The sequence below is a fragment of the Syngnathus acus genome, chromosome 21 (assembly GCF_901709675.1).
Source record: "Syngnathus acus chromosome 21, fSynAcu1.2, whole genome shotgun sequence".
NCBI lineage: Eukaryota > Metazoa > Chordata > Actinopteri > Syngnathiformes > Syngnathidae > Syngnathus > Syngnathus acus.
Genome location: NC_051105.1, coordinates 9,288,769 through 9,577,126, shown reverse-complemented (window position 1 = coordinate 9,577,126; position 288,358 = coordinate 9,288,769). Strand labels below are relative to the sequence as shown.

General features: G+C 40.0%; 15 protein-coding genes across 32 annotated transcripts in view; 7 read left to right on the top strand and 8 right to left on the bottom strand.

The window, feature by feature from the left end:
- Positions 1–5,300, top strand: part of map2 (microtubule-associated protein 2) — a 30,881-nt gene extending 25,581 nt beyond the window's left edge. For 5 of the 6 annotated variants that reach the window (XM_037240371.1, XM_037240369.1, XM_037240370.1 and 2 more), the window contains 5 exons: positions 107–414; positions 3,090–3,182; positions 3,693–3,774; positions 4,139–4,251; positions 4,437–5,300. In XM_037240371.1, coding sequence (XP_037096266.1) covers positions 107–414; positions 3,090–3,182; positions 3,693–3,774; positions 4,139–4,251; positions 4,437–4,658 — 818 coding nt within the window. In that variant the 3' untranslated portion in view covers positions 4,659–5,300. The remainder of the gene's footprint in view (positions 1–106; positions 415–3,089; positions 3,183–3,692; positions 3,775–4,138; positions 4,252–4,436) is intronic. The other variant, XM_037240368.1, reaches the window with a different exon arrangement.
- Positions 5,301–5,992: 692 nt separating this feature from the next.
- On the bottom strand, positions 5,993–9,822 carry myl1 (myosin, light chain 1, alkali; skeletal, fast). The gene is made up of 6 exons (XM_037240533.1): positions 9,576–9,822; positions 8,687–8,714; positions 7,537–7,680; positions 7,151–7,324; positions 6,988–7,065; positions 5,993–6,521 (listed from the first exon to the last, which is right to left on the bottom strand). Exons 1-6 carry the CDS (start codon positions 9,705–9,707, stop codon positions 6,493–6,495), a joined length of 585 nt encoding a protein of 194 aa, XP_037096428.1. The 5' UTR covers positions 9,708–9,822; the 3' UTR covers positions 5,993–6,492.
- A 4,526-nt stretch (positions 9,823–14,348) lies between these two features.
- cps1 (carbamoyl-phosphate synthase 1, mitochondrial) lies at positions 14,349–16,363 on the top strand (the record flags this gene model as incomplete). The annotated part of the gene is made up of 3 exons (XM_037239265.1): positions 14,349–14,565; positions 15,116–15,231; positions 15,360–16,363. Coding segments are annotated over 3 exons (414 nt in total), but the record flags the coding sequence as incomplete, so codon positions are not given.
- Positions 16,364–49,134: 32,771 nt separating this feature from the next.
- Positions 49,135–151,204, bottom strand: LOC119115035 (receptor tyrosine-protein kinase erbB-4-like). 2 transcript variants are annotated; one of them, XM_037239174.1, is made up of 28 exons: positions 150,846–151,204; positions 103,194–103,345; positions 90,509–90,695; positions 84,083–84,214; positions 83,188–83,253; positions 81,117–81,235; positions 80,646–80,787; positions 80,306–80,419; positions 79,989–80,115; positions 79,811–79,884; positions 76,635–76,725; positions 75,682–75,881; positions 74,391–74,523; positions 73,089–73,182; positions 70,886–71,040; positions 69,937–69,981; positions 68,309–68,441; positions 67,065–67,187; positions 66,014–66,112; positions 64,734–64,919; positions 56,830–56,985; positions 55,718–55,793; positions 55,427–55,573; positions 54,890–54,987; positions 54,101–54,271; positions 53,018–53,261; positions 52,742–52,870; positions 49,135–52,132 (listed from the first exon to the last, which is right to left on the bottom strand). In XM_037239174.1, the coding sequence occupies exons 1-28, from the start codon at positions 150,922–150,924 to the stop codon at positions 51,462–51,464; spliced, it is 4,143 nt and encodes a 1,380-aa protein (XP_037095069.1). In that variant the 5' UTR covers positions 150,925–151,204; the 3' UTR covers positions 49,135–51,461. The 2 variants fall into 2 exon arrangements, with proteins under 2 accessions (XP_037095069.1, XP_037095070.1); XM_037239175.1 differs by having other exon boundaries at positions 52,805–52,870.
- A 7,030-nt stretch (positions 151,205–158,234) lies between these two features.
- Positions 158,235–171,568, bottom strand: ikzf2 (IKAROS family zinc finger 2). Of its 5 annotated transcripts, XM_037239440.1 has the most exons (9): positions 171,357–171,567; positions 170,060–170,144; positions 169,435–169,484; positions 167,075–167,164; positions 165,614–165,805; positions 164,652–164,819; positions 163,056–163,193; positions 162,500–162,613; positions 158,235–161,868 (listed from the first exon to the last, which is right to left on the bottom strand). In XM_037239440.1, exons 3-9 carry the CDS (start codon positions 169,460–169,462, stop codon positions 161,060–161,062), a joined length of 1,539 nt encoding a protein of 512 aa, XP_037095335.1. In that variant the 5' UTR covers positions 169,463–169,484; positions 170,060–170,144; positions 171,357–171,567; the 3' UTR covers positions 158,235–161,059. The 5 variants fall into 5 exon arrangements, with proteins under 5 accessions (XP_037095335.1, XP_037095338.1, XP_037095336.1 ...); XM_037239443.1 differs by lacking the exon at positions 170,060–170,144 and having other exon boundaries at positions 167,144–167,164; positions 171,357–171,568; XM_037239441.1 differs by lacking the exon at positions 170,060–170,144.
- Positions 171,569–190,938: 19,370 nt separating this feature from the next.
- vwc2l (von Willebrand factor C domain containing 2 like) lies at positions 190,939–203,079 on the top strand. The gene is made up of 4 exons (XM_037239882.1): positions 190,939–191,316; positions 191,809–192,324; positions 196,849–196,978; positions 199,978–203,079. Exons 2-4 carry the CDS (start codon positions 191,935–191,937, stop codon positions 200,124–200,126), a joined length of 669 nt encoding a protein of 222 aa, XP_037095777.1. The 5' UTR covers positions 190,939–191,316; positions 191,809–191,934; the 3' UTR covers positions 200,127–203,079.
- Positions 203,080–203,886: 807 nt separating this feature from the next.
- Positions 203,887–212,386, bottom strand: bard1 (BRCA1 associated RING domain 1). 2 transcript variants are annotated; one of them, XR_005096139.1, is made up of 12 exons: positions 212,088–212,265; positions 211,890–211,946; positions 211,341–211,489; positions 210,054–211,033; positions 209,436–209,516; positions 209,047–209,219; positions 207,932–208,058; positions 207,717–207,849; positions 206,708–206,800; positions 204,723–204,820; positions 204,151–204,557; positions 203,887–204,088 (listed from the first exon to the last, which is right to left on the bottom strand). XR_005096139.1 is itself a non-coding variant. In XM_037239881.1 (12 exons), exons 2-12 carry the CDS (start codon positions 212,177–212,179, stop codon positions 204,213–204,215), a joined length of 2,328 nt encoding a protein of 775 aa, XP_037095776.1. In that variant the 5' UTR covers positions 212,180–212,181; positions 212,262–212,386; the 3' UTR covers positions 203,887–204,212. The 2 variants fall into 2 exon arrangements, 1 of the variants encoding a protein (XP_037095776.1); XM_037239881.1 differs by having other exon boundaries at positions 203,887–204,557; positions 212,088–212,181; positions 212,262–212,386.
- Positions 212,387–212,705: 319 nt separating this feature from the next.
- abca12 (ATP-binding cassette, sub-family A (ABC1), member 12) lies at positions 212,706–250,318 on the bottom strand. Of its 3 annotated transcripts, XM_037239878.1 has the most exons (73): positions 250,067–250,317; positions 249,313–249,390; positions 249,142–249,235; positions 247,258–247,402; positions 246,879–246,991; positions 246,628–246,698; positions 245,994–246,164; positions 245,733–245,926; positions 245,544–245,662; positions 245,288–245,388; positions 244,812–244,958; positions 244,398–244,549; positions 244,146–244,279; positions 243,407–243,537; positions 243,117–243,281; positions 242,832–243,040; positions 242,605–242,741; positions 242,377–242,491; positions 239,653–242,280; positions 239,317–239,429; positions 238,837–239,182; positions 238,190–238,302; positions 237,984–238,039; positions 237,631–237,755; positions 237,430–237,560; positions 237,098–237,240; positions 236,282–236,449; positions 235,893–236,110; positions 234,445–235,353; positions 234,236–234,342; positions 233,562–233,668; positions 233,136–233,335; positions 232,938–233,014; positions 232,557–232,687; positions 232,211–232,381; positions 231,128–231,292; positions 230,859–231,048; positions 230,636–230,775; positions 230,407–230,526; positions 230,216–230,306; positions 229,937–230,116; positions 229,494–229,782; positions 228,746–228,860; positions 228,316–228,645; positions 228,054–228,123; positions 227,812–227,946; positions 227,491–227,649; positions 227,090–227,273; positions 226,568–226,786; positions 225,783–225,979; positions 225,534–225,691; positions 224,972–225,205; positions 224,728–224,875; positions 224,239–224,488; positions 223,491–223,580; positions 222,430–222,517; positions 222,183–222,310; positions 221,959–222,046; positions 221,722–221,830; positions 220,975–221,029; positions 219,715–219,892; positions 219,483–219,598; positions 218,177–218,339; positions 217,792–218,051; positions 217,517–217,718; positions 217,210–217,319; positions 216,491–216,641; positions 215,151–215,285; positions 214,610–214,713; positions 214,375–214,467; positions 214,153–214,258; positions 213,841–213,978; positions 212,706–213,426 (listed from the first exon to the last, which is right to left on the bottom strand). In XM_037239878.1, exons 2-73 carry the CDS (start codon positions 249,376–249,378, stop codon positions 213,343–213,345), a joined length of 13,779 nt encoding a protein of 4,592 aa, XP_037095773.1. In that variant the 5' UTR covers positions 249,379–249,390; positions 250,067–250,317; the 3' UTR covers positions 212,706–213,342. The 3 variants fall into 3 exon arrangements, with proteins under 3 accessions (XP_037095773.1, XP_037095775.1, XP_037095774.1); XM_037239880.1 differs by lacking the exons at positions 238,837–239,182; positions 239,317–239,429 and having other exon boundaries at positions 250,067–250,318; XM_037239879.1 differs by lacking the exons at positions 238,190–238,302; positions 238,837–239,182.
- A 969-nt stretch (positions 250,319–251,287) lies between these two features.
- Positions 251,288–255,034, bottom strand: pofut2 (protein O-fucosyltransferase 2). Its single transcript, XM_037239814.1, has 9 exons — positions 254,839–255,034; positions 253,899–254,152; positions 253,682–253,826; positions 253,469–253,579; positions 253,104–253,170; positions 252,863–252,988; positions 252,572–252,752; positions 252,320–252,443; positions 251,288–252,040 (listed from the first exon to the last, which is right to left on the bottom strand). The coding sequence occupies exons 1-9, from the start codon at positions 255,012–255,014 to the stop codon at positions 251,887–251,889; spliced, it is 1,338 nt and encodes a 445-aa protein (XP_037095709.1). The 5' UTR covers positions 255,015–255,034; the 3' UTR covers positions 251,288–251,886.
- A 367-nt stretch (positions 255,035–255,401) lies between these two features.
- LOC119115374 (tubulin alpha chain-like) lies at positions 255,402–259,616 on the bottom strand. Its single transcript, XM_037239810.1, has 4 exons — positions 259,442–259,616; positions 256,819–257,041; positions 256,575–256,723; positions 255,402–256,462 (listed from the first exon to the last, which is right to left on the bottom strand). The coding sequence occupies exons 1-4, from the start codon at positions 259,442–259,444 to the stop codon at positions 255,488–255,490; spliced, it is 1,350 nt and encodes a 449-aa protein (XP_037095705.1). The 5' UTR covers positions 259,445–259,616; the 3' UTR covers positions 255,402–255,487.
- Positions 259,617–262,882: 3,266 nt separating this feature from the next.
- Positions 262,883–265,223, top strand: LOC119115377 (tubulin alpha chain-like). The gene is made up of 4 exons (XM_037239813.1): positions 262,883–263,072; positions 263,136–263,358; positions 263,430–263,578; positions 263,878–265,223. Exons 1-4 carry the CDS (start codon positions 263,070–263,072, stop codon positions 264,850–264,852), a joined length of 1,350 nt encoding a protein of 449 aa, XP_037095708.1. The 5' UTR covers positions 262,883–263,069; the 3' UTR covers positions 264,853–265,223.
- A 584-nt stretch (positions 265,224–265,807) lies between these two features.
- LOC119115373 (tubulin alpha chain) lies at positions 265,808–268,334 on the top strand. The gene is made up of 4 exons (XM_037239809.1): positions 265,808–265,825; positions 266,685–266,907; positions 266,996–267,144; positions 267,246–268,334. Exons 1-4 carry the CDS (start codon positions 265,823–265,825, stop codon positions 268,221–268,223), a joined length of 1,353 nt encoding a protein of 450 aa, XP_037095704.1. The 5' UTR covers positions 265,808–265,822; the 3' UTR covers positions 268,224–268,334.
- Positions 268,335–268,471: 137 nt separating this feature from the next.
- LOC119115375 (tubulin alpha chain-like) lies at positions 268,472–270,962 on the top strand. 2 transcript variants are annotated; one of them, XM_037239812.1, is made up of 5 exons: positions 268,472–268,891; positions 269,313–269,532; positions 269,614–269,762; positions 269,902–270,454; positions 270,578–270,962. In XM_037239812.1, exons 1-5 carry the CDS (start codon positions 268,889–268,891, stop codon positions 270,877–270,879), a joined length of 1,227 nt encoding a protein of 408 aa, XP_037095707.1. In that variant the 5' UTR covers positions 268,472–268,888; the 3' UTR covers positions 270,880–270,962. The 2 variants fall into 2 exon arrangements, with proteins under 2 accessions (XP_037095707.1, XP_037095706.1); XM_037239811.1 differs by having other exon boundaries at positions 269,902–270,962.
- A 952-nt stretch (positions 270,963–271,914) lies between these two features.
- dnajb2 (DnaJ heat shock protein family (Hsp40) member B2) lies at positions 271,915–276,212 on the top strand. 2 transcript variants are annotated; one of them, XR_005096115.1, is made up of 11 exons: positions 271,915–272,167; positions 272,895–272,991; positions 273,138–273,247; positions 273,341–273,394; positions 273,542–273,655; positions 273,939–274,010; positions 274,090–274,213; positions 274,387–274,457; positions 274,534–274,824; positions 275,766–275,844; positions 275,924–276,212. XR_005096115.1 is itself a non-coding variant. In XM_037239641.1 (11 exons), the coding sequence occupies exons 2-10, from the start codon at positions 272,927–272,929 to the stop codon at positions 275,792–275,794; spliced, it is 930 nt and encodes a 309-aa protein (XP_037095536.1). In that variant the 5' UTR covers positions 271,915–272,167; positions 272,895–272,926; the 3' UTR covers positions 275,795–275,839; positions 275,924–276,212. The 2 variants fall into 2 exon arrangements, 1 of the variants encoding a protein (XP_037095536.1); XM_037239641.1 differs by having other exon boundaries at positions 275,766–275,839.
- A 129-nt stretch (positions 276,213–276,341) lies between these two features.
- Positions 276,342–286,661, bottom strand: ptprna (protein tyrosine phosphatase receptor type Na). 3 transcript variants are annotated; one of them, XM_037239640.1, is made up of 25 exons: positions 286,339–286,661; positions 284,838–284,888; positions 282,925–283,035; positions 282,752–282,857; positions 282,478–282,604; positions 282,193–282,388; positions 281,980–282,126; positions 281,783–281,911; positions 281,630–281,664; positions 281,223–281,485; positions 281,043–281,129; positions 280,874–280,953; positions 280,666–280,730; positions 279,939–280,148; positions 279,481–279,693; positions 279,262–279,409; positions 279,078–279,151; positions 278,875–278,952; positions 278,674–278,793; positions 278,402–278,568; positions 277,681–277,734; positions 277,470–277,534; positions 277,099–277,172; positions 276,923–277,011; positions 276,342–276,878 (listed from the first exon to the last, which is right to left on the bottom strand). In XM_037239640.1, the coding sequence occupies exons 1-24, from the start codon at positions 286,412–286,414 to the stop codon at positions 276,940–276,942; spliced, it is 2,748 nt and encodes a 915-aa protein (XP_037095535.1). In that variant the 5' UTR covers positions 286,415–286,661; the 3' UTR covers positions 276,342–276,878; positions 276,923–276,939. The 3 variants fall into 3 exon arrangements, with proteins under 3 accessions (XP_037095535.1, XP_037095534.1, XP_037095533.1); XM_037239639.1 differs by having other exon boundaries at positions 276,919–277,011; positions 279,481–279,741; positions 286,339–286,660; XM_037239638.1 differs by having other exon boundaries at positions 279,481–279,741; positions 286,339–286,660.
- Positions 286,662–288,358: the final 1,697 nt, after the last annotated feature.

Below are 288,358 nucleotides of genomic sequence, written 5' to 3'. Positions count from 1 at the left end.
GTAAATTCAATTTCATTTCATGGCTTTCATAACCCAGAAAAATTCTATGGTGGTACCACACCCTTTACTGCACATTTGGGGTTTATCCTTGTTTTTTTCCCCACAGTCTCGGAGCCGCTACGCTCCCGTTCAGCCCGTAGTGGCCACTCAACGCCGCGTACCCCCGGCTCCAGCGCCATGACCCCTGGGACCCCTCCCAGCTGCTCATCATCCTCAAGGACGCCGGGAACTCCACGCTCCCTTAGTTTGATGTCCCATGAGAGGAAGGTGGCTGTGGCGCGCACCCCGCCCAAATCCCCCGCCACCACTCCCAAGCAGCTGAGCGTCCTTAACCAACCGCTACCCGACTTCAAGAAAGTTCGCTCCAAGGTCGGCTCCGTAGATAATATCAAGTACCAGCCCAAAGGCGGACAGGTAAGCCCCAATTTTAGCTAACTACTGTGTGTTTCTTTCGGGTCGTAGGATGTATTTTAGTTCACTCATCTTTGACATGGTCACCTTTCATCAATAGTGAACGTCAGCATTTTCATTCCCCATTCACAAGCACAATTTTGACATTTTTTATTATCCCAGTGGTTGTTTGAAGAACGGCGGGCTCAATGAACACTTTTTCCGCAGTCATTAACAAAATCTTCCTTACTGACCTGATTAAGAGCAATGGCTTGTGTTGATGATTTTTCTTCATTATGTGCTACTTTTTGCGCAGCCAGCCTCGAATAATGTCAGCTCAGCTTTAAGTGTAAGTCAAATGCCGAATGCAAATCTGTCATTTCGACACAATTATAAATAGAGGATACTGTTGTACAAAGCTTGTTTCACCTCTAGATGGCAGTAGTCTCAATAGCGTGGCTTGTGTGTGTGGTTAGGCAGTCCCTTGCGTAATTTTTCATCATCCCAACCTTGACCTTGTAGTTCCTAAAGAGAGCGCCCTGCAGTCCCCAGAGTCCCTCACCTGGCCACTGACCTGCAACCTAATTTGTCACCATAGAAGCACAAGGAGCAAATAATGGCAGTCGAAGCCAAACACAAGGCTTCGTCTTGGATCTGGAACTCGGTGCTACGCGTCATCTCCTTGACGTTATGTCTGTCAGCGGCTCACAGTATGACCTGGACCCAAGGCCTGCTGGTACACCGCAGCATCGTACATTAGAAATGAATAGCACGCAAACCCTATTGGATCGCTCAATGTTATTTCAGATCAATGAATGTAGAGCTAACCAATTTTAAGTGATAAAATTTGCATTTTGTTTAGGCTAATTTAATGAGGGCTGAATGCAAAGTCCTCGGTATTAAAGTGATTGTAGTCTGCGGTGGTGTAGAACTGCAGAGAGATGTTTCTGATATCATTATTTATATTTAGTAATTTAATTATAATTTAAATTTAATAATTTATCTATAATTTTTCCAAAGTTTTTCCTGACTAAAAGAACTGTTTAAAATAGATTTTATTTTATTTTTAAATAATTTATTTATGTTATGTGATTTGGACAAAAAATTTCCAATCCACTGCAAATTCTAACCACAATTATAACCACTTTTAAATGACGCCACTTTGTATTAATTTCTTTATACTGCCTGGAATTTTCCATTCAACCCTCATTCTGGATCTCATTACATCGCGGTGTGACAATTAATGACTTTTTCAGCGCCTAAACATTGTAATTATACTTGCTAAAACCCGATACTATCCATAAAACCAGGTCACTGCCTAAACATGAAATGCACAGTGATAGACCACAGTAATTAAAGGAAGCTCTTGGAGACAACAACAAGGCAGCTTTTAATTAGCGGTTATATTTTTCTTGGCAGTCTCAAAATGCGTAGTTAAAAATATACACATCAACTCAAAAGGCTGCTCATGTCCTGAGGTGATATAAAAGAATGAGGCGTCAGTATGATGTAGGAGGAAAACGCAAACAGCAATAAATGAGCAAAATCATGAAGTGGCATAAAAATGTTCCGTCTGGATTGTTTGAGTCTGAACAAGCCTCGGACATTCAAATTTCGTTCTCGGAACAATGGTAGTGGCCGACTAGATAGAAGCATTTTCATCCCCATGTCATCCTTTTTGTTTTTCTTTAGAATCATATTCTAAACAAGAAGCTGGACTTCAGGTACATACAATCAAAATGCAGCTCCAAGGATAATCTGAAGCAACCTCCCAGTGGAGGCAATGTATGTAGTCCTTAATGTTTAAACACCTTCACCCTCACCTTGTCGTCCTTCCCCGGAGCCGACGAGTTTCCTCTTGTAGGTTCCAGCTGAATATTTTCCTCCGTGTAAAATTCCCGACTAGCTTAAAGGTGACATGTGTGACCCTAATGTTTTATCACTATTGTCATCATTTGTATGCTGTCGTGGATAACGTCATCAATGTTGAAGTCTGTGTGTGACCTCCAACTGGAAGACACTGAATCTTGTGACCTTGGTTTTGGGGTGTTAGACATATTAGTTTATTTTGTGAGATATTCGGCTGGTTCAATTCTACCCTGTCCATGCCAAATGACTAAATTGCAATATGTATTCTAATTTGTACTGTGTTATTTTCTGTCAGTGTGGCTGCACTGCTTTTCCCCGCGCTGGCTGAAATGTATTTGTTGCTGCACCAACACTTCTGTCTGCATTTCATTCCTGCTTTTTTCCTTTTGCAGCTTCAAAAGTCTTTAGACAATGCTGAGATATTAGCATCCTTGCTAGTTAAATGAATAGTTTCAGCTTTTGTCCGGGTGTGTCTGCTTGCGTCATTTTACATGTGCAAGCTAAGACTTTAACTTTAATTAACACAGATCGTTTTTCAATATAGGAAGAAAAAACTGTGCTTAAAACATATTAATTTAAAATTAATTTTATTATTATTATTATTATTTGTACTGGGAAAATTACAGTTTGGACACCTCCGTACTAAATCCAGAGCTTCCAACATGATTCATCGTGACACCATGATTTCTCGAGTGGGCGCAAACCTATTTATGAGTGCATAATTGACTGACTGACTCCTGTGCATATATTTATGAGGCTTTTGAAGAATGCAGATTTCAGAAAGCTTGCTGAAGCCCATTCCCAGCTCATTACGCACCTCCATCCTGCAGGTCCACATCCCCAGCGTTAAGACGGACTATAGCCATGTTCAGTCTAGGTGTGGGTCCTTGGACAGGAGGGGCTACTCAGCAGGAGGTGGCAATGTGAGTCTTGTGCAGCAAAAAGTCATCGTCTGAGTGTTTGTGCCACTTTTGTGTCCTTGTGTTGTTTGGCTGTGCCAACCCGGGTGATGCTGGCTTGTCCGCAAATCAAAGCTTGATTTTCATCTTTGCTGTATTGCTTCAAAACTGTCATTTTGCCAAGCTTTCCTTCAGTTGCTCATGGCAGCAGTGGGTTACCATGGTAACAGCTGCCAAAGCTTTTGGGTATTCGAAGCAAAATTAAGTATGGAGTGGGTTAAGAACACTTGGGACACGTGTCATGTCTTGGTATTGTCTTTTTTGCCTCCTTCTTTTGCATAATAATACATTTAAAAAAGTAAAAAAATAAATAAAATTAAACGATATAAAATAATAATAAAAAAAACATCATTTAAAAAATAATTGCCGATAGATCCAACACAGAATGTTTATTTTTTATTTTTATTTTTTTTAAATTTCCACATCAGCAAGCCCTCTAATCTGACAACCTGTTTCAATTGCTCTCCTTTGCAGATACAGATACAGAACAAGAAGATTGACCTGAGTCACGTGACCTCAAAGTGTGGCTCATTAGACAACATTCACCATCGCCCCGGTAACACACATTCGACAAACACGACATAAAAATTCCAAGAATCATTTGGCTTTGTCTGAGTCTGTAAACTTAATATTTGTGTCATGGTGGAAATCTCATAACTGAAAATAATGAGTCTGGTTCCTCACCTGATGTTTCATTCATGGACCTTTTACTCATTAGTTTTTGCAGTCACTCAGAGGAAACGGCGGTGATTATTTGCAGGATATTACGCGGACCAATTTTCCCAGATAGCCTAAAATGAAGCTAAAATCATTTTTTTTTCTCTTTCTACGTGGATAGCTTCGGGTGCTGCAGCTCCATCTGCTGGTGTTATCCATTGTTCTGAATGTGCCCATTTGTAAAACGTGTTATTGCTGCTCAGGTGGCGGTAACGTTCGTATTGAGAGTGTAAAGTTGGACTTTAAAGACAAAGCCCAAGCCAAGGTGGGATCCTTGGATAATGCTCACCATACTCCAGGAGGAGGTCGTGTCACAGTAAGTAAATATATATATTAAAAAAAATGCATTTGACCCTGGGTCAGCCTGAAAAATATTTTATCAGCTTGTGTGGATTCATTTGATGACCTTTAAGAAAGATTGAAGGGAAAAAAATATATATATATATGATATTTAATATATAAAATATATAATATCAAAACCAGTCTTTTGTTTCTTGCTAGATTGAGAGCCACAAGTTGACATTCCGTGACCACGCCAAGGCCCGAGTGGACCACGGGGCCGACATCATCGTCCGGTCGCCGGGCCGGTCCCGTTCCATGTCGCCCCAGCGCCACCGGGACAGCCACCTTTCATCATCCGGCAGCCTCAACATGTTGGATTCGCCGCAGTTAGCCACCTTAGCCGAGGACGTCACCGCCGCTCTGGCCAAGCAGGGTTTGTGAACATGCATCGCGGATGCTCTTACCCTGAACCTGTCAGCTCTTCACCTACCACTCACCCACTCGCCGCCGCCTTGGGGCCCACTCAGGGTGATCACAACTTTGCTTCACATCTCAAAGACCCACCAGGAGGGACTCCTAAACTTTTGCTTCTCTTTATCTGTCTGTTTTCCCCCCTCTCCTTTTGAATGATGTTGCATAGAATAGTTCACCTGTAGTGCTAAATGGGATTACCTGTACATACAAATGGGGGATCGGGAAGCGCCTCATATCGGCCTTATTGATCTCGGGTCTACATTTTAAAAAAAGCGATTAGCTTTTATTTACTTGTGGCCATATTCTGTACGTGGAAGTAATGTGGCCCGCACATCACGCTGCACGTGTTGTTCTTGCTAACGTGCATGGACGGCAGACTACTTAATAAGCCCAGTACCCTTACTGCTCGTTATTCTTTTCCTCCTAATACATCTATATATATGTCCAAACAAATATCAATATATATATATAGAAACGAGTATAAGAATACAGGTTCTTACCCATCTACATGTCCTTTAAAGCATTTCCAAGGAAGACCATCAATAAAATTTCCTGTGTGATTGCAAAAGTTCAGTCATGTATGACAAACATGAATTGATTCTCCCGCCCAAAAACAACAACAAAGAGGCTATTTTGTAATTTGAAAAGGCATTTTAGTAAGTCTTTTTCTCAATCATTGGCTAAGAAATGAATAAGATCACGTTTTGTAGTTCTTAGTTCTTTACGGTGTTTTTCTTGGTGTCGGGCAGCGCTGTTGTGTTGCTGAGCAACGCAAAGACTTAGGCAAATACAGATTTTGAAGCGTCTCCGCTTTAAAGGAGTGCGGATGAAAGTCGGATTGTGACATGGCGTTTATGGATTCCGTTTGTGTGTGCATTTGGTGCAGATCTCGAGATGTTTTACAACCAACGTATTTGGCTGTTTTGTTGCAGTATGTGCAAATCTTTTGAAAAAGTTTTAAAGATGAATCATCAAAAAAGCAAAAGTCGATTCATCCATTGAGAAAAAAGTTGTTGGAGTGATCTTGTTTGTTTTTTGGAGGAAGTGTGTTTTATCCTGACCTGTTTGTTTGCTTCTGTGTTTTTTCAGCATTGCCCATCTCTGTAATCCCCCTCTCGCCCCCACCCCGCAGCAAATGTAATGTATTTAAACGGTCAAGTAGATGTATGCGATTTATTTTTTTTCCCGCTGCCGCTGATATGACTCCGATTAAGGTAATTCATTAAAATAAATGAGATAAGAAAAAAAATGTACTTGAGATCGTACTCCTTCTTTTGAGTGTGGGAGATGCAGCGATAAAATGGGGAACTTGTGAAAAGTTTATTGTGAAATGGCAGAGGAGAGTACAATAAGTTAAGACTCAGGGTCGGGGGAAGATGAGGGGGGAATCGACCTCGGTAGCCAGTCCTGTGCCGAAACAGTCACTCAAGACTGCTGGCCAATGAGTTACAAAGAGGGGAGGGGGGTCTTCAATTTCCCACCACCCCCTCCTGGACTGAGAAAACTAGGGACATCCCCAATCAGGCGGAGGAATTTTGGGAGATGAAAATTTAGGAGCACGTCTGGAACCGAAGAGGCCTAAAAAGCACCAGTTGGAGACGAGAGGGGAAAAAATGTGTGGAACAAAACAATAGAAGGATTTAGAAATGGCATCTCATAGTCCTTTGTTTGCCCTGCTTCATCAGGTGGTGCAGAAAGCAGCGAGTCAATGTCTCGACACCATGGGGTCTGCACATACTCGATGCTCACCACTACCGTGGTGGAGTTGGGTGGGGAGGGGAGGGGTCGGGTGGGGACGTCCTTACACTGACATGATGTGCTTGACAAAGGCTGCATGTGAAGACCAGGGCAGGACATAGGGAGGACACAAGAGAAGAATTCAAATAAGTCAGTGTTCAATGCAGGCTTGGATTTGAAGACATTATTTTACTAAGCAATGGCCACAATATTATGTAAGATTTTGGGGGGTTAATATTAAGATGCAGTATTCTCAACAGACCTGGGGGAAAAACTTTTTGCCAAATTATTTAATTAGAGATGCAAACGTTTTCATAATATTGACATTAATATTATTATAAAAAATGGATCTTGATGATATATAAATATTGATATTAATAATATAATATAAAACATTCTTTATTTATTTATTAATATTAATAATAACAATAATAATATGAAGATTCACGGATGAAATATAACTGACTTGTATTGGCAGTAATTCGTTTGCCCACCAGTAGAGGAGCCTGTGTACCACATTTTGAGAATAACTGCTCTGCATCGCCATCATGTGTCTCACCCTCGTAGTTGATGCAGCCGTTCTCGTCCTCCTGACCCGCCATGAGGGCGTCGATCTCAGTCTCATTCATCTTCTCTCCTGAAAGGAGATTAAAAGGCAACAAACATCAACAAGGCCCAATAAAGTTTTGTTTGCAGCCACGGGGGGGCAGCGTCTGGCTTACCCAGTGTTGACAGAACGATACGCAGCTCAGCACCCATCACCGTGCCGTTACCCTCCTTGTCGAACACGCGCAGACCCTCAACGTAGTCCTCGAAGCCGGCCTTGTTCGGGCTGTTGATGATGGTCTGAAGCATGGGCAGGAAACCTTCAAACGTAACTCTCTTGTTGGCCAAGTCTGTGTACAAAAACGGCAAGTCATATAAGTTAATTCCATTTTTTTTTACTGATATTACCTACATACGCTCATCAAATGGTAGTTTTAATGGGAATGATTGCACACAAAGCATTTTATTTTACAAGTCGGATCTGAATATAACCAAAAGTCAGTTTTTGGTTCAGATTGATGTTTTGTTTTCTTGCGGAATAGCAAGCAAATAAGAATCTTACCCTCAGCGGAGGGGTTTCCCAGCAGTTTGTTCACATCCTTGTTGGTGGGGTTCTGTCCCAGAGCGCGCATGATGTCTGCGATCTGGCCGTAGGCAATCTTGTTGTCACCCACCCTGTCGAACAGACCGAAGGCCTCCTTGTAGTCTGGGGGGGGGGGGGGGGGGTCAACCAACATGCGTTAGTCCTGTACATTTCAATGAATTGCAATGGATTGATTAACCTTTGCACGCAAACATTAATATGAGTTTGTGTGTCGCCTTACGAGGAATGCTGATTTAATATGGATGCAACTTTCCAATTTTGAACACAATAGAGCAGGGGTGCCCAATACGTCGATCGCGATCGACCGGTCGATCGCCAAGCCACTATTGGTCGATCGCGTGATATCAAAATGTTTTTTTTTTTTTTTTTTTCCGCACTTGACGCGTGTACAAACAACGGCGCTAACAACACAACACAAACACGCTAGCTTGCGAGTTCCCTCCAAATGTCAGAACCCTGTTTTTTGTCTTAAACTTAAGAAAGGGTATACAAATGAGTAGGGCAGCTGGCCATAGTAAGAAGTATCACTTTCATAGGGAATGGGAGTCGGACTTTTTTTTCACGATGACATATACTGTATATATATATATATATATATATATATATATATATATATAAACTTATTATTTTTTTTAGTGGGTAGATCTTTGTGACTTGGTCATTTCAAAAGTAGCTTGCGAGCTGAAAAAGTTTGGGCACCCCTGCAATAGAGAGTAGCTGTGACTGCATGATGGCAGGTGAAGGCAGTGCCTCAAGGGACTGCCTTCACCTGCCCAAGGGACTCTATAGGTTGTGATATTATTGGATGAATGGATACAGTCCTGTAGAGCTCAGTCACCCTTCAAACTATTTCTATTTCAGATGTCTCACTCGCTCTAAGCAAGGCTATGGGCTCTTATAAAAGACCACCTTGGAATTGATAGCTGAGAATATGAGCCCCCTCTCCTCCTTTAAAGGCAAGGCCTGCGTGTGATACGTGTGTGCTGACTCCAGTGTGATGTCCAGCCATCAAACAGTCCACTGAAGAATTTACTAAATTTGCATGTTTGTTTATTTAATTCTTTTTTTAACAGTTTCTTCAGTGTGGAAATGGAAAAACGGTTCGTACCTTCCATTTGGTCTGCGTTGAATTCAATCTGGAGGTGAGTAAAAAGTAACAACGTGAGTTGGCATTTGCTACCAAAATAGACATCTCAAGAAGATTTACATCAAAAACCCAAGACCGCCCTAACAAGGACTTTCTCTTAATCTGGACTAATAAATCATGGCTGAACTGGGATTAAATTTGCCTCTTGGACAAATTTTGCGTCACATGGTGGTACCCGATATGCGGGGGTCCATCTTTAGCAACATTAAGATGCCCTCATTTGGTGTCTTCCCGCAGTGCCATCACACCACTTGAGGGACAGGGGGCGGGGTCAAGGACGTCGGCCATGAGCTAGCCGTGGTTCTGAGAAATCTAATGCAATGTTCCGCAAGCATCCATTACAAACTTGCATCAGTTTACAGGAAACACTATAAACCCGTCCATCCGTTCATCTAGTCATTTTCCAAAGCGACACCCCCCATTTTTGTACCGCTCATCCTGTTCAGATTGCTGCGCGCAAAAGGATTGATTGCCAGTCAAACCCAGGCCACAAATAGACACACACAACTATTTACACACACTGTCACACTTACATTCAATAAATGTGGCTCTGTGCCAACTGGGCCACGTCGATGTAAGCCGCTACACAACTCCTTTGTAAACACTACATTGAATTTTGGAGTAAGGTGGAAAATGTTTTGATTCCTAGAAAAAAACATGTATGTATGTATGTATGTATGTATGTATGTATGTATGTATGTATGCATGCTTGTATGTATATATGTATATGTATATGCATGTACGAGAGCGAATAATATATCTACTCTAGCGATTTATGTTTAAATGTCCATTATAACTTGTTCCTTTCCCATAGGAAAATAAAAATATAAAAATGCTATTTAGTCTGTACCTTGACGGCGGACAGGTCCACAGCAGGGGTTTTGGCAGCAGGTGCAGGCGCAGCTGCAGCTGCAGGTAAAGGTGCCGCTACTGCGGGTTCAGCCTTCTTGACGGGAGCCTTTGGGTCCTTCTTGGGTGCCATTTTAGTCAAAGTTATACGACCGTGCTCCTTCAAAGACAAACACTCCCGGGTAAGGGTGACAGCACAAGGTGTGCAAAACAAAGTGGAGGAGTCTCAAAGCACATACAAAGCCCTTTGGGTGTATATATATGAGTCTATTTTCCTCCTGGACCCCCGCAAGGCCAAACTTGTGTGTGGATTGGATGGTGCTTCGGAGGGGTGTGTGTATGTGTGTGGCCTCTCTCTAAACATGGCATATTGGGCTGAGGGCTAAAACTCTGTCATTTACAATACGTCATGAAGCTTAAAAAATATATATATAATATCATAGGTGTTAATACATAGATGCACTTAAAATGATTAAAAAAAAAGTACAAACAAGATGATTGATGGACACTGGTAAAAATATGTTTGCTTCAAATCGCATTGACCTAAATTAGTCTTGTTTTTTTAGTTATTGCAACCTACTGTGAGTTACTAAAATTTGCAAATAAATAATTTTAATTCAATTAAAAAATGTGCAGCTAATCCAATTGGTCGTTATCAAAATCGGTACCGAAACACAATGCATACTGTATATAATTATGTAAAATAATTATGCAGGAGTGTGGTAAAACTAGCAAAGTTGATGACAAAATACTGATGCTTGAGTCTATCTGCTCCAAAATGAACCAAATGTATATTTCTGGTCATTGAGAATGTGTGTAAGGGCACACCTGCGTTCAATTCCTGGCCGCCTCCTCTAGGGAGGAAGTGACGTACAATCCACGAGGGTGCTTTCAGCTGCCAATGCCAGTTACCCCGACAAGGCTAACAGTGTAAATTCTGCCTTCCTTAATTCTTCTCTATATCTGTCTCCTTGCCAACGGTGCAAACCTGTCCCCCCTTGACTCCCCCCCCCCCCCCCCCCCCACACACACACACACGCTTGCTTTTTCTGACCCCATCTCAACTGGGGCAAGCCAGAGAAAGCCTCAGTCCCTCAGCTGTCAACTAGGCTCACCCGTTGGCACCAAGCTGCACCTTCTCAGATTCAACATCCCTTCACCCCCTCCCCCAATAGAAACCATGGGCCCCCCCAGTCCTTGCACCTGTGCTTCAGCCCATTCTAAGCTCCACTATGGAATCCCAATGGAATCACTAGTCCACTTAAGTGGGCTTATTCAACATGGGCCTATCAAAAACATGACTTGAATTTTCCATTTAATGTACTATATTATTATTCTCACTTCCAATTTCCTGAGTGGAATAATCTCCTGCTATAACCAAGTTTCTAAATTTGTTTTGGTTTAATGTTACCGAGTCATTCTGAAGAACCATTAGCCAAGAGTGTGTGATTTTCACCTCCGACTAAACATGTAACGCTTTACTTATTTGTAAACAGGGTGCAGCTCCTTGGGGGAGGCCATATGAGACGTCAGATAGTCGAGTGTGGGGGTTCTGTAAATGTTGTGACACATACCATCTTAACATTTATTTCAAGGATTCAAGCCACTGGTATATCTCTATCAAAAAAATGAAAAACGTTGAATTATTATTCTTAACAACATGACCATGTTTGTCTGATATTATCGCTATAAAATTATCACATTCTAATCTGTTCATTGACACATTCATAGCTATTATATGCAGTCAGCTGCCAAACTTGATGCCGAAAAAAATTATATCCGTCCATCTTCCCTTTTTCTGACCACTTGCCATTATGAGGGTCACACGTAACTGCTTTTTTTTTTTTTATCCTGGATGACAGACAAAAATTCACTATCACATACACATATATTTATAATTTCTTTGTAAACTAAGTGGAATCCAAGTTTACAACCTCACTCTTTTATCCTGAATGGACAACAAGACATTTGACAGACTATGTAGTCAGTGATCCCTTAATCCCCCCAATATCTCTCAGTCGCATCCTGATGTGAACTCTGTCCGTAGTAACACTAAAACTCAGCAAGCATGAAATCATGGGCTGGGTCTATACTGTGAAGGGCAAACAGAAAAGGACAGAGATTAGGAGACACGCTTCTTTGCCAACCGTGACGTCCTGGTGCTTAATGAAATGTGAAGAACTTGAGCCGCTGGAAAATCCGAGCATGAGTGCGATGTGGCGTAAGACTTCAAAGATGGCAGATGCTTTGCCGTCTGAAGGGAGGTTAGGTGTTGACAAGTTGCAGTACAGGAAGGAAATCACACTGCCTTTGCAACTAAATATGCTTCAAAAAGTGGATAGAAAAAGTCTACACACCCGTGTTTGAATGCTAAACTTTGGTAGTCCCAAAAAATGAGACAAGGTTAAATAATTTCAAAATGTTTTTTCACCATTACTGCATTATAAGTTGAGCAGTAAAAAGAAACAACAGAAATAATGTGTTTGCATTAGTGTGCACACCCTCTTAGCCCACACATCAATTCAGTTATTCAGGTAAAAGTTCACATTAATTATTGGCAAAATTGTGAAATTATTTATCTTTGTCTCATTTTTTCTAAATCACACAAACCTGGCAAGGGTGTGTAGACTTTTTTTTTTTAATCGACTATATGTCGACATGTATGCAGACTGGAATAAAAAAAAAAGTTTTGGATCAAAGTTATTCCCCCACTTCATCACTCATAGTTGCTTTTCCAAACACTGCGTGCTTCCTTTACCACCCTCCAACCATTCCACACAGGAACGAGGCTGTAACTGAGCCTGGGGGACAGATGGGCCCTATTTATAGGCCTTAGCGAGAGGTGTGAAGTTTCTTGGGATTTCTAAGAGCGGGGGGCATGACTCCTTAAGGGGCCTGATGCACACGCTGTTGCCACATGCTCTCTTTAGTCACCTCACTCTCTCAATATCCCTCTACAGGCCAGACAGGAATTAGCCAGGGGTCGGGCTAAACAAAGCTTCTCATTGGCCTTTTTATTGGGGACAGCATGATAGAGGAAGGGAAGGTCGTTCTCATGATATGATGCCGTGTCTAAAAGAGGGCTGGTGACGTTTTTTGTGACATCTCATTCTAGAAACGAGTGCCGATTAAGATCTCAGAACGTTACAACTGGGGGTGCCAAGAAAAGTGATGAAGATTTTAAGGGCCGCGATGATATTTTTAATTAGCCGGGCTGAAGTCCTAACTATTTTTTTTTTTTTGCAGGGCTCCAAATCCTTCGCAGTGCTCCTGTATGTGCAACTGTAACTACTTTTGAGTATTTGATCATAAATCAGAAGTGACACTCAGAATTAAAAAAAAATCTGATTTTGTATTGAAAAGATCCTTGAAACAAAATGTTTTTTTCTCTCATTTTTTGTCCACGACTGGGCCTGCAAATCCATCAGAGAGAGGCGAGGGACCCTGTTGGTCTATTTTGGGCCTCTCTTAAGCTCGATCCCCCATCTGAAAGTCACTCTTGAAACAGCGGACAATGCAGCCAATCAGTGAAGGAATTCAGAACATATAATCACAGTTTGCGCCATCCTATATTACGCTGGCTTCTCATCTTCCCCTCTACTGAATTGTTGAGCAATTTCATGTGACATATTCATTTGCAGAAATTGCAGCGCTTACTTTTGAGTGCAAATATAGAGTTTCAAATAGATAATTATGATAAAAGCATAAAAATGATAACATGATGATTCTATTAAAGGTAATGTTGCCGGGTTTTTGGTAACTTGAGGGACCACTTCACATGTGGTTATTATACCTTCAAAACTGCTCAGAGTAAACAATAAATATTACCACTGGATGTCAGCAAAGGACCAGTGACCAAAACAACCTGAGGCTAAACTGGAAAAAATGAGTGAATTAATATAATGTCAAAACTGGGGATAATTAGAGATTCCAGAGACCAAAACTCAAATATTCCCAAATATGTCCCCTTTAAGGACATTGTCTTTTCTCCTCAGTTCGCCATTCTTGGAAAGCTCGAATTTGATGGGCATCCAATCACAACCCCAAAAATCTAATAGCTCCTCACAGATCTTAAAACTGAATGCGATGACAGTCCAGGCCTTCATTACTGCACAGAATCATGGCTACCGCATAGATAGCTTTTCATCAATGTCAACGCCGGCACAAATGAGGTTAGTTTCACTCATTGTAAATGACTTTCAGGAAAACATGCCGTATGATTTTTTTCCATTCCACGAATAAGCATAGCTCTCGTCTCGGCTCATGAAATATGTAGTGAAAGTGGCGATATCTCCATGGGGTGGTGAGTATAATACTATTGACTTGATTTTGTGCACTCATATCAAACCACCAGGCACAACTCTAAACCGGTTTTCACAGCTCACTTCCACCCAGAGGCTCATTGCAGCCCCACTGAGGTATTTAAAGATTTACCGTGTTCCCAATACACATTGCCACGTTTGACGCTTCTCACATTTGTTATACAACATCTAATAATGAGGCCCGCAATCTTAATTTTGATGCGACAACAATGTTGTGAAACGTGGCAGTATAAGACCCGGTGCAAGCACAACGAAGCCATGTCTGACATCTAGTGGTGAATGGTGATATTACAACTTCAACTATGCTATACGCAGACTGTTTAATTCATATTCAACAAACATAACATTATTCAAAACACTGTTTTGACTAGTTGGGCCATACAAAACAAATTGCAAAAAAAAAAGTGGATTTGATTTCCCCTTTAAGGATTAAACCCCTCTGGTCGTAAACAAATGTATTATTGACCACATTGATTATTTTGCTCTTGCATGATGTCCAATGTGTCACAGATACCCCTTTGGCATTTCTGGCTGCCAAGTTAGCGCTTGGGATCCCCTTACCTGAGGTGAAGAATTATATATCCAAAAAGACCACAGCCTGCTCTGAGCCCGGTTTAGACAACATCGTCACCAAGATCCCCCCCTGCTGGGACCTGGACCACTTTCAAGGCATGTCAAGTGAACCGGGCAGTGCGATGAAGAGTGTTGAAGAGGTGATGGATATCAGTCACTCATTCACTTGCTGTATTTGGCTTTATGACACATCATAAACTTTCAGTTGTGATTTATAAATACTATACGGATATCAATCAAATGGATTCAGGTGGCGGCAATGTTGGCATGCAGAACACCCTGAGGATGTGCCATCCATCAGTGGATGGATTTGTGCCACGACTGCCTCTGGAAAAAAAGCTTGGACAAACACCTCACAATTTGCAACATGAGCTTTGATTTAGCCTCAATAATTCAACCATGGCGTCAAATTGGATAAAACATGATTAAGTCACATTAAGATGCACATCATGATTTTTTTTTTTTCAATTCTCCAGTCCACCATGTATTATTTGGAGCATTACTTGAACAAGCAATGAATTTTAAGATTCTATTGAAGGAAATGTGTTGGATTTCTGCCCTTGCAAGAAGGAGAATGAATGATGAAGTTGATTATGATGAATTATAAATGTTTCGCTGCTTCTGTTTCATGTTTCTCCCCTTAAAGCCCTTCGTAGCGGTATGAGTGTAGATCTGATCCATCAGTTGACAGCCATTGACATTGACATGTGCTTCCTGCACCAACTCCAAAAGATGGAGCAGCACCTTGCGAATTACAAAAAGGTAACCCAAATTACCTGTAAAGTGTTTTGAGGCTTGAAAATTGACCAAATATTTAGAATCATACTACACGTTTGGGTTTTCTATTTTTGTTAGGGTTATAATAGATCTTCTTTTGTTCTGCCTTCCAGCATCAACATGAAGAATTCTTCTCAGAGTCCACTGTGAACTTATTCCAACATGGATTTCCTTCTCTCACTCTTACTGTTTAATAATGGATGTCTGGTTGTCGTACGGGCAGCCTTTCATGTGTCAGCTTCTTGTAGTCTGCATCGCCTTTGGGGTAGAAGCGATTGAGATGGACACATTATAGTGGGCTGCTGGCAGATGGACGCCCAACAGAGGCCCCCTTGGTCCACAGTATCATTATCATTAAAGAGAAATATTTTTACAATATAGGCAAGTTATAGGACGATGCCTGCCTGAAGCATATGTGTGATTCATATAAATTCAAATTTACTTTCATGGAACGTCATCATGCCAAGTTTATGTCTTCATCCTCTTATGTAATTTGTTGTGTTGAAGCCAGTTTACAGGGAATAAGGCAAATGATGCTTAAGAGTATTACCGGTACTTATGTTTTCCTTTACTGGTGTCATTTTTTTTTTTTGGCATCCAGTGAATGCTGTGATTGAACTGGAGTGTGATTAAAGATTTGTGTGTTCAGGGAGCTCGCATTAGCATAAATCCCACTCTCACAGCTACATAACCCTGTGGCTTTGTTTTTAAATGTGGGTGTGGGTAGGCGTGTGGATATGTGTGTGTTAGTGGGGGTCTCGCTGGTGTCGGCATTGGAGCTTGAAGATAAACCCTGGTCAGGGGAGCAAGCCCATGAATAATGAAGAGAATTTCCAGGATTCCACCTGGTATTGCCATGGAAACGGCATCATGCTGCATACAGACGAAAAAGGGAGCCGCAAACTGTGAACAAAAGGAGCAGGAAAAAAATTTTTTTCTTGTGACACACACACTTCCTCGGTTGATAAACTAAACCCATGGCACAGCTGAGATGAACCGTTTTTAGCCGTCTCATCTTTTCACTGTGTCATCAGTCTCCAAAATAATTAAAATTGGCCACAGTCTATAAATCTTGGTTGATAGCGGTTTGGCAGTCGGATAAAGTGTATTGACAAAGTGCATTCTGTCTCTGGCTTTTTTCCTGTGCCTTGTTTTTCTGCTTCTCTGTTCTTTTTCTGAACTTATTCATTAGTTTTTTTTTGCCTCTTTTTTCCCCCCCCATCTCCTCTCCAGGGTTGACATATCAGTGGAAAGTCAGATCCCCCAACCACCCGAATGGGGTGAACATTTTGGGGAAGATTAAACGTTCTGATAAGATCGATGACTACTCAAGAATTGAGTATTAAAAAAAGTGGTATTGAACATCCCTATTGGAAATATAATCCTAACATAAATATAACTAATATGATGAATCCATTCAAAAGTCAGATCTGGTTTTTTTGTTGGCAATAATAGTGCAGCTTTTTCCTTCACCCTGTCAATAAAGCATGAATAATTTCTAGTGTTTTAAATCTTTGCTTCTTTTCAACGAAGCATAAAGGACATTAAAAATTATGTCCCGCTTTAAAAATCAGTTTCTTTGCTTACTTTCTTTCCTCTTATGCTACTTTAAAACTATTACGTATATTGCACACAGACATAATGTTCTATTTCTGCAATGATTTCAAAGAACTTGTTATTGTTTGGGGAGAATAATACCATCTGAGCTGCGGGGTGCTTGTTTCTGTCAAGGCTGCCTTGTTGCATGCTTATGAGTGAATGTTGCAAAATGGCAAAGGTGAGTGTGTGTGTGTGCGTGTGTGCTTCACATTAGCTTCAGTGTGGTTGCATGTTTACCTTGCTAATGTTAGACTCCTGTTACAAGCAAACACTCATTTCTGTGTGACATGTCTCATGCGGGGTTTTGTTGTTGAGGTTTGCATAATGTCTCCTCTTCTTTCCATGATTCCATTTAGAGATCCATTTAAAAAAAAACAGCCAATTACTTTAATTGTGACATGTATTGGCTTTGACAGTCGTGACTGCTTAAGCACCATAAGGAAACGATAGTAATGCACAAGGAATGAAATAAAACCTATCTGGGAAATTGCTTCCTTCTGGTCTTCCCATTCTTTATGCAAAGGGAAAGGAAAAGGAGGGAGAGATAAAAGTTTATTTTTGTTTTGCCATCGCCACTAGATGGCGACAAAGTATTGTTTTGTTTTGTGCTTGGATTGGTTTTATGACTCACCACAATTCGAAACTGGCTCTCAGAATTTCTTGCAAGGACACGCTGGCCTTTTTTTGAAGCATATAAAAATCACTTCTTTTATATTTTTTTATATATATATTTATATATATTTTGTATTTGTTCCAGGAAGCAGAAGCGAGAACAGATTTTTAGAAATGTCTTCATGACGTTCTTGCATGGCAGAAATTGGAGACATCAAAACGAAAGTCTGAAGTGTGCAGGCGCTATTTGTAATTCAAATGTTTTATTTTATTTTTCTAATTATTGTGCAACAAATCTGTTGCTTTTATTTTTGTTAATTGCATAATTGATACCATAGCCAATATACTGATTCCCAGTTGCAGGTCCACAGAAGAACACTCAGTTATCATTTGGGTTTGTACGTGCTCCTCACAGCTGTCATCCAAGCTCGTGGCCTTCATCTATCCTACCGCCTCCAGCCCTCTTTCTAATCGCCAGAAATTCGAACAGAGAGCATTCAAACGTCACGAGCAGTATTCCCATACAAACTTGTGAACTTGGTTTGAAGAGCCCGCGGTGCTTTTCATCTCAATTGCTACATCGCTTGTTTGCCATTTTCACTGTTTCCAGACCTTGTTCCCGATGGTGATGCAAGAGAACGATAATGAGTGTCTGAAGCTTTTATGTGCTCTTTTTTTGCTGCTCTTCTTCTCATGTGGCCTTCCGCCTCAATCCTTTTCTTTGTGTCTCTGTTGCTTAACCAGTGGCTCAGCAATGAATGTTGCACTTGGAGAGGACGAGATGAAGTGGTTGTTGAAGAAGGCCGCCCAGGTCTCTCAGGTGAGAGTAGCGTCCAAGAATTGAGTGTGTGTGAGTAAGCGAGAGAGAAACAGTGTGTGTTTTTGTGTGTGTGTGTGTGTCCTTGTGTCTCCATGGGCCTAATGGCCACACATTCTTTGCACATAACACACAGTGCATGTACACTTCATGCTGAGTTCTCCCTCTGCTTTCAATTATCTGCTGCTAGCAGCTGATGTAGCTGTTGGCTAGCCGAGTGTGCCCATTTTTTTTTCACCCCCCCACCCCAAGTGGTTCAGGGGCAGCTGTCGCTTAAAAAAAAAAAAATACAATACTCAGGGCTAGAACAATACACACATTTTTACCTGCAGTGCACCAAAGCAAGCTTGTTAGTTGTTTTGTCAGCTCTTTGTTTTTATAAAAAAGAAAAACTGACTTTTTAGCCTCCAACCTTTTTTTTCCCCCCTCAAGAGTCTTACCAAACATAAATGTAGCCTAAACACAAGGCGTTTCAGTTATCTTTATTTTTCCGACATGGAGAACCCCTTGGATATTTTTTACTTAAACTTGTCATTTATTTTGCAGAGTATTTGCAGTCGGGAGACAAAATGTTGTCACCTGTGTTTACTTGAAAGTATCTCTTGCCCTCATGATAGGGAATGGGGAGTAGCCGTAGGTGTTTTCTTCGACCAGCCTGGAGACTTACTTCTTTGATTGGATTAGAGAGCGTTTATGTTTCGCCAGCTGTTCCAAAGCCTTTTTTTTCAAAGTAATTTCTCTCTCTAATTATGGCTGAGCTGCTGTAACAATGGTTGTCATTTGAAGCTACTCAGGCAGGTATAATCCTCCACTTTCCCAGCCACCAAAAGTTTTCAATTTGTTGTCTGTGTGCTGGTGCAGAATATTAATCAGAGCTCTAAATAAGCAATTCAACAGACTTTAAATACTTCCAGAGTTTACCAATGTAACCTCTGCCCCAATACTAAAGAAGCCAAAAAAAACATTTGAATTGAAAAGCAATAAAAAAAACTGTGCTGTAAGGAATTGTGACACAGAATATTGTGTTATATATTTTCTCTCAATAACTGACCAATGCCAGAGTTTTTTTTTATAAGCCTCGCCTGAATATAATTTCTCTTCTGTGTTCACACCGGTCAAAGCAATTTGTTCTAACAGGGAAAACAAACTAGAGTTTGATTACGGACAAAGGGGTGGTTGTGTCAAAGCACCCTAAAATAAGTATTCATATATTCATGTAAAGAATCCTTTCTCAGATTCTTTAAAGATTTTATACTGTCGGGAATATAAAATATTCATCTTGCCCAGCTCCGGTTTTCTTTTGCAAACGATGTTACTTGCACCTCCGACAAGGTTCACTGTCAGAAACAATATGAAGTGGAAACGATGAACTTTATTTTCCTCTGGCACCCGGAGATACAGTTGTTGAGGAGCTTTGACAATTTCTCCGTCTCTGCGGTGTGGGTGGTTAGCGGGCATATGGAAATAGATAAGCTCCATTTTTGTGTGTTGGGATTTGTGCTTACAAATACGGCATTACAAAATGGCAATTCTACCCATTGTAATCCAGTCACGGGATTGAGGGCCACATTGGATCTGGAATTTAAATAACTGGTTAATTTTATTCAAATCTAGGGATGTTCAATACCATACCAATAACAGTATGTGTAATCGAATCTTGAATAGTCACTGTACCGATACCAAGTGCCGATACCGCTAATATTTATAAAACATAAAATCACCCCTCCCCAAAAATTATTACAGATAATTTAAAAAAAATACCTTTATATTCTGATATAGCAGTTTAATTGCATGAAATTAATGGTGTTTTTATATTTCTATTTTCTAATTTCTAGTTCCTAGTCCCGTCACGATTTCCAATAACCTGATATAAGGCTGGTATCGGTACCGATACCGACACCTGGTGCCGATACCCACCCAGTATCATATTCAAATCTACGACTAATCTTATTTAGTGGACGTATTTACTGGACTAGCCTCAAAATGACAGGCTAAATGACAAATCGTCTTTCATTGGTCTTTTGTGTATTTGTCAAACATTTAAAATGATTGACATCATATGACTCATGGGCCGACGTGAAATGTTCTTTCTGCTTCAGAGTGTCATTTTATCTCATTTGTGTGGCTATGCGGATAGTCCTGTTTCTTTCCGGGACTCTTTGAACAGTGCAATGATAAGCTTTGCCACATTCCCCACATTGTTTCGTCGGACATTAGTATGCTCACATTACATTCAACTGATTAGATAACTCGCCTCAAGGATGAATCCCTCTTGTGGCTGCTGTGTGTGTGTGTGTGTGTGTGTGTGTGTGTGTGTGTGTGTGTGTGTGTGTGTGTGTGTGTGTGCGCGTGTGTGCGTGCGTGTGTGCGTGTGTTCAACCACAAACTTTCGCACACTTTCTGCTGCACTGCCTTTTTTTTCTCTTATTCTTCATTTGATTCGTTTTCTCAATTCTTCATATTCTGAAGATGTAATGATAGCCTTATTTTCACTAACAACGCCGTGTTTACAAATTATAGTATATTACACACACATACGCAATTGTTATCCCTTATGGGACTCAACAGGTTTTCTCTCTAGGTGGCAGCAGTGTGATGGAAATTATTATTTTTTCTTTTGTCAACTCATGTATACTGTATAGAATCTTGAAAGTCAAGAGACTTGCGCTAGCTAAATTTAAAACTTCACAATTGGCTTTTTTTCCCCCCCCCAAGACTCCTTTCATCCTCTTTACGTTTTATCCTGATCACATGACACAAATTAATCCCTTAAACTACTTGGGTCATACGATTCAATACTAATTTCCCTGTTTTAGTTGATTTATTCGAAAATACCTCTTGATTGCTGGAACCACTTTAAACAGCTCTAAAATCAACAGTTAATATACGGTTTTAAATACTAGCCACCAAAAACTGTTTCATGTCACCACATACATGAGTTTGAGTAATTAAGTCCTGCTGTCACTATGGGGTGTCAAACTGTGAGTTTGACTAATCCAACTTTAACAAAGCATTCATTACAAAGACTGTGTAATTGGTACCCTGGAGGGAAGTGGACCACTTCAAGGCAAATGCCTGGGGTCACAAATACACCCCAACATGGCTGACAGATCCAGAACACAGCTGAAATTATCTCTGGGGTATAATTTTGGTTTGAAGGCTATCTGGGTAACAAAACAATGTTTACATGTTCGCAAAAAACAGGAATATTTCTTTGTTTTAATTTAAGGAGTAGAATTAAAAAATATCCTAACAGTTTAAAATATTAGAAACCCCACTCATGATAACAAAACAATTTGTGCTCAAGAAATGCTCACTACTCTCATCATGCGTGGTCTACTCAAGATGACCAACAGTGCACACCACCCACTTAGCAATCTGTCCAAAAACAATCAAGAGTTTTTTTCGACCAATCGAAAAGTCTTGGGTGATCGGTGGCGTGAAGAGCACTGTAGCTGCCCGGTGCGAACACGTACCGATGACGACACTTTGAGAAACGATTCTCGATGGGTGGGAGAGATTGATAAACACACATTTTCCCCAAAACTTGAGAGTTTCCACTGTAGGATATTTTTTTTTGTTTGCTGTCCTGCAGCTCAATAGTACGGAATCCACCTTGGCTTGGCTTTGTGCTAATGTTGTAATGTTGGCCCACCAAAGTACAGAGCAGTGTTCCCCACTATAAAAGGGTGAGGATAATTTAGTTTGACCCTGACATATATTGTCATTCCCGTTTATACACTAAAGTGTGCATCTTAAAAGTAGATCCATCCATCCCTGCAGGGGATAATAAGTAAACCTTCTTTAAATTCCAAATTAGGATATCTGATCAGCATATGATGCTGAGATCTGAGGGCAAACCTCCTTCATTATCTCCGTTATATGCTGCCAAGATCAAAGAAAGACTCAGAAGTCCACTTCATTGCATTTGGGGATGAATATGGAGAGTGAGGAAAGTCTGCTACCATGCTATCATGACACAATATAGAAAGGAGAGCATTATTATTATTATTATCATTATTAGGGTTAGGGTTATTATTATTATATTATTATTTATTTATTATGTATTATTTATTATTATTCTTTATTGTTATTATTTATCATTATTATTATTCATATTCATATTATTATTTTTATTATTTCTGATCAAAATGAACGTGTGAACAGCCGTGCACAACAACTAATGCACCTTGAAGGTTACCTTAGTTGTAGGGCAATGCCTCCACAAAGATATTATGACTATGCTATGGTGTTACCATCTGTTTGAAATGAGGTGTTGCAGGGATTACACTCGCACATATCGACACACACGTCTGGCAGGCATCAGCTGCTGGAGGTGGCATATAGGCCGACACTTTTTAGAGGAACTCGACCTGTGTTCCCTCTGTCTTTCCTATCGTCTTTTGGAATCTATTGGATGATTCCACACTCTGTCAAGCACAGCGGCATGAAAAGGCAGTGTACAATATCTGTGACTGTGAGAGAGGGAGTGTAGTTGGCAGAAAAAAAGTTGCACATACTATGCAAATGACATCCAAATGAAATAACAACAAACAAATCAACAACAAAACTTCAACAAGGTTATATTTCATATTTTCAACTAGTTTGTTGTATAGCGCAATTTGCTCGGCAGGTTAACTTGACTCCAACAGAGAAAATGGACATCAAGGCTAGTGTTTCCATTTCTGCCCTCGACTACATTTTCTAATAGTCTGGGCAAATTTCTCTTTTTGAGAAGGTTGTTTTCCACTATCTTCATCAAGGTCAAGAAGGCAGCTGCTGCCTGTCTGGAAATATTTAGAGCAAAAAATGATGTGTTCTCGCTGACCCAAGAATCATTTCGAAAAGTCTTACCAAGAGCAAAGGTTGTCAGACTAAACTCAAATATGTGTTTGTCTTCTTCCCGGGAGGGCCGTTCGAATATCGTATGTGATGAGGATAAAAGGAATCGAATAGAGTAGATACCTTGACTTTCTCATCATATGTTGAGTTGTGAGTAAGATGTGGGCAACTGAGGGGATGTCGTTGTGTTTGCTGACCCCATAACTTCAAATTCAGGCCCGCAACATGAGACATATTTTTTTTTTTATAACAGTAACCAATATTAATATCCAGCACAAGCATGTCTCACCTTGCAATGGAATAGATTTATTTTCTGCCTCTGCCTGTTGACTGCGCCTCATTTAGCACCTTTAAGTCTATTAACTGCATGATAAGTGGCCTAGTGGTAGAGTGTCCTCCCTGAGACTGGAAGGTTGTGGGTTCAAACCCTGGCCGGGTCATACCAAAGACTATAAAAATGGGACCCATTACCTCCCTGCTTGGCACTCAGCATTAAGGGTTGGAATCGGGGGGTTAGATCACCAACTGATTCCCAAGCGCGGCACCGCTGCTGCTCACTGCTCCCCTCTCCCCCAGGGGATGGATTAAAATCACACGGGGATGGGTTAAATGTAGAGGACAAATTTCACCACACCCAGGTGTGTGTGTGACGATCATTGGGGCTTTAATCTTTTTAATCTTTTAATAAAAAGCCAGTGCATGTGTATTGAATGATTTTGGTGGCTTCGGACAGCCTTAGGTCATGCCTGAAGGTCAAAGTTCAGAAGTCCATGTCTGATTGATTAAAGCGATGCTGTGGGTGAATGATTTGAAATTATGAAGTCCCTAAATCAATGCTCCTCCTCTTTGCTTGAGGTGAAAATGCTGAAGGTTGAAAAAGCTCCACGAGCACTAAAGACCTTGCGACGTGTATTCCCGCTGGATCGGTTTTGCTTTGTGATCTCTCAAAAACTTCCTGTTTCCCTCTCAAAAATGATTTTAAAAGATTTGATGATGCTAAGACAAAAATATTTAAATATATCTTGGAAATATGAGTATGACAAAGAAGAAGTTTCAATATATTCAGTTCAAATATAATTGGCTTGCTGTTTTTATGCAGTTAGAAATGACTGATATTTAAATTTATGGTGGTTGTGAGCATGCACAGCTCAGAAGAATCCCTTTGTGATTAGTCACATGCACATGAAGGGCAATCGCTATACCTTGCTCTAAGGCACTGAGCATCCATTACTGAATGTAATCGCTGAAATAATTAATAAGTTAATTCAGTCAAAAAAAGATCCAATATTGACTGTCCATATGCTAGACAGATTCCATAGGGCCATCACTGTTGTTGTATGATTAGGGATTAGTAGGTATTGAAAAACTTTGCTTAATTAATTTTACCCATTTGTTGATAAAGTAAATTTAAAGTTAATGCATTCTCATTTCTCCCACAAATGACTTTACATTAGTACACCGTTTACGGCAGCTATGGTGCTTAAAGTACTTGAGAGTGGGAGGTTTGTGCTCAACCCATTGTGGTGCGTGTTAAATACCATTGTGACAGCAAGACGTCATTCCATTAGCAGCGATGACTTCTCATTGCAGCCGTCATTGTGCAGCTTAATTGTTTCTCACACCATCAAACAGTTAGAGTTGCCATCTGTGGGAAGAGATTGTGGCAATAATGTGTTACCATGCTGCTAAGATTGAGCTAACCATTGTTTGACAGGTTCTCTTCACCACATGGCTTACAAAATAGCTGTTTTAGGTGTAGTATTGGTTCATCTTATTGTGAAAATATTTTTTGGTTTGACATTATACGTATATTATTATATGTAAATATTTTTTTTGGTGGATAATTTATTTATAGTTTATTTATGTTCTGAACCAAAATTTGAAAATTTATTGTAGAATCATGTACTCTTTTCGAGACACACATTTTAAGTGCAACAAATACATAAATAAATACAGTTTTTTTCCATGTATAATGCGCCCCCATGTATAATACGCACCCTAAAAATGGCATGTCGATGCTGGAAAAAAGCCTGTACCCATGTATAATACGCACCCAAATTTTGACTCCTACTTAATCCGTAACGTAAATTATTTCAGAAAAAAGATCATCTTTGGGAACAACCGGATGTCATTCTGCCGGTCAGTATCACTGCGCATGCGCTAGCAAACTCGATAGCGAAGAAATGTTTCGGATTTGTGTAGGGTACATTGTGACAGCAAACGAGCAGGTGATCGGGCAAGCGTCTGATACGAGAGCATTGTGTTCGTATGGAGCGTGTTTGAAGTGAACAGCAGAGAAGAAAGCGCATCTGTAATGGCGGCCTCCGTATGATATCCGGATAAAAATAAAATAAAAAAAAATTGTATGTATAATGCGCACCCCAGATTTTAAGACAATAAATTAGTTAAATTTTGCGCTTTATACATGGAAAAAAACGGTAAATAAATGAATAAATCAGGGGTGTCAAACTCATTTTCTTCGCGGGCCGCATTGTAGTCATAGCTTCTTTCGGAGGGCCATTATGACTGTCAACCCAGATAAATGTATGAGCACCTCATATTATATACAGTAAAAGCTACAAAACAAACTGACAAATAACTCGTTTTCAAATCAGACGAGTAAAAACTGGTCAAATATTATAAAAAATAAAGAAATGATTAAAAGTGAAGACAAGTTGCAATTCTAGTAATGACACACGAATTTGATGCACAATTTGTCTTCGCGGGCCACATAAAATGATGTGGCGGGCCGTATCTGGCCCCCGGGCCTTGAGTTTGACACCTGTGGAATAAATGAATGAATGAATGAATGAATGAATGAACGAATGAATGAATGAATGAATAAATATCCATTTTGATTCTCACAACCTGTGCTGAAAATTGCAGACATTTATGGTTCAAATGGTTGAACAAAAGCTATTTTATCTGTGCTTCCTCACCAGCCCTAAGCTAAAATAACAACACAGGAAATGTGCTTCAGTTTTTTCGTGAATAGAGGCGATAATTAGAGACATTAATCTAAAGGCCCCTCCTGTGTTTATTATTAGAGGACACATCTCTATCTGATTTGCTTGCCTACCTGTTGTCTTTGAGGCCATTTGATATGAATCTAGGCCAAGTAAATATTTCACCATGGGCCAATGTGTTGTCTGATCTCAATCCCCCTTTCTGTCTTTGAACCACACTGAATATATCCCACCGACCTCTGTTGTCTCCCCCCTCGAAATAATCCTCAACCCCTTTATCACAATGTGCATCTTTGTTTAAATGACTGCTAAAAATAGTTTCTACACAGCAGCAACAGGACAAAATAACACCCTCGATGCTGCCCTCGACTTTAACTTCTGTGACTATAAGAGATAAATAATCAGTGAAGGTATTTTTAAATGAACACTGCCGGGCAAAAGGGAACAATAAGATTTTAATGAGTGGCATTGGTGTATGCGTGCTCATGTGTGGGTGGGGGGGGAAGCACACCAGGTTTGACTGCAGCCCACTGGGCTAATGGCTGCTTGAGTAAAGAGACATAGACAATAATGAGATAAGAGTTTTCACTGATTAGCCCACATTACAACACAGTTAATCCATGCCTTTAATATTCATTGGAGGTGACACGCCTCCCCTACTACTATTTTTTTCCTTTTCGGACGACAGATGTGCCATTTGTGCGAATGCATCGATTTCCCACGGCAGGAGATTAAGGAAGACACACTGGAAGCCAGAGCCAAATAAATGATCAATAAATTGTCTGTGTGAAAAATAAATTTATCATTGATGTGCGGATCTTTGTAAGTAGTATACACTCAGATTTGAGATTGCAAGTCATAAACTTTCAGACAATAATTAAGTCCATTTTGTTTTTAGCTATTTAGATGAGCAAATGAGGTTACATTGACGGCTGTTTGATACGCATTTGTCATTATGAGTTTAGATTCCCATTTGGTGGGTGCAATAACATGCGGGAGATAGACGGATACTAATAGGAAGAAATAACTTGCATCAGTGTGCTGATTGACGCGTCATAATTACAACCCAGCTAAAATGCCCGCACGACTTGGCTATTTAAGACTTGAGGAAAATCCAATGTGACACTGCGCACCAAGTTTGGAACCACTAAAAATTAACAGTCGGTTGCGTGATGCTCGTGCTTTAATGTTGTTTTGTCATGTCAAGGTGAGTCATATTTCAGACTCACATTACTAAAGGTACAAATAAAAGTTAACCAATGGAACAAGGGAAAAGAAAATCTTTGCTCGGAAAGTTTTTCTTCTTTTAATTTAAGAGGTTGACTGAACCAAAATTTAGTGTAACTTAATGGTGAAATATTCCTGATACGTTAAAATAATAATTTCAATAACCGTACAACCTTCAGTGTATTTAGAGGTTCCACTGAAATGAGAATTGAAAATCTGATGACTTCTTTGAAACAGACTTGCACATCCCCAAAGAGGTCACAGATGAGGGTCAGGCACAAAATTCATTTGACCTTTTTTTTTTTTTTTTTTTTATCAACACCCACAAGTGTGAGTGAAGCTTAACCCCAGATTGTCTACTTGAGTTCCGCCCCCACCGCATTGCATAATCTCTAACCCTCACCCTATGCTCCCTCTTTGCTCAAGGTCTTCACTTCAAACGAGGACGCTTAAACTGTCTCCAACTCAAGACCCCATCTTCATTTCCTAGACTAATTATAAAGAATAGAAAGAACCTATTAGATTCAATTTTAGTGTGTCACACTGACATATCGTGTAATGTTGTATCATTTTTGTGTAGTACAAGCATCGTCCTTTCATCTTATACAAAAAAATTCTGTGGCCCTTTGTGTGACAGGAACTATATCAGTGTCAGTGACGTGCGGTGAGGTTCATGACTGGAGACTATATGGTTAGTATATAGTACCCAACCCTAACCCTTAGGGGGGTATATGGTTTTAAGACACACGAGCAACTATGTTGCAAAATTTTCCAGGATAAAATGTTTCAGGTCCCTCCGAGATTCGAACTCGGGTTGCTGGGTTCAGAGTGCAGAGTGTTTCTTATTGAATAAAAAATAAAAAGATTTTGCACACACATGTAAATAAGGCCTCAAATGCATCTGATTGGCAAATATTTGATGGTCTGTGTCTCTTTTGGGCATTACGTGAACTTTATTTATTTGAGTGACGTCACAGGAAAACAACCAATCAGGAGGTGGGGGTGAGGGCAGCTAAGATTTGACCAAGAATTTTCCCTAATGAAGTGGCCTGTTATTAGGTACACCTCATGACGTCACAAAGGAAACAGCCAATCAGGAGGTGGGGGTGAGGGCAGTTAAGATTTGACCAAGTTTTTTTCCCTAATGAAATGGCCTGTTAGTAGGTACACCTCGTGACGTCACAAAGACAACAGCCAATCAGGAGGTGGGGGTGAGGGCAGTTATACACTTTAAGTTTAATACTTTAATTAATTTTGGGAGCTTAAGATCAGGGGATGCTTTGAGAATACTTGTCATCCCAGCGCTGCGTGTCCCGAGCCCGTAATATTATCAGTGACCCATCACACCCCCACCATGGACTGTTCTCCCTGCTGCCCTCTGGGAAGAGGTTTCGCAGCATCCGCTGCAGGTCCACCAGGTTCTGCAATAGTTTTTACCCTGCTGTCGTCAGACTGTTGAACATTCAAACTTCAAACCTCTGCACACTTGTAAATACTGTTTTTGTCTCCTGCACTGTTTACATACTTTATCACTGCTGCACTTTGTACTTTATACTTATCTTATTTCATATTTTTATATAGAATGTCACTTTTTAACCAGCCGCAATATCACTACTTTGTTGAAAGCCGTATGCAACGAAATTTCGTTTTGTGTACACCCAGTGTTGACAAAATGACAATAAAGTTTGTCTAAGTCTAAGTCTAAGTCTAATAATTGTCAATTTTTGTCTATGTGAAGCCCTTTGAGACTGCTTGTGATTTAGGGCTATACAAATAAACTTGACTTGACTTGACTTAATAGGTACACTACACGAGGTAAAAATAAACAAAACATCCATGGTGTACCTCGTGTAGTGTACCTATTAAAGCAGGGGTGTCGAACTCCAGTCCTTGGGGGCCGCATTCCAACATGTTTTCCAAGATTCCCTCGTTAAGTGCACCTGTGGCAAAAGTTTTAGCTTCGCAGAACTTGAAAATGAACAAAATCTTTTCACGCAGGTGTGTTTAACGAGGGTAACTTGGAAAACATATTGGAACGCGGCCCCCGAGGACTGGAGTTCGACACCCGTGCACTACACTATGGAACCTTGGCTTGTATGGCATGGAAGATATATTGTTTCATCGAGCAGCTAACAAGCGAATATGGATAGCTCAATGCCAGAATGATTTTATGGGGGAGCACCAAGCAACTTTGTTGCAAATCTTTCCAGGATCAAAAGTTTGAGTTTCCACTGAGACTTGAACTAACATCACTGGGTTCAGATTCCAGAGCACTAATCACTACGGAACCCTGTCTTGTGTAGCATAAAAGACATATGGTTTGATCGAGCAGCTCACAAGCGAATATAAAGAATAGCTCAATGCCAAAATGGTATGATGGGGTAGCACAAAACACCTATGTTGCAAATTTTTCCAGGATAAATAATTTTCGGTCACACTGAGATTCGAACTCACACTACTGGGTCCAGAGTGCAGGGTAATAACCACTAGACTATGGAACCCTGATAACATGTCAGATGTATGCTGTAGCAGTGATGTGCGGTGAGGTTAATGACGGAAACCCTAACAACAACCCTAACCTCTAACCCTAGCCCTAGACCGAACCCTAACCCCAACCCCTAACACTAGCCCTAAACCCAACCCTAACCCTTAGGGGGGTATATGGTTTTAAGGGGCAGCACACGAACAACTATGCTGTAAATTCTTCCAGAATAAAATGCTACAGGTACCTCCCAGATTCGAACTCAGATTGCTGGGTTCAGAATCCAGAGCACTAACCACTACACTATGGAACCTTGGCTTGTGTGGTATGGAAGACATATGGTTTCATCGAGCAGCTAACAAGCGAATATAGATGCCAAAATGATTTTATGGGGGAGCACCAAGCAACTATGTTGCAAAATTTTCCAGGACAAAAGGTTGGAGTTCCCACTGAGATTTGAACTAACATCATTGTGTTCAGATTCCAGAGCACTAACCACTACACTATGGAACCCTGGCTTGTGTAGCATGGAGGATATAGGGTTTGATCGAGCATCTAACAAGCGAATAAGAATAGATCAATGCCAAAATGGTTTTATCGGGTAGCACCAAGGACCTATGTTGCAAATTTTTCCAGGAAAACTAATCTGATTTCCACTGAGATTTGAACTCACCACAGGGTCCAGAGTCCAGAGCACCACACTATGGAAGCCTGCCTTATATGGCATGGAAGATATTTGGTTTGATCGAGCAGCTAACAAGCTAATACAATAGATCAATGCCAAAATGGTTTTCCAAGCCGTTTTGCTCATCTAAAGAAACACGATGTTGCAGACAGATGACAAAAAAACCACTAGATATTATATACATCATCTTAACTACGGCAATTAGTTAATAGAACCACAGTGTTTGAACACTTAAACTGCAGCATAGAGACAGACAGCAGTTCAGTCTAACTGCATAGCCTGTCAACATAGGCAGCCATATGATTTCACAATCCTCAGAGGAGGCAAGGCAGGAAGTTGCCTCCTCCGAGCGACTCGTCTTCGGTTTTAACTTAACTATAAGAATTCAGCGATTTTGGTTAAAAAAAAAAATACAAAACTACTGAAATTAAAAGGAAAATGACTTCATAATAAAAAAAGGATGAATATGAACACTGACATTGTTTTTCCCCTTTTCATGATGGCAGGGGAGGCCCGGCCTCCCTTGCCTCCCCTGACTGCACGTCCCTGATCAGTGTGTACGTCCATCAGTAGCCATTATGGATCAGGACCGTAGCGCCCACACACTGTCAAACTATCCGCCTCAATGCCCTCAGGCACACGCTTGTTGTTTATCGTTTTGTATATCCCTCTAAAATGTAGTCGGGCATATCTTAAAGGTGGGACCGTGCTCCATATTTATGAAATTGGCTCTGTGTGAAATTGATTTTTACCTAATGGATCCTTTGCATGGGTGCTCCTCCTGATACCGCTGCTTCAGCTTATTGGCACGGGAGTCACACACAGGACGCAACTGGAAGAGATAAATAAACACTAAAATAATGGCTGGCAAATGAAATGGAAATAGCACTCAAACGAGAGGAGAAAAGAGTCACGGGCGCCATTTATATAAATAGTAATGATGTATTTGGTGTTTTTGCGGCATAAAAAAGACAATCTAGCAATGTATCACAAGCTATTACAATACATCAAATAAACTCCATTAATTGCTGCGGCATAATAGATAATACAGAATTAACAATTGTTGCCTAGCTCTGATTTTATTCAAAGGCAAACAAATGTGCTCGAAGGATTCTTTCACACGTTTTAATAAAAATGATGATTGAAAAAATGGTTTTAAGCATCAGTGTAACCTTAAAAAGCCTCAGATGGTAATTCTCTGATATTGCAAACACGGATAAGGTATGTTATCGACTTCAACATTAATGTAGTAACGGCAGAATTTAGAATATGAACCATTTAATCAAAATAGTAATGATCTACCTCTAAAAGCTTATAATCCTAATAAAATACAAACCTGGATTGCAGTTTTAGGCATTACGGAAACTCCCAAGGGAAAATTAGATTGTGGATTTAAAGCAAATTAGTGTTTATATGTGTGTTAAAAACATTTATTGACAAATTAATGCTCCCATTTTCCCTTCATTCTAATTTATATATTTTATTTATAGCGTCAGAAAAATGAGGACAACTGCAGTGGGAATGGAGGAAGAGGAGAGAGGAAGAAAGGAATGTGAGATGGATGGATGGATGGATGGATGGATGGATGGATGGATGGATGGATGGATGGATGGGAGGATAAATCCCATCCCTCTCGCCCTCATCCATCCTTAGTGTGTTGGCAGCAGCGCCTGCATACCAGATAATTCATATTCTCTACCTTCACAGCCCCCCAACACAAACACAAAAAGGGACCACAGCAAGATGGAGAATTAAATGATTGATGATTAATATTCTTCCGCATTCTGTTGAAAAAATAATCATCATTCTAAGCAGCACAATATATTCTCTGCAGGTTTAGTGTTGTACGTTCAGGGACATTTCTTCTTTCCTTTTCGAAATGCTTGCTGACCTCCATAGAACTTTTCAGTGTCATTTTAATGTAAATAAAAAAATTTAAATACAGAGACTGCTGCAGCACACAATGTTAGTCCTGGCCAGGAACTGTCAGATGCTCAGGGCAGTGTGAGTTGCCTCGTTATGATGAAGCAGCCATAAATTTTCTCGCCACACCTTTCACCTCTTTGCACTCAATGAAGCAGACATTCGGGACCTGAGTAAGGTTCTTTCACGGAACATAGTCATTAAGAAACTAGCATCTGACAAGATACCAAAAGTTTCCTCACAACATTTTAATTAGCCTTGTTTGAAGAAACTCTCTCCTCATTTCCTCCTCCCCTTGCTGTCTCTCCATTGGTTCGTTGCAATGCAGCAGACGTCGCAAGCAATCTTAACCACTGGATGAGGACAGATTGTAGGCTTCGGCAGCATAGCGGAACCGATAGGTGATTGGATTGAGAATAATTCCCTCTAATGACGAGGCCAGCTCAAGGCTGTTAGTGGTAATTAGAACACAGTACGTGCGAGGAACCAAACACAGCCTCGTCTCCCAATGCACCACCGGAGGCAAGGAAGCTGTGCACGTACGTGCACGCCAAAACACAAAAGGAGAACCACAGACAAGGACGGGCACACAGTGCAATAGTACAGTTGAGTCATTTTGAAGCTTCAAGTAGATGACACAAGACCCTGGGGGTTTGAATATTTTGGTGCAGGGACAGAAGCACGATATTTCCAAGGACCACGTCCATCTGTGTATTTTCACCCAGAGCAGGGTGGACTAGCACACACACAAAAAAAATTGTCTCTGTCATTTTGACCAGTCTGACTACTGGTTGTATCTTGTAAATGGATTGATGGGCTAAAACGGTTTCTTATGTTAAAATGGAGGAAAATAATAATTAGTGCCCCCGAAAATTGCCCGCCCACTATGCATTTAACCAGTCTGCCAGATGGCCAATCCAGCCATGAAAAGATTTTCATAATTTTTGCCAAATTGAACATTTCAGCATACAGTTCATTTCATCACATTAGCATAACACAGCTATTAAAAATTCCTTCCATGTTTACACAGCACAAATGTTTATTTTTGTTGGCCATTCACGCTTACCTGCTCGTGGCTGTTTATTCTTCCCTGAAAGAGGCCTGAGGCATTGGCAGGAGATGTTATGGCCGGGCGCCGCTGTCTGGTGCTTCTAACTGGCACGTGGGCTCACCATTGGTGTGTCGCAAACCGCCGACCAGGCGCACATGTTACATGTATGTTGCCAGAAAAGACGTTTCCGCACCCCTGCCGCACATGCTGTCGTGTGAACGCAACGGAGCATCCCTATGTCATCTTCGCCTTTCCCCACACGTACAATTATATGTGCACTTTGCTCACCTACAAGGCAGGTGACTTATTTAAACATAAGCACAAACACATGCTGCCACACAAGGCCACTGAGTTAGAAATTAACAGATGCCGCTACACGCATATATACACACACTCAAGGTGGCATGAAAAATGCAAATAAACACACAGTCGCCCCCACACACACAGACGTATTTGTCGATAGTGTTCATAATAGCAGGCAGATTGTGTTTCCGAGTGTTGGGAGCGTAACCAAATGATGCCTGCTTGTGGTTGATTAATCATAAAGCTCAATCGCCGTCCCCTGTGTGGGAGTCAGAGCAGACGATGCAAAATAGTAGCACTTCACGTGCAGTTTTTAATGACGGATCGCCAGATGCTCAATGAAATGCTCACTGGAGCCCGTGGCTGCCGAGCGTGATGGTGAAGGTCCTTGTGTACCCGCGATTCCCTCGTCCGTCGGCGAGGACTTGACCGCTCGCAGCAGTCAAGCAGGTCATTCCAGACTCTGGAGACAAGGGAAAGTTTTAGAACACTAACAAAATGCTATGTTGTAATTCCCTTGCACCTCGAAAGACCTGGGTCACAGGGGTGTCAAACTCATTTGTCACGGGCCAAATCTTAGTCATAGTTTCCTTTGGAGGGCTTTTAAAACTCTTACCCTAGTTTGAAACCCTAGTTTGAAATCCTAACCCTAGTTTGAAACCCTAACACTAGTTTTAAACCCTAGTTTGAAACCCCAACCCAAATTTGAAACCCTAACCTTAGTTTGAAACCCTAGTTTGAAACCCTAACCCTAGTTTGAAACCCTAGTTTGAAACGCTAACCCTAGCTTGAAACCATAACCCCTTCTTTCTAATGTGAAAACATTTTGTAATTTTAATATCCATCCATCCATCCATTTTCTATACCACTTGTTGACATATTAATTCAAGGGACAATTTGTCTTCGCGGGCCACATAAAATGATGTTGTATCTCGGCCTTGAGTTTGATATCAGTGAGTTCTAGGAGATAGTTGTTTGCGCTAATCTACTGTGAATTATTTAGGAATTTCATAATACATCCAGTTTGTTTACGTCATCCCGAGCGTTCGAGTCTCCTAAAGCCACCCGGGGGGGAGCTACTGCAGTTCAATTTACATTTAAACACTGCAGCTTATCGGCAGGGATTTTTTTGTGTATCCTGACCATATAGTAGGATGATTTAGGCGGAAAAATAAGTGATTCCAAGAAAAATGAGCCTTTGTTCCCTGATTCTGCTATGGGTGTCCGCTGCTGCTGATTAAATGAATACCCAATGATGAACAATCCTTGTGATGCGTCAACCTGCTGTGACAGTGATGAGCTACTACCTGCAGTCATGTTTACTAAACAGAATGAATGCTTAATGGGGAGGTGGGGGGGGGCTCATTGCTGCAAGCAGTCCCCGCTCCTGTTTGTTGCATTAAAATCTATATTATTGCATGGAAGTATCATTAATAGTTATTAGTGATGGGCATCATTAATTTTCAGTTTTAGTCTGAAAATGACTTACGATTACCCTGCAGTGCAGTTTGTGCCCTTGTATTTTTTTTAATAATAATAAATGAGTGATTAAGTCATTTGGTTTCCTCCAAACAAGTCTAAGGACCATTTCCTTTTTTTTTGTACTTCAAAAGGAACTCGGCCATTCCTTTTCTCCCCAAACAGGCAGCTTAACTCCAACAAATTCTGCCATCCGTAATGCAATTTACTTGCGCCATTGGTTTTGAACTTCTGCAGCCCGGTAAGACTCTTTACAAAGAGAAAGAATTGAATTGAACATCTACTTCGAAACAATTCCATAACCGGTTCGAGGCATTTGACGTTTGCAAACAATAGCGTGCATTGAAAGCAAAACAAAGGAGGCGAGTCACACTTCAGAGAAAACAATTAATCAGAAAATACCCAATTTGACTGGATAACAAGAGCCAGAATAAAAATTGTCAATCAAGCTCCAGTCTCTGTCTTTTATTCTCCGCAGAGCTGTCAACACTCCCAAGTGACAGCAGACTAAACTCGTGCAGTGTGTGTATGATGTGCCGTGTGTGTATGGTGTGCCGTATAAGTGTGGACTCACCAAGACATTCCATCCTGTTAACTGGGTTGGCCATAAAAAAGAGCTGAGATGGCACTAGATACAGGCTCCAAAAAGTAGCCAGTACAGTTGTCATCAAAACTTTTTTACATCTTAATATATAAGTCACAAAAGCAAGATCTGGAATTTTGTTCATTTCACAATTCGTGGGATTTTTGTCCGGATTGATTTCTAGTCACATACAGTACATTGCTGCTTAAAAGAGAGCAGAGGTCCCAAAGGTAGAGGGCAGCAACATTAACTGTTGTGGTTTTAATAAAAGCATCAGGCATCACTCTGGGAGGAACCTTGATCTGATTTTATGGTGCATTTAGTGCAGGTTGCTTAGTCGGCTGGGCCGCAATAAAGCACTTGTAACCCGGCTCTTAAATTTTAACCTGTCGCCAGCAGCCTTCCACCTAACAGCCCACCAGGGTTTGTCCCTCTCGTATAATTGCTCCCTTTGAACTGATCCACTATTAGGAAACATAACTAGTGTCTTGTTCTCTTGACATTTTTGTGAAGAGTGTTACCAGCATAGCACTTGAAAAGCAATTTAATGGCTTTTGTAGCAGCAGGAATTTTTGCATTAACTGTAAAAAAATTGTTTTCTTTTCCAAATATCTGATTGACGGCTAATAGAGGGAATGATTGACATTGTAAATCATCAAATAATTTTTATGACAGAAAGGTCAGAGTAGCAGTAAAAAATATAAAGACAATTTTATGTTGGATTCTCAAATATTTGCTGCATCCCGTGTCGCCATTTTGGCATAATCTCCAGTACATCTTCACACAGCCATGCAGAAAAGATGTTAACTTAATTGACAATCGAGAAAGCACAAACCACCTCATCCTCTCTCTCTCCAAAGTGCCCTTATTAAAATTTCAAGATATCAAATATGTGTGCGGCTTCAGAGAGGTAAAAACGTCTTTTGGGTCATTTCTGAGTGAAAAAATGGCCGTGATAGGGAGCATAATGAGAATTAAAGACAAGAGTTACAAAATGATCCTGAACGGGGCCTCTCTTTCATTCACACGTCTAATTTTGGCCGCATAGAGGAGTCGATATGAAATAGTAAAAAAAAAAAATAATCCGTCCAGGCTGGTCTTTCACCGTTTACCCCTTCTCCGTGTCTACTTGTACTCTGTTAAACCCATTACTTCATTTCATTTACTGCCTGCTTCAATTGGCAAGAAGCACACTCTTTTTTCAACATATCCAATGTGATGGAAGAGCAAAAGGATATCAGTATTGAAATATGGTCAAGGATACCTCTTGTTGGATGTAATCATCATATATAATCCTGCCTATTATTTTCGTAATCATACATCATGAAGATAGTCACATTTTCCATCTCTACTCCTGTGCATTCAACACAATTTCACAAATGGGTACATTAGTGGATGTAAAGTACTTTTGTGATATCTGGCTGATGCAGATTTGTGAGCTCATTTGTTGGCGTCATTGTGACGCTTGAAGTAGATGACGCATGACTCTAACTAGAGGTAAAAGAATATCTCATTTGCAAAACTCATTTGAGCTCTTGACACTTATAGATCTTTGTTGTACTAATAAAGTATATAATAGATATTAAGATCTTTTTTGTATCTGAAAACAAAGGGTAAAACCAAATTACCTTCATAAAACGTGTCTACATGTACTAATGCAACCGTATTTGGTCTAAACATCAATTTCTACCACCAGTGCAATATTCATTCTCATATACTTGAAAGTAGTCACCTGTGCAAAGCAGCCAGGAAATGATTAGCAAGGACAATTACCCAGAAATGACCTGGCAAACAAATAGAGTAAACAAAAAAGCATCCATTAGCGTAACGTACACCTTGTTTCCAATTGGGGATCTTCGTCCAGGGCTGCTGGCAGATGTAAACAGACGTAATGGAATGTTTTTAATGTAGTCCCACATGTAAACTAGGTTCTTGGGCATGTTAACAGTCCAAATAAAACCCACATGGTTTCTAATTAGCTGGACTCAATGATGAGCTGGACCGGGCGGCTGTTCAAAGAAAAACATCGACAGTTATAATCCAGAACCAATCAGAGATATCAGATGAACAGACGTTTCAATTTGGACCGTCAATTTTCCACTCAGCAGTTGATAATGTGTTCTGAACTTGAAATGGAAAAGAAGCTCCAGAGGTTCTTGGTTATATACTCAGCGTTTAAATCATAGCCTTCCTGAACACCGGCTTACTCCATTCACGTCATTCACGGCTTCATTTGCCACTCAAAGCACGGTGACTTCTGAAGTCAAGACATGTACATGCCATATCTTATTCATGTCAATTGAGTGGTCGGGTGGCTCTTCTTGAGAGTAGGACGCAATCACTTTTACTGGTAAACACAAACTTAATGAGTGCGTCTGACAAAGAAGAGTTGCTGCCGGAGAGGTTGGCATGTATAAAAAATGAACATCAAGGATGTGTAAGACACGGGCAAAAAGCAGACAGACAGAAAATCCAGCCTTGTAGAAAATGTCTCTTACTAAAAAAAGGATGAGACAATGTGCTCGGTTTAGCTCTCTGCAAGAAAATTATGCTCTCAAATTTTAGATAGCACTGGCCGTCTTTGTGTATCCTGACAAGTTGGAAACACATTTTATTTTATTTTATTTCACAGCCCCATACCAAAGATGACTTTGTCACAGCAATACATTTAGATTATTTATACATTCCGATTCTGGTGTCATATCAAGTTGACTAAGGCGCTTTCGAGTTGATTTGTTAGAGAAACAGCTTTCCACTTCTCCCTGGCAAAAAGATTCAAATCCTTCAAGAAGTTGTTTAGGGGATTTTTGGACCAGGCTTTCTCCCACATCCCACCCACAAGCTTGTAGAATATGCACAAAACTCATTTGCATGCACAAGCTGGTGTTCAAGTGGGAAGTAAATCCAAAAAGTCGAAACAAGACAGCAAAAAAAAAAAGTCTCCTTTGGTAGTTTTCTTCTCTGTTCATTAGTGCAAACCTATAATGGATGCAGTATGAACATACGAATATGGCTAATTGGGCAAGGCAGAGAGCAGTGCACAGCACGTGAGGTCGACGCACAGGAACATTCATCCATGCTGAACATTTTTGTACATGCTGATGAACTCGCAATCGCAAAGTATGTAAAACATTTTTTCATGTTGTTTCTTTTAAAAGAATGGATTGTGGTCAGATGTATGCATGACATTAATTGAGAGCATCCATCCATGTAAGAGTCCCGAGAAGCTTGAGACAAAGGCCGATGACATTTTTGACGAGTCAGCAGGTAACTGGCACATGCACTGCCCCCTCCCGACCCCTGAAATGTGTTAGGACCCCCCCAGGTACCAAACCAGACTTTGGTGTATTTTTGGACTTTTCCAGTATTTTCTTTTTATATTCCACCCATCCCTTGTAAGGAACAGGTGATGCATCTTCATGACCATTTTATGAATAATTTTGCGGGTTTTGCAAAACGAGGCAAATTGTCTTGGCTTTCAAAGTTAATTTATGGAGATTTCACTTGATTGCACAAATGTTGCTTTTGGCTAAATGCGCCATACTGCGCTTGTTAATACATGATGTTTCTACTTTTACATGCTAGTTAGTGCTTTCCTAGGTGCTGATTGTGCCTGCATTTAGAGTTGGGACCACACTATGTGTAATCTATTTCTACCAAACATTTGAAGCAATTGCGTAAGTGGGTGTGTGAAAGAGTGGAGAACCTGCCAATTTGTTTTCCTGTGAGATGTACAAAAACTTTCATATGTGATTATTTTCGTTCTAGCAAACGTCGACTATTGGTGATTTTTTTTATATATCTATTTTTATATATTTGTTTTTAGTTATGAACCAATGACGCAGTTTGTCACCTGCCATTTTTTGTTTTGTTTTGTATTTTTTAAAAAGTTCCATAGTGCAAAGTAGGTGGCAGATATTTTAAAATCCTTTATAGCCAATTTTTTCCACACACTCAGCAGACAGTGCTATGTGTCAAATCGTATACGTAGCTTCCCTTCTGCGCTCATTCATAAAACGTTTCATACCGGTGTGCTGATAATGTCACCACTAGATTTATGCAGTACGGGCAGTAGTCTATTCTCCAAATGGAACTGACGCAAGTTTATCTGTTTTATATGCTAATGAATTCAAACGGGCAAAAAGTCAGGTTTGCGGTTCGACTTTTATCATGCCAGACAGTTCTACAAACAGCTCGGAGAAGTGAGAAGACTAAGAGGTCAATCGCATTCAATTGCGGTTGCCCTCACCCTGCATTTAACAGGTCCGACTGACAAACTGAATAACATGTATAGAAATAAACAAATAGAGGGGGGAAGGGAAATCAATGGCATTCATTTCTCTCCCTCATTCACATTCACACAGTGAGGCCCATCGCTCTCGGGCGGGTGATCTTCAACTGATTTCTTGGCGCTCGTACCCATCAGCGTATTTTCACCGTCATGTATCAAAGCTGTCGTGTGTATGAATAAACCCCCAAAACCAAGACGTCACAACCTGGCAGAGCCCCAGCGATATTGAGGAACACATCAGGAGTAAGCGGGGGCCACGGTGCTGGAGGGACTTGCATGGGATCATCGCGGGAGACGACGCTATACATCACCAAGGACATTGGCTGTCAGAGCGTGAATAGGTTTTGTCATGAATGAATAACTACCAGAAATGTACAACGCGGAGAAGAAGAGAGCTTTGCTTGCCTAGGCCTTTTCATCTTCTGTGAGACTAACTTGGGAGAATGTGTGGATGTGCAGAAATAAATGTTTTTTAGTTGGAAAAAATGCGTAAAGACAGATGCACGTTCACTGTGAAATTTGGGAGACAAAAATGGAAATCGGTCTACTGTCTGTCTATGTAAGCATCGGTTTCTGATGTGAACTGTCAGCGAGCTTGGCTTTTAGAATAAAGAGACTGTGTCATTAACACAATCGTAAAATTAAATATGTGTATGAAAAACACGTGTTTCTATTTTATGTATTTATTTTTGTTTATTTTGATAAATAACAGAAGAAGGTGTGGCTTATACGTTCGGGTTTTATGTGGCCGGTGAATGCAAGGATGTGAATCCACTTCACGGGTCTTTTTAAAATACCAAAATTACAGAAGTGAGTTCTTTTTTGAGAGATTATAATCATTTTTGTTACTAATACCGAGTAGATTTACTAGTACACTTTAACAGTACAATTTAAATTTGTTAATAGGTCAAGTATTAAATGACGACAGTATTTTGCTGCAAGTGAACGTGAAAATAAACAGTTTGCCGGATAAAAGTGGTTCAAAAAGATTGAGTCCTCCATCCCATAGGAAGAAACAGTCCATACTGTGAAGAGGTGGGTGAGAATGAGAAGGTGAGGAAGCTGGGCTGAAGTGGGAGTGGACATCAAATCTTGCTTGTATACTTGCGCCACACTCCAAGCATACCACCTGCTGATTTCCCGTCTGCCTTGGCACTGCCTCTCCTGTCAGTTGGCATCCCATCCGGGGAATGAACGCAACAATGGTTTGGAAGGCTAAGCTGCCGGTGGTGTCAAAGATGAGCTCCACCTCTCACTCCTAAGCTTCTGCTCTCCTGAAACCTTTTGACCTTTGAGTCTCACTCATTGATGCGATTCGTTCACGCGTGAACACAGGCGACACGAACAGTCCGAAAATGTTCTGCCCAACCACTCCAAAACTCACTGAGCCATATAAAGAAAGTTATTTTTTTATGTATATATGCACTCAAAAGCCACAGCATAAGGTGATGTAATTTCTACCCTGTCGTGAGCATCACCTCAATGGGAACACCCCTTTTAAGCATCTTCTCTATTCTTGACAAAAAAAAAAGAAAACACAATCCTTAGAACTTTGTGGTATGTTACATGGAAAAATATGAAACAAAGTCACTAAAAACGAATTAAACGACAGACACCATCAATAATATGTTCTCAGAAACTCAGAAAAATACTTCAAGGAACTCTTGAAGATAAAAATTAATTGTCAACCACACAAGCTGGGCACGCAAGATTTCACCACAAAGCTAAGTACGGTTGATGGAGCTATTCTTTCATCTCACTGACAAGCCTGTCATAAGTGAAAACAACCTCCATCTTCAATAGAGGTCAGGAAAACTGTTTCTTTGGAGGCCCTTCTTCAAGGAGCTCTAACTTTCTTTCTAAATCTGTGCTTGAGAACGAACACCAGCTGTCATAGTCCAGAAACGACATGTCAAAGGTGCTAGATATACTACAAAGCCAGAGTATATTAATGAAATTCCATTGGGAATTGAGTTAATAGGGAGATTGTGGACTTGATAGCTACGCCTTTCCATTCATCACCATGTCCTCTGCTAAGTGCAAAGTTACGTCTTGTCCACTGGGGAACGATCGGTTGAGCCGGACTTCTCATCTGCATCCCTGATCATCATCCACCTCTCTTGGGGTGCTATTGTGTTCTCTCCTTCTTCATTAAGATAGACCTTAATGGACTTTTTACACTCCTCAGAGTGCCTGCGTAGAGCGATAGAACCACAAAGATGTGAAAGGGCGCAGGAGCTATTGGATAAATGCGTACTTGCGCTTCTAAGAGGTGGTCAGAAGGGAAGTAACGACTCTCATTCAACTTGTTGACCCATTCGGAGATGGACAAATTAGAAGAACGGAAGTATTATGGGCAAGCGATGGCAATGTCATCTTGCATTCGGTTTTTAATGCTCTGCAGGCAAAATTAAGGTCTCAACCAGCATAATAATAATGACTATTGAATTTACTGAAGTATTGAAAATTGACGGATGAAGGCAAAAAAAGTCATGGTTGCATTTGGTACTGCACCTCAGCATTAACTGGACAAGCAATTACAAATACATCACAGCAAGAAGTCATTGTTCAGCTCATTACTTCAAGTCTGAATGGCTGAAAAGAGAACAAAACATGATGAATAAGCAGAGCATACTGAGCTTTTTTTTTCAGACCAGCTTTGCATTAAACATACAGTGACTCATAAGCCAACCTCTTGTATGACAGATAATGAATTAAATTAGGCAGCTCATTAGCTAGCCAGTACGTGACAGACAAGCAATTTGAAGTGTTTTTTCTGGCTTTAACGCTAACAAGCAACATTGTTGCTAATCTTTCAAAGTGTGCTGGAAAGCAGAAAGAAATCAATTATATTGATAAAGAGCTCTTCCAAAAGAAGTTGGTAAATCACAGTGACCTTTTAAAATAATAATTATGAAATAAATAAATAAAAATAAAATAAGAAATAAAAACCTCAACATGAATTGTAATATAAAGAAGCTGCAGCCGTTAAAAAAATGTACAATGGCATTGAAAAGGTGTATTTTTACGATGACCTGGATTGCATTGTGATCACAAGACCAAAAGATTACCATACTCATGTTGCCTAGGAACTTGTGCTGTGGACTCCTTGAGCCAAACCTTGGAGGAAAGTGGCCATGTGACTAAGTGTGAGCTGTTTGCTTTTATTTTGTGGCAATACTTCCAAAGGATCAAGACTATCTTTTTTTTTTTTTTTTCTAACCACGATTAAAATGTGACATTGTTCTTGTGTTCAGTCTTAATTAATTAATAATTGTTTTTCTTTTCACTTAAGTGGAACAACACTTAAGTTGTACACTTTTTCAACTTTGGGTGTTGCTCCTCTTTAAATCCACTGAGATAAAGCTCGCCACACTGGTGGGCCCACAATTGAGCTGGAAACCAATAAAGAAGAAGCTTCCCTGACTTTTTGCAGCTTTACCTGTGTCAATCTGAAGTACATAATCCGTGACATGGGGCTCTGATCAGGCACTTGTTTATGGTGCTGCATTTCAAGTTTAATCTGCACGGGTGATATCAGACGGAATCTTCTCGGGGTGATGTTGAGTGGCTCGCCGAGTGTCTGATCGTGCCTTTGTATGAATAGTAAGGGATTAGTGAAGAGCGATTCAGTGTGGAGCAAGAGAAGCGGGGAAGGGACAAAGCTGGATGTGAAACCTGCAATATAGGGACTGAACGACATCTATGGTTATTGGTACATCTTGTACTGAGAAGAAGAACTGCTCCAAACAGAAAACAGGTCGGTGGACGACGCAGTCAACATACCTCGACCACGCAAGGCTCCATTTGTGGATTTGAGCTTTGTGTTCAACACCATCATCCCTGAAGTCCTCTCCTTCTTCTGCTCAGCGTGTCTCCTGCCATCTGCCAGTGGAGCTATAGCTTTCTGACAGGCAGGATACAGAAGGTTGATGCATCATCAACACTCATCATCTTCTTCAAACAAGGGTTTGAGTTTCAAAGTAGGGTTAGCAGGTTTGTTTTATGTGTGAGCAACCATGAAATTGACTGATAGACAATTCAGGAAAATGTCAATGAAATTGAGTAATACCAACAGTGCAGGCATGCGACTTCCACGTAGCCATAACATTTAGACAAAAAAAAAAAGACAAAAACTGTGACATGGAAGCCAAGTGACTGCATGGTTTTTCAAATGGAGGCTTTCCCTGAGACCCGACTGGGAAGGAGAGCTGAAACACAACAAAATGAGGGGAAAGACACAATGAAATGCTAATATACACCGAAATTAATTAAGGGATGTCAAGTCTGATTTAATCTGACAGGGAGGTAATTTGTCTGTCTCTGTATGCCTGAGGATGGCGTTGTGTGTGTGAGATGTGTTTGGTGTGTGTGTGTGTGTGTGTATGTGTGTGTGTGTGCATTGGATTTGTAATTGCTTTGCGCCAATGAGGGCAACTTCCCTGAGTGGAATGTGACTGCAAAGTGAGCGGTTTTTTTCTTTTTTTTTTTTTTTAAAAACGTGCTTACTTACAACTTTAAAAATGATGCATCAGCTGAATCAGACCGGTAAAGGACACATAGCGAAGTCACAACCCACAGAGAATACACGCACGAGGAAAACCAGCTGTTCAACCTCCAAACCCAATCCGGGGTTGATTCTTGGCAAATGCAAATTTCTTTCAGACGTTATAAACTTTCTACATCCTTAAATAAGTAGCTTGCCATATTTGTTCAAACAGCCAGTATGTCCTAATAGTAATGCATGAGGAAATAAAAACTGCCTGTGTCTCTCTTTTGATATGTGAGAAATCACTATGCCCGAGGAAAAACTATCAATGAGAAACAGAAGGCATGACTAATGAGGTGTCAATCATTTTCCGAGCTTGTCGAAGCAAAGGTAATTCAACCAACAATATCTAGCCTCTTCCTCCACTGCAAATGTTTTATTCTGCTTCTGCAGTGGTGTTGATGTGGCGTTGGATATTTTCACAGCTTTTCAAAGAGCTTTTTATGTAGCCGCAGACATAAGGTGAAAATATCTGCAACCTGTAAAATTTCAACTTAAATCCAACCATGACCTCGTATGTGTGGGAAGATCATTAATAAATACGATCCACACGGAATCAAGATCTAGAACTGCGTATCTTCTGCTGGCTGCTAGCTAACCCAAATCAAGGTTCTTTTTTTTTTTTTTGGAGTGAACATTTGAGAGTCATAATGCTAACAACGTCTATCAACTGTGAAAAAAAACAAAGCCTTTGAAGACTCTAAAGTCTTTATTAGCACTTTTCTTATTGCTGCGTGTCAAACTGTCGTCTCTGAAAAGGCGTTGGCGGGATAAAAACGGAACTTCTAACTTACTACAAACAGAGTCCAAATAGAACATTATGATGTGCCTTTTTTTTTTTTTCCCTGACTATGTGAAAGGACACAATTATGCTCCTGCTGTAAACCAACAAAGAAGTGTCTTCAAGTCATTATGTTGCACATGAATAGCGCCGCGTAATTGCAATGGAGAGTTGATGTGAACAATGACGCCTCCTCACTTAAGACTGCTGCTTAATTAAAATTCAACATTGCCCACAATTGGTATCATTTATCACAATGCCCGCAGTGGTATTTTCTAGAAGAGGAAGTCACTTCATTCCTTGCCATTAACTCAATAGACATGAGGAAATTATATTTTTTTAATGTCGTGGCTTTGACTAATTGTAATGACAGAGCTCATATCGCTCTTAAATGGAAATTATTACATTTTTGTTATGGTCATTGAATGCGGTCTATATGTTTCGAGGCATTACGTGCTTGTTGGTGTGTGTCACACTAATGTAGTAAATACGTATGTTGCACGCTTACACAAGGAAGATGTTTTAGATAAATGCCGGACTGCCCAGTGAAAACAGAACCAAAAGTTGAGCAATGTTGAATTCAAACCGACTATTCAGAGAAAACTTTGTTTGTTGGATGGTGTTGGATCTAAGAAGTGTCACATTTAATTTAAATTGATTGTGCTGCCTTAATTATCCAGATGTCGGTTGCAGTAAATCGAAATTTGAGAACTGGATTTGAATTATGAGAAAGGAATATGATAGTATTTGGAGTTGAATTTCCAAATATGGTTTCAGGTTCACTTTTCCAAAGCAAAATTCAAAATCACCCATATTTCAATCTATAAACAGAAAGCAGAGATAGTAATTCATCAAATTTTGCAATACATTGTGTACTCCCACAGTGACTGTTGTCTTCACAGACAGACAGCCATGAAAAAAAAATCCAATATAGTGTTTCATAATAAAAAGTCTCAAGGGGGATCGTGGCACTGCTTAGCAGGCTTTGTACCGTCCGTTCAATCACAGGCTGCCAACATGCTGGGATTTCGACGCAGGCTGCACCCGCGCCGCAAGCGGGCTGAGAAAAAGTGATAAAGGCAAAAAAGTAAATTCTATTGGTATACATGCAAACTGTTGAATATGATCATCTGAAATGCTGTTGGACACATACATGGTGCACCCACTGAACATTGGCCAGGTTTGTTGCTGTGACAACGAAGGACACGCTCTTTCCAATAACACTTATTATTGAAATCACAATGAGTTTACAGCACTGAAAAGGCGTTTCGGCAAAGATTGATGAACTGTCAAAGTGCTGTCAAAGGCTTTTTGCGTAGACGCGTCAGTCAATCAATTCGCCCAAAGACGCTTGGAATCATTTGCATTCAACAATGCCGATCATTCTTCACATTTGATGAAAATCTATCCGCTTTGTGTTGATGTGTAAAATTTAGAGAAATGGCAGGAGCTGCTTGTTTTGATCTCACTCTATTACCTTCTTCGGGGAGCTATTTGACAGGGGCTAAAGCTTCTTATTGGATTTGTGATGATAATTCCGTGACTACCCGTCATGCGGCTGATAATGTCTTCATGCTTGAGCCGGAATCAGACCGTAAAAACAAAATATCGCCTTTATGCAGGGTTTAGTCTTACAATACGTCTTTCTTGGTGGCCAATTTGGCAATTCCCGTAAAATTGTATTACAAATCCAAGCTGGCCCCAGTAGACAATCCGAAGGGTCACTTTCAACAATGCCAGCAATAAATGACATCGGCATAGTCCGTCTTTAAATATTGACTGATCTTTATTTATATTGAATTAAAAATATAGTTTTGACAGATTCATGTAACAAAACAGGAAAACAGGGAAACATCTTTAAATGTTGTTTTGACAGAAATTTACCAATGAACCAGTGAAAAGAAACTATTTCTGCCTATAAAGTAGTTCCTGGTCATCGTAATACAGTGTGTGTATTATATATATATATATATATATATATATATATATATATATATATATATATATATATATATATATATATATATGTATATATATATACGTATATATATATATATAGTCCGTGAAAAGTGTACATGAAAATGACTGTGAACTTTAATGAACTGCAAATAGACATATTATCTTACATTAGGCTGGGTTTGCTGCCAAAATAACTTGTGCAAATATTCATATATTTCAAAAAATGTAATAAAAAAAACTGTAGTAAACCTACCTTATCAGGCGAAGACATTTAATTGAACCAAAATGTATACCCCCCAATGAACTCTAACATTTAAACATAATCTCAGTAGTCATTAGCTTACAGTGTATTTTAAAAGCACTTCATACACAGTTTCTATTTACAACACAAGTTGTGCTTCATTCTGATTGGAAAATTGTGCATCCACAAAGCGGTTGAGAAATAACCCTAACCCTCCTGATAGTTGAAACTGTAAATTTATAACTAATTATGCAACTCTGAAATGAAAGATGTGCCCAGTAAACCTTGGTGCCCCAATCTATACCGCACCATTCATTCGGCGTCTTCTCACTTGTGACTAATGTACAAAATACCAAGCAAGATCATATGAAGATGTCAGAAAAATCCTCATGTCAAGAAATGATTTGAAATATTTTTTACACCACATATAGAGTGAATACAGTATACTATAACTGCAATTATTGGTGAAGCACAAACAGGAGTTTTCAAGAGATTATTCTAAAAGACCAAATTTCAACAAAATGACATTTCCCTTTTTGAGTGGATCATTCAATGCCCCTCTGGGTCATGATATTATATTGCTACAGAAATCCGCATTGCACTCACATGTGTACTCACCCCTGAAAACAAACATTGCAAAGTGATATTAAACTACCCAAGGAAATCCAACCTCAAATAATCAGAGCGTGGATTGCAATTGTTGAGAAAAACGTATATTGAATATCTGTTAGTATTGCAAGGGCATCTTAAAACAATACAAAATGTCGATAAATACCATTGAGTGAATTATGGAGAATATGTGAGTATACCACACACATGATAATAATGATAATAAGCAATAGCGGAGGTCACAGTTCACCAATTTGTGCTGAAAGTACAATCCCACAATCACAGGGAGATGACGGACTAACAAAGAGACCCTGCAAGCATTTTAGAAATTTCTCAAATTACGCTTACGTAATATATATATACTGTATATATAAGTAGATTCTAAAGCTATTTACAGAAATTTAGCCTTGCAAAAAAAGAAAAAAAACAATCACACAAATGCAACAATGCAAAGAGAAATATCGACAAAATCTTCAACTCGGAAAAGAAATTTCAGAGCTGTAACCTACTCAAGTTCTGTCAATGTATTTTGAATTTAACAGTAAGCAATGATCGGCAAATGATCTTAAAATATTTGTGATTAGGTTGTAACAAAAATATCCATGAATTTTACAGTCGCACTATAATATAATTACATTGTAAAACTGTGCTTGGTCAAATGTGACTTTTGTGACGGCAGTGTATGAATGCCGACTTTAGAAATCATGTGCGGCTGGCACACACTTTGGATACAGTTTATTTACAGACACAGATTGTTCTTGTAAAAAAAAAAATAAAAAAAAAAAGGACAGATTCAGTATTATGGTGCACTGGCAGCAACGATTCTGAAGTGATTTCGAGTGACCTTCTCATAGAAGAAATATGCACATTTCCAGTTTTTCCATGTAGACCATTTCTATGTCGTTGCATACATGATGAATATAGAATCAACTCAACATCTTATCAATTTTTAAATAAGAATCACAGCCTCTCCAGAACCTAAAAAAAGATCCCATCATGTTAGTGAGTAGATACAGACAAAGAGATGAGATCAATCAATTTGAAGTTAAGTACTATTTACTCTAAGTACTCTTTCAAGTGAAATCACCGAGACGCTGAATTGGGAACCAGTCGAGGTAAACAAATTGTTTGTATACAATCAACTAATAATAATAACAATAATAAAACCTCTGTTTGAAAAAGATCTTCCTTCCAGTTTCTTTTAGGATGCTTATAAGGAATGGAGGCCTCAAGCCTTTACACGTCTGAAAGCTAATTAAATTTGAATTACAAAAAAAAAATGGCTTCTTCAACAGTTGACTTGTTTAATACAAATATAACCACGATGATCATTTTTATTGCCTGCTATATCCTTGGAATTGGAAACAAAAACATTTTATTCCCTCCTCCGGATATCTATACATATTCTTCTTCCTCTCCAATAAATATGACCGTAAATCTGACTTAGTAGATGAGCAGAACTAAAAGGGTGTTTGGCTGTAAAAACACGGATGTAACTAAGCCAAATTTCACATTAAACAACGTCATCATCATCATAAAACCGAGTATATCTTTCTCCTGAAAGGTAAGCAAGAGAAGAATGACATTTGCGTTGCACCATCTCACTGCTTTCACAACACCGATGCATCGTTTCTCGGATGCTAATACGTAAGTCTCATACTGACTGTGAGATTTCAACCTATTGCCTGTCGTTGAGGGTTTCTGAGTGGGCGCAATGGGATACATGTTGGGAAGTACAATTTCTCCCAGGGAACCACAAGGAAAGTGGATAAAGTAGCATTCGAAAAAAGCTAAAAGCCACTTGGTTGCAAGAGAGCCCCAATTGTTTTTTTTAAAAATCCATAAGACTGACCTTTTTTCCCCCCCATTGAGATCCATTATGGAGCCTTATGCTGACTCTCAACAACTGATACTTACATACGCGAGTGCCAATAACACCTGATGCCTAAAATTGACTTATATAACCACATGAACAACTTAGCATACAAATTATGGACTTGCTCTTTCTTTGGAACTAGGAAAATAGAAGAAAACATTTGGGGGTTTGTCTGTGAGAATTCATGTCCATCCAGAAGAATATTTACCTTTAAGGACCGTGATTGGTCCACATTGGTTTAGTCATGCTGCGTACAGAAAGGATCTTTCCCGAAACCATAGCACTTAGCTTGTGAATTTAATATGGAACAACAGAATTAAACCTAGACTGTGATTGATGGAACACTAGCTGGATAAAACTATTTTGACAGATATATAATTTATTATAGGTGCTCTTTTATTTTCTATTACCAATCTTCATGGCTGAATGGCAAGAGAACAATAAGGAAAAGTAGATAAGGTTACTTGAGTCAAACCTGTAATCCTTTCAATGCTTTCCGCCAGACGTTAAACTAAGGATACATAAAATTGCACTGACATTTATTCAGTGTCGACCCTTTCTGCGCACAGCACCTGCGTCATGGTATAAGAACACCGTACATCCGTCTGACAGTTAATGCCGCTTCTCTCCAAGAATACATTTTAGGTGGCAATGGGTTTATCTGAAACGTGAATGCATTTAGTTATGAATTCATGTTTGGCGTGTCGAGGCTGGCGGCATGTGAACAGAACAATACTGCATGTGATAAATATTTGAATTCCATTACTGGCGCAAACAAATGCAAAAGAAGTGTGTGGGTTTGCAACATCTGGGCTTTAGCATGACTGCAGCTTTTTGCTGGGAGGTCACGACAACTCTGCGGCCTTGCATCATTTTCGCAGGCTACTCGCAAGCAATGCCTATGTGCGCTTGCTGCCATCAGCAAGTTCAACCGTGGGAAGTATTCGCAAAAGGCGACTGGGATTATTAGCGTATGATTAGGAAAGTAGTAGTTTAATGAATCAGTCATGGCAATTATCCTCTCTTTGGATTTTTGGATCGTTTCCACCTTCATCAGTAATTTTAGTGATGGATTACTTTTGTCTCTCTGGACATACTACACTAAGTGCTGTTGCGTTAAAAAATAAAACGAAATCAGAACATTAGGGCTGTGTAAAAGAAAAGAACGTTTTGTAATACTGCTAATGTAGCACTGTCGGTACATGCTGAGTCTTTGAGTCGGGACGAAATCACAGAGGCGTTTGCACCGGGTACAAGAAGAACCCACTTGGAGAATGTTTGCTACTGTGAGGGTCGCTCAAGGCTCGTACTCCCGCTTTCGGCGTGCTACAGGTGGGCGACTACACCACAGTGTTCCTCTGTCTGTAGGGCGGGGGCGGTAACACATTGCCGGCTTTCATAGCCGCCTCGGACAAGTATTCCTGGTTTTCGGCAAGGGCGGGGCGGATGCGTCCGTTCTGCCTGTAGAAGAAGCGTGTGCTGCAGTCCTGCAGGTACTCGGGGTTGTGCAGAGAGGTTTTGGGAGGGAGACTGTGCTGCCAGTATTCAGGATTGTCAAAAGAAGCTTTCTTGCTTTTCTTATCCAACATGATGGTGCCGCCGGTAATGCCTGAGTGCACGGCATGTCCCGTATGCCCTGGATGCAGCGTGTGTGACGGATACGCAGGGTGGGGGAGGTGGCCAGGGGCTAGGACGTATCCAGAGGAGGGGACTGCGTGGCTTGATGTCGATTTGTTGACTGTCTGCGATACTGTCTGGGCAGCGGAGGTCCCTGGGATAGCGAAAGATACGGTGGAAGCTAATCCGCTCTTGTCCCCGGGGTTAAGAAAGGTATTCAGGTAAAGTGGCTCGTTGATGTATTCATCGTTCCTGTGGCTGCCGGAGGTCCCGGCGGCAGAAGCGGCCGTGGCCATGTGCAGAGTGTGGCAGCCTCCGCCATCAACTACCGCGTTGGCATCTCCATTTCTGCGACGTGTTATGAAAGGGTTCTCCTCGACAGGGTTGATGTACTCTGCAAACAGGAAGAGGATTTATATATATATATTTTTTTTTATAAACCCGCAGAAGTCAAAATGATGTGAGAGTCCTGATGTTTTTGTAGTTTACAAACAGCCTAGAGGTCCTACTGAAAATTCTAAACCAATAAAAAACAACGACCTTCTCTGTTTCCTTTAATCATGTATAAGATGTACTCACCCTGTATTTCTTTATATAAAAAAAGAAGCTAGCTAATAGCTAATTAAGGTAACCAAAAAGAAACCTCATTCAATATGTAGACACTCACATTTGAGTAACTAGATGATGTGAGGTTGCAAAAAGGTTTGTATTAAAAACGACATGAACATAAATTATTTAGTAGCTTTCTGCTGTCCGGATTGTTTTGTTCTTTCCCTCTAGGAAAAAAACGTAGATAAAGTGTGTGTGGCTAGCTGTCAAAAAATGGAAATGGTTTCATCTTTTTTTCAAACGTGTTTATCCACCTCAACCTGCTGATCCTTTGGTAAAGTCTCCTGAAGCACCACATCATTTAAAACCAATGTAATAAAGCGTTTGATGATGACTCCTCACTGCATATATTTAGTTCCGCAGAAATGTGTCTGCTCATTACTGTCAAAGTAACCTGAATTCTTTTTCTCTCTCATGGTACTCGCAAAGGGATCCTGTTCCTTCTCCCCCTTGGCACCTCGTTCTGCAAGCAGACCAGTTGGGTCGGCACTGTAACGCTGTCCGCCGCAGTCCTCCCGCCCAGCTATTGAATAATAATAAAAAAAAAAAGACATAATGACCGACTTATACCGTCATCTTAATCTAGATGATGGAACCGCAGTGTTAAAATGGAGGTTTGAATTATACTGACCCGTCTCGTCATAAAATAACATTCTCAGCAGGTTTTTACCTTGTCCTGTAGAAAGTGCTGATCCAGCACCAAGGACGCTTGATCTCGGGGAGACCTGCTTCCTTAAAGTGCCGTTACATCGTGGATCGTCCTGTTTAGCACGGACAAATCCACCAGCGGTCTGCCCTCCCGAGGCCAGGTCCGGGGAAATCAGGCAGGCGCCGCTTACAGGCGGAAGAGAGACCACTCTTTGGAGGGTGGCCATTGTATCCTGCCTGCTAAATTTAGAATCCTGGCAGCAAAACTGGTTTTGGAAAGAAATAAGGATAGAGCAAAATGGCAGGAATTTTAGATGAAAATATATGATGAAAAAAAAGCCGGAACATATAAAGAATACGACATCACAAAATACACACACACAAAAAAAAAAGGAAATCAGCATTTTCTTATTAGTGTCATTTCTATTTTGAGCTGGGAAGATCAGCATTCATATCTGTCCTTTTGGAACAATTATTACAATAATCGATTAATCTGTCGATTATTTTGTCAATTAATCGATTAATCAAATGATTATTATTTTTTATTTCCATCCAATGATTAAACAACAGGCCATCATTTCACCAGTGCAGAAAACGCATGTAATAGCAGTATAAAAACAATCCACTCATCCATTATCTGATTCGCTTATCCTCACCCCCTAATTAAAAAGCATAAAAAGTAGCCCAGAGCCAGTAATCCTAACATCTGTATTCCCTTATACAGCAAGGATCTTTGAATTTCATCCCATTGCTTTACAGTCCACATTTCCTTCACTATTCCTACTCAGCTTCAGCCATAATTTATTTTTCATCCTCCACAGACACCCGTAACTTTTCTGTACAACACGAGAACATCTTCATGGACAGAGGCAAATCGACAGTACCCTTTCAAATGAGACATGAGGGAGTCAGCGATGCGAGTGTGCGATACGAAGCGATGAGTGAAACACAAGGAAGATTATTTCCTCCCCTCACATCGCTACTCGTGGTACGCCCGCAGCGATTAGATAGAACTAGCGAGCTCATGCCGTGCTCTAATCTGTCTGTTGCTATGCTGGCGAGATCACTCCCGCTTCAAATTCACATTTTCATCATTTCAAAATACCTTGCTGGGGTCCATGTGTGTTTGCGAAGTATATGTCAGAGGTGGGATATTCAGGGAGTGTGGCACCACATACTCCTCAGCATCCATCAGGTCTTCCAGCTCTTCTTCATCCAGGAGGCTTTGAAAGAACTTGCTATCGTTTGGACTTGGCAACTTCATACGGTCATCGCCCTAAAAACAAAACGATATGTCTGTCAAAATGTCTCAGATAAAGAGCCAGAGCTGAATTAACTTTGTCAAACAGTGATCGCCTCTGATGGAATTTCCTTTTCATTGATCCGAAGGGAACCAAACACAATTAAGTGTGACAGTTGTTAAGTTGACAAAAGGGAGTGAGCGCATGCAATTTGGCATACAGATTAATAATTTCATCCTTAAAAAAAACGACAGCAGTTTGACTACAATCCAAGGTGCTGGAAATATAAATGTGTTAAGGGCAGTTCATGTTTTCAGCAGACGTAAATGGTATTTAAGTCTAAAACAACTTTCCTTAGCAAATAATCATATTAACCTCCTTGACATAGTAAATATTTGAAATCCGTGTAAATGTTTGACTTGCATAATAAAGTCGTTGGCAGATGGACACGGGCAATATCAAGTTTACTTTCGATTATATTCATACATATTCATGCAGGTACGCGCATGGGGATTACTCCAACCTCTCTAAATTGAGTTAACATGGAGAGAATATCATGACTTCATTTGTAGTGATGAAGATTTGAATTCTTTTCATTAAGGTTCAGCGAATCCCTTGGGACCAAAGTGGCACATTCCAAGAGTCTTACATACTTGAATAACGAGGTATCTCTGCGGATCACGGGCCATCCTGGTGAACTCTGCCGCCAGTTCTCTGAACTTGGGTCGGCTGTCTGCATCAATCATCCAGCCTGATGACGTGATGATAATGTCAAGTTTCAATACAACAAAGATGTCGATTGTTTGTGTGATTTATTTAATGGATGAGAAAGAATATGCGGTGAAAAAGGAGATAAGCGTTGTTAGCTGTGAGCTAGGACCTCTTCTAGCTTTTTGAGTGTGTGCCTGCTTGCTTGCCAGGTGGCTGCTGGTTCAAGGTGTCACCAAAAAGCAAGGTGACTGGCAGCCGTCAAGCTGAGGTGACACTGGCATGAAATCAAAGGTTTACGCCAGGGCAGGGTGAACAATCAATGAAGCCAACGAGCTGGTGCTGAGGTTACGGACAGCTCGGGCGACAGAAGTTGCACGCCTTACAAACTTTATCTGGTGCATTTTCCAGATAGAAAATATTATATATATAATATTTAGGAATGAAAGGGCACACCACTGATCAAAATCTGGATGACATACATTTGACTAAGACCATATAAACATCAATGGTGCAGATAGGTGGCTGTGGCAGACGTTCCCCTTTCTCCAGTAGGTCTGGAATATCTCTGGTTGAAATTCCATCATACGGCTTCCCTCCGAAGGTCATCAGCTCCCAAATTGTTACCCCTGAAATCAATTAGGGATAAGAAAAACACATTTCAAAGAAAAAACTGGATTAAGAAACGAACAACAATCAAGGCTACTTGACTAAAGGATACAAGAGATCTTAATATAGACTTGGTTGTCCCAAAACTAATGAATCAATCTTACCATAACTCCAAACATCACTCTGATGAGTAAACTTCCTGTAATGAATACACTCCAGAGCCATCCATTTAATGGGCATCTGTCAAGGAGAACAGTGACACATTACTTCAGTCACACACCAGGGATTGGCACGTTTCAATGAACTTGATTGGCAACCGATGACAATATTTGATTATGTCAGAGTTACTGAAGAAGTGAGAACTCCATGACTGATATGAGGCTTATATATACCGCCGGTCCCAAGCCTACAGACTACTTTAAACTTTTTTTATTGGGTAAAGTTTGCATAGAAAATTACTCATTAATTTTGAACCATTGTTATCACTGTCATGTTATCAGTCTGGTTGAAAACAATTATATATGTCAATGTATAATATACATTGACTGAGATGCCTATAGCTTATGAATATTTATGAAAATAATGCATTAACATAGTACGGATTGTACTTAATAAGATTCTTGGTACTTGTAAGCACAAGCGGCTATACATGCATTTCCCGCTGCCAGTTGGACTCCAAATCGAATGTCATGCTGTTGCTGATTAGCGACGAGGCGCTACATGGCCGCGCTTCTGGCTGCATTAATGATCTCGTTGTTCCTCATTCCGCCTAGCGACTGTGAGCGTCTTCAAATCGCGGCTTGCAATCTAAACAGAGGGCCTGCCGCGAAACAAAAAGTGACATCTCACTTACTCTAAAGCACTTAGACTATATCTTTTCCCTGGTGTGTTTCTTAATTTTGTTCAATTGTACAAACAGAGCTTGCATCATCCATCTTAAATTCTATGAGTGCTCTAATTGAAATAATTAAATTAGTATTCCATGACAATTTCCATAATTGTCTTGTTCCATTTAACAGCCAACACCGGGCGCAAAAATTTGTAATATATATTAATTATTTGGTGTCTCAATTAGCGGCTCACTCATTCATGGCCGAGAGCAAATATTGCTTTCCACATTCTTAGCCTAACCGAGACTGCGCACAGAATATTGATGATATTTTATATTGACCTGCTTCTGATATGCAACATTGTGAAATTAAATCAGCTACATTTCTCATCGTGAACTTTGGCTTTACTTCTGTCGTATGTGTAAATGCAAGCGTTTATGATTTACCTTTCCTCCATCTGCATTATATTCCTTCTCATTAACATCAAGCAAGCGGGCTAATCCAAAATCGGTGATCTTGATGTGGTTGGGGGATTTCACCAGGACGTTGCGGGCTGCCAGATCCCTGTGGACCAACCTACGCTCCTCCAGATACATCATCCCCTGCAAACACGTACATTGTACAGTACATTTACTTTATATTCTTCTCATTCATATGCAACACGCAGTCATGCGGGCATCGATACGTACTGGCAGTGACCTGCACAAATGAACACACGCAAGATTGAATCCAGTTCAACATCGCCATCTGTCTTGCCATCCTCATCGATGTAATGTGATACGACCGTCGAGACCTCATTAGCTTTTTTGTAATTATTGTTGTAATTATCATTACTACCACACTGTTATTTTCTCACAAATTCTCATCAATCAACAACCCGACTGTGGAAAACTGCAATTACGTGAACCTCCATAAGTGTAAAAAAAAAAAAAGGCTTTACAATTAAAACAGAAGCTATGGGAGGAAGAACACCCATTTTACCAAGTACATTTCCTAATCAATCAAGAAACCATCCAGTCTGACATTGTCTATGTTACAAGTTTGAAGTCATTATCTGCTTAATTAAGGCTATATATGATTTTGTTTGGCAAGTCAGGAAGCAAACATTCTCACTCCAACACAGTCATAAAAATGGTATAAAACTTTGTAGATTGTTTTACTTTGAATTCAATAAAACACATCTCATTTCTTATACAAACAAAATAGAGCGGGCCCGGCATAGATACCATACAATAACTTTCAACGATTTGTAAAGACATCTCCCTACTCTCAAAATCCAATTGTATGCCAGTTGGTGAAAAAGCCACCAGATCAGCAATGTCAGGGGACAAATCTTTTGGGGACTACCGAAAATGTCACCACAACGCTATCTGTGTCACCAGCCAATCATCACTCGCGGAAAAGGACCGACTGATCAATAAGACGACATTCTACTCCTGAGCTTTGTTGCTCCCCACAAACTCTTCCTAAGATGATTTTTTTTTTTGTTTATTTATTTTGTCTGCTCGTTTAGAAAATGTAGTTTTACCTCTGACTCTGCTTCAACTGTACAAAATGACGTAGATGATTAAAGTTTTTGACATGGCCCAATTTAATTCATTGATCGTTGGAGCGAGAGAGAGAGCGTGAGAGAGAGTGAGAGAGAGCGAGAGAGAAGATAATCCACAAGCTATCGCCATGCTAGATATTACACCTCAAGATGCACAATGCCTTTAAATCTTTAAATCTTTGGGGATCAAACATGGAAGAGCAGCAGGAAGGAAAAATGTCACGACTTTGAATACAAGGGAATTTCCATCACTTATGTATTTACCAACATGTTATGAAAGGGTGGGTACAAGAATTCTTACTTCCCATTCATTGTCATATACCAGGTCCATAAAAATGTTTGTACCCCACAAGGTTAAAAAAACAATTGAAAAGAAAGAATGAATGAACGAAATAACAAGAGGAAAAAAATAAAGAACAAACTAGAGGAGAAAACGAGTGTACATGTCTGAATACTTTGTGCTCGGCCGCACAGTAGAGAAGTTATTTATGCTTATTGCACAGAGTCAGAAGGAAAAAAAAAAAAAACGGCTCAACAATATTTCCCTCCAATGTGTTTTGGGAAGACAGATGTGGCGGTGAATAAAGTGAAGGGCTCGAGATCAAATCAATAGCAGAAGAGAGTGGCCAGGTAGCGCCCATTCTTCACCACTTGGCACTTCCCATTGCAGTTAATTCTGACAAGAAAATAAATACACAGAGGAAGCTGTCAAGACATTCCAACGCCACGTGGGACACTCCTAACGTGATTCACGAGGAAACACTCCTAATAAGATTCAACACTCACTTTGAGATGTGTGTATGACTTACTGCTTTTTGCGGTCACACTATCTAAACTGTTTTTCATCCTCAGCGGGCAAAGAAACTGATTTGTTGAATAATCCAAATCACGACAACAATAAACGGAAACCTCTTTCACCGCATCGTTATCAGGTTGTTGTTTTTTTGTTGTTGTTTAATCTTTGTATAAAACATGACACGTAATGTTTGGAAATGAAAGTTATTTGACGAATTGGAAGGATGAAAGGAAGTCTGGTTTGATTCACCTTTGGAAAATTCACATCAACAAAAGACGGTGTTTAAAGAGCTTCTGTTAAAACTGATGAAAGTGACAATGTAAAATATACTTTCCGATAAAGTTAACCACATCTTGGTCAAGTTACCCAAAAAAACTGAAGAACTATAGAAAATGGATGCATGAATGTTTTACTGTGGCCCCAGTTCTCTACTGTACAAACAAATCAATTAGTTTACTTGAAACATCTTCATTAAAGGCATTATTTCAGATGCAGCTTTTGGAGTGGATCTAATTTAATTGTGCAGATACAATATAGCTAATTTCATGGCTGGTGATTTTAAATCAAATTAATAAATCACCCTCCCAAGGTTTAATCCTTTAAAAGCAAAGGAGATTTTGTCGAAATAACAGAGTTGACTGAAAATAGTGCATTAACCAAGGTAGATTCTCTTTGAAAAAATTGTCTGTAACTCAATTTGTTCAAAAACTAGGCCATCCGTGAACCGAGTTTATACTGTATTTGAACTTCTTCATTTACTCATTTTCATAAAGGATGACGGTATTTCTCAAACATACCGGATGTTTGGTTACTATTTCTGTGTGATCATATGACGAGTGAACATAATCGGAGATTTGTGGCATCGGCGCATCATTTGGCTGATGTAGCACAGGCGTAATGAACGCTATGGATAAAAAAAGATCCCAGTGGGCATGGGAGAGGGTGAATCATTGTTTAAGGAATGAGGTGTGACAAATCAGACCAACGTGGGAGAGAAACAGAAATGATTACACAGTACTGATGAAAGCAGCTTTTCTTTCAATTTGAACTAGCATGTCAGAATGGATTTAAATGATGACGTTGGGGGAAAGCTTCAATATGAAGCAGTAGACTCGGTAAGCAGGAAGTGCGAAGGGCAGACTTTGTGTTGATGAATTTATTCCCTCTGATGAATGCCAAATGCAACAGATATAATTAGCAAGCCTACAGCACATATATTGGAGTTCCTACCCGTATGTGAGCGTCATCAATTTATATTTAAAACGACAGCATATAAAGACCACAACAAAGGTGGAAACAGCCCGGTAAATATTAATTCAGTCAGTTGACAACACTCAGCTCCCAAGGTATAGCCCAACTCATATTGTTCAATTTCACTTGCAGCCTGTTTAGACAGCAAACAGGTCGTGTCGAAATGTATTGCTCACACAGCCGGTTGCACCGAATTGTGGAAGTGATATAACACAGCCATGAAATAAATCTAGATTAAATAAAATAATTCTGAGAAAATGAAAAAGTCACAAGTCATGCCCATCTCTGTTGTAGTTTCTTCTTAATAAAGACTAAAAAAAGAAGTCTTTCTCTATTAAAAAGCAATTTAAAGAAATATTTAATTTATTTTAGATTTTTAAAAAAATTCTGTATTAAAAAACAATTTAAAGAAATAATATTTAATTTATTTAAATTAAAAAAAAAGAAGTAAATAACTGTCTTAAAATTCTTAAAATAATATTTAATTTAATTTAAAATATTTAAAAACAAAAAAAATGCAAATAACTGTCTTGACTACAAAATTGCCAAATTGAATCAAGCATCATTTTAATCCACGCATCTCTGCAGCGATGTTGCTTGCAACGTAACATCATGGGTGAAAAACCTAAAGGCCTTTTGATGAAGGTTTCTTGAAAGTTCAATGAGGTGAGGAAGATCCCCTTTCTTCCTGGTGGGAATTACCGTCTCATTTCTTAATAGATTGACCCACTGCTGTGAATTTTCCCACGCTGTCAGAACCCATACCTTCACAATTGTAATGTTCTAATCACATTGCGTTCTTGGAGCCTATCACTCTCTGGCACTTCCATGAAGATCAAAGTACACATTTTTAACATGGTAACTTCTTGACCATCTTCCTTGTTTATTTACAAATAATCTTCTATTAAGTTTACCAGAGCAATAGAAATGAACACCCACCCCAGAGGAAGAGAAAGGACAAATTCCAAAGTGCACAGCGGAATTTTTTCAGACCCACAAACTGTGTTCCAGACATTCTTGGCGTCTTGTTACTACGAGTGCGTGGCTGTTGCCAGAAAGCTGGTGTGCCAGGACCCTGCAGGCACATTTGGGATCAGGTGGCACATTCAAACCATGAGCCAACAACATGACCTTGTCCCGCAAAGTCCAGTCCAGCCCGGTAATGGGGGCGGGAGGGACTTTTAGTGTTAGAGGAAGCAAAAGCATCAGACACCAGATGGATATGTTAATACACTTGGCAAACGTTTTACGTACTACTATGATTTTCAAACTATTATTTTTTCAATATTTGTTCTGTATTTGTAGATCTTTCCTATGATAAGCTTCTGTAATCCAGATAGTTCCTTCAACACAGCGATAGGATTTATGCAATTAAACGGCACCAAGAGACCCAAAGATGCCATCTGCTTGACATATTTAGCATTTTTATTTTACTGTTGTATCTGAAAAATAAAAGTTGGCCCATTCCCATAAAAATTAACGGCAAGTTAACTGATGTTGACGGTGCTCCTCGTTAATATTTTCGACATTTCACGTCAACGGTTAACATCAAACGTACAATGAAACACTCATCAGTAAATTATTTGTTTGAAGAAGTTACCAGCTTAATATATGCAAATTTACAATAAACCAGTCTAAGCCTTTACGCTAACTGCAGTCCAACTTTTAGTTTTTTTAATGAGAGGAAATTTTCAAAACAAGAAATATTCTAATGACATATTTTTTAATGTAATAGTTCAGCATGTACTTTTATATGAGCCATTTATATTTTTCCTGATGAAACACCTTCATAAAATGACATTCTTAATCGCATCGGTTGCACATTGTCACAAGCTCAGGTTATGACGAAGGTTGGCGACTGTTTGAGACAGAATCTATTTATACAGCTGTTCTAGCTCAGTGGCCTAGTGGTAGAGTGTTCGCCCTGAGACTGGAAGGTTGTGGGTTCAAACCCCGGCCGGGTCATACCAAAGACTATAAAGATGGGACCCATTGCCTCCTTGCTTGGCACGCAGCATTAAGGGTTGGAATTGGGGGGTTAAATCACCAAATGATTCCCGAGCGCGGCACCGCTGTTGCTCACTGCTCCCCTCTCCCCCAGGGGATGGATCAAAATCACACGGGGATGGGTTAAATGCAGAGGACAAATTTCACCACACCCAGATGTGTGTGTGACGATCATTGGGACTTTAACTTTAACTAATTTCTTCCGGGCATTGGTACTGCTCTCTTTCTGCTGAGCTAATCACCTTCTTGTGTTCAAGAGTAGGCAGCCCATTTTGGTTGTGCTTTCCAGCGAGGCAGCGTGGGGATCGCCTCAGGTTGTTTGCAACAGGGCAGACGAGTTGAAACACACTTTGCTTACAAACATTCACTGCGCCTGGTCGAAACAATATAATCTTTTTCCCCACACAAGAATGGCTTTAAACTGTGAGGTTTATTTTGAAATAGATATCACAATGCAGTTTGTCCAATGCACTATGAATACTAAACGACTACCAGTTGTTATTCTGACTCTCTCAAAAAAACAAAACAAAATTAGATGCACAAGTCAACTGCCACTATTGGAAAAAAAAGTGTGGCATTATGGGAAAAAAAATTCTATTTGTAGCATTTAGCCTAGATTTCACCAATATATTTGAATGACCAATTATCTTTACTTTCAATACGTTTGAATGACTTTGGATAACGTTCCAACGACATTCAAAATGATTACTTCCACAGTGGCGTTACCTCGCCTTCCATAAAATACAACACATTAAATATACGCTTTGCTAAAAATACCAGGCATGGGAGAAGAACTGCCCTGGGCTAACAGAATATACAACACACTGTCTATGCAAATTGGGAATAGTGGCAAAACAAATGCAGGCCATCTTTCCAAGTAAAGCAACCAATCGGAACAGTCTAAGACGCATTTGTTTATACAGCTGCACAAAGCAGACGCTGCAACCTAGACTAACATTTTCATCATTATCTGTGTTGTAAAACCCAATTTATATTTCAGCAAAAGTGCTCATTTGACCACCGCTATGTATTCCAGATCATTTGTCACAGACGATCAAGGACATTTTGTGGCCATTTTGTGGCTACAATAGAGGAAGTCCATGAATGTGAACATCTGAATAGACAGTTGTCACATTGCAGGTGTGTTTGGTAAGCTTGAGAGAAGCTGAGGTCAAGAAGAGAGCATAAAATATTCTACAGCTTCTTCCTCTGAGCCTTGGGATGTGTCGCTGTGTACGTGCCTGGATGGACGAGTGGGAGAGTGTGACACCTTTATAGCCAATTTCTGTCATTGCGAGTTTGAAATGTTTCTTTGGTAAAATAAAATAACAATGTTGAACTGAAGGAAACCAATAGTTTGGTGTCATTTGCTCCAAAACAACCTTGAGCTCTAACAATTCAACAAAGCATCACCTGGGATTTTGAAAAAGAGCCGCAAGCAATGAAAAAGATAACATTAAGCTTTTCAGATATGCTTGAAAATGTCCACAGACACCGGCGTGAAGATTCTGGTTAATGGCAGATTAAAATAAATTGTCATGGAGACAATTCATGTATAACACCTTTTGATAAATATTGTGCACTGTGATATAAAGTAAAACACCTAATGCAATTCTGCTAGAGAAAATGTAAACATTTAGCAAGACACTTTGACTTGCTACTACAAAAAATAAACGATACAAAGAAGAAAAACCACAATGACTTTCAAACGAAAATTCGGAGCAAAAGCTCACAACTTCAATCCTGTTGTAGTAATTTGGATACTTAAAGGCTTACATGCCCATCGGATATGTAAGCTGCTGGTACTCTCATACATTTCCCACAATTCCCTACCTCATCTGTGTGTGTGTGTTAGGAAAAGACAGTGACAGACTGAAGGTCTGAGATACAGTTGCTGTCACCACAGCGAGTTAGTGCTGGACTAATCTGTTTCTTTCTGTAATTTTGTTTTCTCACTGTTGAGGGGAATCTTAAAAGCTGCACATCTAGCAGGACTCAATTAAAAGAATTTATTGTAGTGGAGAGCCGGGTTGTATCTTACAGATGCAATGGGACTTGCAAAGATAGTAAGTCACCAGTGCATGTAACGCTGTGATTTCAATTCTGCTAAATATCGTGAAAACCGGGTGCTAAAAGCTTAAGAAAACAAAAGTCCTTGGATTCATGTGCAAACCAGTTTGCACCAAGCAAACAGAACATGCAAAGGGTGACATTAAAGCACACCGTCCCACGGAAACGTAGCAAGATAAAACAGAATAACATCAAGTGTGCCTACATCACAGCGCTGATAAATCTGCTCATTAGTAGATCTCTTGAGGTGGTGATCATTACGAAGATATGGCGCTGGTGACAGAGGGGGAGCGCAGAGATTTACCTCTGGCAGTGAAGTTCTGTCACTTGGAAGAGACCAGCGTACATAACACAGTGTGAGCCAAACAGAATTGATGCAAACACAGACCATGTCTTATTCGAGAAATTTGGGAATGTGAGTTCTGTTGGCGGTTATGTGAATAAACTTGCAAGTAGCAAAGAGACATGATTCACCAATGAGCTTAAGGTTGGCTTTAAATCACTGCCATGTTTTTTTTTCCAGAGACTCGCAAATGTAATTGAAATCCATCACCGATGATCAAAAGCGATGACGATACAATTGCAAATGTGCCTCATCACCGAAGATGCTGTAACAAATTTCTTCATACACTCCCCAAAACATAAACATAATGGAAAACAAAGGTTTTGACATTTACCTTAGCAATCTGGACACACCAGTTGAGCAACAGCTGTGATCCGATGTTGTCCTTATGCTCGTAGACGTAGTCGAGAAGGCAGCCGTGAGGCATCAGTTGCGTAACCAGCTGGATTGTTGGACTCAGGCAAACGCCCAGCAGACGTACCAAGTGAGGGTGCTCCATGCTGGCCATAATTAGGGCCTCCTGAAAGACACACATTTGTATCAGATGTGTTTTATGAACATTGCATTCAAAAGCGCAGTTGAACTTGAACAGTTGAATAATGGAGCAAAAGAAAATTGTAGTAAAAATTACACGCAGTCAGTTTTTTTGTTGTGTGTCAAAAAAAGTTCAAAGACTCAGCATACCCTGTTTACAAGTTAACCAGCAAAGATCACAAGGCTCCTTATTCTGTTTAAAGCTCAAGATTCTCCTGAAGCAGTCAGGTTCCACCCAAGTCAGAGAGTGTAGAATTTTATCTGATCGTAGAATTGTATTTTACCATAATGGATGGTTGCACAACATGATTCTTGCCTTTTTGTTATGTAATAAATACACAATTGAGTTAGTCCCATTATATTCTATCTAAGGACGTTAACTTCTGGGTTAATTCCTCACTAGCCAGCTCGTAATGTAACACGTGCAACACATTACGTTCATGCGCTTTTGTGCATATCAGGCAGAGCGACATGTTGTACGTGTGACACGTCTTGTAAAGCTCCGGTGAACACCGACAGGAGTGATATCACAAAAGAGGATTAATACGTTGCAAGTATCACAAGGCTTGGATAATAAGATGGCGCAGAGATAGGAGCAGTAGGATAAGAGGAATTTATGATATGTTTAGATGATAAACACAATACCAGCAAAGTATATTTGCTTATACTGTACTGGATACTTTACTGGATCAAGTGGGTGTACTGTATAGCTATACTTCTATGCTCTCATAATATAAAATTTAGTTTCTCCTTTGGTTGCCAAAACAAGCTCTCAAAGCACACTGCATTAATTAGAACAAACACTGAAGGATGGCCAAAGTAAGTGTAAAAAAGAATTGTGCAATTGGGTCACTTTCCGAATGTGTGTGTCAGAAGTGTGTGTGTGTGCGCTAATGAGAATCATTTCATCTGCATTGCATCATCACTAAGAAATAAGCTTGATCTTTTTCGGGTTTTCTTTTTAAAACAAGATGAACTGTGAATATCGGGAAAATGGATTTTAGTGAATGCGCAGTGGATGTGAAAATCTAACGAGTCATGACAATTAGAAATGAGGAAATTGTAATTGTATTTACTCACGTCCATGAACTCCACATTTGCCTTGGGCCCCGTGGCTTCGTTGAGGATTTTAATGGCTACAGGTATCTTAACTGTCTCACCTTCAGGAATCCAAATTCCCTAGAGAGAAATACAAACAAACAAACATGGAGTGAATGAGAGCTAACCCTTCAAATATATATATATTTTTTATATATATGACTTAAGGGTAAACCAGAATATACAACTCTGAGAACAACCATTTCCACTTAGTCAGTTTTAAAAAGTTAACTTATTGTTAACGTTAGTGACAATATTTCAGTCACATCCCCCCCATCCCCACAAGCTTTATTCCTGAACACCCTTTTCCACTTTCATGTTAAATAACGGCTATGTTCTCTCTGTCTCAATTAGTAAATTGATCACTCCTCCACCCTTGTCACCTATTTTATCTCCTTCCTTTCAACCCGTCATACAAAATCCCACCGGGGTAGTAGGTACTCTGATGAAATAGTGCATGCTGAACGATTAAAAGTTATTTTGTCCTTCAAAAAGGGGGGCAAAACTATTTTATCATGTTGAAGGATCCAATTTCAACTGTGATTAAAGTGATTTAGCAGCTGCCAAAATGGTCAAATCATTTAAAAGAGGAGGGAGAATTCAAGTGGCTCTCAACTTTTCAACAAGCTTCAAATGAGTTGCGCTGCCGCCAGAACCCCCCCCCCCCCCCCTTCCTCCCTGCCCCCTATGACAGCAGGCTTAACACCTCCACTAAAGTCGGGCTAATTATGGCGCACTGAGATTTAATTTAATCAAATTGAACTGCGTTTCTGAGTAAAAACCGTCAATATTTCAGCAAGCTCATAACAGTTCATAATCCTAATTGTCCTGTGCTACTCTTTATTTTACCACCCACTCCCACATTAATAAAGGGCTTTTTATTGGCTTAAAGACATTTTTAATTTTACCTCATTATTAAACCGTACCACATCCTGCCAATGGGAATATCACAGTGCTGTTAAATTCTAATCAGGGGCAAAAGAAGCAATGCCCACCTAAGACAAACATGCTACAAGTAGACAATTTGTTCTACCTTGTATACTGTCCCAAAGGCCCCAGAACCGAGGATCTTGACTCTTCTGAGTTCTGTCTCTTTCAAGATTCGTAGCTGAGCTTGGTTAGGTGCCGTCCCACTTGGTGTCAAAGGTTCCACCAGCTGACGAAACAGAACATAACACTCAGAATTATTAATTACACTGCAGTGGCTGGTCAGTACTTTAGAAATGGTTAAAAATGACCATTACATAATTTCCAACCTTTGACTTCACACTGTTGTATCATCACTTCTCTTGTACAACAGAGCAATAAATACAAGTGGGAGGAAATTAGAAAAGGGAAAAAAAGGACCTTTACAGAAATAAAACAATGGGAAGGCAGCAGTGAGGAATCAGGCAGCTGACTTGCTTAGAGAGGCAAAATCACACAAAACGGAAGCAATATAAGGAGGATTAGGGAAAATGGTAGCCGGTATCCGAGATGAGCGGGCGGGGAGGCAAAGATAATCACAAAGTGTAAATCAGCCAGACATGAGTCGGCAGCCCCGTTTGCCTCTGGCTGCTGGTTGTTACAGTTTGATTAAAAACAATAGCAATCTTTCAGTGAAACTGAATAATAAATCAACATCTGGAGGGTACCACACACAGACGCACACAAACAATCCCGGATGAGCAAACAGGCTGCAAGGAGCTGTCCAGCACGGTGGTAGTGCTGCCGCACAGGAGGAGCTGTCCACATTCTCACTCTAACTACTGGTGCTGAAATGCCACACAGGAGGAGCTGTCCACATCCGCACTCTAACTAGTGGTGCTGAACTGTTGCATGCGATTTTGTCAACTGGGTTAAACAGCAAGTAAAAAAGGGTCCAACCAGCAGGCCCAATTTTTTGCTACTCTTTGCGGCTTACATTAGCTCGGCATCATAAAGGTTCCTCCCACATGGCAGCGGATCATAACATGCTTGGCTACTTTTCTCCCTAACTTTCTGCAAGTTCAGCAGTGCTCAACTTCCCGCCTGCTCTACCCACTCCTCCTTCAAGCACCTGCTTCCCTTTGACTATGTCTGCCATTATCCACTGCCCTATCACTCTCCACCTCTTGAGGATCATCCATGGATGAAGCACCTATTTTTTTCTGTAGGTAGACAACCACAATAGGAGGTCGGAATAGAAAATGTAAAGGTAATGTTCGACAGAGCTGCCACTTTTGTGAAGCACTGGACCAACCACAGCAAACTCCGACTTTATTTTTGAGTCTGTTCTCCCATAAGGACCTTACTCACCTCTGTTTCCAGGAAGCGACGAAGGGCTCGCTTCTTCTTAATGTTGGTCCGGCGCACGGACACCGCCACACTCAGCACAAAGATAACCACCATGAAGAGGCTGCCAATCACCCCTGCTGCGATCAAAGGGGTTCTGAGGACAAAAATTTGGCATAGCAAGAGAAGGAGGAAACATGGTATAAATTAGTGGAACGGCTGAAGAAGGAGATTTTGTCATCACCGTTGTGAGCGTAATTACAGGTAGTGACACCACCTACTGTTTGTTTTGCATATGGAGAAAAACAAAAGAGACACGTACTATATAAGTGGGTGGATTGTTTCGATGTGTCCTATCAGTGAGCGCTGACAAGTCCAAGCTGTTCCCATGTGTTATGTAAAGTCATATGTTCTAATGATACATGGTAGACAATGGATGGGTGCAATGCCCTTCACATGACTCAATAATGTTCCTGTAAATCTACATCACGTTATCTCTTTTTTTTCCCGCCACAGACATCAACATCAGAAATATGTAACTAAGTCCATCAAAGAAGGCAGCCTTGATTAAATAAAATGATAAAGAACCACAGATGAGAATAGTCAATTTTACCGCGTGAATACAGAGTGACATCTTAATCAAATGTCCTTTCACTGAAATATTGGCCTATTGTGATAATGAATGTGTGATAAGCCGCTTCAAATCATGCTCAAAAGGCAACGCTGCCATTGGGCGGCAGATTTACAAGACATGTGACACCCAAGCTACTGGATGAGCTCGACGTTGAATGTAGCACAGCAACTGCTATCAGAGATCTGATAAGAGCTGATCCGCTCAACAGGTCAGCTGAGTTACATTCGGCCGCTGCTCCTTCTTTATCCTGTTAGCCGTGTGTCTCAGTGGTGAGCAGAAAAGTCGAGATTTTCATCAGTTCTCTAAAGCTTCCCCAGGATTTGTAGTTATCTACTTCACCATCATTTGCCCTCAGTGAAAGGATGCCTATTCATCAGTGAAGAAGCTGCTAAAAATAGATGGCCAACAGGAAGTGAAAATAGAAATAAGGTGAAATCACCCTCCCACTTGGCAGCTATAACAACTCCCACTCTTCTATAAAGATTATTGTACATGCGTGATTTTTTTTGTCCTTTCATACACACAAAGGTCAGAGGTCACTGATGTTGCGCAGGGCCTACTGGTTCATCATTTTTGTTGTATTTCACTCAAAAGCCATTTAGTAGTACGAGTTTGGGTGAGAGAATAATGTCAGGACTGGTCAGTCACGGCGTGCTGATCCGATATCAATATCAGATACCAGCCCGTACAGCCAAAAAAGCAGTATTGGATGTTATCAATCTATGTCCAAAATATCTGATTGAAATAAATAAATGAAAATAAATTAATACATGTATCGTTCCTGCTGATATCGTGTAGAATCGGTAGCTGATATTGTGCTGAATCGGTAGTGGTATCGGACAGTATGCTAGGCTGCAAGAGCAGTATCGGTCAGAATTGAAAAAATTGTATCTGACACACCTAATTCATGGGCATAACTGTTGGAGATGGATATGATTGTCTCTATGTATTCTCTGCACAGCACTACAAGCATGCTGCGGTTTTGAGTTTGGACGGTAACAAAATACTAATATTGTACCTGTCCATCCAGCCAATACAGTCTTGGGGTCTTGGCCCAGTGCACCTACAAAAACATAATGAAGGGAAGTTAAAAGACGTCTGAAAAGTGTATGAGTGTGTTATGAGCATGGTCAAGGAACAAATTAAAATTAAATCTCAATGCGCCATTATATATTTCAGTGGATGTAAACAATTATAAAGTTTTACAATATACACAGTCACATTTTAACAAATATTTAGCTAATAAAAGAGGTACTAAGGCAAACTTTTTTCCACGTAGCAGATTAGCTTGTGTGAGCGATCGAGATTGAAAATAAATTTAAAAAATGGATAAGGGCTAACAATACAGGACATTGGTTGAAGTCCTGCTTTTTCACTTCATTTTTGTCTGATCCCTCTAATTCCCCCGGCTTGTCTTCTTGAGAGGTAGAGCTGCTTATGAAGCTGTACCTGTGACAAAGTGTCAGCCCGGTGTTTTCCATTTACGACTACATTGTTATGCTCCAGTGAGCCGGGGGGCCGTCACTCAGGAAAGGAGAAATAACACACTCGAATGACACACGCTGCCCGTGGAGTAAAATATGAAATCTAGCCTCACCAACCAGTGTTGAATATTACATGGAGAGATGAGTGGCTATAGTGAGTGATGGAGAGAAACGTGAAGGACTCGGCTGATTTTGTTCATTCGCTCTTCTATCTCATTTTCTCTATCACGCCTCTATTGCTCTGGTCTTGAAAGATGTCACGATATAAATATATGTTAGAAGAATGCAGTATGAGATTGAGAAGAAAGGAGTCATTGTAACAATAGAATCTAAATATACGGTATGTTGCTTAAGTACTGTCGTCACCCTTTGAATTTTTTTTTGTACGCCAAAAAATCCTTCAAATTTAGTCCTTTGATGATACCCGGGTTTCAGCATTTGAAAATACACATGAGCGTCTTCATCAAGTCTTTCATTACTTACCCTTGTGTGCAGTTAGCATGGCAGGGATGACACTCATTGTTGCTTTCTGCATACTTAAAGATGAAACTGTTTGCGCCTTGCACCCCGTCTGGGCACTTTTCCACACAGTTAGGACCATCCTTAAAATGGATGCATTTCTCACAGTTCTCTGGGCCCTGCAGAAATAATCACAAAATATTTTTACGCGGCTGTAGTGAAATTATAAAAGCAATCAATTATGAAATCAATTACAAAAATCAAGTCCAAACATGTCATTTTTACTTGGAATTGTCCATCCATCCATCCATCCATCCATCCATCCATCCATCCATCCATCCATCCATCCATCCATCCATCCATCCATCCATCCATAATTTAGTCTTCAATTAACCAATCTTGTTTGGAATAACAAGTAAAAGTAAAACGGACACCATTAAAAAAACACACAACATAATCAGCAAAACCCAGTATTTCTAACAGATAAATGAGTGGACAAGTGTGTGTGGAGGGCCAAAAGCAAATGAGAAGCATAAAGCAGTGTGAGAGGAGCAAGCTCATAATAACCATTGCTCAAAGCACTCACTATGACCATAACAATCCGCCTCGAAGAGGATTTATGGTACTAATATATCCGAGGAAGGAGTTAAGGAAGGAGAGAAGTGTTCTTTCACACAATCAACAGGCTCGAAGAATATCTAATTGCCAAATGGCACACATGCACCCACACTCATATATGACCACATTGTATTTCGTCCGCAAACCGTCCAATCAGAGGACCTCAGCCTAGCTGCAACCCAATCACTGTCAAGATCGCCTTGTGCTTTTTCTGTGATTAGAAAAGTACTGTACATGTATAATTCCATTTAAGAGCAGTATGAAGGTGAATGAGTTTGAAGCAGAGGGGATTGTCATTCAGAGAAACAACCTTATTGATCTTTCTCGTGACAGTCATCTCATATGGCGTCTACAACACGGCCTGCCGTGCTCACAAATGTGGTCATATCCCCCGGACACACTACACGGGGCATTAGGCCAATCAAATCACTTTGTGTAAACTCTAATGTAATTGCTATGGGCTCTGCAAGCATAACACGATTGGCGTAATCCATTTGGTCGCCGCTGCTGCACACGCGGTTGCTACAAGGGTGCAACAGGTTAATGTGAGACATTCCCATCATACACTGCATGACAGAAGACAAGGGAGGGAGGAAAGGGCTTGTGTGCACAGGTGCAGACATGTCTGTAACACTAACTGCTTTTTTTTTTTTAAACATATGGGCCCAGAATGTCACATGAAATCATTATTTGAATTAAAAATAAAAATGACAGCTCGCTGGATGAAAAGAAAATTAGGACATAGAGGTAGGTGAGTAATTAATTTGATTGATTTATTCATTTTTTTTCTCATCGTGACAATTTATTTAAATAAAATATATAAGTTTATTTTACATAGTGCTTAGAAAATTGTTTTCAGGGCTTATTTGCCATGAGAAAAAAAAATTCAGAAGGGAAAACAAAAAAAAGAACAAAACTTTCAATAGTTTATTGGTATTTGTATTGCGAATGGGCAAAAAAATGATAAACATCAGATCTTTTTTTTTTTTTTTTACATAGTCAGGCCAATCTATTGAAAAACACTGAAACACCAACCCCCCTTTTTTATTGTTTTTTCCACCGAGAGACATAAAGGTTGAGCACTGATTTGTCCCAGGCAGTAATGGCACGTAACAGCAAATTTGAGGGAACTGGAAAAAAAATTATTTATTTATGGAAGCTTCACAATAAAAACTCTGACATTTGCAACCTTAATGATTACAAGAATGACTTGACCAATCTTCTGAAAAGTGTAGTTTGTTAGCTTTGTGCCCTGACCGCTCCACACCTATCAATCAAACAGCAAGATAAGCTTTTAAAGGTCTTCACTTGAGCGTGGGTGCTGTGCAGCACAGCCAGATGGAAACTTTTTTTTTTTCCCCACTCTCTGACAAAGTCAGGCAGATAATACAAAAAAAGCCTGCCTTTGCAATAATCCCCCCCCAAAAAAATGCAGTGTAAAAAGTAAGACTTGTAAAATTGTACGGTATTTTATTGGAAATTAACTATGCATATATTTTTTTTCATTTTAACAAAAGCAATATTCCATCACCCATTTTCTCACCTAATATGAGATGATTGATAATCTCCACATCAACATTCAGGTTGCTGACTCGAGTAGCGTACTTACCGAACCGTGGCAGGTCAAAGAGTTGCCGTCAGCGCGCTCACATTGGGGATCACACTCCACACACATTGACTCGTTGGCAAACTCACGAATCTCCCTGAGTGATAAGTCAGACAATGCAAACAGCAGCTAGTTACGCAATATATAATATTAATATATATTCATAATATTTCCACATTTTTCACCACTGCTGCTTAGTTGTCACTGTATTTTTTTTTTTTTAGCCCTTTTCCACCTCTGATGCATCCGTTCGGTGCACGGAGGGTCTCAGATAAAGAGCAACACACCGATATAGATCAGTGCAATATGCAACAGCATTGGGACACCTGCAAGACGTGAGAAGAAATATTCAGTTGGGCCTCCCCCCTTAGCAGTGGGATTTCAAATAAATGTTGCTAAAAATTGAATTGGTTCAAGAATGAAGATTCAAACATCTTGCCCAGATGTGTCCCAAGACTGCGTTGCCGTAATTTGTAATATAAGCAACGGCACGGTGAGGGATTGCTTATGGTGCTGCGAGGGTGCAGGCGGTGCTGACGATTTTTTGGACAGGTAGGCACGGCGTGGCCCCGTGCGCAAGCAGTGACTGTGACACGCAGTGACACGCCTAGCCCCCCCGCCTTGTCCACACCTCCGGTCCGCCTCTTCCTCTTCCACCACTAGATTGTTCTTTCGAACAGTCAGTTATTATGTTGAATCATTTTGGGGGTTATTGGTCGAACTCACCAGAGGGAAGAGCTGTGTTGGGTGTGAGGTGGAGAACATCAAGCTAAATGTTCAAAGTCAAAAGATCCCCCTAATGACACTCCTCAGGGCTGCTCTTCAAAGTGACTTACCTTCACACTTTAAATTGTTCTTTTGAACCGTCGGAGTTATCAACTATTAATTACTATCCTGAGTGGCTTTACAATATTGCCGGACTTAAAAGCTACTACTGAAACTTTTCTTATGACTGACAGCTTATGCCACAATTCTGTTTCAAAGTATCATCAGTTCTGGTAATTGCCTACAGTCATTTCCATACATTTTATATAGGCAGAATTCTAAATGCAGCTCTTGTATTGAATCTCATGTGATTATTAATAATAAATTTTTTTAAAAAATAAATAAAAATGATAATAATAATAATAATTATTATTATTACAATTATTATAACAATAATAATGTAGCATTTAGCATCGGTTAAGAATCGTTTACATACAAGTAATTAATTGTTCATCGCTAATCTCAAAAACCTTGCAGTTTTGTCAAGAATAAATAAGGAAGGCTAGAAGATATTCCTGTAAATTGTCAGGCACGACTTACCCTTCATACAGGTTGCATTGTTCCACACAACTTTGTCCCCTGCTAAAGTCCCTGCACGAGAGACATTGGTCTGGACCGGGACCCCAACATCCAGAGTCGGAACATAACGGATCGCACACCAGATGCTCCTTGGCTGCTCAAGACACAAAATCAGTTTGTACACATTGTCATGAAAAATGCAAACGTGAAATTGTTTCATAATTGTAGATTGGATACAAAATATTTAAACCACCAATTTTTAATAAGACATATTGGCGGGGAAAATTTTGTGTTTGTGTTTAATATATTCTTCATCCTTTTGAATGTATATCAAAGTCAAAGTCAAAGTCAGCTTTATTGTCAATCCCTTCATATGTCAAGACACACAAAGAAACCGAAACTCCGTATATGTAAAAAGTGTGAGTGAAAATGTGTGGAGCTACGCTGCTCCTTTATAAAACTACAGAGTCAACAATGACAGAGGGCGAGAGAGAAACAGGATGTTCTTTTAGTCAGTTTGTTTGAATAGAAAATCAGGAGAGAACATTCCAACTTCAGGGTCTGGCAGCTTGAAATAGGTCGTTCAACAGTAGAACACAGCATCCCCCAAAAGATGGCATTTTAAATTGGTTACCAGTAAAATATATTGGCATCTGCTTCCAAAAATACACATCTGCCAAAGAGATTAAAGTGGCACCTGCATACTAAAAAAACATTGTTGAATGCTTGGGAAAAGCATGAAAAGCTCCAATTAAAGCACCAATGAGTGCGCCTGGGATGAGATGAACCAAAATGCGTCAGCAACCATCTCAGTATTGCTGTAAATGTTTTACCTTTTGTCTTTGTTGTGTCTCTTTGTCACCTTTATAAACATAAATGACTTTTTTTTTTTGCTAACTTGCACACAAAAAAAAGTGAACTAAATGAGGATGAAAGCTCCATCTTTGTCTGTCAGGTCCGCTTACAATGAAATACTCAAAGAAAAGGTTGCATTTATTTTTTAACACGTACTAGAGGATCAAAACTTTCCTTTGATGCGTCTGGTAAAGCGATGCTGATGGAGCTCGAGCTGACACGGTATTTTCAGGTTAGAGTCAAAACACTCAATCGGGGGCTTTAGTCTCAGAAGGATTTATGATACAAAATCCGGTAATGAACTCTTTCAAACGGTGGCCTTTTGAAAAATATCATTGAGCCTCTCGCAGCGTGACATTCTCTTTAACTATTTAACTTGGGTAGCATGCTTGCTATTTATTGCTATTTGATTTTTTCTTCATGATTATGTTCTCTGTGACCTAAGAGCTGAACTTACAGCACGCCCGTGGGTCTCTGTTGTTGTGGGTCAAAGCTTTCTGGTTGGCCGCACGGAACAGTCGGGTCCAGTTGACTGTGTTGTAGTAGCACAGCTGGCTATTCTCTACAATGTGCACATTGCCCGCGCTGATCTCACGGAGGGACTGAAGTTGAAGTGATATGATGCCGTGCTGCTTTAACACCAGCAGGGAGATTCCGCTGAGAGGGGAAGAGTAGGCGGATGGAAGAAAGGAAACAAAAAAGAAGAGGTTGAAGAAGAATCACATAGGAAGGGAATGGAAATGAATATGACTTTGATGTTTGTCTTTACTCAAGATCACACTTCTTTATTTTTTGTTTGAATTTGATTAAATAATTTCCCTTGACTACATTAATAACAATGTTGAAGGAAAGTGAAGTGCACATTTAGAGCCACGTTTTGGTCAGAATATGAATTTTACTTTTTTAAAAGTGATTTCCTTTCTACGTCTAGATATTTGTGTTATACCAATTTATGAGCATAAACCTTATTGCTAATGTATTCTTTGTGCGTTTGGGTATTCTTGATGGACACGCGTGAGAACATCCATTAAGTTTTCTTTTAAATGTCAGAGAAAATCTTTAGAGCACATTCGAAGAAGAAAAATGAGTGGAAAATGAATGATCTTTCGTGATTCACTTGTCCGACATTTCAGGAACACCAAGAACAGTACAACACATAAGCAGACTTTATCGTTTCATCTTTTCGTAACACGCTGTTACGGCAAAGGCTGTTGTGAAAGTGTGATACAAATCATGTAAAATGTGTTTACAAAGTATTTAAAAATGTTTAAGTGTGTTTATACAACCAATTCAACTGTGTTTAAATTGTTTTTTAAAATGAAAGTTTGTTTTTGCACATAACACAGTTTTCATGGAATTTACCAAACGTTTGCAGAGCGATGTTACAAAAAAATAAATAAAGCTGTATACCTGTAAAGCGATCTTCCCCCTATCGTTACCAAGTTGCTGAAAACACTCAAGTCTGTTATGTTGTCGGGCCAAGACTGGATGCTCAAAAATCCTAAATGGGGACACAAACACAGGTTATAATGAGTCACTGCCAATGCAAAATATGGTGTGTGTTTGTGTGTTGGCATCCCTCGAGAAATAGCAGCATTCCAGGATACGTATAGTAACCACGCTGCTCAAGGCTAGAGTTGGGTGCCAGCTGTGTGTCTGTCTCATCAATTCCCATACATCAACATTTTTTTGCATTTCCTTGAAGCGATCCGCATCTAAGTCGTTGAATCATTTAAAAAGACGAGGGAGCCGAGAGGGTGGATGTGGCTCATTTAAGATTTTCAATAATGGATTGAAAACTATGAAATATTCAGTAGAGACCAGTAGGAGGTACAATTCTCTAGCCAATATCAGAAGACAAACAAAATAAGTGGATGGGGGAGTAAGAAAGTAATATCAGGTGGAATAATGGATGGGAGGTGGAATGAACTGAAATGCAATGAAGAAGAAAAAAAAAAAGCCTTTCTTGAAGATTAAAACAACACTTTGGTTATGTTTCCTTAATGACAAACACTTGCATCATAGCAAAGATGTGGTGGAGATAGCAAGAAAATCATTGTGGATGAGATGGGCAGTGTTCTGCTTTCTCTAATCAATGAGCAATCAGACTCCATTAATTTAAACTGCATGTTTTTTTTTCTCCTCCTGAAGGATGCATAATGTTTACTCAGGAAAGGGGAGGGAGGTTGCTGAGAGGTAAAAAAAAAAAAAAGAGATGAGGCAAATAAGGAGCCTTTTTTTTTTCTGTCAACAAGAGGCCAATAACCTTCAACGGCATTTTTATCAGTTTGTGGACATTCTTTTGTTTATAGTGTTCTCCCTGGAGAGCCGCAGCATCAGAGTGCTGTCGGAGGCATATTAAGAGTGTTTGATGAAAAAATGAGAAAAGACAAAAGTTAGGTAAATGTGAGGAGACACAAAATAAAAGGAGATTACCAACAAGATGGCTACAAGGAAAGAATTTTTATTACAATTATAAGAGACTGCTGCCATTAAGGAAGATGTAATTTTGATTAAAAAACATTTTAGAACATAAGTGTCATATAATAAGATTGCGTAACATTTTCAGAAGTTGTTATAGACTCAGGTGAGGACTGTGCTTCAAAAGAAGAAGACACGTCAAAATATCTGAAACATGCTTCAGTCAAAATGGATGTTAAATGACTGTACACTATTCCTCCTCTTTTTTAACCATGAGGTTGAAAAAGCAAATGCTGGAGGATCTTACTCCCCCCCACCCCCTCACCAGGCAAAGTGAAAAGATCATGTATTTCAACAGATTCTGCTGAGAGCACATTCATGTCCAAAGCAAATTACAACATGTACGTCGCCACTTAGGAAGAAAGGGTCAACGCTCACAAGCAACGCTTCGGTAGGTTCGAGTTGTGGTAATTATAGCACCAGTCCCAATCATGAGAACGCCGGCACAAGACGGGTTGTTTTGATTCGATTGCCTACTCAACAATAAATATGTCGAAGAGACAATAAAAAAAAAAGGGCGGGGGGTGGAGAAGGAAGCAAGACGAGTGTGCCATGTGTCGGATTGGCTCATTTAAAAGCAGAAGGAAAAGCACTTGTGACCTCGAGGTCACCGAGGCAGGTTGGCTGCTTCCGTCAAATGTCTTGTCGTCGTGACAGCTCAGGGAGATGACAAGCTGAGCGGACACAGACTCTCTTACAAAGTCCTGTTTGGTTTCAACACCCACTAAGCAAAACAAAATTGTAATTCATGATAAGAAACACCTTTCTAAAATGGATTCATTTATTATGATTAAATTTGTAGTTTGTCCTCGACTATCAGCAAGTAAATTAATGACAAGATGAAGGAGAGGTATGAGTTGCTGAAGGATTCATGATGCAAGCCACATGTTTTCTTCATGGTGTATGAAGGCAAAACTGGAGACGTGTAACTGAAGGTTGGGCACCTCCTCAAGGGAAAAGCAGATTGAAAGACTCATCAGATATTCAACTTATGCTGCTATGTCTGTCCTCAGTGTGGAGCGTCTCTAGCGGGAGAATGGTAACAAGACTTAGCCAAACACTTAAAGCAAAACACACTCTATATGCACCGGAAAAAAAAAAAAAGGATTTGCACATTTCTGAAGACCAAATGGTGCCTCTGCCAAGGAAGCCATCATTGCTTGTATGTTAGCAGGATTAGCATAAAATCCAAATTGTGGAAGAAAGGGAAAATGGGGCAAGTAAGAATCTGATGATCAAATTACTGCAAGGGTATTTTTGCTTTATCTCAGGCAAATATAGAAACGAGGCACATATCTAAAAAAATGGAGGTTATTCTGTTCAAATTCCAACTTGATGCTTGTAACTTCACTGGAAGCCAGAATATGCGTGAATAAAAACAAAGGAAATCTTCTGTCATTGCCGTTCTTCCAAAGCAAACAGTGAGTACCGTATTTTCCGGACTATAAGGCGCACCTAAAAACCTAAGATTTTCTCAAAAGCCGACAGTGCGCCTTATAGTCCGGTGCGCCTTATATATGGACCAAATTCCTAAATTTAAACTGGCCCGAAGCATTGTGTCATGAAATCAATCATAAGTGGCCTGCTGAAGACTATGAATCATGAATCAAAAAGACTATGGATCATTATTTTGTGATTATAAAGTAATTTGTTGCCTCTGAAGTTGAAATAAAAAAGCTAAAATGGAGAATGATTTGATTTGGATTAAAAATCTGACATGATGCATTAATGGTGCGCCTTATAGTCCGGTGCGCCTTATATAAGGATAAAGTTTTAAAATGGGCCATTCACTGAAGGTGCGCCTTATAGTCCGGTGCGCCTTATAGTCCGGAAAATACGGTATATAAAATGTGTTAATATTCAGTAAAATATTCAGTATTATTAATTTAGCAGTACTATTTATAAAAGTATGTTACCTTTTTTATTTCTATTTATTTAAGTACAGTTAAAATCCACACATATTAAAAATTCAATTTAGCATAAAATAACATGTCCGTCAAAGAGCTTCTAAAATCTGGTATATGAACCATCAAAAAAATGAAATGAAATGATTTTGTGAATTACAAATGTTTACTTATTTAGAGCAGTGCTTGAACAAAACTTACCGGTAATTTCTCTAACAGTGCGGAACACATTCAGTTTTTCTGGATCCAAAGCTTCAATGTCATTATAGACATCCCTGCGAATGATAACGAGACAACAAAAGAATAGGAACAAAGTTGTTATTCTTCAACTTATTTTTTTTTTCATTTTTGATACAATCAATTATGAGTATGTTCTCACCCTTTAATTCCAGTGATGAGAAAAATCAAATTGCCATTTATTTTTGTGCAATTTACAAACTTGTCAATGTTGCTGGAGTCCACTGTCTGAGCCATCTGTAAACTTGCAGTTCCGATGCCATCGCAAGCTGCAAAATACAGTAAGACAGCAAAATGCATTAAGTTAGTCAAGCTGGGAAATGTAATTTTTTTTAAATTAAGCCAAGGATGTGTTATTGCACATTTTTAGGGGGACAAAATGCCACACAAACCTTTTAAAAAGTATCTTGATTTTTACAACCACACCCACCTAAAATAAATACATTTTAAAAAAATCACCTTTTGGGCAGATGTCGGAACAAGGAATGCACATCTTGATGCGGTTCTCCTCCACCTCCATGGTGTTACTAGGACACGCTCGCACACAGGAGCTCTGGTCCACCACAAAGTTATCTGAAAAAAACATTTAACTGTAAATGTCAACTACAGATTGTTATACAGGCAGGGTACTTTTGTGAAGGCAATCAAAATAAAAAAAAGGGTGAAAAGTCACTTTCTTCTGTCTGACTCACAATGGTGGATTTATTTATTTTAAGCTGCACATAAACTGCTGTCTTTTATTTTGAAAAGGTATAAATATAGAAAATAATCCCGTTAGGTGGCCATTGTTCAGACATACGTGGACATTTCTTGACACAGAAGGCTCCGTAAGTATATTTTGCCCGAGGGTTGTGTTCAACCTGGAAGGTGGTGGGGTTGTACAAAAATGGCTGTGGACACTGCGTCACGCACGCCCCGCTGTCGTTGAAGTTAGTGCATGCCTATTGACAAAACAAAATATTGCACAGTTAGTAAGAAAAGACTGAAGATTAGAAAAATACAATAACTACCGTAATTTTCGGACTATAAGTCGCACCGGAGTATAAGTCGCACCAGCCATAAAATGCCCAAAAAAGTGAAAAAAAACATATATATGTATATAAATCGCTCCTGAGTATAAGTCGCCCCCCCACCCAAACTATGAAAAAAAACTGCGACTTATAGTCCGAAAATTACGGTACTATTTACAGTAAATTGTCTTGTGGTAGATTTCAAAATCCAGAGCTGTGTGCATGTATGTGTGTGTTTGTGTGCGTGTGTGTGTACTCACAAAGCAGTCAGTGTCTTTTGGACCAAAGCAGCCACCTGCACACTCACGATGGCAGCAGTCACTCACATAGGGGCCAAAACAGCGGCCATCGCACTGCACAGCACACACCGTCTTAGTTACTGTGGATATAGAAATTACATAAAGGACAATCTGTAAACAGCACTCTGAGGGTTGTTTAACATGTACTCAGTCATTTTTGAATGAATATGTCGAAAGAACTATCATTTCAGGTGTGTGGTTCAAAATAAAATGGCTGACTTTATTTTAGAATGCTTTTCAACCAAATGACCAGGACAAGAGACACCACACGATTTTAGTATTTTCTTTTATAATGAAAAACAATGCATCGCTAAAAGCATGCCCGGAAGCTTCAATTTCAATAAATTGTGGCTAACAGCTTTCGTCACAACCTCCATTTTCAAAAGGTGACAAACAAATGAACTGAACACAAAAGAGCAAGAGAGGTCTGAGAATGTCTGTGCACCTTTGGAATGTTGACTTGATGATGATTTGATCATAATATAAAAGTCTATAAGTGAGTGTGCTTCTAAACTTTTCTCCCCCAATGACTCAATTGTGCAAATTCCCTAAATTGCCCGATTATTCTGTAATCTTGGCTTTATTGAGAGTCATTTTTTGTTCCGGACTTGCTCGGAAAAGGTGTGGGGCTAACAATTAATTAATTGACAAACTGTTTCACACATTGTTAATTGTGTGGTCAACACCGAGCAAAGCCGACCTACAGACTCTGCGACTGTGAAGTGAAATGGGGCGAAAAATGAGGAAGCGACCTGCTGTTGCCAGACAAAGACGAAGACGCAAGCACTTGTGGTGACTTTTGGCATAACGTGGCGCACAAGTCAGTCAGAAAAATAAAAAGTACAAGGAGAACCCCATATAGGCTAAAGGTTAGCCGAAATCTTCCATTTTACTGAGTACTCTTTTTTTTCCAGATATGTTTATAATTACCCTTGAAAATGTCACACAGCTCATTTTCCTTATCATTTGGCGCAGTTAAGCAAAACAGAACGAAAAGGTTGTGAGCGCAAGTAAGGCAATCAAGGATGAATCATCACATGCCTGTGTCTGGTGTGAGATAGAAAGCATGATAATGGGAAACAAGACGGACGGGCCCCCAGTGCTTATCCGCGGCTCATCTGTAACATGTTGCTAGCAGTGATCTCCAAGTTCCTTCCTCATTATCTTAATGGGATCATGACCACGAGACAACTAAATCGAGATCTACCCACGTTGAAAGCCCGAGATTAGGTGATGTGACCAGAGAGATGGACGACAGATGAGAAAATGGATGTCAAGGAAAAAAGCAATCAAACAGGAGTAGCTGGGACATAAAACAAACAAAACAATGTATGGGGGTCAATTGCCACGTCTGTGCTTATTTAATTTAACCTGTGGAGAGAATTGCCAATCAAAAATGTGAAGTGAAAAGACAATAGCTGGCATTGGGATTGTCCATTGTAGAGTGCTAATCATTCCCAAACAAACTTAGATCTTTATATGAGGAGAGTCATGATCAGAGTTGCGTCACACCCCATAATCGTCGGGGTTATCGGAAGTCCTCTTCTTACCAAGCCGTTTAGAAAAATTCTTTTGTGAACAGTTTGGGAAGTCATTTTCTCTTCCTCTGTGACAATACCCAGAAGATGAAATAAAAAAATGGTGTAACAATCAGCATTCTAGTCCACACTCCTTATCGGCTAAGTCCGAGTTCCAAAGTGGTAATCGCACATACCAGATAATAACATGCAGTTTTGTCCCCATAAAGATGCATTCACACGGAAAGTGACTGATAGGATGGGATGTTAATTGAATACAGTGATGAGAAGAGAGGACAGCAGGCACACACTCTATGATAATCTCAACTTTTTGGGGTGCGACTGCACAGACTAGTAATGGTATCTGAATAAGATACTCATTTAAGAATCAGTCAGTGTTATGGCAGCAAAACACAGCCCGGGATGTCTGAATGAGAAATGCAAACAAACCATTCTTTTCAAAAGTGACTTGGAGCAAATCTAATTAATTCATTTATTATGATTAAATAACTCACAGGTTTGACACTGATCTTGTTTAGGTCCCCAGCAACGCCCATTACAGGATCGATGGCACTTCTGACCTGCAAAAAAAATACGGAAACTATCATTCATGCTTCAACTCATGATTAGTTTTCTTGACAAAACACACCAAAAAAACCTCTACACATCTGGCTGAGAAGTAAAATAAAAAATTAAAAAAAAAACGTCATGCTTTTCAAGCTTTAGTTAGCAATTTTGGCTGGTTTTGGAGAGCTTAATTGACTGTCTGGTAATTGAGTGAGAGGGAAGTGAGCCTGTATAAGTGCAAGAGTGCTGTCCTCTGTCCATCAGCCTCTCCAGATGAGAGCTATTAGCGCTGAGATTTACTCTCATACCCAACATGAGTCTCCATTTTCCGCCTTTCCACTGCATACTTTCATTCTCCATCTACCCTCCCTAATGCATCGCCACACCATGGTTCTCTTTCACTTTATGCCCAACATTGTCGTATTCATTTCTCTAGCCTCTTGCTATTTTTTCTCCCCCCTCCTTTGGCTTGACTCCCTCTAGCGTGTTGACAGATCTCAAGAAGAGGTGGATTGCATTAAAAGCGGCGCACAAAAACAAATCTAAATGACAGCGTGCTCTGAGTTGTTGCCTCAGAATCTGTCGGCCTGTGAAATCAAATCGGACCAGATTTCATTTAAAGCTCAAGATTTGATCTCTCTCATCTAATAAATTCTTAGTGACTCACAATAAACATGTCCCGGTACTACCCTCATATTTTGCAGTGATCTTTAAACAGTCCCTGAAGATTGCGTTGCTGAGTTCGCTTCCAAACTATGAAGGGCAAGTAAGACATGTCGTGCAGATGTCAAGCTTAATGGAAATAAAAAAAGTTCAGTTCAATTTGCGTATTTTGATACTCACATGTGGTACTACTGTTTGTGGGCACAACCACGGGATAGACACCTGAGTTCTTGACAATGTCCTGCCAATGAATGGTGTCCGCGTGACACAGGAAGTTGTTTTGGTGAACGTAGACACCTCCACTTAGGATCTCTGTAAAGATCAAAGAGGAAAACAAATCAATTAGTTGCAGCCAACAATGGATCATATGCTCCTTCAATGTCATACTTGAAGTATTAAAAGAACATTTAAATTAAAAATCAAATATGCATAATGTCTCCTGTGCCATTTGAGATGAATAATGGACACAATCACATTACATAACACGCTATGAAAAACATGTAGAACTCAGTCAGGGTTTATTTTTCTTAACCATAGGTGCAATTTGTGGCCAGGGGAAATCAATTGTTCAATTCTACAGCATTAATGATTGTTTTGCGCAAAAAATATTTTGGTTTGTTGATGTACTGTAGCTAAAGTGTTTATTATCAAGCGCTTGTAGTGAAAAATAAAATCTGTACTCATTTGTGAATACGACGAAAAGGAAAATTAATGGACGACAACGCACTGCATGACTACTGGAGGAAAACAATATGAAATTCAGGGAGGCAGAACGAATGGATGCGGGCACTTATATCGGTGGTAAGCGTCTGCTGTGAGTGTTTCTCTTTGTTTTATTATTGCAGCGGGGGGATGAATATGATTAAGAATGCGAGGCAAATAATGAACCAATGATCAGGGGAAAAAAAAAAAGAACATGTTAATGAGTCTGTGAGAATGAATAAATTAAGTCTTGAGAAGATTGTTGAAGATTTGCGTAGGAGAAACATGGGATTGTTTATTCTTGTGTTGGACAACTGCAATAATTAATATCGCGGATTGGAAGTACCTCGTGTGACTACCATTAATTCTGCTCTCAAATTTATTTTTCTTAATAAGGATGCCAATGACTTTCAAAAGGAAACCCGGCAAAAAAAAATACTCAAAAGTACATACTAGACATAAATCATTCACTTTGTGTAATCCAAAAATTTGAATATGCTTTGATACCACTAAGATTGATTCTTAAATCTTTTGATATTTTGTGTTTACAATATCCTGCGAGAATGGAAAGCAGTGATATCGATTAACAGAAGCACACAAGTGATCACAAAATGTGCAAATGCTGCAAAATATCAGATTGGTGTCAAGTTTTAGACGCAAGTAATTGTAATACATACACTGCTATAATACATTGAATCATTTAAACCTTTATATTAGATTAAATGATTTTTTTTTCCAGATCAATTGTCACGGGAGGGTGGATGGTAGGCGGGCAATTTAGGGATTATAGTATTAAACCGAAGCAAGGCTGCACATCCGCTTAAAGATGAGGAGACCACCCCCCACCCTCAAGAAAAAAACAGTAAATTATGACAGTATGGTTGTGAGATATACTATAGGATTGCATCCTTGCTTGCTTTCTTTAATCTTAAATTGGTATAAAACCTTGGTGAGCTGTGTTTTATGGAAAAGCAGAAGGCCTATACACTGATAAGATAAATCTCTGCGAAAGAATGGAAAACAAAAGAAAATACATGGAGACAAAAAGAGAGGAAAGAGAATATTATCAAGGCAGTCAATGATTAAAATATGAGCAGAAAAGACCTTCAGGTGGAACGGCAGAGGACCATTTAGCTTATCAGGGCTGATGTGTGATCAGCCTAATGCTTGAATAAAAATGAGCCTGTCTCCAAAATAAGCTAAATTAAACAGCAGAAGTCAAAGACACAAGGCTGGAGAAAGGAGAAAGCACGTAGGTAAAATAAAGAACACCAAATTTGTTGTTTGCAAAGGCTGTTAGCATGTGCTTGACTAAGGCGACAACAAGTCAGATGGTTGGACCAGAGGGCAGGAATCAATAACAACCAAGTAGAGTCTTATAAAAAGAAAAGGAGGTACTGATCATCTTGATAGAGCAGGTCAAATGATAAATTGAACAGGATTGAAGACAAGGTCTGAAAATGAAGACAACAATTTATTGACCTTAGATACAGCTGAACAGGGAAACGGACAACTGCATTTCTGTGGGTATTGTGGAACATGTTGACCTGAACTATCAAGTTTCTCATGACTGAGATCCCGACTAAACATAGATATGTGACTTGTACCAGCAGCAAATTATCAATATCATGTCCTTTAAAAAAAAAAAAGCACTGGAAAAAAAATCTATAATGTACAATCATAGGTGTCAAACTCAAGGCCGGGGGCCAGATACGGCCCGTCACATGATTTTATCTGGCCCGCGAAGACAAATTGTGCATTGACTTCATGTGTCAATACTAAAATTGGAAATTGTCTTCATTTTTAAAAACGATAGATATTGCTAGCAATTCTTATTACCATGCATCTTTTTATAATATTTGAATTTTTTTTACTAGTGTCTGATTCTGATTCTGAAAATGGCCAAATTCTGAGTTAAGTGTATCTTTTAAGGCAGTGGTTCTTAACCTTTTTGCTTGACTTTGACTTTGACTTTGACTTGTTCGCACCCCATTCAATTCACCAACCAGTTCTCGCACCCCTAACCCTAACCCTAAATAATTATTATAATAATAATTGGTTTACTTTACAGCTATAAGGCTTAATTAGCATTATCCCTAATGCCAATTAACACAATGACTTCTTGATTTCCAGAATTTTTCACTTTTTTCGGTTACCTGACCATTATCCCCGAAAAATTGTAAATTTCCCCCAGGGTATCCTCGCACCCCCTCGGAAGCATTCCGAGGGGGTGCGAGCACCCCAGGTTAAGCACTGTTTTAAGGGACAATGGCATAGATCAGTAAAATTACTAACAATGAACTAAAAAAACAAACAAAACATGGATTTCAAGCAGATAATGGTGTCTGAAAATGAATTATGATCATGCTTGGTGTTGCATGCAGTAACACCCTTTCTATCCCTGTGGAAAGCTGAGATCCACACGAGAGTCCTTCTCATGTTCCATTACCCACCACTGCTCCCATCAATATTTGCTCCACTTACCAAAGTCTTCAGGCTCAGAGGGAATAAAAATATGTACATTATAGCAATTATTAAGCTGCCAGAGGCTAGTCTAGGGTCGGCGGGTGAGAAGTCTAAGTGCATTCATTGCGGCTATTTAACTTGTGTGATGATTATAGTTTGGAAATTAATGGTTAATATTGAAAACGTGAAGGGGTTTCGTGAGCAATCATTCCCTCATTTATGTCTGATATTTTTATGGCGCCCATTAGATTAGAACTAAATTGATCCCGAAGGAAAGTCTGTTAATTAAATTACTCCTAATTTGGATTTACACACATATTTAGTGTTTATAAACCAATTTATGCCAATTTCTACTTAGAAGTGGCAGGAAAAAAAAAAAGAAAACGTTTCAAGGAATGTATCACTTGTATTCTATTTATCAGCAAACCACCTTCTATCTCTAGCCTCACTATCTCCATCACAGAGCGGCATTACTGAGGAATCAATTGATAGCAAGCACAAGTGATGGCCAGTTTTGGACTTCAATTTAACACTCGCCTCTTCAAGATCCACATTAAGGGACTTGCAAATGTGACAATATGAATGTCGTCCTTCAAAAAGAATGTCCCGCTTTCACCCTTCCTGAAGAAGTGAAATATTGAGTGTGACATGGGAGTAATTGCATGGGAAGTAATCAATTAGTCAGACAATTGAAGGAGACCTGAGGTCTTTGTGCTGCCAGGCAAACGGCTCAACTGAATTCTGCTAATGCACACTGAGCTCAACTTGATTCCGTTGGCATAGTTGCTCTTTTTTTTTTCTTCTCTTAGTAGATAGTGAATGGTTGGAGATCAGAAGGTGGTAGCAATTAAATGCCCTTTCCTCAGAGGCACATGGCCACGGGACTCAAATTGTCCTTTTTCACCTTGACCATCCATCCGTTGTCGTGTCCATCATTTAGCTTACGTTCCTCATTGAACCTGTGACTCAGACTTCAATTTACGGGCTGTTTTCAAATATTACTTTAAACTTTGTTTGTGCTTCATGACACAGCTCATCTACTTCTAAAATGATTGGTAATAGTGAAACATATTTGTAGCTTAAGCCAATGCTCTTAAATGAGCCGAACACCAGCAGTTCTTAATTTATAAATTCAGATAATTCGTCAGGCGCACTTTACGTGTCGGAAACAAATAACATTGCTTGTTCTTCACGCAAGGTATCGATATGGAAAATCAGGAGCATGAAGCGAAACAAATGAGGGACTGAGAGCCAAAAGGAGAGTGAGAAGAAATGAAAGTGAGACAGTAAATGAGACAAATAAAGAAAGAGCAGATGGGCCATGAAGAAGTGGATAATGCCTTTGGCGTATACTGCGGGCTTCTGTACATGCGTGCAATGAGAGAAGATCATTCAGCAGATGGGGCCTCAGTTTGGAAGTTTCATTTTGGACAGACGCAGTGCAGGCGTAGGGGCGTTTAGAAAGATGAATCAACAACATTGAGCAAACAAGAAAAGATATTGTAGCTAAAATGAGTACTGAGTGGGGGGGGGGGGGGCAAATTGTGTTCAATCAGAAAACTAATTTGAGGTTGTTTTTTTTAGTCGGGCTCTGAAAGTATTCTTCGACCGGGTTCATGTTTATTTGAAAACACACAATTTCACATTGTTTACATTTAAGGTAAGATTGTTTATTCTTTAAGATCCTAAATATTGAATAAACACCCTCAACTTTGATTTCTAATTCACTTTGTGTTCACAGAGCATCCCCAAACTGTTTTCCTAACATTTTTTGCGCTTAAGTTGGCTAAGCTTGATTGAAAGGTGCATCGGAGGGAGTCCTATCCTTGCTCAGCCAGGGGACTTCCTCTACCCCATCCTTTAGCCCCCCCTCCTCAAGTCCGCAGAGTCTATTCACAGCACTCAGCGAGGAAGCCGGGAAAATCAATAAGTGCACTGCTACAATACACTAGCGACAAATTGATTTCATCCAAGGCAATTTCAAACCAAGCAAAATGCACGTGGATTTCATCACCGGGGGGGTATTTTACACCACCTTCCCCCCGATTAGCACTTATGTGGTTAATATATTTAATCCTCTTATATATGTTATATTGTACATCGATTCTATCGACCTCTTTCACCATCTCCTGGGAGCAACTGGCAGTTGAACAATGAACTAATTTGACAGCAAAGTCAAAGCCTCTGTGATAAATGAGACAGCTGACCCAAAGCCGCCAAAGCACTTGAGGGTAAAAAAAAAAGTTTTGAACTTTGCTGTAAGATGTCAAATATTCGATCGACCCTCATGATTCAAACACGGAGAGTGGCTTTGGCATAACAAGTGAGCTGGTGGCTGAGCGAGAAGAAAGGTTGTCAAGAGAATGACAATTAGACCTCAAGTTTGGAAGTGAGTCACAACATTTTATCTGGATTTTATTTTAGTTAATTCAATGCTAACAATATTTTTGCTGAGACTCATTTTATTTATTATTATTATTATTATTATTATATTTATTTTTCATTTTATTATTAAGACCTGACAGTTAAGCAGTTGAATATTATTTTGTTTAATTTGAGAAAAATATTTTTAAAGTCCCAATCTCTGCTGTTGACTGGTCATTCCACAGTTGCTGATTTAATTAAAATTACTGCTTAAGCTAAAGAAAAGTGTTTTTTATTATACTGTATTGCCAAAAAAAAAAAAAAAAAAAAGATCCGAATAAAAAAAAACCTCAACTGGGAAGATGAACAGTGATAGAGACTCAGCAGACTCAGACTGCGGCTGTTATGCACAACTTCCCTTGCACATGATGGCTGGAGGCCACGGATGGCGCATCAAACAGCGGCCTTTCACAAAGTCCAGCCTGAACTCCCCAACCACTATAGCATCAGCCTGGCACTATAATAAAACGGACCATCTTGGAAAAATAAAGCTGCCAGTGGTGGTATACAAAAAGAAATTCCCAAAGTATAGTGCAAAGAACATGTAAGAAGAAATACAAGTTAGAATATAATACACAAGCTCATACGAAAGTTCCACAAACAACTGCTGCATGCTCTGCTGTTTCCTCGGGCTAAAAGAAAGGCGTGAAATACTCACTAATGATTACTGATCAATTTTCCAGTGGTGGTCACCACCCCCCAAGAAAAAAAAAGAAAAAAAAAGATCTTTCACGACCGTCAACAGTGTAAATAAAATCTTTTGATTCACACTTAGTTTGGCAACTGCTTTATCAACTTTGCCCTGAGGTTCGAGATACTTCCCATTTGTCAAGAGCTTCATTTCTTTCTGGCTTTTGGGCTCAGAATGCCCAAAGGAAATCCATCAACAAAAATGTCCATTGTTCAAAAGGACACCGAGTCACCTACAGGTCTCCAAATCAGCGTTCATAGTCTACTAAATAAATTACAGACACTTTAACATTCTTACACCTGAACCAGCCAAATGTCACTCACCTGTGAGGTTCCTCAGACCCAACTGACGCAATCCAAAGTTTCCATCATGTCTGTAGTTGAGGAAGATGGCAAGCGAGTAGTGATCCTCATACAACTTTGTCCCTCGGATGATACGCAAGTTCTCCAACGGCAAGTAGTCAAACTGATTCAGAGCCACCAGGACATAGCCAGTCACTTCTCGGATCGACTGGAAACACAACGATGGCATCAGTTAGTAAATCTTAAAAATGAAAAGAAATAAAATCGGAAGTAATCAAACAAGGGTCGTCAATGTCTTCTCAGTGAAGACCCTTTCGCTTCTCCTCATTTGCTGGATACATTTATTTCCATTTCTTTTAATCAAAAGAAACAGCTCAATATTTTTCTTTGATTATATTTCTGTATGTTAAAGGCTTGTACATGTGGTATTCCCCTTGGGCTGACTTGGAGTCTTTCCTCGATTGAGCTTTTGCCAACTCGCTGTCTGGGCTGTTTTCTTTCACTGTGTTAAGACCTCTTGCAGGTTAATAGACTCAGAGTGGCGTTCTGCCAGTTGCCTTTGCAATTAGATGTGCTCCTTTGGCCCAATCTGTGTCATCCCTGGACCTGATTCAAATTCCTCTTTTGTTTTTGTTGTTGGTTTTTTTTTTGTATAAATGTTCAATTATTCAACAGGAAGAATCATTTAATTTAAATAGTGTTGCAATTTGCCCGCCCACATTGATTTTAGTCTCAGATGCTTCATCTTAAATTGACTTGTTTCATTCCATTTTTAATTTTTGTCCGACTTTTATGAAAACAGGTAAATAAAGACTGGATCTTTTTGATGCCTCAAGCCATCCATTTGAAAACCAAACAATATTTAAATAATCATATGGCTAGAGAAAATGGTTACGAGTGCAGGATGGAGACAATGAAGTAGTGGCAAAATGGAGACCGGGAGGTGTATGAATCATATCAATGACAGCATGTGCCTCCGAGGTCACTCTCAACATATTCAATCATGCCAGTGAGTTGAATCAGAGCATTTGAAGATTTGCTCCAGGGTTGGAGAACGCACAGCAACACTAGCAGCAGCACAGGGTTCACTGCTCATGTCTCATACGAGGGCCAGCAGGGCAGGCATTACTTCACACTTTAAATGTCATTTAGGACCGAGTCTAATGTCTGCGGTGACTTTGGCAAAAAAGCCACCGAGAAGAACCCGATGTTGAATAAATCAAAGCGACAGGCTGTGCACTCTTTTCTCCCATCCGCCATCACGGTTGCTGTCACTAATAGACAGGCGGTCGGATACATCTTTCCACACTGGTCTGCTGATTATCAACAAGTGTGTGTGTGTCTGTGTGAAATGCTATTGCAGCTGATGCACAAAGCTGATATGAGGAGGCCCCGAACCTAGCGGCATAATCATAGTGGCTGACAGCTGTCAGAGAGCATGGCCATCCGCCAACAATAACTAAGCAGCGGCTGCAGCTCTGGTATCATTGCCGTTAAACGGAACAGACGGTCCCGAGTCTGGTGACTGGATGTGGATTCTGTTGAAACAATGACCGCAAATATGTTTAACTGCAGCGGCAGGGTCTGATAGCTTTATGGGGGACTACTGAAAGGTTTTGCAAGTTGACACAAACTGAGTTGAAGTCTTTCACTTTGTTTGGTGATAAAAAAAAGAGAATTTGTAGGAAAGTAGTACACATTAGAATATTATAGTTATATGCAGGAAGAAGTTGCTTTGTTTATGAGGACTTGGTTATAAAGACCTAAGAGCCAGAAGATAGATTATTAAAGAGATGGATAGTTTCTAGTTTGCTTCTTAAGCACGGAGGAAAAAAATAAATAAAAGAAAATTAAAGAGTGCTCATTAAATTTACCCTCAAGGCATAAAAAGGGGGCAGCGATGCGGCCCAGTACACAGCTTTATGGGAATAAAAACACTGCACTTGGCAAAGGGTACACAACTTGTTTTTCATCTTGCAGATGTTTTCATAAGAATTTAGCAAGAAATCCAACAAAAAGTCGACTAACAAATTACTGACGTCAGATTGTGATATTGATATTTAACTACCATCCTGAAACAAAAAGCAATACACTATATTCAGTAAAGGGATATTCTATCACACCCCTAGAAGCTACTGGAATAAAATAAACGGAAAATTCGAAGGATTACTAATGACCCAGAGGGGATTTTCTAAGCTATAGTTCAGACATCATATTGATAGCTCATTCAGGGATACTGCCCACTTATCCAAATTGGAACATTTTTACTAAAATGTAGTCGTGTAACCGCTGGGGCCTGTTCAACAATTCACATTCACCCTATTGGGAGGGAAGGCTGCTCAACACGGAGAGACAACCTAAAATTCTAAGTTGACAGACTAAGAAAAGCTCCAAGTTCAGTGACACTGCCTGGGGAACTGTTCTATATTCTTTCCATTTAAATCTACTAAAAAAAAAAGCAAAGAGTGTCGCACAGCAGTACTGTCATGAAATTTTGCTACCTCAATATGGGCAGTAAGTAAAGTAAGACGACTATTATTTCAGGCCGTGATTTTTTTTTAACGTTTGTCTATTATCGGACTTAACACAGAGGCCAGCTGTTTAAGTTCAAGTGTAGACTTGCACGGAATGATAAAAAATGTGCTAGTGCTAAATTTGCATGCAGTAAAGTACTTGCTAAATATAACACCACATGCCTTGAATGTCCTGAATTTACATATTAGCCTTGTTGTATGATCTTGGAGAAGCACATGTTTGCACTTAAGCCGATATACAGTAAGTGGCACTATTGCATATTTTAAAACATACTGTAACAGTAAACGGTGAAGTATGCAAGAGCAGAATGTTGACACGGTGTCGAAAGTCAGCCATGCATTCACCTCACACACACGCACACCAAAAGTCCCAGTAACAGTGAACAAAAGAGACAGCGGGAGCCAGATTCGCTAGATTAAAAGGGATTTCTCCCCCTTCCTTCTCCCAAGGCCGGAGCATTTGTGAACGGAAGTGTGGCGGCGGAACAAACCCCTCACTTGAGTCACTGAGACGTGCCCAGTTTGGAAATGGAATCCTCCAATCCCCAACTTGGAAATGGGATGGAGAAGGAGGGAGATTTGCTGGAGTCAGCAATGTGAAGAAGGTGAAAGGATGATGAAATAGAGAGCGCAGGGTGATCAGTCAAATGAATCCGAGTCCACGTGGATTTGAAGATGGAATTAAAAAAGCAAATGTCGGTTTGCATCTTAAAGAGGAATTGCTGAATGAGGTGAACGATGGCTGGAAGTCTAAAGACACAATCAGCATCTCCACAAGGTTCTGTTTAGGGATGCAACTAAAGATTAATCGAAAAAAATCAGTTGTTTTGTCGATTAATTAGATCGTTCACTAAAAACCATCAATCTGGCCATTATCCAAATTGTTTTATCCTCACAAGGTGTTGTACTTATTTTTTTCCTTATTTCTTTGTTAACATTTACATAAAAATATACTTCTGCAAAGGAAAACCGCGATTCCAAGAATTTTGTTGACATAGCAACTGAAACACTAGCAATTTTTAATACAGCTCTTGCAAAGGATGCCTTTATATTATATAAAAGCACTGTACAATTACATCAATCACCATTAGCGGACAGAACTCTCAAGTGCTTAAGGCAGCAATATGCAGTGTTGCAGATTCAGAAGTAAGAAAGACGGAAAGCTGCAAGATCTCACTCCAAGTTTAATGGATCTCGGGTCCGCATTTATTTAGACAATTCCGAGCGTCTGATATTTTTTCTGGAGCTGCAGTTGTCACTTTATGGATTGCGATGCCAGATAGCAAGCACCATTAATTTTAGCCTCAATTTGTCTCGCGTATCCCACCTTGAGGAAAGAGATGAAGACTGATATCGAGATTGAACAGAGTAGAGACACCACTTCCCACGAGGAAGACTTACAGCTCCATCAGAGCACTTGTAATGAGTGGACCCCTGTTGGGAATTCTACAAATAGACTAATTTGTAATTGATTCAGTGTATTAATTACCGTCCCGGTTATGCCTGTGTCATGGTTAATATTGCGGCAATCTGACGAGGCTAGGAGGCCCCTCTGCAGTGGGACCATTCGGGTGAAGCAGCCATTATTCAATTATGCCCCACATATCGGCAACCAGGCAAGTCTTAATCCGTGAGTAATCACTTTCCTGCACTGCCTAACTACAAGCTGATGTGAGGGAGGGGGCAGTGGGGTGGACCATGTAGCCCCTGGTTAGGTCTTTAATCAGGCTTGGGAATCAAATCCCATCGGAGTTTTGATTGTAGTACCTTTAGAGAAGAGAGATGGCAGAATGCAGGTTTTGCATTTTTAAATAATTTACTGATCAGTATTTTGGGGCTATGCATGCAAGCATTCCAATTTGCTGCCAGAATTTTCTTTGAAAAAATGCAAACCTGAGACACACCTCCGCCCCTCAAGATGCAAAAACACAATATACACAACACATTTTCATCTTGGCGAACAGCATCCACTTTTCTGAATGTTTTTTCGTCGCTGCTGATTTTGTGAGATATAGAATGTTGAACTATTGGTCTTATAATGGTTATATTTTGAGGAGATAAGAGCTGTACGGCATATACATTCTTTGCTTCTTTCATAGGAAATTTGTTGACATAAGCAAGGACCTAATATTAAAAAAAAAACAGAATTGACAACATTGCCTTTTTTTGGTCACAGTGTCCTACTAACAAGTAATTGGACCCAACACAACAAAAACGGCAGCAATTTTTCTCAGAACAATGCCACTATTTCCTGCCCCTTTCTTCAGATTTCACCGTGGGACTTGTAAAACGTCCCGAGGCTATGTTAAATAATCTATAGCCCCCTTTATTGAGAACATTTACCTTCTATGTGGACAGGGTAATTTTCCAGATACAGGGAACACACTCATTTACATTTACACCTGTCGGCAGGAGAGTATGAAACAGTTGAATCGTGCTTCAACACAAGACAGATGTTGGTGAAATGCTGCAATTCCAACACTGGATTGAAAAAGGGTTGTTGTTTGTTTTTCAAAGGACTCTTTGATTTGCAGCACAACATCTTGGAAATCAGTCATGGGTAGCTCTGAGAAAAGAATACACCGCCTTGGTTGGAATTCATTTTTAGTCATTGTATCTTCTTGGAAGGATGCCAACAAGATCCCTAAACATGCTTTGCTACAATTCTGTGAGAACATGACAGAAGGAAATGAACTAAAGTCAATGAATTTGAATTCCTGTCACACTCGAAGCGTATTTGACTGTGCCTAAAAAACCCTATCAAATTGTTAGTCTACTCAGACACCTTTGTGCAGGTCTGATAGCCACATTAAACTCTGAGCCCTTCAGTCCTCGCCTGAGAACCTGCGTGAAACTCTTAACTGTTGCATTGGGAGGGCTACCATAGCAACACTTAACAATAGCCTTAACTTCATTATTAGCTTATAAAATTTGATAGGCCTCGCTGCATTATAAATTTAAGAGACAGAGGAAGAAGCAGTGGGTCTGTTAAGATGAAACATTAGTTTAGGAATGTAAGGGGGGGGAAAGAAGCACATTCATAAATTATTGTATAATGTTGACATTATGGATGATACAGATTAATGATTCATAATGTTTGTTAATTCTATGAATATTTCCGCTATTCTCGGATTGATTGTATAGGCTGGTGGACCGAGTGTTGTCTATGGCCTCTTCCTGTAATCACAGAGGAACTCGCTAAAATTGGACAAGAAGGTCTTGCTCTCTCCCCAGGGAACCAAAGATTCTGTTCTCTGACCCAATTGGCTGCCCTCACGCCTCGGAGTCATGTGCCCCATTGTGCCTCATTTGGCTGCCAATGCCATCAGCATTTGTTAAGAAGGAAAACAAACTAAATACAGCCAATCATGTTTCAATAATACATTTTTCGCATTTTTTGTCTGCTGGACGTCAGTGACTCGCCCGGATGTGGTTTCGGTACTTCTAAGAATAAAAGCGGTCATAACGAAAACATGCTTAGCCATTCCTCAGCTAGATTTTGCAATTCCACAACATAAGCTGTGGGTGTTGTCATCTTTTTTATGCTCATTGTTGAGTAGATGGAAAATAGCTGTAAAAAAAAAAAAAAATGAATATTTTAATTGTTCAAATGGACATTTCCTGTACAAGGATTTTAAAGCCAGAAGCGGGAGCAGTAGACTATTCCCTGTGGTATTGTGTCCTTAGGATATGATTTATTTACGTGATTCGGGCTAAATCGTTATATTGGGCATCTTCTCATTTGGTTTGAGTTTTCCCCACACACATAGTCAAGGGTTATGTCACATTTTCAGTCCCCTCATCTGAATAAAATGTGAATTCAATAAAAAAAAAATATATATATATATATATATATACGTATATAGAGTTCTAGGATAACAGCTGCAATTATGGCTGAAAATAAGCTCTTCATCTCCATGTTTTATTCCAGTCTGCCTTCTTAATCATATTCTTTATCTTTTCTTTAACTAAAATGTCACCAACAGACAAAAAGATATCATGAGCATAATTTCGTATAATCAGCTCCAACCGATGTTTTTCATCCAATTGAAGGAGGACTCACCGGCAGGAACGACAACATAAAAGCTTCTCATGTCTTCTGTTCTAATACAAAGCTTTTTGTCTTCTTTTGTGGTTACTTTGGAGATGACACAATTCTTTAGACAGAACGTGCCAACAATGGTTTCTTTTTCCCGCAGAGGTCTCGTACGACTTTTCTTATCTTTGAAACTACCGGGAAATGAGTTTCACAGTCTCCAAGTTAATTTGGCTTTCACGGGTCAGCAATTTTGACCACAGTTGCCTCTGACACAACCCTTAACCTCACTCGCTATTAATTCCCAAAAGCCACGGGTGAGACTGCTTGAAGGCTAATCAACATTTGGCTCTTTGAGTGTGTTATTATGCACAAATTGATGGATGGCACAATTACACCCTGTGTCACTTAGCTAAATGGCTATGTAATGCTAATGAGTTTTTATCCAAACACTGAGTATTTAGTAATAGTAAAGAGAGAGATAGCTCCATGTGGGGTGTAGGAAGAAAAGAAAAATGAATGCATTACGGGGCGCTTGGGGAATTGCCAACACGATAATTTGGTGGAATTTAGCTAAAGTCACAGGTGTGAAATATTTTTATTTAGATTGTATTCGTAAGTCACTTTCACTCATTTTATAGATATACGTATGTGTGGATTTTTTTCACAACTAAAACATTTAAGAATGTATGAAAAACAAATGTGTCAGGTGTATTTGCAGCATGAATCACTTTCACATTCAAGCTTTGTTGGGAAAACATTTGCCTCCTGTCAAGTACCCAAAGTAGCTCCTGGTTAAACGTCCCCTTCAGCCTTCAGCTTCACCTCACTGGTGATTTCTCAATGGTCTCGCCTCCCACACCACACTGTCCTCCTTCGTGTCAAATTAAAGTGATGGAAATGAACTTGAGGGGACGCTAATTGCAGTTGTCAATCCAATGTGGGTCAGGGCTGAAAGACAGAGGCTCTCTAGCACTTCATCAGTCTTCATTAATATTGAACGAGTTTGGTGAGTAGCAGGGGGCCAACGTAATCTGCACTCATCTAAGAGTGCATCAAAAATTAGGAAGATGGGGAGGGCACTACTGGTTCCTGGGGGACAAATATGCCAGTCAAGAAGTATGAAGGAAGATGTCAGAGGATGTGAATCGAGTGCAAGAACAAATGCTCCTTCCTGGAACCTGAATTTTGAATGTACTCGAGGATGACATTTCCCTTATGAAAGCGTCCAGATGGCCAAAACGTGATTGAAATATCTAAACTAATGAATAATTATTTTGGAATTGACATTCTTCAATAAATAAGTAGTAAATAATCTAAAGCATTTTTTATTTTTTTTTTCTTAGACTATTTATATCATTGAGATCATCAAAATACAATTCCTGCCCAATCAATCCAGGTTTTGGAAGACTTTATAGTGGTCTCAAAATCAGTGACCTTTAACCTCGGTAATACATAATCTAAAACAACTTGAAAATAAGAGAAACACAATCTCACCTACCAAGCATGAGACAGAAAAATCCAACAGAGTAGAGTTAAGTTGCTCAACAAGTTATAATAGTTCACTTATTCCTTGCTTTGGACCCCAGGAGGATAACATCTAATTGTAAAATTACATTTTTCACTCTGCAGAGTGCAGTGTCATTATGTACGCGCCGTCGTGTCGTGACGAGGCAACGTCATGCCGTGTCGACAGGGAAATATTCGATTTGGGCCCTGCGCTGATGTGACGACAGGCGGTGCATGCAAAAGGAAATGAGGTGGAAGAGTGATTTCAAAGTGACGAAACCACGTCCACACGCGTGAGAAAGGTAGATACAAGCACGAGGCACCTGTGTTGTATCTTAGCAACATTTCTTTTTTTTTTTACCTCAAGCTACGCTGTGTGCTTCTGTTTACTGGTGCACTGGAGTGCTTCTATTGGCAACACTATTGATAGCTGGATCAAGGGAAGGGCCAAGTTCACGTACGTATTTGCCACTGAGTGCCATATAAAAAGAGTGCAGCATAAGCATTCTCGAGCTTTATCACTGGTTCAACCTGGTGAGGGAAGAAGCACATTTCCAGTATCTAATAGTATTACAATTTGTATTTGTTATATTTGCTGTATGACTCTAAAATAATACAGGTGTTAAATAATATATTGAATCTGCTATAACTTATAATAGATGATACAATACAATATGAATTATAAAACACATACATTTACATATTATCTGTCCTTAGTAAATGCATGGGAACACAGCCCGGTCTAAGCTTTTTTTCTTTTTTTTTTTTTCTTTGCTGAGCGATCCAGCTGAAATTCGGAACTAAAAAGGTGAGTACAGTTGTAATTTCCTTATTCTCATTTAAAGTGTGATAAAATGTCAAGAGCTCACTAAAATTGAAAGGGTCTGCAATAAAGCAGTTCATGATGCTGGATGGTCTCTTTCTCCTTGTTTCTAATAAGATTGCCTCATCATTTGCTTCAGTGCTGTAAATCCAAATCGTCCACTGCAGCTGTTCATTGTTGGCATTATCGCATTATTTCACAGACTTGAAATAATAACCAGGATTATTAAAATTAAACAGGACAAAAGGAAGGAGAAAATAATAGGGGTCACAGTAAATGCTAGACCTGGACTAAATGATAATACAGTAGATTAATATTTAATATTTATGTGAAAATGTCACACTGATAAAAAAAAACGTTTGGTGCAGATATAAAATATACCCATGTGTCAAAATATGAATTTATTTACAACTACACAACAGTAGTGAGACACTGGCTCATGATTGCATTAATACACAGAGAAAAATTACATGTTTACTAATGTTTGCAAGGGATGACGAATAATCTAATCTAACCGCGGCTCCCTCCTGAGACCAGCAAGGGCAAAGAGAAGGAAACATGAATATTTCATATTCCCAAGATCTGCTTTGGAGCACATGCAGAAAGTGACAAGTGGGTGAAGAGACACCCAAGTGTGAGTTTACCACTTTTGGTGTTCTGTTCATCAAACAGTGATAAATAGTGATGAAAAATTCAAATGTCACATTGGAAAATGCCGAACCGTTTCATCTCTAGAACCAAATACAGATGCGCATGTAAAATCATGCGATCATGACACACTGCACTATATCTAATTAACAATATGGGAAATGATTAATTCAAAAAATATCTGCAGCTAAAACTCACTATCGTGGATCTTTAACTGCATCTATTGAAAGCAGGCTGAAAACCTCAGCGCTGCAATGTAGTTATTAATCAAAGCGCGAGCGTTGAATCATCTGTTGTGGGGGTAGTTTGGAAGATGGACTCTGTTTACTGGTAAAGGCTGTTTGGGGCAAGCCATCCATCTTTGGTATATCTTTAAAAAAGGAGCCCAAGCATCAGTTTCAATCACCTTCAAGAGACAACCAGTATGCGTGCCGCTTCGCATTAGCTACTTCTCCTCTACCTCAAGGTAAGGTCTCATCCTCCCTGGGGAGCCATGTTATTACTTTTTGTGGAATAATAATAATAACATTCCTAAAGATACACTGAACCTATGCCCTCCTGATCCCCTGCTGCCTGGCACCCTATCTTCTTAATTAGCATGTTCAATTAACCCAAGTTAATTGCTCACGATGATAAGATGTAGAAACCTTGTGAGTTGGTGCCAGAGGGAGTCATTTTGTAAATGAAAGCTAAGTTGTGTGAAACGTAAGCAGGTGTGAAGAGGACTTATAACATCAGGAAATACGGAACGACATCTGAGTTGGGACACAGTCTTTGTTCATGACTCCCAAAGGAAGTGGTAGAACGATTACTTTGTACAATAAATGGCCATTCAATGTGTGGGATACAATCCAGACGCACCCACTCAATCCACATATGGAGGAATTAGTAATGCATTGATACCATATGCACAGTAGCAGCCTGATGTATAACTTGACATAACGTGTGAGTGGTCGAGCGTGAGCTGCGGCCCACAGCAGCTCTTATCTCGGTTCAAAAGGCATCAACTACCGGACGTTTCCCTTCCTTTTCCCATTTCTTAGTCCTACTCACATCATCGCCATCCATGTAGTGTGTTTATAACCTCATTCTATCTTTCCCCGATGGCTGTGCTCTCTGCTTCTGGAGGTGCACCTTCACATTTATCTCCTTGTTATCAGCGGGAATAAGGCCAAGGATGGTGATCATCATGAAGTGAAACTAGATTCAAATCATACTAGCAGCTTGGAGATCAATTACTGTACCTTTAAATATATGTTTCTGGTTTTTGAAAATCGTATGCTCTCCTCCCCACACCCTTTTTGAATTGTCTACACTATTTGTACTGCGTCCTCTCTGCATCCATTGCAGCCTGATCATCCTGGAAGAGGGATCTTCCCATTTGTGGTCTCTTCTCAAAGTTTCTCATTTCCCCGAGTTGGAGTTTTGAGTTTTTCCTTGCCCTCCTGGGAGTTTAAGATCAGGGGATGTCTGAGAATATTTGTCATTTTTCACACGTCCTGAGTGTTGTTAGTCACCTAAATGTTGAACAGAGGCTGTGATGTACCGAAGTCAAATTCCTTGTTTGGCACGCCCAAACATGGCGAATAAAATTTCTTGAATCTTGAAATAATTTGCCTTCCCCTTTTTTTTTTTTTTTGAAGCTCTCAAAACACCTTTGCTGTATTTGGCAAATATTTGCTAGTTCGTCAGCATTTTTCTTTAAAAAAAAAAAAAATAGAGGTATGGGTGGCTGCACCTGGTTAAATAAATAAATAAATAAATAAATAAATAAATAAATAAATGAATGAATGAATGAATGAATGAATGAATGAACGAACGAACAGTGATGATCAATAAAATTGTGTTTGTTCAGTCACTGTTGCGGGCCAGTAGTGAATGGCTTGAGGGCTTGAAATCCTCGATCTAAATCACTGCTGCTGATTACAACCGTAGGGGTCTAATAGTTGCATTCAACCATCCATCATGCACAAAATTTTCTCAGTTGTGTTTTGCCTCACGGGGTGTATTCAGTCAGTATTGTCCATGATTGCTGTCCTGTTGACCAATCAATGTTTCGTTTCATTGTTAATGTTCAATCACAGCTGAACTGTTACTGCACAAAATGTGACAACACAGCTTACCATGGTTGGCGTCTAACTTCATTGCAAAGCCCAGGTGATTCATAAAGTAAAACTACTGGCCTGTTAATGTAGGAAGCACATAAAGTTTACCACCAAGGGAGTGCTCCAGTCCCCCAGATACACTGGAATCAACTGAAGCGGGACAATGCTAGTGCGGCACAGAGCACTTAACACGCTCTGTAATAATGAAGGTTCAGGGTCAAGAAGTTAACGTGAACAGCTGATTTCACCCAAAGCAGTTTTTTCTTCTTGCAAATATCACCACAATGACATCTGCTGCCTCCTCCACACCTCTCATCGCCACACTATTATCACTCCTGTCCTGAAGGGCTCAGGGCTGACATCACCCGTCGCCACAGTTGCATGTGGGTCCATCAAAACAAAGTGGTGCATTGAAGTGGTGGATGACTCAGCATCAAAGCGTAGTTGTGAGGCAGGGTTGACGTTACTGTGACCAAAACACTGCCACTTAGGTCCTGATTGTTTAAAAAATAACAATAGGAAAAGTGACACATCCTTTCCCAATCAAATGCATAGTTCATAAATGATGTGTGAATCATTTGAGACTGAAATACTATATGTAGGCTGACCTGATACTTGTTTTTATCTTGATAACATTGGGAGAACGTTGATTCTTGGATTTGAACTTTAAGGCTGTTTTAGCAATAACTAATCCACAAATACTAATAATTTAGATTTGTATGACGTTTCATCATTAGTTGAAGCTAATTAGATTGCTTTGGTGTATCTTGTGGGCCTGTGGCATGGTTGTTTGGTCAAAATGTTTCAACTCAAGAGAACCAAGATACCAGTCTCGGTCAGCTTCTTTTAATTGTAGCCATTAATTTATACAAGCAGATACAATTTGAATGATTTAGTCTTGATTTGAAGCAATCAATGAAACAATCACTGTAACCAACCCAGCCAATTAAATGCATATGAAGACAATAATGCCCAAAGTATGACCACTCGAGGCATATTGTCATAAACACACGTCACAATGATGTCATCGTGTATGCTTTCTTGTCCTTACTCTGAGGAAAGTGAGGTCTCGACTCCGGTCAATGCTGGTGATTTCGAGATTGCCCATTACGACTTCACAACTCTCGTAGTACTTCCTCAGGGTGCGATATTGCTGCTCCAGGTCGGACAGCGTACTCAGCTTGTTCTCCGTTCCGGCACATACTAGGGAAACAAAAGAGCGACATAACAGTGTTACTTCATGAAAGTCGCTTTGGAGTTTTCAACAATCACATCCGAACAATACTGCTTCCTTGCTTTTTAATTTTTTCCTCTCTCAGCATTTGGACAAATGATAATCTATAAAGACAAATGAGATTGCTTCAGAGGAGTTTCAAATCTATGCAGAATTCTTCCAATGTGACCTGGATAATACCCGATCGAGGCACGAGTGATTAGCTTGGTTGCACATAGCATAATGTGCTGCTCAGGAATGATATATGGCAGATCTGAGTGTTTTCAATAACAGCTGAAGGAAGGTAGGGGGTAGGAGGCCATAAAGTGAGGATAGGTATAATAAACTGTTATTGCACCCTTGGGGAAGGCTACTGAGATCAGAGAAAAAGGATATCACAGTGTGACGTCTGGTTGATTCAACTTTTTTATGAATTATTTTAGGGTAGTACTTCCTTTAAGTCTGCTTATCTTGGAAACCTGGACTTGGAGTAAACTGAATTTGAAATGGATTAAAAAGACAAAAAGCAGTCGGATTTCTAATGAGATGACTGAGTCTGAGAAGATGTGGTCCTTGACTATCAAATGAACCACGGCAAAACCATCTTGGGTTATGTGAAGCATATTTTCAGAAAGCATGATCTGTTGCAGGTTTATCACAGGGACCTTCTTTGAGATGTCATTTCATTTTGTATGTGAGTATGTGTGGACCTTCTGTAAATAATAGATCTCAGCATGTACTATTTCCCTCCTCTCACTGCATGATTGAATCCATTTGTCTCCATCTTGACATCACTGGAGGTTTGCATAAAACAGCCAGTGGTCTTTTTATCGGTGTGACCTGGCCATCAGTGTGGAGTCTAAAAGCCTTGTGCTAAGGAAATAGAAAAAACAAATGGGTGATGATATTTTTAAAACCTGTCAATCAATGAGAAAAATCTAGCTAGAATCATTCAAAGCTAGACTCAAAAATCGTCTTAAATGGATATGCAATGATCCCCGACTCAAATCATTGGATTGCGTTTCAACATACCAACCTTACCAACAACGCACTGAACTGTTCATTAACATTAAATCAAATTACAAATATCATTTTGGCTTATAAACAAGCTTAATATTTTAACTAAGGTGGATGAATAAGAGGAGTAGGAATGCAATTTCTAAGGTCAGAGTAGTCCTTAGTCCAAATGAGCTTGTGTGACTAAGTGTGAGTTACAAGGCACTAATACTGATGCTAATCATGGCCTACATTACAGTCCATCTGCTGTGCACTTTAAAATTCATCTGAAACAATAACTTGCTGAGAGGCTGTCATAACTATTACACTCTAGCTTCCGGTCACCAACCGGCAATGGTGTCACTGCCTCCATATGGTTCGCCATTAATTCACATTTCTGCTTGATAGGTCATATAACCTCCCCGGGGAAATGTGCTACTGAAGAGAAATCTGCAGAGGCACCCTTTGTTTGACGTACATCATTGTATTGCATATTTTGGTGGAAGAGAAGTCATTGTTGTGAAATTTGTGGTCTGTGCCAAAGATGCAACGCAAGACCATAAATTCCCCAAACAAAACCTGAAATACATTAAAAACCGTCTGCCACAGTACAAGCACTACATTTGCGTGATATTTACTATTTCAACGTGTACTTCTTTTTGGCTCATACTGCAATCCATTTGTTTTTCATTCCTCATATCGCTCTACCTCCAATACAGTATAAATCACAATCATCTCTCTGGTTATAATATCTACAATGGGTGAACCTATAAATTATTACTCTTAAAATGTTTAATAAGAGAGTGTAAGGTACTCCGTGACTTGCTAATATGCGGGCTATCTATCTCCATAACCACTGCCTGATGGGCGGGGCTTTAATCGCATTAAAAAGCACATAGAAGTATGGATATGCGCTTTTGCATGCAGTCAAAGCCTCATTAACATTCATACACACAGTCTAATTCACTGCACGGACTCTCTCTTGTACAATTGGCCATGGAGCAGTTCTGCTGGGTCGGTTGTGGTTAATGCACAATGCCGAAAGGCTCCTCAAGGGTACTTGTCAAGGGTCTGTGTGTGTTACTCATACACACAGCGAACCTTTTTCCAGCCAGTCTGGGGACTGGAAGGACTGACCCACCCGAGCCCCATCTAAACTTGTTTCTCTTGCCTCTGGGCTTAAGTCACTATTTCCCCTTGTTTCTGTTTTCCGTTGCATTGAGAAGGCTTTCTATCAATTAAGCTAGAAGGCAAGATATACTTTATGCCTCCAGACTACACCGCTTTCCATCCCCCACGTGTAGTCCTCGCCATGAATCTTAATCTGGTCCCCAAACTGTTTCCATCAATTATGTTGGCTGCTACTGCTAACTTTTACCCCAGCTCCCATTTTTCCCCATTAAACAAATCCTTTTTCCCCTCTTTGCTGCAACACAATCGCCTCGCTCGCTTACACAAGAACTTATTTCTCAGCAGGCTTCAGGCCCTGCCACAGATCACACTTTGAATGCATGCATGAGGGCTTTCCCTGCTTTTACTGAGTTCAAAGCTTGTGCAAAAGTAGCGGTTTATAGTCCGGAAAATACGGTATGTCTGTCAGTCATTCTGCAGCCTGTCAGATTGTGACATAATTTTCCATACAACAGAATACTTGTTACACTTTGATGCCGTGCATGAAGGTGTTTGCATGATAAGATTTATTCCATTAACCTAACGGAACACTCTGACCAGCAGTCAGGTTAAATGTTGACGTGGAAGACATCAAGATGACAGGAGAACACGGCTGGAGGCATTTGATTGCCCCACCGTTTCATTCTTATCATTTTTTGTCTTATCATTTTATAATGAGTTTTACAAAAACATTTACATTGTCTTTTTAGTACTAGAAATCGGATTTACCCAGACGTAGTCATTTCAATTTCTTCAGAAATTTCTTGTTTAAATTGAAATACAAAAAACATATTTTTAAAGCAAATTCCCCTGTATTTGAATAATGACTGTTTGCATGTGCAAATGAGCCAGACAATGTTACAAAACAATAAAATGCAACATGAATACGTCACAAGAAAGTGCTGGTTTTAAAGTTAATCAAATTAACACCAGAATATTAAAAGATTAAACTCATCACAGGCAAGGCTAAGCAATCCAGCATGGGTGGCAGAGAGGAAATTCAATGTTGCTGGAAATCCATGTTCTTATTAGGAGGAGACAAATACAAATACAGGTTGGAATGCAATATCACACTCGGCAATAAATAACAAATGTCAGAAGCCGGCTGTAGTCAGGCAAAGTAGAGTGCGATTTCTCTCGGTGAATCAGTGTAGGCTGCCGTGATATAGTACGCACACTGCATCATACTGATACTTCTAATATTTATTGTCTGTGTAGCTATATACAGTAAAATGATCAGAATATTAAAAAACATTGTTTTTTATCTTTTGAAGCAAACACTTCTTGTAATGAATGTACTCGTAGCCAGTTTCTTTGTTCTATCGTAAAGTTATAATGCTCATCACATTGTTTATGTTAGTGGTTGAATGGTGCACGGGCGGCTTGGTTCAAAATACATTGCTTTCCTAATTACACCAACTTCTATATTGTATGCTCCTGTGCCGTTTTAATTAGCTAGGAGACGTGCGGCACTGTGTGCGTTTCCAAAGGATGGACAGAATAGCTTAAGTGTGCAAATGATTAATTCTTGCGAGTCTGGATTCTTAACAACATAGTGACTTGCACATACGGACAATCCTCCAGTGGATTTGAATTTGTAGCACGTTTAAATGCCTTTCAAGCAATTTCAATTGTTTGTGCATAAATAGATCTTTGAAGGTCCACAGTATTCGTTGTGTTCTGGTGGGGTGTTGTTTAATTGTTTCTACAACCACACTAGAAGTAGCCGGCCAATAAGAGCTTAGTATTAATTTTCCTGAGCTACAACCAAGGGATAAGAGATATGCTCTCCTGTGGAAATGCTGTTTGGCAGCCACATTGATCAGAGACAACTTAGAAGGCTTACTGAACATTACGTGCAATTATCTTTGATGGTCTACATTTCCTTCTGGCTGTCAACACTCAATGATTCTCCATTTGAAGCTTTTATTTTGTTCTTCCAAAACACAACATCAATATCCCAGTCCAAAGAGTGCAGAGAGAATGAAAATGTCATCAAGTTGAAATGGATTCTCAATGAAGCTGATGGCATAGTACAACGCATTTAAAGTCTTGATTGATTTTGGAATTCTTTGGCTTCATTCATCATATAAAGCTATAGATTGCAAAGATTGTTTTGCCACGGTTGTTGACAGGCTCAAACTGAATGATATGTTTAACTGTTGGAACTGAAAATAATTTGCAGTAGCCAGAAAACCACATAAAAGCTTCTTCAGCATATTAAAACAATAAAACCGATAACACTCACGGGAATGCAATTTGAAAAACACTTGCATAGAATATAAAATGAAGGGAAAAAACTTCATATTTAGAACATACCCAAAATCGTATTGACGATAAATCAAATTCAACATTGTACTCATACGAACTTAAATGTTTGTGTGACCGTTTCCAATTATTGTTTTTTTTTTATGATGACATCAAATTCCAACAATATTTCCAGTACTTACACAGTCAATTTACTATGGGTGTTTTTCTTGGAGAGGACAATGTCCCAAAGTGTGTGGAAAGCGAGAAAAAATGGCCTGGCAGACTGCATAAGACAAACACGCACACGCACTGATGCAAGACAAAGAGCTTGTTGAGCAATAACTGCTCCACAGCACGTACAAGTTATGCTTCCTGACACATAATTTGATTTTAATGAACAATAAGTCACAATGAATAAAGCTCAAAAAGCCTGTTTCCATCAGTGTCCATCTGCGTAGCATAGCTAATAATAAAGTGCTTTGCAAATCGCACCTGGGCATGGCGAGAAGGATGAGGACGGTTAGTCACTTACTAGTACACAGGCTTCCCAGTCCAACGTGTTTATGTAAATAATTCACAAATGGAGTCATGATCTACTTTCATGTTCCAAATTCATTTGAACCATTTCTGATATATTATCAAAATTCTATGGGCACATTTTGGCTTGGTAGGTTGTCACAACGCATTACAATGTTGCAAATTTCCTAAGCCACAAAAACAAATACGCTTTAAGATTAGAAACCCTTTGCTCTTTGGCATAATTATTGGATGTTGTTTAATTAGCAAACGACACAGACTGACATGCAAAATTATGATAAACTCATTACACTAATGCTCGAGGGTAGCAACTGAATCTGAAAAGCACCTCTAGCTTCATGCGGTCCTTATCAATCACACTGTAGCAACCATTTGTTACAAAACTACAAACTTTTGTTTTAACCTTATTACAAGTACAAATAATATTCAATAAAAAAAAGGCGGGAAGCCAACATAAAGCCTCATCTTGAATGCGACTATCAACTTGCCATAGTTTGCAGAGATGGGATCATTGATCGGACAAACAAATAGTAGACTTTTTTTCAGGTTCGTCACATCTTAAGATGGACTGTGCTCTTTACAAGGAGCATGCAGAAGATAAAGGCCACTCAAAGAGAATTGGTGCCGTTTTACGGTGGGTATGGTGTTTAATTATGTGGCCATTCAGTGCAAGCTGTCATGTTGCTCTTCCATTTAGATCGCATCTCCTCAGGGGGAAACACTTGTTCGTCTGTCTGCCGCATACCGTCACGGCATGGCAACCTCAATCACATCAAACAGACGGTCAAAGAGGAGAGAGAGAGAGAAACCGGCGTTTGGAGTAGTGTCGAACTGGAGCTCGAGTATATTTGTTTTTTTCCTCCCCTTCCTTGTCCTTACTCTAATGTGCATGTGAGTGTGTGAACAATGAAAAATTAATTTAAGCAACTGGCTTTGTAGAACTGCAATACATTATGTTTCTATGGTGACAGCAAGGCTTTGATTAATCAAGTTTCTTCACTTAGTGGTGCAGTGTTGTGACGTTCAGGCACACGCAAACAAAACATATTGACCTTTCTTTCCGCATGCCATCAGAACCAATCATCAATGAATTAGGTAAATTAGAGGCTGGCAAGGGCATTGAGATGGATATTCGAAAGGGAGTGTAATGAAGTCAATGGTGCGAGAGTAATGCCCCATCACCGGCACACATTTCCCAACACTTGCCACCCTGCCGCATCACCTCGGGGCATCGCGGCAGAAGATATTAAAAAACTGTGGCACATCCTTTTCAAGGACGATTAGACATTTCCCCCCTTTGGTCTCGTTATTTACAGACTTTCTCACAGTCTACCGAGACAGCTCAGGAGCAACATTTTTCCGAGCTAGCATTCACACGCGTCCTTGTTTTTGTGACCATAAACAGGCTGGCTGTGCTGCTTTCACTTGTTTTGATGCTGCATGAAAGTCTGCAAGTTGGAAGCCCTCTTTGACAACCACATGCTAACTGATGACGATTCCCAAAAGGCCTGAAATGTGAAAAAGCTCATCTTGAACACGATACGCTTTGTGTACTGTGTACACACAGTTGCCGGATGGAAGTAGTTAGCAGTCTGTCATATTTCTGCACTCTCTTTTTTATATTTTGGGATATACGGTATACATCTTTTAAAATCAACTGTATCCTGCTACATTGTCCATAAAAAAGAGGCCTTGAGTTATAACAAAAGGTATTCCTTCTTTCATTTTTCGTCCTAGAAGTATTTTTCCGCTTTCTCTTGCACAGTCCGAACTTTTTTCCTGTTTCGGTTGAACGTTGCATTAAATACAGTGAACCTGTCGCTAACAAATGGAGAGAAGAGAGCAATCTCATGTGGCTTGTTGTGTAGTATTATGGTTCACTTGGAATTTTTATAGTCCCAATGGGAGAAATTACTTCGGGAAAAATACATAGAGGAACAGATTTACAAACTCATTACTGATTAGAAGGAGAGAAGACAAACTACCTGCGTGAAAGCATCTTGAGGAAGTCTTGTTTCAGTGATTCAAATTAGGTGCATCACTTTTTGACTATGTCTTAATCACTATCAAAGGACAATTTGCTATTGATTAATGGGTCTGACTATTTCCTGAGGAAAGGGGAGAAAATGCAGAGCATCGAGGCTGGCCTATTACTATGCCAATGGAGACACGATTGCAATTACAAATGTCAGGATGGATATTTGAAATTCCTGCCCTGCCATTTAATTTAGTTTCTTACAGACCTTAATGTTGCTGACATCGTTACAGGAAACTTTTGTTTCTTTAGACGGCTGAGGAACTGGATGACGGGGTGGGGTGGGGGGCTTGCTTTATATCATCATGACATTTTGATATCTGTATGTGTTGCAACCTCAGGGTAATTTTGTGCAATCTGACATGAGGCGGCAAAAGGTCATTTGTGGGATATATTCAGGTCAACATTTTTTAACCAACTTGCTGGGATCTGAGTGAATGCCCCAATAAATTGTTTTCCGGGAGATGACATCATGACACTGGCTGTCTGTTAAGCCTACTATCACCCAAAGAAAGTCATTTTGTCCTCTGGCGTCTGAACAAAATCCAAACTTTGTTGTTTCATCTTTGCGCATTTGATTCCAATCACTAAAGAGACTCCTTTGAGCTTTTAAACTACCAAAATCAGCCTTGTGGAAACAGAAGACGCCACACCGCATGGAGAAGGACGGAGGATTATGGGGCACCTCCTGTAAAGCCACCTTCTGTCAACATTGGTCCATTTCAACAGATTCACTTCATTGTGGTGGCAAACACACATTTCCACCAAACTCGACATGTTAAAAACCGATTTAGAAAATTCCAAGAAAAAGTAATGTACTAATGAATGAGTAGGACCCTCTCAGACTTCATTGTCTCTATTTAAATCAAGTTCTACACAACGCATGTTTGTGCCTGGTTTTGCGTTATATTTGTCAAGCACCTCTGCCTCACCTGCACTTTTATACACTTGGCAAATGGGATTTGAATCTACCAGTGCTAACCTCCTTACCCCACCATTGACAAGAGGAATGAAAGGCTTAGCATGGGTAAAATGCAAAAGTATGAATGTAAAATGACGGTACTGTTCTTTTATCTCAGGTTTGGAGTAAAGGGCAAGCCAGTCAATGAATCCCTATTTGGCTCTTCCTTTCTAGTGCCTCTAAAGGATTTCTTTTTCATCTCTCTGACTGATGTATTTTTAAGCAGAAGCCACAAGCCAACATAAATATGAGCAACAGTCCGCAACACAAACACTAAAACACTCAATACTTTATTAATCCTGTTGGGTAAATTTAGGCATCTCGCAGCTCACAGTCAATGGACTGAAATAAATCCATATGTATATATTGTAAATATCAATTCACCGTATGGGTGAGCCGCCCGCTGCGACTGTCACCCCAGCAGAGAACAGGCGCAGACAGCACTGTCCACTCTGACACCATGGTCCCCGAACTGTAGGGAGTCCATGGCATAAATGGCCGGTAGTCTCACAAAGTGGAGGAACAGTTGGGGTCTTCATAATAAGGACCCAGCCCACCACCACCCCTGACCCAAAACAGGATAAGCAGTTTTGAAGATCGATGGTTGGTTGGATGGATGGATGTTTTTAGCCACTGATTTGAAGGTCAACTGGGGTAACACAGCAGCGCTTAAGAATTTCAAGCAAAGTCTGGATATCTCACATTGGCCCGAAAAAAAAAAACAATGCTTGTCTTCTGAGTCCATCTCTTATCCATTTACTGTAAGCAGGAGTGATGAGACTGAGGGTGAAAGGTTCTGCCAGTGGCCACTGATCCCATTACAAACCTGTTTTTCCAGTGGGAAGGTCAAGCGTTCTGAAACAAGTGATGCAGGACAAGCAGAACGACACAATGTGTAGGTCTTTGTGTAGTCATGCGTCCATATATATGTATACGTATAAATATATGTATACTTATACATATATGCATACATATACATATATGTATACATGTGTGTATTAATATACATTGCACATATAGCATATACATATATATGCACATAATTAAACTCCATTTATATATAAACTCCTACAGTTTTTGTTTGCCCTTTGTAACAATTATGCTAACCCTAACCCTAACCATGCAACAGTGCAAGTTATTCCACATCAAGGCTCTAGCCTTAGGTTTGTTTGTCTGGCATCCAAAATAGTGACTTGGCTGCCGTGAGGGCGAGGGGGAAAAAAAAGGCAGGTCTTGACATTATTATGAATTAATGCAGAAAACCATTCTGCAGGATGGATAATAGAACTTAAGTTTCCATCCCAACAAATGCCAGAAGAGGTAAGCAGACAGACAGAAGGATTGGCAATTGCTTTTTGAGCCATCTGACTGCAGGTGGTGTATCAGGTTGAGATGAGGTCATACATGGTCTATGGCCCGGAGACGACCCGCTGTTTCTGCCTCATGACGATATGCAAGCATGCTGAAAGTTTTTTTTTCTGCTGCTGAGCTGTGCATTGTGTTTTACCACTATCGGGTTTTTTGTTACTCCCATAAAAGGACACAATCACACAATTCCATTCACCAACAAAATGCCCTTCGTTGCAGACATACTGAAAATGGATGCACATATAACATTGGTTTCATCGTAATTTGCACATTTACTCTCTACTGCCCTCACAAATACTTATTGGAAGAACTACCAGAAAGCCTAATTGAGATGCAGTGACTGACAAAATCCCATCTTGGGTTTGAGCAGTTATGTGTGCATAGCGATTATATTTACAGCTGTTAACAAACTGCTTTAGGGGCAACAGGGAGCAACAAAGAGGCAGCGGACGACGACGTAGTACTGATATAAACTTCATGGAAATGGATGACTGGTCCCCTTCCGAATGTCGAGCTGCATAATGCAACAAAGGAAGGGGATGATGTTTGCGTCAAAGTACTTTCTAATATTCATACGTTACACTCTCCCATTTAATTGCAAGCTGTCAGGATGCATCGGCCATGAGTGGCATCTTGGCGGGAACTGGGCCGTTTCCCCACAGCTGATGAGATTCAATGAAAAATAAAAAGAGCAAAAGAGGGAAGTGTGCTGCAGAGCGCCCGATGAAGTGCAATTTCAAGGCAATGGGAGTCAAAAACACATTACTGCAAGCGTAGCCTGAGTAAACCTGTAAACGCTGCAAATACTTTGTGCGATTCAGACCCATCTGTTCCCTCTAGAGTCTCTGCCATCATTGTCTGTCTATTTTCTCAATGTCTGTACTATCTTCCAGATAATGCAAGTGATGTCCATTGGTGGAATTATATAGAGCAGCTGTCACCATTCATAATCTCAAACACTTCTGGATAATTCATGATATACAGTTCTTAGACATACAAAATCATAGCTAGTATGTCTGCAGTCGGTACATCATATTTTTACAAACACCACAATCGACTTTGAAAAGGTCGGTGGACAAATAATAGTGAAGATCTAATGCCATAAGTCAACTCTTACAATATGCAAGTATGTGATCATTAACAATTGATTTACTCTTGGACAAGCATTACAATAAAAAGAGGGAAATGCAGATTAAAAAATAAACTTAAAATAATTTTCAATTGAATACACTTTAAAGGTAAATATATGGAGTGTATTAATCATTATGTATTAATATATGTATTGTCCTGAGGAGTAAAAGGTTTGTTAAGTAGCAGGAAGCTGTGATTCAGTAGCAGTCAGGTGTGGATTTTATTACATCTGCAATATAAGATGCAATAATAATAAAATGGCTGGGGATTTTATCTTGTTTCAAAAAAAACGAAAAAAAAAACAGCAGTGTGTCTTTTCATCGAGTTTAATTAGGTTCCTTACAGATGGTATCTCCGTCTACTACAAAATTCCCTTAAATGGGCTGAAATGAATTTCTGCAATTTCCTTAACAAATGCTTTCAGTGTAGAGGACGCTCAGAAAAGATTGTCAGGTGAAAATAAGAAAAAAGTAGAAACCAAGCAGTCATACAAGTTATAATACTCGACATGACAACTATGGCCAAATTATGTGGCATGCGACCCACACACAGCATATTTGTTGTGAACATCTGGAGCTGAAGTCAACTAGAAGTCAAAGCACACAGCTGGCAGTGAACCAAAACAGAAGGTGACAAGGTTGGGCACTCACAGCGAGTGCCATCATTGACCTGCTCTGTCCCTTTAAAAACTTGCACTCCCAAATTTAACACAATGACTTTGACAGTGAGTCTCTGGTGGAACAGGTTGAAAAATAAGAACCAAAGACAAACATAATTCATTTTATCAGTATGAAAAGGGAAAATTAGCACGGAAAGGATTGGATGACAATATGTAATGGAATAAATTACACAGAATATAATACAATAGTTTTTACTCACTCTAAGTCAAGATTCTATAAATTGTCATTGAGTAAAGGTAAAAAAAAAAGGCATGTAATTGCGCCGGCAACATGATACGTATTAGCTTATCCGCCTCGCCATTCCCCGCAGTCGTTGCAAAGAAACTACAATATTATAAAAGGCAATACATAAGATAATAGGCTTGTTTTTGAGTGCCACACATAAATGATGAAACAGCAATATTTGCATTGGGAGGATGAAATGTTATGTATATATGAAAGCATATATTTGTATTATACTGAGACCTGACACCATGTACGGTTAGTCAACACCAAGCCATTGGTGGCTGTTTTGTTTTTGCAACTTCAATTTACCCAGGATAAAAAAAATAATAAAAAAAACAAAAGTATTCTTTAGTGGTACTTTTCCACACTATTCATGCAAAGTTGGAAGCATCACACTGTCCAAACTGTTTTGATGGGCCTGAAGAATCATCGGAAACTCAGGAGTCATTGGTGTTAACCAAATTCTACAGACTACAAGTCAAGTCTAATATTTCCTTGTAATGTATATATGCTCTGTCTGACATAACCGCATAACTGCTAGGCATCTCTAGCCAGGATCCTGACAGCAGTGAGAGCTGGCCTACAGATCACACTGGACAGCAGTGGAAGAATTTTATTTGGGGTGTCAAAGTCTGTTTCAGTTACAAACTTATGCGGTTAGATGCTCCAGATGTGATTACTTTAAAATTTCAAGCTCCAGAAAATATGGAAGCCAACGATAATACCAAGTGCAGTTAGAAAACCATTACAAAATGTTTTTAGGACACAAAGCACAAAATAAAAAGACAAGTGCCCCACAGGTGCAGCATGCCTACACAAGATGATGAGCCAGTTTGGGCTTGGCAGAGAAAATATGTTTACATCTCCCACGACACTTGTTTCATGCAGCTATTTTTTTCCCATGTCGAGGGTCAAGCCTCTAAAGGTGTGTTACCATTTAGCGCAATGAAGACGCGTTCTGCTGCCGAATTGATTCCGTGGGTGGAAGACTAGCTATCTCCTCAGCACGTAGCGCATAACTCCATCAGACTTGCCTACATCGTCTCTTGTTCTTGTCCAAAAACCAAAAAGGGTGAACACAAAAAAAATCTTTCGAGGGAGGAATGTAAAACCTTCCTTGAAGGGGAACTCGGCCTCTCCATCTATCTTTTTTCTCTCCCGTGGCTCACAAAGATAGCAGCAGACAGGCGGGTAGAAATCAATTCCATGGAGCCATAAGATGAAAGTAAAGAAGAAAAAGGAGAAGAAAAGGAAGTGCAGCTGTATGAAGATTCCGACCAACGAAAAGCAAAAATAAACATTTTTTGGCAGGTTTTCAACACCAAACATGAAAATGTTGCCAACTTAGAAGGCAAGTATTTTTGTTGTTGTAGCCTAAATAAAAATGTAACTTTTGGTTCTTTCTGTCAAATCGAGATTCATCTCACAATTGTATGTCAGAAAAAGTATTGACTTCACATAATACCGAGATAAATATGTAGATATAAAAAGGAAGAAAAAGGAAGAAAAATAACATTGGCCATAGAAAATTTCTGGAAAATGCCAAGGTAATTCTAATTGTATAAAACTGAAAGTATTTAAGCATTATTAAGCATAAGCCAATTATGCCCAAAATGTATTCCATACTATGTTTACTTTTATCATGTGAATCACAGCAGTAATTCAATTCAGAGTATCTTTCCTGTTTTCTTGGTTTCATCCCCAAATAAAACAAAAAAAAATCTTCTCATCCGAGCAGATTTGAGGTGGCAAGATATCATTAGATTACAAAGCTCATTTCACTGCAAGATTGCCGCTTGACACACTAGCGCCCAGGTTGGTCGGGCATGCAGATGGAGCCGTGGTCTGCCGTCGCTGGCATTTGCAAAAAGGCCACTTCCGCATACTAGACACGACAAGCTCGAGCACCATCTGCATCCCATCATTGTTCTGTGGACTGAACATAACAAATGCTTTCCAAGCCACTGAGGCGACTGGACGTTTTAGAAGCCAGGCGGCAAAAAGTTACACACACACAGGTAAAAACCATTAGTATGACAGCACTAATACGGTTTTCTCCGCTGTCTGCGTCTTTCGCCGCTCAAGGAGGAGACCACTTGCTGGCCCTTTCTGGGAAGAATACACACTCATTCAAGCGAGATAAAACAAAGACATGCTTGAGGGTAATTGAATGTGCGAGCATTGCCAAGGCTGTAGATGGGGTGAAAAAAACATGAAAGTGCGCAGCGCTACAAGGCTAGCGAAGGCGTCAAAGCTTTATTAGCTGTGCGCTTGAAAGCAGGCCTACTTGCGCTCAAAGTACTCAGCCCTCACCCCTTGAGCCGAGAACCTTGCAACTTCGAGTCTCACCGTGCTAAGGGAGCGAGAACTTGTGTCGGCTGTCACAGCACAGAAATGGCAACGGGCCCCGCTGAGGTCCTTCTGAACACATCATGGACACTCAACAATTGAAAACCTAATTCAGACAAGAGTTTGTATTTTCCAAAATAATTTATCAAGTGGAAAAAAGTTCTTTCACGCAAATTCAATGCAGTCTTTCTGCTTATCATATTTGTATGGCCCTGAGCCACCTACGAGGTTGCCAAGTTATCTACTTTGTTTTAAAAAAATAAACATTTTCCAACTTATGTTTTTAACATATTGCAAATAGTATCTCCCACTCCTGCTCTTTTCAGATAAATTCGTGCAAATGTAATCTTGTGCACCATTATAAATGATCCTGGTAACTTTAGCATATCAAATCTTTTTAAGGAACACTGTGGAGATTATTTTCGAAATAAAGATAATGAAAATATTTTTCTTTTTTTTAGTCATAGTCTTTCACTTCGTTCTTGTTCCATTTCTAGCTTTGTTTCATTTACCATGTGTTGTTATTTATACCTATGACCTTTCAGAAAAATCCACCTGTTGTTGAAACTAACTCTCAATAAATAACAATAAATATATTAATATACTAAATTATTATAATTATCAATACTATGACACATTCAGAAACAGTGCAAAAAAAATACATCTAGAAAAGTTTACTCGCATCAACCATTCCAAATGTGTTAACGAGTGTTTACTAGCCTGACTGCCATTGCAACTTCCACTCTGTGAACTTTGTTGTCATATTAATTAACAACCTCTTGGCTCGTTTTGATCCATCATGTTCTTTCTAAACAGCAAGGCAGGCCAACCTTGGAAAAACATGAAATACATGACTGCTAAGTGGAAATCGATGGCATGAAAAGGGACAAGAGGAGGCACGGAGGAGGTCAAGACAGCCTTGGAGTTTGAAGGGAGGGGGTCATTGAGCTTATGTAGTGGGTAAGATGGTGGGAGGGGGGTGCGGGGGCATCTGTCTCATGCTTAATTTGCCATCTGTGAGGAATTCTATTGCCAGGCTGCCTAATCAGGCAATCCATCACATCCCAACAGAAATACTGTCAATTACGCAGTGTCAGAGGGCTGACAGTGGAGTGGCCTTGATGCATTTCCGGGAGGGGGAACAAAGTTGTGCTCACAAGAATCACTGTGTAAGTCTGGGACTTCTGGTTATTTAACTGGCATCGGCGCTCAACGACCAATCAGAGAGAGACTTTACATACATCCCAACATAACCGAGCAATCTACAAAGATGCAGTACGGCGTGTACTGAGGGATATTTCAGCATGCTCATAAAAACTCTAATTGACCAAACCTCTCATACCTTTTGCTGTATAAACCATCAAGAACAACAAACCAATTATTTTTATGAACGTTTGTCTCTCAGTCTTCAAACACCTACGGATAACGCACCACTGGTGTCTAATATGATCGGTATTTCAGTATTAATATTTACATTTAGTATGAGTACATGTTTATGAGTGCATTTAAAAATAATGAGATGCAGATTTACTCTCCCACTTGGAACGGCTGTTAACAACTCCAACTTAATAAACATGTGTTCGTTATAAATTATAAAAAAGAAATGTTACTTTCAGTTCTTCCCATACAAGCGTCCCTACGGAGAATTGGGTGTCAATAATAGTCTGCACGTCACAGTCAGAGAGAAGTATCGGTTTCAAAAAGTATCTACACTGCCAGATGGAGCCCATTACTTTAGCTCAACCGTTGACATGCCCCCATCGGACTAATTATTGAAGAGTTGAACCTTCCGGGAGGATTAAACGTACAAATGTGCTCCTAAACTGAAAATGGTAAATGTCAAGGGAGCAAACGCAGTACTTTTTCTTTTGTGTATCTCACACTGTGTAAAATGTATATCGTACACCCGAGATAATTCCACTCCTTCCAATAGCAGAGATAAGGCAAAAGCATATCGCATACAAATAAGCACACAACATACCATAATGTTGTTTTCATGTCAGTGAGTTGCGTACACACATTAAAGATTACCATCTGCCAGAAAATAACAGAACATAGACAACAGGCATTCAGAATACCTTCCTTGGTGTGATGCTGTGTGCATAAATATGTATGGTAATACAAAATAACATTATTATAAGCACCTATGTGCCTCTGTGTAAGATTTATTAAGTCAATTAAAGACATCTGCAAAGGAACATGCGCCACACGAGACTCTACGCTCCAAAAAAATCTAAGCTCCCTTTTCAGTCAAGGCAAATATATCGACACACATCATTAATGAAAAATCAAATTAAACATTTACCAAATTTTCAAGGAGCCGCAGCGGCTTGTGCATCCTCTGAGCAGAAACAACCACAAAAGTACGATGTCTGGCTATCTTTAATAGATGTACTTCCACTTCATCAGCTTGCAAAATGCACTCTAACCATCTTTGGCACTCAGGTCATAAACAAATTAACAGGCCTGCCAAGTATTTCTCCTCCGCAAAACTGTGTCCTTTGCTATTGAGATACACACAAACAAACACGTATACGCACAAACCTGTGTGCGATTAATGCTGAAATGAACTGTATTATATTACATAGATATATAGATCTATGTTTTGTTTCATTTTATCCTTCCTTTGTATTTCGATACAATTGCTATGTAGATCTGAACTATTATACAGGAAATAAACTTTTTTATCAAAAAGAAGTTGGCAAAAAATGAAGTGTCAGAAAGCGACACTAAGTAAGTCTTTTCAAGCCAAGTAGCGGAGGGAAATAAAAGACCTCAGCGATGCGTGAAGTTTCTATCTCCGATTCTAAATGAATTCGCTCGAATTTGCATAGGTAGCTAGATTAATGGCACTTGTTGGATTGAATAAAAATGGGACTCGTTCTCTGATAGATTCAGGAAGACAGATTAACCTTAAAAAAGCAAAACAAAGAATGATCCATTGAGGAAAAGATCATATGAATCGTAATTTTTTGCACAAGGGCATCTCAATAGCCAACAACGGCTTCCACTTTCATTTGTCGTCATGGATGAGCTACATACAAGACCGCGTGCTTGGGTTGAATTCCTGTTATGTGTTCCAGGGGAAAACAGAATAATAGGTCTAGCCTTCATTTTTTTTCCCAAGGTTGCCTAAATCGTGTTTGCTCCATGTGATAGGAAAAAGAGATAATGATGACAGAGAGATTATAACCGAGGTTTTGAATGTATTTCATAGCGATGGAGCAGAATATCAATGACTTGCGTTTAATTCCACTTTCAACAGATTAAGCACGAAACTTCGCTCTCTGGCTAACCTTACACCGCCTTTTAACCTTCCCTCGCATTCTTGTCATAACACCATGATCAACGCAGACATCTGCTCTCCGGTTTAATTATGTAAATAGCTTTTGAGATATTTTGTTTTGTTCTAAACGCTGCTCGTAGCTGTGTTTAAGAAGGTTAATCAAGTATATTTGTTGGGTCAAATGTAGTCATGAAATGAACACATGCACCTTGCTCAAAGGATCACATGGGACATCGGGTTCTAGTTGGAAAAAAATAATGTATTTGGGCTTAAGAGTAGGATCAGAGCAAAAGAAAAAGAGGAGCTATTGGCGTCCCATCTTTTTCAGCACTCAGGAACATCCTGAGGTGACGGAATTTAAGTGGTAAATCCTTTTAATCTGCTACTTCAAAAAGCATCTCACTTATGACACTGTCTGAAGCAGTTAAACCAAACGTAGACTGGCTTGATCTTGAAATAATAATTCAACGACACGACGGTCACAGATAACATCAATGTGGTGTTCACAAGAACTTGAAAAATGTAACGAGAAATAAATACATTTTGTTATACGAGCGACAGTATAAGGTTCTTTGTGACTATAATGGATATTGTATCTCATGTAAAAAACAGTCTCTTCTCAATGTTAATCTATTTGTTGCCCTTTTTTTTAAATCCAAATTAATCCTAATGTAAACTGAAATAAATTAAATTTATGGTTCCTAGGTCTGTCAAGAGGCAATATATTTACATCCACTATCCTCCTCCAGACAAAGCAGCTTATGGTAATATCATGTCAGACAGTATAACATTGCACCCACAAGCCTTTCTCCTACAGGGAAGTTAGTCAAACAGACATATGAATGTCAGTGTTCTTGTCCAACCTCCCCGTCGCGAGGTTATCATCTCTCGACATCGCAGCAACATGCATCATGTTTGATGACTGCAGGGGACGATTCATGTCTACTCCCATCCCTTGCATTATAACCACTACACCATCAATCAAGACATCCTTGGACATACCAAATATATTGTACATACTGTGCATGCAAAGGCTTATGAACATGTGCCAGGTCACATTAAACAGTAGATATCTCACTGGCACACAAACATGAAAAATGGAAGCCTTGCTTGTAATCATTTACAGAAAAGAAGTCTGTAATTTATTTCCAATTTTGAGGCCTCTTTTTCAGCAAATAATTGACATGACATTTCGTGAGTGTGTGTGTGTCTTCCCATCAAAATACAAGATGGCAGCAAAAAGTAAAAGTCAAGCTACTATCAAAATAAAACGACTGGATAAAAGCAGCAAAATGAATATAATTACAGAAATGGTACTTGGAAAGTCATTTTACAAATGAAGCATCGTGGACAGATGAACAGTGCCTTTTTGATCCTGGCCTGGAAAAATGAAATTATGTTAAGAATCATATTTTATTTTATTATCAATACAATATCAAGAAGATGTAGGACAGATACATGGTGTAACAATGAAATTCTTGACCTTAACTGATTTTGCTCTTCCTGATACAAGGTACAATACAATAAAAGAACACAAAAAATATGCATGTTCCACCCTACCATGTATTGACCCCTTTTTTCATAATGATTCCACAAAAAGGTATCGAACGTCATAGTTGAACACAGATGACCTGACCTGCAGTACTTAATGGCACTAAAACAATCGAACAGAACATGCTCTTAAATGTCACCATATTTAAATGTCACCAAGTGGAGGCATTTGACGGCAGACACTATGGAATCTGAATTTTAAAAAAAAAAAGTAGGGGGGAGCTGGAGATTACATGTGATTTAAAGAACATTCAGTGTCTTATGGAGACATAACGGTTTCTTTACCTTTGTCTCCACTCTGCAATGTGTCACACACTTGGCAGTTTTCCAAGTCACGAAGAAAATAGTTAGCGACATTTAGCACCATTAAAGGTAAAATAGGGCCCACACAAAAAAAAAAAACACACAGCAAACTACAGCACCTTCAACACAAACATTGATTACATTTTAAGTCATGGAAATATTGCCAGTTAACAAACCCTTGGTGAGGTAATCTTGAATCACAAAACTGCCTTTTATTGCTCTTTCTTTTTTTAAATAGCACAGAATGTTTTAATGCCTGCCAGATCCGTTCTCGGGCAAAGATCGTAAAAAAGAATGGGTCAGAGTGTTCAGATGGTCTGCCAGCTAATTAATTTTAAGTCGAAGGGCCGTTATTTTGAAGTGGAAAACACTCGCAACTGAAACTAACAGGACCAAAGTTACAGCTCACTCTAAAGCCATTTAACTCACACTAATCGGTGCAAGAGCAAAAAAAAAAGTAGTAGGGATATGCAAGAGAAACCAAAACTTTATCATTTATTTGTAAAATTAAATTGTGTGACAAAATTAGAATGAGACAAAATTATTATATATTAAGATATTTTCTTGAGAATAAAATGCATTTAATTGCTTAAAAAACAAAAATCAAGGTGTGTGTTCGTATAGCATACACGTGTGCTCTTCTTGAGAAATGTTGCTGCCAAAAATACAATATGAAGATTCAATGAATACTTAACAATTATAATTCGGCGTACATATTTATTCATGCTAAATAAATCCAACATTTCCGAGAAAAAAAATACAGCTCCAAAGTGGCTCAAAAGTTCTGAAATTCAACTGCAGTCATGTCATGCATGATGTAACACAAAACCTCAGCACAAGAGCTCAGCCCAGCAAGCCTCAAAAGGATTTATTCTTCTTTGGCTTTTACTGCACGGGTGTTAGACGAAGAATGTCAAAGGAGGAGAATAAGAATATACATAACAGAGATATTTATTTTTTTGTTAGTTTTATGCTGGTATGACAGTTAAGATTAACAAACTAATGCGTTTGCCGGTAAAGTGAATCTTTTTTTGACGGGCATCAGTTACTTGTGCATTACTTGAAACTGTGCATTAATAATTTATGGAAATATGTCTATATATCACTCACCATGCTTGCACAAGCATTTAGCACGGGAAATACACGGCATGCTTACGTGTGAATCACGCTGCGTGTTTTTTCACCGTTTTCACCCAATTTATAGATAAGTGACTGCTTCGCCTTTGATTTGCTCTTGTGCTCGTGCACATGAAGTCCAGGCAGCGTCACACATTTGGTAAAAATAAAAGCCATGGAACAAGACAGCAGCATTTTAAGCACCGCGAGCTACAACCACAATGTGCTTGTAAGCATATGTTTATTTGTTTGCAGCTACTCGGTGTTGCCACTTTAAGTTAAAGTCAGCTCCTGCTTAATGTCAACATTAAGTCACTCCCTATAAAATTCTCCCTGTGTTGAGCAGATGAAGAGATGAATTTAGTCAACACACGTCCATGTGCACACCACTATATTCTTGTGATGGCCACGAATGAGTTTAAACATCCAAGTTCAAAGTTCAGATGAGGATGAAGAGCAAATTAAGGCAAATTGACTTGCTGTGATTGAGTTTGCTTTATCACATTCTTCATTTCTCCTTTACTTTTTTTTTTTTTTAAAAGAAAATCTATTTTACCTCCAGGATTTTGATTATATTATCTTATACTTAACTGCTTTGGTTGGAGCTGGTCTATTTAACAGAAGAGACAAGTCCATATATGGATGTGCACACACAACCAGACAAACAAGACTGCAAGGTCTGCCAGCCAAGTGCCAGAAAACCATGCCAACGGTAAACAACATAATGAGAGCTCTGTGTGTGTGTGTGTGTGTGTGTGTGTGTGTGTGTGTGTGTGTGTGTGTGTGTGTGTGTGTGTGTGTGTGTGTGTGTGTGTGTGTGTGTGTGTGTCAAAGTCAAAGTCTGCTTTATTGTCAATTTCTTCACATTTCTTCCCACTTCTGCACTTCATAAAGATGTCAATAACACACCTGCACGTGTGCTCACACACAAACACACAACACGGGGAAATACACATTGCTGTTGACAGAGACAAAAACTCATACATGTTGTTGTGTCTCTCAACCTGTCATTGTTGCTCTGTTCTAAGTTGATGGACTATTTTCTTAAAGGTTGGGAATGCATAGTACTAACCCCAGTAATAAGTAAAGGTTAAAAAAAAAAGGTGCTTACTGTCTAGCTAAATAAAGTTCAAGTCAACCATGGAACATATTTGGCAACTTTGTACGTTTCTCAATATAGCCCAAAATGAATGTTTTACTTATCACTGTTGACAGATGGAATGATCATCACATTACCTGTAAGACAAGAAAGATACATACAGTTAGACATATAGACAATAATTCTATTATTTAAAAATCAAACCTGCTTCATGACAGTAAACAAAGCATTCTCCATTTTGACTGAGGCAATGTTTTATTTCAAAGCTAACATGAAGGCAGAGGGTTAATGTTTTTTTTTATGGGGGGGTTCTCACAACTTGCTTACCTTCCACGCAATTTGGCTTTACTTTTTATCTTTTTCTTTTTTTACCCCCAGACAGACCGGTTGCTCATTTAGTTTGGCAGCAGCAGCTAAATCCAATCTCACTGGTACAGAGGTCCCACTGATATTTAACCCATTCACACCCATGAGACAGGAGAATCAATCACCGAGTTTGAAATAAATTTAAAAAAAGTGCTGCTTTAACACTTATTTCTATCGTTGGCAGACAAGGAAAGAAAACCACAGGCAAGAAACCAAAATCAAACTCATTTCCACTACTTTGGGAAAATGGCTGATCACAAGTTTTTGGCAACCTAGCAACAATTACCCTTTCATTCATTATTGTTATCATCAATATTAATAGTTGCTACTTCTATGTTGTTATTGGGTGACGCTGCTGTCCGCCTTACTATAGGCACAATCACATTAGATATGGCTCACCTCAAAGCAGTTCGATAGATTTATAAATTGGATATAGAACATTAAAAAATGCTTTTCATAATCGCTCACTGACAGAAGCTATAATATCACAAGATGTCCTGGTCTCCGTATAGGCTCAATAATAAATTGTCGTTCTCTCACAGCCAGTTAGGTCTCCCCAGGTGCCACTTGAAGCAAGAAAGGCTATGCATATTAACCCTGGTTGAATGAGCAGAGGCTGAGCTCTTTAATGGGCTCAGTCACTCCATTTGCCCTCCCCCGAAGAACATGGCACTGAAATTTACATACAAAGATTCGCTGTGATGGAAAATTGTTGCAGAAATTAGTGTACGGTTATGTCATTACATGCGCACGGATGTCTTCTAATTCATGCCAGAAGGGAGCTGGCACTGTGACATATTTGGATGTTGTTCAGCGGTTGAGTTAATTTATTTGTTTGTAGTATTTCTATATTATTATTATTATTATTATTGTTATTATTATCATCCTCCAAATCTGTGTTATGGGTGATTGAAAATCATATAACACAGGGTAAGTGGCTAAATTTTAAATCATAACCTGCATCTGCTGGAATTGTGTCATTAAGCTTCATAAAATATTTACTGATACACATGAGGGTAAAAAAAAAAAAGCAAAAAACATTAAATATTATTGGGATGGAATGTGCTGAGTTATTCTTGAGCTGGAGGCTTCACAACGTTTTATGCAAATTAGTCATGTAGAAAAGAGAACATGGTGAAAGTAATAACCGCAAGTTTTAAAATGTGCTCAGGGAATAAAGAACATCGCTTCACCTCGCCCAATTGCCAACCCAAAAAGTGGAAGTGAAGCTTTTTTAGCTCCGTCAATTACATGCGGGGACAGGTGGCTGGCCTAAGGGTAGAAAAGTGAGGCAACAATGATAAAGTGGGCTAATATTTCCCCCCCCCACTATCCATGGTCACAGCCTTGCCCCCCACATTTCCTCTTCTCCTTCCTTCTCTCTTTCCTAAAGGAAGACAGCCAATATGTGCCACAGGGACATATCCTTTCCCCAGATAATGGAATTGCCCGGCTGTAATAATAATTTGAATTTCACGCCCTGGTGCCTCAGTTGCGTGGGCTTTCGAAGGAGCACTGGCATAAATTAGCCCCTATGCACTGCGGTGATCGATAACTGCCCTGTCCATCACCTATTGATCGGAGGGCGTCAAGGGAACTCAACTATAACCTGACGCGCGCGCACACATCGACACCTTTTGGACTTGAGGTGCAAAGTTCAAGTAGAAGATGTGTTTAGGTGCAACCATTGGGTAGGTTAAATAGAAAAAGGGACTGGGATGACTTTTAATTATTTGGCTAAGAGGTGGTATTGACTTTTTGACATAATTAGATTTTAAATGTTGACCTGCATGTCTGAAAAATCAATGAAATGCCAAAGACTGCATTTAAAACCAATAATGTATTGTCTGACAGTGCCAGAACTGTCTGTCAAAATATTTCCTGATTCTAACATGGACGGATGTAAAAATTAACACCGTCAGGAACGTACATGAAAAGCACAACAGCGTTATATAGAAATTCACCAAGTTTAATTTACCAGGTATCTCAAATAATAATAATTCTGAACTATAACCTGAAAACAACAGAAAACCAAACCAATAGAGACCCAAACAATGATTGAGACAGAAAGAAGCAGGAGGTAAATTTGATGACCTTTCCAGAGCTACAGTACGAGTGCAGCATGAGGATTGTGACCGATAATGATGAGGATCAAAATGTCACTTGTAGGTCTTTTCCCAAAGTGTCACGTAAGCAGAGCTATGCCGAGGAATCAATGAATGTCCAAAACAATACAAAACACAACAACTGCAAATTGGAGGATGCCTACTAATGATTTATGGGAGTTTTGTCTGCATTTGTGGAACTTTAGAAAGTTTGAGTCATTATGAATTATTATTGCAGAAGGAGTCACATTAGTTTTACTTGGTCATTTATCATTGAACGTGATGGCCCCTTACACACATTTTTTTTAAGCCAAACGATTCTCAATAATTAAAATTAATTCGCTTTTAAAAAAAAAAAATAGCCTGATTTATAAAGTAAAATGTGAAGAAACTATGTTGTCTTAGCAACAAAAAAGTTATGTTGCACTTATGTACCAGAGTGGACGGCCACTCTCCGTAAAAGAAGAGATTTTGAGACCTCATGCTATTTTGCAAGAAACAGCTGAAGGCCACGAACTGTGTTGAGAATTCCCTTTGAAGCATTCACTCCTACCGGGTCACACTCCCACAGAGAGTCGGTCAGAATTGCAAGGTGGTAAAGTGGTACCTTGACTTGTGGGTTCAATTTGTTCCATTTCTAGGTTAATAACTCAATTTATTTGTGTCTCAAATCAATATCCCTCATTGAAATGAATTGATGTGCCATTAATTCGTGAAATCACCCCATTAAAAAAAACACCATAAAATTTATCGTGTTTTAAATTGTGAAAAATCTATTTTAGCATAATAATGAAATCTTTCAAGTGTAGCATTGGACAGGTCTCACTATTTGTATACGCTCTTGATGCGAACTAAATGAAGCCGTCAGAGGCTTAGCTGCAGTGCCAAAAATGAATACTTAGCTGGACACTTTGCCAATACAATCATTTGCCCTTCAAATAGTCACCTCTGTAATTATTTTGGTAATTTGCCATGAAAACATAACATTGCAGCTGGGACAAGCTCTCGTTAACCTCCCATCTGGCTGTCTGATTTAATCAAGGATAGCATCAATTCAGTTTTACTTAAATACTTTGAATCATTTTTTATTTCAAACTCAACTTCAGTTTGTATACACTCCGTTAAAAAACACAGACAACTTCAGTGAATATTGCTTGTTCTGTTAAATTTTTCACTTCATTATCTATATCAACTGTAATGTCCAGAAGATTCCTTCCGCTCATCCATAAAGGAATTCACTGCACATTGCATTGGCACTTTGTAAAAGAATGTCTCCTTGAATCATTGAAGTTGTGAATTTCTGTTTAAGCCAATCCTTCATGAACCGTGTAAAGCTTATTGAGGCTTTACAAATGGATTTTGAGACAGCAGCGATAGTTCAATTCTCGACTGACACCTTACTTTTTCTTTTTTTTTTTGGGTAGTTCATGAACAGGTGAAGAGAGAATCTAAACCGTTCTATGTATTTTTTGGAACACTTGAGGCCTATTTTAGAAATGCTCTGACAAGACAACTCATAAAAAAAAAAATGTATTCCTTGAACTTCAAACAGTTTGGAGCACCTATTGAAAAGGGCACATGGAAAAGATTATTTCCAACATCGCCACACTTCCCCCTCATAAATAACTCGAGTGAATAAATGAGTCTGTTCACTTGACGTTCAACCCGATAATTACATGGTGCATTGCAGAGCTAGGAGCTCCGCAGCGAGGTAGCTCTGTTCCTGGTTTGCCAATAGGATGCTAACCCAGCCATGACATTGGGGCGCTCCTCATCAATCTTAATGAGACCAACATCACCACCGGACTTTCCAATGAGACTCCCTTCTTGTACATCCACAGAGACCTAAGTGACACATTAATATACACATGCATTAGCACAAAAAGGGTAGCCTATAGGAATGTAATAAAATGAATAAAACAATAACTAAAATTGAGTGTCAGACTCAGAGGTAGGTTCTCGCAGATTCATTTTTAACAAATAAACAAAATGTAATAAAATAAATAAAACAGTAACTAAAATTGAGTGTCAGACTCAGAGGTAGGTTCTTGCAGATTCATTTCTAACAAATAAATAAAATAAATAATGAATAATCAAATAAATAAATAAAAAGAAAAATAAATAAAATAAATTGTCTGATTATCTAGTTTGTTTGCAACAATCGCGGATCATAGACATTCGACGGCGAGTTTGGGTAGGCCTTATTACAAATCCTCCTCTCACTTTCTTAACAGGTGCACTCAACTTCACATACTGCAGTCTTACCACTCTGTCACTGCTTGCTGTGTGAACTAAAATTGATCAGAAAATGTGTCAATCGGGGCTTGGCAAGTTTTGTTTGTCTGCAGAATTTCAGATGAGACCTGCAGTGATCATTTTATACAGAGAATATTTACAAATAAAATGTGTGTCATATCTTGCATAGAATAAATTGGCAATTCAGCATATTATTACATCCCAAATAGAAACACATGCAAAGCTTGTGTTTCTGTATGTCATATGCCCTTGAAGCAAATTGCTTCAACGGGCTGACATCATTCAGTACCAAATTTGAACTAATTACATGAGGCAATTAAAGAATGACTAAGCCAGCAGTGATAATTACAACCTGATATGCAAGCGGCAGCCATAATGAATCTTCCATTCTGCTCCGGTTGGCTTAGCCGGCCGGGGCTCTGCAGTCACAAGATGGGCACACTTGTTTGTTAGCACATACATTTGCTATCATGTGCCACTTTGCTTGCACTCGTAAGGCACACTCCACAAATAACTATACACCCCTTAAAGGTAGAGTTTGAAAATACACGGTAGCCAAGCAATGGAAATGAAAGAGAGAGCTAGCCTTGTGCCAGACAGAACATCTGAATTACAGGGGAGGTCAAGATAATCAGTGAGGAAGAAGCTGGTCTACATAAGAGAGGAAGACGTGCACCTATAACGACGAGAAAAAAAAAAATGGGGGAAGGTGAGAAGCAGTCTGGCAGAAAATTGAGACTGCTGGCCATTTTCAACTGGCCCTCATCCCTCTGGGTTTATAGCCCGTGAAGCCTCTTGTCATTGGGACTCGTCAAAGGGCCAAGTTAACGGGCCTTGTCTTTGCCTCGGCAGCACACAACATATTCCTCTTCATCATTAACGCAACGTCGTCATACACATCTGCTGTGCGGTTATTCCAGAAGAAACCAGTTACAAAACCAAACTAACTCCATATTTGGCAAGTCCAATAATGATATTACTAATTGCAAAATATGTACTGTCAACCTGAATGACATGAGAAAAAAAATTGGAAAAATAGTAATTTTGACTTAAATATGTTTTCATGGTGCTAGCGACAGGAGCTTTTGTCAGCATTCTATTACTGGATTACCAAACAAAATGTAACAAATTCAAAATCAAATTTTTGGTGAAGTAATATAAAATGTCTGTCAAACTTTAAATAATTTAAGTTGAAACATTCTTTAAAACTCCGATCCTGTTCCACAAGTGAGCGACCAAGTTTTCCCAAGCCAGTTCTGAGGCGTGGCGACCATAATTGAAAAGAAACAACAACTCATAAGTCAAAGCCACACACAGAGTGACAACGTAGCCTTGAAATGTTTTCAAAGGTACCGGTTTCTAACACCTTTAATCTCCTCTGCTGTTATAAAAGATCCAGGCAGTGTTGTTCTGGCAAAACACTCTGTTTATCTGTTGGTAATCACTGCCTTTACCTCTACGGGGACAAATGGAATCCAATCAGTCCAGCGAGGGACTGACAGGGTCACGGGCCTGACTCGGTGGCCAGCTAACCATTCATCAGTGTGTCAAACAACAAGAGTGGCCTAAACTCATTGTGCCAACCAATTGGTCTTGTGTGCCATTGGCAGTAGACGAGACAGAAAATGATACAAGAAAGAACCAGAAAGCAAAGCACGGGTTTAAGTCTGCAGGGTTTAACGGTGACATAGTTGCAGAGGTTTAGGAGTTTATCTGTGCAATGCAAGTCGTTCTTTAAGCATTGGCAGCATTATGGGCAGTTAGCATCAATAATTAAGTCACTATAGGCAGTCAATGTGCTCGCCGGAGATTTAGGAGGCCATAAACAAATGCCCTATGATGACTGTCCTGCTGACAGGTCGCACATGAATTATCGAGCCGTCTGCATGGGAATGCATTGGAAGCGTGCGTTTGAAGTCATTCCCGTAGCTTATTGAGAGGGAGTTTGAAACTATAGACGGATGAATATGTCATTTCCTGTTGAGGAATTGGCAATGAGTATAGAAATGTTTTTTTTTTTTTTTTTTTGTAAAGAGTGGTGCACATACTGTATAACAGTAGACACATCTGAAGTACATTGGCATGTTTTGACAAGGAAAAACTACACCTCAAACATAGCAGGTGGGAGTGAATTCCCCAGCTGTGCATCCCCCAACACAGATGTTGAGAAGCTCTCAGGCAAGCTGTACTCTTGAGGGAAAATATGGGTTCAAGAAGTGACTTGGAGTTGAAACTGTCAGCACTTCAACAGCTGCCGGTTCTTAATTCTCAGAGGACTGAGGTAATAATAATTCATATTAGCTTGATTACCTTAATGGACTAGAAATGTGATCATAGATACAAGCATCCTCTAACTGTTTATTAGCCTGTATATGAGCTATAGCATTATAAAGTAATATTAATAATAATAAAATAATAAAAACAATATTAAAGTTCAAAATAAAAAGGATAATAATACTTTAATAATAATAAAAACTTTAGAGCGCCTCATTGTCGCAGCATGACCCCATTGAATATATTCCAGTAATTGGAAGCTTTAAATGGAAATATAATTAGGTCAAATATGTATGCATAAGAAAAATGCTCGACAAAGTAGCATCCAATTCTCCAGGTTGTGGGACAAGTTTTTGATTGACAGTTGAGCAGGTTTGCACACTTTTCTCTGTGGTGTGTCAAATCTAGAACACATCTGTGAAAATTACTTTACAGGGACTTAAAAAGTTTATTTTAAATACATTTAGCTTCAACACAGCTTTTTGGGGTCATTTGTTGTTTTCATGATGCCTTTTAAACTTTGCACATATATTTTCCTTTTTATGTAGAGTATATTCATTTTTCAAAATAAGCTTGCTTTTAAAGTAGCATGGGGCATTGGTTACTTGAACAATTCTACCAGTGAGACATTTATAACAACACAGCCTTTTTATTCACTCAGTTTGTCATTCATCTTGGCGCTGGCGGGAATGCACATGGGTGTGGATTCAGCTTTAAACATCCCAGCCTACTCCCTCACAAGAAAACAACACAAAGTACGCATTAGCACATCCCCAAATGAGTGTCAATAATCTAAAATCATTATAAAGAGCGACTGCGGCTGAAAGGTTAGCTATCTAATGGTGTCTGTAGGGAAAGCTGTGGCCTTTCGAGGTGAAACCCTTAAGCTACATCAATAAAGCAACAGTGTTTAGGTCACGAGCCCGGGGAGAACACCAAAGGTTAAGAAATATTGTAAACACAAAAACAAGGGTTCTGCAGTGCTATTTTAAATTAGCATATTTTTCTAACTGGGAATCGCTGCTTAAATCCTGAGAGATGAATAGAAAAGGAAATCAGTTTCCACTTGTCTAACTCTCTTGTTATTGCTATTGTAGATCATGTCAGCTAGCATCTGCTCTGGAAATGCAAGTGAAAATTAAAATGAGCAGCCGAGGCTCTCTGGAGTTTCAGAGGCAGACTAGATCTTCTTTATGGTTCAAAAGTTGTTAAAAATCTTTTGTATGGTGGGTTGGCTGCTTGAAAAAGAAAAGGATCTCAAAGTCAAATTGATAAAGATAATGCAATAGAAGGAAGGTAAAATGGGGTGAAGATTTCAAATATTTTAGGGCACAAATGGGTATTTTCATGGAAACGTAAATTTCATTAGAAAAAAAATAGAAGAAATGAGAAGAACTGAGCTGTCTGGCAGCAGATATACATTCTGTGAAAAGTACAGAGAGTGTGTAAAATATCTCCAAGGTTTCATCAAGAGTGGCTGCAATATGAGGAGCCTCTGCTGTGACTGCACAGTCTCGACATCACAGCTAGAGAGAAATTGCCTCCCAAATCGTGACAAATCACTTTGCCATAGCAACAGGTACAGAACGGAAGCAATCATTTTTTGATAACTGTGGAAGGTTGAAGAGCAAACGTGGAAAAAGATCAGTGAGCGGGACCAATGTATGACTGTGCTGTAAAGTATGACCCTCCCTTTATAGTAGAAGAAGAAGCAAGTTCCCACAATCATAGACGGAAAGAAATACATGACCAGGACATAAAATGCCCCATTATTCAGTTGGTATATAAAAAAAAATTATCTAATTTGGAGCATCAAGTCATTGGAATCCCAGATGGACATTGGAATACGTTACATGTTGGCGCGCCTCAACGATGACATCAGCTGTCGCTTGGCGACAGTACAAAGCAGCTTGTAGGAGTGTAAATAACTGGATACAGACACTTGGATACATGTTAGCATTATCTTCTCCAAACAATTCTGTCCAAAATGGACCTCTGTTTATCCCAAAAGAAAAGAACAAGATTGTGGACAGATGGACACACATTTCGGCTTTCGATCAGACTGATGCTCTCTGGTTATCCGACAGGGATATTTTCTCAAATGATCAAATCTCGTTTTTTTATTCCGTCACTGTGATGATTCCTACCGCCAAGCCATCATGTGCCGCTGTTTTACTAGACTACCTCCCATGCAAGTCTACATCTGCCCTGAGGGCATGCTGCAGGGACCCCCCCTGTCATCTCACGGCATATGTTACTAAGGTGCAATGTACTAAAGACTTACGAGGACACAAGAGATGCTGACAAATGCGGTAACATCCAAGTCAAATTCAATAACCTCCTAGGGCAGAAGAGTTGAAATTATTCAGATGAAAGTAAACACGAGTCAAGATAATAGAACTGCAAATAGAAGCTTTCCGCATACTGCAACAGGTGCAAATCTCAGTGGCTGCTGTGGGGCGCTGCAGCTGTAGCGCTGCGTGTTATCTGTCATGATGTGCTAGACGCCTGCATTTGTCCCATTTCCACCAAGTGGGAAGTCATGCAAAGGCTATGAAATATTTTCACGCTGTTACATTTTCCAGGTAGTCTTTGACCAGTTCATACAAACACACCAGACACGGAAATGGGAATTCACCCTAAGCAGCTTTTTGGAGTTTACAATGAGAACTAGTTGAACCTGCCACTGCTGCCGATTAAAAAAAAAAAAAAAAAAAGTTTTTTGTCATAGAGTTCATTTAACATAACCCAGTGGGTTGATTAATTTTATGTTTGCCAGTATTTCATTAAAGGATGGCGTCAGGAAGAAAAACCCAGAGAGGTGCTCAGATGGTCTCAGCTAATCCTTGAAATCACATCCGTTTGACACGCGCTAGCAAACATTGCAGACACACAGCCAAGTATCCTATCCAAGGGAGACAAAAGAGGGGTTGCAATAGAGTTTAAAGAATCGTCAATCAAAAATCGGCTTCACTTTGAAATAATTCCCATCTGAGTCATCCCAAAGCTTAATTACTTCCACTTCTTCTGTTCAGAAGCATAGATGGGTTGAGCAAAAGCTCATCCCTGCTGACTAGAGGCGAGAGGCAGGGTACTTCCTGAACTGGTCACCAGTCAATCACAGGGCAATAATTTAATTTCAAGCATGCACGCACGCGCACACACACACACATTGTTAAGAAAGCACTGGTTGCTGTGGTAACAGTTCATCCCTCCCGTACCGTCATCCAAAACCCAGGCTGAACTTCAAACCGTGTAAAAGCTTTCCACTTTCCACTGATTGATTCTATCAATGTTTGAGAGGATCGTGATGAAAGACCACATGTAAAAAATAAATAAAAATAAAGTCAGTCGGTACAGTGGATGTTTTTTACGACTGTACATACATGGCTCAAATGTTAAAAACAACTTGGCAACTGTCAACAAATTTGATCATGACCATGTCAGGCATTATGTTTACATCAAATGACTGATTATATATTTACAAAGAAATTAATTGTAAGGTTTACTGACCTTAAATTCCATTGGAATGAAATCACATGCATTCACTGTTTTGGGAATATGTATGATGTTTTTAAAAAAGTTCCATTGTGTTGCACAGCTGTCATGAATGACTGCTGTCCCGAAAACGATTTATTAAAATCCATGTCTACTTTTCTTTTCCAGCTTTTGTCACATGCGCCTTCCACCATACAACTTAAGTATCACATTACCCTCCGTCTGACCCTCCACTGCCACTATAGGCCTCATAAACCTCAATGTGCCCCCCACCCAACCATCGCAACCATTCAAGTGTCCCCATCCAGCAGCACCTCAAGGGGGTACAGTGGTGGCCTCCGCCACTCCAACACAACTGACCAAACTCAATTACATGTCCCATTTATCTCCACTGGGGATGTTTGGCCCCGTGGCTTGAGTGTAAATCTCTGGTCCCAGTCAATAATCTATTCTCCAACTCATCCAAGGGCCCCCTATTGTTATTTGACATCCGTTTGGCAGTTGAACGATGAATAGTGGGGCGGGGATGAGTGGCTGGGAAAATAGAATCGAGAGAAAGTGAAGTGGTAGGAGGTTATGGGAGACTGTGAGGCCAACAGTCATCTATCTAGCAAATGACTTCACGGTTCATTGTAGGTTGTAATGTATCTCGGCATCGCACACAGCGGTGGGCTGCTAAAGGTCAAATCGAGGCCTCGGACAAGTCTAAACATAAACAGACATAAAACGTGAAGATTGCAGACGTTTTCCACTTCTGGAAGACATTTTGAAAAATGTATCAAAAAGGTTACAGGGCACCATAAGTTAAGCCTGGACATCTCTGAGGAACAAACTTTCCAATAACAACTGTTTTTCTACCAGACAGTCTGGCAATGTTTCTGTCATCGGGGGATCCCAAACGTGGACAGTAAACACTAACAAAGTGCAGGATCAGATGTCAAAGCAAAGCTGTCATATTGGCTAGATAATTACGGGAGCAAAAGTGGCATGAGCCGTTGTTGTGTTTTCCCATATATTGTAGCAAAAGCGATCTAATTAAACCACGAAAGGGCATATTCATCCTGTTGTCTGAGAGTCCACCGGTGATGGATGGGATAATGAGTTTCCTGAAGAGCAACAAACCAGGATAATGAGTTTTATCCAGGAGAGGCTCAGGGCGTACTCTCGGGGAGCTACCGCAACCCGAGCTTGGTGACAAACAACTCAAGGCATTCAGTCAAGTATGACTCTAGAAGAAGAAAGTATTTTATTTTGGTGAGAATGAAAAGTGTCAGTCTGTTCAGCATAACAAGTAGCCACGGTCGAGCCAAATACATTTCGGAAGGACTCTTAGCTCGGTGTGATCCAAAACGTTTTTAAGTGAGCAGCCGGTCTTCTAGTCCAAAACACCGCCGGTCGTCATGGCCACGGAATAGATTGTAGCATAGTCGTGATCTCATCCACATCAAACACTTTAGGGATGAATTAGGACATATACTATGAGCGAGGACCTCTCTCATGTTCAACCTCTAACCTGACAAATGTTCTTCTGTCTGAATGGATATCAACTCGTCATTACAGCAGAGGGCATAAAAGAAGTGGCTTGATCACAATGCAGGATCATTAGCAATCACAAATATTGTTTCATGTTTGACACTGTGGGACAATGCCAGAGATGATTGTAGGCGTAGGAATAAATGCCCCCCCCCCAAAAACAAAAATTGGGAGAAAGATGCAGTGGACGAGCTAATGACACGGTCTGTTCTACATGGCGACAAGCAATTCAGTGTGACAGAATAAAGCAAAGCCAGCAACTTTACGGTGGTCATAAAGGAACAATGAAGAGACTTCTTACTGCCGCTTTATGTCAGCTGGCAGCTGCTGCTGCTGGTTCCAGCGAGGGCCAGTTACAGACCGGCACGGGAAACAACAGTCAGAGAAACTCTCTCAACGTGTTTACTGAGATGCACAATGTAACACAGTATGGATTGAAATGAATACAGTTTGAAGATAGACATTTAATTTCCTTTTGTAAGAAAAAAAATAACTTCCAGAGAAATCCTTTAAATGTATTTCAATATTTAAAAAAATATATATATAAAATATAATATTTAAAATATTATTCCTGAAAAGCACTTATTTTTTGCATTTAAAAAAAAAAAAAGTACATACATTCTTAGCCTCTGGAGAGCTTTATGCTCATAAGCTGTTTGATGAATCACCCTGTCCTATTTGAAGAGCTCCAACCGCTTTACTTTGATTATTCATCCGCCATCATCTCTCAAAATACTCTGTGTAAAGACAAAACAGCATGAGGGATTAAAGGTGTCTGCAGGCCCAAAAAAAGAACCAAACCTTTTGAAAATAAAAAAAATCATATATAAATATAAAAATACAGCGTCTGATGTTTAGCTCGGTATTCGCAAGACATCAGAAAGACAAAATGCTGAAGCATCGTCAATCTGCCCTCGGGCCTTCGTGATGTGAGTGAGGCCAGAGACAATCTTGACACGTCAAACCACTTGAAGAAGTCAGACTGAGATATAAAACAATCATCTCACGTCTTTTAAAGAATGATGTAATTGCATGGTTTGTATTTTTTACGTTTTTTAAGTTTCCTATTCTCACCTGAGTGAGTTATTTTAACAAACCAGTCAAGCACAATTGTGGCTTCACCTTTTCATCCTCTTATACCTTAAAAGGCAAAACGTATTCCCGACATCTACCGGGTGTCCTGTTCTCCACCTCTAACTCTGTCTTTCCGCATATATATACTGCCCTCTTTCTCACGACAGCGACGGTAATGGGATCTTTGCAGAAGTCTGATTAAAAGGACACTTCCTCCTTGGAGACCACCCAACAGTTTCCCTTTTTTCTTCCCCTTGCTTCTCCTCAGAGCGTCAGAAACCTTGAGCATGGGAACACAAGAGTCTGATTATGAGACGAGCGCAGTAAAAGCTAATTAAATTAAGCTTCCCTCAATAAAAGAGGAAGTGAACTTAGCACTTTTATCCTAACTCTGCCATCAAAGGAAAAGAACAAAAATACTGCAGCACAAGAGAAAACACACATCCTGGAGATATGAATTGCTTCCTGTTACATTATTTCCACTTAGCAATCTTCAACCTCATGCAAGGGAGAGGAACTTTTTTTTTTTTTAAAGAATCAAAGCAACCAACTTTAAAGGCATTCAACTTTTCGACTCCAGATCCGGGACGAAATCATTTCTGGGTTAAAACTATACAGTCTGTTTGTCACATACTTGACAAGAAACTACAGTTCCCTTAGAAATTGCTAACAATAAATCGCTGCGTTATGGGAAGCTTAAAACATCAAGTACACTTCTCCCATAATATTCCTACTATATTTTAAATGAAATGGCAAATTTATCCAATTAAGCATTTTTTTCCATCCAGAACTAGGCAAAAACTGTTCTTTATGTAAGGATTATTACTAAGAGACTAATTCATCACAAAGAATTGTATAGCATTGATCGTTTTCTTTTTATATCTTTGAAGATATGATGCAAAATAGAACGCAGTACTTGGCTACAAACAAGAAGTGACATGGCTGATTTATTTCAAACAAAACAGATAAAAAAAAGAGAAAAGAAAAAGAAAATCACTGAGTTATGCGACTGGTGACAGTGTTTGCACTTGCATCAGCACGTCACAATAAAGGTTTGCAGACTCAACATGATGAAGTTGGAGACCTAGTTAAAAATCCTTTTATCTTTATGGCCAGAGGGGTCCACTATTTTGGTTGCCAGTTGCCTGAAGGGTGGATAACACAACTTAGTTAAAATAATTCCGCACGTTCAGTTTGATCAAGGAGGATGTGGTCCTCGCACATATTTCATATTCTAAATCTTTCCAGTGAGGCAAAAGTCTTTAGTCAGGGTCCATCATTTTCTCCTTCCACAGGGGCATAGAAGGAAGGTCAAAGGGATTATCATACATTTACATGATCAAATGTATTTTTTTTGCCACATAGGTATGCTTGGAATTCAATAGAATAAGAACGGTGGAGAACCAATCCATGTCAGGAATAATTGTCGATTCGGTTTCCATTTAATAAAGAATTAGTTTTGAAGAAAAAAAAATTATCCTCGAACAAGTTCCCAATGATAGGGTGAGAAGTTCGGTCTTCCGGGAGAGACTCGGAGTAGAGTCGCTACTCCTCCACGTTGAGAGGAGCCAGATGAGGTGGCTCGGGCATCTCATCAGGATGCCTCCTGGACGCCTCCCTGGGGAGGTGTTCCGGGCATGTACCACCGTTAGGAAACCCCGGGGACGACCCAGGACGCGCTGGAGAGACTATGTCTCTCAGCTGGCCTGGGAACGCCTTGGGATCCCCCGGGATGAGCTAGATGAAGTGGCTGGGGAGAGGGAAGTCTGGGAGTCCCTCCTGAAGCTGCTGCCCCCGCGACCCGACCCCGGATAAGTGGAAGAAGATGGATGGATGGATGGAAGTTCCCAATGAATACGAGTGAACCATTTTGGGTCAGTGTACGACTTTGGTCATACTCGCCAATGGAATGTGCTGCTTTGATTTGGTTCAACAGGCCAACAATGGAGATTGATAGAGAAGCTGGGAGAACGGGGAAAAAAATAGAAAAGCACTCCTCTCACCCTCATTATGTAAACGAGGTGCATGACTGTTCAGTGTGTCCCTCGAGAGTTAATTACCAGTGGCTTCTCAGCCTAATTGGCTGAAACTAAAGAATTTGCCATTTCTTATTCCTATGCTCACTCTACCCAGTCCATTATCCCCCTTCTCTTTTTTCCGCCAACCTGTTTTCTTGTTTCCTCCATCCTCAGCATCGTCCCTTCGGCTTAGCATCACGCCAATCCAAAATCTGGCACTGATGCTTAATTTGAGCATCTGCTCCAGAACTGGCAAAGAGCGAACACACTTTTACGTTGCTAATTCCAGTTATTTGGTCAGATTACGCCATCCTGGAGAAAAAGAAACAGACAGTTGCTGACATCGCCCCGTAAAAAAAAGGCTACAAATTTTGCACAGTACGACATTAAGAAAGGTCAAAGCTGGATAGCTTCTTTTTTGTTTATTTGCTTTTCTGCTTTTAGGTTCGAACTTTTGCTCTTTTCATAGACTTTTCTGGCTTGTCAAAATCATTAGCTTGTGTCAAAGATACATGTAGTGGGGGAACGCTAATGTCCGTCTTCAAAGCTTTGATCTGTTGTTCGGTTTCTGCCATTAGCGTGGTGAGACGCAAATAGAGGCCCTTCGCCCACAAGGCTATTAGATGTAAATAACACGGACAACCCAGGTAATCCTAATAGATTTTTTCCTCTGTGTCTGCATCTACTTCAAACAGAGGAAAAATGACTCGAAAACAACCTGGGTCTGATTTGGAGGGTTGAAGAATACTTATTGGTCCGGGCTTTCGTACATGCTGGGCTACAAACTCCAACAGTGAGGAAGATCAAAGTTAATTCTTCTCTTAATTAGGCTGAAAATGGGACCTGAGTAGCCAGGGACTGGTTTGTTTTGTTTCGTGCCAGTAAACCTTGCGTGTATGTTGGTGTGTATGTTTTTTCAGTGGACAAGGGCATTTCCGTGCTTCCGTGTCGCTTTTGACTTGCCTCAATAGCAGAAGGATGGCAAAGAAATGGGAGAAGCACAGCGGTGCGACATAATGAGACTCCTTCTGCTGCTCTCAGTTTCATGGTCATGCATGTCCATGTGTTGTGATGCTAATGAGCCCTCACTACCACAGACACTCCCTTTAATTGTCCTTTTTGATCTAGCGCTAATTCTGCTAATTAGCAGTCCAACTTTCAAAGTTAAACATTTTGTGTCCACCTCTGACTGTGCTTCGTGTATGCTTAGTGTGTGTGTGTGTTTTTGAGGTTCTGTCTGTCTGTCTGTCTGTGACAAACAAATATGTCACAAAGAATACAAGCTGCAATAATTTTAAGCCCATATGTCATTTTACTTCATGACACAGTCCCTTAAAAACAACCTGATAAATCATAAAATATAGAGCGGAACAATTTTAGGAAATGCAATTTTTGATTCATTTCCTCCCCCCAAGCTCCTCCCCGCAAATTTAAAAACATAATCATGATGATAATTATAAATAATATTAAAGAACGTCCAAAAGGCATTAAACTTTATTTTAAAACTAAAACCTAAACACTTTTAGCATAGTCAGTGACTTGCTAATGGGGGTAGATTAAGAAGTGATTCAGATTTAACAGACCTGGAAGGGGCACAACCACAAATAGCACAAATGTTTTCTCAGTTGTTCACACAGTCCCTTTTAAAGGAATAGCCTTTGGATATTTTTTTAAACTCTACTGAATAGTGACTGTGAAAAAAAAATGCAAACAAATATAGCAACCAAAACTAACACAAAGAAAACTACAATGTCTAGTTTTAAGACTTTCCAACTGATACATTTTGGAATCAAATTAAGTGGATAATGATAAAAACAAGTGCCCCGGATTCATGTCATGCATTTTAAGCAGTGAATCATTCTAAAAGGCACTTGTATAATCAATATTAATCCCTGGAAAATAAACCATGGTTTAATTTATTTATTCACCAGGTTAAAGGAAAAAATGCAATACAGTGCATATTCCACTGAGGCTCAAGGTTGAGTCTACTTCTAAATGTGTTCTCAATACTGCAGACCTCAGTAATGTACAGGACGAAGGTTTTTCAAACTTGTCCCGCACAGTTCCATTATTTTGAAATAATATAAATAAATAATAATAATAATAATAATAATTTATAATAATTATAATAATGAAATGTAAAAAAACCAAATACTAATAAATCAATTCCATCACCCATATACTAAACGTAAATGCAATAAGCCTTTGCAAAGTTTCTAAATAATTTGGTTTCTGTGTCTCAACATCATGCAACTAAAGAAAATCAATCTGATTTGTGACATGTACTAGAAAAAACATTTTTATTTTAAACTGACATTTTTACCCAAAATAAAGTATATGTTCCCGGTATTTTCCAACCAAAAGGAAAATAAAGAAAAAGGAGAGGGAGAGTGGTTGACAGCACAGCCGGGGGATCCCATGCCAATCGGAGCATGGCCCTTTAGCCGAGCGTTCATTCTGAGATGCCAGTTTGACGGACGACGCTGCTCTTAGTGACATTTCTCCCAGGTAGGAAAAAGTGTTCAAGAGAAAGAAAGTGGAGGTGGCACATAACAGCATCCACAAGCAATGACTGGCCCATGATTGTATTTATTTGTCATAAACTAAAATAAACACTGAAGCCTGATTCCTGGCAATACTTTTTTTTAATTCAAATTTGGCTGTCTTGTTACCTACACCAAAAAGGTGTTTGAATTACATTGAGCATTCTGCACCAGGACAAAACGGAAATGCAAATCTGACAAGGCGCCTTCACTCACCTTACCTGCAAGTATGGCAGACAAACAAGAAAAGATCAGAAGGGAAAAAAGGACAGAGGGGGGGGGGGGGGGGGGACTTATTGCCAGAGAGCTCATTAGCATCACACCTATTAGCAGCCTGCCAGCTACACTGGCCCCTGTTTGTCAGTCAACCCTGAGAGACATCCATGCTGTCAATGCGGAGAGGCAGTCGACAAACAGACCGACTGCTCATTTTTGTCCAGCCTTGCGTGTTTGTCCACGTCAGAAAAAAACAGACAGTTTAACAGACAGGCGAGAGTATTGCAGCAAGCCCGTGACTGTTTGAAGCTGAATTAAATAGTTATTGATAACAATTAACTATTCAATCCTCCAATTATATAGTAAATATAATGAGGCATTAAAGAATTTGGAAAATAACATAATTCACTTGCGCTACTTTAAATGGGGAAAAAAATGGATGAGTTGTAAATGTCTTGATTGGGTTAAGGAAGAAAGTGGCATTGGCCCACGAGACCACTGAAGCCCTTTAGGCTGATGAGTTTTGGCAGCGCAAGTATAGCTGGACTTACTGTTGAACTTGAGCCCTCCTCATGGCAAGGTCTAATTAAACCTCAACCTCATCCCTGATTTCAAGATAATTAGCTGGATGGGTTAACTGGGACTGGGACTCGTAGCCAAAGGCTGCCAAAAGGGCTGTGTAAAATATGCAAAATAAATATGTTGTGCTTTTCAGTGACAACACAATTTTGAAATAAAGAACTGATTAGTGCTTTGCACTGACAGCACAGACACATTTTCATAATTATCATTCACAAATCTATTTTTACATCACGTCATCTGCTTTCTCCTTATTTTTGATTGCCTTCAAATTATGACAACTAATATTTTGACAATTACAAATGCACAAAGTGCTACGAAGCGCAATGTGTACAAATCCTTTTGTGTTTACAGTAAACTTTTTTTTTTCTTTTCTGTAAGCGTAAAAACCAGGATCCAAGAGGTTTTGTTATTCAATAATCTTCAACATAACTGTGAGGATGTGATGCTTTTTGGAGACACAACAAACCAAATAGCCCGACTGCATTTTAACCGTCTGGCCCTTGGGAATGGTCCTATAATTTCCCATTAAGCTACACTGACAGCATGACGTTTTCCCAAGGTGGGAGGGCTATGATTCGGAGGATGTTTTATTCATCCTATTGACTTGGCAATGTTGCCCTAGAATGAGAGTAAATATCTGAAGTGTGCAAGGTGGCAATGAAGGTACTCGCCAGTGTTGTGTTTACTACGGAGATTGCCAGTAAGGCTCAAAGACAGCCGGTTGACAACTAAATAATATACCCGTCACTACTCAGACAGGGTGATTGCAAAACATTACCTGCCATGAATGTGTGTTTCTATTCGCACATACAGAACAGAGGAGCGATGGCACTTCTTTCAATGTTACTTTTACTTTGTCGTTATTCCTCAAGAGATAATCCTTGGATTTTGCCAGTTATGAGTACAATTGGAACTAAAGTATTAGACTAGCCGGCGCTAATTTGCAGACATTTTTCTCCCGGTGATGTTCATGACAGTACACATTCATCATCTGATTGATACGAGTCCAAGTTTCACCACGAACATATGGAATTCAAATGTCCGCCCAGCGAGTATATTTAGCTTGACGGATATGTGGCTAGATGATGACTTTAATGTGTGCATGAAGAAGAGTTCTCAGGGATTCCAACAATGGCAGCCATATGAAAATAATTTGAAATATGAAAGTAATTTTTCAGTCCACACTAGTACTGTTTACACAGGTGTGCTTTTATTTTGAAGGCTTAACTTTACAGGCTGCAAGATGTGTGGTGTTTTTTTAGGTGTATTTTGCTTCCAAATTGTTACTATTTTCATTCAAAAAATCATATTTCAGACCAATTTGTCTGCTTCTTATTAGTTGAACAGAGAGGATCCATCCCATCTACAATGACCATGAGACAAGTGCCTGCCCTCATCTCCAGGCAGATCACGTGGGAACCACGGCAGGAGCCTCCTCCAGGACGCAACGCTGGAAACAGGGAAACACTGCGGGCCTTGTTCCCCTTCGCATGGCTCTTTGTTACATGGCTTTTTGCTTACCAGCACGATTGGACCCCAGGCCACTTGGCTTGCATTCCATCAAATAATATCATCTCCACGTTGGCATTCAAACATTATTTCCAACATTTCAAAACATGCTTTCATGAGCGTAAAAGTTCCCCAAGGCCTCTAATTTTTCATCTTCCTCTAAGACGTAGTATTTAAAGTCTGTTTTGATAAATCATATTGCGCATGCTAAATGAATCGTTCATATAACGCTTCCAGAATTCACTGAATGAACTCTGCGGCAATATTGCCTCTTTGGCAGATACAATCTTTGCCAGGGTAGTCGATTTGCATCCACATCTGTTTGCATGCGCAATCAAATTCACACCTGTTTGCAAACCTCCAGTAAATCATCGGAACGCTCAACATCAGCCCATAGTCTTCCCTTTTTTTATTCATCTTTTACTTCCCTTGCCTGCTTTACTGAAGCCGATTTTTCCCATTGTCCTTGCTGCCAATGCCCCCGGGGTGAAACAGGCCATGTCAAACTTGAATCCATCAATCACTCAGCAGCAGCTGTGGGGATAGCGAGAGGGAAATGAAGGGATGAGCACGGAGAAGAAGGGAGGTGCAATTCGGGTGAAGTATCGCCACCAGTCTACCGTGGCTTTCCTTACTTTTCTTTCTTTCTACAAACAAACCCCTGCCGTCTCTCTTGTCTAGAGCCTCAAGAAACTTCAACTCCGACAGAGTTTGGACCCGACTGTCAAGTCTCACGAGGTTACTCTCAACTGATTCAAATCAAGAAGAGAGGCGAAGACAAAATGAGGAGACGGGTAGCAGAGTGGGAAAGTAGGAATCGGGAAGAGGAATGGCGGGGAGGGATAGGGGGGGGGGGCGACACGTCATGAGAAGAAAAACGTTAAAAAATGAAGTGTGGAGTAGAAGCAGTGGGTGAGCCAGCCAGCCAGCCAGCCAGCAGGCAGGCAGGTGAGTGTGTAAGTATGTGTGTCTGGTACAAAATGAAGTGTCCCTGTCACAGCCCCATTTCCCCCTCCGGGCCGCTGCTGATTAATTGTCCATACAGCTCCTGTGATAGCGGACACTTTAACCAAGACTCCCAGGACATGGGGGCCCATATTCCATCCCGACCAAAAGACACCTTTCCTCCCTTGTACCGGGTTGCCCTTCCCTGACTGAAATCAAGGGAATTTCTCTTTTTCGTACCCACCCCACCCCACCCCACAACAAATAACCCTACATCAGCAACCCATTCACCTTGCCATCGGGGGATAATGTCTCTCTGTGGGAGGGTGGTTTTGGAACAAAGGCAAGGCAGCTGAAAGCAGCATGATATAAAGTATGCCCCCCCCCCTCCACCTCCTGTGTGTTTACTTATGCACTAGTGACTGGCTGAGATAAAGCACCCCTGTCTCAGGTAAATAGTCTAGCACAAGAGGGTTGAAATGGCACATTTGACTTTGGTACCGGACTGCACCAAGTGGGCAATGCTCATAACTATACTCTTCACCTCCATTAAAAGTCCACACACACACTAATGAACAAAATATTCAGCTCCAGTACTACACTTGCATTTAAACAAAACTGTGGAAAGATTAAAGAGAATGATTTAAGACATTTTTATACCCTCACAGGACCCAGACAAAAGGTAATTAATCACATCATTGTATTGTTTTTATGGATTGGAACACTTTCTTGCTCGGCTCTTGTTTACAAAATCTCTTGGCCATGTTTTTACATAATCCTCTCGTATTTGCACTTGGGGGAAATAATACTCATGTTTGATTGACAAACCCAGAGAGCTGTATCCATTTAAAATTAGATTTTCGATTGTGATTGCAATAAGTAGTTTGTTTCCACAGTCTTAATAATAGTTGTCATTCTCTGCATTGTCCCTTTCACCACACTGCAGGACCATGGGGTGGCCGTATAGGGACTAAGCCCCCCCACCCCCTCCACCCCCAAAAAGCTACCAAGGTCAATTGCCTTTTCTGCTCCTCTCATCCTGTGCTTTATGAACCTTCACATCCAGAAGAGAGCGGCGCTATTTCTACTCTGTCCAAGGTGACTGCACCAGTGACAGCCACACTATTACTGCCAAGCAAGAAAATCACTTCCCTCTTAATAAGTGGTAATTCAAGACTAGTAAATTGAAGATATATTCCTAGCTCATTAAAAGACAGAAATGGCCACCAATATTTATATAAATATATATTTACGATGGTTGTTAGCAATGCTAACACATTTTAGTAATATTGGGGCAATTCTTGAGTTCAAACTAAACAAATGGAAGGATTGAAATAGGATGTTATGGTTTATAGCATGAAAATAGCTGTAAACTATAAACTTGTGATTTAAGTAATTTATTCCGAAATGTGACACAGCCGGGAACACATTTCCGTAAATTACTTTGAATTTTCTTACCAATCTTATTTCTCAACCACATAAAGTGTAAAGAGTGCCTCATATGTATTCAAACACACAAATCACCGAATCAAGACTTTGAAAGAAATGTGTGTTGAGCCTACTTTATCTGATATCACTCAAAGGCCGTCTGTAATTACATTGTAAATGCAGATTAGCTATGAATATTTTAGAAGGGGATTACTAAAAGAGGAAAGAGACAGAGAGAGGAAGAGATTTGAGAGGAATCTGCCTTCTAAAGCACCCACATGCGGGACTGAATGAAAAGCTCACATGAAGGTGGAACTTGTCTTTCATGCCAAGTTGTCAGGCTATTATCATCCTTTCATATGTTGGCTACCGTTATTAACCGAGAATAGAAAAATAACAAAGAAAATGACAATAAAAAAGCCTCGCTGCAACATGGCGTGCTGTCATTTCCGAGAGGAAAAATAACACAGCGGAGCAACTCTTTTCATGGGACGCTCATCTTAAAAACCACTTGACCATTTTATGGTCATTTCAATTGTAGTTCAATTGAGAAGCGGCGAAAAAAAAAAAAAAAAAAAAAAACAGAATTGAGGACCAACAGAAATTAAACCGTCAGACACATAACCTTCAGTCTAAGACATACAAACATTGACAGCCATCAAATATACAAATCCACAGAAGATGCTTCCTGGAGCTTTTGTCACAATATTTTGAAACCGTCAAAAATATGTCTGTCAAAGATTTGAGTAGCTGACAGCATGCCGCCGCCCTCCAGGAAGACGATGAGGTCGTATTGTGCGGGGAAGGATGCAACAATATCATCAGGGATCAAAAGTCGAGCATACTGAGAAACATACATCACACGCTCAAACAGTTTTTAAAGGGTCTGAGTGACACTTGTGGCCCTTCCATTTTAGGGTGATAGCTCAAAGTGTGTGTCTCGATGTGAAGGAGAAGGGAGTGGAAAAACAAACCAAAAAAAAATCCACTTGTCCGTTTGCTGAGCTGCATATTCTTGTTTGCATTCTACAGACGCATCATTTTAAAATGGCCTTACAACGAAGCGGGATGCACCAATCCCGTTATGAAATCCTTCACAGTAGGGGCGTCTAGCAGCTGACAATAATGATGATGCATGGTCCAACTTGTGTTTTGCCTGTATAACTGCGTCTGATAAATGAGCTTATAGATCTTGTAAAGGTCACATAAAATATGATCCAATCACTTCTGCTGCCAGCAGACAGTCTAAATGTTGATGAACCCATCAACAAGTCAAAACTGGGGAAGAAAAATTGCCCTCCTGGGCATCAGCAAAAAAAAAAAAAAAAAAAAAAAAGAAGATGACCGCTATTTTGTTCAAAAGCTAGGGCATTATTAAATATAATCACAATCATGATATAAAAACAGACAACGGAGATTTTGATAACATGCTGTTAGGCTTGACTTCACAGACAGTTTAATTTCAGAGCTCACAATTATTGGCATCTATTCTTGTCATTACCCGATTTATTTATTTATTTATTTTTTTGCTAAAAAGTCGAGGTCCAAACACTGAAAGACTGTTGTACATAGTATGCCAGACCTGAAGTGGAGCTGACGCGCAACAGAAAGTCACCAAGCCTGTGCAGCGTATAAACACTCACAACTAACTTCAGGGATGGCCAAAAGAGCAAGAAAGGAGGCATTTAAGAGGTACAACTTGTTCTTATCAGAAGAAAAGCTCAGATAACTGCCGAAATAAAGAACATGCAAGTTGTTATTGTTGGCGGGAACTGGGACCACCAAGCCATGAGAAATACAAGCAAGGGCAGTGTTTGTTTTCAAATATGATCATTCTGGGACACTGTTAAAAAGAAAAATGGTTTCCCAGAACAGCAGGATAAAACATATAAACAGTATAAAGCTCTTTTTTATGTAGACGAGGTCTAATTTGAATATTCTGAACTCTTGGGCTCAGACTACTCCACAATATACAATTGCAGCCATACAGTGATGTCACATGTCTGCACAAAAAGTGTGGACGAGCACAGTGCAGTGTGAGTGCAGGCTAGCAAGAAACAGAGTAGAGGAGTAATCGCCCAGAAGCACTGTCAAGTGCAAGTGCGCCCTCAGGTTTCATGGTATAGCACAACATCATATACATCCAAGTGAAAAACACATCAGTGCAGCCCTATTAAAAAATTTCACAGTGGTGAAAAAGAACACCATCATTTGATCATTAATGAAAGAATAAAAAAGCATAACAAATCTTCATGTCAACTATCCCTCAGCCTCACTCCATCACAGCAAACGCCACCAGTTCAACAATGAATGCTCCAGCCACAGTCAGCAGAAATATATTTCCAAATCTCATTTTCCACGGAAATCCCAAACACTAAAGAAACAACAGAAAGCTGCAGGATAATTAGCGGATAGAGTTTACCCACATTGCGCCGACTTTACTAATTGAAAGAGCCTACACAAAAACATAGACGGATGTAATTCCTCCACTGTTCCCGCATATGGAATACATGAATATTCATACGATAGAGAGCTTTCTTGAATGAGGCCATATGGCTAGGAATCGGCAGTTATTTGCCATCCCCAGCTTCAGTGTTTTGTAGCACACTAATGAAGAGCGTGGTGCAGTGCAGTGCAGGAACTCTGCGGCCACTCAGCAGCCTGCACACATGCATCCGATTCCCAGCGACAACTTTGGCTGCTTAGGTGACAAACTGTTTTAATTTCTAGCAAAGGACTACACTGCCAAAGGAAATGTTCCATTTATTTTCCAGAGGATAACAACTCAAGAGGAGATAAATCAGCATACATGGGCACATTAGAATGCACTGCACATACTGAACAGCTCAAATAAAATGAGCTTGGATTAAATAAAGCTAAACAAAATAAGAAATTAAACAGGAGCAAGTGTTGGGATGCAGATGTGCTTCTTTACACAAACCAGTCATGCCCCCCCCCCCCACACACACACACACACAAACAAACACACACATTACACTTTCATCACATTACTCTCTCCATGCCAAATATTAACCAATGTATACACTATTTTATTTGCACAATCCATTCTTTCTGCCCTATCTGCTGTTCTGACTTGATGTGGAAGATGTTGTGATGCTATGTCTGTGCAAAAATAAAAAGATCAACTGTTACTGTCTTCATGGATTGACCTTTCACAGGCATGCATCAAAAAATGTACATTGTTGGAAATGAACGCATAATGCCACATTGCGAGTGGAAGCCTTTTTCTGATTGGCTACCACTTTGGTGGTTGTTGACACACACTGTTATCCTATTTGCACCTGTTCAATCCACCCAAACATCCACAATTCGATATGCCTGCCCTATGCCTAATTTCTTTCTCATACGAAAAGACAAATAATCCAACTAATCTATTTATACGGCAAAATCTTATATCTTGTGCCATGCATGCTGTAGAATAAAGCACACGATCGTCAGTGTTCACACTTCACGGGACGTCAAAATTCCACATTGCATTTTCATTTCATTGTTCGCCTCGTGAAAGCAACCGAAAGATTAAATACAGCGTGTTTTTCCAAATGTTTAAGTGTCGTGACAAATACAAAGTGTAGAAGAAGTGCATTTGCTGGTGCGTAAAAGAGCGTCGCTGCAGCGCTCGTCAAAGTGAGGTGCACAGGGTCCTCGGGGGGAGTTGCAATAAAATGGAATAGTGTAATTTCACGGTAACCCGCTTTAATATCAAGCAGTTTGCAGATTGCATATGGACAACAGTTCATCACTGCATGCTCGTCCCTGCAGGATTTACGGTTCGTGCGTATTTGGATGAATGGGTTTAAGATGATCTGTTGAACGTGGATTATCTATCCCGTAATCACATATTTTATATTAAAAGAAAAACAAATACGATGGGAACTTATGAAACGACTAGTAAAGCAGCTTTCAGACATTTCAATCTCAGTCTGACAAAAAGACTAGCACACATTCATAATCATCACGAAATGTAAAAATAACATGTCTGCAAAAAGTCTCCGCGCGGAGCCCCTCATGCGCTCCGCGCGTCACTTGGAACCCACCAAGCAGCGCGCTCAGGTCGGCTTTGCTTACCTGATTGTGACGAGCTCGACCCAAACAAGAGGCACGTCAGGAAAAAGTCGAGGCAATACAGGACAGTCGCTTGTTTCATTGTTGCGCTTATTTCCTTTAAATTCACATGTCCAACAGCGTATCCTTGTTTGAACCACTCAACGGGTTTGCTCGTTTTGAGCCAAAAGCGTCACTTTAGGGACTTGGATGGGCTTTTTTTTTTTCCGCCCCCCTCTCCTTTAAGTTTGTCAGACTGTGCTTCGGGTAAACCTCTCAATGTCCACAAGCTTAAATTGAAACTGGCTGGCTAAACAAGTTTCCAACGCGCGCACAGTGACGCTTGTCTAAACAGTAAAAGGCTGTATTCATGCCATTTCTCCCCCACTTGTACTCTGTATGCAACGCCACACTTGATTTTTTCTTTTTTTCTTTCCAGACACACCTCCGAGCCCTGGAACTCCTCCTACGCACACTGTCATTGGCACAAGTGGCCGACCATCACCTCGCAGACGACCACGCACCTATCCACTGGTTCTGCCATTGGTTGACATAATTTGACACTTATTTTAAATTCTTGCACTGCACCTGTCAAACTGACACGATCAAAATGAATTCTGGGGAAGGGGCGTGGACTCTGGGTGCACTATAATGTTTACCAGGAGGTTATCAAGTGGATCAATAAAAATAACAATAGATGCAGGGATTTTGATCTTTTTGAATGACATATATATTCCTACTCTAAGTAGTATTTTGGCAACAAGTGATCTGAGTGAGTCAAACTCACATGTGGTCAACTACATCATATCCTACAGATCAGATATGACTGCCAGTTTATTAAGCTCCATCTGAGACAAAAAGTGCAGGACTCCCCTCAAAAAGGCGCTTTGAACACCTGTGGCACGTTTTATATTTTCATGACCTGGATTTGCAAACTGTCGGTCTATTATTTTTCTTTTCATAGTGTTGTGAACTGCCACAAGATGGCATCAAAACGCTTGGTATGTTGTAAAAACAGTTAAAAATGGCATCATAGTTCTTACTTGTGTTGAAAAGCATGTGCCGCACATTCAGGGTGGATGAAGGATGAAAGGAGAGGTCATGGACCCATGCTGCAGTTACAAAGTTGGAACTTTGAAGGTGCCTCACCTCCAAACATGCTATTAAAAAATAAATTAAAAACATCACAGCGTTTGTATGCGTGTAATATTCATCTCAATAATATCCTTGAATTGAAAGCAATAGATATATCAGCAAAAACACACACACACCAGGACACTGTCGGTCATACAAGGCTGGACATTTCTGACTTGAAGGTTTTATGAAATGCGGCAAGAAATGCAATTATGCCCTATTAACATTTTTGCACGGTATCTGCTCATTGTTCCGATATGCTGATATATTAGCAAAGGTTACAGTCATTAATTTCATACTTGAGACCCAGCAACGGCGTCTCAAGGATTTCACGGTCATTATAATTTCTATTAAACTTGTTATTTATTATTCCATTGCTCATTGTAGCTGCTGAAAAAGATTCTGACTCACTGGAAGGAAAAAAAAAAATGACATGATGCTAATTTGGGAAGTTGTTTGCTCTTACTTTTCTCAGTCCAAACACAGTCATCGTTAATTCTGAAGTATTGGATTTGTTTCTGCAAGTTCATCAAAGGTGAGACAGAAAAGCAATGATGAATTGCAAGATCCACACTTTCTTTTCCCCGAGCAATCTAATCCAACTGTTCTGATATCATTTTTATACACAGCCAAAGGGGGCCATATTGCAAAATATGCTGTAATGAATCGATCAATTTCTTACCAAGTTTGAAAATGTCCAATATGTTCTCACAACCCCTCCCAAAAAGTCATATTTAAGGTCAAGAGATCTTTACCACTCCTTGGTATCGTTTTGCTATTGAGTATAATCCTTAGACTTTGATTTCTCCTGTAAGCTATTTTGTTTTGATGTGTAAATAACAGAGAAGTCAAAAAACAGCTTTACAAAGTGATACTGTACTTGATGGGTTGTTTCGATTACTTGGAAATCAACGACGCAGGTCTTTTCACCAGGAAACAATGTGACAAAGGGTTATTACCTTCCGGACCATATGCTGCTTACTTTTGCACTTTGAGAGAAAGACGAATGCCACCTTGAGTCACAATATGTCCACACATCTGGACATTAATCATGCACTCTGACTGCAACCTCACATCCACCCACGTATACGCACACACACACACCTAAGTCATTTACTGTTAAGTGTGCTTGGCTTTGAAAATGAATGTCAAGTCTGTCATGTTTCAACGTGTAAGAAAAAAAAAAAAAAAAAATCCCAGCAGCTGACAACATCAATCCATTTTCTTCACTGCCTATAACAATAATAAACCTATTATCTTCAAAAAAATAAATCGGCGTTATTTTGAGGGGCATCATTTTTATATTTATGCACTTCCAAAAGACATGATTAGGCGCAATACCCCTGAAGGAGTCAGGCGGCTTACCTTCCTTTTAGTTTTCCAATACATCAAAGTGTAAACCCGAGCGATAATCGAGTCAACTTCGTAAACATCCTTTCGTTGCTATGAGCAGGTGGTTCCTCTCCTGAGAATTTTCAAGGCTTTTGTTTGGCTCTAAATGAGAAGTGATTTGCTTGAATATGCACACGCACACACAATGTTTTTCCACAAGTTCCTAGATAGTGCAGAAAAAAAGTTAAGCGGCTTTTGTAGTCAAAAAAAGTGCACTGAACTGTGAGGGGCACTTTTTTTGAACCTCCGCTGCAGTCTGACCCCTCACCAGTGGGTGGCAGTCTGTGTCTCACCTCCAGGGTCAACCCATCAACAGACTGACTCCACGGGGGGGCGAGAGAGGCAAACTGCCCCCAACCAGCTTCCCGTGACATTGTCTTCCTGGTGCATATAAACTCGAATAAATATTCCTCGGCTTTTAATATCACTGACGCTGCAAATGTATTTGTAAAAACGAGACCCGGCAATTTGCTATGATGACTGGAAGCTTCCCTCTAAATACAGCTCAAATGACTGCCGTTTATCACTCTTAATAACATCAAAGTATAATTTGGTGAGGTGGTGTTTTCATTTAACATCATGCTTGAAGAGCCACCTTCTGACAGTATCACCCTCGTGCTGTCAATAAAGTAATTTATTCCTGGCGCTATGAGAGGCAATGAGACAAGGTTTCAAGTATTCTTGCAGACAATCCCGGTGTCTTCTGTACAGCTAATCTAATACATAACCTCCTGATTTGTTTAATGGATGAGCCTTTGCTGCAGCAAGAGGCACGCCAATAAAAGCCGGGGCCCTCCAGAGGCTATTGTGCCTCGTAATGATGCCAGACACACAATGTGAGGCTTATGAAGCAATTTTTTTTATTGCCCCTGTACATTGTTTTGCACCGTCGGTGGCGAGCGAGTATAAAGCAATCTTTTTCCCACACATGGAAGAAAAACATTTACCGTGATGAACTATGCACATGTTGCAGGCTTTAGAGCACAGGTGTCAAACCCAAGGCCCGGGGGCCAGATATGTCCCATCGCATTATTTTCTGTGGCCCGCGAAGACAAATTGTGCATTACATTTATGTCATACTAAAATTGCAAATTGTCTTAACTTTTAAAAAATCATCTTTTTAAAATATTTGAAAAATTTCCACTAGTCTGATTTGAAAAGAAAATATTTGTCAGTTTGTTTTGTAGCTTATACTGTATATAATATGAGACGTTCATTTATTTGGGTTGACAGTCATAATGGCCCTTCGAGGGAAACTATGACTACAATGCGGCCCGCGACAAATATGAGTTTGACACCCCTGCTTTAGAGGAAGGTTGGATTCGCAGAGATACATTTCCAGTTATATTTTCTGAATGAGAGTATTGCTGGAAAAAAATAATAATTGCCTTGCTTGCTGAGATTAGGTGAGCAACACAGCCAGGTGAGTCCACATTTTCTGAATAATTCTACATTTCTGGACAAACTCATATGGAGTGGACTGAAACTGCAATGGCGCCGTCTGCAGACTGGCTCAGTGAGCAATGAGCAGCGTTAGCCCATTACACACACATGATTACGTGGCCATTTCCTCAGCGAATGAGTCTCATCAGAAGTCAGTGGAGAAGCCACCAAGTGTGTAATTGTTTCCCATTAGAGGAAACATCCACTGCCAGAGAGTTGCATCTCACTACTGCGTTAGCTGATGAATGCTTACAGAGTGAAGAATCCACTGTGGGCTGGGATGAATTTCTTGAAAACCCTTTTGTCATTCTGAAGGTCAAAATAATTCATCTTGTTAATTTCCCCCCATTATGATGACATATTTATTTATATTATTGTGGGTTGTTTTTGTTACTTTATTAATGGTATTTGTATGTCGTTTCACTGCAGAGTTACCAAAGTTATGTCAAGTTCAGATTCTGCATATTGACATAACATAACATAACATAACATAACATAACATAACATAACATAACATAACATAACATAACATAACATAGCACAACAGTCTTGTAATTCAATTAAAAGAGGAAGTTACTCCAAAACTTCAACTACTAATCATGGAACCATAATTGTGTTTATAAATTATAGAATTTGGAGAATCATGGAAAGTCACACATTTGATTGGTGGGAATATTTCAGGCACCTCCCTTGTGAGACTTTTGCCTATTCGAGGATTTACACAAGAAATGACACCAAAGGACAAAATAAAGCATAGCACTTTGGAGTTATTAGCTGTCCACCAATCACTTAGATTAGGTTTTCACCATCACGTTTTTTGGAATCAAGTCATAAAAACTGCAGTATGCATTTTTTTTCTTTTACAATACTGACATCTGCAGGACTACGACAACAGTACATCCGTATAAAATAATGGAAGAAAAAAATAAACCGTGTTCTTCTGCATGATCTTGTTTTTAATTGATTGTAATAAATAAATAAATAAATAAATATTTGATGGCACTAGATTAAATTATCTCTCAGGTAGTGATGAACAAATAAAGCTTTGTGAAGCACTTGTGATATTTCTTATTTTTACTCCTCTAGATGGTAGTCTTGTCTTCAATATGCAGTGGAAATGTAATAAACCTATGTCATGTTTTTTAAAACGCCATCACCATCCAGAGGAGAAAAAATATATATCACAAGCGCTTACAAACCACTTTTCACACGCATAGATCGGAAAAACAAGTAGAGGGGGGTTTGACAGCCCACATTTGTATAATGTAAAGTGAAAGCAACAACATAAAGGGCTGACATTTACTTGTTTCCTTTGGTTTACAGCATGTACGCCTTACCCTTTTCATCACTCAAAGAAATTCCTCCTGTCAGCCTCATTTAAGTTCCACCACTCAAAACAAGTGTTGGCCTTCTTGAGAGACCAAAGTAAAAATGTTGACAACAAATTAAAACGTCATTAGGCACACCTCCGCTAACGCAACACTGCTTCTGTAGCATGGTTGCCCAAATCATATGTGAAGATTTTCAGAAACCAAAAGAAACATACTGGTCACACTATTTATCTCGGTGTGTGAAAGTTCTTCTCAATCCTCAATTTCACTATTGTTGCTTTTCTTTCCTTTGCGTCATTTTCCGATTCTAATTTCTCAGGATGCATTTGAAAGATGTGCAGCATTGGGCTTTTTTATGGCTGCCGCCCAAATGTCAGTTGGCTTTCTCCCCTGTGCTCATTTGACATAATCACACTTAATGGGTAAGCGCATCAGACTTGCTTTCAGTGTACCTCTCAAATGCTGCTCACTGCACATGTTGTTCAGCGCTCATAACGCAGCCAAGCAGAGGAATTAAAATGGAAGTTCCCCGACAGTCCTCCATCCCCCCCCACATTGAAACCTCACATTTGAGAAGTCTGACCACAAACCTATACATCACCCAGAAGCCTATGCAAATGTGCTCAAAGAAGAACATACAGCTGGGAAATGTTGGTTTGAGATGTTTTCATTCCCTTAAGTGCTTCGATGTGTATCTTGAGTCACGTGGCTGGCTTTGTCGTCTTCTCTCAGATTTGTGAGCATTTAAGGCCACGCTTAGAAATGTGATTGTGCTTTCCTATATGTATTTTCAATGGGGATTCAGTCAAACAAAATATTTTTTTTCTAAAGTCACGTACACATACATTCTCAGTCTATGTACATGACATCAGAAAAAATATATATTAAAAAAATATATAAATACATAATATAATATATTTTTAAAAATATATAAAATATATATATTCAATATAAATATATATATATATATATATTTTTTTTGCAGTTCAAGCTTTTACACCAAAATTCCCCAAACACACATAACACCAAAGTGTTGCGCAATACCACATTTCTAAAGTACAATATATTCCAAACCAATTCCACACCTTTGCATGTGTACGTGTCTTCACTGCATGTGAAGCTTTAAGGGCAGGGCCAGCATCCGCCACAACCTGGCAGGAAAAACAGGAATAGGCCTTGTCAACTCATGCTTACACAACCTTGCTAAGGATTCTCACTTGGCTGGAAAAAAAGACAGCAGGAACTGTTCCTTGCTCTGTAATTTAAAACCATGAAAACAAGTCGCACCACTTGTAAATCAACATGTTCTGTATTCTTTAGTGTTTACTGGTTTAGTTGACTGTGTTCTTGCTACTTATTCCTAAAAAAAAATCACTTGGTTGGTTCAGCTGGTTACTGTGAATGCAGATAGCAAGGGCAACATATTTGGCTAGCTCAAAGAAAAATGATGTTATCTTATGTTTATCACGAAAGGCAAAAATGTCATCTGTCCAGGCATACACAGATTTATTAGAAGTGTCTCGAAGCTTTTCTAGTCATTTTTTTCAATATATTCCAAATGTTGAATTCATTATGGGTTTTTTTTGTCCACTCCAAACTTAAGTTCATGAAAGACAATTAGCAATATTTTTTTAATGAAGTTATTTTTTCAAGCACTCATCACAAGAGCTATGACAGAATACCTTGGCTTCTTTGTTTTCATTTCCAAAAGTGCGCTCTGTGCCATAAGTGCATCAAGTGAGGCCAGATAAAATATTGCCCATGACAAGTAAAGATGAGCTCTTGCTTTACGATAAAACAAGCAAGCCATTAACGCAATGAAGAGGAAAATAAAAGATGCAGAACTTGGGCCTGTTTAGAGTTCACACCTCTCACTTCTGTTACCAAATATATTCTGGAAACTTTGTGATGATTGTGCGGTAAGGGTGTGAAGTACTGTGACATTTACTAAAAGGTTACATACAATTTGATGAATAAATACTTTCAAATGGAATCGTTCATTCATTCAAATTGTGAATCATTAAAGTCATAACATTTTGAGCCGTGTATGTCACAAATGTTTATTTTTTTCTTGTTATCTCATGGTGTGTTCTAATAAACTAGTAGGAAACAGTTTAGTAGTTGAAAGAATTTTTATTGTAACAATGTTTGACTTTCTGCTCTAGAACAGGCAAGCCAGTATTTTATTTATTTTTTTAAATGAGAGAAACCCATTCCTTTCATACATAATATTCACAGCAACATGCCTTCATTTTATTTGTTTTTTGTTCAAATCCTCCATTCAGTATTTCAGAGCCAATATTACAAGAGAAGCTCAATTTATATGTTTTGTTTGATAGATTAACGCAATTTTTTTTGGGACATAAAAATATACAAGCTATGCAAATACCTGAGCTTCTGTTTGATGATTGAGCGCATTTTTTTTTCTAAAATGTAAAATACATAATAGATCACCCCCCAGATATATCAACACACACACATATATATATATATATATATATATATATATATAGTTTTGTTCTTCTAAGCATTCTTTGATTGTGCCGGTTAGATAACAAAGTACATTTCACAGGTTCAAGATGTAAACAAAGTTCTGTGCCATGGTGTGCATACATTAAGTTGTTTGGTTGCTTAGCACCAGAGAATAAGAGAGAGGGAGGGGGGGATAAAAAGAAAATGCTGCTTTTTGATCAAGATATTAAAGGAAAAGTTGAGGCTAATGAAATTGCAGAGCTGCCCTCTGAAGGTTATGGTGTGCTTCCAAATGAAAGAAAAGTTGCTTCGACAAAGAAATTATTCATCAGGTAGGGTAGGAAACTGCCATTAAACCATTTCCACATCAGCCTTAAACACGTACTTTTGGTTTGAACAGGTTTTAGCGTGGGACTTTAATAAAATGTTACTTTGTTGGCAACAAATGCATGACTAAAGTGCAAGGTTAGCTATACATAACACATCTTTATTTCTTTTCACAGGCTGCAATGAAGCCTCTCTGAGGTAAAATTCCTTTTTCCTTCACAGTACGAAGCATTTTCGCTGTGATTTGAAATTGCATTTTGTACTCACGACCGATGGTTCTTGGAGCAAATAGAATTGAGCATAAAGAAAAAGGTTTTGCAAAGGAACTCACGAGGTCAAAAGATTAGCAAAAACCACAAATAGAAGTTCACACCTATAAAAACAAAAATAAATGCCTTAATGTGCATATTAATTATGTTCATAATCTCATTATAATTTAAAATGTCTGAGGCACAATTTAAGGCTTTATGTATAGAAAGTACTCCACACACAGTTGGGAGAGAACATTATGTTTGCAAGAATACTGTGCGATATACAAACAATTATTTACAGTGCTTAAGACCCACCCAACAACTAAAAATGAAGTAAACGTCATATTAAAAGCTCCAACCGATAAACATTGATTCATTTGATGAGATATTTTCTTCCACGAGAGTAACCAGGCTTTCAAACACGTGTGACTAGATTTCCATTCGCCGAGAAGTAAATGAAAAGGACGTGAATGAATTCAAAGTAATCGTTAAGCAATCCATTCTAGTTTGGAGTAGTACAACAATTAAGTGCAATTTCAATGAAGTTAATTGTTCTGCTGCAATACAATGAGATGGAATGTATTATTCTTGTGTGAGTATAAAGTTAAACCCCTACTTGCACATTATTTAATTTTTGTTGTATTTCATGAAAACTTGACAGTGGGCTGTGCAGTAAACCTTCCAACCTTACAGTCGTGTTTGCAGTATTGTTAAGAGCCATCTGAGACATTAATGTGAACTCTCTTGTCGATTACTCAACAGAGCCATTTTGTTCTGTAAGTTTTAAGAGTCTCTGTTTATCTTGACTCATCGGTGCTAGATTATGTGCTTTATCAGTGGCATGTAGCAACCCGCCATAGTGATGTGCGTTCTCATGTTGGTCTGCCTTGACAGTTCCGTTAAAAAAAATAAAAAAAACAGTTCATAAGTATTATTTAGAGTCTTTGATGCAAACACGCACACAGTATGTATATTTTTCTGTTTGAGTAGTATTGGTATAAGTATTGGTCCAAGTTAAGTCTCCAAGTTAGTTAAGCGTCCATGTAAACACGAAAACCGGTGGAATGCCTCATGTCTCATATTTTGCTGTAATTAAAATGCAACCTTCTCAAACACAAAGGAAAATTGACCCTTCAAAATAATGCTAGCATTACAATAAATACTGTACTAAAACAGCTTAATTATGAGAATGACACAATTGTTAATATTTCTACAAATGCAGGACACAACGAGAGACAATATTACCACTGGCAAAAAAAAAAAGTCCAAATGGACACCATTCAGCGTCAGGCAACCAAACTATAATTTGCTGCACAGTTTTTTTTTTTTATGTTACGCACGTCGAAAGGGCGAGAAAAAAGCAATAATTTCAATCTCAAGAAAAAAAGCGGTAATACATAACAATATTAAAGTCATAATATTACTAGAAAATTTTTTTGATTCAAGTTGCTTGTGCATGTTAAACTGATTGTTTCCGTCTGCCAACATATTGCCCGATTACTTTATTTTCATAATTACAACTTCATTCTTACAATGCAAATACTTTATTTAGTCGTAATTTGTTACTTTTCAGTGTACTTCCCAAACTCCTTCATATAGTAAACAAAACAATCAACCACAAACCCAACGCCTGCCACTTTGTGCACTGGTGCAGAAAGTAGCTTTGGTCAAAGTAATTCTTGAGGTCTGTTTTAGGCATCTTTTAAAAAAAAAAAAAAAAATCAAAGCAATAAATCTGATCTCATTTATAGCAGCCCACACTGCTATGAAGCCTTCATATAGTTATTCAGCCGTCCAAAATCACACTGCTGTGCTACATAAGTCTGCAGCAACATTGAAGCTTAAAAAAATGAGAATAAAAATCTTCCCCTTACATGTCTCCATCTTTTCACTGAAACGTATGTTCACCGCGGACGATATGTGAGGAGAACTCATAACGGTCCTTGCTGTGGTGACCACAGATGTTACATTCCAGTGGATCCCTGTATCCATGGCAACCCATGTGGATAGTGTACATGACATGGTCCAGAAAGAGCACTTGGCAATGGTCGCACTGGAAGGCCCGCAACTCACGACCCTCTCGCCCAAACACTCGCACCCCTTCCTGGACTGCAGGCCTCTCTGAAGCTTCTTGCACTACCCCGCTGGAAGTTCCTGAGCCATTTCTGGGGGACGCATCTACCGCGTGATGGCCTGAATAAACCGTAGGACTTGAGCGTGACCTGAGCCTGGACGGGTGATTGCTAGCGGGGTTAGCATGCTGTTCCCGAGGGCTGCTGCGAGCCGACTCGGGTGAGTCTCCTCCGCTGTTGCTCGGCGACTCTTGGTGTCCTGACTGGGTCGGCCGACCGTGACGAGTCAAGGAAACGGGCCCGTTGGAGTTGCTGTGACTGGGGAAAACAGAGGGTAATGTGGCCTGAGGTGGCAGTGAGTCAATATTCCCTGAACGCTCCATTCTCTGGTCAAGAGGCAGAACGTGATGGTAGAGTGGGTTGACCATGGGCATAACCTCCGTCATGGAGAGCTGGTGGCCGGTGTGCTGGAGAATGGGGCGAAGTGTTTCTGATCCTAAGTAGGTCATGGCATTGCCCATTGCTTGCTCCATCATGTGGGCTGACAACAGTTCAGCCTGTTTCTCAAACTTGAGGCCCATCTCATATCCCATTTCAGGGTAGTTGTAGCGCATCATCTTTTCACCTGTTTAAAACAGTAGAGAAAGTTGAAGAACCGGGCTTTCGTTGAGGTATGAGTTTTTGAAGAAAGTGGCTATGGAGGGGGAATGACTTTTGAAGCCACAAAATGGCAGAAGTAAGAACACGCTTCCTTTCGAGCTTTAGTCAAACTTATCATTTAGATCTTGCACTTGATGTTCAAACTGTGAAAGTATGAGGAGTGGAAAGCCCCATCCATTTACCAATATAAACCAAACCTTCCAGAACAGGGATGCGGTGAGCTGTTGTCACTTAAGATTGCAAGTAGCAAAGTTACAGGTGTACCTAACCGCAAAATGAAAACCACTTCCTTGACACTCTGGCCTGAGGCTCCTCTAACTTCCTCAATCTATCTATTTTATATACATGTAGGCATGTGCCAAAATAAAGCACCGTTCCGGTGTTTTTTCCAGTACGGGATATGATTTTGTACTTTAAATATATTGTGCCAAACAACTTTCTTTTTTTTTTTTATAGTTCTTGTTCTTTCATTTCATCATCTCAAATGTGACACATTTATTCATCCATTCGTTCTAATATTTGACCAGGCTTTTCCTGATATATGAGACAGCACATTTAAACCAGTGGATGAGCTAACTGTGTTGATAGATACTTACCCACAAATTTCTGTGGTGTGGTGCTCTTCCTTTTTCCAACATTACTCTGCAATCTTTCAATGACAAGCGGCCGCTCAAATGTCGTCAAAGGCCTTGGCTCTTTAGGAACCTCACCTGTGGGGGGAAATGATCAGGATTAATAATTACCTTCATCAAATTTAACTTTAGGTGCATTACAGAATATGTATTGTTTTTCCAAATTACTTGATTTTAAATCTACAAATATCAAAATAAATGTAATTATATATTATTTGTTATTATTATTATTTTATATAATTTTGCAAACACGATTGCAAGATATGAGCTGTGGTTCAGTAGGTTTTGCGTTGTGTTTTTTTTTTAAAAATTTGAAAAACAAACGCTAAATGGTAGCAGTGGACATCACAGTGCTAGTTTTGTTCTTTCTGCTAGAACAGATGTCATCTCCATTCATTGCAATGGGGGAAAGACTTTTTGAGAGGCTCTTTAGAGAGAGTCTTCTGATGTACTAGCAGATTCATGGAAATAGTTCATTTCTTAATTCATTCGTATTCTACACTGTTAAAATAGAAATTACCTGGATAAGGGCATGTGTTGGCAGATGGGTCCAGACCCAGGCTCTGCAGGTAACTATGGCAGCGTTCTTTGTGCTCCTCAAGGGAACTGCGTTGTTTGTAGCTCCGCCCACAATAGTTACACTTGTGTGGTTTGCCAACTAAAAGTGAAGACACGCACCAGACAACATATTATCCTTTGGTTCATTCACTGTGACGCTGACTAAGAATGTGGGCAGAATATATTCTTCCTGTACTGTACTGTCATTTTCCAGCACAAGAGGAATTGACAGCTGTCCAGGCCTATGTCAATAAATAGTTCAACAACCTAGTGGGTGTTGCTGGCATATTAGATTTTTTTTCCACTCACAGATATTCATCCAAAGTCTGCCTAGCGACACATAAGGAACGTATATAACCAGATAAAATATCCAAGCAATTATGTTGATGTACTTTGCTGTATTGAAAAGATAATTAAGATTCACGTTCAGTTCTAAAATTCTTGTGGTCGTTTAAATTTAAAACACTGGAATAGAACTGGGCATTGGAATCAAGTATCATGTCATTACAAACATGAATGGTTTATCATGTATGGAGTTTTTTTTAATTTTTTTTTATGTACATATAGAAAACCCACGGGCTAAATACAGCAGGTTTCAATATTGTTCAAGTGTGGGCGCAAGAGCGCCCTGCTGTTTTATATTTAGCAACCCGCCACCATTTGACATTGTGCAGATGTTGGATAGACCTTTAGAATTAACCTTTCAAATGTGATTCATATTCATTGGAATAGTTCACATTGCTACTTGAGACTTCAATGTAATCCACATGCATGACATTTTTATCGAACTTCATAGTCCATGTTCAAGAACTGAAAGCACAGAAAACTGCAGGAAATGTTGAAACTATTCCCACTAAGTTAGAAACACAGGTTTGTGTAAAAGTGTGCTTCCATGAGAATGGTTCGAAAGATTGGTAGACTTAAAAGGCGAATGTTTTTTTTTTTTCTTCTCCCAAGTCAACTGTGATTAAAGTAAAAAGACATTTCAAAGTGGACCCATGGTTCCAGGCAAAGTCTATGGCGTACATGGGATTTTACTTGTTTTTATCTGACCTCAAAGTCCTTCTATTTAATGACCACCGTACGAGACATAGCAGCACGAAAACTACAAAAGAAGCAAAGCAAACATAAAAACACACACACATACCCCACGAAAAAGTGAACTGTGTGACTAAGTCCTGAACTCAGAAATGAGTGTCTTCCGACCTTGATTTTAAAAATGCAAATGAGGATACAGCAAATTGTATCTGATGGGAAAGTGGGTTACAGTTGACAGACTCCACCTATGCTGCCTTTTTAACCAACACTTTCCACTTTCAAGTTAGATGAAGAACGGCATGTCCTTGGTTCCTAGCAACAAAGCTTTTACAGCAAGATAAATGCATTTATAACTGACAACACCAAGAGTATATTTGGCCTTGGTCACTTCTGTCGCCACGTGATACTTGTGATGTGATGCATAGATGGTTTTACATCTTTATATAAAAAGTACATACACACACACACTCACACACACATATATATATATAATTTATTATTATTATTATTATAATCTTACCAGCATGAGTACGTAGATGACCCGTGAGAGCGTCACGACGGCGACAGGCGTAGCTGCAGAAGGGGCACTTGAAAGGTTTTTCACCTGTGTGTAATTTAATGTGCCGCAGCAGATTCCCCTTCTGAGTGAATGAGACACCACACTGGTTGCACTGGAATGGCCGGTCACCTTAAGAAGGCATACACGGTAATTCATCTCACCGCACTTACTGTCAACATATCAAGGAAATGATGAGGTGCTCTTAAAATTTTTTCATTTTCTCAAAAGAAAAGCAAAAGTCATATAATGAGTGTGCCTTGTATATGGATGCCGAATGCAAGTTGGAAAAAAAATCCACTTGGTTTGATTCCCTCAGTATTACCCAGCATGACCGTACGCCTTAAACCCCAGTGTGCCTCATATTTGGACATTTCCAAAAATAGAGCTGTCGGGCCTTACCATCCGGTGAGCCTTATGGTCCAAAAAATACGGTATATAAGGGAACCCAAACATTACAAACACCTCTATGTAAGCCAAAGGCAGTTCTACACCTACGTACTGTTGTTGCCGACATGTGTTGTGTGGGAAGGTTAAACAATATAGGTCACTTGAAAATATAATGCATATACTTCTTTTGCTATATTTTGACAATGCCCTCAGCAGCAGGGAGTATGTGTTGCTGTACAGACTCAAGCTACACTGTTCTCATGTAAAAGCATTTGATCAGCAGTCAGTTGGAAAGGAGAAATGTGATCTTTTGCTGTGACAACCACGGCTGTCATGGTGTCACCTGGAACAGGTTGCGGGGGATTCCGAGGATATTTTTCCCTGATAATAATTTCAAGTCTGAGTTGTTGTTTTGGAAAAAAAAAAAAACACAATAAAAGAAAAGGTTCCTCACCCTGTTTTAAAGAAAAACAAATGACTCATCATAAGGACAGGAAGAACAAACAAAAACTGTCTTATTTGTTTAAATACAATACCGTTTAATTGTCGACTGGGTGTATCCACGGCCATATTTTGTCCAGATATCCCATCCTGTGCATTACTCGGGCTGCCAGCCATAGGTTCCCCTGCAGAAGTCGCTTCGTCTCTGTTTTGGGCTTCACACCCTGGACTTCTATTGTCGGCCTCTTCACTTGTGTCTTCTTGTTTGATCTGTTTATCGCTCAGCTCTTCAAGACAAAAACACAAGGGGTAGTTGACACAATTTACCTTAGAAAAACCATGATGTTGAACAGAACTGGTCTAAACTTAGATTTTGTTGCAGTACAATAAAAGATGAAGTAATTAGTCGAGTGGACTGGAGGAGACACTGTAACCTGGCAACTGAATGTGTAGGGAAGCTTTAGGATGGGCTGACACAATGCCAAAAAAGAGAGGAGCGAATGATAAACAGGCTGGTCTGGTTCCTGGCTGTCTCCAGGGAAAAAGGGAGTGTCGGAGGCTCTGTCGTTCAGAGCACCTTCCTAGCAATGGACACTAAACCGATGATAAGGGTAAGACGTTGCGAAATTGTGCGTCTGTGAGTGTGGCGATAATACTTCTATGCCTTGCCGCACTCACGTCTGGTTTGGAGCAAATTGACGATTCAAGAGCAGCTTGCTGGCCTTTAAACTATAGAACACTACATGGACAAAGCTATTGAGACACAAATGTCAATCGGTTAATCAATCCGGGATTAGATTTGAACTTTTAATTCTCCCTGAAACATTGATTGATCATTTTGTATGAATGAATGAATAAATAAATAAATAAATAAATTTAAAAAAAAAAAACGATTTTAATCATGCATTGTTACACTTGCTTTTTATTGTTTCTTTAAGGTGGTAAACGTGCTGCCTCCGGTGTAAAATGTCATCACTGATCTAAAGGGGCTTTGTAGGTTGGAGTGTGAGAGAAAATGCCAGGACAAAACTTACTGGTCCAGCTGATCCGGTTTTTGGGATTTAGACAAGCATAAATAAAGCTGTGACCACATGTGGCTGTTTAACTGAAGAGTCCAATCTGACTAAATCCTTCAGGTGTCCCTTTAGGCGACTGGACCCTTGGACAATTTGACCCTTTAAAGTTCAGTCAAAGCAGTAGAATGATGAAAAAAAACAAATTAGCAGCCGACACTTCCACAAAGCTTCTAAAGCTTGCAATTTATATTTCCACTTTATGAGGAGCATCATGAACAAGCCTCGTCTACAAGGCTGTATCCTGGCAACAAGGAGCGGACCATGCATCTTTACATCGTCTCCTCTCAATATGGCTGAGTTGAAAGTTTCAAGCGGTCAACTGAGGATACAAATACTTTCTACAATAATTCGCATTTGAAGCAAATTATCAACCCTGTCCTTACAAATAGGAGCATTGTGCATGTATAGCACCACGTCTGAGAATGATTGGAAATTATTTGACAAAGTGTTTGTGTAGAAATAGTCAAGCTGTGCACTCACCACTGGGGGAATTACGACCATTCGACTCATTTTGTCCATTAGACATTGAGATTCTTGAGTCCTCCTTACCTGGAGAGCATTGGCCGTTACCTATAAGACAAAATGAAAGTCGGCAATCTTTATTTTGCTGTTAGAGGGGCAGGGAGAGCAGTGCCCGCACAGCTCCAGTAGATGGCAGTGTTTCGATTTAATTTAGAGTTGTAATTGAATTGCAAAATATGAAACAACATATTGAATCTGATGTTGTTTTGGAGGAAACTGTTACGTTTTATTCCCAGTGTGGAGTTTAATACTGAATCTTAACCGGTTGATGCTGTCTGTACAATTTAATATACGTATGATTTTGCGACCGGTCGACATGTTGGACAAAATAAACCTGACGGAAAGAACACCTCGTCAGTAATGTCACTGAAAGGGACAATGAGAGTAACAACTTGGAGTCGAGCAAGGCAGATTGTGAAAGAGAATGCATTGACTTTTATGTCTACAGGTGAGGAAAACAATTAAAGGAGATAGAAATTCTTTCAGTTAAGGGCAACAAAGGTCAGTGGAAATGTATTGAATTTCTACGAAAGCAGCACATACAGTACAGGATTTTCTTCGATCGAATTTAATAAAGCACAGACAGTGTTCTTCTCTTCCTGAATGGCAGCAGTGAAGGTAACACCGCTGAATGCTGAAGGAAACTAACTGAAGCGACCTTACATAACGACGCTATCCTAATGTCCGGCAAACACGGATCGGGTTGCAACCTCCCAGTAGCTCAGGCTATGGATAGCCTTCGTTCACTCAGAGGGAGAGCAAAGAGATCCCTTATCCTCTTACAGACTCCACCATCGAATCGAACAATACAGCGGCTACAGGCAAACGCCACAATTGAGCTCGCTGTCAGATCCCGACGATACCAGAATATGAGTCATCATTCGGCTACTACACTGAAAATCTTTACAAGCAAAAAGTCATCGCAACTCATTGTGACAGCTCAATTTTGTCTGAGCTTAGGTCTGGGCTCGGGTAGCGTGCCTGAAAGGCCTCCCCTGGCAATTCCGTCCTGGAGACACTCAAGAATGCTAATGCGTTAATTAAACGAGTAGTTTGTGCTTGTACCTTGAGGTAGTTCACATTCCTCTCCTTCGCTAAATGTTACATTGAGTCACAATTCTTCCTAACATGGGCAGAACCGAGTTGATTGTTTCAAAACACCCCATTTTGAATCTAACTGTCGCGACTAATGCTCATTGTTAATTGAACAAGACTACAGTCACACTTGCACACAATCAGAATGACGGACAGGACACAATTATTCTCCTGTGTGGTAGGGATGTGGTTTTTCCTGTCGAACGCTCCTTCCACCCCCACCCCCACCCCTCCCGTCTTCCATACACTAAAAAAACCCAAAACATATACATGCAACAGACAGTACTGGTCCTACAACGAACTCTGCTGATTTTTGGTATAGATTGAAAGCACTATCCCACATTGTATACCACAAGTTATATTTTGAAAATTATATTCAGCTGACTGAATGTGAAATTGTTGACATTTATTATATTTCACCTCGAGGCTACATTTTACATGCAGTTAATTCAATCATCAGTTAGAATGTACCGATACTAATTAGTGTGTTTTGACTTCACGTTGCTGTCAGTCTAATTAAACACAATCAAATGATTCCCTCACATGACTTGCATACACGTCAACAATGCCAATGAGCTAGTATTTGTATCTATTTATTGATTATGACCCATAATCTCACCGCCGACATGAATTCAATTAACTACAAATCCACATCAATGTTATGAAAAAACAAGTATTTGTTTTTAGTGACTTGTAGAAAGCTGTTAACCTGCAAAACTTTTTTTCTCCGCCGTTTTTGGGGGGTGGCACCATATTATAATGTCACTGACGGCAACGAGGAAAAAGTGAGGCGGATGACAATTGAACTTATTGTGACATTGGAAATTGTTCGATTATTCCTTATGTGACAGTGAGTAGGTATCATTATTAAAAGGACAACTGATGGAATCCTGCCTCTGCATGTTTTCCTGCATGCCATGAGTGTCATCAAAGTAAATGGAAAGTTGATCCTTTCTTCATACTTAAGTTTTCAGTCATACCATGAAGAGAATTTCTTGTTTTTTGAATGTTAAAACATTGCCTTGTACGGTTAAAGAATTCAGTTTTATGATGGCAACAGCAAAAGTTAATCGTGTCTTCAACATCGGAGGTTTTACATTACTGTCTGGATCTCAAGCGCTTCAAAAGTGAGTGAGGTCTGATAAATAAAACTTTTTATTACGTTCATTTCTATGGAAGTTGCTTCATATTGACTGTCGTGTAGATACAATAGAAGAACTTACTCGCAGAGTAGCCGTTGGGCACCTCCATTTCCAGCACTGCGGTGGTGCGGCTGTGGAGACAATAATATTTAAAAAAGAATGTTTTTTTAAAAAATATCTGTATAAATATATATATATATATATATATTGTAAATACTGTCCATCCGTTTTAGCTACATTCAATTCATACGCATGAAGAACAGACCAATCATTTACAAAGTAACAATACATTTGAAATATTATTTGAATGGCCCGGCATAGCAAGTTTATACAAGTCTATGTATTAATTATTTGCCTTCATTTTTTTCATCAGTGTACAGTTGATTTCACTTATTGTAAAAACAATCACTGCAATTTCATTACACATGAATCAAAATCATTCCATTCCATGAAAACGCCGTCCAATAGCGCACTGGTGAAATCATTTAGATACAATAATTATTCGCGTAAAGCATTTAAACACAATTGCCATCATCTTAGTCAGTGCTCACATACTGTACAGGGATCTCACTGATTTGTCACTTGGGCCTCTTTACACCCAAAAAAAAAAGCTTTTGTATATAATATGTAAAATTACGTGTGAGCAATCATGGAGATGTAAAAACGTAGAATAACTTATAATAAATAGGTGAGTTGATATAATTACCTTCAAGTGCCTCTCCTGAGTAAAATTACTTGGTAATTTCAGTCGAGGACTGAGGGAGGGGGGGTGTTAGGTCGTCTCCACCTCCCTTTAAAGACCAAGAAAGTCCAAATCACTTATTTCCTCTCGTGATATTTAAATAATGCAGAGCAGCTCTGCATTATTCATTAAAGCTATTAGAGAAACCCGGCCAGAAAGGTGACGCCAGCAAGTTTGAGAAGCGCATGGAAAAGTTAAGGAGCGCATCTTCCCTCAATGGTAACCAAGTCGGTGTTTCTTTTTTGCGCGCCTCCTGATGAGTTAAAAATATTAGATCACTCCGGGAGAGTTCGACACGAACCCGACTCAACCTGATGTACAACAGGGACGTCGAAAAGGGAAGACTCGACGGGCTGCTAAGAAGGAAAGAAGCAGAGGGATGGATCAAACTGGATCCACCGGTTCCTAAGGAATTAGCCATAGCGACAGGGAGCACCCAGTCGCTTTTCAAGGGACTGGAAAATTCGTTGGTTAGTTGGTGTTGAAAGAACGCAAGTGTTGGAGATATGTGACTCACTAATGCTGGAAGGACCTGCAGCGCCACATGTGTTTTATTGCAACTGATAATGAATGGATACGTGCCATGGCCACATTAGGTACAAGTTCGGATTCAAAACGTTTTGGATTTATATACAGTTTTGATGGGCACCGTAATTATATTAAATCACATTTTAAAATATCTAGTACTTGAACTGTGTTAGGGTATCTATTGTCAATTTTTATTGGTTTAAAATAATCCGTTGTCTTTTTACTACCACACCACCTGAATTTCCATTTTGAAATAAAGAAAAAATATAATTTTAAAGATGTGCATTGTGTTTGAGCTCTGGGCTGCTTGTCACTTTTGCCAATTTAACTAAAACGCAGCGATTTTTTTTTTATTGCATTTACACCGTATGTATAATTTTAGATGAATGATAAACATACTTTTGTTGTTATTGAAGCTTAGATCTCATTAGATGAATGGTTATGACGATGTTAATGGGTGACGTAGTTTATGAATTAAATGCTTAATTTGCTCACTATTTTGTACAAGCCACGACAGTCATGCAAAACGATAAGAATAAAACATGCGAGGAAAGTTGGGTGTGATTTTTAATGTGTTGCTCATATATTGTTGAAATTCTGCACCGACTGCCATGCAACAGGTGATCACACCGATCAGCTCCGTTCCTCACCAGCATTGCTGCACATAAGATATCCAATTTTGTACTTTTGTCCTTTTTTATTTCGTTTTTTCTTTCTTTTTTTTGTAATTTACCTGAAGCATACGGTAATCTCCCATTGAGGTGCACGGCGATCCAGGGAGAATATCTAGGAGCGGATCAGACTTCATTGCGGTACCATGCTGGAGGCGTTATTAAGCCGGTTCCGAAGCTCCCGCAGCAACAATCTCTTGTTAAGATCCACCACCGCCTTTCGTCTCCATCTCCCGCAGAGAGCAGCTGCAGAGTGACAAGTGCCACTTGTGGTGCAGGGGGTGTTCTGTTAGTACATATAGGTTTTATCTCACACTGAGAAATGGACCACCGGGTACTGCGGAACCGTTCTGCATGGTTGGCACAGTCAATGATTCGTTTACTGCGTACCTTTTATTTGTGACCATTAAGTCAAGTTGTGTTCATACATTGAAAACAGTCATATATTTTTGCCTTAAAAATGTGGACTTTAATTTGTAAATTGTAGGATGGTAGTTATCTCATGTACTTAATAAACATTCCATGAAGTGGTAGAGGCACAAGGATTAAAAAAAACAAAAAAAAACAAAATGCATTTATACAAGTTAAGTTGTTGGTCAAAATTTTAGACATTGGGGAACATCAATGCCCTGAGGAATGTACAGTACAGCAAAAAAATAAAAAAATAAATCAGCTTTACTTGGGCTCTCTCCTGTGGTGAGGAAGGGATATTACAAGTTTGTAATACGTATCACTTCATTTCCTTACACTTCCCCTGCAAGAAAGCATGGATTTCCCCTGAAACTTGTCAGCCTCACCAACCTTTTTTAAATAGATTTATTATTTTATTTTATCACAGCAGTTACTTTTTGTGTTGTGAAATATTTCTGTGCAGCTACAGTTGAGAAAGCATCTTAGAATAATTTGTTTTTCAGGCCAAAATGTGTCATTTGTTCCACAAGTTTAATTAAGACTTCAGTCAATGGTAGAATTCAATGAGACTTAATTTAGAACTAAGAATAAAGCATAAAAGCAAAGATTGTCTTATGTGAGTGTATCTACTTTTATTGATCAGTATAAATGATGGCGGCTATTTCTGGACACCTGGACTCAGTTACGAGTCCCCAAATCCCTACACTAGTGAGCAATAGCACATAAAGTTTGCTCAGAATCGTATTTAGACTGAATTAGTCAGTCTCCCTCAAGAAAGATGCATGCCAGCAGACTATAAATGAGCCTCAACAAAACAGACGCAAATAAATACTTCATGTTATTACAGGGAGAGCAAATATGCAAATCATGGGGGCCAGAACACATACACATATTTGTTATTTTTCAAGTTACAGTATCTGATTACACTTCAGTGTAAAGTATTACAGGATAGTGATTCCAGCGATAATATTAAAAAAAGAATGCCATTAAAATTCCTTTTTACTAATTTCTTGACAGTTAGCTTTTAAAGGTCCAATACCTTGATTGTGATTGGTCAGTTGGGGCGTTCTGTACACAGTCATTGAAAGAGGGTGTCCACATTTATGCAACATATTTTAATTTTAGTATCCACCCCGAATATTTGCATGGTTTAAATATTGTTTTGTAAGGTCAGCTCCTCTACTAATGAGACAAAGTTTAATGGACCTACAACCATAAAATGTTATGCTTTGTCACGTGATCGACAATGTTTATACAGTCTGCAAAGACCCAAATACTGTCCAGTTTTTTTACACCACTAGATGTCACTAATCACATAGAAATGAGTTGGTGTGGTTTGGAAGGAGGCTTCAGGCGATAAATATCGAGGCAAAGTCAGGCATTTTGTTAATTTTATGTTTTCATGCGTTATTATTTGCAGTGCTCAGCCACATTTGTTGGAAAACAGTGCATTTCCTTCCAGATCAGTACTTTTCCATGCACACATTAAAATGTGTCTAAAAAGTGTGGACTCAATGTTGCAAAAAATGAGTGCACACTAGCACAGGTGAGTCTCATGTAATGTTCCTTTTGATGAAAATCTTACTTTGCACATATATTCATTTATGTTTCCAAAAGTGCAGTACCAACATATTAAGAGAATATAAAAAACACTAGTTTTATATATGTATGTATTTTCAAAACAGCTACGAGCTAGATCTACTCTCTTGAGTGTTGAGACCATAGCTTCAACTTCACATTTCAGTGTGGTGAATTATTGATGTTTCTTTTCCAGCCATTCCATACCATGGTATAATGCAGTTGCAATATAGAGCATTCCAAATTCCTTCATTCCCCAAGACTGAACCTCCATCGGGAATTAAGTGTTTTCATGTCGATGTACAGGAGCAATTTTATTTTCAACCCATGCAAACATACTTTATGCCTTAATACACTTTTTTATAACAATCGTATTTGCACCCTTGGGGAAATTGGTAGTTGGAGGAATTTATTTATTTTTCTAAATAACTGGTCACTTGAGTACACGACCACAACCTACATTCACAACAACAAATATTGTTATAATCATCCTATCATAAACAACTGATATCATATCTGCATTACAGAAGTGATCTACAAAACCTTTTTCCAGAGATGCGTTATTAGTGAGGGAAATAACAGGCCTTTAAAAAAAAAAAAAAAAAACTCGGAGATGATTGGGTCTGGATTACATTTTGCCATGCTGATCATGTGAATCGCATAATCATATGTAATACGTGGAATAATTTGAGCACTAACTCCAATTTAAATTAATCCTAGTAATTCTTCATGAATTAATCTAGAGTACGAATGATCTTCTCTGGAGAACACATTGTTAGTAATAAAGCAAATGTTTTTTTTTTTACAAACCCAAAATAATCTTCAGAAAATGCTGAGAAACATGCATTATATGCTCTTTACAGAGAATGGTGGTAAATGTGGAAAATAATTCCCAGAAAAATACCCCAAAGTCTGACTTGGCCCCTTAGAAGTCCACGCATAATTGTTGTTTGGCAAAAACTGTTGCATTTGAGCCACATAGCTGGCCCCAATGCCAATCTTGTTAAGTTGATTATTTTTTGATGGCAAAATATAAATAATGCAAAGCTGTGGAAATCATTCATTAAATAATTGAACCTTGTTCCTCCAAGTCGATGAGCAAGCTTGCCTCATGATCATAACGGAATATTTATCCGATGCGACGTCCACGAGCATCTGGTGTTTGTGTAGCCTCCTGGCGTGCTCCAGTTTCTTCTTCCGCTCATTCTCATATTTGGCTTTTTGTTCCTCTACCAATGCACTCTGTACAATCAGTTCTCTGCTGTTATTTTTATCCATAATATCTTGCATCAGCTTTTTCTTGAATTTGCCTTTTGTCTCCTTATCTGTTTTAACCTCCTGCTCATCCAAATTACATCGGGCGGCACTTTCCCGCTCTTCTTTGGCTCGCTGCCGCTCTAGTGCTTGGCATGTGCTATTTCTCCTTTATTTTGTTGAAGTTGTAGTCATAAAAAGACTTTTCATTCACATTGCAACGACACCTCTCGTCTCTGTCCTTCCAAAATCCATCAAGTTATTGTTTTTTATCCTCTTCGAACACTTGATCTCTTCTGCTCTCCAGTGCCTGCAAATCTTTTTTGAAATCTACCAGTTAATGTCTCCTCGCCAAGTACAGAATATTGGATCAGGGTGTCAACCACAAATCTGACAAAAGTAAAAATCTTCCGAAAATTTTCCAGCCACTTTTGTCTTTCCAGCTTTCTCAGTCGATTGTTTTGTATCAAAGCCAGTATGACAGCGGCAGCTTTTGTTTTAGGGGCAGTCGATGACATCATGGTCATGAAACCGATTACATCGTGCCTTTAATTCAGGGTAGTTGAATGATATCATGGGGTTAAAACAAGTAGCATGACCTCTCTCGGCTTCTTGAGCGGTGGGTGACATCATTGTGTGTGAAAGCATCTGAGGTAACAAAGGAGATTGTTAATTGCTATTAGCACTGAACTTGAACGGACTCCACCAAGGAATGACTTTGTTACTGTGGAAATAAACACTACCAAATCAATAAATATTAATTTGACAGTTTAACAAAAGAAAAGAAATACCTTGACATCTTTTTTCATCACAACTGCAAAGTTAGCAGCTAGCGAACAGGTTTACTAAAATAATTTCAGACTTTTATAACAGAACATTTACCATTGTTGTAAGTGTGAGGATTTTATTTTGTACAACTTGTCAAAGAGCAACAACTTTTAAGAAAGAATCAAATACATTGTCTGCCCTCGTCAAATATGTACAGTGTACTCAGGTGTATTTGAACAGTCACAACAGATAAGTTTAAAAATACTCTAAGATGGACTCGGTGAACCCGATGGAAACCTATTTGAGTTTTTAGGGCTCCAGGGAGCTATCCGGGGATCTGTTTTATTACCACCGAATAAAAACCGTAAAAGTTTCATCTGCTACAACATCGACTCGTAACTGGTGTTTGTGTTTTCCGAATGTCTGGTTTGGTCTTTGCAGAGCTTCTTCATCCGATTGAAGTTGTATATTTGTTTTTGCATCCTTTATTTTTACAGTCTTTGCTAGCATTTCACTTCGCATGTCTTTGTCCAAAATATCATCCCGCATTTGTTTCAACAACCGTCTCTTTGACTTTTCACGCATCTCTTCTTCCCGTTTAAGCTCGTCCATGTAGAACTGAAGATAGTGCTTAAGTTTGTCGTGCTCTTGCTTCTTCTCTTGTCTCTGTGCTTCTTGCCGTTGTTTTCTCATCTGCGTGAGATAGTAATCATTAAACGTTTGGGGACGAAGTCGTTTCCGAGCAGCGGTGCCAGATGCATCATTCCAAAAATCGGATACTTTATTTCTGTTTTCTTCGAAAGCTCGATTTCTTTCATCCTCAACCACAAGCTGATTTCTGTTGCATTCTGTTGGTTTCTGGTTGGCAGTGGGCTGCCTGGCCAGCACATTGCAGAAGAACGAACTGGGATTTGATCGAACAAATGAAACAGGTTTGTTGCCTTTCTCAGTTTCCTTCACTTTTTCTGCTTCCTTTCGATTTTCCAATGATACGTGTTCCTGTGCTTTTTCGGTCCGTCTGCAGTCCTCTGCTTTTGACTCTGAAGCAGTTTGAGTGGATCTATGCATTTTTACCACAACTTGCTTTTACCTCTTTAAAATCAAAATATGCTTGTGAGTGTCAATTTCTACGAATCAGTCATTGTACCTGGTGTTGGGGTGTCACAGCTACTCTGTGATGTCACTTTCTTCTGTGTCAGTGCAGCTGATGATCTCATATTATCTCACCTCATTTTCTTTCGACAATAGCAAGTCACAACTTTGATCCAAATGATCAGAGACCAATCAATACACGTCTGTACCACTTGGAACACATCTGAAAGATCAACTGGAGCGTGTTCCCACACTGGCTTTTGTAAATTGAATGTCAGTTATGATCATTTTGCATTGCAGACACATACAAGCAAATTGTGTCTTGTTGGCAACACAGAATATCAGCAGCGGTTTTATCGGCCTCTTTAAAGACTGACAAGTACAGATGGTGATTATTGTGGTAGAGTACAAAAATATACTTTGGCAAATCTAGTGACTCCCAGAATATGATCCAATTATAATATATTGAAGAGTCTCTACATATAATATCAACTTCACTCTCTTCAACAAAAGTTTTTGTCACTGACAGTATATTTTAAATCCAAGCTACAAACGGTATGTTTTCCCTTTCAAAGTGTCCCCCTGGAGAGTAACGACTTTTCGCTGCCATGTCACAACGCACTCCTTGAAGGAGTCTTCCAGGATTCTCCGCAGCCCCGTTATCATTGTCATCTTAAAAAATCTTGATTATTTCAGCAGGGAGTTTGATTTTTAAGACACCGTGTTGTCATAGTGAAACTGCCTTGAGCAGTCCTGCCACAATTCGGCTCTTCTGGTGTACTGTAGGATCAGTTTATAGACGTGCTGTCCCTGTGGCAAGAGCTCACAGTAGACGATCATAGTAATGGCAGTAAACAGCAAAACATTCATAACAGCTTATAATAAAATTGTGTTAATTTTGACCAAGGTATAAAACCCATGGAAGGAGAGCCATTTTCACTCTTTCAAACTGTTTCTTCATCAAGGGAGAAACAAATTTTTGGGAGAAAATAGATCAAATTTCCCTCAGGTGTTTTCCAACAAATGTTTCATTTCAGACAGATTTTCCCCTTTTTCCCCTCTATTTTTTTTTTTAGTGCCAAATACTCTACAGGGAATTGAAGAACATTTGCTCATTGCATGCGGAAAGCGACTTCCTAAGACAGTCCAGATGGATGCCATTCTGGACCTTCATTGAAATCATCCCAATGGCTCAACCCTTCTGTCCAAATAATAGGCATCTGCATGTCATTTGGCTTTAGCATAAGTTCAATCAAGCCACTTTTTTCAAATGTAGGTTTGGATAGATGATTTCAATTCAATGCTCCGTTAAATCGTAGCCCTTGGAAGATTAACGTTTTCAGTCATAATTAGATTTTTTTAGATCTTTCTAGCTGAGTGTCATCTGAATTTGTTAAACTATTTAGTATACAACAACTCAAATAAAATTTCAGCCAAGCATTATTGACTCCTGATGAGATCTCAGTCAAAGATCAGCCACGCTGTTGCAGTGAGAAGGCACTTTTTTGGCTGTTATGATGTGTCAACAACCCCAACCTGGTTTTATTACTTTGCATACAGCATAAAACAAAAAAGCTTCCAGTATCCCTTAAGGGAAAGGGATATGACACAAGATATTGAAATGCTGCATAAAAATATTCTCTTAGCCCCACGGCCAGCAGGTGGTTCTCACAAAGGATTGCTGAAGTTTGGAAGGAGAACTTGGTAGAAATCCAAATATGAGTACGGAAAAATACCAAATCCAACAACTCCACCACTTTGCACAATGCATGCTAACCAGACGCTTGACTAATAGTTGTAATAGTGCGAATATTTTATTCCAGAAAACACTGCACTAATAATAAAACAGAAGCTTAAAGAAAATGCACTAATTCATGAGGAAAAATGTTTCCATAGGACATATACGCCTACGGGAAAGCATTAAGAGAAAAGACTGACGCAAACAAAACAAGCACACATTTCTTTCCCACTGCCCCACAGGGTTCATTCACCACATCACTGACTTATGAAAAGGGCCGGTTGTTGTTTGACTGTGTTTAAAACTAATGCGAGGAAAAGGGTGGTTATTTATAGAACGCTACTCAGAGAAAGAAAGATAATGGCAAAGTGCCAGACAAACATGAAAATTAATAAGCTGTTAAATTAAATGTGAAACGCTATGAAAACAAAAGTCAAAATTGAGAAAATAATTGTATGCATGAATGTATTGCTAAGGCCATGATGTACATTTAATGCACTAGTTATTTTACACAGTATAATAACTTTTGGCTATATTTGTATTGCAGTGAAATGTGTACATCTGATACAGTATAAGCTAAAATGTTCCCGATTAGGTGTCGACTACAAATAACTTTCAACCAGTCTGCAACTATACTGTGCAGTATTTTACACAATAATTTATGTGAAAGCGCCTTTGGACAAATATAAGTGCTGGCCTCACAATGGCGATGCCATGGCGACCTTCACAAACTGCAACACATTCTTTGCAATTTCTCATTAGAATGTAAGGTCATAGAGCATTTAAATAATGAATTCAAATTGTAAATTCCAGCTCCACAAGCTTCTGAATAGGATATATGGAAAATAAATAGCTGCATGACTGGTTCGGTTAAGGAAGGGAATGATGTACAAAATAACAATAACGAGGGCAAAAATAAGCACATTTTACAAAAACTGGCAGGGAAAAGGGAAGAAACGCTGTTCCAAATCCCAACAAATATCCAACCCACATATGAAAGCACAGAATTTATCAAGCAAAGAACAAACACAGAAGGGGAAAAATCCAGGGAGGCAAAACAAAAGAAAACAAAGGCAATGAAAGGAACAGACAAACAAAATTTGGCAAATAGGTGACTGATTCATCACACAAACTTGTTACAGATGGATAACCAAATAAATAAGGCTTACATCTGATTGACCAGGTGGGGGGTAGGAGTCGAGTATGTGGGTGGAGCAGGTGGAGTCGTGACAACAAGTCAGGACGGATCACATGCTTGTCGGATGAAACCGCAATTTGGTTTGTTTGAATGCGCATTGCGGGACATGAAGTGGGTGCAGCTGAGAAGCAGCTGGCCAGATCACAAGTCCAGAAACATCAAAACGTCCGTCGTAGTTAAAGCCCAACTAAAGACACACAGCAGATTATTTGGGAGAGTTACCGTATTTTCCGGACTATAAGCCGCTACATTTTGCACAAGTTTTGAACCCTGCATTTTATAATCCGGTGCGGTTTATATATGAACAAAACGGGAGTTTCTTCGAATTTTAGCTGGTGCGTCATACTCAGATCCGCCCTATAGTCCAGGAATTACAGTGCATTATTTGTCATTTCCTCCTCGCTGTTTTAGTCTTGCCTGGTTACTACGATAGTAAACGTACACAGGCCGAAAATGTCTTCATTGCTTATTCGACTGTTCTACTGTTTGTAAGAGGATGTTGCAAAAGTACATCCAGAACGACTTGATAACTAAATAACTCAAGAATGACATGAATCGGGGCACATGCCATCATTTATTCATTCATGCTGCTATTCTTGGCCCACACATCACAAGATCATGTCGAAAATATACACAGAGTGAGAAGATAGTGAGTGACAAGCGGGATGATGGCACATGAAATGTGGTGCAAGTAGTGGATTCCCACCGGACTGAAGCTCACGGCAAGGCCGTCAGACTGGAGAAGATTCACTTGACAAAAACGTTGTCTAATTATGTTTTGTAAAGTTTCTGTAAACTTTCAGGTCGGAAATATTTGCTTTTGTCGTGTTATATTAGCTTCCATTAACGATTATAATTCTTGTTCCCTTCCTGCCTTTATAATGTGACACATTTTCACCTTAGACATTTGCACTTTCTGAGCGCTCTTGTTAATTTAATGGCTTTTGCTGTTAAAATTAATGTGTTGACTTGTTGTAAAACTGCTTTCATTTTGATTATCCTCATTACTTCGCGGGATAAAGAAGACTATTAAAGGAATAAAAGGACAACATCTCTGGAAAAGATTTCCACTTTGTTTTTATGGATGTAGTAAGCTTTTAAACAGAAAAAGCTGATCCCTGACAGGACGGGGTTAATTTGGTGAGGTCGATAGACTGTAAAGAATTTGCCAGGCAGGCAACAAACTAGCTGAGAAGTGTTTAGACACATATAGGCACTTCTACCTCAAACATTTCCTGAACTTAGTATGCAAGGAAGCTATAGATTGTGTTTCCTTTCACCTTCGACGCGTACGTAGTCACCGAGTGAACATTGACCTCAGGGGAAGTCTTGTATTGAAAGGATTTATACATAATACAGCATTGATGTTTTCAACTTAAATACAATGTGGCTTATACAGACTCATGCAAGCGTGACATTATTGTCGCTCTGCTCTTGTCCTAGATGGTTGTCGAGCCTTTCACAGCTGAGAAGACAACAATTGCTCCAAGCCGCCTCGGTCACACCATGTGGAACAGATGAGCACTTTAAGTCCATCAGCCTCAAAAGCTAAAGCTTCACACATATTCTGTTTGACTTTCTTTACCCGACCTCTTGATCCCAAATCCAAAATGGGCTGATTAACGGACTGTCTTGCTGGCATCATTATAAAGTGCACAAATGGGCATTGTGTGGGATTTCACTGATCCAGTTTCTTGACCAGTGTTTGTGCTTTGATTTATGATTTAAATATATATATTTTTTTTTTTCACCAGCACAAGCTCTCCCCTGTCCTCATGCCACATGAAAACTGTACCGCACCGTGTCTGCCTAAAGCTGTGATTCATGTCATTGTCGGTGACAACGCTATGATTTCCCAGTGGTGTCTGTAGCAGGGGATGATGCTTTATTCTATCAGCTTCTCAGATTGACCATTTATCTGCCCGCATCCTGAAATGGTTCCACTGGGCCAAGAAACAAATTTGTTGGCTCAGAGGGTTGACACCTGCCTGATATTATAACCAGGTCCGATTGCAATTGAACACTTTCTAAAGTCAAGCCTGTATATATTTCCAAAGGTCAACCAAATTACTGGCAATGATCTCTGGGTCCACTGGACAAGAAATTGATAAGCAGGCAAAACAACTTTGTCTTGTTACTTTTCTTACGGTTCTTTCCAAATTGTACAACAGTCAAATCACAATCAATGCCTCATTGAACCAAAATGTATTGACCTGAAGTTTGCTGTTCCAGGAACAGCAGTTTTGGAAAATCTGTCGAAATTATTTCGATTTGAAAAGTGAAATTGCAACAATTACAAGGCTGGCCAATGGGACTAGGATTTATTAGAGCCAAACCAGATAAGAAAAACACGTTTGAATTGTGTCCTCTCATCATCTTGCTCCTCCAATCTCCTCTAAATGGTGTTATTAACTGCTTGATGGCGCAGCAGCGGAAGCTCTACAGAATGTGGCGATTGTGTCCCTCCTACCAAGAGCATACAAATACCTCTTACTGTATCTTACTTTCCTCCCTCCCCCCACAACAAGCCCTCAGAAATGTAATCTTTATCTGCACCATCCTTCTTCCCTGTCTGATATTACTTCATCCAGTAATAGAAAGGAAGCACACTTTACGACAAGTGCAACAAAATAAATGGCCCTGTGTACAAAAACAGAGAGCTACACAGTCTCGGGAGAACCATTGTCTCTTGCAGGAGGACTGGTTCGAGGTAATATCCGTCCAACTTATTGGTACATGATATGCAACGAACCACAGCCTACTATTTTTCTAATCAAGCTATTTTCTATTCAGTTTTTGAGGCAGCATTACAAGCCATATGATTTTTTTGTCGTACTTTCTCATAAATTATTTTACATGTGTTTTAATTGACAATCTATCATAATTATTGGCATGTTTTGCACAGTATGGGACTTCATTCAAGAGAAGCAGTAGAAGCCAAGTGTACTGAACAAAACCATTTCACCAGGAAACAAAACACAAGTAGAAGCAACAAAAACTGCCAGCAAAATCTAATCCTAACCCAACAACAACCAAAACCAGACTGAAAGGAAACTAGAAAACTAAATACAAGCAAACTGACGTGAAAACAATAAACACTGAAGTGGGAGAAACAGCAATATGTACATATTTTGTTAAGTTAGACAAACTTGTTTTTGCTTATGGGTTGTCCATCGATTCAATGATGCCCATCTCCTTTTATTTGTTCTTCTTCCGCCATTAAACAACCCAAGATCTTGCCAATAAGGAACCAACTGTTACTCCACATCTTTGTTTTCCTTGCTCACCAACGGACATCTCAAACAACACGCAACAACACCTGGGCAGGGCACAAGGTAGCAGGGAGCTGATTGGTTAACACAAACCTGGTTGACAAGCACTGGTAGAGACCAATGAGCTAATGAGCAAGACAAAAAAGGGCACCTGAAACATGATTTGAAACAAAACCAAATGTAGTCTAAACACAAACTGAATCATGACATTTGTATTATTTTCTGACATTGCGTGCTGCAATGAAGTTGAAATTCCCTGTTGGGAATCTCATTTGGGCTCCTCTAGCATGTTTCAATCAAAGTTCTAACACAAATCAGTGTCTACGTTTGCATGGAAAAATAAACATAAACCATCTTCTCGTTCGGAATAAAATCTTGATCGGAATGGGCTTGAGCCAATCTAAATAGTCTGAATGAGGTTTGAACGTGAAGCATTTTTATTTCGATCAGGCATCCGAATAAATGCACGGCCATGTAGCCAATGATGCAGAATTTTGATTTAGACCACTTGCTATACACTCAATTATTTAACTCTGAGGACTATGTTTGAGTTGTAACATGTTCAATGACATCCCAAACGGCCTCGCTCCCGTATACAAAATTCCACAGACCGTACGATGAAAGCAATGCGACATCCGCAATGATGGCCTGTATGTAGATATATTTCTCTCATCATCATAAATTGGTTTTGCCCGGGGCAGGCATTTTAATGACGGGCATATGAACATGTTGCATCCCGGTCTGTAATACCTGACATTAATCTTAGTCAGCATATGATTTAGTGCCGCGATCAAGGGGCCACTTTTAAAACTGCATTAACATTAATGTCTCTTTCCTGCCTTTGAGTATGATTTGTGGTCGCTGGAGGTGTACAGCAAAAATGAAAAATTGGAAAAAAAATCTTTCGAGAATAAAGTCGTAATATTGCGATAACGGGGGTCACAATGAGAAGTACAGTACAAGTTCTACACCGACGTTTGGGCACATTAAATTCTTGCTCATTCAAAGCAAAACCAAAGACAAATAATGTCATTACTATCAATCAATTGATCGTATTCTAACTTAATTCATCTGAATTCTTAAATAGTAAGTAAGCATGCTAATTATTTTGTCTTAACTTACTAAGAAAAAAATGTACCTTCCTCAGCATTTCACAGTTCATCTCATAATCATTCACAACCATCCAAAGGCCAAATGAAAGTCAAATTGAAGGCACAACCATTGCTCTGGATCTGCAGACTTTCACCTTCTCGTAAGTTATTTATCATCTCTCTAGATCGTCTTTTCAATATTTCAAAGACATAAAAGAACTATCCTCAGGAAGTAAGAATCCCTCCGTGGTTGCCTCTGCACAAAAACAAATATATATATATATTTATAGCTGACCTTGTAGTAGCACCATAATGTTCTTGTTGGTGTGTTAAAATAAAAAAGTTGTAAAGATCATCTGGATATGTTTGTCAAAACAAAACCCTAAAGATCTGCTTATGAACAGAACTGCTTTTCCGAATCAATTAATGTGGACATTATATTAATGGCGCTAAAGTAAAAAAAAAAAATTGCGATGTTTATTACCTGGTCCAAGGTCATCCTTTCTGTCCCTTTAATGCCTTGACTGAATGTGCATAACAAAATGTTAGTTGAAGAATAGTTACGACTCTATCTGTAGCTTTATTCCTCAAATCTTTACTGTTACTCCAAGTATCGTAAAGCTTGTGCTTATGTGCATTGACTCCAATATGTCTTCCAATAAGTTCCACGGACAAGCCATTAGACCCGCGGTGCTTCGAAGCCTAATGGCCTTCGGGGTCGGGACAGGTGCTCCACAAATTGCTTCACTTAAATGATTAATGGGGATGGATTAGAAAAAGGGGCGGAGACTTTGACAATAGGTGCTTTTGAATTGAGGCTGAACCCATTTACACACCGGCCAGCCAAGCCATCTTTTTTTTAACCGTTTTTTAATGTATTTTATCTGATAGCGACAAAGTGCTTTTTTGTTGTTTTTTTTTACTCTTCCAGCGGTTTCCAATTTCCAAAGACATAATCTAAAATAATAATTTCGCCCTTGCTCATCAGCCACATGTTCACAGTTTGAATGTCAGGAATTTTAACGCAGATAGATATCAGATCTCAATTTACCTACAATATGGCAGCAATTACCCTGGCCAAGTGTTCTAATGGTCTTTCAGTTTTACTGGCGCAGCAACACGGGGTCGTCGTAATGGTCCCCAAATCATTTTCACCTTCCCCGCTGCTACATTGAGGATTCAAATGACAAAGAAGATAGAGGCAGAGATCTGGACCCCCCGATTAGCCGTTTATCTTAACAATCTTCCATCCAGCCTCCGAGGGCGTAAATCAGAAAGGAAATATATGATTTCCTCATCCTTTTCCCACACCACTGAAATTTTCTGTCAAGTAATCTCACTGGAATATTTTTCCCCCATAATATACAAATGTGTATATTTAGAAATTATCTCAGTTATTCCACATTTATCATATTTCAGATTTTTTTTCTTCTTTAGTCGTATATCTTAAACGTATTTGATACTGAATGAGAACAAAAGGCAAAATCATCTGTGCTCTTGATCAAGAGATCATTAATCTGCCCTCCAATCACCACAATGTCTCCTGCTGTACATTCATTGCTTTCAAAAATCCATTCATGTCGATACTTTCGTGTTTGCTTCATCACTTAAAGATTTGAGCACCCCGCTGTGTCACATATTTAATCTCGCCAGCACGGGCAGAAAGAAAGGGAAGATTTGCCATTAGTGAAGCTTTAACCCTTTGTTGGGCACACATTGAGCTACTAATCAATACTAAAAATAGAAAAATAAATCTTCACGTGTGCTGACTAACTCAACTTAAAATTCGTATGTACTGATAAGTGATCAAATTGTGCCACTGATCCATATATTTTGTGATTTAAATTTCAAATCTGACTTCCCAAAGAATAGTCCTGAAACACAAATAAATCAACACCTCAAGAAATGTCATTAAATATTACGACCACTTTTTCATTTAGTGAGTTCCTCTCGGATTCACACTCTCAATATCTCACTGCCGCTTCATCCCATGAATATTTCAGAGAACTGACAAAAGTGTCTCATTCTCGTGAAAAATCAGACTACCAGAGGGTATGGCTAGATTGATGAGAAATAAGCCTCACCGTCTGAAAGATTGGAGATTCAAGAAAAGCCTTAATGAGCATTTGGAGGATTTCTTTGTAAATAATCTTTGATTTTCCTGCTCATTTGTAATCATGCCCGACAATCCCATTATGCCTAAGAATAGACAAATTATCGATGCATTGTGCTATAAAATGAAAATGTAACATTCTGTGATTTATTGTGTTTTCATCACATTTATATCTAATTCGTGTGCAGTGCAACCAGTCTGAAGAACGAAACCAAGATTGAAACCAAAATTGGCAGCCTCGGGTTTTAAAGACACGTTTCCATGCCTACATCTCCACTGAGGTTGGCAAAACGGGAGTCTTTTTTGTTTTGTTGCTTTCCATGTGTGACCCTTGACTTCAAATGTTACGCTGTTATTTAACTGCACAGCAGGGCATGAAAAGACCCTTTGTTCTACATCTGCCCGGCACTAAACAACAGACAGACTCCCCCGCTGTGAATACAAAGCCAGTCAACATTCCCGTCGGAGTTAATGAGCAAACATAAGGTTGAAGGAAAATGAATGGATTTGACTGCGCATTTTAACATAGAATCGTTTTTTCTTACAAGTTAAAATGAAGTTGAGCTCTCAAATAGTTCTAAAAAAACCAAAACAAAGATCTTAATAATCATCTTAGAGGCAAAAACGTTCTTTAATAATGTCAACTACATGATTTTTCTTTCCATATCACATTGACAGCAGAATCATCCCACAGATTCTTTAGTTAGAAATAAGAGCGATCATATTGGCAGAGTTGTATTATGCATTTCGAACAGCCCCGAGAGTCCATCGTTTCTCAAGTGCGGAGTCGAGTTAAACCAAAAGCTGCTGAACTGAGCTGAACTCTGACCTGTTGTACACCACGGATAGCTGTTTGAGCATGTGGGAGTCAGAATACATTTATCAAAAGTCGGATTGGATGTCTTTTTGAATTACAATTTTGGTTAACAAATGGTTGATTAAATGAGACCTAACTTGAAGTAGACCGTAAAAAAAAGTATGTCTGCAGTGGACTGAACAGGTAAGCAAGCACTGAAAAATAATGATAATAAAATGATATTTATAATTTACATGGCCTGGCAGAAATTATTCTCCATGTCGATGATTATTCGTGAATTTGATTTGTCATTTACTGAGGCTTTCATCGACTTTCTATCTGAGTGAGGCTTCTCTTTTAAATATATCTGCCGTCGTATATCATTGTAGCAACAAAGTCATCCTCGCTTCACTCGATCTGTGCGGCGGATTTATTGTTCAAAGGCACTTCTCGATAATCACGCTTCCTTCATGTGCCCTCACATCTCCAACTGAGTAGCACATTGGGGTGAATTAGACCGCCGATGTCTTGGTGGATCTTAAAATAAAATTCTTGGAAAATGTCAGTGTCAGTGCATTTTAAAATAGACATCAGCTTACGATAAATCAGCCACTTTGACACTTTGTAGAAAAGGTTAAAGAGTTCGAGGAGGGTGAGTGTAGCATTGATTTAAATTTATCACCATTGCACCAAAATAACACGTTCCCTTCAGTGTTATTGCTGCAATGATTGACATCAAGTCTCCAACACAATTTTTTTGTCACTTGATGAATAAATAATCCATGAAAGAAAGATATTGTCCAAAAGAAGGGACAATGCAACGCTGTCGTGTGTCGCTGAACATGTGTTTCCATTTGACCTAAATACAGAAGAACGTGTTCCCATCAATCTCTGGTGGAATTGACATAAATACACACTCTCCATGAAAAGAAATCGAGTTTTTGATTTATTTATTTTTTGATGTGGTTGACCAGGCCTATCAACCATCGCTCACCATAACAAGAGATCAAAACAAAGCAACTTCAAATTCTGTCAAGTATGAGATGGGGGTAGGTTTTGTTTACTGTCAAATGAGCCGGCTCATTATCTGCTCTCCTTCTTCTCTGATAGCCATCATGGAGAGTCATTTCTTCAATAGATGTGCATGAATATTAAAATGATCATTGATGATATTATTCAGAGGGAATATTTTTCTGATCACTGGCTCTCTTCCTTCAAGTACTAACTGATAGGAGATGTAATAAATTATGAGCGCTGGCTATGCATTAGCAGTTAAAGGAGATGTGGCAGTGTCTTATTCCTCATTGGATATATCCATTTTGTAACAGACAGAATCTAAATGTCACAAAAATGTCATACTTTTGTACTCTTGTACTTGGAAAGCATTTTATTAGATGCTAATGCTAAAAGAATAATATTTTGTGCTATGGTACAAATTATTTCTCCATGAATGCAAGTGCACAACTTGCATTCCAAGAGTGAAGCATCACCAAGTGAAATTATTAATTTCCTACAGCTAGTTTTTTATCATTACCTTGGGTGCTCACTCTACATTCAGTCTTTTTTATTGCTTTCTTTCAGGATAGAGGAAAATAAAGTTATTCACCTCTGACTCAACTTTGGTTTGTTTCAAAAATTTATTACAGGGACAATTTTGTTAGAAAAACACGATAGTCTGGAAATATCACCAAAGAGAACATTGTATCAAATATTCATATTTAACTCTGTTTTCTTCACAAATATCTTATTGGACAATCGAGGTAAAGGAGAAGATGAAGAAGAAATGTAAAAAAAAAAATCACTTGCAGGGATGTTGCAAAATGACATACAGTTGTCATCTTAAAATTCATTTTTAAACTTGAAGTTCTGTAATCATCATTATTATTTAAAGTCACTTAAACATGGAACAAACGGTGCCGCATGCAGCAAAACCCACCGGAGAACGAACATACAGTGCATTCAGAAACAATGTTGGTATTGTTTTATTTTCGCATGTGTTAACAAATACAAACTTAAATACCCACAGCGCATAGTGTGATGTTAAACAAAAGAAAGAGCAGCCAAGAGCAAATTAAATAACCGGCAAAACCTTTGTTTACACTGACCTAGAATTGTCACGGATATGCAAGGGAATCCAATCGGCACACAAGGGGGTTGTTTTTGAACATAATGAAATATATCTAAGCGTGGCTGATTGTGATGACTGAACTCATTGCAAGCAGACTGAATAAAGAACTGCACAGAAAAGGTGTTCCACAAATGATTGGCTCAAACATAAAGGTTGGCAAAAGTCAAACAAAAGAAAAGAAGACAAGACACCGTTTTATAATCAGAATCTCTAATCTACTAGTTTCCGTGAAAGAGGCGGAGTCGAGCAAGTGACAGGAGATTAAACACGACTATAAACTGTCACTTAGATATGTCATGTGGAGACGTACGGGACATGTATGTTGCCATTAGCCATAATTTGTCTGAATTAGAAATGTCTGATCTCTAATAATTGTATAATTTCTGCAATTTATACCATTAATAATACAAAATATGCGAGGGATTCAGATTACATTTAAATAGCATTATTACTGAGGGCCTAAACATGAAGAAAAATTCCCCAAACTTTCCACACACACGTGATGAGAAAAATTTGAAATTTTAAAGTTATCATACACAAGTTAAAAAAAATTAATAAGAATGCACATGTTAAAAAAAATTAATAAGAATGCACATATTAAAGAGACAGACAGCAACTCACATTGACTGGAAGGTGAACTATGAATACTTTGAATGACCTGCACCACGGTCAAGTTTTGTAAGCTGAGTCAGAATTGCAAACACCACTCTGAATATATTATCTAATGGGTTGTCTATTTATGTAAATGTGACATATTATTCACAAAATTAAAATAGAAGATTGACAGTATCTCCAAGCAGAATCTCTAAGCACCGGATCAGTCAAGGACGCATTCATTCATGTTGCTACAAATAAATTGATTATAAGACGCCAAGGTATCAATTTATCCTATGGTATAAATTCAAAGGGAATATTTTTCTAAATGAAAAGCCATATTGTATGGAAACACAATCCGCTGACACATAGCTTTCACATTATTAAGAATGTCTCAGTCAGATAAGTTTAGAAAAACCTGAGGCCCTCCTCAGTGTGTCACTTGCCTCAGCTCGTTCGGCTTTTTAAATACCCGATTTAGAAGTTCGCCTGAATAGGCGTTGACTGAATAGAATACCCAAATCCTGCTTGGAGGCTGTGAATGCTTTAGCCCTAATGGCTAAACCATGACAACTGCTTTCTTAAATGTGCTGCTGCAGGAAAAAGGGAAGGGGTAGGGGGTGGTCTTGGAAGATGCCGAGGGGAATGATGAGCTTCCTTTCCATTAGCTGATTGAATTGGAAGTTCTGCAGGCGGGGAATTGTTTGCTTGCAAGCATTCGATACAAGCATTAAAAAAAACGTCCCATCCAGCCATGCCACCGTTTAAGATGCAGGTGGCCTGTTTTAAAAATGCTTTGGCGCATTCCCCCCCAAGCCAGCCTTGCCATGTTTTGGGTGAGCCAGAGTGAAAGCTTAATGGAGCATCGTGTGCTGAAGTAGCTGACCAGCTGTGCTAGATATACCTCGTATTAGGATCCGGCTTTTACGCGTGTGCGATGACAGATTGAGTAAATAATACATTTTTACCTTCCAGCACCATTGCTGGCTTCATTGAGAGAAGAGAAATGGAGAGGAGGTTTAAAGTGTTGCTTTTCTTCAGAACCAGATCAACAACTGTGATATTTCTCTTGGGGAAGCTGGCACATAGTTTAGTCCAGGCAATAAAAATGCAAAATTTAAGTTAGGGTTCCAAACTTTTCATATGTTTGAGCCATTTGCATGGTATGAATATTAAAAGATTTGGGCGCATGGTCTGGGGTAGACATTTATAGTTGAAATTATATGGTAAACAATATTTAAAAAAAATAGGTCAAATAGCACTGCATGATTAACTGTCTTCCCCTCACTAGGTCAATCACATACATGTTTCAAGCCTTTGTGTTAAATGCTCAAGTGAAAGCCACAACCCGCACACACGTGCATGCCTGAAAACAAAACAGATGCTTGGCTGCATGTGCTTATTTGCAAGACAGGAGAGCCTCACTCACATTTTCACAGATGGAGTGATAACCTTGTGAATTCACCAGCTGCTCCTGCAGGAATAAGTATCTGTGATTACTGACAGTGTAGATTTTCTTCCTGGGCTTGATTTTAACCCATACATGAATTAGATGATGCAGATGATGACGCAAACGGGTGGGGGCGCTCTGCACTCAGTACACACTGCTGCTCCATAGCGCAGCAGTCAGTCAGTCAGTAGCTTTCCAGGGTGCTGAAAGTCAGAGCGCGTCCTCCTCTGTGTCGACTCCGAACCTCCACTACCCTTTTTCTTGCAGTGTTTCTTTCACTTGGACCCTCTGTGGGGATTTTTATGGACTCTTCTGTTGGATGGATGTGTATGCACCCGTGTATGCGCAACAAGATTGTGCATTAATATTCATTTGCACCACCGGGGAATACTGAATGAATGTTCAAGGGATTAAAAATCAGCTCTCGTTCACCGTTTGGACTTGATTTGATCTCTGAGGTGAGTTGGCTGAGGGTGAATTTGACGCAGAGCTACTTTAACGAGGACGTCATGTCAACACGAAATCACACAGGTTAAAAGGTTTGTGTTTATTTGTTGTAAGAAAAAAAAAAAAAAAAACAGCATCCAATTGTATTATTTTTCTTGGAAGCTGGTGAAGTTTTCAAAAAGACAAACCGATTACCTACAGGTTTGGATTTGGATGAAGTGAAGAAAAGAGACTGATAATCCAAAACACGGTGAGTTAAATAGTAATACTATTAAATGACATTAACAGAGTGCATATTGTGCACAAATTAAGCATTAGAATCATTTGAAGCTAAGGAGACGAACATGGGGAGTAAAGTAAGAATATTTAAGTATTATACAAATGGTGTTGCGCACGATATTGGTTCAATTATTAAGCGTGCATAAATGATGCCACGTGCCTGTTGAGCGGAATGGGGGATGGAATGAGTACCATAGGATAACCTTCAGTGGATACAAGAATAAAATGCAAGTGGCTTTAAATGCATGCATGGGGGCTGCAGGTGCATGACATTTAAATTTATGGTTGTCCTTGTTCCCCCGCAGCAGGCGGATGTGACAATGATGGTCATGCTACTACAGGGTCGGGCGGATCCAGAATGGACACCGCTGGTTTAGGGATGTCATCCCTGTAAATCCCGTTGAATGTGGATCTTTACGCCACGGTGAAGGATGGCTCCCGCCCTCTCGACCGCCTTTGTCCTCCTGTTGTTGTCCCTCCTCGGCCTCGCCGCCACTATGGTCACTGACCTCGAGGATTACGCCGGAGACGAAGCGGAGCGGGCGGGTGGTGAAAGCCTCGTGTTTGATGACTACCGGGGGAAAGGATGCGTGGACGACAGCGGTTTTGTCTACAAGCTCGGAGAGCGCTTCTACCCGGGCCACTCCAATTGTCCATGCATGTGCACGGAGGACGGGCCCGTGTGCGATCAGCCCGAGTGCCCCAAACTTCATCCTAAGTGCACCAAAGTTGAGCACAACGGCTGCTGCCCCGAATGCAAGGAAGTCAAAAACTTTTGCGAGTACCGAGGCAAAACGTACAAAATTCTGGAAGAGTATAAGGTGAGCTGTGGCTTATTTTTCCAGTCATGTCTTGCATTGGAGGTGGTGGAATTGTGTCAAGTAGAACAAAATGAAATGTGTATTAATTATTGTTTATTTATATAAATGAATAAAATTAAATGAAAAAAAATATTTATTATTATTAACATCATCATCATGATCATTACTATTATCATGATCATTACTATTATCATTATCATTACTATTATCACTATCACTACTATTATCACTATCACTACTATTATCACTATCACAACTATTATCACTATCATTACTATTATCACTATTATCACTATTATTACTATTATTGTTATGATTGTTATTATTATTATTGTTATTATTATTATTATTAAGCCAGGCAATGATCTTGACCACATGCTGTAAGAGGTTTTAGGAATTACGATGTGATGGAAATTATATTTTATTTGTGTAGAGGGGAAAATGTGGGTTTTATTTTGGCATGAAGGAGGTTCAGCCAGCCAGCCAGGGGTGTAAATATGGCTTACTGTTGGAGTCATTTCATTGCCCCTGCAGCATCACACATGCCCTAAACCTAAACCACCGCCAGAAGACAGATGGGAGTAATATTTGTATTTATGGACACTGATTCATAGCGAGCAAAAAGCATTTTCTTTTCCTGTGGCCCGTTAAAGATCGTGACATCACTGTCTGGGCTCAGATATGACTTGTGATCCCGCCTTAAAACTCTGCATAAAAATCTCATAACTATAATTAAAAGATGTTGGAGACAGTTTTGTAACTCTAACAGTTAATCAGAGGTGGTCAATTTGTGCTGTCTTCAAAGATTTTGCTAAAACAGTCAAACCAAATTGTAATGGACAAAATTGTGGGTACCATAAGGAAAATGGTCAATGAGCTAACTTGAAAGTGACGAGACTAAAATTTGTCAAAATGCATATTGGCAAACCAGAATGTCCTTAATTTAGACAGATGAGACAAAACTGGACATTTTTTGGCAGGCCACATTGTTTACAGCTACGAAAATAAAACAAACGTGGTAGCACTTATCAGCATGAAATTTTAATTTGACTCCGTGTTACAACAACACACTTTTGGGAAAGTTTCACAGCATAGCGTCTAACAAGTGTCAAACATGTAAGCAAGATGTAGCTCAAGGACAGACATCAATCCCAAGTCTGCTCGGGATTGACTTCTATTGTGAAAATCTTGCAGCGAGCCCTGCCCTGCAGGTACAGTGTTGGATTACAAAGAGCGCCGTATGTTTCTGTCCAATTTTAAACAATACGATGCCTGACCCTGAAACGAGATTTCTCTCCCACAACACAGGAGAGAATTGAATTATTGTGTTAGTGAAACAAACAAAGCACTTATTTGGTCTAGACTGACATAGACCACATTCGAAAATCTATATTTTGGCCAGAATTATGATTCACCACAGGTGTGTTACATCCGCGGGTGCATGGATACCATTGATCGGAGTATTGACGTTCAATCTTTCTGTTAACATTGCAGTTGCATTGGCAGATATTTTGATATGACCTGGAAGTCAAAAATACTATCATTAAATAAAGATAGAAAACAACAGAAGAGGGGAAATCAAAGTCACTCACGCGATAGCAAGTAACTGACAAAAAATGGAACAAACGATAAATAAATCCTTCAAACTCCAGACTCTCATGATGGAGAAATTTGTAAACCAGTCAAAAAAATAAATACACTAATTAACATCTTGCAGTTCCAGCTCATTGTGCTATCTTCCAATTTTACTGCGTCAAAAAGATTGAAAAGTTTGGTCAGACGTTCTAAAATAAACCGAAAGAACCGATTACACCCGAGGGCTTTCGTTTTCAGGCAACCTCATTACATAAAGGCCAATTGCCTCTTACTGAACTCCCATTTATGAATACAAATAAGAGAAGAAGTTCACGTTCGGTTCGAGAAACCTCTCTAGTGCCATTTCAAAGCTGTTCAGAGCATCAAGACGTCACACACAAACACACATCAGTAATTACTCGTACTGCAGCGTCTCGACGCTGACATAAACGAGATCATACATCTCATAAAAAGTGATAAAAACGATTACTCCGATTGATTTTACCGTCCTGTTTACCGCTGTCGACAAAGGTTCTAATTAAGGAACTTTATGAAGTGCACGCAATTATGACTTTTATACCTGCTTGAAATGACTTGTGACTTAAGTAGACATGTCAAGACGGTCTTGCTTTTGTCTATGACCTTAATTTGAATAGCAGCAAATTGCACATTGGGCCCATTCCAGTCATTCTTATTAACTCAACATAAACTCAATGATTCATCCGAGAGTGCTTTAAATTGTGAAATGAAATGTTAATGAGGAAAGACTTTTCTCCCCACCCAAACTAGTATTTAAGCACAAGTGCCGCCATGTTTCCGCTACTATTTTGTATCGTAATGGGAAATGCAGTCCGGCAGAAAAGCTGTGCCAAATATAGATGCATTGTAAAATGTGTATTGTTGTCACCATTGTTATTCATAGTGTAATTTCCCGGTTTGGCAGCCAATCAACTAAGAATCCAAATGGGTGTAAACTGGATCTTTAAGCCTCATTTAAATAATTGTCCTGCTCCAGTATTGCATTTCTGTTTGCGCTGCATTTTCTTCCCTGTTTAGCAACTTCAATGTGACACATAATTGATAATCTGCTGCTGAGCTAGGACTCTGTAAACAAGATGGGTGTAGAGTAATAATATTAAATTCACATAAGTGAATTTTTGTCAATAGGGCTCTTATCTGGTTTTAGATCTGTTGAGGAGGTTGTAGACAATTGGTAAGATAAACCACGTGCTAAAATCCTTATAAAGCAAAGTTGAGCAGGATTGTACCAAGTTTGGGGAAGCCACTTTGCTGAGCTTGCGCTATTTGTTTGTTTACAGGAACTCATGTTATGATGATATAATACTAGATCGACACACAGTACTTATTAAAATTGTGTTTCAACCAAACCAACAGATTTGAAGTAAACTTTATTGATTACACTACTTCAGGGGTGTCAAACTCCTTTTTTTCACAGGCCACATTGTAGTCATAGTTTCTTTCGGAGGACTATTATGACTGTCAACCCAAATAAATGTATGAGCACCTCATATTATATACAGTATAAGCTACAAAACAAACTGACAAATAACTCGTTTTCAAATCAGACGAGTAAAAACTGGTCAAATATTTAAAAAATATATATTTTTAAAAGTGAAGACAATTTGGAATTCTAGTAATGACATATGAATTTGATGCACAATTTGTCTTCACGGGCCACATAAAATGATGTGGCGGGCCGTGTCTGGCCCCCGGGCCTTGAGTTTGACACCCGTGCACTACTTGGTATATTCACGTACAAAACCGAAGTTTGGTATTCTCATAATGGCTGTTAACTTTTATGTTAGTTGAACGATTATATAAACAAACTAGTATGCAACATCTTTCAGATGATTTGCATACACAGTAGAGGGGATGTCATGTAACAAGTTTATGAGTAGGACAGCAAAATGTTTGTTCATTTTTAATAAATAATACATAATGCCGGCTCCTGGACTTGTTGCAGTCTGGTTGTTCATTTTAAGACTGGAGCCCATAGGGGTCCTCTTCTAAGGGGGGGAAAAAATTCCACGTTTTATGTCGCACTCTATTTGATAGGCTACACCAGCTGCTCTGAGCCAAGTTCTATGCACGTCTGGACATAATGTTTCTGCTTTTTTGGACAATAAATTTTTAACTGGCATTTGAGAATTTAATTAAGCATTGTAGTGGTTGACAAAAGTAGGTTTCCACCAATGTGAAGCACATGAGATACAGTATGGATTGTAAATTGTACTCTTTCGATTGGAAGGCCTGTTTGAAGGTTATTTATTCATTGATTCTCCTTTGTCCCAATGTCCTTGGATTATTTTGCAGGGCTGGCTGTCACAGATTATCATGGTGATTACAAAAGTCTGGAAATAATGAAAGCCACAGAAACACAAACGTAATAAGAGCTCAGAGGGTAAAATTGATTTCCTTCTTTTGTTCGAACTAGTAAAACTCCAGCAAGTCACCTTCAAGATTCTTTTCCCAACATTGACTCACAATATAAAGTAGACGTGGATTGAATACTGAGATGAACTCAAATGTTGAGCGTTGCAATTTTGGGATGTGAATGCTGAAGAGCTCACATTTCATTAAGGATAAAAGAAAAAATATATATTTTACTGTTTGGGGAATTTTGATATTACACAACTGGGAAACCTTTGAGAAGACTTTCAAGGCAGCAGAAGATATTTTCAGCGATTTCATTCAAGGTCACCCCTGGCCGTGACTGATGTTGGTTTCAAAACACTATTTCACTCCTTAATTACATGGTCTCTGTTAATCAACTGATATAATTTAAAAATAAGCTTGAGAGCATGGACAATTTAATTCAGACAAAGCCAATTTTCCAAAATGGAGAAAACGAGTACATTCAAGCACAAACATTCCCAGCTCAGTGACTCATCTAACCCGTATTCCTATTTTTCCTTCCCTTTTTTCCAGCCGTCACCTTGTGAATGGTGCCGTTGCGAACCGAATAATGAGGTACACTGTGTGGTTTCTGACTGCGCCGTCCCGGAGTGCGTCAACCCTGTGTATGAACCGGAGCAATGCTGCCCCATCTGTAAAAACGGTAAACTCATCCATTCACACGCTTTCTTGACAAGTTATTAAAAATAGATGAAATGATGGGAAGTTTATTTGGGAAGCGGATGTAATTTATGTAGGCCTATTATGAATTTGAAATATTACCACAGGTCCACTGGACACTAATGAGTGGTAGTTACTTTTAATTCTAAATGACACACTAAGCGGCGTATACATTATCACATTGATTAAAAGGCATGGTTGGAGGGGAGTAATGGCTCTTTGGAAAGGCTTTTATCTCCCAGTTGCACAATGTACGCAGCCGATCCACCAAATTAACACAAAGGGGGTCGGTGGTTATGGACGAGGTGAAGTCGGCCAGATGGATAAGACAAAGACAAATTGCAAAAATCATCAACAAAGTGAGAAGGACAAAATAACCGAATATATGAATAATATATGAAATGAGGTTGGGATGGTACTTGTACTATTTTTGATACAGCATACTTTGGACTTTCACTTGAATAATTTTGTAAAGAAACATTATTATTTACTTGGTACAAAAGGCAGGGAGGCTAGGCGAGATGAACTCAAAATAAAATGAATACATTTCCATAAAAATAAAACACAAGGCATGTGAAATAAAAAAGGCTGCACATTGACAGAAGTTAAAAAAAAACTGAGACATGGAAGGATAACATTCAACAGGAGCTACAAACAAATGGATTAAACCTTAACCTTTTCGGAGGTACCCAACCCCACCAGTTTCATATGCGCATTCACCGAACCCTTCTTTAGTGAAAAATAAAATATTAGTTTTCAAACTCAAGACATCAATGTTTTTTTACTGGTGCACAAAATGAGCCAGGCATGAACATCACATTCTTCAAAGTACAAAACCAACGCAATGCATGAATTCAAAACAAACTACATACCTGCAAATCAGTGTGACTTCTGCTGTTGCCTTTGCGAGACCAGTTCAGATGTGTCTTCATGAATTTACACGATAAATCAGGTGTGTTCGGACCTCCGCAGTGGAGCCTCTGCCGAAACCCAGGTTAAGAACCACTAGATTAAACAAAGAGTGCAAGGAGGCTGCAGAAAACTAAATTCGAGCCAGCTCATGAAATAACAAGGACCACCTGGATAGGAGAACTGGTTTGGAGAGAGCTGATTGGTTAACAAACAGGAACAGGATGATGACAACAGGTGGAAACCCTAACAAGGCAAAAAAACAACAACAACATGAAACTAAACCAGATTTACCTCAAACAAAACCAAATACAATTTCTGGTTTCCTCCATGTCTCAGCGACTCAAAGAAAAATAATAAATTAATGGACTGTTGAACTAAATATATTTTTCTGAACCTGAATATGAATTAGCTTAATAAATCAAGGAAATCCCATCTCTTCACTTAGTTCCGCGATATTAAACCCGACGAAATGACCCTTGTCTGCAGTATGGTCATACAGTCCGTCATTACCTCAGAAAGAGAATAACCCTGAGGCTGAAACGGCGCTACTTGACTGCTTCTCTTTGACCCGAAGCAGAGATAATCACTCCCGTGCGCTACCAAAGGTATTTTGTGCTCACCATTGCATTCCTCAAAACGCCATTTAAAACTTCTAGCCAGATTTCTTTCATTGTCAAGTGGTGAATGCCCTCTAGGCCCTGGCAATATTGCTCATTAAAATTCATGCTGAAGTTTGTACCTTTTTTTGCCCCTCCCCCTTTTGCTTTGTAGAACTGTAGCGCTCATCTGCATTTGTGTGGAATCGTCTCTCGCTTCCCTTCAGGGGCCATAGAAAGTGATGTGAAAATGAACTCATTAGCTAATGATTGATTACTCTACTAATCTCTTTGATTCTAAATTATGAGGGAAATTCTGGTTTGTTTTCAATTCATTGCATGAAATGCGCTCAGTGGTGTGCGCCTCGTTGTAACGTTACCAAAATGAACTCAATTTCACTTTTAGACTTAGAGGAGCACATACAGAGGAAATAAATTGAAGGCTAATGATACAGGACCTCACTTCACATTTTCCTTCCCACTTTCTTTTCTGTCATCCGCCTCCACCCACCCTTTTTTTTTGTCTTCATGTTGACTACATACTGTGACTTAATAAGGCACACCTCAGCAGACCAAGAGATGGTTCTTGGAGAGAGATATAATCCATCCTGAAAGGACACGGTGACAACCCATGGCATTTAAGGCTAGGTTTGTCATTTCGACGCTCCCTCGAGGGCTCCGGGTCGAGCTCCGGCAGCAAAATAAATCTCAAGGAGAAAGCCGTCCCGCGTGAACGTGGAAGGAAGACTATAATAAGGGTCGTACTGCTTCTACAAACATTCGGGACAGATGGCAAGCGAGTAGGGAGGGCAACAACAAAAAGTTGCCTTGGGGAAATTTCGAAATTGAAATACGCCGCACTCGATCTTGGTATATCAGAATCATCTTGCTATTAAGACATTTGTCAATACTTTTTTTGTGAAGCCTAAGGTGGAACATTTTATGGGCTGATTTAAAGACTAATTCAAAGTCACCGCTCTGCCTTTTTAACGGCTGAATGATGGACTGAAACAATTAAATCCGGGAAGGATTCATGGCATCTGCTTGTTCGTTTGTACCCAATCATCTGAAGAAAAGGAGAAAAGTATTTTTGTCAATGAGCCGCACAGCTGTACTACAATTGTTCTGCATGTCGCTGGAGAACCGTGAGGCCTTTTTTTCCTGACACATCCGATGTGATGAACATCCTTCCCGAGCGGATTTTCAAACTCTCCCGTCTGTTCCTTTCTCTACTTGAGCCAGTCCCGAGCCAACGCCTGGCACTCGCCCATGCTCGAGGCGCATTAGGATGCAAAGCGCTTCGTGTCCAGGGAGAAGGGGAGACTAACAAAAGAGCTTATGTGTTGCAAAAACAAGCCCGTCTGTGCACGGCCGTGAAAATAGTCTGCCCTGACTCTCTCTCCCAACTGCATCTCCTCATCTTGTCGAGTTAATTCCTCCCTTTGATGTTTTCCTCCTCCTTCCCATGCGGCAGGTCCCAATTGCTTCGCCGGATCGACGATCATCCCGGCCGGAATTGAAGTCAAAGTGGACGACTGCACCATCTGTCGTTGCCACACTGGCGATTGGTGGAAACCGGCGCAGTGCTTGCGGCGGGAATGCCTCAACGGGCAGTCGTCGTAGAGAGACTACGGCGGGGATGCGAGATCAGCACAGGCGCAGCCCTGCCGACCATTTTATAGGATTGACTGGGCAGGCAGAGCACAACTCTGAAACAATATAGGACAAGCGTCATATGATTGTTGACGGTGACGATGGTCTTTTCCTCCCACAACTTTTCTCTCATATTTGCTGATTTTGACTCGCTTAACTTGCTGCTGTCAATCACCGTGGGCAACGTGAATTCATCATAGTGATTGTTTTTGTTGTAGCTGTCTGACACAACCAAACAGCTGGGAAAAGAACTGGAAGCACACTTGTCTGTGCTGGGTTGTTTTGTTTTTTTTCTCTCTCAGGAGAATCAACACCAGAAAGCACAGAGTGTCAAATATTCACTCTGAAAGCTTGTTTACGAGATGCACACCACATTTAAACGTGTATTTTACAAACGTGGTATTAATTCACATCCAGCACTGTTTAATAAGTAGATTGTGTTAATTAGTGCTGCGTCAGCATACAATAAAAAAAAAAAGACTATAAAAGTTTAAATCTTTGGTGTTGCCAAATTTACAATGGTAAACCTATAAATATGTTAAATTAAGAACTGTTGATGTTACACTTTAAAATGAATTTCACAAACAATGAAATCGTTAATGTTTTGACACGCTGAGACCATCAGTATGAGAAATTTGATTGCAACTGTGATTGTCTTTATGTCTTTTCATGCGGGAACAAAAAACTAGCAATGAAAATTGTCGCTTTTGTTGAGTTTGCCCTATCATCAACCAATTACATTTTTAGAACAGTCCGGTTCATAATATTTGGGGAGGTTAAACATTATTGAAATTGCATTGAAAAACAAATTTTGTTTTTAACTGACCTTCACTGATGTGTGTTTTTTTTGGTAAGAGAATCTTATCCTCCAAATATGACAACAAACCATATATTTTCACTCGCAAACAAAGTCATTAGCGTGCCATGAGAGGTCCGCTTCCATTTTCTTTAATCAAGTCGTTTTCAATGTTTTAAATCCTCCAGCTGGGTGCTTGATGCTGCTGCAGCTGCCTGCAGACGTAGCAGACAAAAGAGGCAATCCGCAAATGCTTTTAAGCAGCATTAACATGCATATTGTCATCTTGAAGAAGCACTAGCACTCAATTCCTTCAACTGCAGTAAAAATATATGCCTGTTTTTGCTAAATATTCTATCTGCGTTCCATTTCAATAGCACTGATGTGTTCTGCTAGATAAATTGAAGTTTCACAGTACTGTCAAAATGCACCATGTTATTTTGCTGCACTGATAGCAAAAATGTCACTTAGCAAACCTCAAACACACTTCATTGTTTGCCCTGTTAATTAGTAGACTATTTTTGAATTCATGGAGGGTGAAGAAGATCTACATACATTTAATTGCTTTCCTGGCATATGATCAACCGCTCTATTTTTTTGCCTCTATTAATCATTCTATTTGCTCTTTCAAAATGACTGCTGTGAATTTCAATGGTAGTGGTTGCTAGGATATTACGCTAAATTGTATTTCATGAAATCAGAGGAGTGCACATAAGGCCAACAAGCTAACATTTATCACATGAAAAATAATCGACTACATTACTGTCTAGTTGTGTCATACGTTACCCAAGCCCCGCCCCTGACCCACATCCAGATGATCTCTTCCTGTTAACCTTTGACAGCCATTTTTGGGTGCTGATGGATGCGTTGCCTAATGGCAGCGGCTTGCAACCTATCATTAAATAGAAGTGAACATCAGATAAAGACCAATGACGTATGAGCGGTTGGTTGATGCTGGGGGGGAAAAAAAAATTGGTTCAATCTCGGGCACAAAAACTGAGCTATGGTCAAATCCATTATTAAGAGGTGGTGATTTAGTGTCTTTCTATGTGAAAAGACAGAGCCATCTATCCGGCTTGAGCTATGGCGATACTTTTGCTTTATCAATCACAACCATAGTGCTCCCAGACATCTTAGGGCTAATAAACTGTTATTTATCTTCATTAAACATCTCACAACCTTATTAGAATTCAGTCTACGTGTATATGCTGATACAATTTGGAATTAGTCTACCGGGCGGCAAGAAAAAGACACAAATGTCTGTGAGTGCTTGACGAAAAGAAAAGGCTGTGAGGAATCACGCTCACCGCTGAAGCTTTTTACCTCGAAGAAGGATAAACGAAGGTTGCTCTTTGACTTCATGCAAGAGCACAAAAGGTTTCAACGTTAATAAGCAACTGTTGTCTAGACTGGCTGAAGCCTGTCCAATGGCTAGGAGCAAACGACGGACTGGACCCTGGAGCACTCCACCGGTTAATTACAAGGCCATCCCAAATGATGCATTGAGTGGATATTGATCCCACGGAAGATTACGCAAATCGTCTACGTCAGCCACGACATAGCCAACGGCCTTTCCATGTCAATATAGCTTGAACCATGTTGGACTGTTGACTTATCGATTGTTATTTTTAAAGCAGTTAATCAATCGGAATGTTTTTAAAACGCCTCACGCCAGGCCACCAACTAGTTGCAAGTGAATCAACAGCTCCTCTGCTGGTTGCAGCCATGTACTGCATCCAATCCAAGCAGTGGATTCGTCATCATTGACTACTCAGCAGTAAATGTATTCATCACAAGTTGGAAAGACAATATAATCAAAGATTGTTTTATTTGTATTACTTTTGTCGGGAAATTTGTCGATAAAATGTGCCTGGAACAGAAATACAAACACTGTTAGCATACAATCAGTTGTTTTCATTTTCGGGGAGCATTACGGGTTGTTTTGTGGACAGTACAAGTTGAGTTTAGACTGAAAACACAAATTACAAAACAACCCTCGGTGCTCCACATGTTGTTTCGATGTAAATAACTTCCAATATACTGTATCTGTGTGCAAAGTGTATTATCATGATGCAAAACTATTTTGTTAAATAGACATGAAATGAAGTGTTATTCTGCAAAAAGGGATTTTTGGTCTTTTTTTATTGCTCTGTTCAACATTTTCAGGAAAACTTTGTAAATGTGAAATCAAACCAAATGATTTAAAGCAAAACTGGGGCCCAACATGCTTAATAGATCAGCACATCATCACAATCACCAGGTTTCTTTCAATAGATTGCTTGAAAAGAGTATGTGAGGAAAAAAAAGTGGCTTTTTTTTTTTAGTTCAAGGACATAAAATGTGGTTTCATTAGAAGCGCTTCCTTGCCTCTTATCATTTAACGGCCTAGTGCAGCTTAGAACGGACAAGGGATGAAATTTTAGCACCACAAAAGTAATCAATAGCAGTTAGGTGCATTCTAATAGCGGGCCGGTCGCTCTTGAATACAATTTACACATATTATGTTCACAATACACACAACCCTAACAAAATGCTTATTTATTCTCCTCATGCCAGTGCGGCAGCAGTTTATCTGCATTTTTATAACATCCAATTTAGGGTAACAAACCACTTTCAATCAATTCTGTCAGGGACTTTGCACTTGCATTTTCAAAAAGATTTTTCATTATCTTTTCCTTGGAAATTAGAAGGATTTGTTCAGAGCCGCTTGCTTCTTCTGTTTAATTTGCAGCACAGCAAGAGGAGCGTTTTGTGTAGAGTGTGGTCAACAAAATAAACCAGAGGTCAAGATTTTTTAGGAAGCCAAGTGATAAGTGAATTTTTAGCAGCCCCAAGCTTCACCTTTTGCAACAGAATATAACGTCCATCGAGCAAAAATAGATTGAGATGATTATCTACAATTTCCATGAACCAAATCCCCCAATAATTCTTCAAATCTAAACTACAAAACTATTTTTCCAGGTTATTACGCTTTTCAACACCACTTTGCTACTAACAAGTTTTTTTTTTTACTCTGCCAAATGTTAAACAGAGTGGCATCTGGAGGAGTTACGAAAAATACAACTGGTTCATGAAGCAAATCTGAAGCTTCATTTTCCCATGGTACAAAGTTTGATAGACGCTTCTGAAATTTCAGGAGGGGAAAATTTGTTCAAATTATCTTTGTTATTGTAAATCTTCAAGCGGGGAAATGATCAGATTGAGACTGTTGAATGATTAACATGATAAGGAGCAATTACAAAAGCTGGCGTTAAGAATACTCACGCTAATTTAAAGTTTGGTACAGGGAGAATTTGGAAAGATGTGATACAGTCAATGACCCAGGTAGAAGGAGCAGACCACACTTTGCCCTTCCGAATCAGTGAGGGTCTGTGAGGACCCTGCCGGTCAAAGATGATGTACTGGGTGCAGAGGGCTTGGTCCGATCCCGGCAAAGCGTGGTAGGCAGCAGCACTGAGGGTTTGAGTCACATCACTGTCGGGCTTGGGCCGCCGACTCAGGAGTTGACCTCCTCCGTCACGGAGTAGCTTGGCTAGCTCGTCTTTTTTGTGCGATTTAAAGGAACCCAAGAGAAAGAAGAAACAGCCATCGAACAGCGGTGGGAGCTACAAGGGGCACATCATGAGAGAGAATAAATTCCTGTAGTTGTTTCAGATTTTGCCTTTCTTATGTGTAGGATAATCTAGGAACGAATTGATTACAGTCTTGTTTGGTCTCAAACCAATTAAGGTCATCAATAGTTATGCAAAGCGTGTCTGTGTCTTCTTTACCAAGATGTATCGGTTGATGCGACTGCGTTGGGGGCCTTCGCCCGCTTCGTGCTTGTTTTCTGGCATCCGCTTGCCTGCCTGCAGACATGCCTCCACCCCTGGCATCGAGAAATCAAAGCCACCACTAATTATATTGACTTGAAAGAGCGGGACGACAAAGCTAATGTTGTTTAATGAGTTGGAAGTCTTCAAGTACTGGCAAACAGTGCTTGCTTGATAAAAAATAATGCCAGCAACGTGATTAAGTTGATGACGCGGCTCTTGTTTTGTCTGTCTTCAGAGAGTCAAATTACCGCATTGTGAAAGCTAGCTTTGTGTTTTTTTCAAGTAACCATTTATATAAAAGTATCAGACACACGTTTGTTTTGATCATGGAACCCAACGGTTATTTAATGTCATCCCGGCAGTATTTACACAAACCTCAAAAGCCTGTTACATATCTAAAACCACGTTCCCAGGAGTCGCATCTTAAGGCTAGTGAGTAGAACTACTTTTGGATGAGAAAACGCGAGAACATTTCATAACCACGGTGAGCCTTTCTGCGTTAATTTCCAATGCACATGACATCAGATAGTCTTCCTACTTATTTGCATATTGTGCATATTAAGAATCAGCCTATGCTTCACACTTTAATTAAGCACAAGTTTAACAGACTCCAGCAGACACACACTGTGGTTAATTGCCACAGATAGAAAATGGCGCTAAGTGCACCGGAGTAATTAGCATTTTAGATAATTACTCTTATCAAGACTGAATGCAGAATTGGGTCACATTTAACAATCGATTACTTCTTTGTAATTGTGGTTGTTCTAGGATGGTATAATTTAAAATGTAACAGTTTGGTATGATCAAATCAAAGCAAATTTTCAGATTGGAATTGTTTTTTGCGACACACCTAATACAAGCAAGATAAAAATTGTAAAAAAAAAAATGTATGCAAAGCATATTCCATATATATATATATACCGGTACGATTGGATATTGGATATGTGGCCATTAAGTTTAGATCATAAACATTACCTAGGATTTGAGCTGATGAGAAGAAATATTTTGTTTTTTGTACTGGACGCATAGTCTTATACTGGCAAAGTACTGGCTGCCAAAACTATTACTAATGGAATTGAGAGCATTCATTTACTGAACATTGGGTCACTGAAATACATTTTGAGGTGTTGCGATGGACTCAAAGTGGCACGGCAGACCTTGGCCTGGTTGACAGCGGTAGCATACAAGGACAGGTGGCGCTGACAGCTCCGCTGCCATATGTGAGCAAGGACGCACGCACACGGACAAAAACAGATAGCATGTCACTGAGACTGTCATGTGGGAGACTAGCTGTGTCGGGGACTCGGCCCGTGGGAATGAAATAGAGGCTTTTTTTTCTTTTTCTTCTGACACATCCCACCGTGTAAAGTGACACATTAAGATAGGAATTGCAGCACAAAATGACTCACTTGTGAAGAATAATAAGTGGGTTGGCTACGCGACAGACGCGGTCAAGAAATGGCTTTTAAGAGCAAGAGTCAGCCTGTTGCTTTTTTGTTTCTTACTATGAATATAATGATGTCAGAGTTGTTGGCCAAATTTGTAAATGTAACCTCCAAAAAGGTAGCAGAAAGAACATTTTGCCGGTAACACTGAAACACTGTGTTTTAAGACAATGTGTCACAGTCAGACTCGTGCCCAATGCAACAGTCAGACAAGTTGATATTTCGAGATGAGAACAAACACAGATAATGCCCCTGCTTGTAGCTTTGTAAGCGTTTTTGAAATCTGCTCACTTTCATTGTCTGTGTGTGATTGATGACATTAAGGCTGTGCAATATTTTTCAAACCTTGAATTCATGGAAACTCTTCACTTTTTCTTGTTAGCAGAAAACGCATATCACATCTTTGAAAATGCATTGGATTCAAATTCACAAAATAAATGCGACATGACTATCAAAATAGCAACAGGGTGCTTATCACCATGATACTTAACTTACAGCTGTATTTGACAATCCAGCAGCCTGCAAGAAGTCCGAGGAGAGTGGAGTAAGTGCTCGGCATGGGTCCTTCTGGCACCACAAGATGACTCACTGGGAGACGGCAACACACATAAAACACTATGTTAGCAGCCCCAACGTTACCATTAGAGTGGATCTATTTCTCCATTGAGACACTGTCGCAAACTTGCAACTTTCATAATTGTTTTGGCTTCCAAATCCACCTCTCGCTGATAATTAACAAAACTGCCTGAAGGCAATCAGAAATTGTGATTCGAGGGCAGTCCAAATTTGAACTCAAACTCATTGCTCGAACTAGTCACATCAGTGAAGATGATAGTGAAGCCCAAGCAATTACACCTGGAGGGTAAAACTCATTGCACGCTGCAGTTGCCATTGATTTGTTGCCTTCTAATTTGAGTCAAAATCCTTGGCTGCAATCACCGACTTGTTTTGAGCGACATACTAAAAAACCTGCAAAAGTTGAATAGGGGCAAACTTCAATATCAATTGCTTTCTGCATTTTGCACAGACAATACGAAGAGATGATGGAAGGAGCGGTAACAACACTTATTTACTCCAGACGGCGATAGCGTTTGACTTTGCAATACACCAAACCTTTAAGTAAACGGTGTTTGAAAACATATTACACGGAATCAAACTATAGAACTAAAACGATCAACAGAGAGCAGATTTATAGGCAATCATTTTATGTACGTTAGCTGCTCATAAACAATATTTAAAGCCAAAGGGGGGTAGTTCGGTTCAAACATCAGATTCAGAATGTTAGCGTAATGTGTTTGGCCTGCTTCTCCAAATTAAAAATCTTATAAGCCATATTGAATTCCTCGTTTTCTTTCTCCTTCAGTTGGAAGAGCCAAGCATCTGCTTGCATAATTTGTAATCACTTTTAAAAAATGTAACAATGAGTTTCCACAGACCTTACATGCAAAATAGACCTGTAGTGTTTGTGAAATCTTTATTTTTGTCTTCAAGACAAAGACCGTACCTGAAGAAGTAACGGAGTTCGTTATCCTCCCATCCAAAAGCCGGCTCAGCTTCGCAATCTGATGCTGGTCTGTTTTCGACAGCTTGCTCGACACAAACAAAACCATTTCTTCTTGCTTAGCGCAATTAACCACCTATGAGAAAATGACGAGTTTAGAATTTAATCTCCACACAAGATACAGATTTCAATGGCAGGAAAAGAAAAATTAGACATACGACAGAGAAAGCAGCCGGGCTGTTAGTAGATGTGCTGGCATTTTGGGCTTCCTCAGACACTTCCTGGAAGACTTCCAGCATTTCCCGATTTGCAGCGTAGTCTGCAGGCCGCTTGCCATGAAGATTACTATGAAGAAGATGATTTAAAATGTAATAAGCATTCACAATTAGACAATTTGCTATGAGTGAGACAATCTATAGGTCACACCCAGTCATACTCGAGATTAGGCAAGGTTCAGGGTTGTTCAAAAAACTCCTGCAGAATAAACCTGTATTTTGACCAAGAAAATCACATATTTTACATCAGTAGATGTGATTTGTATTTAGGATGATGGAGCAGTGGTAAAATGTGTGCACTTGACTGAAGACACAAATATGGTTTGACTACAGCTGCAGTTTTTCATCGAGTGCTTCGGGATTCAATCGAGTTGTCTTATCAATACTTGTCAGGTTTTATCTGAAGACAACAGAGCGGGGAATATATATATATATATATATATTTTTTTTTTTAAATCCATTGAGACGAGCCCAGTTGGTTGTCTGAAAATTTAGGCATCAGCAAAGATAACACCTGGGGGATAATTAATAGGTCCACTGGTCCATAAAATGTTTCATTTGGGTTCTGACTTCCTGCAAAAAAGTTTGGGCACACACACACTAACCGATTTATGCAGCTGCACATGAGAGCTGTAGAGGGGGGGGGAAAAAAAAAAAAAAGGATGAGGAAGGCAGTCAAGAACAATCTCTCACAAGCCATTGCTCCAAAACACAAGAGAGAGGAAGCCATAAGTGCGGCACTTGTCAAAGTCAGGGAGAAGAGATTGTAGCTGTTGCACCGAATACATCACAAAAGCACGAGAGAGAGAAAGGCCATCTCTTGGATTTAGAAATTACAAGCGCCGTTTCTATTGTAAGACTTGAAGACGAAGCAAATGCAGAGCACCCATTTGGTCCTGTCACATGACTGCGCAGTGCACGTCTGCAGTAACATATTTACAAAAACCAAAGCTGCTGCATGCCAAAGCTTCCATTAGAGATTGCATTGGCAGATGTCTTGAATTGCTTCTTCTGACTGCATGCTGCATGAAACCGCTACCTGACAGAAAGAAACTTACAGCACATTCTGCGAGGCTCCAAACTGCAGCAGCAATTTGACAACGGCTACGTGCCCGTTTCGCACGGCATCGTGAAGCGGAGAGTCGTTTTTGTAGCCGGGAGTGTTGAGCAGGGACCCCCTTGACAACAGCGTCTCCACAACTGCCAGATGGCCCAGATTACATGCCTCGTGCTGAAATAAAGAAACATGTGCTAGATTTACTCTTTGGCGTCTTCAATCCAAGCCAACAGCTTGTGTGGCATATATTCAGAAGGTGGAGTACATAAATGTGGTGAATTGCTTTTTTTTTTTTATGTAAGTCGGCTGGTGAAGTACGACTGGGAATGAAGTCACATCTAAGCCATGGTTGAATTCTGTATTTAAGTCCGTGCAAGTTCTTGGTCTTACCAGAGGTGTCCATCCTGCATTATCCTTCAGGTTGGGGTCAGCTCCCTGGTCCAGTAGTTCCTTGACACCCTCGACATCCCCCTGCAGGACAACCAACGAGAATTTAACAACCCCGACATTGTAAAGCTGCTGGCAAAACAGGAAAAAGTGGAACTCTGAAGTGTATTCCAGCGCTTGCCGGGCAATCAATGTGGCGTACATAATGAGCGCCGTAGTGCTAGTCAACTCAACATGAGGAATTACATTTTATGACTATTCGAACAAACAGGAGGGAAGAGTCGGTCGGACATTCTGCCGGCCTCGAGGTGATTACATAAAAGCTTCCAACCAACTGTGAAGGAGCAAACTGAATGTTATCCTCTGATGCAACTTTCATCAGTAAAATTGCATTTCAATCATCACAGAAAAAAACAACAACGATTGGTTCTGAGAATGTCAAAGGAGAGTCACGCGAGGAAACTAATTACGTTTGACTTCTGCTGAAAGTGATGACAAGCAAGGGAAATGATTTAAGTCAATTCAGCAAGCGTCTTTTCACTGACGTTTAAAATAAAATGAGCAATTGGCTATATCAAATGAATAATTGAAACAGCTCATACGAAAATCTATGTAGGTTACCTTTATCGCGGCTAAATGCAGCAGGGTCTCTCCTTTGTGGTTCTTCTTCACGACCGTTGGGCTCCCTGGGTTAGCACGAGAAGCACGAGAAGAAGGAGATTTTCGACTTTCCGTAAGTGGAAGAGTGGGACTCTCCCCTCCATCTTCTCGGGGGAGCTTTTTACACCTCCGCTTGGGCAAAGACGGAGAATTAGCGACAGCGGGAGACGAGTGACCCAATGATTTTCGACAGCTGGTCGTTGAGGCTGTTGGCCTTTTCGGTGTGGTCTCCAGGGCAACGACCTCTCCCTTCGGTCTTTGGCGTTTTGAGGAACGCTGTGGAGACGAAAGGTCGGTTTGTTTTTTAGGGATCGTTTTGAGGATGGAGGCGGAGGCGGGCAGTGTGTCATGAACGGTGTCGGATTCGTTCAGCGTTGAGCTCTTGGGTGGAGCGACACGACCTTCTGTGAGTCCGTCTCTCAAGGTGCGTGTGCTAGACACAGGTCGGAGATCATTGATGCAAATTGGGCCATCAGGGCTGATGAAGGAAACTTTTTTATGAGAGGTACTTTCACCTTCCACGTCAAAATGCTCTGATTGCTCCTTCATAATCCTCCATTGCTCGTTTATACTATCAAGATTCTTCCTCACCATCTGTCCACTTTGTTTCTTTGAGGCTCTTTGTGTCGTTTTCTTTCTGCCGCCAATCTTTTTCGCATTTGTCCTCGTCTTCCTGTTCTGTTTTTTATTGCTGGACTTTGCTGGCGAAGAGGAGCCAGAGTCTTGAGAGGACGAGGTGAAGTTGAAAATTGTCATGTCACCGACTGCTGCCGCGGAAGCTCCGGGCTGAGCTTCAGACTTGCTTTCAGGTGTGATGACTTCTGGATTTTTTTTCACCACGCAACGCATTTTGCGGCTGCGAGGGCTGAGCCAGATCTTGAAATTCTTCTTGCATTTTAAGACGGTGCCCTCATTTTGTGGACGCATTATCTCCGAGGAGTCTGTGCAATGAGAATCGACAATATGCTTAGGTGAATGTGGAACTGGCATAAAAACAGCTTTGTCATTTCTGAGTGAAAAGGAAGCAAATATTGACTTGTTTGTATGCTAGCCACATGGTCTGTGCACAGACCCGGCCATGATTAATTGCAGTACATAATAACAGTCATTAGAGAGACGCTGCAGGAAAGTAAAGAAACTGTCCGCCTACAATGTCATCATGTAAATGTTTGACTCTACCACCGTGATAAAAGAGCGGAAGGCAATAAATAAAGCGGAAACGTGTTTCACAGCTGAGCACAATTTTACCTGCTCGTCCATCAGGGTACAACATGGACTCCAAGTCACAGAAGAGCGGTATGATACTATTGAGCTGCCTGTTGATTTTGATGTCTTTCACCCAGGAAGGGCTGTGACAAACCACACAGCCATCACCTGCCTTTGGGCCTGCACACGACCTAGGAAATGAAAATACCCCAAACGTCATTGAGATCCCACTTTATAACTAATTTTAAATACAAACTCAATGAATACAAATAATTGGTTGGAATATAAAATAAGCTGTGTATTTACGCAACTCCAAGCATTTTTCAAGGCATCTACAGTATTTGAGTGAATGTCACAACACTAATACTTTATGCACGTGTTATGGCGTCTTGCACCGTCTTGTGTTTTGCACAACGTCCATCCCATCTCATCTTGCAGCCAATTTAAATTGGTGTGCCTTCGATTTCGTGCAGTTAGAATGTGACATTGACAGTAAATCAACATGCGGACGTGATTGCAAAGTACAGTCGAGTCTTATTTACATATACGTGCATTTCTGCAGGGTAAAAAGTAATGGACATGTTATTTTACCTGCACAGCATATGATCACATGTCCCAAGACAAACAGGATCCTTCAGCAACTGGGAACTTGCATTAAAAGAAAAACAAAAATTGTATTCAATGCACAAGACTCCTAAATAAACGTTAGTAAAGCAGCGTCACCGATTCTAGTGATATAACGTCGTTACGTGAAGGATTTGCAAGATCAGTTTGTCAAAATGAACTTACCATTTTGAACAAAGTAGCAGATGTCGAAAGTTGGCGATCGCTTCTTTGGTGTTCTTCCACTCGTTTGTTTGTGCCACAGCAATTGCATCCATTGCTGTAAAAATCGAATTCTCACTCTGTTCAGACTTTGGAAAAGAACCCCTGATGTTGACAAATAAAGAAAAAGCGACTTACTTCCTGGTTTCTCGCATCTCCCGCCTGTTTGAGGGGCGTCACTGTTGCCTACAGCGACTACGTCCTTCCGGTGCCCTCCCAAAAGTTATCCCCCGCGTATTCGCGGTTCACTAATCATGCACATACGTTCTGTCGAAATTACCTAATCGTTTTTGTTGTCTTTTGAAAACACCCGCTGATGATAATTTAAGGAGTGGTTATGTTGTATTTGCAATTCAAACTATCATAATGGGCCATTTTAAAGTCACAGTTTGGTATACTACAGATTGTTGTCCTTATTTGTGATGTATTCATGCATGCCACTGAAAGTGAATCAACACGTCTGGTATGTAAAGTCCCTACAGCAGTACATTTCTGAACCAAATTACAAGCACATGAATTTACAGATTGGGAAAATTGTGCCACCCGTGGAACAAGAGCAGAAATCAAATAAACCAACACCTATGGCTTCATTGTTGTTTATTAAACTTGATCAGCCTTATAGTGAGGCAAAGTACCTCATCTGTGCAAAAATCATCTAGCAAAATACATCCTACAGCCAAAGATATACAGGTTTGGCCATAAACAAATCTAAATAAAAGGATTGTCTACACTGGGAGCATCAATGTAACTGCATTCGAAAGTGCTTTTATTTAATCACGGAAAAGTTATATAGCTGAATACATTCAAGACCATCATTAAATGGCCCGTAACCACAGAAGAAATTCAAATCATTCTTGGAGTAAGACATTCATCAAGATGAAGATGTGCACATTAACAATATATTTATTTTGTGATGATCATCTCTATTTAGAAACATATGTAAAGATTTCGAGTTTGGGTGACTTTTCAAGTATTGTTAAAAAAAATGTATCAATAAATATTAATTTGTGCAGGTATGTAAATGTGCTCAAGAAGGACATTGTCAATAGAATTTGTTCGACCTCGATATAATAGTCCCTCTTCACGCTGAATCTTAGGAGAGTTAAACATGATTGACAGTCTAATAGTGCAGTCTCAAAGTATCTAGACGGACGGATGCAGCACAAGGAGATAATGTCCTCATTTTGCTGCGGAAATATTAGTCAGCACTATGTCAGCACTATGTCTCGACTTCTTTTTCTCCATTGCTGTGAGTTGAGATGGAGTTCATGTGAAAATCTTCCATGGCAAAGTTGATGAAGACCTGTGGAGGTTGAACAATAATATTATTGTCGTTTTAATATTCCTTGCCCTCCTTAAAATCCTCAATAACAGTAAATTTGGTTTCTCTCCTCAGCTCCCCCTTCATTTCTTCTCCATGTGGTATCTTCCAATCCCAAAGCTCCAGAAGAGCACCGATTGTAGAAAATCAACACCGGGTTGCATGATTTCGCTCCCCAACTCATATTCCATTTATTTTCCCTCAGGCAAGCCCTCCAACCTGCCAGCTTCCCTCTTGCCTTCATTTTACATTCCCTACTTGTCTTTCACTCCTACTCAAGCTTTCTTGACTGTCCCAGTTTACCCTCCTACCACTTTTCAGTCACTTTATCCACATGAAGAAAAAAAAAAAACAAGATGGTTTGGTTCGCTCTCCCAGTCGATGCTTCATTCTTACCTCATCCAAGGTGGTCTGGCTCACAGAGAAGTGCTTGATTTTCAGCGAAGTCTTGTTGCGCTCCAAATGTTGGAAGATGTCAGCCACCCCTCCTGGCGCGACAGGAATGTGATACTCCACCATGGAGGAGTGCTGGTCCTGATAATAAATGAGAACATGGGATGTCTCACTTTATAAACGATAATTTTATTATAGATATGCTTTGAGTCCAAGTTTGTATTCCTGAACCAGGAATTTGAGCTAATATTCCTCCTGATTTCAGAAGAGCTTAAAAGGTATGTATCAAATATTGCAACAGCTTCCTAAGATTACCTTCAGATAAGTGCTGGGAAAACGTGTCTGCATGAAAACAGTGATTGCCTCTACATCACCGGCGGACTCGGCCAAGTACATTTTTACAGTGAACCCACGGCCAAACCTGCACATAAAGGACATGAGTGTCAGCAGATGGGGGGGTAAAAAAATAGCTACAGCAATTTCACAACAGGGTAGAAAATCTATTTGAGGACGTGAAGCTGATTAGATGTCACAAACCTGTTCTTAATGTGCTGCATGGAGCCCAGGCAGCGGAACTGACCTTTCACCATAATAGCCAGGCGGCTACACAGCGCCTCACATTCCTCCATGCTGAGACACGGACAAAAAATAGTGAAAAGGTCAAGTTTGGACTCAAAAAGGGTAATGGACAGGATTGAAGTACTTCTTCTAAAAATCTATTGAATCTTCAATACTTTTCACAACAAGCAGCGCATGAAGGAAGATGGCTAACCTGTGGGAAGTGAGGACCACAGCAGATTTTCCTTTCACCTCTTCAGAGATAATTTTCCACAGGTGTCGTTTGGTGCGAGGGTCCATACCGGAGCTTGGCTCATCCTGACGTGTGAGAGTAGGACAGTGTTTTTTAAGTCATGCTTTAAACAAAAAAATAAAATAGTAAGAAAAAGAACTTTCCGTTTTTTATGAACACTTAGGCCCACTATACTATTTCATTGTTGGTCAAGTCTTTTTTTTTTGAGGTGAGCAAAATGTTTGCGTGCCACTGATCCGATCGAATTCTCCGTGACTTCGGAGAGATGCTATCACTGAGCCCAACGGCACAGAAATGTTGATTCGCATCAAATCATAGCGATCAGATGTCAAACAAATATGCTCTTGAGGACATGTGAGTATGATAGGTGAGAGCAGTCTGACTGGTTGCCTCATTCTGGTATGATAAATATATAAATAAATGCAGTTGATATCATACTTGGCTTGCTTTGAAATGGATGCAGTACCTTTCTTTGCCTATTTTTTTATGTATGTGTACTCACCAGGAGCAGGATCTGCGGATGTCCTATGAGGGCGATAGCGGTCGAAAGCTTCCTTCGCGTGCCACAACTATAGCCATCGGTGATTATGTTTCGATGGTAGTTCAGCTCCAACCGTTTTAATAGGTAGTTCACCACCTGCGAGACCACATGCGGGTATTGTAAAGGTTATAAACGCAGCAGGTAAACAACACTTTTAAAACCACAAACGAATCATCGATTTAAGAGCGTCATCACAATCAACATAACATTTAAATATTATTGGTAAAGTTGCATCAAATCCACATCAATATGTGATATTAAATGATATTTGAGGATTTGTCTTAATATTATTTTTTGGGGGGGACATAGATGCACTTTTTAAATTATTTCAAGGCCCTCTAACATGAGATTGCACAGCACATTCAGCCTGACAAAAACATGCCAATGTGAAATGACTCCATTAAGGCGTCCCCCATTATCCACAACAAAGGATGGGAGACTGTCAGCGGGAGACAACATGAGAAGAACTCGTAGGTAGAGCCTCATCTTCATCTTTGGTCATTATGCCATCATCATTTGGCCAAAGAACCATAATAACATCATTGCAGACAAACAGGGACAGACGGAGCCACTGGTCATATTGTTGAGCTGTGTGAGCGTGAGTGTCTCTCATAAATACACGCACATACACACACACACTGTGGATATATATTAAAAAAAAAAAAGTCTACACAGCCCTGTTTCAAAGGTTTTTGTAGTTGAAAAAATAATAATAATCAAGAACAAATAAATAATGTGGTGGTACAAGTCACCGGTCTATTTTAAAGTTATTGTTGTAGATGTAATTTTTTATTGTGGTTTTAATTTCTTTTATAGAATTAATTTCACATGCCTGAATTATGTTTTTTTTTTTTTGCATTCTTCGTTGTGTTTTAACCTCACTGCAACGTAAAGCACGTCAGTCAGCTGAGTAGTTCTTAAAGTGCTCTTTAAATGTTAAATAGATGTTTGCATAATTTACATGATTTTTCTGCCCATTTTCACGCATGACGAATATCAATTAGGGCCTGCAAATGTTGGTCAGTTGCGTATTTGTGTCAATCGACAGCGAAAGAGCTGATTGGGTCAGAGAACGAGAACATTAAAAAAAACTGGAAAATTACACCTTGTCATCTTCATATTTCAAGACTTTTTGCGCAAGCGTGTCGAGCTGTTCGAGAAATAGCGGACATCACTCAAAATATCGCCGCACCTGCTGATTATTTTGGCTTAGAATGCATCAACCTGCATCCAACCTCATTTCAGACATCAATGGAACAATTCTAAGGCAATGAAAAATATCCCCGCCTTTAAACTCTTACCCTGTCTATCTGTCTCTTTGAGATGCCTTGAATACGAGCGTAAAAATACAAATGCTCTTCTCCAGTGAGCAGATTATCCAGCGCATCCACCTGGGGACAGTAGCCGATGTTAATTCCCTTGCGCCGACACTCCATAATGTCTACCAGCCGCCTGAGGAAACACACAAAATAGACACAAGCACTTGAAAGGCATTCAGGAATTCAATCGTGGAAATGGACGTGAAGGTTGTTTCAACGACTTTGTACTAGAAAGCCCAATATGCTCGATAAATCAGAATGTGCTTTCATATATGAATAATGACGTGCTACATATTTATTTATTCTTCTTTCGACTGCTCCTGTTTCTGTATGATGGATCAAACACAACATGTGTAGTGGAGCATGAACGTCCTCATTAACTAAAGAGTCTTGTCAGTTTTTTGGGTTCATGCATGTGGTCCAAATCTTTATAGAAACACTTTCACAAGGCGGCAGCTGTGACATACAGTTATTGATCCAAACAAGATGTATTAATAGCATAAATTGATATCAACGTGACATGACTGCGCATATATTATGCAAGTAACATACTGTAGCCCCGACACTGAAGCCATTTTTCAACTAACAGCTTCATCATCAGAGATGATGTGAGTCAGCACATTCGCAAAGTGCCATATGCTTTCATCTCACTCGCTTTGCGGTGCTTTTAAAATCTAAAAAATAATGAATGAGTATCTTACCCATCCCAGTCCCTGATCTGCGCCGTGCCGTCAGTTGGGCTCACATCTCCCGTGAGCATCTTGAAAGTGGTTGTTTTTCCTGCTCCGTTCACTCCGAGCAGACCGAAGCACTTTGGGGGGGAAAAAGATGAATCATTTATTAAGTCTGCTTGACGCAATGTTCAAAATGCAAACACTTTATAAACAGCATCGTTTAAATAAGGTGTTACAAGTAAATCATAGGATAGAACTATTCTCCATTGGTTTAGTAAAAAATGGTTTATATGTGATGTCAGTTGATTATGACGCCTCTTGCTGGCAGGATTACCTCTCCTGCGGGAATTCCCACAGACAGCCTCTTGACTGCATAGCTCTTCTTGTTGAGATTCTGATATATTTTGGTGAGCTGGTTGACTTGTAGGATGTCTGCACCTGCTGCTCCACTGGAAACCCGCAGGCGCTCAGCTGCAACATCTTCATCTTCATCTTCAACCATCTGCGACACCTTTTTACGGCCCAAAATCAAATGCCTGCAGAGAGGGAATGTTGATAAGAAGATGAATTGCACAAAAATGATTTCAGACAGTTTTTTATTTCTCTCACCTGACATTGCGCATGAGGAATGTGTTAAGCAAGAGGCGCAATGCAAAGAAGACCAAGCCTTGGATGATGGAGGAGATGTACATCCAGCCAAGAGCTTCTGTGGAGAATGGGTTCTTGTAAGCATCGATGCCATAGCCGCTAAGGAGCTGGACCTCCACGTTCATCCTGGCCAGCTTCATCAATCCGTTTCCAAAGTTGAATTGAGGGAAGATGAGGAAGGCGTCGCTCAATGTTGTGAAGATATTCTGGATGTTTTCTTTCTGAGACGACATGAAGTCACCAAATAAGGAATTGCAGTGCAGCGCATTCAGTTTCCTAACTCAACTTCCCAGAGTTATTGTGTAATAAGAATAAATCAATACATAACACCAGAAATGATTCTGACCTCTACAGTGTTTGTTGTGATTTGAGCCAGAAAGAAAACAATGGATGTGGAGATGATGGTATTGATGCTGATGAAAAGGTTAATGCAGACGTAGATGATGAAGGCCGTCTCGGCATCCTTGAAGACGCCTGACAAGAGATACATCCAGGGGAAGGTGGCAAACCTAAGGAGTTGACAGTGGAAGCTTGATTGAATTCAGGAAGAATGCAACATCCAGCGTATATCGTCTATAGGTTGAAATGAAATCTCAAAGTGCCTCGTAAATTATGCTTCTTTTAGAAAATTGAGGTGGAGAAGCTGCTGGCCTGAGAGTCACAGTGACAAGATGGAGGAAAACCACACCATGAGGAGTGTAAACAGAGTCGTGAAGAAAGGAAAATGGATTACTTCCTCCTGTATTCCCCCAAATCTTTCTTTTCTGGCCCACACTTTCCTCTCACATAATCTGCTTGTTTATTTGATTGGGTCAAAACAACACAAAGAGAGCGAGAGAGAGAGAGAGGGGGAAGGAAGGGAAAATAGATTCAAAGAAGTAAAGTAGCACAGGAAAACAAATAGAGCTCAACAGAGACGTCGCATCTGGGAAGCAAGCCCAAAAAAAGGTGCTTGGTAGACACAGGACGGGTGCCAAAGCATAGCGGGGAACAGCAGCATGACGGCTGCAAAGCCGACCAGGTGGGTGCTGGCTGCCAGATGGAGGAATGTGATTATTCATTGCTTGGGAGGGAGACATCTGTTTGATAAATGAGCTGCACAGTGCTGACTCGGCCTCCTCAGATCTCAGGCCCGTTGGCAGCAGAGCAAAACACAGGAGGGTGAACAGTAAATAGTAAAATTAAAATGATGTAAATATCGCCAAGGACAGATGTGACTTTAGATTAGTATGCAATAGATAGAAGCAATAATTGGGGTGAAAATGTGTTTACAACCAAAGTGGATAAAGGTTGACCTTCAATCTAAATGTTGCTGTTAAATCGGGTTTCAAATGATTGGGAAATTTGAGATGACATCTAGGGGCGCCTGTGCTTCTTTTTTTTGTATTATGGGCTAGAAAATGATTCACTCATCGGACAAGAAAAATTGCAATACATCACAAAGTAGCACTTGATTTGTTCTGTGATTGACTGGGTTGCACAATATCTGGAAATGGGATTTTGAATTTAGCGACTTCAAACACCACCTAGTATGAGATGTGCTTGAAATCAGTTCTCGCATCACAAATCAAGACGGGGGAAGTTTCCAGTGCGCTGAATAGATCACGACCCTAATATATGTATACGCACAACGATGGAGAAGCACAACTCACCCAAAGAGCACTAGAAGAAGCGCGACGGCATCTAAATTTTGTCGGTCCGTGAATGCTGGAACTTGGAAGGCCGCAATCACCACGATGGTCAAAGTGACGGGAATCAGATAGATGATCTGCGGGAAAAGATTCAGGTCATAATCTACCGCTGACAAATTATTTGATGCTATCGGTTATTAAATGGATGAGGTGGTATTTTTCGTAATTTATAGACTGAGCAATTAGGTGTTACCATGTCATAAAGGAAGTTAATGGTCCAGTAGAAAGGCTCATTGATGCCTCCAATGTGTTGCAGCCTCTTGGAACCGCTGTGATGCTCTTTGACGACGTAGATGGCGAAACTGGCTGTGGTGATGGAATAACCCGTGATCACACATAAGGCCACAAGGATCTGGAGCATTCCCAGAGTGCTGTGGAGACGGAATTGGATTATTCACAAGTGGTCTTGCAGAAAGAATATAACAGCAGTATTTTTATGAATGGCTGGGCCGAGTTTGTTGACATCTGATAATGAACGCTATGTTGGTGCGGCTGCACTAGCAATAATATATTGAATTGTGCCGTCTATGAAAAAGGTTACGGCACCGTGCACTATTTTGACGAGATTTTTTACAAGATTTTAGAATGTCTGTAATATATATGCGTTTAAGATGAAGAACATTTGTGAGTTATTCGGCTGACTGAATCAGACGATTAATTGGTTATCAGAATTTTAATTTTGATAAATATCAGAATTGGACCAAATGGACAGAATTGGAATATCGATAAGTATTATATAGTATAATAGAAATAGATAGATATTATATACTCAGAATAGACAGAAATTGAATATCAACAAATTGGACCAAACATACAAAATACCACTTTGCACTGGGGCACAGTCCTGCTTGGAACATAAAACTGATCAATTATAGGAAGTGGAGTGAAGCCATAAGACCACTTCCTGTTCCTGGTCAACCTCTCTAAATCGGCCAGACCACAACAACCGCTCTAATCAGCTGCCTGCAGCTCCAAAAGGACAAAGCCGAAGCTGGCTGAGTGACTAAATGGGAAGGAGGAATAAAAATGAAGAAACATGTGGTGGGAGCTTTACGGAAGCTCCCATTACTTTACTCCACATAGTCGGCTGCAACTGATCAGGCTCATTATCGGCACGGCCAAGCTTTAGCTTGAGTTTTGCAGTGTACCCCAGGGGCTCCCACACTTTGAGAATCAAGATATCTCACTGTAATAAGTCGACCGGATCCTTCAAATGGCAGAGGCTAAATCAATACATCAAAAAGCTCTCCATGGATGCAAAAACCACTTGAAGGTTTGAGGTTGACGCCATAACGGCTATTCAATCCACTTTCTGAATCATTTATTTGCTGTGGTCCACCATTTTAAACATTTATGTACTGAACATGGTTATTCATTTCAGGAAAGAGGTTTCGGTTAATCGGCTGCTTGGCCGAACATCATTATATTGGAACTGTGAAAATGGATTATTTACATTGAGTCGTCTTCATCTGCTCGACCAAAGTATGGATGACTGGACACTGAAATGGCTGCAAGAGAAAAAAGGCAGAAAATGAGCAAAATGTTGTCAACAACTGAATTAAAAACATTCTGAACAGACTGAACAGATCATTATGTTTGTATAGAAATATACTTTTTAATCTTGGAATGCACCTAATTACACAGTTAGGATTTTGTAAAGAAGCGTCCGATGAAAGTAGTACGTATAACCTAAAATAATTTGTTTGAGATAAAAGAACCAGGAAAGTGATTAACAAGTAAAAACAAAATGAACTTAGTACAACTAGTACATAGTCTGTGTAAAATAAAATAAAATGAAAACCATGGCAATAGATTATCCACCCTCTCTGCTCGATGTAACTCCATCCATTTATTTGACACAAATTGCTCATAAATAGTTGAGTAACCATATATTTTCTGCTGAATGGACTGGATAGGCTCTCAAATGCAGTGTTGGAGGTGAACACAAGTGCGATGACACATCCGTGGGCAGGTTCTAACCTCGAGTGGGAAGTCTATTACATAAGGGTAAGAACTGACATGTCCAAAGCTAAAAGATCATAACTGTTATAAGTAATCTCTTGGGACCTTCTTTATTGAGCCATGCTAATATGGAAAGCGTACATAGAAGCACTGTGTAATGTTATTTAAATGTCGAGTCTAATCTTTACGGTGATGCAATGTCACAATCAATAATCAATGTATCAACTGCATACAGTACCATATTTCTTTGGATCCTTATCTGCTGGAAGTTTGGAGCGTAGGATGACATTGTTGAGGCTGTTTAAATATGCTGGAATTGTGTGGTAGCCCTCAGGGTTGAACCAAACCTACACTCATAAACACACACACACACACACACACACACACGATCATGTGAGGCCATCTATGTATGTCATGTTTTCCTTTCCATCAGTATAATTACGATTAATTAGAGGTTTGCAGCAGCGAACAATACCTTAGATAACGTGGCGTTATCAGACATGGCTAGAATATCGTTTTGCAGGTCACGTGGGAAGGGCATACCGAATTCAAATCCACCGTACCTGAGATGAAACACTGTTTAGGGAATGGACCCATTCACACATGTTCAGGTATAGTCGCAAAAGATGCGTACAGGGAGAGACGTGCGGCTATAAAAGTGACAAATTATATTGGCAGTTTGTTTCTTGAACCGTTTACCTGTTCCTAATAAAACCATCGGCCGTGCTCAACAGGTAATTCTCTACATTGATTCCACTTAGGTTGTAAACGATCTGCGAAGATGGGATCTGCCGACTGGCTGAATTGAATCTTTCACCATCACAAACCTGCATTATATTTGGGAATGAAACCAAAAACACAGAATAAGGTTGTAAATGTGAATGAAGATTCAAGAGTTTCATGAGCAGGCATGGGATGAAACAAATGTGACCTCACTGGACCTCACCTGACCCTCATTGGTACATTTGCAGTTACTAAATGAGTTGGAGGCGTTCCCTCCGTCATTCCAGCTGTGAGTTTGGCTTTTGCAATCCCTTGCAAAAAAAAAAGAAAGAAAAACATTCAATGAGTGAAATGGTAGCTCAGTAATATGACAGGAATGAGGTCACATGCTAGAACATAACTTCACAAATATAATGCAAAAATTCTGTACCCAGCCAAGGAGATGGAAAGCAAGCTGAGAGTGAATTACTCGTACAGTAAGGCAGCTGCAGGCACGCAAGACAATATTTTGAAATGTAAATTCGGCAGCTTAGGCGTCACGTTTTTTTTAACGATGTTGGTGGGGCACCAACTCGGGTAATAACTGCCAGGCAAGGCTTCTTTATGGCAATTCATATATGAAAGTTTACATTTTAAAGTAAAGATAGAAGATTCTGCTGCCTCAGGCTTTTGCATTACGTATTGCGTATCATCACATCACTCGGAAACCTTCAATATCCAAACGTGGTCAGTTTCATATTTCATAAATATATAAATATATAAATATATACAAACCCATATATTTACTATGTATACATATACATTTATATATACACATCTATATTTATATATACAGTATACAGCAAAAGGACAATAACAGACGTAGATTTGTGAAGCTGGGCAGCACATTCTCTCTCTTGTCATTTGAAGGAAAACATTCAATCTCCATTGCACCGTTAGATTTGTATGCTTCTTCTGCGGGTCCAGGGAGCTTTAAAATGGCTCCGAGGTGTACTTCATGAGTCTCAACAGTGATTCAGTGACAGTAAGGGGGAAAATCTCTGCAATAAACGGGAGGTGTTTATGGAATACAAATTATGCTATTGAGCTGCAAGGCTCTCTGCTGTGGGCTTTTCACTCACGTACACATGGAGCCAAGCAATAGGAAAAATAAGTGAGTTTTTGAAATTTGGAAGGAGGCAGACTAGTAATGAACCAAGGCACCAGGCATGGGAAGAATAAGAATGAGATGAGCAGGAACTGAATGTTAAATACGGGATCTTGTGTGTTGTTGTGTTTGCATACCGGTTGTTGGCATTGTCAAGGCAGCGGTTATCCATTCCTGGGTATGACATCATTGTGTCCACCAGCCGGCTGGATTTACTGTTCTGGCTACTGTGAAAGTTCAGAACACAAGTAAGGGAATTGATCATATCTGGAAAATTGTCACTTTTTCAAGTGTTCTCAAAATAACTTGATATTTAGGAAAAACACGTCAAAATTGGTCTTAACTGTATTAACAATTTTGAAACAAAACAAATCATCTGGTACGTAAATCTTGTTACTGGATAAAAAAGATAAAGAAACCATTGATGGATGTGTACTTGAACAACTCAACACTTTTTTTCCGGTACATATCCTTTATCCTTGATCAAATAGTACTTCTCGAGGCGAAGACAACCTCCCTTGAAATTTATAATGGTATTCACTGTGATCGTGCATTGCATCGACACACATCGGATTCCCTCTTTATTTCCCCTTTGGTTATGTCTGCCCTTCAAAGCCCCTCAACTTTGTGATACCCAAAAAGTGATGCGGGATCACGCCGGGCTAATTCAAGCAATAAGATGCATCACTCCTTCATTAATATTTCATCAAAACCCAATTGCCTTCCTGCAGGATGTACTTGAATGATTTTTGTGCCTCCTACAGGTCTAATATCACAAGCGCAAGGTCTTTGCACGAATCATGTCAGTCAGTGAGCACTTGTCCAAAGTCTTTGACATCAATTAGATGGTTTTACGAGGTCTTTTAATTTGTGATGAGAACTGACCTGAAAAAAGAGTAACTTGGTTTAAGGTTGTAGAGTGCGGGGCTAAGCTCCAACTCAGGATAGTGCCCCAGATCATTCTTGATGGATCCCAAGCCCATGGCCAATGTCACAAACAAAACAGGAAGCAGGATCTTGGACAACAGGCCTTTGTAGTCTCGGCGGCTGTGATGGAACCTCTTGATCAGAATGGCTTTAATTTGCTGCCAGGCCAGAACTATGCCTCGTGCTCTCCTTGAACTGTGAGTCAAGTCTGGAGGATATGATGGAAACACAGAAGACTGAACTGAATCATTTGCTTTGTTTACTCGAGGAATACATTCCAAAACAGTTCAAGTACAGCATGAGATGATTTGAGCAAAGAATGAGGGGAGATATAACTTCAAAGAAGTTGGATAACTATTATTATCATCATTATTATTATTATTATTATTATTATTATTATTAACACAAAACAAATCCAAACAATCTAAAACAGAAATATATACTTACTAGTTTTGTCAGAAGTGGAGAATATGTCAGTTGGATCTGCAGGGAAACTATCAATGGAGCTCGTGTCTGAAACTGTGTCTGAGATAGAAAAGGGTCTGTCCTCCTTAGACGCACTTTCTATGTTTTCCTCGGTCAACTGGAGGAATACCTACAAAGACAAAAAAAATCAATGTAAAGTATGAAGAATCCTTACCGTATATTTTGAAGATCATATACGTTAACCTTGACATGCATGCGCGCTTACCTCTTCTAGGGTGGTATCAGAGATACCGTAGCCTCCCAGCTGGAGGTCATCCAGGTTGATGTCCAGGGCCGACAAAAGAGAGCTATATGAGGAGGCAGTGGTCGAAGTCAACGGGGGCAAGGAATAGATCATGTCATTCCCCTGGGCCTCTTTTAGCCTTGCTTCCGGTACATGTGCTTGAATAAAGGCCTTCATTTCGGCGGCGTCAAAGCTCTCGGACCCGTCAATCTGCACCTGAAGTGGTTTTGGAATTAAGTTAGTACGTTCTGTGTATGAAGAGAAAAAAAATAATATGGCAAAAAGGCAAAGTGCTTTTATAAAATGTTTACGTGTCCGATGCGAAATAGCATTGGGTGCTGTTTCTAAGCCTTCACACAAAGCATCTATTTTTTTCTTCCATAGAAAAGAATGGGTTAGGGTTAGAATATATAATGTCATGGTGGAGTTTGTTTTAAGGGTTACCTCTAAGCATCCACACAATAACCTGTCATTAGGTAATACTATATTACACTTAATCCAGACACTGGATACTTGAATTCACACATCAAATCACTTGAATGACCTTTTTGGTGAGAGTGAGTTTGTAGCCCTGGCCCAGCTTGTCTTTCAAATAGAAAGGAGAGCCACAGCATTTTAACCCGCCTCGCTCCAGGAAAGCAATGCGGTCACTCAGCATTTCAGCCTCATCAAGGTGGTGGGTGGACATAATGATAGTGTGTCCTGAGAAAATACACCCAAAAAAAGATTATTTGTGTGTATATTTGTGATTCTCACACAGTCATAAAAATATACAAAAAACAAGTATACTCACGCTTTTTATTTTGGATAACAATGTCCCAGATGCTTCGCCTGGAACACGGATCAACGCCCGTTGTGGGTTCATCCAGCACCACCAAACGAGAGCCGCCGATGAACGCAATGGAGATCGACAACTTGCGTTTCATGCCGCCTGACAGCGTGCCCACACGCTTGTGTCTGTGTGCGTACATGTCTGTCTCCTCCAAGATCCTAGAAGATAAATGAGAAGAACGTATTTAATGTTTATACCTGTACATATTTATTATCCAGTTTCTTTGGGGGTGATGATTCAAAGCGCAACAAAAATAGAGCAAAACCCTTTACAGCCCTCAGCCCACATTAGTATTCTCGACTTGCACCTAACGGCCTTATAAGTGCCTCGTAATATCGCCTCTGCTCCTCAGATGGGAAATCGAAAACCATATTTCAGGAGTAACAGGTGGAACAATTACGTTATCTTTACCACCGGAGATGCATATAAATTAAGAGTGGCTGTAAAATGTGCTTGACTACGACCATGTTTAACTTTTTCTCCAGCGTATCATAGGCATTCAATTCCAGCCACTGTAACAACTTCCCACATTTCACTTTTATTAGGAGGGGAGATATTGTCAACTGAGCAAAGACCACTGTGTCGCCATGGCTGATGAAAACTAAAGGCTGTAAAATTCACACTAGATTACATTATTGCATCAATGACGCATCAAGTCGTGATCCTTAGGGCCTAGTCCAACCTCAATCAGAGCAACGCTGTGTAATTGTAAGCATTCATTAAATCCTGCTTGTGTAAACACTTACGTTCGAACTTGCTCGTGCAATTCCCTCTCGGACCAATGCGGGGCTTTTATTTGGCCGTAGAGCAGGAGGTGTTCCTTGGCGGTCATGTGATCAAAGAGAACGTCATATTGCATGCACACACCCAGATCTTTGCGGACGTCATTCAAGTTGGTTTGCATGTCTCGGCCATACACTTCTATACTCCCAGATGACGGAGGGAAGAGTCCTGTGAGGAGAGACCTAACCACACAGAAAATGGAATATTTAGAAGATTATATTATAATGTGATTATCTTATATTGGAATGATAATTTAAGTGAACGGTGCAGATGGCCACTGGTCATTTCTATCTCCAGGATATAACTAGGGGGAATACAAGCACCAGTGTAATGGCGAGTACTTTCATGTAGCAGCCTCAAAATAATGAGACCCGATACACAAGGTTCATCGAGTGCGTAAAATGTCATTCATTCATAACGAGGAAGCATGTTTGTAACTAACGTGCGTTGGTATTCTCGAAAAAGAAAACGCGACATTCACATACATGGTCGTCGTCTTGCCAGCGCCATTGTGACCGAGCAGCGACGTAACGTGGCCCTCGTAGAAGGAAAGGCTCAGGTTTTGAATGGCCACCCGGTCGCCGTAGATCTTCGTGAGACCGTGAAGGTTAACACCCACAGGGAGATGAGAGAAGTCCTCGCCTGTCTGGGAGAAAAGCTGGCTCTGGCCTGAGAAAATGGACAAATGCAAACAGTAAATCAAAGAAGTACTGTACTGGACATAAATAGAGAGCGGAGGAGATATATAGTTCGGTGCTTCAAAATGGGTGACCATGAAAACAAGTGCGACAAGACAAGAAAGGTAGAAAAAGAATCCCAGAAAAAAAGAAGCAGTCTATGTTCTCTTGTAGTTGCTACAGTGTAATTGTTTTGTTTTTTTCTGTACCTTTCCCCTTGTCATCTGAGAACACGGGCAGGTTTGTCTTCATGGTGTTGGCGAACAGATGTCCTCTGCCCCCCTTCTGTGACTTTACACAGCAGAAAAGGTCAGCCCAAAAGGAGGCTGTAAAGGGGAAGTACCACGGAGCTGGAATGCCATATTTGCCTGAGTGAACACCAAAAAGAAAAACACATGGTCAGAGTTAAAGCGTGAGTCTTAGCTTGGGGTAATAACAATGTCGGATGAAATATTGTTAAGTTATCAAAGGAAATAGATCACACGTCCATTGATCTAGAAAAAAACTCAGTTGACCAAATTATGATTTACCAGGAAAGACCATGCGGATGTACACTCCGGCAGTGAAGTAGATGAGTGAGTCGAAGAGCATCATCCAGCACAGCCAACCGAAGGAGGCTGTGTCTCCTGATAGGGGCGAGGAATATGAGTTGCTCCACTGAATTCCTAAAAAAAAAAAAAAAAACATCAAACACGATCAAACACCTTTTATGTACTCTCTTGTTTGCGATGTCTCATATATCATTTTGTGAGGGAAAGTAGTAAATTCATACCTTCTTCTCGAGCTTCGTAGAGAGCGATATACTGACTAGCATAACTGAAGCAGGTTGGGGAAAATAAACTCTATGGGGAAATGAGACATTAGTTAGCAAACCAGAGCTAACACAAAATGAAACAAATATGCGTAATACTGCGATTGAATCTGGAAATTAATCTAATCAACTGTGACAATCTGGATAATTTAAATGAATGAAATTGTATGAATGTAAACAAAATCATGACGTAACAATCAAAATGAAAAATTCAGTCTCTCACCAGTGCACTTTTCTGGAAGATGTTGAGACTGGACTCCAGCGCCATGACCACAATAAATGGGAAGAAGCAGATGATGTAAATGAGGCTGCCGCTAAGACCAGCAATGTAGGTCTTGTCGAAAAAGGAGCTTATCAGGAAACTGAAGGCCAGGATTGTCAAGCAGTAGTCGCAGAAGTACAAGAAGAGGAGGAAGCCGTCACTATGCGAGAGGATGCCGCCATGCTTGAGAATTATTGTGAGGATGATGATGGTGACCATCAGGTGAGCAGCACACTCCAAGAACCAGGCCAGGAAGTGGCTGAGCGGGTTTACGCCCATCATCTTCATATACTGCAGATTTAAGGGAAAGGAAAATTCTGTGTCATTTGGATTCCAATCCAACAATTACTTTGATGTAATTATGTAAACAGGTAAAAAAAAGAATCCTTACCTCATGCAGCCCCAGTTCTCTTTCATGAACCAATTTCTTGACAAAGTCAGCCACAAACAGAATCCAGGCTAACATCAGCATAATTGGAAAAACTAAAGAGATGGCCTCAAGATACCTGATGAATGCAAAAAATATATCAACAAATCAAAATGAAACCTTTGGATTTGAAGAGAGCTTGTCAAAGATGCCCTATATTATGATGATTATTATTTCTAACAGCATAGAGTAATAAATCAGATCAACGCAACAGCACGGATGAACCCATCTCATAATCAGGCTTGAAGGCAGCATGTCAGATACGGTGGCGTGATGCTACATTTGATACGGGTTCTCCGCATTGTCTTAATAAAGCCCTCGAGGGCGAGCACATACTGTGTTCAGTTACCAGATACTAAGCTGCATGTTGGCAAAATGTTCACGTCAAACGTTTGACTGTCAGCTTGCTTACAATGTGCATCTCAAACATTAGCAAGGGGGGGTAGAGTGGCACGTGTCTGCATGAAAAAGCATACACACTATCCTGAATATTCATGCACCCAATTATCACGTGAGACTTGCCACTGACTGACGACTTACTGACAGTCCCAAGTGGGAGATGAATAATGAGAGAGTTTGCATTATTCCACATCAATGCCTGAACTTCACCCCTGAGACACTGTGCATCTTTTTATGTTTACAAAAACTGTATGCGTTCACACCAGAGTGCATAAATAGTCTATGCATGTGTGTGTGTGTGTGTATAACTCACTGATCACGAAGATAGCAAGGATATGGGAAAGGTTGGAGTTGCACAGCAGTGTCTGTGACTCTTCCAGTTTGCATCTCAATGATTGCCCGATCAATGTTCTCCTGCAGGTACACAAAGGCCCGGTTGTAGCGCATGGTTCTACTCGACGATATGTGGTGGTCCTTCACAAAGTAAGGACTGTGGACTCGGTCTGTCCGCATGACGTTGTCCAGATGCATTCGGATGGTATAGCTGACTTTGGGTGGCAGGGGAGAGGAGTCGTTCTCTTTGGGGAGCTTGAAAATGACACCTTGAAGACAAACATTTTTATGTTACAAATTCAACTCAAATGAATGCACGTTGTTGAAGTATTTTATGGAAATATGGTTTACTGTAGCTATACAGAATTTATTTTCCGGACAGTCTTTTCTCCGACTGTTGAATTAGACTCAAGATTGACTCACTTCCATAGAGACTGCGGTCCTTGGCGAGTTCCTCAGCTTCAGCGTCAAGCTGTTCAGCGGATTGGTAACCTTGGTAACGATCAAATTTGATGCAAGACGAGATGTTGACCATCAGGGTGGACAAGGTGGTGATCTGATCCATTATGTGTTTGTTCTTCTCCAGCAGAAATGTCATGTTTGCTTTATCACACAAAAAACAAATTAAACATTCAATTATGAATCATGAACTGCTTCTCATCACTACATCATGGGCACGCTGGAGAAGACCCCCACACTCACAAAAATTGTTGAGCGTCTCCCTCATTCTCATGACATCGATGTCTGTCTGCACTTCAATGAAATTTCTCACAAAGGCATTGGCCAAGGAATTCTACACACACACACACACACATACACAATTAAGATTTTGAAACAGCTCCTCGAACCAGTCAGAGGATATTTCGCTCGAGGGAAGCCCTGAGATGTTTTACCTTCAGCAATGGTAAAGTCTGCCTCAACATTTCGCTCGATTTCACGATGTATTTTGAGGCTTTGATCCAGTCGTCAGAGTGCCTCTGTAGGTTACTAAACTCTTGCAGGGTAGTGTTGGCCTGAATTAGAAGAAGAATAGAAATATATTTTCATTTGGCATGTAGAGACAAAATAATTGTTTGGACCTTTCAGAGTTTCGAAGTAGTATGTTGTTGTCTATTGCAATACCTTCTCCATGATTGTCCTGGTGATTGGTGTGTCTGGTGTGAAGAGGATTTTTCCCATCAGCATTGGTTTGAGGAAGGCCCACGCAATGGCGCCCCCTGTGGTGTTGACCATGTCGAGGTACATGTTCATACAGTACGGAGCTACAAATGGAGAAGAATGTGAGACATTGTAGACTGCATAATAAATGCATTGGCAATAAAAGACTTATGTCTTCCCAACATACTGGCATTTCGTGGAATCTTGAACCTGTCAATCAACTTTTCCCTCTCGCTGCTGTCAAGGGATGATGAGTTGATATTGGTAGAAAGTTTGGCGAGTCCAAAGATAGGCATGATACCGTATTTGCACATGGCACGAGTCATTGTGACAAATGTGGCTTTGTTGGAAAGTCTGGATCTCAAGCGCCTTGTAACCTAGGGGGTGGGGGAGGACAAGCATCAACCATGAATAATTGACAAGTACGTTGATTGATTGTAAAAATTATCTACACACTTCGCTAAACTCAGTGTTGGCGATCAGATTGAGTTCTCCCATGGAAAGTATGTAACTTTGCAGCTGATCAATGGCGGGAAGGATTTGATCCATCATGCCGATGATATTGCTGGACACCTGGATCATAAGTCCCAACAGGCTCTGAAGTTCATCTGACAACACCATCTGAAAGCATGGACACGGAATTAGTGCGGTTCCACCTTATATTTTGTTTCTATGTTTCATCACTTTATACAGCAACTCCCTGCATCAAATTTGAATGTTTTTGCAAAATACATTTCTCAGTAAGTTCTGCTGTATTCTAAAATGACATTTACATTCAGCAATTGTAGTGGAAAAATGATTCAATCTTTGGTTGAACTTAAATTCAAGTGAATTTCCATATTTAAGTCCAAGGAATGTGATTACATCAAGGTCCCAGTTTTATATTTTTCTTTCGAAAATCTTGACACTTTTTTTTGTGCCATGAAAGACAGGACAGGTAAAAGAATTGCGACTGAACAGACTAAATCATGTAATGCCACATCTGAAGGATGGTCATGAACTAGTCTATACATGAAATCTACATACATTGGCACAAATGTGTGATTTAAATGTAGATTTTCCATCTTCTTTTGACAGGTCGCAACATACTGGCAGGAGGGTGTTAGGATATGAATGCTGAGCATTTCAAGCATTCATATTAATAATATTCTAAAGTGAACTACAATTTAAGTTTAAATGGCACATACTAATTATCATCTCAACTCTGCCTTGTTGCTGGTGTGGATGCTAATTTAAAATGATGAATTAGGTCAAATGCATGGATAGAAATGGAAAAATGGTTACCGGGTGACTCTCAGCACTCATAAGGGCTTACAAATGTATCCGAGATTATTAGATTTCAGTGAACCGAAGATGTATGCGTTTTAATTCGTGCCAGATGTGTTCCTCATTATCCACGGGATTATAACGAATTGGACAAATCCAAGGCAACCCGCAATCATTAACGTGTCATTTCAGACATGATAAATGGTGATGTTCTAAAATGGGAGACGCACGAATTCATGTTTTGTCGACTGTCATTCCTGTCATCGGACTTACTCGGAAGAGGAACTTTTCCATGCGTATATGGCGACTCATGAGCACAGCGAAGGTGTACCAGTCTTCACCGGACATGGAGCAGAAGGTTTGGAACAGAACCGTTTCTGGCTCTGTGATGGTAAGATGTCTTGGGGAATTGCAGTGACGCAGCTTCATCAACCACGAAAGGATCTGTGTGAGTGAATACACAGTAAAGAAATATATCATCTCCAGACGACAAGATATATATTTTTTGGGTCAAGATGCATCGTTTCATGACCTGATGCAGTATGAAGTAAAACAAGACATGATCTGATGATGGGGCACTGTGGCTTCTGCCCCACTAATAAGAGTCCCTACTACTTACCTGTAAATTGTTGGTGGGAAACACTGTTTCCGTGAGCATCTGGAGAGCATGGGGATTGAAATTCAAGTGCTTCTGAACATCATGGACAAAAGCACTTTTATTCCGTAGCATCTCGCCAAACGTCATGTCCTCTGGGCAAATAAAGCAAGATAGCGTAAACGCCAACATTTCCATGTTGTTTCCCTTTGAATACTAATAGTCGTAAGTTCTTATTTCTCATTCAGATCAGTCGGACATAATAAAGTCAATTTAGCTGACCAATTTATTTTGACAGCTTGTAGCTGTTGCGTCATTACCGCATTATGATTGAGTGCAATGTATTGATTCACAGAGGGTAATCAAATTAAAACTTTCGAGATGTACAGCAGTTAAGTGCTTCACCTTGAGATGTGAAGTTGATATTGAGAGAACTCAGCTTGCTGATATCAAAGCCAAAACCTTGACTGAGTACAGATGGCCTATGAGCACACAAAAAACATAAACCCACATGTGCATATTTAGACTTGATACTTTTTTAAAGTCAATGCAATGTTTTGACACGAAGAGATGTAAAATACACAAAGAAACCAAACGCTTTACCAATCTATGTCATCATCGTAGGTGCTGGGGTCTCCAACTAATGTCTGGAAGATGGCATCATGCAGATCTGTGGTGTTGACCAGCACACCCTCCAACAAGACCTGCAGGCCTGGTAGGAGAGTGTAACAGAGGTGACCAGGTTCCATGAAGAGAGCATCCAAGAAGCTACGGGCGAACTTCGTAGTCTCCACTCTGCACACCTGAAAGGCACCAGCAAACAAGTCCCACAAAAAATGATCTGGGACTGTATGTCTCACAAGTGCAAAAATCCTATCTCTACTTTGGAACCCCAATTTGAAACTTTAACGCTACTTTAAAAGCTGTTCAAAACTAATCAACAATATAAACAAGGTTTGGACATTACTAGCTTTGTAAAAGCAAAAATGTTTTTTTTTGTAATTCTACATTCTGAGCTACTATTTTAACCTGAGATCTCAGTTGTTCAAGTTGTTCTGCGAAAAGCGGATCACTCAGGTTGGTTTGGGAAAGATGAGAAGCTGTCCGGAAGACCTGCTGTAAATCCATCAAGTTCCCTATAATGAGGAAAAAAAGCAAATACATATAAGATGAGAAAGATTAGAAAGCAGAAGAAAGAAAGGGAACATTAAGCATTCAAGTCTTGTATGTGTGAAAAGGTGACACATAACGTTCCACTGGGGCTTCATTACAACTCAGACTGTTGCTGGCAAGCGTTGTTAGGCAACATGCTGCAAATGATCTGCTTACAGAAAAGGCCGGGAAGGATGGGAACAGATGGGGTCAGTGGGACGTCAATGATGTCATGAATTCAAACAAATCTGATAACACCCTGGGCCAAACGATGCGACGACAGAATGTGTAATTAAAATGAAATGAGAAAATCTTGAATTTCATGGTGGTCAACACCTTGAGGCTTTTGTAATTAAAATGTGTGTGTGCAACAATGTGACAGTCTAATGCTGAATCTGGTGAGTGCAAACAAAAATGAGAAAAAAGGTACGTATGGGAGGGTGGGAAGTAGGTTGAAAATTGAAATGCTACTTTATTTGCAGAGCTTTTTTTTTTTTTTTTTTACAAGTTCGGTGGATCATTTTGACAGAGGATGTGAAACTCAATGTTACCTTGAGATTCACTGGCAAGCGCTCTGGTCATATTTTTAAGCAGAGCAGAAAATGGAAAACTCTCCGGCAGCATTTCAGCGGCATCCCTCAAGAGAGGCAATGATGACCTAGCAAGATAAGACACTGAATTGTAGTACAGTACTTGCAATTTAACATACTGGGGCAACTTTTTCCATTTTTAACTATGTAGAAGACACAATTATACTCACATCAGAGTGTGACTGGGGAGAGTTGCAAACGAGAGGACCCCAAGTGCGGCATCGATGGTCTTGTCGTGTGAGCCATTCGAAGCCCACGTCATGTTCCTTGTGGACTGCTTCACGATAGTTTTCAAATCGGGATTGGAAAAGAACATGTGAGCTGTCTCCATAATTTCCTCTGGAGAAGGGACCGCCATGGATCTGAACATTGCTAAGTAGTCAATGGACAGGAAGTCTCGGAAGTCATTCACAATGTCCATCAGCGGCATCATCGGTGGCATCATCGGGGCATCTCGTTTGTGTCGGCTACCCCTAAGCGGATGGTGTACCAAAAGGCCGCTGCTTAACAACTGCCTCAGCGTAGCAAAAATGTTTTCAGCAAACTCCTCAAAAACATCCACGATCTCCGGCATGTCCACGCCCATCTGCGTCAGGGTGGACAATAAAGGCCTGAGGAGTTGGGATATCTTGGGCAGAGCCTGGGTCAGAAGATCTAGTCCAGATTCGTTTGAAGTCGCTAACAATGAAGACAGCTCAACCACCTTCTGCATTAGTGCTTTAGCGCCATTGGAGGCCAGAAATCGCCCCAGGCCTTGGTAAACCATGGCCTCATCCCCGAATACCTTCATGTTGGTCATGGCTTCAATGGCATCACTTATCATGTCAAGGAAAGAGCCGTCGCTGAACCCAGACAAGTCACCCTCCACCATTGAGAAGATATTATTCAAGGTGATGTTTGCACAGGAGAGGACTATCGCCGCTGCCTCGGTGAAGACAACCTCAGATGAGTTGGTGTCGTAATTGAGGTGGTAGTTGTTGAGAATGTGTCTCAGTGCTTCCTCCAAAGCATCTACGCATGGCTCCAGCATGGGTGCCACTTTAAGCAGTTCATCCGACAACACTTCAACAGCGGATAAACTGCGGAGCACAAAAGTTCCGTATGAAGAAATCTCATTGTAGGCTTCACTTATAGCCTCATATATAAAACTCATAAGAAAGCCTGGGAAAAAAGGATTGTAACGTCTGTGAGGAAGCAGCTCAAGGGGAAACTGGGATTCTTTTGAAGACTGAGATATTTCTTTTTTTTTTAATTTCAAAGATTATTAGTGTCCTTTCAGCCAAAGTAATACTTTCTCTATCATTAATATTCACACAGTTGCTGGTTTTCCATTCCTGTCCCTGTTATTATTAAAAAAGAATATTTCCACTGTGATCCCTAATCTTCTGATCTTTACCTCTTTTAATCTGACCCTGCTGTTTTTTTCCTGCACAGTATTTTATTTCTTTTTTTTTCTTTTATCATATTCAATATTTTTCCATGCTTCATATGTAAGAACACATATAATATCAGACTTGCATTAGTACTTGTACTTTTACCCAAGTCATTTCTCAAGCATCCACCCTACTTAAGTACTACTGAGAGAGAAGTGAACCGGCCATATGGTGAGTGCAGTCACCTGTTTTGCAGCTGCATGTTTTGGAGCTGCATGTACCAGTGAAGCTGAGCACTATGGCTTAACGGCTGGCCAAGCAACTCCGAGAACTGTCTGGAGACATTCACGATGATCTGTTCCATCACGTGTGATTGGTTTCTGCTGGCTTGATACAGAGATTTTGTAGCATTGACAATCCGGGCAGCAGCATCACCAGCAGTGATTGTTTCCGAATCCATGTGCTGAAGGGAAAATGTTCAACAGTAAAATGTTCTGTGTGTCAACATTGCCACCAAATGGTAAAAATGTGACTAGCACTGGAATTTGTGATGTCATGGGGACACATTCAATGTATGACTCTTATGATCTAACTTTCTGATATCGGCAAATCCATTTTTGTTGTCTGTACTCACACTTGTGTTGAGGTGGGGGCAGATATAATGACGATCAGCATAAATCTCTAGAACGGGCTGCAGACTGATGTTGCACCACATTTCAATGACGCCATGGCTTAAATTGGCTGCGACCCTGATGGGCTCCCACGGTTTCACAGCTTCATCGCATTCCAAAGTTCCATTTGCCTGAAAGAAATGTCATCAAAATACGACAATGACAATCACCTTCCTTTTGTTGGACGTTGTTGTCTTATATCACATTCCTCTGAGGAAACCAGTTCAGTTAGCGAGACTGTGACGAACACAACGATGGACACATGATAATGTCTCTCCGTGCATCTACACAATGTAAATTCCACAAGGCTCACACAGGTATCAACACTTCTTATCACTGGACACCCACACAGAGAATGAATACAAAAGGTTCTCGTGACAGGCGTGTCCTGAATAGTGACACGCTAAAACACCCTGAAATGGGAAATAAGAGATTTGTTTTTCAATGCATTATATGTCATTATATGTCTTCATTTAGATTAGTGGTTATTTGGCATACTTGCGAGCTATGCCGAGAACCCGAAAATTTATCTTCCTTTGAATTTTCATGATATTGAAGCCTTATTTTATACATTTTTTTCAGCATTTGAATTTGGCAGGGTTGTTAACAACCTGTACTGTCAAACGTAGAAGAAACATCAACTTTCAAGCATACCTTTTGTAAAAAACAGAATTTTAAAAAAAGAAGACTTTATAAATTAGACCCAGTCACTAAAAAGACAGTATGCAGTTGATCATGAAGTCTCTGACAGCCTAAGCGAGTGACTCAGCATAAGTTACCTGCTCAGCAGCCAGCAGTGTTTGTTGTATGGCAGGCTGGATTCTTTCCGAGATCTCCGACAAGTTCAAATAACTTCCATTTGCAGACTGTACAATTTCTCTCATCAGGGTCAACACAGGCTTTGCGAGGCTTAGGAGCATCACTGCAGAAAAGGACAACATTAAAAGCTTGACCAGTCAGACTCTTTGAAAACTATTATACAAATTGTGAAACCTGCAAAATGCAACCTGCAAACAAATTATTTTATTGTTTTACATCACATGATTGCGAATGTATTAATTTTATTGTGTCTTTAACCGACCAAATGCTTAATACTGAGCGGTATACTCACTTTTCTGTGCTCGCTGCGTGTTTACCATACATGCGATGATTTTTTCAAAATAGGGGATAACGGCCGTGACATTGTCCCATTGCTGCGTTTCACTGATTGTTGTCAGTACAATCCCCAACATCTTTTTAAGCCTGTTCCAAAACAGAAAGCTCAGACTCACATTCCTCTAATCATGAACGTTCTTTGCGTGATGAATCTTACATGTGCCACGTCTCTTGGTCAGCCTGGCCAGTCAAAATCTGTTGAAGCACCGAACCGAGATGGGATAAGGTCTCCACAGATGGAGACATATTCAATCCTGGTCCATTTGTAAAAATCTGCCATATCTGCTCAGATAATTAGGACAAGTGGTACAAAACATGGTTTGTATGAATTTGTTCGATTTCGGTTCTAAAGTGCTATCGCCTGTGACAATCAGAACAAACTTGATTGAAAAGATTCAGATGGTATCAACACATTACACCTTGTGATCACCTTCTTGGTATGCATGTCCATCATGATCTAACAACAAATCTGTCTGACATGCATGCATGACGTGCCATTTGAAATCTTACCTGGTTAAAAATCCCCATCAGAATTTGTGTCGTTTGATTTTCTAGGCTGACGTTGCCTGAAGTCACACATATGAAAATGTGGTTAACACAAATAGCAGAGCGGATCAAACACAGTCTCAAAAGAGAAAGCTTGTGAGAGTTGAACTACATTTTTTTAAGAACATGACACATCCACCATTTTAGAGTTAAGACTGAGACTGATTTACCTTGGCTTGAGTCCAAGATGAGATGAGTGACATTGACGGCCACAGAAACATAGTATCGAGCTGTGCTGTTTGGTGGCAGGAAGCTCCGAATCGTCTTCAATTGGTTCAAAATGCTTTAAAAAAGAATCAAATAAATATTCCCATTATACACAGTTAGAGCATTGTAAAGACATTTGTTGCATGTCTTGTATTTTCATTGGTCAGAGAGACAGTGAATTAAATGTACCTTTTGCTAACTAAAACATGCTAATATTCCAGAAAAGTATTTATTGCTTACCGTATTTTCCGCACTATAAGGCGCACCGGATTATATGGCGCACCTTCAATGAATGGCCCATTTTAAAACTTTGTCCATATATAATGCGCACCAGATTATAAGGTGCACCTTCAATGAATGGCCCATTTTAAAACTTTGTTCATATATAAGATATATACATTTGGCCCGCGGGCCAGACTTTGGACATGCCTGCTGTAGTGGCTCATTATTGGTCCATATATAAGGCGCACCTGATTATAAGGCGCACTGTCAGCTTTTGAGAAAATTTGAGGTTTTTAGGTGCGCCTTACAGTGCGGGAAATACGGTAGCATCTTCCAGAAACTGGCATTCATACTGAAATACTTCAAAAGCGTCAAAACTGCCACTCACATGATGTTCCAGTTGTCTGGTCCATAAGCGACGGTGATCGTCTCAAAATAATTGGTGAGTATTTTGAGGACAGGTAGCATGTAAACAGCAAACTCTTCCGGCACCAGCTGTTGAACAGCCATTTGTGTTCTTTTGAGGATGTCCAGGGTGAGGTTGAGTGATGTGGGAAAAGTCAAGTTCTGCTCGACAAAGAGCACCACAGTATTGTGAATAATTTCCTGAATGTTTTCCTGCGCAGACTGTGGCAGCGGGGTCGTGTCTTGGGTCAGAATTTGCAAGAAACTTTGGACGGCTTCCATGATGGGTTCCAGAATTTGTGTTATTTGATTTTCTAAGCTGACGTTGCCTGAAGTCACACATACGAAATGTGGTTAACACAAATAGCAGAGCTGATCAAAGACTCCCAAAAGAGAAAATCTCTGAGAGTTGAACTACATTTCTTAAAAAATAGAGCACATCCGCCATTCCAAAGATATTTACCTTGGCTTGAGTCCAAGATGACATTAGTAATGTTGATGGCCACAGAAACATAGTACTGAGCTGTGCTGTTTGGTGGCAGGAAGCTCCGAATCATCTTCAATTGGTTCAAAATGCTTTAAAGAAATCAAATAAATATTCCCATGATAAACACTTAGAGCTTTGTAAAGAAATTTGTTGCATTTCTTGTATTTTCACTTGGCAGAGAGACAGTGAACTAAATTTAGCTTTTGTTAACTAAAACATGCTCGTATGCCAGAAAAGTATTTATTGGTTAGTATCTTCCAGAAACTCGCATTTATTCTGAAATACTTCAAAAGCGTCAAAACTGCCACTCACATGATGTTCCAGTTGTCTGGTCCATAAGCGACGGTGATCGTCTCAAAATAATTGGTGAATACTTTGAGGACAGGTAGCAAGTAGACAGCAAACTCTTCTGGCACCAGCTGCTGAACAGCCATTTGTGTTCTATTGAGGATGTCCAGGGTGAGGTTGAGTGATGTGGAAAAAGTCGAGTTCTGCTCGACAAAGAGCACCACAGTATTGCGAATAATTTCCTGGATGTTTTCCTGCGCAGACTGTGACAGTGGGGCCGTGTCTTGGGTCAGAATTTGCAAGAAACTTTGGACTGCTTCCATGATGGCAGCAAACAGGTGGTCAAACTGTAGCTCTCCTGGATGCTCCAGCACCATAATAGCTTTGCTCAAGGACCGGGTGATATTGCTGATGATGGTGAGGTACGCCCGCTGTTCTACAGAGAGATAGCTAACCATCGACTGTAAGAGGAGGTGAAGGTCTTTTACAGGCGTGGAAGCATTTATGGAAGAGTTTCCCCAATGGAGCATACTGTTGAAGACTGCTGTGACATTGGGTTCCTCCATCCAGTCATGGATAAGATCAAGGTAGAGTTGAATTTGTTGCTCAGTTTCATGTAGCATGGTTGAGTTGATGAATGGAACCGAGCTAAAAATTTGAAAATTCTCATCCTGGACTTGAATGTCGACTATTATGTAGTTCAGAATTTGCTGCAGAATCGCAACAGTTGCTTGGCCGATTTTTCTCACGTCCGCACCGTCCGCCGGGTCCTGAAAGTGGTCAACCTGATTGTTGATAAACAAAGTTAAATTCGTCTGGGCTATTTGCAAGGTCACTTGTAATTGCGTGAGACGATAGAACGGGTGAAGAAGTTCTGAGACAAAGCTGGTGCTTGTCACATTTTCCAACCGTTGCAAATACCACTGCATGATTTGCAAGTACGCAATGGTGACTTCCTCGGAGTATGGCACCGACATGGCCTCGAGAATGAGGTTCAAGGGTTCTGGGTTAGCGGCTACTTTCAATAAACCTTCCATCACTTGAATTTCCTTCAGGATCTCTGGAGTACTCAGATTGTTCATCTGGAGGTTCATCTTAATATTGTTCAGCGTGTCATTAAGAACATGTATGATGGGCATTTGTGCGTTGGAGGTAAAATTGACTTGAATGAGCTCACTTGTGGTTTTATTGACAATTAATGGGACAAGGGAGATGATGGTTGTTTGATTCTGCAGAGCAGGTATGTTTGCCAGGAAATTGCTGGCCTTGTCTATTAATCCCATAACACACTGGGCTGTCACGGATGCGTTGCGCTGTAATTCAAAGCATTTTGGAACATTGGCTATCTCCATTATATTTACTAACAGCTCATTAACATTGGCGCCTCCAGCAAGGTGAGAGATGTAGTTTAGTTCTTCTAGGGTAAGGTTGGACTGTCTCAGAGCATCCTGGATATGAGGGATTGTAATAATTGGCATGGCTATAACCAGTTGGATGAAATGAAGTGTCTGATTGAAGGCGTTGACGTAGACAGTATCATTCGGAGACAACATGAGTGAAAAGAAAGCGGATGTGACGTCTTCATATAAGTATTCCCCACTCTCCAGAAACTTGTTGGTTATGTTGATGGTGACGTTAGCATCGGCTGAGAGCGTCAAGTTGACGATTTCGTCCAGAAATGTGAAGAATTCAGAAATTCCAGATGAACAGTTCTGTTCTGAAGCGCATAAAGACAAGTGGTACTGCAATGTTTTGAAATCTTGATAGTATAAATCAGCTGGCTCTTGGAATTCTGGTGGTAAGAAAGGAAGAATTTTTTCTATCACCAGATCCAGGGCAGCTTCTGGGCCAATCTGAGTGAGGTTGTCAAGGCTCTCGGGGGTGAGGAGGTTGATAAGGTCAGTGGAGACTTGGTGGAGGTCAGTAACTTCAGCTGTGCTCAGTTGTCCGTTTGGCGACAAAGTTTGTTGGATTCGTCGCAGTTTGAGTAGGGATGCAACACATTCTTGAAGTTGGTGGATGTATGAAAGAATTAAATTACTTGGGTCACCATTTGGTGAATCAACCACTTCCTTGAGAAGCTCCATAGCACTAAGAATGGCCTCTACAATTCCAGATGAGGTTTGGTTGGTGAACGGCTTTAAGGCGTCTTGGACATGAGCAACTTTCTCTCGATCGAAGTAGTTGGAGTAGGTAAGCAGGGTGTTGCCCATCACATAGGAGAGGGACATTGTGAGGTTCCCCTCCGAGGAAAGGAACTGCATTATCAACCGCTCCAGTTCAGGCATCGTTGGATCCGTCTCATTGAAGGTAAAAATGTGCTGGTTGCCTCGACCGAGCTTCACAGCTGCATCAATAATGCTGGAGGCATTGACTGAGCCGTTGCCAAAGAGCAGAGGCAGAAGTGGTGACAGACCTGTGCACTCAAACAGTTCGCTAACGATGGGAACCATGACTTCGGGGTCGACGATGTTTTCATCTGAGAGTGTGGTGACGGTCCGAGTAAAATTGTCCAGTTTGTTCATTAAGTTGATCAGGTAAGCTGAGAGGGCATCTCCACCTTTAATTTCTTGTGTTAAATATGAAGCAGTCATATTTTCAATGAGGTCTCCATACACGTTTTGTAATAGAGTGACAGTCGCTTTGAGGTAACTACAAAGGATCGAGAAAAAACAAAAGGGACAGAACTATAGTGAGACTTGTTGAACTGGTGCGTTCAGATATTCATTCTGAAATGTTGCCACTTACTTAACCAGGATGTCTTGGCTTGGCGACATTATAGCCCGAAAGAGACCTTCAACAAATGTATCCCAACTCAAATGGGCATCACAATAAATATTGAGGGTGTCCATATCAAGAGAACCTAAAGGTCATATTTCAAAACAAACAGCAAATGTTGAAATTATAAAAAAAGTTTCCGTCCTAGTTCTTGTTTCTTAATAACAGAGTACATTGATTAACAGCAAAGTGACTCACAGTTTGCTGGTTGAATCATGCCACCGTAGTCTACGTAGTTAAAGACCCAGTAAACCATAATGAAGTAGCTTTTCATCTCAGGCCACTGTGGACTCTTCTCAATCTTTTCTCCCAAATTGACCATGAAAACAAAAACACTGAAAAAGCAAAGAAAGAAATGATCTGCTGCTTTTCATTTACTGCATACATGCAATGTTACTCAAATGCTGGATGCACTTTCTCCAAACCTTTGTAGAAGAGTCTCCGTAATATCCGAGCTGTTTCCCGGTAACCAATTTAACGCATAATCCGGCCCCAGCTCTGAGGACAACCTGTGCAGGAACGCTCCGAATTCCAGGGAGCTGTTACATAATCGATGCCACTCGGAGAGAATCATAGAAAGAGTAACATTGAAGTCTTTTTCTTCATCCCTCAGAGCGTTGTATAGCTCTTCTCCCTATGAACGACAGCATACCAATATATTTTTTGCCACTTTTGCTTTAGTTGAAAGAACCAAAAATTTCCAAACTTACTTTTTCAATCAGTGGCATCGACTCCACCAGAAGAAGATTCTCAAGCGTTATGGAGTTCTCGCAGATAATAGATTTCCACACTTCAAACTTAATGGTCTCAGTAGACAACAGCCACTGGAAGGGTCCCAGTGCATCCTCACATGTCACATTTGGTGATGCCAGACTCTGTAGAAGCAAAATCATGATGATTTTGATGATTTCTGTTGAACTGCGCTACACCCGTGTAGATTTTGTGCTCTGGACAGCAAAGTGTTGATGAAACCAGACAACACATATTTCTGAAGACATACCTTCATTATGACTTGAGTGACGCTATTTAGGATCTGGCTGATCCAAACACTTGCTTCACTTTGATTTGTAAGCAAGGTTTGATAAATGTTTTGGAGTCGAGCAGAATCTTTCAAGGTATTGTCCATCATTTCTGCAAACCAGGAGTTAAAAAATAATACAGGCAGGAAAAGTTTAAATTTAAACTATACTGTGATGTCAGGTTACAGAATAATACTTTTAACAATGACCCTAGGACCACACCCACTTACTGTATGTGCTATTTACTTTTGTATAAAAGCTTAACGGGGGAGGTTTTCTTTTTGAGCGAGTATTGCGTATCTCGCAAGTACGTAAACCCTTTGAGTCACTCTTATCTAAGAAATCGGTCAGCAGTCTCTTGAGAAAGGGTGTGAGCATGCTCTATTTACCTTTCAGTTAAATACTACCGGTACTTCAATAGAGAGAACAATCGAGGCCTTGCGTGACACGAATGTATGACTTTCTTCCGACTCTAAACTCTCGTGAAATATTTATTTCTAGCGTCTACTTGTATAGGTTGAAAGTTTTAAAAGGAAAGGTAGAAATGTTTGTGATTTTTTTTAATGTTGTATGCCATAAAATTGCTATTCTCGTGCAATTCTTCTATTTTTTTTCCTCTATTTTTTTGCCAGCCACTACAATTAGATTATAACACAAAACCTAATTAATGCTTCCTGCATATATGACAGGATCACTGTTTGCCTGTTGTTGTTTTTTTACCTTCAACGGTAGCTATTGAGAGACTTGCTATTTCCATGGACTTGAAGCCAACGCCAAGGGTCTGCTGAACAATCATGTCCACGTCAGGATGAATCTCACTCAACTTCAGCACCACTTCACCGACTGTCAAAAATCTGCCAAGTGTAAAGCATCCTTAAAATCTTGTCTGGGAAACACGGTAGCTCTCTAAAAATGAGCTAGTCGAACAAATTGTGTGTTAAAGTTTGTATGAACAGAAAATATTGTACGTACAGCTCCTCCTCAATTTTCCGTGGTTGTGTATCCATTTTATGCCAGGGTCTTGAGATGTTGGAACCTCCGTTGCTGCCTGTGAGATTGTGGAGCAGCCCTTTGAAAAATGAAACATCATGGGAAGCGACGTGCTTACTCCAAGCCAGTAAAGCCTGTTTGAAAAGGTTCAGGGGACAAGAAAATTTAAAATTAGCTTAAGACATTGTTTTTTATTTCAATATTTCTGAAGAAAATGCATATTATGATGTCATTTATTTAAATTTGTGAGCACACGTCTTTGCACTCACTGGTGAATATGACTCTATAATAATAAATCCTATCTATTTTCTCAAATTTATTTTGCATTGGTCTCAGTCAAAAATAGAATCCAGAAGAGTGTTTTCTAAGGTAGTTGGCACTATGAATGTAGCCTACCTGCTGAGCGACCTTGCCGGGACTTATGTGGTCTAGAATCATGTCCACTGCACCAGACATGCACATGGCTGTGAGCCACAAGGGGTTACTACTGTTGTCACAAATGTAGTCTTCCAGAATGTCTCCATCTAATGTCAAAAACAAAACCTGAGGAAGAGAAAATAGTCAGACTGGATGCACGCATATTTGTTTTTATACTGACATTCATTAATGTGCATTGGCCCTATTCAAATAAATGAACGAATAAATAAATAGATAAATACATAAATAAATAAATACATTGGGGGGAGAATATTACACAGACAACACTTGCTTGCGGAATCTAATAACAGAAAAGCTAATACAAGCAAAAGATCACGCATACATAAAATGTTCCTTCTGCTTCTAGTAAAGTGAAAAGCACTTTAAATATGAAGCCACCTGGATTAGTTTTGAATTAAAACAGAAAAAGAGCTTTTCCACACTCCATAACAAACCTGGGTAAGTGGTATCCGGATAGCTCGTAAAACCGGTTCAGCCATTACACTGACTGAGTCATTGTTCAGGATTACAATGTCTCCGAGGGAGATGGACACATCTAAAGAGAGGCAAACAATAGATTTACATTACACATGAATGCTATCGTACGGTAATTTCAACACGGGTATGCCAAAGTGCAACGCTATTATATTCTAGAAGGCATTCTATTCTATCCTATTGCTTCATACGGCTTAAATACACATGCTTAGTTACCATTGCCAGGCCACTTTTGAGCATAGCGGATAATGTCGATGCCTCCAGCAATTAACAGGTGCAGTCCAAAGATTGACTCAGCAGTTTCAGGGAAATTGCTCTGGATAACATGCTGAATGCTATGAAAAGAAGAAAATAAGAGCAGTAAGGCAACTGTGACAAACAGCCAAACAACTCAAAGCACCTCACCCCTGTATGTTGGTGAGAAGAACCGCTGAGGTGTCCAACATTTGTTCAAGTGATCCAGCAGAGTAGAGCTCGGGAATAGCTAGAAGGCTCTCCCATAAGGAACTCTCATTCTGCATCTCTTCAAACACCAACATCACAGCCCCGAAGACCTTTGCCAGCTCGTCGGATTGAGTTAGCATTTCTTCTTTGAGGAGCTTTGAATCACAGAATCGAATAAGAAACCAATTTGCGTGCTGATAACCAACTTATTGGCACACACACCTGGTTGAGTATCCGGAGAAAAACCTCAAAGACAGTACTGTTTGAGTTGCAAAAGTTGATTGTTGCATTGCTGATTGGGCCGGGTGAGCTTGCGTTGATGGCCGTCAGACTTATGGAACAGATGGGCCGCTTCAGCAGGTTTATTGCTTCCATCATTTTGTGCACGCCGTCCTAGAAGGGATTTCACAGTCGTCGTCAGACAATCAACTTCATACTACCGTATTTTCCGCACTATAAGGCGCACCGGATTATAAGGCGCACCTTCAATGAATGGCCCCTTTTAAAACTTTGTCCATATATAAGGCGCACCGGATTATAAGGCGCACCTTCAATGAATGGCCCATTTTAAAACTTTGTCCATATATAAGATATATACATTTGACCCGCGGGCCGGACTTTGAACACACCTGCTGTAGTGGCTTAATATTGGTCCATATATAAGGCGCACCTGATTATAAGGCGCTTTTGAGAAAATTGGAGGTTTTTAGGTGCGCCTTATAGTGCGGAAAATACGGTACTCCATATTTAGCACAACTGTTACGACATTGCTTTCGTTTTTATACCCAACCAACATAATCGATGAGTTTAGTTGGACTTTCTCTTGTTCACGCCCTACGTTACGTTCCTGCAGTACCTGGTTGCTAATAAACGTTGAATTGTTGGTGTGGGTGGCGGTGGCATTGTGTTTTTTTAGATCAGCTGCCACTGTAACAAAAAAGAACAAACAATTAGAGTAATGACTGTGCTGATTATTATGGTTACGATGATGCTAAGTTGTAAATCAGCATCCCTCATTGGTTATGGAACAATGTACATATAAAAGAAAAGGATGATTGCGTCTACAAACGTGACACATGAAAGCATAACATTCCAGAAGGAACTTACTCAATATTTCTTTCAAGTTGAAAAGCGGTAAGTCCAGACTGGAGTCGTTTGGGAACGTGTAAAAGTCACCACCTTGAATCATCTTTGCCAAGAGAGAACCCGTCGCCGATGACCTATTAAAAGCACAACATTAGGCAACTGTGGCTTTCTCTTTGAAACATTTGCCTTGTATTTTTAAAAATGATGAAAACAGACATAATAGTAAGATTTTGATGATAGTGCCTACAAGAGGTAGACACACACAAACTTTAATATTTTCACAAAACGAGACTAATATAAAACAAGATGGTAGCTTATCTCCCAATTACAAACCGTGTGACAGAAAAATAAATTAGTGTGAGTAAAAATTTCCAATGTTTATGTAATGTAATGGGAATACCTTGTATTATGAGTGGATCTTTTTGTCAACTTTGATGGGGTCACCAGACGTGACATGTTGCGACATTTGCTATCTGAGTTGCACATGACGGTCTGCAAAAATGGGAAAAAGCCGGTGCTGGGCAGGTTCCGGGGTGACACATAGCCTAGAAAACCAGACAGACCAGACATATCTCACACCCCTTAAATAACTGTAATGTTCCAATGGATGAAAAAAAATGCGGGCAAACTGGCTCAATGAACTTTGAACATTAAAAACATTCATCATTGTTTGTTTTTCAAAGTTTGGGCAGTGCCAAAAACGTGTGTCAATTAGGTTTGTTTCCTCAACAAAGTTCTTCCTGTTGAGACTGGCGGGATTAGTGGACCACATCGGGACGAATGTTTAAATGCTTTAATAAAGGATGCGTAACTTTTGTTTGGCGTATGTCAGTTTTACAATTCGGAATAAACGTTTGAAACTATTTTTGGCATACGGTTGCACCTTTAGCAATTATCCATTCATTTGGGTTTGTGTCAGTTGTCAAAATTGGGAGTGGACCTGTCATGAAAAGTTTGACATCCTGACATAGACCAAAAAAACACAAGCAGCATAAAGACTGTTGGTCCACTGCATTTTTAACTTTGGAAACCATCCTCATACAGCAGCTACAAGACTGTTTTTGGTTATAACAATACCGTGTATACACTCCTTTTCAAATGTCCTCAGTGCCTGTCAAAAATAAATGTATAATGTCCGACTCACTCAGTTGGGAGTAAACTATAAATATGAATACAGGTATAGTTAAACCATCCCATTGAAAGTTAATATGATTTAATGCCTTTTTTATAAAGTACCCAAACAATTTCCCGACGCTCATCGAAGGAATTGTCATGTGTTTGAGAATGAATAGAATAATTTAATGAATAGATTAAATTACATTACATGTTCTTGCAGCCTAACAAAAAATTGTTGTGGCGTGATTGTTCCAAGCCGATTAATCTGCATAGCAATACAAGTCAATATGTTATTAAACGGAAAATTAGGAGAATTCATACAACTAAATTTGTCACAATCTATGTCTTGCGCAGTTCGGTCAAATTGCATCATAAAGGTCACAAGGTGGAAAATTAAGTGTGTGAGAAACACCTACATGGACTCTTCCGGAACACCTTTAACCTTGGTTGACTTAAGTCTGTTGACTTGATAAATAAGAGGAAAATATGTGGTTCAAAGGTTGGTTGCTGAGGACTTGTGATGTTTGAGGAATTATCCTTTTATTTACTCTCATTGTGAAAAGGTAATGCTCCAAATTGTAAAGCTGTAAACAATATTGAGATAACAAAAAATGGGTCATTTTAATTGCTATTAAAATAATAATTTAATAATACTAACATAATAATAATTATTATTAATAATAATCCTTATTATTAGATAAATCTAATGGTTAGAATAAAATTAAAAAATGTGTGGGAAATTACAGTTTCTTAATTACACACAGTGTTATTTTTTCACTATTTAGAGTTCAGTAAAAAATTGACATTTTGAGTTCATGCTTGTTATAGACTTTATATATTTATGCTCAAGGAGATATTTGAGAAAACAATTTATTTCAAATGATTTCTATTATTTTGTGTTTATTTCCAGTCAGTGTGTATTTAATGTATTTCTTTATTTTTAAAATAGTATTTATTTCTAATTTGGACTGCAATCAGACACAACCTCACAGGTTAGACTGGTATATCAGGTAAAAGTTTCCATTACTTCGTAAAGTAATTTCCCTTTTGTGTCCCTTGTTATCTTATTCCGTCTACATAATTTATTGCCGTTGAATGATTGTCTTTTATGATGACTCATTTGTAAATATAAAAATTAAGAAGACTTAACCCGGATCTTTTCACTTACATGGCTCACGAAGCTGTGGTGGGTAATAATCTCGGGTCACAGCAACAATAATAAAGATGATCAGAGGCCAGATGATCAGAGTCAGTGACCAGACCTATAAAACACCAGATCAATTCCATAAATCCCCTTCAATTGCTCCCCCAACTTTCTTAGAATAAACGTTACACTCACTGGATTCCGGATTATATTCAGCCCATTTTTCCAAAGAAGAAGCTTGACTTGCTGGAAGAAGCCCATCTTTGGGCCAGGCTGTAATGGAGACAAAATGTCTTAAAATATGTTATGTTTGTGTATGTTTTGAAAATTATGTTTTTTAAGCATATTTTGTATGTTGACTTTCTACATGGACAAATGTATATTGATTGTATTTGTAAAGATATGTAAATTACTTGTCCAATACTATATAATTTCTTATTACAAATAATGTATCTTTGTTGATCTATCTATCACGGTGTTTCCACCAATTGCCATTCAATCAAGTGAAAAATAATAACAATAATAACAATAACAGCTCTGTGTTAAAATAAGCAATGATTTCACATTGAATAAGAACATTTGCAAGTTAATAGAGACAAGTTCATCATTATTTGAGGATACGTTTTGTAACATTTGTATTTGTTGGTGTGCTCGGCTCAATAAAATTTGGGAAACTGTAATTCACGAAATGTGCCTGTATCAAGTAACTAACCGGCATTATATGTATATATATTAGTCGTAGCAGCAATTATACACAAAGGTAGAAATAATCATTAACAAGTCTTAAATTTGCATTGATGCAAAGATAATCATCCCCTTCCTTAAAATAATGGACCGAAGTCATTTTTCCTTTAAAAAGAACACGAAAAACTGAAACAATTATTGATTATATTGTATTTTAACCTAATAACCTAATTGAATCAAGATGTCATGATACGGTAACACTCACCTGTTAGTTTGTTCTGCAATTGATCTTTTTTTTTTCCTTGTCTATTCGTGGCGTAAGAAAAAAAAAAAACACTCGAAGACCTCGCCAACAACGACCTCTTTAATTAAGTCAAAACACGACGCGCTTGTTCTTCTTAGAAAGAAGAAAAACCACCATTTTAGACTTTGGCTTTGATTCGGCGAGCTCACTCATCCCGTGGACGTAACTGTTGAATTTCCACCTGCTCACCTAACACTCCAGTCTCCAGCACTGGAGTGGACCAATCACGAGCGCGCATTCTTGCCTCTAACAGTAGATAGTTGCGCAACGCCTAAGTCTACATCTCTTTCACCTTACTATTGTTTGCAAATACACACAATACTGTGCAAATGGCTTCATAGGACGAGCGCTTGTACATGTTTATTTTGTTTTAGTGAACATTTACGGAAGAGGATTAGGGCCAGTGAAGAAAAAAAAAAAAGGGGGGGGGGTGACAGGATTTTTTTGTGGAAATTCTCACTTTAAAGTCAGAATTTTGAGGGGAAAAAGTCAGAATCCTGTCAATCCCCCCCCCCCCCCTTTTTTTTTTCTTCACTGGCCCTAATCCTCTTCTGTAGGATCTTTTCTATGCACATTTGAAATTTAAATAAAGATACTCGTCTGTACATTGACTCAATAAAAAAAAAAATGAAACGGTTTATCCTGATTTTTTTAATCCCAGATGTCATTTGAAGAGGGGTAGACTTTATAAACTGAAAATACTTTTTTTCCTCCATGCTCAACAAGACAGAGGAGACAAAACTGTTTCCTCTTTCACACATAAAGAGGAAACAGGGAACATTGCACAATAGCTGCATAATGGGTTTATTGTTGCATGGTGGAGGATGGCGAACCAAAGGGAGAGGTGTAAAACTGTTCTCCAGTTTCTCTTGATCACGTGTACAGGTTGGTGTAAAGCAGTGGTTTTTTTGCATGCTCATTGTCACGTCCACACCTTTGACATACCAACTAGACGTAACCTGGAAGGACACACAACCAGCAAGATTCTAATTCCCAGACTGTGGAATTCAATTTGGAAAATGTCATCTTTTCAATGTGAGATGAACTTGAATCATGACCAGTGGCGTGTGCTGATCAATGATCTGAAGCTCAGCTTGCAAATGACACATGTCCCCTCCACCCACCCACACACACACACACACACACACACACACAAAAATAAATAAAATAAAAACGGTGAGCCGTGATTTGTCATGTCATGTCATTTTCAGTTGACAGCAAGTGGCAAAATGACTTGTAGTGCTTTACACTCACAGTATTGTCCTCTCTGTGTAGAACATATTCCAAGCATTACCTGCTTCAGTAAAATTGTAAAAACCCACGGGTTATTGTGCAAGAATGAGTAAAAAGTGAGAGTGGATCTTTTCAATTGGAAAATGCAATAGGATATGCAAGATTGAGGCAGAAATAATTGCCACTTAGCGAATACAACTAAATTATAGTCACAAAAAACATATCCAGAATGTCAAATTCCACTTATTTAAAAACACTGATTCAAATCCTCTACAAAAAGCCCCCCGAAGATATTTTCCACCAGTGCCAATGATATGAGTAATTAATGACAGAAAAATATCACGCCAATTGAAATCTGTCTTCAAATATTATGCAAATGAGACTGTTTGGCAGAACAATATGCTCTTGGTGTTACTCCAGGTCAGCCACTCCTAGGCATAAAAAAAGTACAAGACAAAAACAAAAAACAAGAGTTCAAATACTGTACTGTGTCCTTGATTGACATTGGCTTTGGCACGTGTGTAAAGTAGCAAACTTCAAAGGTGCCATCAGTAAACAATTTTCCAGTGTGTAGGTTGTTCACACTCTTTCTCGGCATCCCCACAGAAGCGGTTGTAAGTGGTCTTTGGATCAAAACCAAGTATTTCACGCTCTTCGTGGATACGGAAGGAAAAAGTCGAAACCGATGTTCCAATGAAGAATCTAGATTGAGCGATATAAGCAAAAAAATAATCAGTTAACAGCATGGCTGGTTCCACTAGTTTCCCGAAGCAGGTTTTTGATTTTCAAATATTCACATTATAAAACAAACTGAGTCAACCATACAGGAGATGGTGGCGTAACCTCTTGTGTCAATAAGTTATGCTTGTTTTGTTGCACAATAAGGAAGTGGATTGTTCCTTCTTGACGGGAGAAACTCAAAGCAGGAAAACAAAACTACACAATGCATCCATCCCATGGTCCCAATGATCACCAGTTTACCTTGCATGAGCGCAAATCCACTGATCAATGATTGCCACTCCTCCATCTTTCAAAAGCTCCAGGTCCTCTGCGGACGCTTCAAATCGCACCATCTCAGGCAACAGCCTCTTTAGCTCCTTCAGTTCTGTGGGATGGCGTAAATACGGAGATACACTGATGGCGCTTTCAATACAATGCGGACAGAATTCTCAATTCACTTTGATTATGAAAACAAAGATAATGGAAAAATAATTCCTGTTCATAAGACGTCACCTTCCTGGTCTGCATCGGTTGCAACAAAGACTTGCTCCAGTTTGTGCTTCTTCATCAGGTTCCGTATCTTTTTCACAGCCCCCTTCAGGCTGGGCACGTCCTCTCTGTGACCCCAGATGAAATCCTTTCGCCGCAAGTGGACCCCGAGGTACGGGCCCCCTTTGGCAGAGCCCAGCTTGGCCTGAGAAGGAAATGGTTGTAATAATCGATATTTTGATATATGCGACAGTCATTGTGACAAAAAAAAAAAAAAAAGCAGTTTCAGCAGTCACGGCAAAGATGCTGACTCACCTTCATGCGAGTCCAGTCTTCATTGTAAACCGTGTGGTCGCCATCATCTGTCGAGTTGAGGTACTTTGCTCTGAACTCATCTCCAATGAGACGCAGGTGCTTGGCAAACACCATACTGCGACGGCTCTATGTTAAAATGCGGTAGATATTATTTTCATCCCACATATATATCAAGAACAAGAGCAGTAAATGAAAACAGCAGCTTGCTGCATTTGTCACGCTTGTGTTTTGTGTCACTTACATCCCAGTAATCCTTTCCTGCATAATGATCATGGAGAAGTGTTTCTGCTCGGTCGAGCATTACAGAGCTGCGGATGACGAAAAAAAACAAGTTGGACAATTTACGACTGCCACCTGTAGGGTCATCTATGCAAATTACAAAGCAAGATTAGTAGTCTAGAATTACTCTGGACTACAAGTGCTTTAAAAAAAACTGAAGAATGAATCTAGAATAACATTCAGTAGCAATTTAACTGGCTACATTTTTTAATTAAAGATATTTACTCCTGTCACTTCTTGTTTGTATTATCATATACACTTGCCACAAATAAAACTTACAAATGTTGATCCAAGCATGAGTTATATAATATTTCTCAAAGGACTCACGTCACTGTAATGTTCTGTCGAAGAACCGGGACCATGATGGAGGCATGACCTTGTGCTGACAGACAAGTTACGTTTCGAGCTCTCGTCTCTTCGAAGCCCCAAAACCAGCCCCTTGGAAAGGCAGCACAGAGGAGATGGATAAAGTTGCTGATAAAGTGACCCAACCAATGAACAAAGCGGAAAATAATTTGTTTCGTGGAAGGTCCATATCACCTGTAGTAGCCCTGTTTATCTTTGTTGTACATCAATTTGTCAATGCACGGCCGCTCATCAACCTTTTCCTCCCATTTCCCATCAGTCCATCCCTCCGCGTAATTTTGCAGGACCACAACTTGATCAATAAATGGACCTCCATTTTCTGGAATTTAAAGAAGAAAAAAGTGAAATTCACACAACAGACTATAGGTTGGTGTGAGTCAAAATTACTCACCAGCAATGAACTCCTCATACTCGATCACCGGAACGTTGGCCTGTAGGCTGGTGAGGCTGAAGAACTCTCCCCAAGGGATGCGGATCTGATGGAGGTTGGGGCTCTGCCAGTGATACAAGCGACCCCAGGGGGGAAGCACGAGGACCCAGTCATCACCGTTCTTCCTCAGAGATTTCACCAGGGATGCGATGCGAATATATACATCTCGCCGCAGGTTGAAACCCTCTGGAGGGTTCACATCGTACAGAAGGTATCTTCGATACAGCAAAACAAAAAGTGAGTGAGTCTTCTTACTTACGGACCCTGAAATTTTTGAATCTAGGCAATATTGAAGTCACTCAGTTAGGTAGTAAGAAGGTTAAACTGTCTTTGGAGAGCTTTTACTCTATATTTTGAAATTCAGAGATTGAAGGGCAGCACATTTATCTCAACAGTGCAGTCTGTCATAGCTCTGCGTTATAATGGAAGCAAACATGGAGTAGCTTCAGACTGATGACACGTCAGTAGAAACGACGATATCGCATTCGATTTTAATTCTAAAAAACAAACTGACAAATAACTCGTTTTCAAATCAGACGAGTAAAAACTTGAGTTTGATACAGGCATTAAAATGTTCCAGCATTCACAACAATATCGCCGAATTTCATAATTTATAATGATCATTGAGCAAATGTGCTTAAAAGCTTTGCTGCGGATGCTACGTGGCTCAGTTGTTAAATAAAGCATTAAAGTTTCGATTTTTCGAACGGTGTGTCGTGACAGCAGAACGATTCCAGTGTGACTTCCGATGTGGTTGAATCACAGTTCAAATACGACACTGGGGCGTCAAACATGCAACCTCAACCACGTAAACCTTTAATTACTTTCGAAATGAATCACTGCAACGAATTTCACAGTAGCCAAGGGCTGCTAGCATAACTGAACGTGTCACCATGTTTACCGTAGATCCCTAGCGGCGGCGATGGGTACAGTAGGCGTGTTGCTTGCACTAAACACGTCTCCGCTATCTGCCTTTGCAAAGCCTGCGAAAGCAATCAAAATGGAAAAACACAAAATACTAGGAAAGGACGTTGAAGCTATAGCAGCAAATGATAAACACGTTTCTCTGAACGCCATATTTCCTCAAAGCCACGCACTTCCGGAATTCGACAAACGTTGCCTTGGCAACCACCCGCATCCGGGAAACGAACAAATTGAGCATCATTAACTTTTGTTTCGATATCACACTTTAAGATCTCACTCAATTGTGGAAGTATGATCTTTTTTTTTTCCTCCTTTATTTTTCAAAATGTTTTACTTTGGTCCTTCTGGTTAGACTCCACTAGGGGACGCTTCAATACTTAAAATGTGTCCATAAAATGGGTGAGTGAAATGGTAACGGCATCTGCAAATCGTATTTTGAGGTTCTGGGTTCGAATCGCTGCTCCAGCCTTCCTGATTACTTGTTCCAAAAAAATTACGGCACATACACTCCATCAAACAAAAAAGACAACAGACAAGATAGTATGTTGAAATATTTAATGGGTAGAAAAAGAATGATCATTGTTGACACTTACTTTGCTAACTATTTAATAAATAGCTAAATGTGTCTAGAATTCTTCTCCCTCCTCATCCTCTTCATAGGAGTCAATTCCGACCTCTTCATAATCTTTCTCCAGGGCTGCCATATCCTCTCTGGCCTCTGAGAACTCTCCTTCCTCCATTCCCTCTCCCACATACCAGTGCACAAAAGCCCTCTTGGCATACATCAGATCAAACTTGTGATCCAGACGGGCCCAGGCCTCAGCGATGGCTGTGGTGTTGCTAAGCATACACACTGCCCTCTGCACCTTGGCCAGATCTCCTCCAGGAACCACAGTTGGAGGTTGATAGTTGATGCCCACTTTGAAACCAGTGGGACACCAGTCCACGAACTGGATGCTGCGCTTGGTCTTAATGGCAGCGATGGCAACGTTAACATCTTTGGGCACTACTTCACCACGATACAGCAGACAGCAGGCCATGTATTTGCCATGACGTGGATCGCACTTGACCATTTGATTGGCTGGCTCAAAGCAGGCGTTGGTGATTTCAGCCACAGAAAGCTGCTCATGGTAGGCCTTCTCGGCAGAAATGACAGGAGCATATGTGGCCAGAGGGAAGTGGATACGAGGGTAGGGCACCAAGTTGGTCTGGAACTCGGTCAGATCAACATTCAGGGCTCCGTCAAAGCGAAGAGAGGCTGTGATAGATGACACTATCTGACTGATGAGGCGGTTGAGGTTGGTGTAAGAGGGTCGCTCGATGTCGAGGTTCCTGCGACAAATGTCATAGATGGCTTCATTGTCCACCATGAAAGCACAATCGGAGTGCTCCAGGGTGGTGTGAGTGGTCAGAATGGAGTTGTATGGCTCTACCACTGCAGTAGAAACTTGAGGGGCTGGGTAGATTGCAAACTCAAGTTTGGATTTCTTCCCATAGTCAACAGAAAGTCGCTCCATGAGGAGGGAGGTGAACCCAGAGCCGGTGCCTCCACCAAAGGAGTGGAAGACCAAAAAACCTTGGAGACCCGTGCACTGGTCAGACTGCAAATGCAGACACAACATTCAGACTACAAGCCTAAAATAACCACTTTTCTAAACGTTATTACTTTTCAATACTGCTGGGATAAGACAGATTCGATGAAATGACCCTCACCAGTTTTCGGATCCTGTCGAGGACAGAGTCAATTATCTCCCTGCCAATGGTGTAGTGTCCCCGGGCATAGTTGTTGGCCGCATCTTCTTTTCCTGAGATCAGCTGCTCGGGGTGAAAGAGTTGGCGATATGTGCCCGTACGCACTTCGTCTAGAAATGTGAAAGATTTATTACGGACAAGAATAACATCCAATCTTTTGCATCATTATATTATTGAAATGCAAAATGCTTCTTTTTGCACTGACCAACAACCGTTGGTTCCAGGTCTACGAAGACTGCCCTTGGGACATATTTTCCAGCCCCGGTCTCGCTGAAGAAGGTGGTGAAGGAGTCATCATGGCCTCCAATTGACTTTGGAGAGGGCATCTGGCCATCTGGCTGAATGCCATGTTCCAGACAGTAGAGCTCCCAGCAGGTGTTGCCCATCTGGACGCCAGCCTGACCTACGTGGACGGAGATGCATTCACGCTGGAAGAGAGAAAGAAGCAGAAAGGAGACATGAGGATAAGGTTGGTTGTATAGTAAGCAAATAGCCGAGCAAAGCAGTGAATTGCTTTCTTATTATATCAAGTTTGATATTCCAGCAAGCTAATCAGCCATTGGGGTTGAAAAAAAAGCTTCTTTCATTTCTGAGTAGACTTCTTTGATATTTGAGTAGACTGATCTTTAAAGTGTACGAAACAAAAGAATTGTTTATCGTTACGGTATATACAGTCAACAAAACAGAGAGGAGCTCATTTGCATTTCCTCTGAAGTTGACGGACCTGTTTGGTGGCATCATCCACAGCACACCCTCAGGTAAAACTTCCTCGTGCTATAGTCATCAGTTTGTTGGACTAGATTAGCAGGAGAAATGTGATTGATAGTAATGTAACTATTAAAACGTCTTTAATGATTTGTGTTTTAACACCAATGATTAGAAAAAAAATATTTTTTTAGTCTATTACTTTTTATTGAGGCACTATGGTAAAATCACTGATGTATGATTGAATAAAACATTACACAAGATATGTTGTTAATTTTTTTATATTCCTTATCCTGTGTGACAAATTCAAGAGGAAGTCAAGTCAAATATATTCTTAACAATACTGGTATGTTCTCAGAGTCTCCTGTTTGCCTCCTAAATTTGGCCGTGTGACATTCACAAGCTGAGCTGTGATTGATTGTAACATGTGATGTCAATTTCAGTCAACAGCAAGTGGCAAAATGGCCATCCCCTGAAAGGAATAAAAACACATTTTTTTAATTTTTCTTTTATTTTGCGGCTTAATTGATTCCCCACAAACATAATATTGATGTTTATACTATTATAGCTGCATTTAACATATTTTGAGGAATTGTTTGGACTTGGCATCCTTAAAGGATGCAAATTTTGTAGAATGTATGCAAATTGTTCCATCCATCCATCCTCTTCCGCTTATCCGGGGTCGGGTCGCTGGGGCAGCAGCTTTAGGAGGGACTCCCAGACTTCCCTCTCCCCAGCCACTTCATCCAGCTCATCCCGGGGGATCCCAAGGCATTCCCAGGCCAGCTGAGAGACATAGTATCTCCAGCACATCCTGGGCCGTCCCCGGGGTCTCCTACCAGTGGGACATGCCCGGAACACCTCCCCAGGGAGGCATCCAGGAGGCATCCTGATGAGATGCCCGAGCCACCTCATCTGGCTCCTCTCAACATGGAGGAGTAGCGACTCTACTCCCAGTCTCTTCCGGATGACCGAGCTTCTCACCCTATGCAAATTGTATTTTATTTATCTCTCTCTCACAGTCTGATTTCCCCTTCTTTCTGAGGACAATGACATTGTCCTAGCATGGAAAGGTCACTGCCCATTGGAGAGATTTAGGAAATCAACTTCTATTATTTCAAAGTGTGTTTAAGCTCATTAAACCCAAGTTGAGATCAGTTCAGCTCTCCAGTGTCCTCTTTAGTGAGCCCAGCTAATGTGACATCATCTCAATTTCCAGGTATGCAGGTCACAGCACAGCACAGCCGCTATTTTAGGGTGCTCATTTTGAGAGATGACACCCAGTAGCAATGTTTGAGTAAACAGGCAGCCACAGAAATAGTCCCTGTCACTTTAAAGAAAAACTCAGACCATTAAAAGACTTTTAGATTCAATTGGCAATTTCTGACCCTATTGTGTCCCTCAGCTTCGTTTTAGTAGTGTTTCATATAATTTATTTTTTCCTCATCGCCTTTTTAAAATGACTAAAAGCCTATTTGAGCAGGGTGGGTGCCCTGTTGTTCGATGGTTTTATCAGCTTGACTAACAAGCTGTGTTTGTACTACACTGTGCAAACAAGCCTGCATGCAGCGTTTAAGAAGAACTGTTATAACCTTGCCATGAATTACAAAACTTTGTTCCAAAACGTTTTGCTGAGAGTGACAGCAAAGTCGAAACCAAATTTTGTCCACTGAACTGGTCTAGGTTTGTCTCAATCTGATCTGACTTGTTGCTACCTGCATATTTTTCCGACACACCTACATTTTTGACTGTCATGTACCCTGTCACACACCGAGTCACCGAAGGCAACCTTAGTGTGTTATGAGGGCGAGCAATAACAGCTCTAAAATGCAATCAAACGATACAAATTAAATCAAAACAGCTCCGCAGTATTTCCAAATGATATTTGTCACTCTTTTAATTTCATTTTGACACTCCGTGACTTTAAAAATAGGCCGCTTTAAATGTAACTTTGACATCTTGTGTCATAAATAGCTCATTGTCCCAGAGATTGGCGGAAAGGCTGAGCTGAATTTGGCAACTGACCTGAATGAGCAGGTGATGACAAGCCAAACCTCTAACTTGTGAGAAATAATCAGCAGCATTGACAAAAGCATTGTGCAATAAGAAAAAAAAATACTTACCATTATGCCTGCTAAATTGAGGATCCTCACCACAATCTGGATTTGACTGGATTTGAATTTCCACAGTGCCTCTCACAGCAGTCCTTCAATGTGGTCCAAGTGAGTTCAACTGCCAAATGCACAGAGACTACAAGCTATATTCAACTTCAAACCACTCCCACCTGTCTCCTTGACAGGAACTGTGAGCGCTCAGTCTGTTTGCATGACCACGAGGTACTGCCAATATAATTCTTCACACAGTAAACCGATCTTGCAGCCTGAGTGGAAACTTTCACTCCTGACAAGCACAGACCTCCAACGTTCATGAAATGTTTCAATTGCTTTGAGTAATTTATGATTGACTGGTGCGAATAAGTATGATAGGTGGGACACTAGCTTAATGAAATATTATGTTCTCTTCATATGTCATCCAAAAACACTGAGATAAATGTAGATATTGTCAGTCAAACCTCACAGGTTGACGTCACTCCTGTCAAATAGTTCCAGTGGTTTATCCTTTCAAATGTTTGCAAAAAGGGAAGCGCAACAAGTTCGACCGGTTAACTGACCCATTTCTGTGTGCATACAAACCAGCAATGACACTTGGGGAAATATTTTTAATCCCCCCAAAATATGGCAGTACATTCACTTTTCCAAAACATATTACCGTAATTTTCAGACTAAAAGTCGCATCAGCCATAAAATGCCCAAAAAAGTGAAAAAAAAACATATATAAGTCGCTCCGGAGTATAAGTCGCATTTTGGGGGGCAATTTATTGGACAAAATCCAACACCAAGAACAGACATGAACGAGCAACAACAGGCTAAACGATAGGTATGCTAACGTGACATAAACACAAAGAGCTGAGAACGGGCCTGACGTAACATTCAGAGTTATTAAAAAAAACTATTACATAAATAACACGTTTATAAAACTATCTGTGTCACTCCAATTCATTAAATCCATCCATCGTCCTTTGTCAACAATGGGTGCGCGCCGCTGACGGCGCTTGCACTTCCAAATATTCCACAGGCCCATATAACGATATATAAATTAGATATCAAATAACTATTATATAAGCAATAATATTATCAAACCATCTGTGCACTCTAAATCATTAAATCCATCGATCAAATTCCTCGTCCTTTGTCAACAACGCCGCGCGTGCGCCCTGACGTCAGCCTCGTTGTTATTCCAAAGATCTATTATATAACTAGATTGTAGCCTTAACAAAGTACAAGGAAAGACGTGGGTTTGGTAAACGGCTTTTTATTTAACAAAACAAACTTCCAGGCGTGTGGCGGTGTGGACTTCCAGCCACGGAGGTGGAAGAGAGATCCATAGAATATGACCGGGCGTGCGTAAAAGCCATGACCGAGCCCCATCCACCGTCCCCGAGCAGCCACCCGGCCGAGCGCCAGCCCTCGACTTCCATCCACGGAGGTGAAAGAGAGCTCCGTAGAGTAGGACCGGGCGTGCGTAAAAGCCATGTCCGAGCCCCATCCACCGTCCCCGGACAGCCACCCGGCCGAGCGCCGGCCCCCGACTTCTACCCACGGAGGTGAAAGAGAGCTCAGTAGAGTAGGACCGGGCGTGCATAAAAGCCATAATAGTTTTTCAAACCTTCTGTGTCACTCTAAATCCTTAAATCCTTCAAACTCTTCGTCCTCCGTGTCACTTAGAAACAAAGCCGCTAATGATGCCGGTAGTACGTGGGGCCCTTCGTCATCTTCGTCATCCCGTGATCAATTTTTGTCCTTTTTGTAAACAACCGCCACGCCGCGTCGCGCTGCTGACGTCACTTGAAATTCAAATTACAGTAATCCCTTGCTACATCGCGGTTCGTTTATCTCGGTTTCACCTTTTTTTTTTTGAAGATTTTTGAAAAAAAAAACAAGTCGCTCCTTATTATAAGTCGCCCCCCCACCCAAACTATGAAAAAAAACGCAATTTATAGTCCGAAAATTACGGTATCTTGTATTATGTATTAAAAGGACGAACCAGATATAACAGGTTTTTTTTTTCATAAAAACTACTTTTCGCCCATATTTATTTATAAGACTGCCTTTTTATGTTGACTGGTTGGGGGAAATTCCATTCTTCTATTTTGTTGTACATTTTAAAATAAATGCGTCCTTGTCCCTGCACTGTAAAATGACTGCAATTTTAAAGTTTTGGATGTCTTTACAGTTTTTAGCAGCCAGAGGTCATAGTTGCTACACAATGAATACTCCTGCACATGTGACAAGCTAACGGAAAAGGCTTTTTTTAAATTTATTTTATTTTTCGGAGCGTGACAAAGAAAAAAGACCATTTGTTTCCTTTTCAAACTGCCTCCTTTCGATTAAAAAAAAAACCTACTGTCTTCACATTAGTTTCATGGGCTCATTTTTTGAACCTTCAAATACAGCTGGTCTTGATGTTGAGAGTTTGGGCGTTGGCAGTAGAGTACTCAAATAACACAAGTGGGTCATGGCTTTGTGGAAACAGCCAACCGTGTACTTTCCTGTATTATTTGGCATTATACGCAAAGTAAATAAGAGACTACTGAAGATTGATCATATTCATTAGCAGACGGGGAATCTGTGAGAATAAGAAGACAAAAAAAAAAAAATCCTCCTCATTGACTGAAAAAGCTGTTTGTCTCGTTTGAAATGTTCCTGAGGTTAGTTGGGTCGTCTGCCTCGCAGTCATGCGCCGTATCAACAGATCCATTTATCTCAGTCAGCTGAACAGGCAGCGACTGCGGAGGTAGGCAAATAAAACTCAGACTGGCCGGATGTTTTCTTTTGTTTTGTTTTTACTCCTGCAAACCCCTTTTGGATGATAACCACTTCATAAATATCTAACAATGAACATAATGGCGTATTCATTGACAATCACTTGTACATTCTTAGTAGGCTGCATTTTTGCTGACCTTTTTGTTTACACATCTAAGCAGTTGCTCTGTGTGCAATTCGGCATCCATATTAAGTGAATCACGTCTGGGCTATTGAATTTCATTTCTTTCCCAAAGGAGTGAACTGACTATTAGGAATAATAAACCGAACAGTGTGCTCTGCCTTTTCTATCATTCCAGCTTTGTGTTTTACTTGATAAACAATGTGTAATGATTACAAAGCAAATGTTATTCATGGGTGTTTTTTGTTTCTGCTCGCAACTTATTTCCATCACTTTGTATTAGCTTTTTTTTTTATACTATATAATTTTTATATATATATGAGTTTGAAATTCACTATGTTGGACCCAATGTATGTTGCATTCTGTGATTTATTGATGCACCGTGTGACTTTATCTTATCTCATATAAGTGCAGAACAGGCTTGAAGGTCAAAACTTCTGAAACGAGCTGTGCGAAACTGTGAAATTATCTCCCCCCTCACTCCCAAAAAAATAGATACACACTCCAATTCCCGTGCACACATACACAAAACCCAAACAAAGCTTTGGGTGGTGACATCCTTCCTGTATTGTGTTGTCTATTGAGAGGATGAACGTATCATTGTCCCATCAGCAGGTTCTCCGATTACAGCTCCTATCAAATCACTGCTCACCTCAAAGTGCAGGTATATAAAGTCGAGCAACACCAGCGGCTCAAGACCTACATCTTCTTACTGACACCTGAACGTCGGCAAAAGAGGGATCAACAATGGTAAGATGAATACAGACAGCATCAATGTGAATTATGTAAACAAACTATTTTCTCTTTTCACAGCGTGAATGTATCTCCATACATGTGGGCCAAGCTGGGGCTCAGATTGGCAATGCATGTTGGGAGCTTTACTGTCTGGAACACGGCATTCAGCCAGATGGCCAAATGCCCTCTGATAAAATAATCGGAGGTGGGGATGACTCCTTCAACACTTTTTTCAGTGAGACGGGAGCAGGGAAACATGTCCCAAGAGCCATCTTTGTCGACCTGGAGCCCACTGTTATTGGTCAGTGATTGACTGGATTATTTTTTTAGGAAATCATTGTAAAATTGTTCTGTTTTGGTGTTTATGTCCAGATGAGGTACGTACGGGTACATACCGTCAGCTATTCCATCCAGAACAGTTAATCACAGGGAAGGAAGATGCGGCCAACAACTATGCCCGTGGTCACTACACCATTGGCAAGGAGATCATTGATCTGGTTTTGGACAGGACTCGCAAACTGGTGAGACCCTTTAACATATTTTAATCCTGAAAAAGTTGAAAATTACTTTATGGGTGAATATAGGATCAGTAAATTCTGTTTGACTTTTTGCATGGGCCTTTGTCTGTGGAGCTAGCGTGTTGTTCCCATTCTTGCTTAGGCATTCTTTGGTTTAAAGAAATATATGCAAGCGAGGTTAATTGATAACTTTAAATTAGCTGACTAATGCACCCTGCCTCTTATCTACTACAAGTCAGCTGCAATAAGCTTCTAATGCATGCATGGATTATTCATCTTCCTGTATAATGTTACATTTTCAGGCTGATCAATGCACAGGCTTGCAGGGATTCCTCATCTTCCACTCCTTTGGTGGAGGCACCGGCTCTGGTTTCACCTCCCTCCTCATGGAGCGTCTGTCTGTTGATTACGGAAAAAAATCCAAGCTTGAATTTGCAATCTACCCAGCCCCTCAGGTGTCCACAGCAGTTGTAGAGCCCTACAATTCCATTTTGACCACTCACACCACCCTTGAGCATTCCGACTGCGCCTTCATGGTAGACAATGAAGCCATCTATGACATCTGCCGCAGGAACCTTGACATTGAAAGGCCAACCTACACCAACCTTAACAGGCTGATTGGCCAGATAGTTTCTTCGATCACAGCCTCTCTTCGCTTTGACGGAGCCCTGAATGTTGATCTGACAGAGTTCCAGACCAACTTGGTGCCCTACCCTCGTATCCACTTCCCTCTGGCTACATATGCCCCAGTCATCTCTGCAGAGAAGGCCTACCACGAGCAGCTTTCTGTAGCCGACATCACCAACACCTGCTTTGAGCCCGCCAACCAGATGGTCAAGTGCGACCCTCGTCATGGTAAATACATGGCCTGTTGTCTGCTGTATCGTGGTGATGTCGTCCCAAAAGATGTCAACTCTGCTATTGCCGCCATCAAAACCAAACGCAGCATCCAGTTTGTGGATTGGTGTCCCACTGGTTTCAAAGTGGGCATCAACTACCAGCCTCCAACTGTGGTTCCTGGAGGAGATCTGGCCAAAGTGCAGAGGGCAGTGTGCATGCTAAGCAACACCACAGCCATCGCTGAGGCCTGGGCCCGCCTGGATCACAAGTTTGATCTGATGTACGCCAAGAGGGCTTTTGTGCACTGGTATGTGGGAGAGGGAATGGAGGAAGGAGAGTTCTCAGAGGCCAGAGAGGATATGGCAGCCCTGGAGAAGGATTATGAAGAAGTGGGTGCAGACAATATAGGAGAGGAGGATGAAGGAGAGGAATATTGACTCAAAGACACAAGAAGAATAATTTTAAGAGGTTTAGTTTTTGATCAGTTAGGCCTAGTCGTGCTTGTCCTATGACAGCATATTCTGCAGAGATTCTTTCTTTTTTGTGTCAGACTCTTTTGTGCACCACCCCCACACTTATTCCCCCACATGTGGAATGTCAGTTATGAAAGGGCTCCAATGTCAGCTTCTATGTACCATTCAGCTGTGACGCTGAATGTTAGAGTGAGAAAATAACCTTAGTGTCTGCTGTTTATCTGTGTAGTTCCTACTGTAGTAACAAGTCAATTCTACAAAACTTATGCTACAGTACATACACAGTGATAAGGAAATGGCTGAACCAATTTGAGTGAGTAAAAATCTAAACTACATGTTTCTCTCTTTTTTTTCTTGGATTATTCTTATTTAATTTATAAATGTGTGAGTATATTATTAACAATCACATACATACTACATCTAATATATCGAATAATATACTACATTTTAATACATCTTTGTGTATTAAAAAGTATGTGATTACAATTGGTCTCTGCAGTTTGCTGTCATTCGGTTCATTTTTTTAGCTTACAAGATAAACATTGGTGCTATATTATCACTGAAAACGGGTTTGTTTTACCAAAATGATAATTATTCAGAAAAACGGGAAAATAGTATTCCAAAACTTGGTGGTGAGGGGGTCCAAACAACAACGGGAAAAAAAAGAAAAAAGGTTTGGAAGAACTGAAAACAATTTTAATCATTACTCAAAACACACAAAAACTGAATTTCAGAAAAATAAAATCGTTACAACGATCAACATATCGAACTTCAGCGACATCCGTTTTTCTTTCAACCAATCAGCATCGGAGCTGCTGACTGAAGTTTCCTTCCTTCCGCTTCCCCTCCCTATATAAACTCTCACTCCCCTTCCCCTCACCACTTTGCCTTGTCTCTGAATCCTCTAACGTCGTTCAAAGGACAAGCAGCCAAAATGGTGAGTAACCGCACGGCCGAGTGACGTTGACTCAGTTCTCCTTGTTCTCCATCCCTCCAGATTACCAACCTGAGCTAAGGCCTGCGTCATGCGAGCGCAATTAATTTCAGTCCGTACGGTTAGCGGGACAAAAACTAGCGCGTCTCCGTTAGGTGACCGTAGTTGTATGCTGACGTGCCACGAATGGGAACTGAAAATGGAAATAAACATGTTCTAACGGCCAAACCTTGAAATATCAAGATGATGTGATAAATGTGCGTCATAATTCTTAATTGGATTATAAACTAGGTAAAACAAGTTAAGTCACATTCTTCCTCTAATAGTTTCTACACCAGTCTAAAACTTTGTGGTACTACTAAATGTTCAGTGTGAGGTTGATGTGGTCGAAGAAATGAGGAGAGGAGAGGGGGGGGGGGGGATAAAGGAGTGGTCAGTAGTCATACGTTTCGTGTCCGCCATTTTTTGCTTCTCCGTTTAAGCCGCCATTTTTCAGCCTTTGGGCGGTTCTTTTTCTTTGTTGAGGGAGGGGCGCATCCCCTGCATTACACAGCACTATGCAGCTGGGAAAAATGGAGGAAGGGAGAGGCCGCAAATGGGGAGTTGGGAGGCAGTGACGTGGGCGAACTTCCCGCATTGACGAGGGGAATTTAACTTTTTTCCCCAGAACAGTTTTTGTTTTAGTATACCTCATTTTACAATTCTGCATGTTTGACTTAGAAGAAAAAAAAAAATCTTTTTGCACATGCGGTACTCATGTCAGTGCATGTAAAGTTGTGTATGATAATAAATTATATTGATTACTTGTGCATAGATCTTTAAGTAGAAAGGTTAAATTGTTTGTACCTTCTCTTTCACGCAGCGTGAATGTATTTCAATGCATGTCGGCCAAGCCGGAGCCCAAATGGGCAATGCCTGTTGGGAGCTTTACTGCCTGGAACATGGCATCCAGCCAGATGGACAGATGCCCTCTGACAAGACAATTGGAGGAGGTGATGACTCATTCAACACCTTCTTCAGTGAGACCGGGGCTGGGAAACATGTGCCTCGAGCGATCTTTGTTGATCTGGAGCCCACTGTCATTGGTGAGTTTACGTTGACACACCTAGTGATAAACTTTCAGGTTTTTGCATGAATAACATGAACATCTCAAAATTGTACGATTTTCTACAGATGAGGTGCGTACAGGTACCTACCGTCAGCTCTTCCACCCAGAACAATTAATCACAGGGAAGGAAGATGCAGCCAACAACTATGCCCGTGGGCACTACACTATTGGCAAGGAGATAATTGATTTGGTTCTGGACAGGACTCGCAAGCTGGTAAGTGCTTTGGATAGCCTGAGTTTTTTTTTTTTTTTTTTTTTTAAATAATGGTAATATTGATGATTTTGAGTATGATGTGATTACAATTTATCTTTCAGGCTGATCAATGCACAGGCTTGCAGGGATTCCTCATCTTCCACTCCTTTGGCGGCGGCACTGGCTCTGGTTTCACATCACTCCTCATGGAGCGTCTGTCTGTTGATTATGGGAAGAAGTCCAAACTTGAGTTTGCTGTCTACCCAGCACCTCAAGTGTCAACAGCAGTTGTAGAGCCCTACAATTCCATTCTGACCACTCACACCACCCTTGAGCATTCCGACTGTGCTTTCATGGTAGACAATGAAGCCATCTATGACATTTGTCGCCGAAACCTCGACATTGAAAGGCCAACCTACACTAACCTTAATAGGCTGATTGGCCAGATTGTATCATCTATCACAGCCTCTCTTCGCTTTGATGGCGCTCTGAATGTTGATCTGACAGAGTTCCAGACCAATTTGGTGCCGTACCCTCGTATCCACTTCCCTCTAGCCACATATGCCCCAGTCATCTCTGCGGAGAAAGCCTACCATGAGCAGCTTTCTGTAGCAGACATCACCAACGCCTGCTTTGAGCCCGCCAACCAGATGGTCAAGTGCGACCCTCGTCATGGCAAATACATGGCCTGCTGTCTGCTGTATCGTGGTGATGTGGTTCCCAAAGATGTCAACTCCGCCATTGCTGCCATCAAGACCAAACGCACCATCCAGTTTGTGGATTGGTGTCCCACTGGCTTCAAAGTAGGCATCAACTACCAGCCTCCAACAGTTGTCCCTGGAGGAGATCTGGCCAAGGTGCAGAGGGCAGTGTGCATGCTGAGCAACACCACAGCCATTGCTGAAGCCTGGGCCCGCCTGGATCACAAGTTTGATCTGATGTATGCCAAGAGGGCCTTTGTGCACTGGTATGTGGGAGAGGGAATGGAGGAAGGAGAGTTCTCAGAGGCCAGAGAGGATATGGCTGCCCTGGAGAAGGATTATGAAGAAGTTGGTACTGACAGCATTGGCGAAGAGGATGAAGAGGGAGAAGAGTACTGAGGTGTCATTGCTCAGTCTTTGAAGTTACAAGGTCCAAATATTCAGTAATGCCATTGACCTGGTCTGTTGGCTGTGATTGCGCAGTTAATAAATATTACCAAGCAGCATCAATGATTGTCATTTTTGTTATTTAACCCAGGGAAAACCTTCCAGACTGCTAACACTCAAGTCAGTTGAGCTAAATCACAGGCATAAGCAATGTATTCACCAAGTGTTTCAAGTGACTGTAGACTTGAATTAATAAAACATGGTAACACTTAAAAAAGCGCTTTCAGAAAATACATGTTTGGACATAAATTCCAGTTAATGCGTGAAAGGATGCCACCTTCTGCAGACAAGTGGTACTGCTTCTGCAAGGCACATAATTCCTGACTAGACTTTGGAAAATGGTAAATCCAAACTTTGTTGCTGCAGTGGCTATTTATTGACGTCAATGTTTAGATAAGGTAAAAGGGCCCAAGAAATTAAACAGCTCCTCAACCTTGAACATCAGGGGGTTCCCCCCCCCCCCCCCCCCACATGCGCATTTCTCCTCTATACTAAGAATGAGCATTGCAGATGCTGCCTGAAATAACCTGCGGACGGACCCGACTCTCAATCTAATGTATTCCCTTGTTTGAAGCCCGCACAGCCCTGCATAACGTTCCAAAGGACAAGCAGACGCAATGGTAAGCGACCGCATTCATCGATGACGTCACCTGTAAGCTTGCGTTGCGTGGGCTCCCCCTGTTTGTCCGTCCGGTTGAGATTTGCAAGCTAAGCTAAGTAATGTCATGCTAACAGGGCCTTTGCTCATGTTTTGGTTGTCCGTTAGGTGACAGTATTTGTCGCATAACGTTCTAAGACAGCAGGGGCGTAACTGTTTTATCGTGGCCAGGGTGGGCGTAGCCCCAAGTAGATACAAAGGATGTGGTGCAATAGTGTATGCAAAAACTATATAAAATGATCTGTGTATGCAACATATGTCAGCTCTTAACCGTATATTGTATGTAAAATAACTAAGCTACAATCAAAACTTGCCGCACAATGTCAAAGCTGTTCAGTTGGTTGGAGGCAATATGATAAATATATTCCCTCTCTTTCATCCAGCGTGAATGTATCTCTCTGCACATTGGGCAAGCTGGAGTCCATATTGGCAATGCATGCTGGGAGCTTTACTGTCTGGAACACGGCATCCAGCCAGATGGGCGGATACCGTCTGACAAGGCTACTGGAGACGATGACTCATTCAAGAATTTCTTCAGTGAGTTTGGAACTGGGAAGCATTATCCCAGGGCCATCTTTGTTGATCTGGAGCCCACTGTCATCGGTTAGTAACCTCTGACACCCCAGGTAATATATGTAATAGTTATTTCAATATCGCTTAAACTTTCAACTTTGTTTTCCACAGATGAGGTTCGTACAGGTCGCTATCGGCAATTGTTCTATCCAGAACAGATGATCACAGGGAACGAAGATGCTGCCAATAACTATGCCCGTGGGCACTACAGTATTGGCAAAAAAATCATTGATCAGGTGCTGGACAGGACTCGCAAGCTGGTTAGTTTTGAAATTAATAAGTGTTTAAAAAAAAAAAACAATACAACTTTTAGACATGTCGTGTGTTTAACTGACTTGTTGCTTCAAACTATTGGTGTACATTATGCTGATTAAAAATATGACTCAATTCCTTTATCAGGCTGATCAATGCTCGGGCTTGCAAGGATTCCTCATCTTTCACTCCTTTGGTGGCGGTACCGGTTCTGGTTTCACCTCTTTGCTCATGGAGAGACTGTCTGTTGATTATGGAAAGAAACTAAAACTTGAATTTGCAATCTACCCAGCTCCTCAGGTGTCCACAGCAGTTGTAGAGCCCTATAATTCCATTTTGACTACTCACAGCACCCTTGAGCACTTTGATTGTGCCTTCATGGTGGACAATGAAGCCATCTTTGACATTTGCCGCAGAAACCTCGATATAGAAAGGCCGTCCTACACTAACTTGAACAGACTGATTGGCCAGATTGTGTCTTCAATTACAGCATCTCTTCGCTTTGATGGCGCCCTGAATGTTAACCTGACGCAATTCCAGACCAACTTGGTGCCCTACCCCCGTATGCACTTCCCACTAGCTACATATGCCCCGTTCATCTCTGCTGAAAAAGCCTACCATGAGCGTCTATCTGTGGCTGACATCACCAATGCCTGCTTTGAGCCAGGCAACCAGTTGGTCAAGTGCGACCCTCGTCATGGTAAATACATGGCCTGCTGTTTGCTGTTGTTTGTTGGCGATGTGGCACCTAAAGATGTCAACTCTGCTATTGCTGCCATCAAGACCAAACGCACCGTCCAATTTGTGGACTGGTGTCCTACAGGCTTCAAAGTGGGCATCAACTACCGGCCTCCGATGGTGTTTCCCGGAGGAGATCTAGCCAAGGTGCAAAGGGCTGTGTGCATGCTGAGCAACACAACGGCATTTGCTGAGGCTTGGGCCCGTCTTGATCACAAGTTTGATCTGATGTACGCCAAGAGAGCCTTTGTGCACTGGTATGTGGGAGAGGGAATGGAGGAAGGAGAGTTCTCAGAGGCCAGAGAGGATATGGCAGCCCTGGAGAAGGATTATGAAGAAGTTTGTTTTGACAGCATTGGGGATGAGGATGAAGATGGAGAATACTGAAGTGTATGATCGCTTTCATGGAGTTATTACATATTCTGCCTGTGGTAGTGATTGCTCATTCTTAATAAACACATCCAAACATGCTTTGATGCATTTGTGATTTTGAATAGCAGTAGAGAAAAATGAAGCAAATCATATTTTTTCCGGTTGTATCCAGGGTTAAGTTACTACATTGGTTACCTTTTTTTTTTTTATTAGTCTATTTTAACAAAACTGACTTGACACATGTATTTTCCACCCTAGTTTCACCCAAGCCCGTGCATTAACGCTTGGTGAGTTTTCTTCAGTGGAGAAATAGCGTCATCTGCTGGAAACACACGGTACAACACTTAGGTGACGAGGCACAGTTGAATTTCCTCATTGGTGTTGTTGTTTTTTGTTGTTTTTTTAAATTTTGATGTCATTTTATTTTTCTGTTTAACCATTAAAATATGTTCTAACCCCAGCCAAGGTTTTCTGTTTACCGTGAGGTCAATTTAATTCCACAGGCAGTCGTTAAGAAGACTTATGTTGCATAGGGGACAGGTCAAAAGTAGGATATTTTGAGAACTCTGTTGACAGGACCGATTGTGGTTACCAGTTTGTTCGTACTAATACGCAATTACCATTCAGTAATTCTTTTATTCTTTTCCTTTGTTTTTAATTCACCCGTATTAATATACAGGAATCCCTCGTTTATCACGGATAATTGGTTCCAAAAAACACCCGCGATAAGTGAAATCCGCGAAGTACAGTCACCAACAAGAAGTACTGGGCAGGCTAACGAGTTAGCGGAAAGATGCTAACACGCGAAAACAGACTTCTCAAGGAATGTAAACGAACATTTGGAGCAATACTACATTGTTGTAAAGCTTAGAGACGTGTTTCCTCAATTTAAAAGTTTTATTTTGACTTTTAAATGTTTGATTTTATTTGAAAAAAAAAAAAATTCCGCGATGTAGTGAAGCCGCGTTAAACGAAACGAGAAGTAGCGAGGGATCACTGTACATCGAATGAGACTGCCTTCTTTACGAGTTACAGTGAATGCAGCATTTAGGGGCGTGTCAAATGACGTCTTTAAACTCCAGCATGTTCTCGGCGCTCTATTTCTTCTCTCAGCTGATTATGACGTAATATGCAACAACAACGAGTCGAACTGGGCTGGAGAACCGCAGGTTTTGTTACCCGTGGAGTGGAGCCCAGAGGCGACAGCTCTCTGCTGCGGCGAGACACACCGGCAAGAAGAGACTGTTGTAGAAACACGGCGATCGCTGTCAACAACCGCCTCATCTTCTGTCAAACTCACAAGGTAGGTCAGGTTACACGCTTAATTTATTATTTGTCCCTCACTCTTGTCCATGTGTGTCCCCAAACACTCACGGGACATCGAAAAGAAGATCTAAGTCTCAACTAGGCAAAATGTACAAGGTTGGTTTAACACCGCTGCCTGTGAGTGCGATGCCATTGCTCCCAAAATACACTTCTTGCAGGTCCCAGGGGCCTCACGGCTGCATGCGGGGCTTTTGCATCAATTTGGAAACCCCCCAGACCCCCCCGGACACTTGTGGCAATCCACCAGTAAGATGGCATGACAGCCTGAGGGGGCTAAAATAGTCAAACGATAGCTCAACTTGCAATGTATTCAATGTATTGCATTGATAATTATTTATATTCATATCTGTAATACAGTGTGTATAGCCATTACGGTGACTAAAAAGCTGAATCATGGTTCCTACATTGCTTGCATGAAAAGATCCATGTAAAGTAGATTCCCCATAAAATGTTTTTTTTGTGGAAAAAAATAAACCTACAAAAATTCTTCCACCTTCACTGGAATCTGCTTTTCTCCCTTCCTTTGTCCAATTCCTCACTCCACCCCTCTGTCATCTGTTTTTATGTCTGCCTTCTTCTTTCCTTCAGTACAAGTGATAAAAATAAACAAGTCAGTTTACAAATGATTCACCTACTTTTGCCTTCTGCATCTCTATTTTATGGATGAAATTTATGTTTGGCCTATCAAATTTTTTTCTTCCCAGGAGAGTGTTGGAGAGTGGTGACAGGAGGCGTCATGGTGGATTACTACAACATTTTGGGAGTATCCAAAACAGCCTCTCAGGATGATATCAAGAAGGCGTGAGTATTGCTGTCTCATTATATTTTTTTGTAATTTTCTGATGCTCGTAATGTTAAGATGTGTAGTATGGTTAAAACATTTAATGCAGGTTTCCTTTGGTGTCAGAATGCCCTCATCTGTTTTTTATATTTTTCTATGAACTCAGCTACAGGAAACTGGCACTTAAATGGCATCCTGACAAAAATCCAGACAATAAAGAGGAAGCAGAAAAGAAGTTTAAAGAACTCGCCGAGGCATATGAAGTTCTCTCTGACCGTAAGTCTTGTTGACTTGTAATGTCATGTCATCTGTGAGGCGTGATGTACTTGTGCACGTGATCAAAAATTTTGCTGATGTTGTTTTGTACAGAGAATAAACGCGGTGCTTACGACAGATATGGAAGTGAAGGATTGAGACACTCAGGTACAGAAAAAAAATCTTGTTGCCTACCTTAGATCTGCTCTCCTTTTTGATTTCCATTTTTTCCCCTATCTCACGGTGCACCTTCCACTTATTTCACCTCCTGCTCATGTTTTCTATTAAAATGTTAATTATCTCTCTCTCCTCCAGGCTTTTCCTCAAACTTCTCTCCAGATTTCCCAGGATTCGCCTTCACATTCCGCAGTCCAGAGGAGGTTTTCAAGGAGTTTTTTGGTGGCCAGGATCCTTTCGCCAGCTTCTTTGGTAAATAAGATTTCTAATTAAAATAAATGGTTGCTTCCATGTTGCCCATAAATGTTTCATTCCAAAAACTACATTAGACTTTGTACATGAAATATAAATGAAGAAAAAAAAATCATGAATAATCAGTACAGCATGTATATAAAATATACACACAAAGAAGATAAGGTATTAAAACATTCTGGATCATTTGTTGATGATTCAAATAACAACAAAATCACCAAACACAATAAACAAACAAACAAAAAACACCACCCTGACAATTTGTCTCTCTACTTTCCATTAGATGACTTATCATTCGGGGGTTCGACCTCTCGCCTGGGACCGAACCGTTTTTTCTCGTTCCCTTCAGCTGGAGGTAAACTCATAGTGACTATGCATAAGAATGATCATTTTCTAAAATTCTAATTGAATTCATTAGTGTGTTTCTTCTGCAGGTGAATTTGCATCTTTTCCATCCATGGGTGGTTTTCATGACCTGGGAGGTATGGGAGGTGGCAATTTCAAATCGGTGTCTACTTCCACCCGCATCATAAATGGCAAGCGCACAACCACCAAGAAGTAAGCGCCTTCCTTTGTGACCATTTCAGAATGACACATTTTGCAATCACAGTTTTTTTAAAAAGATGTTCACGGCACAAAAACTTCAAATCCAATTTGTATTGTACTTAGAATAGTGTGGCTTTTTTTTTCCATACACTGAAATCATTTTTTATATGCGTTCTCTGTTTTAGGATTAAAGAGAATGGCCAAGAAAGAACAGAGATCGAAGAAGATGGCGTGTTAAAGACTGTGCTGATTAATGGTAAGCTCAATCGTGCACGTTTTGTGCTGAAAATATTCATTGAGTGTACGTAACATAATTATTTTCTCTCCCTTAGGCGTGCAGGATGAAATGGCTCTGGCACTGGAGCTGAGTCGACGAGAGGGACAGCCTCACCAACCGAATCCCTCAATCGAAAACCGGTTACGTCACGAAACTGGCAGAACTCGGCCCAGCCCGTTTTCGGCAGTCACGCACCGTTCGTTCAGTGCCGCCCCTTTCTACCGTTACGGAGGAGTCGGTGCGAGCGAGCAAGAGGAGGACGATGAAGAACTCCAGATGGCGTTGGCGTTCAGCTTGTCAGAAATGGAAGCCCAGCAGAAAGCAGCTGCTCCCGACGTCATATCAGGTGCCGGGGGCGGGGTCAGAGATGTCATTGACACAAGTGCTGAGCACAGAGGGAGCACGGTTGTTGAGACACAATATCCAAACACAGACGCTAGCGACAATGTTGTTCCTGTCCAAAGCGGGGCTGCGCTTAGAAAGGATTCAGGGTCTGGTGATGTCGCGTCGCAAGAAATTAGTGACAGCGGTATGAAGCAGAAAAAGACGGTGTGTCTGTGCGTCGTGTGTTAATGCGCCTTGGCTTTTCATTGAATTGAATCGCATTTATGCCCGAAGACACTGAGCCCTATAAACATCATCATCCAAAAGTGGACCACAGAACATTCTCTATTAATACACGTCTGGTTTAAAAAGAGTCCAACAATGTGTTGCCCTGCACATGTGCTTAGTTTAAGCAGAACGCATCCAATAATTTAAATCATGGATGCACAAAGAAACCCTATCCTTGCAAATGTGCCAAATCTTCTGGGACAAAAAAAACAAAAACAGCCAAATAGTATACTTGAAAGAGTTCGAATCCTTATTCCAAAGTTGAGAATTTTGCTCTCAAGTGCTATCAACAAGCAAGAAGTATTTTTTCATTGCTTACTTTATTTATTTAACGCTGCCACATGATCACTAAAGAATTTTTGCAACGCACCTCAAGGCATGAAAAGTATTATTATTTTTTTATATATGTCTGCTTTATTGTCATTTATACTTCACATTGTTTAAAATGCAATAACAAATAAAAAGGAGATGGTGCTCGTTGATTTGTTTTGTGTACTAATATTTGTTGCGCTCTGACTCGCAGCAGTAATCCAATTCCATATTGAGTCTTTGAAACAACATGAAAGGCATAAACAGAAAAGTGCTACAAAAAATGTCAAGTCAGGTTTTATTGCCTCTTACTAACACTTATACTATTGGGAAGTTGTTCTTAAAAGTTCTTACTTGCTGTTGCAGACTCAGACTTTAAGGCCTTCACCAGCTAACCCGATTGCCTCAAGCTACGCTGTGACCACGCCCCTCATCTACTGGTAAAGTGTCCCAACGTCAAAGCTCCATTTTCTATCTCATTAATTTTAATTTATAAACCACACATTTTATTTCTGCTTTTACAGATTTTACAATGTCTCATGATGCATTTGTCTCCCCTTGCCCAACGAGACTTCTACACGATGAATGACTCTTACATTAAGGTTTGCTTTGTGTGTATGACTGTGAATGAGCATAGCTACTCCACACTGGCCGGAAAAAACTGGAAAATTAATAATCTCTGGATTAATCAATTTTGTTCATGCTACGTTGTCAATACTGGACAATAATGTACAGGATAAAAGATGGAAGAACAATTAACGTAACCATTTAAAATCTTTTAACAAAGCAAGGAAATAAAGTGTTTCCTTCTGATGTTGAGTGTCTTGGACATATCTCTATGATTGCGCAATGCGTAGGTTTGAGGAAAAAGACCAGAATTGAGTCCAGCCCCCCCTGTGAAAATAGAGCCCGCTGTGTACAAAAACACAATTGTAATCTGTATTTATTTTTGCTGCATCACATCACAAATTTATTTATTCATTAAGTCAAAAATACATTTTTTATAGATATTTTATCTGCCTGCTACATGAAATAAATACAATCATCGGAGAGAGTTTTACATTAATCACATAGCTTCACGGAAATTAAACAATTTACACCGAAGATGATTGAGAGAAACATGATGGTGTGCACTTTTTTTTAAGTACATAAGTAACACATGAATGTAGACAATCGTGAAGGCAAAGCCAAACCTCACGATAAAAAACATCTAAAATTGACACAAGACAGTCGCATACAGTATTCTGGTCCACAGAAATTCAGAATTCAAACAGGCACTGTATTCTTGTCTTCAGACTGCCCATACTTACCATATTCACATATGGTCAAAATAAAAAAACAAACAATTAAAATTAAAACATTTTATAAAATAATTTATTATTAAATTAAATACTTTTAATGATTGAACTACTTGAGTCCCATGATATGTGACCGTTTCGTCTTACAATATTTTTGGGTCTTGGTGTGTGTGTGTGTGTGAGTGAGTGTGTGTGTGTGTGTGTGTGTGTGTGTGTGTGTGTGTGTCGGTCGGTGCCGCTGTTCATTGCGGCAAGGCTTTCAAGATGGCATTCACCTCCTCAGCAACGGCTGTCAGTGCAAATTCAAATTGGTCCTGCGTGGGAGAAGCGAGAATAAGAGGAGTGAGTAGAAAAACACTGAACAAATTAGACTCAATTATTTGCAAACACATAATTGGTACCTTGGTTTTGACCAAGCCGGGTCTCTGGTCTCTGACGTGTTCCAGTGTGGCAGCAATATCAATCTCCTTGACTCCTAAAGACAAGATCAGCCAAAATCTTCAAATCCAGAAATTTATTGTGTTTTGAAAAGCGACACAAATTATGGCTGAATTATGAGTTAGGTGAAATTTCAGGAGTGAAAAACAAAACAGTGGCAATTGGCCAATGTCTTTTATTGTGAAATAGTTTTCCACGTGTGACTTCATGACTAAGATTGAGCTGTATAGTACGTGAAATTGTCATTACTCTACCAGCCGCCATTTTAAGCTTCCTGTGATCTATTCACTCTAATCCGAATATGCGAATGTAGGTGCAAGCAGAGCAAACTCACCTTTGGCCATGCGGTTCAGCACCATGTCAATGAGAATGTAAGTGCCGGTTCTGCCGGTCCCATCGCTGTGGTTGCGGCACAGCAAAAGAAAGGTCAGAGTACGCATAGCAACCACCACCATCAATTTACTATACTGCATAAATTGATTGGTCGCATCCTGTAATTCTGACATTATATGAGGTCGTGTATTCTTTTTTTTTTTTTTTTTTACCTGCAGTGAATAATAATAGGGCAGGAGCGACCTCTGTAGCATTTATTCACCTTCCTGAAAAGTATCAGAGAGGAAATAGAAGAAAAAAAATAGAGCAAAAGCCAGACACAACAAGAGTGCATTACTGACCTCTTTCACTGGACAAATTGTTATCGAGTGAAGTGTTTTGAGAAGGAGATTTATGACTGCAGCCACAGTTACTCGTGGCTCGTGATTGAATCAAAAGCAATTAGAAAGCGGAGCAACAAGACGAATGAAATGGATAATGTAGTCAAGGATGACAAGATGAGATTTATGAGGTGGTGGAGGCGATTAAATGGCGGGAAGCCCCGGATTCACTGTCCCTCTTGCAGTAGCCAGTCACACCTGCCAATGCTCATTTTTGTGACTATGCAACTGGAGCCAGAGTACTAGCTGCAAACCGCAAAAATGACACTGGGAGATGTTCGAGTACAAACCTGCACATCTAGAGATGTGCACTGGGGTAGAGGGAGAGAGAGGAGGAGCAGTGAAGGAACACAAAATGGAGGAACGGCAATAAGGATGTCGCTAGGTTGATGAGTTTTGTGGTAAATATTAATGATACGTGATAGGACACAAGGTAGGAGAAATGTGACGTTAAAGGCAAAAATGGTGATAAATGACGACTCAACAGGAAAATATTTTCTTTCCCAGGTTGTGTAAACACAACGTGCACATTTGTGTCGCCGTGTTTTCACACCTGCGGAAGTCAAGCAGGGGCCGTGTTGAGGTGGGAATTCCGTCCGCCGGCCAGCTCAGCAGGTGAAATTGCGTTAGGGTTCTCGTTTCTTGCGTCTGGACATTCTTCAAGTAAAAGCTACGCACCAGGAAGTCCTTGCACCAGATATGCTCTGACACCAAGTTCACCTAAGAGGAGAAAGAAGGTCATCAAAGTCGATACGTACAAATCTCTCTAAAATTTGTCAGTACCGTCATTGGTCACCAGGGGGAAACAGAACATCTCAACCTTACCTCATAGATATGGTAGAGTGACGAACCCTCATCTGGCCAGTATCTTTCGCTCTGTTTTTGTCCGTCTTCCGCCAGAGCGGACATCATCACGATCACCGTGCAGCCGTTCTCCCAAACCATCTGAAGCGTGGTAAGAACACGCACATATTGTGCATGGCTCTACACACATCCAATAATGATTTGTGAAATGTATGTGCTCACCTGCCAAAAATCTGCCACTGTGTGAGGCAGAGGTCCCTGAGTGGCGATATAGGCTGGCTGGCGAGGGTCATGATCAAACTATCGGTCCAAATGAAGAAAAGAAGAAAATCGTAAGTCTGACCAGACAAATTTTAGTTCAGATCTGGTAATGAATTTCTCATTGGGAAATTTGGCTATCGTACATTACGTAAAGATTGACTTACAATGAAGCTGGCATTGATGTAATCTTGTTTTCTCGGGTTCACATCCCTTTTCAGCTTCACTCGTGAGTGATCGTCTGCCGAGAAAAAGGTGAGACTGATCAAAAATGAAATTTTATGGATAAACCCGATTGGGACACTAAAGTGATAGTGTGCTGAGGAAGAACAAAACACTACTTGAACTGACATGGGAGTGATTCAGCCTGTCTGTTTTTGGCCATGTTGTTGGGAGTTTGAGCCGCGGCCACTGAACTAGGGTCGGCCTGGTAGGAGCAAAGCGCCTCCCACTCCTTCTGAAGGCGGTCCTTGTTACGAAGGTGGTCCTCCATATAGGCCTGACGGAAAGTTGCAGAACATAAGCACATAAGTTTTCACGGCTATTGCCTGTGATTGTTTGTCCGCCTACCAGAATCATGTGACCGGTGGAGATGTCCATATTTGACTGGGCAGGCTCCTCACTCCAGGATGGAGTGGAGCTGTGGGTGGAGGACGGGCTGTGCTGCGGGCCATCGCTGAATTGGGAGGAAACGCTACTCACACGGGACGTATCCGTTCCCCGTCGCCCGCCGGCGCTGGCAGCTGTACCCGCCACGCCACTGATCGCAGGGCCCACGCAGTCCTGACGGGACAGAGATGATTTGGATGCCATGTGCTGTCGACATAACTCCTGAATATGCGATAGAGACAAAGGGAGAAGTGGACCGGTGACTGATAGCCAGCTATGGTTCATTCAGCCACTAGTTTTTTTCCCCACTACTAGTATAAATGAACAGTAGTGGAAATATATTAACGCAAATGACCGAAATCTATGATGCTCCACATTGAGGAAATGAAACGAGCGTCTGAAGGTCAACAACGCCTCACCTGATAATCAAAGTGTGTTTCGGCACCTCCCTCTGGCCCCAGACCAAGTTTGCCATTGGCCACTTGGTGAGCATAATGTCTGAGGCAAGCGATGACCACAGCCAGTATCAACACTCCTCCAACCACTGCCATGGAAACCAGTGTGATGACCGTCCCACTGGAGCCCTGGGAAACCCTGGTTACCTGCGGGAGACCCTGTGCATTTGTCCTCTGGAAAAACACACACACATTCTGTTAATGTACAGTACATAATGTACCTGCAGTATTACAACATCACGACCTCCCACACTGCTGTGCTTGCACACCAACCTGACATTCATATTAAAAAGCTCTTTTGTTTGATGATCCATTATTTAAGAAAAAAAAAAATCACTGGTGATGATTCATGCAGGCAGTCAGTGCGGAACAAGGGAATAGGTTAATGACACCTGTTGTCATAGTACCTCGGATCTGGGCGCCACATTGGGGGAGAGGAAACAAAGCACCATGGCAACAAGTGAAATGGTGCCGTGTGAGCTGTGCTGTCATTCGTTCACTCGGGCACATTCAGTGAGTATGGGGGAAAAAATGTACCAGGCAGAAAAATGTATTACCTCTTTTAATTGCATTTAAATTAAGTCTAATGAGATCCAGTATGTCATCTAAATTCAAAATACTGTTTTGGTACATAAACCCGAATTTACAGTATTTGTCGAGCACTGTATGGATGTGCGTGTCTATCCTGTACCTCTCCCACGCCAGTCTGTAGAATCTTCAGGCTTGTCTCAGACTCCAAGAAATTCTTTTCAGACACTATAGTAAGAAACAAAAATGTGAGTCAGTCTCAACTATGAGGGGAAAAAAAAGAAACCTTGGAAAGCTTCACTTTGAATGTCCGTAAACACAACTTGCGTGGGTGCAAAGCTGCATGGCTATGTTTGTTTTCCTAGTCTCACCGGCTTTATCCGCCACCTCTGCAGCTGTCGCATTGTGCTCATTCTGGCGAATACGAAATGTCAGTGCCGGTCCCACCACGCTAGTGACGCAAAACACACATGTGCATATAAACTGTCAAGAGATGTTTGCATGATATATTTGCAAGCAATAAGCAAAATCACATCCTACCTTATATTGATGAAGCTGCTGGTTGTCAGGTGCATTTTCTCAGCCAGTAGCTCCACAAGCTTCACACCATCATATAAACTCAGAGGGCTGGACAAGAGATTCTTTATTATGCTCTTGTTTTTAATCATTTAAATATTTTTTGCCAGCAGAATGAAATGCTTTGGAATATCTTCTTCTGACCTCTGGTTGGTGACAATGTAGCCATACTCCTCTTTGGCCCCCGTAGCCTCAACTTGTGGCATTCCCTCCTTCTCTAAACCTGCTCCTTCTCCAGGAGCAACCAGTGGCATTTGGGAGGCGGACGAAAGGGGGCCTGCGCTCTTCGTCATGGGTGTGGTTACAGCTGACACAGGTTGGGGGGCTTGAGGGGCCTCAGGTGCAACAGGGAAAGAAGCAAGCTTCTCCGGCTTACTGGACATGGTGTCCGTTTTTAATAGCTGCATCTATTTAGAAGAAAGACAAGGGAAGGGTGACTGCCACAAATCAACACAAGGTACATTTTGGGGGGTTGAGACTTTTGCAACTGGACATACTACTTTAGCACATTATTCCCTGTGCTCCAAATTTAGGTAACTGCAAATTCTTACCTCCTTGAGAGTGACAAGGTCCTTCTCATTTTTATCTGTGTAGGGAAAAAGAATCAAATTTCAGGTATTTAGAGAACAGTAAAACAGATTACTTGCTATTTTTTTATTATAAGTATTGTCTAATTAGCTCAGGTATTTAGTCGTATGTAATACCTTGTGTCTTGTCTTTGGCTTGCAGCAGTTGCAGTATGAGGGCTAATTTGTAGAGCTGCTCTTGGCTGAGCTCTTTCGGGTCAACTCCGTACTTTTGTAGAACGCCTGACATTTTTTGCAGCAAGCCATCTAACAAAGCTTAAATCAGAATCACAAATATACAAAGCATCTAGACATGCGTTGCTGGTTTTCCTTACCATTATTTCCTGACTGGGTGCTGTAAACCTGAGGGGCCTTATTTTGAAACGGCGGTTGCCTGTTTGTAGATCCAAGTCTCTCTAGAGTATAATCTTCTGTATAGTCCACTGGTATCTCCATTTGAAAGTCATCATAGTAAGGCAGGCCTGAGAATATGTAATGATATGAAATCATTGTTTCGAGATGCGTGACAATATCAGTGATGTCTTTACCCGCAGATGCCAAGGAGGTTGACCCACGGTGGCGATAAGAGGATGGTGCAGAAGCCAAATAGACGGACAGTGCCTCCTGAAGTAGTTGCCTATCTCGCTCTCGCTCTTTCTGATTGGCCTGCAACCATGCGGAAGGGCGGGCGTAGCCTCCTCCTCCTCCAATGAGGGATCTCTCCGCTTCTTCTTGGTGCCTGTGCTGCCATTGGGAGAAATATTTGTTAGCGGGTAGTTCTGGTGTTTTTCATTGTAAAGGATTTTGCGGGCTTTCATGAAAAAAAGTTGAACCTGTTGGTATGTGTAAGGGTTGATGGAGGCTCCCTGCATTTGCGACCGAGGAGGCTCGACAATCATGTAACCTGCATAGTTGCCAGCAGGTGCTGCAGACCCTGGCTTGGAGATCTGCTGCTTGGACCTTGCAACCCCAAAAACCCCCCCAAAAGGATTAGGATGGACACGGAGTGGCGGATTACAGATAAGAGCTGAACTGCAGCAGAGGGAGGATTGAAGGGATTGATCGGACACCTCGGCTTGACTTTTGTTCTGATGGGTGAAAACTTACGGAACATGCGAGGAAGCGTTCGGTTTAGATGATTGGGTGGTGTGAGGAACTCTCTTGAGTTCCTTTGATAGAATATACTGTGTGATGTCATCCTGCCAGGAAAGACCTACATGTGTACACAAAGTAAGTACAGTTTAGCCATAAGAAATTATTATTCAATTGTCCAAACTTACCTTGTAGCATGAGCTGTTTCAGGACTTCTTGCATTCTCTTCAATACAGGAACCGTCACTTGGTACTGGACCCGGTCCTGCTTGGAACTGCGACACTGACCAAACAGCCCATCTGGTAAGCAAAATGTTGTTTTGTATGTATTCACGGAAAATAACCCCCCCTCGCCAGTCCCTGCTTTCTACTTAACTTGGAGTATGAAATATGCAAAGCTTTCCTGATGCGACCTTTCTATCCAGTGTGGCCACGGTAGCACTTAACAATGACTCATACAACTGAAGTACAGCCCACACATTTTATCCTGATTGCTACAGTAACCTCAACATTGGCCTTTCACCGTTGCCAATCATTATTTTCAGCATTTTCTTCTTACCTGCGGGCAGCCTTATGGCAACAATATGACCGACGACTGACTTGATCACAAATCTATATGTGATTTACACAGGCATTATTCTTCACATTTGAATCAAAATCCTGTTGAAATATAATATAATGTAATATAATGTAATATAATATAATATAATATAATATAATATAATATAATATAATATAATATAATATAATATAATATAATATAATATAATAATTAATTTAATATATAATAAAATAAAATAAAATAAAATAAAATAAAATAAAATAAAATATAATATAATATAATATAATATAATATATATAACTTATTAGCAAATAACGACAAAAAAAACAACAACTTTCAGACTGTAATATGAGAGACTGACCAAAACTGAGAGGATATTTTCTGGCGCAGAGATGACTCACTGCAGTCTTTCTGTACGCCCTCTAAATCTGACACAAACCCGCCTGCTATGGTGACACGGTGAATTGTTAAAGTGAGCAGATTAAAGGGGATTAATGTGGTTTTTTTAGCTTCTAATTATGCATCAAAGAGAACAGTCTTTTTTTTCCCCCCAACCCTGAAATATACATAAGCTGAATGGTTTTGCCTAAATTCTATTTTCTTCGACATGAGGTTTGGATTTAACCTGCAGAGCAGACAGTAAATTATAAAAGTCAATTTGTAATATAAAATAAATAATGCCATATAATACATGATAATGGAATATGTGTTAGTTTTTTTATTTGGTAAATTTAAAAATAAAATGTCCAATATGTGTCTTTTTGACACAAATGAAGCCGCACACAATAACAAGGATCAAATTGCTTTGCTACTAACGTTTAGCGTTGCTATTCCGAGGCCACGGATTATCTTCCAGTTAACAAAGCCGTTATTTAAATTGTCTGTAGCCTGTAATATTGGTACTGGAAAACTGCTCTCTTAGTCGTTATTTTCTAATTGGGGAAACAACTACAAACTGGCCATTTTAAAATTATGCTACAATCATTCACTGTTTACATGGATAATAAAATCAATTTGTAGAGTTAAGGTAGATGCCTCTTTAACCAAATGCGATCTGGCAGCTGCTGATGTTTCTTATCTGCTAGTCAATGTGAAACCTGCATTACATTACATCACATTACTCTCTCTCCCTCTCTCTTCCCATTTGAAAAATACATGTTCTAGTTTATTTTCATTCGGGAGTTCATGTGCAGTATTCTGCGCTACTGCGATGCTATGTGCGTAAATGCAATTTTCACCGAGAAGCACGTAAAGCCTGTGTCAGTGACTCATCACTGTATTAGCACAACAACTGTGGGGGTGTCGACCTCAACGTGATGTCAGTGTTGCCATGGAGACAGCAGAGGAGGGAGGTGGGGCTTCGATAAAGCTAATGAAACCAAGATGGGAACGTCACAGTGGGAATCGGACACATAGGGATGGCATAGGGGGAAAAAAAAAATCCTTGACTTGATTAGTCTTGATTTTGTTGCTGAGGCCTTTTGTCAATGCAACCACCAGGACATCATAATTGAATACTATGAGTGTGTGTGTGTCTTACCATCTGAGCAAAACTGATCCCTGGAGCACAGTTTTCTCTCAAACAGGCAACCTGATGCAAAAAAACAAACAAACAATGCCCACAGGTAAAATGTATGAATTCAACAAAGCCCGACAGGGTGGTGGTTTTACACGAATGCACCGTGATGGAAACAAAAAAATCAATTACAACATTCACCCAAGTGGTTACAATTCATAAATCCGTTTTCAATATCAATTATTCTCACTAGAATCATGGGTATGTTAGAAGTTTACTCATCCAAGTAACAACTGCTGCAGGGGTACTGTAAAACAATGTCTTTCTTTAAAAAATGGTACAATTACAGAATTTCCACCATTGGATTGTGATTTTTAATTTGTAAATCTTTTCTGTTGTTTCTCATCAGGTTTCAAGGGGATGATGTTTTGCTTTTATGTGAATGAGCAGGTGTTTGCTTTGAGATAGGACGCAAATGCTTCAGGTAATGTACTGTTATCGCTGCCTGCCAGCTTGCCTTTCTGATTTGCAGCTTTCTGCTCTCCATTTGTACGTGAGAGACAATCAAAATCACATCAAAGTCAACACTAAGCATGTTTTTGTCAAAAGATGAATCATGAATGAATTGTAACATTTGAATTCCTGTCATCAGCTTTGATTGACAGTGTTGAAAAAAAATGTCATTAGAAATTAAGTTAAAAATAATGGCAGCCTCTAAAAAGATGTTGAGCACCTTTCACATTTAATAAGAGAAGCAGAATATTAGAAACAGCTTTCATTATGATGCAGCACAGTTCCAGAATTCTTATCAAGACTTGTTGACTATAAGCGAATCCTAACATTTTAACCAAATAAATACAGTAAGCCCAACATATGTATACAACTTTTATTATTGAATTTACAATCTTGTAATTTCTACTCAAATTAAATATGAAATCCTGGTTTTATATGAAGATGTATCATATGTATTTTATTTTTTTGTCAAAATAATTCAATAATAATGTAGGGAAATTATGATATTGACTTTTTTTTTTTTACTTGAAGGCTATTTACTCTACGAAGATACGATCTTAAAAATAGAGGGGACCGAATAAAATAAAGAATAGAAGGATAAAAAACAGCTAAGGAAAGGTGAACAGAAGCATCCTAAAAAATGTTTAAAAAAACAAAACATGTATAGTTTGACGCCAAAGATGCAATGTGGTAAATGGTAGTAAAGTAGTGGCCATATATGGTTGTCATCTCTATTTGAAAAATACATCAACAGAGAATGCAAATGCACTCCTTATCACGCCTCACTTGGCATTCTCTAGCTAATCATCAATTCCTGTTACAGATAACAATCTACTGTTTGTTTAGCAAAATAAATCACAGAAGACAGAACCACCATGTCGACGGTGAAAGTCGCAGCTCACAGTGAAGATTATAATAAAAATAAATAAATAAATAAATAAATAAATAAATAAATACATTTGGGAAAAAAAAAAAACTCGACTATACAGACTTTAAGCATTAATTACCTTACCGTATCTGTCTGACAACCCCGTGCGAAGCACGATTGTGAGGAGCAGCACAGCTCGCCATGCCCTCGGATGCTGCATGGTGCGTTCAAGTGTCACGGCAGAACAACAAGAAGAAATCTTTGCAGTTTTTTCTCCTTTAAATGCCCATTGTGTACAAAAAACGGCTGCAGAGCCAGTGTGGATGGCTCACATTTAGAGCACAATCCCCCTTGTGGCCAACAAAAATATCAGGCTAGAAATGTCTATATTATTTTTAAATATCTATATACGACTGGTGGCGAAAGGCAGACTGGGCGACTGGCTGGATGCAAAAAGTACATTTTTCTCCCGTTGAGGAGGAGGAAAGTGATGATGCTGAGGAGGGGCGGGGCCAGCAGCATCATTGCGGAAACAACGTAAAACCAAATGAAGGTGCGTCATCTCAGGCTGAAATAGCAAGGGGAGACGTGGACCCAATTTACACGGCAACACAGTCTTGGAGACATTTTTTTTTTTATATGACACAAAGTAGATAATTAACCTGTAAGTAAACCAATGCGTGGCAATCATTTCTTCAACTTCTAGTTTTTGTGCACGTGTAATTGAGTATTTTTCCTGATGACTACTTTTACGCCTTACTTTTTAAAACAAAAAGGCCTACTTGCATATTGTACTCCTTATTTTGTCAAAATAGACTTTTTTTTCCAAGAATGTAAAGAAATAATTAGAGAGAGATAAAGGTTCTGTCTACTGTTAAATTTTAGAATAAAACACATATGGACAATGTCTGTCTGGTAAGAATAGGAGACTACAATTACTCCAGGCTCATAAAAATTGCACAACAGACAGCAATCTACAATTTCAAATTGTAGGGTCTCACTGACAGCATCCTTTTTTTTTTTTTTTAATATTCTGTTGCTTTGTCTAGAGGTGCTGACATCCTATAAAGGCCACAGTGCTGAGATCTGCAGTAGGACATTGCAAACTTAAAATATTAAACGTCCCTCAGATTTTATGCTCAATATCACCTTTGGGGTTACAACCCACCTAGTTTTTGTAGCTCAGTTCTTCTCTTACCCTCTTCTACCCTCTAGTGGTAAAGTTGGATTAAACTACAATATGTTTTAACTATAGCTGCTTAAATATGAGGCCAAAAATGCACATTAAAACTTGACATAATGTTAATTATCCCTTAAAACACATTATGTACACTTGTTAGGGTGATATAAAGTTTCTGGATGGCAGGGATTGACAATGTGGTTGTCAGGCAGGGCACACAATAAAACAACAATAATACGTGCACTCCACACAAATCTTGCTTCTTATATTAGAGCGATTACAACCTGAAAACCCATCATTACATTTTATTTTTAGAACCCTATAAAACCAACAAAAGCCTGCCATTTGAAATGCCAAATTCCTGGCTTTGAGCTTGCTATTCACACATTTGTCCTATTCTAGGGTTGCTGGAGGCGGTGTGCAACAAATGTCCCATATTACCATATGGCTTGATGGAATTGCATGCATGCAAGAGGAATTTAGTTTCCAAATGAAACAAGTATGTGATAAATGTGAAAATGGGTGTGCTAAGCTGTGCACATTCTTTTTTAATATATTACATACTGACTATTGCCCTATCAGTTTTACTGTGCATTGAGATGTTGCAATGAGACTGCAATCTACCAGGATGTGCTCTTCTAAGCCGGTGTGACTCATGAATTACCGGGTTTGTTTTAAAGTCCACCGCTGGCTTTTTTTTGTCACACTGAGTTGCCAACGGCCCCGTGATAGACTGAAATAGATTTGGAAACGCTTTGGATGTTACACGTTTGTATGCAATCACCAACACACACACGCAGGCATACCGTCATGCCTTTAAACTCATTCTGTCGTCCTCGTCGCTCTTGTTTGGCAGCTCACCGTGTTGGCATGTGTGTATATGTGTTTGTTTGGTTGCTAGGTAACAGGCATCCCACATTTATAACGGGTTACACCAGATGAGCGCCATCATCCATCTGCGCTATCGGGGTCCCTTTTAAACAT

What these genes read in the sequence shown, in the direction of transcription:
- LOC119115374 (XM_037239810.1), bottom strand. An exon ending in CCTGGAACCAACGGTTGTTG is followed by an intron (nt 256,724 to 256,818) that starts GTCAGTGCAAAA and finishes TCACATTTCTAG; the next exon opens with ACGAAGTGCGTACGGGCACA. An exon ending in TCGACAGGATCCGAAAACTG is followed by an intron (nt 256,463 to 256,574) that starts GTGAGGGTCATT and finishes CTGCATTTGCAG; the next exon opens with TCTGACCAGTGCACGGGTCT.
- dnajb2 (XM_037239641.1), top strand. Translation starts at nt 272,927, where the DNA reads ATGGTGGATTACTACAACATTTTGGGAGTATCCAAAACAGCCTCTCAG. An exon ending in TCCTTTCGCCAGCTTCTTTG is followed by an intron (nt 273,656 to 273,938) that starts GTAAATAAGATT and finishes ACTTTCCATTAG; the next exon opens with ATGACTTATCATTCGGGGGT. An exon ending in TGCTCCCGACGTCATATCAG is followed by an intron (nt 274,825 to 275,765) that starts GTGCCGGGGGCG and finishes TTGCTGTTGCAG; the next exon opens with ACTCAGACTTTAAGGCCTTC.
- vwc2l (XM_037239882.1), top strand. Translation starts at nt 191,935, where the DNA reads ATGGCTCCCGCCCTCTCGACCGCCTTTGTCCTCCTGTTGTTGTCCCTC. An exon ending in AAATTCTGGAAGAGTATAAG is followed by an intron (nt 192,325 to 196,848) that starts GTGAGCTGTGGC and finishes CCTTTTTTCCAG; the next exon opens with CCGTCACCTTGTGAATGGTG. An exon ending in CTGCCCCATCTGTAAAAACG is followed by an intron (nt 196,979 to 199,977) that starts GTAAACTCATCC and finishes CCCATGCGGCAG; the next exon opens with GTCCCAATTGCTTCGCCGGA.
- ikzf2 (XM_037239440.1), bottom strand. Translation starts at nt 169,462, where the DNA reads ATGGAGGTGCCCAACGGCTACTCTGCGA. An exon ending in GCCCAACGGCTACTCTGCGA is followed by an intron (nt 167,165 to 169,434) that starts GTAAGTTCTTCT and finishes TTTGTCTTATAG; the next exon opens with GTAACGGCCAATGCTCTCCA. An exon ending in TCATCTACGTACTCATGCTG is followed by an intron (nt 163,194 to 164,651) that starts GTAAGATTATAA and finishes CTTCACTTTTAG; the next exon opens with TTGGCAAACCACACAAGTGT.
- LOC119115375 (XM_037239811.1), top strand. An exon ending in TCTGGAGCCCACTGTCATCG is followed by an intron (nt 269,533 to 269,613) that starts GTTAGTAACCTC and finishes TGTTTTCCACAG; the next exon opens with ATGAGGTTCGTACAGGTCGC. An exon ending in TGGACAGGACTCGCAAGCTG is followed by an intron (nt 269,763 to 269,901) that starts GTTAGTTTTGAA and finishes TTCCTTTATCAG; the next exon opens with GCTGATCAATGCTCGGGCTT.
- myl1 (XM_037240533.1), bottom strand. Translation starts at nt 9,707, where the DNA reads ATGGCACCCAAGAAGGACCCAAAGGCTCCCGTCAAGAAGGCTGAACCC. An exon ending in TGGACCTGTCCGCCGTCAAG is followed by an intron (nt 8,715 to 9,575) that starts GTACAGACTAAA and finishes ACTCACCTCCAG; the next exon opens with ATTGAATTCAACGCAGACCA. An exon ending in CGGCTGCATCAACTACGAGG is followed by an intron (nt 6,522 to 6,987) that starts GTGAGACACATG and finishes CTTCACATGCAG; the next exon opens with CCTTTGTCAAGCACATCATG.
- ptprna (XM_037239639.1), bottom strand. Translation starts at nt 286,414, where the DNA reads ATGCAGCATCCGAGGGCATGGCGAGCTGTGCTGCTCCTCACAATCGTG. An exon ending in TACAGACTGGCGTGGGAGAG is followed by an intron (nt 280,149 to 280,665) that starts GTACAGGATAGA and finishes GTGTTTTTCCAG; the next exon opens with AGGACAAATGCACAGGGTCT. An exon ending in ACAGGCTGAATCACTCCCAT is followed by an intron (nt 279,152 to 279,261) that starts GTCAGTTCAAGT and finishes TTTTCTCGGCAG; the next exon opens with ACGATCACTCACGAGTGAAG.
- LOC119115373 (XM_037239809.1), top strand. An exon ending in TCTGGAGCCCACTGTCATTG is followed by an intron (nt 266,908 to 266,995) that starts GTGAGTTTACGT and finishes GATTTTCTACAG; the next exon opens with ATGAGGTGCGTACAGGTACC. An exon ending in TGGACAGGACTCGCAAGCTG is followed by an intron (nt 267,145 to 267,245) that starts GTAAGTGCTTTG and finishes TTTATCTTTCAG; the next exon opens with GCTGATCAATGCACAGGCTT.
- LOC119115377 (XM_037239813.1), top strand. An exon ending in CCTGGAGCCCACTGTTATTG is followed by an intron (nt 263,359 to 263,429) that starts GTCAGTGATTGA and finishes GTTTATGTCCAG; the next exon opens with ATGAGGTACGTACGGGTACA. An exon ending in TGGACAGGACTCGCAAACTG is followed by an intron (nt 263,579 to 263,877) that starts GTGAGACCCTTT and finishes TTACATTTTCAG; the next exon opens with GCTGATCAATGCACAGGCTT.
- pofut2 (XM_037239814.1), bottom strand. Translation starts at nt 255,014, where the DNA reads ATGGCGTTCAGAGAAACGTGTTTATCATTTGCTGCTATAGCTTCAACG. An exon ending in GATAAACAGGGCTACTACAG is followed by an intron (nt 253,580 to 253,681) that starts GTGATATGGACC and finishes TGCCTTTCCAAG; the next exon opens with GGGCTGGTTTTGGGGCTTCG. An exon ending in TGGATTTGCGCTCATGCAAG is followed by an intron (nt 252,041 to 252,319) that starts GTAAACTGGTGA and finishes CGCTCAATCTAG; the next exon opens with ATTCTTCATTGGAACATCGG.
- LOC119115035 (XM_037239174.1), bottom strand. Translation starts at nt 150,924, where the DNA reads ATGAAACAAGCGACTGTCCTGTATTGCCTCGACTTTTTCCTGACGTGC. An exon ending in CTGTGTCAAGAAATGTCCAC is followed by an intron (nt 80,420 to 80,645) that starts GTATGTCTGAAC and finishes TGTTTTTTTCAG; the next exon opens with ATAACTTTGTGGTGGACCAG. An exon ending in GAGAGAGAAAAAGAATTCAG is followed by an intron (nt 52,133 to 52,741) that starts GTTACTTTGACA and finishes TCCTGTTTGCAG; the next exon opens with AGTACATCAACCCTGTCGAG.
- abca12 (XM_037239878.1), bottom strand. Translation starts at nt 249,378, where the DNA reads ATGGGCTTCTTCCAGCAAGTCAAGCTTCTTCTTTGGAAAAATGGGCTG. An exon ending in TCAAAAGTGGCCTGGCAATG is followed by an intron (nt 245,389 to 245,543) that starts GTAACTAAGCAT and finishes GCCTCTCTTTAG; the next exon opens with ATGTGTCCATCTCCCTCGGA. An exon ending in CCTTGCTATCTTCGTGATCA is followed by an intron (nt 228,861 to 229,493) that starts GTGAGTTATACA and finishes TGCATTCATCAG; the next exon opens with GTATCTTGAGGCCATCTCTT.
- bard1 (XM_037239881.1), bottom strand. Translation starts at nt 212,179, where the DNA reads ATGGATGCAATTGCTGTGGCACAAACAAACGAGTGGAAGAACACCAAA. An exon ending in GGAGCCTCGCAGAATGTGCT is followed by an intron (nt 208,059 to 209,046) that starts GTAAGTTTCTTT and finishes TCTTCTTCATAG; the next exon opens with TAATCTTCATGGCAAGCGGC. An exon ending in CTGGATTGTCAAATACAGCT is followed by an intron (nt 204,821 to 206,707) that starts GTAAGTTAAGTA and finishes TCTCGATGCCAG; the next exon opens with GGGTGGAGGCATGTCTGCAG.